The sequence below is a fragment of the Microcaecilia unicolor genome, chromosome 7 (assembly GCF_901765095.1).
Source record: "Microcaecilia unicolor chromosome 7, aMicUni1.1, whole genome shotgun sequence".
NCBI classification, from domain to species: domain Eukaryota; kingdom Metazoa; phylum Chordata; class Amphibia; order Gymnophiona; family Siphonopidae; genus Microcaecilia; species Microcaecilia unicolor.
The window spans coordinates 41,998,191-42,285,184 of NC_044037.1; the positions used below are offsets into that span (position 1 = coordinate 41,998,191).

Genomic DNA, 286,994 nt, shown 5'->3' on the forward strand with positions numbered 1-286,994 from the left:
CCTTTCTTCCTCAGCTAGATATAAGGATGCTGGTCTATTATTGCACTCCGAGAAGGGTTTCTAACATCATAGGTTGCTCAGTCAATGACAAAGATTTCCAACGGCATCTCCTGGCTCTTATTCCTGTACAAATGTACCCTCTGGCACTGATGATATTATATAGGCTCAGGTTTCAAAAATTCTTATTTCCCCCCCTGAAATTATTTTCTACTGGTTGGTGTGTGACATGCTGCTAAAACCAGAAATAACACAATGTTTTTCCCAACTGCTCTGTTCTTTTTCATCCCAGACCCCCATCCTCACCCACAATGCCCAACTGTCATTTCTATTCTCCACACTTCTGGGGCTTCTGACAGCTAAAGCTGGACTGCTCTATATCATTTTGAAATACATTCCACGTTGTCTTGCTTCAGTATGATTATGAGATTGATTGCATTTACTTTGTGGTTCCCTTCTTGGTGATTCTTCAATCAGATCAGAATGCTTTGCAACCATTATCAACTTTTTTTCCAAAATCTAAAGTGTGGTCCTAGCCTATCATGATGCAACCCATTTGGGCCAGTTTTGCAATATCTGATTTATGCTTTTGGAAATCTGAAGTTTATGCATGATTTTAGTGAGTCACCAAATAAAATTCAGTCATGTACACATGATGCCTGACATTCAAGATGCCAGAAACTAGGGCCCTTTGCCCTCCCCCCTCCCCCCCCCCAGGAAAATTGTGATAATCCCAACACTACCCTTCCAAGAATTTTCTGGGTAAATGGGCTATTTGGAAAATTGTCCACTCTTCCCCCTTCCTGCTGGTAAAAGTACCTTCTGTTATTTCTTTGAATATTTGTGGTTGTTAGGCCTTATTGCTGTTCTTTGGCACCCTGCAGAAGCTGCTAGCCTAGGCAGTTACCTAGTCTTGCCTAGTGGTTGGGCCAGCCCTGCCAGAAACAAAAAGAATACTGAATTAAAATGGCCACATCAGTATCTCAAAATTTTACATCTAGAACAGATTAGGAAAACAAAAAACTTGTTTCATTCAAAATATGTCAGCATTTTGTAAGCAACTCTGTTGAAATGGAGTTGGTTCTTTCTTCCCTTGGGTTAAAGACAAAATATGTGGCTTTGAACTGAAAAAATGAAGGGCTGGTGATGGGAGACAGATGAGTAATGATAATCCTACTTGGTATACAAAAACAAGCATTTTTAGTGAACTGGTTACTGGTATATGGGCAAAACTTCTAGTAGGCTTCATGAACTCTTTGAGTTTTACATATAATATCCTACTTCACAAAAGTTTACTTTTCTCACCTGCATACCCCATAGGGAAACACTGATTGCTTTAATTCTAACATTTGAAGTGGAATCCATTCATAAAACTTTCTGGCTGTGTGATTCAAACTAGGCCTCTCTTTCCTGTTTTTGTTCTCACAAGAAAATCAATTCACTTGAAGAGCCTCTTAATCCCATTTTTGCAATCAACAATTGCCACTTGTATATCGCTCTAATAGATTAAGAAGTGGGATGATGCGGTTGTCTGGTCTAATTCAGCCCTATTCAGGTAACCGCAGCCTGAGGCACTTTTGTAGTGCCAAGTGCAGAACTCTACAGGAAGACTTTTGCTATCATAATTTCCTGTGGAGCTATGCACTGCCCCCACTGAGTAGTCTGAATTACTTTTAATTACCCCGACAACCACAGAGAGTAGAAATCCAGCAAGTAACAATAACCAACTCTTTGAACATGACTTGCATGGGCTATTTTTTCTTTGCATTAGAATTGAGAGAAGGAATTGGAAAACGCACATCTATTTAAATGACAGGAACCTGCCATAAATCAAGAGTGAGACAAAAGAGAAAACAGTTTAAGTGAGAGAGAAGTTGAAGTGGGAGAAAAATTAATCAAAACAGTTTTCAAAAACTTCATAGTAAGAGCCTGTGAAAGATTTCAGACCGACAGCATCTCCATGGCAACCAAGACCAGGATGAAGAGCCTACACATATTGGATGCTAATATCATAAAAAGACTTGTGCTAAACAGATACAGACACACACGGATTTGTGTTCAGTCTTAGTGGAACTTACTTGATGGCAGACGTTACATGAGATAGTTGTACAATAGTAATAAATGAAGATTAAAAAAAAATGAAGACAAGCACCAGTACTGCCAATATACCTACAATTCATCAAGAAAACTGAGAAACTTACAGTTCTCCAAGATGTATTGAAGTTAAATTGACAATTGTTTTGCTGCAGAAACTGTGAACTTCATCACATATGAAGTCAATTATAAATTTCTAGCATTATAACAGACCTGAAACATAAACTGCTAGAGAGTCCCTGAAATATGTTTTTGAATTTTACACCAGTTTCTCAAAAGGAGTCGTCACACTAAGACGAAAAAGGTGATAACATGTAAATGTGTTGGCTATTTCCAGGGCCTTCATAACTTAGATGAGGTGTTTCAGTCATAGTCTACATCAGATGCAAAATATTCACACCAAAAGGAAATCATGATGTTGTTTTGCATTGCCACAGTCCCTTAATTATAGCCAATGTGAAGAAAAAAACATTAATCAAATATAAATAAATACAGAGGATTTCTCTTCTCAAAGAGTTTCAGTCACTGTTCCTACTCTTTTACCTTTCTGTGTTCAGAAAATAAAGAGAACAAAGGGGAGCCCTACTGATTCAAAACTAGCAGAACAGACAAACAACAGAGCACAACTGTTCCCTCATGCATGACTGGGATTAGGATAAAAGCAGAAAAGACTTCTGAGAAGAAGAAAATAACAAAAGAAACAGGAGTGCTGACAAAACTTTTTTTTTTCTTTCTATTGAGGCAAAAGAAAGCAACAAAAGAGTCCTCGCTAATAAAAAAAAAAAAAAAGAAAAAAAAGATAGAAGGCAAAAGATTAACAAACAGAAATATGGGTTTTCGCCTCCTGTTATATTTTTTAGCCTAATCTGGTGAGAGAAACAGGGTCTTAGAAACAAAGCAGACCATAACCTGTGACACATCTGTAGCTTGTTACACACAGAGGCCTTTGCCAGCTATACTGTATCTACATGGTGTATTTTTTTAGGATATTGATTCAAGTCCATCAGATAAGCAGGATATCACACACACACATCTTTCACTGTAGATGACTCAGGATGTGTGAAGTACTCATACGTTTTTAGAAGGGAAAAGTCAAAAGAGTATAACTGAGCATTGTACAATTTTAAAATATACATTAAACATAATCATTTAAATCTCTACCTTCAGGTAACCTAGTTGAACAACATTCTGGCTTAGTACATTTTTTGTGAAGAAACTTGACTTGCAGCTCAAAATGTCTGCAAATGAAATGCATAAAATCAATCCTATACTATGTGATTAACATGTTTATTCACCAAAGTACCTGAGAATTCTTTCTGGTATGTAGTACTGGCTCCACCCACTGGGTGGTAGCAGAGTACATTTCTGCTGAAAGTATTCAGTAAAGCTGTGCCTGTACTTAATTGGGGAGGGGGGAGGGGGATGATTTCTGTCTGTTCTTTGAATTCTTTATCTATGTGAACATGTGCAGGCCTTAGTTCCTCAATAAATCTGCACTATCATATCTCTGCTTCTCCTTACCTACTCTAGAAAAGGACCGGACAGTTCTATAACCTGGATGGGATGCATCCTTTCTCATGAGTGAACAGCAAGAGGAAGAAGAACAGAAAATGTCAAAGAAAAATCAATCAGGCAAGTAACATCACCAATGTAGGAGGGCCGCTATTTCTGAAGTACATCAGCATGAACAAGTTACTATGGGACTGGCATGATTTTCAATAGAATATAGTAAAAACTGTGCCTTTTTTGCAAAACCTTTTTTTTTGTTTTTTTGTTAGTAAGGATTTATCCCTGTAAAATGTAAGGGCTCCACCTTTACAAGGAAACAGGTTCTTGGGATAAGCCCAACAGTCATTGTGAGGCCTCTCACTCTGACAGTCCACTCAAAAAAAAAAATAGTCCTCACTTTAACAAGGGCAGAGATGAAAATGGTACAGAGAAGACAGGGGGCCTCATTTATAACCTTGTTTCATGTAATAATGCATTAATGGTGTTATGCATTCAATTAGTAAACAGGATCCATTGAGAATAACAGGGCTCATGCTAGTATGTGTTAACTTGTATTAACGCACAGTAATGTGCATTAATGTACATCTTTAGTAGGTTATCACAGTTTAGTAAATGACGCTAATAGTCTGTAAATTCAATAGTCTTCATCACATTCATTTCTGAAGTAAAAATCAGCCAAAGTCCACTGACTCATCAAACTCAAGCTTCATGAGCGCTGGATGAAAGAAACTTGGGAATCCTACTGTTTCCACTGCAGGTTTTTGTTTCTTAACTCCAAAGAAAGTTCTTCTTGCCCTTTTTAAATGCACCAAAATCACATCACTACCAGGCTGAAGAACAATGTGCCTAGGATCAAGCTCCTGTCCCTAAGATTAAAGTACACTCATCCTTCTAAAGACGATGTAGATGAGTTTCCTTTTGACTCACTCCCAACAGACAACTAGGATGACGCCTTCTACCTAGGAGGAAAGGAAAAGCCTTCTCTCTTTCCTTCCTTAAAGCATCTGAGAGCACAGCCCCCTTGGCCACCTCCCACTGCTCTCTCGGGCCAATGCTCAAAACTAGTGCCAGGCGGTAAAAGGGGTTAGTTCCGGATTTGTGCACATGTTATACAGAGCTGAATGCACAAAGGCAGTGGTTGTCAAACCTTGTTCTAGAGGCACCCCAGCCAGTCAGGTTTTCAGTATATCCACAATGCATATTCATGAGATAGATTTGCATGCAGCGGAGGCAGTGCATGCAAATCTCTCTCATGAATATTCATTGTGGGCATCCTGAAAACATGACTGGCTGGGGTGCCTCCAGGACCAGGTTTGGGAAGCATTGCTCAAAGGGCTTGAGCACCAGAGTTAACGTGTGCGCCAATGATAGCCACAAATTGCATTCTAATATACTAAACTGGATGCTAATGAGGTCAGTAACTATTCCTTCCTAATGCTCAGATGGCAACACTTCAATGCCCAGAAGCAAATGGTGGTGTATAACGCTGAAAATTTACTGCCAGCTCAGGGGCAGCGTTCAGGGGGGGTTTGGGGAGAGGATTTCTTCTCAGTTTCTCACATTTAACTGCCGGTTTTGTCTTCTTTTGAAAGTGGAAGGAAGCCTATGAAGCTTCTGTGCGCTGATTGTAAGAAACATACATGTGTGCAAGTCTGAGCAAATCCAAAAGTGAAAGCACACCTCGGCACCAGTTTTCTCTGCCTCAATATGAGCCTTTCAAAAATTTATGTGCGAACAATTTTTGAAAAGCTCATATTTAGAAGCGCAGAAAACAGTGCCAATGTGTGCTCGTACTTCCGGTTTTATCTGGACATGCGCACAAGAGCCACGCTTGCGTCGAAACTTTTGTGCATAGACGCCGGGAACGATTCTTCCCTTGCTTTTGGCTTAACAGCGTGAATTATCCATGCATAAAATTTGAATGTCATTTGCTTTGCGTATTGGTTAGTTGTTTTTCCTGCACTGTTGTTGTGCTATGGATTTGTGTTGTAGGTGTTAGTGTCTGGCTTTGAGCATTGGGTTCTCTGTTCTATGACAAAGCCCCCAGGACTCATCTAGTTTTCTTTCATATCTCCGTCCAACCCTGGAGAAGAGGCAATGCCTCCCTCAAATTTACATCACTATCTTTGAACCCTCTCCACTAATAGTTAGTACAGCTGGCTGAGAAACCAGGGAACTTTAATTCCCACTGCAGCTCCTTCCTGACCCTAACAAGTCATTTAACCCTTCATTGCTCCAAGTACAAAAACAGATTGCGAGCCCAGTAGGGACAGAGAAAGTACCTGCATAGAATACATAAACTGCTTTGGTTGTACCACAGAGAGGTGGTATATCAAGTCTGTGACCCTTTATCCTTTAATAAACACAAATATACTTCAAGAATTTGGCCTAACCCAGGATATGTTTGAATATAGAGGATAGATTTAGGTATTTTAGATGAATGATATGAAGTAGATGGTATATGCTTTTCTTGCTTCTTGTCTTCACTGCAAGTCTCCAGGTATTGGCATAGATAGATTCACATGGAATATATGAAAGGGGGCGGAGAAGACATTTCCTGATGGTGAGCAGCAAGGAACATTTAATATCAATGCGCCAGTTGCCTGCATTGAAGAGGTGTTCTGACTTCCGACACTGCCAGTTACGTCCAGTGCATTTTTTCTAGTGAAAAAGGTGCCGGTACTCAAATGCTAGGCCACCCTTCAGAAGTGGGTTCATCACTGAGGGACCTACCCCATAATAGCCAGGCCCCCTGCAACCAGTCACAGAATCTATGACAAGACAGAATTGGTGTGTAGAGCCTGAGCTCTATCATTAAAACTTGGGGTCCATGGGTCAATTTTAGCAGACAATGGAAAAGGTGCCGGTACTCAGTAACCCCCAAATACCCCCTCAAAAAAAGCCCTGGTTACATCACTCCTGAGCACCCAGACCAGCATGAAGTACGCCTCACTTACTGGCATGTTGAGAGGAGAAGACACTTCTGGTGGTGAGTTGCAAGGAGCATTTAATATCAACGCACATGTTGCCTGCCAGTTCCATCACTTCTAAGCACCCGGACCAGCATAAAGTGCACCTCACTTACTGGCATGTCAGAAGGAGGGTTATGTCACTACTAAGCACCTGGATCTCACTTGTGGCATGGCTTCAGGGTGTGAGCAAAGAGATATGCCCTAAGGGGAAATGGAATGGGACTTGATATACCACCTTTCTGTGGTTTTTGCAACTACATTCAAAGCAGTTTACCTATTATATGCAGGTACTTATTTGTAGTGGGGCAATGGAGGGTTAAGTGACTTGCCCAGAGTCACAAGGAGCTGCAGTGGGAATTGAACCCAGTTCCCCAGGATTGAGGTCTGATGCACTAACCACTAAGCTACTCCTCCACTCTAGGTGCAGCAGCCCCTTGGGGGTTCCTTGGAGCACCAAAGGAGCAATGAGGGAGCCATGAGCAACCCACTTTTATGACATTATGAGGAGCATTTTCGATACGATATCTAAATCTAATTTTAGACGTTTTGAAGGAGCTCCGTTGCCATTGCTGCACGGCTTGATACAAGAGGCCCTAAATCTATTTGATGCACAAGTAAAATCTCGTCCATTCCTGTGTTGTGGATGCATGGAAACTTTTAAACCCTGATTCTCCATCTTCTGTCCTTCTGTGACTGTTCTCTTGTGCTTGACTGCTTAAATATTTTAAATTTAAATGCTTTACTTTTTGTCTATTAGATTGTAAGCTCTTTGAGCAGGGACTGTCTTTCTTCTGTGTTTGTACAGCGCTGCGTACACTTTGTAGCGCTCTAGAAATGTTAAATAGTAGTAGTAGTAGTAGTATTATATTTTCTACTTTAACAATTTTGTAGCTATTTAAGTTGTCTTATCTCTCAGATAGCTGATTTTTAGCACAAGCCTGAATTTTAAAGTTCATTTATGCTCACACTACTTTAAAATTGCTGTTATACCCCTTTGTTACCCTGTCTTGTTCTCTATCAATCTTCTATGCAAAGGTACCCCCTGTGCTAGCATTGAAACCTCTTCAATCATTGTCTTGAAAAGTCTGAAACCTCAGGCTAATCTATTTCATTCCAGAAGAGAATTGTTTCTCCCTTCAGGGGTCTAAGAGAAGAAGGCATTTTGGGTGACTGCCAGCATCCCAGCTGCATCCACAGCAGTTAAAGTGGTTCCTTTTCCTCTGCAGCATTATTTTGATTGCAGGAAGTGTAGCAATAGTATTGACAGCTAAAGAAAACCCTATCTTCTGCTAGACTCCCAAGGTTTTATAAAATTCAGTCTTGGATTGCCATAGCCAAGCCAGAGAAATCAGAGACCCATAGTATTGTAAAAATGCTTATTTTACCATGGAGCACAAATATTCAACTTGTGACTTATGACAATCATTAAAGCATAAGGCCCCGGGTGTGACTCTTTAACATTCTAACATTCTCAAAGGATAACAGATTCAAGTGGAAATGTTATTTAGAGTCTGGGATTTTAAAGATGTTAACATTGATGGAAATGGAGATGAATCTTTAATATCGGAAAGATATTTAGGGGTCCTTTTACTAAGGTGCGCTAACAGATTTAACATGTGCTAACGATTAGCATGCACTAAATGATAAGGTGCCCATTATATTCCTATGGGTGCTTTATCATTTAGTGCATGCTAATTGTTAGCGCACGCTAAATCTGTTAGATCATCTTAGGGGCCCTTTTACTAAGCTGCATAGACGCCTATGTTTGCCCAACGCACATCAATTTGGAACTACCCTTGAGCTACCACATGGCCCGGGTGTTAATTTCATTTTGTACACGCTTCCAGTAGGCACGCCAGAAATTTTCCAGCGCTTGGCGCTAACTGGGCAGTAATCGGCATTGTATGTGTGTGGACGATTACTGCCCGGTTAATGAGTGAGAACTTACCGCTAAGTCAGTGGGTGGCAGTAAGGTCTCAGGCCCAAAATGGACAAGCGTCAATTTTCATTTTGCCACACGTCCATTTTAGGCCAAAAAAAATAGGCCTTTTTTGCAGGTGCACTGAAAAATAAATCTGCACTTGTCCAATACATGCATCTACACCGGCGCAGGGCACTTTTCGGCACACCTTAGTAAAAGGACCCCTTAGTAAAAGGACCCCTTGTTAGCAACATATTCAATTCTTGACAAATTATAATACCATGAATGGGATTAATATTAGAACTATACAGATATTGTTGTGCATGAGTTTGAGATTTAAGGGGGGTGTTGTTTTATAAACAGTGGAGGACTGGACTAGTGGTTAGAGCACCAGTCTTGCAATCCAGAGGTGGCCGGTTCAAATCCCACTGCTGCTCCTTGTGATCTTGGGCAAGTCACTTAACTCTCCATTGCATAAAGTACAAACTTAGATTGTGAGCCCTCCTGGGACAGAGAAATATCCAGTGTACCTTGCAATGTGGCTGCGCAGGCTTCTGTTTCTGTGAGTCTGACGTCCTGCACATACGTGCAGGATGTCAGACTCACAGAACCAGAAGCCTGCGCTTGCAGATCAGCAACAATTCTGGAATCCTAAAGAGTGACAGGATTCCATGCAGAATCTCAAAGAGTAGCAACATTCCATGTAGAACCCTAAAGAATAACAAGTGGAGGAGTGGCCTAGTGGATAGAGCATCAGTCTTGCAATCCAGAGGTGGCTGGTTCAAATCCCACTGCTGCTCCTTGTGATCTTGGGCAAGTCACTTAATCCTCCATTGCCTCAGATACAAGCTTAGATTGTGAGCCCTCCTGGGACAGAGAAATATCCAGAGTACCTGAATGTAACTCACCTTGAGCTACTACTGAAAAAGGTGTGAGCAAAATCCAAAACAAATAAAGGTGCCTATATCCAAGTTGGTAAAGGTAACCATGTTATGCCAATTTTATAAAAGCTCTATATTTCAATAATCCAACTATCAAAGAAATTCTTCAGATTTGTATAACAAGGATCATCAGAAGGGGATTATCTATGGTTAGAAGCCTCCACAATAACTTACAACCTTACTTCCTCATAGGTCCATAGTTCTTCGTATATTTTTTAAATGGTATGTATATAAATGTCTTTCAATCTTTAGCAAAAGATCTCTTGACTTAGCCATTGATTGGTGGAGAGGGGTCATCTGTGATTTAATCAGCAGTAAGAACTCTGCCGCCATATTTGATAGATGGGGAGTTGTCTGCAGTCATGAGTCCCTGGGAAGAAATTATGTGTAAAATGAAGAACAGTATGTTGGATATTGATGCTAGAAGATTTATAAAGAGGATATAAGGTTGGATACTGATTGTTTGTTTACTTTCAGGAGCTTCTGTTCTGTTGCAGCTAATGCAAAACACGATTGTGTTGAGGGAAGTTGCCTGCTGATTCAAAGCTAAGTGCTTCTGATATAGCGTTTACTGCATTGAACTGAGAATTGAGTACTATAATATGATACTTAGTAGCGAAAAGAGAATGTACATAGAAGTTTTTAAAAATGCATAATAAACAATTTGAAAAATAGAAACAAGAATGTTTTGTACCCACGAGGAACTGAGTGTTCTTCCAGTGTCACTGACGTAAATATCTGGTACTGTGTTTACCGTCTATAGGTGCAAGCATTACTTATAAGATTGATTCTGGGGAAGCTATGTTGTTGGTATTTGCCTGTATAAAATAGGCTTAAAGTATGCACCTGTTATAAAATCAGATCCTAATTCACTAGATGAATAAAAGATTTCTTTAGACGAGGCATTATGCTGAAATTGTTTTAAAAAGAGAGTAAATACCCAGACCTATGTATGTTTTGTATATCTGCATATAGTAGGGAATTTTATGGTACATAAATAACATAGATGTGTCTAAGAAATAAACAGACCAGTCAATATTTAGTTGGTGGTGGTCAGTGTTATTTTAAATGTTGACTGTTGCCAACTAAATTAGCCTAGATATTCAATGGAAGGCTGATCCCTAGCGGTAGTACCATGAGACAACCGCCAAAGCTCACGGCACCCATTTTGTACTGATAGGAGCAGGAGCGAGTGGGGTGGGTGGATGTGTAGGTGAGGGGGCCAGGGGGGCGAGTCTATTATAGGAAGAAAGTCTGATGTTGGGGAGGAGGTGTTGGGAGGAGGGGTCTGTTATCAGGGAGGGAGTCTGCTATTGGGAGTGCCAGAAGAGGGCAACACTCATGTTTAGGGAGTGATGTTGGGTCATGTTGGCTGGAGTTGAGGGGAGTAGGACCTTGTTGGGAGGGTCCAGGAGAAGGGGAGCTTAACTACAGCTTTGGCCATTACCTGGAAGCTATGCAGGTGCCAGCCAGTAGTCAGTACCAGCACCTGAATATCTGAGTGACTAAAGTTAAGATGGCTCCCGGCTCTTCACTGACTGCTTCTGAAATGCTCCTCTTCTGCCCTCTTTTAAAATGGCCAGGTAGAGCCAATATTCAGCAGCACTGTCCAGTTGAGTGCCACTGAATATCAGCAGCTGGGCCACTGAGCGAAATTTCATTGGGCAGGAGCCTTTCTGGGTAACGTAGATTTTAAAACTTCCCAGACATCTACCAGATAAATAAGAACTTAGGAACATAATAAAAGTCATACTGGGTCAAACTGAGGTCCTTTGAGCCCAGCTTTCTGTACCTGACAGTGGCCAATCCAGGTAACAAGTACCCAGCAAATCCCAAAAGGTAGATTCATTTCTCATAGTTCATTTCCAGGGGTGAGCAATGATTCTCCCAAGTCTACCTAATTATTCATTTTTTATGGCCTTATCCTCCAGGAATGTGTCCAAATCTATTTTCAGTCTTGCTTTGTTTTTTTGCTTTGATCACATCCTCCAGCAACAGATTCTACAGTGTGTCAGACGGAAATGATGTCAGATGAAGGCGGGACACTCAGGGAACGAACAAGCAAGGGGATTGGCTAGAGGCGTCGGGCAGCTTTTTCACTGACGCTGAGCATGAGCAGCTGCTGCGACGTCGGAGGTAAATTTAAATACAACGGGAAGGTGGACATGGTAGTGGGAGGGCAGGGGAGAGAGAGGAGAAATTGCAGGACACGGAGGGGATGGGAGGGAGGAGAATTGCTTGATATGGATGGAAGTGGGCAGGGGAGAGAGGAGCATGGATGGACATGGATGGGAGGGCAGGCCCCAGGCAGGCAGAGAGGAGAAATTGCTGGACATGATGGAGGGGAGGGAGGAGAATTGCTTGATATAGATGGATGGAGGTGGGCAGGGGAGAGAGGAGCATGGATGGAGATGGATGAGAGGGCAGGCCCCAGGCAGGCAAATTGCTGGACATGATGGAGGGGAGGGAGGAGAATTGCTTGATATAGATGGATGGAGGTTGGCAGGGGAGAGAGGAGCATGGATGGACATGGATGGGAGGGCAGGGCCCAGGCAGAGAGAATAAATTGCTGGACATGGAGGGGAGGGCAGGGGAGAGAGGAGAATTGCTGGATATGGATGGATGGAAGAGAGAAGGGGAGAGAGGAGCATCGACGGACATGGATTGGAGGGCAAGGCCCAGGGAGAGAGGAGAAATTGCTCGACATGGAGGGGAGGGCAGGGGAGAGTGGAGAATTGCTGGATATGAATGGATGGAGGGGGCGGGGGAGAGAGGAGCATCAATGGAGATGGATGGGAGGGCAGGGCCCAGGCAGAGAGGAGAAATTGCTGGACATGGAGGGGAGGGGATGGCAGGGGAGAGAGAGGAGAATTGCTGGATATGGATGGATGGAGGGGGGCAGCTGGGAAGAGAGGAGAATTACTGGATATGGATGGATAGATGGATGGAAGGCAGGGGAGAGGAGAGTTGCTGGACATAGGTGGATGGAGGGGAGAGGAGAGTTGCTGGACATGGGTGGATGGAGGGGAGGACAGGGAGAGAATTGTTGGACATGGATGGAGGGGAGAGAGAAGAAATGCTGGACATGGATGGAGGTGAGGGAAGAGAGAGGAAGGAGATGAGATGAGGGAAAAGGAAGAGAGGAGAAAAACTGCACATAGATGGAGAAAATAGGCAGAAGCTGGATCCACTGGACAGTCAAGTCTGCTGAGGACCCAGCTTTTACTTGTGGATATACAGCAAGAAATGAAGAAGAAAGGAGGAAAGTAAAGAAATAAATGGAAAGGAAGCCCTGGAAATGGAGTTAAGAGGACAGATAACAACAGAATCAGATACTGGGCCAGCATGATCAGAAAAAAAAAGTCACCAGACAAAGGTAGAAAAAAAATTATTTTATTTTATTTTTATTTTAGTGTTTGGAATATGTCCACTTTCAGAATTTACATCTGCTATCTTATTTTGTAATGTATAGCAATGTGTTTCTTTCTGTTTGGTATTGTGCTGCATGCTAACTTCTTAGGATTTCAGGTTAATTTTTGAAGAATTTGAAGAGGGGCTATTTCTGTTCTGCATGTGTGACTGCAAGGCCAAGCGTCTGAATAGGGATCTGTTTGTTAGATTCTGAGAGTTGGCAAGACTGTCTGTTCTCATATTTCATGGTCTGTATGCTAATTTGGTTTGTGTCATTTAGAGTATAATGGAGCTATAACAGCTTACAGAAATTATTTATAATGAAAACAAACAAAAAAAAAACACAAGTTATTTTTCTTCTATACTGGTGTAATATTTTCAATGATGCCATGGCTGGTAAAATGGGTGTGACTACTGTAGGGGCGGAGCCATAGTGATCCCACCCCTGGATGGGTAGGGGCACCGACTAATAGGCTGCAGGAGGGCGCCAGAAACCCTAGGACTGGCTCTGCACCCGCCGGAAGTCAGAAGTTCCCTTCCCAGCCAGCCTACCTGCCCGGTGCCCACCCTCTTCTCCCTCAGTCCTCCGCCGGTCCGTCCTCGCCTTCCTGCATGCCGCCCAGAATTTTAAAACTCATCTTACCTCAGGGTCCCAGCAGCAGCAGTGAAAGGCGGGTACTGGAACTCGGAGGAGGGGGGCCTGGAACTCGGAGGAGGGGGAGGGAGGGGGCGGGGGAATGCACCTGTTAAAAAAAAATTCAGCACCCCCAATCATTTTGAAAAGTTGGCTCCTATGAACAGCAAACACTAGTAAACTATATGGTCCCCAAACCTGTTCCTGGAGGCACCTCAGCCAGTCAGGTTTTCAGGATATTCATGAGAGACATTTGCATGCACTACCTCCACTGCATGTAAATCTCTTTCATGCATATTCATTGTGGATATCCTGAAAACCTGACAGGCTCAGGTGCCCCCAGGACCAGGTTTGGAAACATCTGGACTAGGATACCACCCAGTAACCATTAAGAAAGATATAGGGTTCATGCAGAAAGCTTTCACAGTAGAATTTATATGAAAGAAAATGAAATACACATCTGGATCACAATAGGGAATAGGGATGTGATACTTAGAAGGGAAAATACACAAAGCCTAATGGAATTATTTCCAACCTTTCCCCATATCTTTGTGTTTGTGTGTGTATATCTTTCTGCTTGTGTATTTGTATCTGTGTGTCTGTATATCTGGCAATGTGTGTGCCCCAATAGTGTACAAATCTTGTGCAAATTTACACTTTTTCTAAAGGTGTAAATGTGTGTTGAATAATCTATGTACAATTCCATCCCTGTTTTGTCCAAACTGCGCCCCTGGGAATGCATACATGCCATCTTCTCACTATGTGTCCATATGCTTGTGTAATAAAGCAAGAAGGCATTCAATCTGTAAAGTCAAAAATGGAAATAGAAGAAGAAGCAGACCAAGTGAAATCCAGTTATAAAACTTATTAATGAAAAGACTTAAAATATTGCTCACCTCGGCCGTGTTTCACCCTTGCTCTTGAGCTGCTTCAGGTGCTCATAAACTGAAATGATAAATATAACCTAAATACCAATATAAATATATGAAATAAGAACACATAAAAATGTAAAATGTATGCCATCATAAAAACACATTATTATAAATAATCTGAAACAATGTAAATAAAACAATAAATAAAGTGGAGGGCATTTTCGCTATTACGTTCAAATCCGATTTTGGACATTTTGCAAAATACGTCCACAAATCCAGTGCCAAACATAGTCATTTTCGAACCCTAAAATCGTATATCTTATTGGTTTGAAAATTGCTCTGTTTTAGATGTTTTTGTGCTCAATTCATCTTTCTTTTAAGGGCCATTTCCAAACAAAAAACGTCCAAAGGAAAAACGCACAAAAACAAGCTATTGGGATGTCTGGGGGTCCGCAGTCTTACTAGACTGACCACACAGACATCCCAGCAGTGTAGTGGGGCAGCCTAGGGGGCACTGCAGTGAATTTAACATACAAGGTCCCATATGTACAACATATCATAACTCCCTTACATTGTACGGTGAGTCCTCTAGGAATAGCAAACAAGGTACTGTACCCAAATGTACACCACTACAATAGCCCTTATGCCTGCAGGTGTCACCTATATGTGAGATCAGTAGGTATTTTGTGGTTTGTGGGGCGCTCACACTTTCCACCACAAGTGTACCAGTTAGAATGGGATATGAGCCTGGGTTCCCATCTCTTCTGTTGACTAGGCTGCTCCAGGGACCTGCTTGCTGCTGTAAGAGGAATGGCCATTATATCTGTAGCTGTCATAGAACCTGGTATGTACTGTCACTTTCACTTTCTCCTCTTAGAGGGATGGGGGGGGGGGGTCAGTGACCACTGGGGGATTAAGGGGGTCATGCCTTTATCCCTCCAGTGATCATCTGGTCAGTTTAGGCACCTTTTTGGCACTTAGTCATTACTGAAAAAGGTCTAACCCAAAACATCCTATTTTTTTGCCCTGGATACTTTTATAATGCTCCATTTTCGCAAAAAAACATCCAAATCATAAGCCTTCCCCAGTTTCACCCAAAACATGCCTCAACACTTCTTTTGAGATTTAGATGAACTGCATAAAAAATGTCTTAAAAATGAATTTCGAAAATATGATTTGGACGTTTTTGCTGGGAAAAAAAACACTATCTTCCGCTTTGTACCATTTTTTGGACATTTTTACTTTTTCAGAAATGAGCCCCATAGCTAATAATGCACATATAAAACTATAAGTAATGGTCCATCAAATCATAGCGAATAGAATGTTGGGTATTATTAGGAAGGTATGGAAAACAGGTGTGAGGATGTTATAATGCTGTTATATCGCTTCATGGTGCGACCGCACCTTGAGTATTGTGTTCAATTCTGGTTGCCGCATCTCAAGAAAGATATAGTGGAATTGGAAAAGGTGCAGCGAAGGGCGACTAAAATGATAGCGGGGATGGGATGACTTCCCTATGAAGAAAGACTAAGGAGGCTAGGGCTTTTCAGCTTGGAGAAGAGATGGCTGAGGGGAGACATGATAGAGGTATATAAAATAATGAGTGGAGTGGAACAGGTGGACGTGAAGCGTCTGTTCACGCTTTCCAAAAATACTAGGACTAGGGGGCATGCGATGAAACTACAGTGTAGTAAATTTAAAACAAATCGGAGAAAATGTTTCTTCACCCAACGCATAATTAAACTCTGGAAATCGTTGCCGGAGAACGTGGTGAAGGCGGTTAGCTTGGCAGGGTTTAAAAAGGGGTTAGACGGTTTCCTAAAGGACAAGTCCATAAACCAATACTAAATGGACTTGGGAAAAATCCACAATTCCAGGAATAACATGTAAAGAATGTTTGTACGTTTGGGAAGCTTGCCAGGTGCCTTTGGCCTGGATTGGCTGCTGTCGTGGACAGGATGCTGAGCTCGATGGAACCTTGGTCTTTTCCCAGTGTGGCATTACTTATGTACTTATGTACTGATAATGAAAGCAAAAGGAGCGGGGTCCACGCCTTCCACATCATAATAACATCTATATCTACTACAGACATTACAAACATTACTAACTGTTCTTTTATGTAATAACGTTTTCAGTTTTACCTTATGGTGAAATGCTTTATTACACCATTAAGGGTATGTACATGCTCCCTTTTATTTATTTATTTATTTGTTTGTTTGTTTATTTATTTATTAGGGTTTTTTTTGTTTGTTTGTTTGTTTTTTAAGGAATTCACTCAAGGCTGTGTACAGGAAGAATAGGTCAAACATAAGCAATAGACAATTACAGCAGTAAAAATATTCAAACAACAATACAAAGTATGGCATAATATGCTACATTACACAATAAAACATTTTAATAGACAACAAAGGGTGTAAGCAAAGATGGAATATATAGATAGATAAGATAGAGTAACAGGAGTAAGAAAATAAGGGACTAGTTAAAGAGAGTTGCAAATGAAGTCAGAAAGGTGCTTGAACATTATCTTAGCTAGGGTAGGAGTGGATAAACACGTCCTGCTATAATATGTGTAGCTGGTGTCATTTACTTCTTCCCTTAAAGGCCTGGTTGAAGAGCCAAGCTTTCACCTGCTTCCTGAAGTAGAGATAGTCTTGTGTTAAGCGAAGCCTTTCAGGATGCAGCCCATGAACAAGAGCGAAACATAGCCGTGTAAGGCAATATTTTAAGTCTATTCATTAATACATTTTTACAACTGGATTCTACTCAGTCTGCTTCTTCTTCTTCTTCTGTTTCTATATTTGTGTGTATGCCACCCGAAGCATTATAAAAGACTTTTTTTCTCATATAAAATTAGCATTACACATAGAAAAGGCCTTATAAAATTACTCTCCCCACCCCACCCCCCCTCCATGGTGTATAATTCAGCAAAGAGGTCAAAATGGGCAGTTCACAGAGTGTCATGTGTCTGCCACACCAGTCATTCAGTGTTCAATATTGCTAGAGCTCAATCAGGAAAGCAAAATGAAATGTATAGCACAGCAATTCAGCACGACATTCCATGATGGTGTGTTATTGATCATGTTATTACAAAAATTGAGATGTCAATAGCATAAAACAGTGCAGCCTGACTCATAGGGTTGTTTCTTGTGGAACAGGAAAGAGTTTTGCTTATTGTATTGTACTTCATGTAAACCAGTGCTTCCCAATCATGGCATACTGGTGTGCTGTCAGACTTGATCGGCTGTGCACCAAAGTCACCAATGCCTGATGTTCACATCCAGATCTGCATCTGAGCTCGGCTATCACCACCTCATGGTTAGAGACAGCATTATGGACTCTTTAATGTGCAGGAATTTTGAGGGAATAATGCATAAAGTTCATTACTTGGCAAAAATGTCCCATTAGTTGACCTTATCATATAAAGATCTACTGCAATGCAAGTAAAGTAATAATGAGATGCAAAACATGAAAATACATGCATAGCAGCTCATTATTATGCAAAATGAATACTGCACCTTACATTAAACCTTGCAAACTGATATAGTACAGCCCAGTGCTTTCGGGGATCCTCCTAAGGGGGCTGGTGGTGGAAAATACACCACCCCCTATTCCCCTCACTGCACCAAAGAGACTCTGATATCCTCAAAGCACCAAGGATGTACCTGTCACCCCTGGAAAAGGAGGTGGGATTTGATGTACTGCCTTTCTGTAGTTACAATCAAAGTGCTTTACATGTTGTATACAGGTACTTATTTTGTACCTGGGGCAAGTGACTTGCCCAGGGTCACAGGGAATTGCTGTGGGAATTGAACTCACTTCCCCTTGTTTTTGGGACACTGTGCTAGCCATTGAGCTACTCCTCTGCTCCACCAAGAATCCACCAAAGAGACTCTGATGGAGGAGTGGCCTAGTGGTTAGGGTGGTGGACTTTGGTCCTGGGAACTAAGTTCGATTCCCACTTCAGGCACAGGCAGCTCCTTGTGACTCTGGGCAAGTCACTTAACCCTCCATTGCCCCATGTAAGCCACATTGAGCCTGCCATGAGTGGGAAAGCGCGGAGTACAAATGTAACAAAACAACCTACCCAATGCCCCCTCCCCTGGAACCTAGTGAGGGTCTCCCTTGTGGCTAGTGGGGGGGGGGGGGAGAAGTAATCCTCAGAGGCTCCTGCCCTGACAGCTCCTGAAATCAATATGGCCACCTTAGCATTGATAATCCATTAATAGTGTTCTCAGTGTACTCCCTCATTATATGGGGATTACTGAATGGTGGGGATCTTTCCTTGGAGTCACTGGGGTGGGAGGAAAGCCCAGTCCAAGGGTTGTGTTTATGGAATAACTTGCAGAGAGAAATGGTTCTAGTTTATGATTGATAGTTAAGGTGGAGTTTGGAGGTAATAAAAATTCTTGTTTGCTGGTGCATATGGTCTTTAGTTGCTTTCACCCCCGCCAGGACCCTAGGAGGAGAGGGGGTATCCTGGAAAGTCAGAATAAACTAAGGCTGAAATAAAGAGGAGTTCCTACCCCTAAAAGCAGTAACTGTGATGGTGAAAGAGCTCCGGGTGGGTAAGGGGAACCTAGCCTGGGAGCAGGAGTTGGAACAGGGGAAGCCTGTTCAAGGCTTGGGTATAACCCTGAGAGCAGTGGCGTTCCTAGGGGGGCTGACACCCGGGGCGGATCGCCGATGCGCCCCGCCCCCGGGTGCAGCGCCCCCCCCCCCGGATGCAGCGCGGACCCCCCCCCCGGCGAAAGGACACCCCCTGTGAAGGAACCCCCGGGTGCACGCCGCTGGGGGGGGGGTGCCGTGCGCGCCTGTCCTCCATTGTTCAATGCTTCTTCTCTGCCCCGGAACAGGGAGTAACCTGCTCCGCCGCCCCCCCCCCACCGCCTCGCCTCACCTCGCCCACCCACCACCTCGCCTCGCCCCCTGACAAACAAATATCTTTGCTGGTGGGGGTCCCCAACCCCCGCCAGCGTGAGCGTGCACAAGAGGAGCAAGAAGAAAGAAGAGCAGGGGGCAGGCAGGAATGCGGCTGGGCCGGAGACCGCGCTAAAGAAGGCTTCAGCTGGCGGGGGTTGGTTTTGGCCACATCTCCGCAATTTGCATGTATGGAAACTGTGTGTAACAGTGAAACGGGTAAAGGCATGCTACACATGGATTCCATACAAGCACAGTAACCCATCCGAGATTCAGGGAGATGCTATAAAGAGAGAGAAAAAGAGGAGAGCAAAAGTGAGAGCTGGATTGTATGAGAGAGAGAGTCTGCACTCAGGAAAGCCAGAAAAAGAGGATCAGACACCTGACAAGGGGATCGGAGCATCCGTGACCTGCCTGGCTCCATGAGTGAGGTGAGGGGTATGGGTTTTCTTTGGTCTGGTTGAACAGTACCTGAGTTGTTATCCTTTTCCCCAGTGCTCACCCTGCTGAGGTTGAAACGCTGTGGAGGAAAAAGCCTTGTGTAGTAGTACACTGTGGAGGTTGTAATGCGAATGCGCTGGCACTTTCCCTACCAAGCTGCCTTCTGTAATAGCGAGTAACTCATTTGCATGTGGTTTGCAACGAGCATCGCTCACTAATTCCAACTCTGGTGAGAAGGTCTACAGGAAGCCCTCTGACACTTACTTCGCCTCCACGTCACTGCCCCTGGAGTAAGACCCCGGAGGAGCGCAGTGACGTGACAGGCGAGAGGAGGAGCGGCTGCAGAGACTGCGATGTAAGACTCGGGCATTTGCGAATGATTTGGGCTGGGTTTTAAAACATTTATCGCTTCTTTTCTTTTTGTAGCAGCCGCTGCTGCTCAACAAGGGAAGCAGCAGCGGACAGACAGCGTTACCACTGGCAGCTGCGGGTGGCGAGAGGGTTTGATGCGCCGGGGGGGAGGGGAGGGTCGCTGGACATGGGTAACTGGAGGGGGGAGGGGAGGGTCGCTGGACATGGGTAGCTGCAGGGGGGGAGAGGAGGGTCACTGGACATGGATGGCTGGAGGCGGGGCAGGGGAGAGGGTGGTGGGGAGGGGGTCCTGAGACCAGAGAGGTGGGGGTGGGGAGGGGGGCCCTGCATAGGCGTAGACTGGGGGGCGAGGGGGGGCAATGCCCCCCCAAACGACGAGGACGTGGACTGGCGCTAGAATGGAAAAAAAAAAAAAAACAAGCAGGCACGCGCTCGTCTCCGTCCGCTTCGCTGGTTCCCTGCCCTCTCTGTCTGCGTCCCGCCTTCCTCTGATGTCATTTCCTTTCGGGCGGGACGCAGACAGAGAGGGCAGGGAAGCAGTGAAGCGGACGGAGACGAGCGCGTCTATCTACCCCCTCTCTTCCTACCCTCCGGCGCAGGCAGCACCAATCTTCTCTAAGCCTTTCTTGTTCCTGGCAGCGGTAGCGACGTACACGCTGCCTTCAGCTCTGCCCCGAAGCCTTCTCTTCAAGTTCCTGTTCCCGCATAGGTGGGAACAGGAACTTGAAGAGAAGGCTTCCGGGGCAGACCGAAGGCAGCGTGTACATCGCTACCGCTGCCAGGAACGCTGGAAAAGACTGCTGCCTGCGCCAGAGGGAGGAAGAGAGGGGGTAAACGGAGTCACGATCCTGGACCTCGCGGGGGGGGGGGCAGCAGAGGGAAGATGAATGGGACTGGGAGGGTGGGAAGCAGAGTGAAGGAGCAGGAGATGGATGGGACTGGGAGGGTGGGAAGCAGTGGGAAGGAGCAGGAGATGGATGGGACTGGGAGGGGTGGGAAGCAGAGGGAAGGAGTAAGAGATGGATGGGACTGGGAGGGGTGGGAAGCAGAGGGAAGGAGCAAGAGATGGATGGGACTGGGAGGGGTGGGTGGGGAGCAGAGGGAAGGACCAGGAATTGGATGGGACTGGGAGGGTGGGAAGCAGAGTGAAGGAGCAGGAGATGGATGGGACTGGGAGGGTGGGAAGCAGTGGGAAGGAGCAGGAGATGGATGGGACTGGGAGGGGTGGGAAGCAGAGGGAAGGAGTAAGAGATGGATGGGACTGGGAGGGGTGGGAAGCAGAGGGAAGGAGCAAGAGATGGATGGGACTGGGAGGGGTGGGTGGGGAGCAGAGGGAAGGACCAGGAATTGGATGGGACTGGGAGGGTGGGAAGCAGAGTGAAGGAGCAGGAGATGGATGGGACTGGGAGGGTGGGAAGCAGTGGGAAGGAGCAGGAGATGGATGGGACTGGGAGGGGTGGGAAGCAGAGGGAAGGAGCAAGAGATGGATGGGACTGGGAGGGGTGGGTGGGGAGCAGAGGGAAGGACCAGGAATTGGATGGGACTGGGAGGGTGGGAAGCAGAGTGAAGGAGCAGGAGATGGATGGGACTGGGAGGGTGGGAAGCAGTGGGAAGGAGCAGGAGATGGATGGGACTGGGAGGGGTGGGAAGCAGAGGGAAGGAGCAAGAGATGGATGGGACTGGGAGGGGTGGGGTGGGGAGCAGAGGGAAGGACCAGGAATTGGATGGGACTGGGAGGGTGGGAAGCAGAGTGAAGGAGCAGGAGATGGATGGGACTGGGAGGGTGGGAAGCAGTGGGAAGGAGCAGGAGATGGATGGGACTGGGAGGGGTGGGAAGCAGAGGGAAGGAGCAAGAGATGGATGGGACTGGGAGGGGTGGGTGGGGAGCAGAGGGAAGGACCAGGAATTGGATTGGACTGGGAAAGGAGGTGAGCAGAGGGAAGGAACAGAAGATGGATGGGACTGCGAGGGGTGGGGAGCAGAGGGATGGACCAGGAGATGGATGGGATTTGGAGAGGTCAGGCACAGCAGAGGGAAGGAGCAAGAGATGGATGGGACGGAGGGATGGTGAGCAGAGGGAAGGAACAGAAGATGGATGGGACTGGGAGGGGTGGGGAGCAGAGGGAAGGAGCAAGAGATGGATGGGACTGGGAGGGGTGGGTGGGAAGCAGAGTGAAGGAGCAGGAGATGGATGGGACTGGGAGGGTGGGAAGCAGTGGGAAGGAGCAGGAGATGGATGGGACTGGGAGGGGTGGGAAGCAGAGGGAAGGAGTAAGAGATGGATGGGACTGGGAGGGGTGGGAAGCAGAGGGAAGGAGCAAGAGATGGATGGGACTGGGAGGGGTGGGTGGGGAGCAGAGGGAAGGACCAGGAATTGGTTTGGACTGGGAAAGGAGGTGAGCAGAGGGAAGGAGCAGGAGATGGATGGGACTGGGAGGGGTGGGAAGCAGAGGGAAGGAGCAAGAGATGGATGGGACTGGGAGGGGTGGGTGGGGAGCAGAGGGAAGGACCAGGAATTGGATTGGACTGGGAAAGGAGGTGAGCAGGGGGAAGGAACAGAAGATGGATGGGACTGCGAGGGGTGGGGAGCAGAGGGATGGACCAGGAGATGGATGGGATTTGGAGAGGTCAGGCACAGCAGAGGGAAGGAGCAAGAGATGGATGGGACGGAGGGATGGTGAGCAGAGGGAAGGAACAGAAGATGGATGGGACTGGGAGGGGTGGGGAGCAGAGGGAAGGAGCAAGAGATGGATGGGACTGGGAGGGGTGGGTGGGGAGCAGAGGGAAGGACCAGGAATTGGATTGGACTGGGAAAGGAGGTGAGCAGAGGGAAGGAGCAGGAGATGGATGGGACTGGGAGGGGTGGGAAGCAGAGGGAAGGAGCAAGAGATGGATGGGACTGGGAGGGGTGGGGAGCAGCGGGAAGGAGCAAGAGATGGTTGGGACTGGGAGGGGTGGGGAGCAGAGGGAAGGAGCAAGAGATGGATGGGACTGCGAGGGGTGGGGAGCAGAGGGATGGACCAGGAGATGGATGGGATTGGGAGAGGTCAGGCACAGCAGAGGGAAGGAGCAGAAGATGGATGGGATGGAGGGATGGTGAGCAGAGGGAAGGAACAGAAGATGGATGGGACGGAGGGATGGTGAGCAGAGGGAAGGAGCAAGAGATGGATGGGACTGGGAGGGTGGGGAGCAGAGGGAAGCCTACTGGAAAGAAGACACTGCATAAAACAGAAGACACTGGGATCAAAGCGAATAGAAAAACTACATGATCAGACAACAAAGGTAAATAAAAGTTTATTTTATTCATAATTTATTAATTGAAATGTGTCAGCTTTTTGAAATGTGCATCTGTGATATTTTGCCTGTAAATTTCATTTCCTTCCTCCATATTAGCATATTCATTTGCATATGTATATATGCAAATGATATGCTAATATGCTCCGCCCATTTTTTTGCCCCCCCAAATGAAACAGTCAAACTACGCCTATGGGGCCCTGCGAGAGGGGTGGTGGGGGCTCACACTCACTCACTCACTCACTGTCTCTCACATACACTCTCTCTGACACACTCCCTGTCTATCACACTCTATCTCTCTGTCACACACACAGACACTCTGTCTCTCACACACTCTCAAACAAACACACACACACACACTGTCTCTGTCTGTCTGTCTCTCTCTCATTCTCTCTATGAAACACACACACTCCATCTCTCACACACACTCTCTCTCAAACATACACACTCCGAGGAAAACCTTGCTAGCGCCCGTTTCATTTGTGTCAGAAACGGGCCTTTTTTACTAGTTTAAAATATTTTGTAACTGAATATTGAAGATTGTGTCGAGGAGGAGATGTTTCTAAATTGTTACAAGAACAGGAATTGTTCATTGGCAAATGCTTATTTCTAAGGATTTGAATTAGGCTCTATCAATTGGTGCTTCCAAGCGCTGGGTGCCATTTCTCTACTGGCATGTGTGTGCCAAAATACCCGAATAGAATGCTAGTGTATATTGGCATAAGTGTGCCTCAGTTTAGGCATAGCCTTTTATGCCATGTCACTAGCAGGTGTGCCTAGATGTTTCAAGAGAAATGTGTAACTGAGAGCATTGTAGAGGTTACGCACATCACTTAGACCAGGGGCGTATCTGAACTGCGGCGGTAGGGGGGGCCAGGGCCAGAGTGAGGGGGCACATTATAGCCCCCCGCCGCCGCCGCCGCCGCCGCCATTGCCGATCCCCCTCCCCCCAGCCGCTACCATTGCCAACCCTCCCCCTCCGTTGCTCGCTTACCTTCGCTGGCGGGGAACCCCAACCCCCGCCAGCCGAGGTCCGCGTCCTCCTGCCGCTGCCGCTGCCGGCTGCCTTTGGTGCTTTCATTTGTCCATTGAAGCTGGCGCCAACTAAAGTTTCTTTTGACTCTGACGTCGCTGCACGTTGTACGTGCAGGACGTCAGACTCAGAAAATGTTTCTGAGTCTGACGTCCTGCACGTACAACGTGCAGCGACGTCAGACTCAAAAGAAACTTTCATCGGCGCCAGCTTCAATGGACAAATGAAAGCACCAAAGGCAGCCGGCAGCGGCAGGAGGACGCGGACCTCGGCTGGCGGGGGTTGGGGTCCCCCGCCAGCGAAGGTAGGCGAGCAACGGAGGGGGAGGGTTGGCAGCGGTAGGGGGGTCCAGGGCGAAATCTGCGGGGGCCCAGGCCCCTGAGGCCCCACGCAGATACGCCCCTGTTAGAGACACGTCCCTGAGAAAACCCATGCTCCGCCCACATATATGCCCCTCTACAGTTACACATTATTTCACTTAGGCTACCTTATAGAATAGCACCTAAAGCACATTTGTGCATATCTACCTATAATTAGCACCTTGATGTGTGTTAAGTGTCATGTACTCCTAGGCGCCAACTCATAGAACTATCCCCTGAGTGGCGTGTATTTCTCAACATTTTTGGACCGAAAGCAACTTTAACTGGGACACTCATGTGCAGCATTTTTTGGCCTACACTTATGCTGCGAGCATGTAGAGGGATCTGGAGCAGTGGCTATTTTATTGGGTAAATATCTGGATGTTGAACACTCATCACTCTTTCTTTTAGGTTATTTTGTTGAAATTCAATCTTGCTAACTATTCCCTGTCTATTCAAATATTTTTACTGCTGTAATTGTCTATTACCTATGTTTGACTTATTCTTGCCGTACACAGCCTTGAGTGAATTCCTCCAAAAAGGCAGTAACTAAATCATTATATATATATATATATATATATATATATATATATATATATATATATATATATATATATAACATAGTAATGTGGAGGGGCATAATCGAACGGGGACGGCCATCTATAAGGGCGGCCATCTCTAATGACGGCCCCGTAAAGTGGCGTACCTGACTGTATTATCGAAACAAGATGGCCGGCCATCTTTCGTTTCGATAATACGGTCGGGACCGGCCAAATCTCAACATTTGGGCCGCTCTTAGAGATCGCCGGCGTTAGAGATGGCCGCCATTGGTTTCGCCAGTATTGGAAACTAATGGTGGCCATCTCAAAACCGGCCAAATCCAAGCCATTTGGTTGTGGGAGGAGCCAGCATTTGTAGTGCACTGGTCCCCCTCACATGCCAGGACACCAACCGAGCACCCTAGGGGGCACTGCAGTGGACTTCACAAATTGCTCCCGGGTGCTTAGCTCCCTTACCTTGTGTGCTGAGCCCCCCCAAAAAACCCCAAAGCCCACTCCCCACAACTGTACACCACTATCATAGCCCTTAAAGTACAACGGGGGGGCACCTACATGTGGGTACAGTGGGTTTTGGGTGGATTTTGGAGGGCTCCCATTTACCAGCACAAGTGTAACAGGTGAGGGGGGATGGGCCTGGGTCTGCCTGCCTGAAGTGCACTGCAGTACCCACTAAAAACTGCTCCAGGGGCCTGCATACTGCTGTGATGGAGCTGGATATGACATTTGAGGCTGGCATAGAAGCTGGCAAAAAATATTTTTTATTTATTTTTTTTTTGGGTGGGAGAGGGGTTGGTGACCACTGGGGGAGTAAGGGGAGGTGATCCCCGATTCCCTCCAGTGGTCATCTGGTCAGTTCGGGCACCTTTTCAAGGCTTGGCCATGAACAAAAAGGGACCAAGTAAAGCCGGCCAAATGCTCATCAGGGCTGGCCTTCTTTTTTCCATTATCGTCCGAGGCCGGCCAACTCTTAACCATGCCCCCGTCCCGCCTTCGGTATACTGCCGACATGCCCCTTGAACTTTGGCCGGCCCTGCGACGGAAAGCAGTTGAAGCCAGCCAAAATCGGCTTTCGATTATACCGATTTGGCCGGCCTTAGAAGAAGGCCGGCCATCTCCCAATTTGTGTCGGAAGATGGCCGCCCTTCTCCTTCGAAAATAAGTAGGATAGTAACATAGTAGATGACGGCAGAGAAAGACCTGTACAGTCCATCCAGTCTGCCCAACAAGATAAACTCATATGTGCTGCTTTATGTGTATACCTGACTTTGATTAGTATCTACCATTATCTGCCATTTTCAGGGCACAGACCGTAGCCCCGCCTCCCAACCACTGGCCCCGCCTCCCACCACCGGCTCTGCCACCCAATCTCCGCTAAGCTTCTGTGGATCCATTGCTTCTGAAAAGGATTCCTTTATGTTTATCCCACGCATTTTTGAATTCCGTTACCGTTTTCATCTCCACCACCTCCCACGGGAGGGCATTCCAAGTATCCACCACTCTCTCCATGAAAAAATACATCCTGACATTTTTCTTGAGTCTGCCCCCCTTCAATCTCATTTCATGCCCTCTAGTTCTACTGCCTTTCCATCTACGGAAAAGGTTCATTTGCAGATTAATACCTTTCAAATATTTGAACGTCTGTATCATATCACCTCTGTTTCTCCTTTTCTATATATATATATATACACACACACACAACTTGCTTATTCATTTATATATATACAGTGCAATCCGCTTAAGTGCAAGGATCTGGGACCAAAGAAATGCATGCAGTTAATTGGAGCGTGCACTTAACTGTTGTGACCTAAAGAAGCTTGACATCTGATAAACATATGTACAGTACTGTTTATCATTATACATACAGTATACAGTCTCTGGTAACTGACATTAGGCTTACTTGAAGTAATCATTTATAGTCCTCTGTACACTATTGGGTCTGTGAGTTCCATAGATTATGTCTGTCAGACGGTAAAAACTGTCATAGCACTGACATCCAGTGGCCTCCAGATAGTCCTGCACGGTATTGAGACTCTCCAGCGCTCTTGCAAAAGTGACAGGAGGAGGTTGTTGAATTTTGTCAGCATGTGCCTCACTGCTCATTTCATCCTCTGTTTCATCATCAGCCGTTGTTGCCTGCTTGTAGGCGCATATCTCCACATCAGTGCTGTCATCAGCTATTTGTAGATCGTAATCAACAGCTATGTAGCGATGAAACTCCTCTTCAGTAACACCGCCTGGGATGTCAATAACCTGTTCATCTGACGCATTTGCAACAGCTGTATCTGTTTCGTCCCTCTCCACATCCTTAACAAAGCTTGCCCGCTTGTAGCAGTTCACAATGGTTGCCTGTATAACATGATTCCAGGCTTCTTTCTGCATATGTAGGGAATCCAACAGTGATAGATTATGAGCCAGTTCAACAGCACGTTTATCTTTGCCAGTCTGGTCATTCATAACACTCATCAGACGACGTAGCAAAAGAGCCCGATAATGTTGCTTGAAATTGTCTATTATGCCCTGATCCATAGGTTGGATCAGAGAGGTAGTGTTTGGTGGCAGGAAGACCACCTTGACGTTAGACAGCCTGACATCATCCCTGTGAGCAGCACAATTATCACAAAGCAGCAAAATCTGATGCTTTTGTGCCCGCATTCTAGTGTCTGACTTCTTTAGCACTGCTTCCAAATTTCCCCAGTCATCCATGAATTTGCGTTAGCCTCGTATGACACAGGAAGTCGCTTAACTTTCCATCCATATTGTAGCAAAGGAGGATCGTCAGTCGGTCCTTCGACGTTTTACCTCCAGTAGTTTCGGCAAAATGCAAGTGATCCATCAGGAATCGCTCGCCAGTAGAGACCATTTTCATCAGCATTGAAAATGTCACGAGGTGCAAACTTGTTCAAGATGGTAGGAAGAACTGAAACAACCCAATTTTCAGCATCAAAGTCATCAGCGTCTTGTTTCTCACCACGCTGTTTCTTGAATTTTATGCTGTTCCTCTCCTTCCATCTTTCCAACCATCCAACAGTGGCTTTGAATTCAGTTAGTCCAAGACTTTCAGCTAGCTGGTTAGCTTTCTCCATAAGCAGTGGACCACTGACAGGAAAATGTCTGCTCCTGACTCGAGAAAACCACCAAAGAAGAGCATCTTCTATCTCCTCAGCTTTTCCCGCCCGTTTCTGTTTCCGTTGTGGTTTTGTATTGTTTTTCCAGTCTTCCAGAAGCTGGTCTTTCTGCTTGAAGACACGTGAAATTTGACTGGGATTGACATCATATTCTTTAGCAATAGATGCTTGACTTTGTTTGTTTTCTAATTTTTTAAGAACTTCTATTCGTTCAGCCAGTGTTAAAGTCTTACAGTTGCATGACGACGACCACCCCATTGTACACTCTAACAACATTCTTTCACTTATTCTGCCTGTGGCAGTTAAAGGGGCGGTAAATTTGAAAATATCATTGGTTGTCACGCACCAATCGGCTTCCATATTCTGTGCGCGCGCTTATGCGGAGTCTTTCCTGCAGAGGAGCGGCCTTGAACCATGCATATAAGTGAATCTTGCACTTATCAGTGGTGCGCTAAACCGAAGTTTGTCCCCATAGAAATTGATGGTGCCAAAAATGGAACCGAAGTACGGCATGCAGTTAAACAGAGCATGATCTTATCCGACGTGCACTTAAATGGAGTGCACTGTATATATATATATATATATATATATATATAAGCAAGCTGTGTGCTCCCCAGCAAATGCATAACTTGCTTTTCACATCTAAGTGGTGCCATCTCTGGACTGCACCAACCTTTCCCTCTTTTTTGGACAGTTGTCATTGGCTGTATAATAATTTATATTTCCAGAATTATCCATTCAGCCCCCAAGAATTAAAAAAAATACAGAAGTGCTTTTGAATTTTGACTTCATTATACTTTATTTTTATTTTTTCATGTTTAGCCTTAGTGTAATCAACATGAAATAGCAGTGGATCTATAGAAGAAATGAGCATTTTTATGAAGAATACAATTAACTCAATAACTTCCTTAAGGGACCTTTTTACTAAGTTGCATTATGTGCTAATGCACACTTACCCTGGGATTCTATATATCACGCCTTAATTTCCATGTGGAAGTATAATGTATGACTTCTGTAAATTTCTGTAAGCCACATTGGGCCTGCCCTTGGGTGGGAAAATGTGGGCTATAAATGTTATACATAAATAAATAAACAAACAAACAAACAGTGTGTGTAACTTAATTGGTTAACTAGGTAATTAGCACTGTCAGTTGTATGTTAGCAAGCAACTATCGGCACTAATTCACATTAATAAAGATTTACATGCACAGTTCACTAACACCTATATTTACTAAGCGGCGCTATGGGCGCGTTAGCATTTTTAACACATGTAAATGATTTACGCACATTAAACGCCAATGCACCCATAGAAATGTATAGGCACGTTAGCGTTTAATGTGCCTGAGATTTACAGGTGCATTAAAAACGCTAACGCACCTTAGTAAACATACCCCTAAGTGTATTCTGTAATGTGGTGCACTTAAATTATGTCGTATAGTTGAAAAGGAGGCTTGGCCATGCGGGGCATGGGTGTTTCTAAAATATATACAGTTTGTTGTAGAATACACCCACTCTGCACCTAATTTAGGCATTGGAAGTTTTGCCAAGTAAAGCATGGCATAAATGTCCATGACTAAATTTGGTTGCGTGGAGAGGTGCTTGACGCAGAAATCTAAGCCTATTCTATAAAATTTAAGGGGTCCTTTTACTAAGCCATGGTAAAAAGTGGCCTGCGGTAGTGTAGGCGCGTGTATTGGGTGTGTGTGGGGCCAGTTTTTACCACATCTACAAAAAATGCTTTCTTTTTTAATGGGATGGGAAAAGGGCCTGCGGTAAAAATGAAACCACTGTGTGCCTAAAACCGGCCTGAGCCCTTAACACCACCCATTGATCTAGTGGTAAAGGCTTGCATGCTACACACCAGGGGCGTAGCCAGACAGCAGATTTTGGGTGGGCTTAGGCAAGAAGTGGGTGGGCGCCAAGTGTTCTCCCCCTCCCCTCAAAAAATATATAAGCTGGTGGGAAAATGCTTCTGTCCACCTTGGCAGTCTGCAGCAGGCATGCGCTGAAAACAGAGCATTCGCAGGTGCCAGTATCATGGAGCACACCATTTTCATTAGCATCAGGGGGAAGTCTTCAGCTGGCGGAGCTTGGGATCCCCATCAGCTACTGCTAAACATGTGCTACTGTTGGGTGGGCCTGAGCCCTAAGTGGGTGGGCCCCGGCCCACCCTGGCCACCTGTGGCTACGCCACTGCTACACACGCAGTGACTGGTCAGCACGTGCCAAGAGCTGATTACCACCAGAACCGGTGCGCGTATGAGGAAATAATTCAACCAGGCGTTATAGGCATGCACCAAATCTGAAAATACTGCAAGGACGGCATGCTGACCTGACGGTAGTCTCAATTTGGCGTGTGCTGCACGCGCTTAGAGCCTACCAAGGCTTAGTAAAAGGGCCCCTAAGTGTGCTTTAGAGAATACACCTAAGCGTATTTTTTTCCATGTGGAATTTTCAGATGCAATATATAGAATCTAGCCCTTAATGCAGTTTAAAATGGCGTATCACAGGATATGCTGATGTGCCCCGCAGTAAGAGCTAAATGTGTGTGTGGCTGTGTCCTAACCATGCGCTGCAAAAGTCTTCTAATTTTTTTTTGAGAGGGCATTCTGGGGCAGAGAGGGGCGCTCCTGCACTAATCAGTTAGCATAGTAATGTTACCGTGCATGAACTGGTTAGTGCAAGAATATCATGTGACTCCTTACCACCTACAAAATGGGTGGTGGTACGTGCACATGTGCTAATTTTTTAATGGCTATGTGCTAATGGCAAAAATAGCACATAGCCATTAATACAGAAAATAGAAAAAGTCCATTTTTACTGCTACGGTAAAAATGGGCTTTGCACAGAGAAAAAACTCACATAAGGATGTGCTAAAGCCACTTTTTATTGCAGCTTAGTAAAAGGACTCCTTAGTGATAGGTATTGCTTTTCTATACTGCTAATTATTGAAATATGTAGCTACCCAGACCTATCAAGTTTGAAACTCACAAATAGGATGCTCAGAGTAACAGCATAATCCAGTATAATTTGCTAGAAATGTCCTACCAAAAAGAATGCATCTGCTCTTCAAGTAAGAAACGCATCAACTAAACAGAGAAGGGAGACACCTGCTGGACAAATGAGGTAGCTACATTTACAGAGGATTCTGAGCTGACATTAAATTGTTCAACTACTTTATTGCTGCTTGTTGTGTGTTGATGTATTGTGTTCTATTTCACCAATAAAGAGAGTTCAAAGAAATCTGCTTTTGGCATAACAGCGAGTTACTCTCACAAAGACTTAAACTGACTTCCAACTATATCTATGCCCTGAGGTTTATTGTTTGCATCTTTTAGTCTCATGATTTTTAAAGTCACTGGATGCCTTCAATAGAATCAAGCATGGCCACCTCAGAGGTGCCCTTTTATTAAGCAGCGCTAAAAAGTGACCAGTGCTATCTCCAGCATGCTGAGGCCACTTTTAGTGCAGCAGTAAAACGGCCCCATTTTCCATTATTTCTATTAATGACCACACACTAATTTCCTCATTAGCACATAGCCATTAGTGCATGAGCACTTGCAAACACCTCTTTTCTAGGCAATAAGGGCTCATGCATTAACCACATACTAATTGGGTAACATAGTAGATGACGGCAGAAAAAGACCTGCACGGTCCATCCAGTATGCCCAACAAGATAACTCATATGTGCTACTTTTTGTATATACCTTACCTTGATTTGTATCTGTCTTTTTCAGGGCACAGACCGTATAAGTCTACCCAGCACTAGCCCCGCCTCCCAACCACCAGCCCCTTGATTTGTATCTGTCATTTTCAGGGCACAGACCGTATAAGTCTGCCCAGCACTAGCCCCGCCTCCCAACCACCAGCCCCTTGATTTGTATCTGTCATTTTCAGGGCACAGACCGTATAAGTCTGCCCAGCACTAACCCCACCTCCCAACCACCAGCCCCGCCTCTGCCATCCAATCTCCGCTAAGCTCCTGAGGATCCCTTCTTTCCGAACAGGATTCCTTTATGTTTATCCCACGCATGTTTGAATTCCGTTACCGTTTTCACCTCCACCACCTCCCGCGGGAGGGCATTCCAAGCATCTACCACTCTCTCCGTAGAGCAGAGCAATGTAACTGCACTAACTGATTAGCTCACAATACACCTACTCTCTGCCCCTAGACACACCTCCAGCACTAAAATATTAATTCTATTTTTTTAGCACATGGGAAGTGCATGCTGATCCCCAAACTACCGTGGGACGCCTGATTTCACCCCACAGTAGTGGTTTTTAACCTGCAATAAGCCTGCGCTATTGCTTACCTCAGGTTAGTAAAAGGACCCCTGAAAGTGTGTCCTACAGCAATTCCATGGTTTTACTTGGACCTGAGAGTGTGCAGCCCACAAAGTTTTGTTTTGTTTAGTTTCCTATGTCGTTTACAAGAATTTTCATTTTGTTTTATTTTTTTGTTTTTGTTTTATTTTGTTTCCTATGTCATTTACAATAATTTTCATTTTGTTTTCATTTTTTGTTTTGTACTGTTTCCTATGTTGTTTAGAGGAATTATCTTTATGTTTTTGTTTTGTGTTTTGTTTCCTATGTCATTAACAGGAATTTTCTTTTTGTTTGTTTTTTGGTTTGCTTCTTTTGCTTTGTTTCAGGACCACGACACATGTACAGCACTGTTTGAAAAGAATGCACATTATTGGGAAATAGTGAGCACATGAAATTGAAATACAGTGTGTACTTTTCGGAAAGCGTGGGCTCTCATTCCAAACAATTCGCATTATAAACAACATAGAAAGGAAACAAAGTTGTAATTTCAGGCTGTAAAATTACTTGAAACAACATGTTGATGTTTTCTATGTCATTTCAACAGAATACACATCTCTTCTTGGACCTGCTAAGAAGGGGTTGAAATTCAGCGTGATTTAACTGGGTAGGAGCAATGACTGGCTCCTTACTTCAGCAGCGCTTACCCGGAGAGAGCCATGGAATGGTTATGGCTTACAGTAGTCGAGTCGTGACATCAGAAGTGCAAAGAGAATGGTCTTCTGTGCAGATTCATCAAAGTAGGAGCAGATCACTCTGAATCACCTCAGGGAGAAGAAACAGGCCTTAACAAGGGTGGAAATTTGTTGGTTAAAGGAGTGGTGTGGTAGCCATGTTAGTCCACTTTTAAAGGTTATCAATAGAAATCAAACAAAATAAAACATGGAAAAGAAAATAAGATGATACCTTTTTTATTGGACATAACTTAATACGCTCTTTGAGCAGGGACTGTCTTTCTTCTATGTTTGTGCAGTGCTGCATATGCTTTGTAGCGCTATAGAAATGCTAAATAGTAGTAGTAGTAGTTTTAGTACATTTCTTGATTAGCTTTCGAAGGATGTTCCCATGCATACCTCCTACCCATCCCCACCCTGTTAGACTGTCAATGAAATGCTTGGATGTTTTACATATATATACTGTCATCTACCACATTTGCTTATTTCCGATCTGATGAAGGACAACCTTCGAAAGCTAATCAAGAAATGTATTAAGTTGTGTCCAATAAAAAAGGTATCATCTTATTTTCTTTTCCATGTTTTGTTTTGTTTGATTTCTATTGATTGGTTAAAGGAGAGCTCTTGATCCAGAATAATACCAAGATACTTGGTTAAGTGAGAGGAGTCAGACACATGGAATGGCCTCCCGGTGGAGGTAGTGGAGACAAAGACTGTGTCAGAATTTAAGCAAGCATGGGACAGGCATGTGGGGTCCCTTAGGAAAAGGAGGAGTTAATGGCTACTGAGGATGGGCAGACTGGGTGGGTCATTTGGCCCTTATTTGCCATCATGTTTCTATGTTTCTAGCAAGGTGGTGTATAATGAAAAGAAACAATATACAAGAAAAGAATGTCATTAGTTTTAGAGAACTACCAGAAACAAAAATCCCAAGGAAGAGACAAAAATGCAAATAAAAATCAAATGTAGTCAGTCCCAAAATGTGAAAATATCAGATACCCAGTGAATTACACAACCCTGTATAACTATTTGAAAAGGGAACTAGGGAGAATTTAGTATAGGCTGTAACCACAGCTGAGCTTAATATCAATGAGTTTAGCCGAAATCAGCTCACTTGAAAGCTCTATACATCATTAATACTCCCAATATGTTATATCCCTTAATTTATTGCTTTTTATCAAATGCATATTCTACATTTTATATTTTATTATGTTAAATCAGGATTGTGAAAAATTCAATAGGAATCCATATAAACAAAAATTCTCCATCTGTTGACTGAAAAGCAAAATCAAAAATAATATATAAATGTGTTCATACACTAAACAACCAAGCACCAGAATATGAAGAAACAGAAAGGAGCAAATGATCTTGACTTATACTCCGTCACTATTGCACTAACTGTCCCAAATGCCCAACAGAAATCCCTGTTTCAAAATTCTTCATCACGGACGTCGGTGCTGCATGAACAACAGATCCTCCATTTTAAAAATTGCACAGCATGGCAGGGTAGTCCTAAAAAGACCAAACTTACGTCAGAACGTGCTGATATCACTACAAGGACACAGTTCTCAGACCCCATCAAATAGTGGCATTCCATTCAATCCCTAATTCAAAAATCCAATATTGTTCACGCAGGGCTAAATAAGCTTCTCGATCTCCTGAAAAATGTTGAGAAACTTGTTCTATGATCAACCACTGCATGTCTATAAACTTGTGATGGAATTCAATACAGTGGCTGACCGTAGGTGCTGTTAAGACTCTGGGTCCCTTTTACTAAGCCCCGTAAGCATCTGCGTGCACCCAACTTGCCCCAAAATGGAGTTACCACATGGCTACTGCATGGATCTTGCGGTAATTTCATTTTTGCCGCATGGCCGATATTTTCTGCCATGTGTATCGGACGCTCGCCAAGTGGCGTTTGATGCACATAGGTCATCACCGCCCGGTTACTGAGATTTCACCGCTAGGTCCATGGCTGGCGGTATGGTCTCAGACCCAAAATGGACACGTGGCAATTTTCATTTTGCCGCACATCCATTTCCGGCAAAAATTTTTAAAAGGCATTTTTTACAAGTACGCTGAAAAATTATTTTGTGCGCTCCCAAAACCTACGCATACACTACTGCAGGCCATTTTTCAGCACACCTTAGTAAAAGGACCCCTCTATTCTTTAATCTGCTACGGTGTTCATTCGATCTTTGTCTGATTGGTCTAGTAGTCCTTCCCACATATAACTTCAAACAAGAACATAAATAACACTCGCAGAAGAGCAGTCCGTGGACATCCTCAACCTATAACTTCTTTGAGTGTTAGGATGTTGCCAGATGACACAAGTTAAAGATATAGGACAAGCTTTACAATGTCCACAGGGTTTATGACCAACAGGGTCCATGTTTTTATCCTTTGCAATACAAAAGTAGAAGACAGTGGCGTTCCTAGGGGGGCTGACACCCGGGGCGGATCGCCGATGCTCCCCGCCCCCTGGGTGCAGCGCCCCCCCTGTTCCGGGGCAAAGGGAGCATGAAAACGAAGAGCCGACAAGCGCGCGGCACCCCCCCCCCCAGCAGCGTGCACCCGGGGCGGACCGCCCCCACTGCCCCCCCCCCTTGGTAGATCAATGTGAACTGAAGAGACTGTAGACAAACACAAATGTATGGTGTGTGGAGCCACTGGTGTGCGAATCTAAAAGAGGTGAATGAATGTAAATTGAAAAAAACAACAAAGAGTGTAAAAGAAATAAGGTTACCTTTAGAAAGACTTGGTGTACGCAATACTCCTGTAGCAAACTACAGTGTAAGACACAATACAGAAAAACACAGTGCATCTCTCGCATGTTTAAAAGGGAGAAGAAAAGCGCGGGAACAGCTACACATCAGGGCCGCCGAGAGGGGGGACAGGGGGGACAAAATTCCCAGGGCCCGGGCCTCCAAAAGGGGTCCAGCACCGCAGTCCCACCCGCCACCGGGCCCCTTCCACCCAAACGTCAGACGCACAGAAACCCTGCAGCGTACAGCGAAGATCAGCTGAGAGGAGCGCGTCTATGTGGGCCGCGCACGCCGGAGTCAGAAGACAGCACTTCTGCTGGCGAGGGTTCGGGTGGAAGGGGCCTGGCCCGGTGGCGGAGGCAGGTAGGAGTGTGGCGCCGGGCCCCCCTCAGGGGGGGCAGCGACAACCTGGGGGTGGCAGTGGGGGTGGGGCCCAGGGGCGGCCTTGTCCCGGGTCCGGCCCAGTCTCTTGGCGGCCCTGCTGCACATGCACATAATGGGTGAGTGGTGTACGACCCCGATGTATGATAAATCTGGCATAAAACGCTGCTCAGCCATGGTGCATTTGCTCCGAACATTAAAAATGTCCGTCTCAAAAAAAGCCTGTAATGTTTCAAAACCTAAAATAATTCATGTTTTAGTACAATTGGGAACAAGCTAAAATGGAACAAAATCACCGATATGACTTTTAAGAATAGCATATGAATGGTCTAACATATAAAACTCAAATACCGGTGAAATTTGTTTTTTAATAACAGTGTGATTAAAAAGTAAAGTGCAGTTGGAGAGCTTTGACTACTATGAACCTCAGATGGTCAATAGAAGTGGTTAGCACTCGACCAGTGACTGACAAGGGGTGCACTGCTGCCCTTATCTACTTTACCTCCCTCTCATCCTCTCACTAACTTCATCTGCTTTCCTGTTGCTCACCAGAGGAGGCATTAAGAAACAACAGATGCCAGGATAGAATGGGGAAAAAATACAGAGATGCCAAGTCCTGGGATTTGCAGTACCTGGTCCTGCCCATTGAAATCAGTGCAGCAAGTCCTATAATGCACCAGGATGAGGTGGTCAGAAATCCAGGACTGTCCCAAAATCTCCAGCCTGGAGCTGGGTAGCTTGGCATCTCTGAGAAAGAACAGTGGAAATAACAGCAACTCATTGTTCCCTGTTATAAGTACAGAAGAGAAGCAGTTGCATCAGAAGAGGGCACTGGTGTTCCCTAATGCTTGGCACCTGTGTCCCTGCACAGATCACGTACTCCAAAAGCTGGCCCTGATTGTACTCTGCTTTACATTAAGTCTGTATAAAAATGTCAATATATTTAAAATGCATGTTTCCATAGTTTCTACTTCCGTTCTATATCTGAGCCAGGATCAGCAACCGGCTGTTTCTTTCCTATCTTTGGCTCAGGTTTTCTTTTTCTTCTTCCTATTTTTATATGTTCAAAAAATGTCATTTAATTCAAAAATAGAGAATTAATAAATTACACCACATTAACAGGTATTAACAAATATTGTAAAGGTAAATACCAAGAGATTGGAAAATAGGTGTCACACAGGCTCATTTTCGAAAGAGATGGACGTCCAAAAAGTGACATAATTTGGCACGTGGACATCCATCTCTCAGGCATGTCCAAATCAGTATAATTGAAACCCGATTTTGGACGTCTCTAACTGAAGTCTGTCACAAGGACATCCAAATTTCAAGGGGTGTATCGGAGGTACGGTGAAGGCGGGACTTGGGCGTTCCTAAGACTTAGATGTCTTTGACACATAATGGAAAAAAGCAGAGACATCCATGAGTAAAACTTGGACATTTTCACCCGGACCTGTTTTTATTCCGACTAAGGCACAAAATGTTGCCCAGAATGACCAGATAACCACTGAAGGGAATCGGGGATGACCTTCCCTTACTCCCCCAGTGGTCACTAACCCCCTCCCACCCTCAAAAAACATTATTAAAAATATTACTTGCCAGCCTCAGATGTCATACTCAGGTTTATGTCCCTGGAGCAGTTTTAGTGGGTGCAGTGCGCTTCAGATAGGTGGACCCAGACCCATACCCCCCGTACCTATTACATTTGTGGAGGAAACAGCGAGCCCTCCAAAACCCACCAGAAACCCTCTGTACCCATATATAGGTGCCCCCCTTCACCCATAAGGGCTATGGTAGTGGTGTACATTTGGGGGTAGTGGGTTTTGGAGGGGTTTTGGGAGGCTCAGCGCACAAGGTAAGGGAGCTATGTACCTTGGAGCATTTTATGAAGTCCACTGCAGTGCCCCCTAGGGTGCCCTATTGCTGTCCTGGCATGTCAGGGGGACCAGTGCACTACAAGTGCTGGCTCCTCCCACATCCAAATGGCTTGCATTTGGACATTTTTGACTTGGATGTCTTGGGTTTCGAAAATCGCCGAAAGTCAAAGACATCCAAATCCAAGGATGTCCTAGGTATTTTTGAAACAAAAGATGGACGTCCACCTTTTTTTTGAAAATGACATGTTCCCTGCCTCTGAATTTGGACGTTTTACAAAGACGTCCAACTTCCAACTTAGACGTTTCTTTCGAAAATGCCCCTCATAGTCTCTGTAATAAGAGAAGATGATATCCACACAAAAAAGACAGGTATGATCTACCAATCGTAACATTGAAGGAAAATAGGGGATCACAGAAGGTGAAGTACAGCACACCTTTATTTAAGATAGACCAACGTGGCTAGCCAAGCTATTCATTGTGAAGGAGTGCCATGTCTGTTGCCAGCATCCTTTGCGTTAGCTATGGGGAATTATGCCTTCGGAATCCCCTTTAGTCGCTGCCCCTGAAGCAGCCTTCAATAGATGAAATGGGGCCAGGCTGAGCTATCTTAAATAAAGGTGTGATCCATTATCTTCCTTTATCAATGACAAAGAGAGGGGTCACAAACACAAGAAAAGAATAAGAATATATATCAGCAATCAATTAAGATTCTTAAATAAATCTAAACTATAAACGGCATCAATCGATTATAGACCTAACTTAAGACCCCTATATACTTAGGTAAATTATGAGGTAAAGAAACCTCTCTGAGGGCCCCTTTTACTAAACCACACCAGCTATTCCTGGTGTGGCAATGCTGACAAACTCCATTCACTGAATGCAGTGGCGTCGTGAGGGCAGCTACCCGGGGCGGGTCGCCGCGATGCACCCTCCTCCTCCGTAGCGCAACCCCCCCCCCCCCCCCGCGAGAACATACCTGGAAGGCAGTGAGGGGCGGGCGGGACGGCCAATCTCTGTTCCGGGGCAGAGAAAGCAAGGAACCAGCAAGGCGCTGACACCCCCCAGCGGCGTGCACCCAGGGCAGACCGCCCCACCGCCCCCCCCCCCCTTCCTACGCCACTGACTGAATGGGCTCCATTGGCATTGCTGTGCAGGAATCACTAGCACAGTTTGGCAAAAGGGGACCTAAATGAGAGGGATCAAAAAAGGCAAACCGTTTCCCTTGCTAAGAGATCAAACATTTATATGGGAACTTTAAAAAAAAAAAAAAGGTACCTCTCACTTTTAATACCTTAGGTTTTAATTCAAGAAACATTTTCCTTCTTGTATGGAAATAGCCACGTCTGGGAACATCTGAATTTTCTGACCACAAAACAGGAAATCTTTCTTCCTGAAATAAGATTTCAAAACTTGAATTTTATCCTTCTCTGCAATGAAAGTGTCTAGGAGCATAGCTCAAGAGGAAATAATATCTGTAGAAGTTTCCGGAAAATTTGATACAGCTACCACCCTGAAGAGAGTCAAAGGCTCCTTTACACCCAACTCACTGCCTGGATCTTAGATGGATGATAGTAACATTGAGAAATCTCAACATCTTTGAGGTCGATATTCAAAACCATTTAACTGGCCAGAAATGACTTCTGGCCAGTTAAATTGCTTGTTCTGGGCTATCTGCGATATTCAGTGGCTCTTAACCAGCTGATGCTGCTGAATATCACCACAGACCGCTAAAGTGAAAGTCGGCTATTTTGTGGATGTTCCGGGGGCAGAGTCAGCATTTATGCGACTAAATTTCAATATTCAGCACTTAACCTCCTAAGTGACACCATATAAAGATAGGACTGTGTTTTATGCAGTCCAATATAGCCACTTAACTCAGAGCCTCTTTTAAAAACTGTGTTAGTGATTCCTGGTGCGGCAAATGCACTGTAGCCCATTCATTTTGAATATATGTTGCATTTCCCACGCAGGAATTGCTAACGCGGCTTAGTAAAAGAGGCCCTTAGGCAGATAAGAGCTGAATATTGGCACTTAACCGGATAAGAGATAGCTGACCGCATACATCCAGATATTCAGTGCCAGTGCCTAGACATGGCCCGGCATTGAATATCTGTGAATAACACTGCCGGTGGTTAAAAAAATATTTACCACCGCTGGTTGAATATCTATTCCTTCGATAATAGATAACACCTTAATATGTTTAGGAATATTTCAGCAGAAAGCAGTTTAGTACAAGGAAAATTCAAATCTTTTAAAGATTTCTAGCCCTTAGTGAATTTTCTAGCCTCTTCATACCATTTTTAGGCAGAGAGACTATCTTTATTCGCCAAAGAGCCAGTGGTCTGTAGAGTAATAACTTGAGGGTCCGTCTTTAGCAGCCTTTTTATCCATATCCTCCATTTTAGCGACATTCTCCTGAAAGAACTGGCAAAGCAGACTGGAAGCAAAACTGGTTTAGGAAGTAGGACTAGACTGTTCCCTTTTAAGGAGTCCGAGAGTCACCTCCTGATGTTTCTCCAGTAGATGCTCTATTAGGAGGAATGGAAGCTAGCAGGGAGATGGTAGGCAAACGGGGAGGGGTCCGCTCTGCTGAACATAGGCATGCCTGTTCCTGCAAAGGGCCCATAACCAAAGTCCCACCCTGTAATTTGGGTACTATATGGGGCCTTGTTGTGAGGTACTTGGTATTAGGGAGCCTTTTGATTTTGCTTTCCTCTTCTCCATATTGAGTGAACTCACAGTTATCTGAAGAAAATAACGTGCCTCTTCAAACTCATGTGGCTCCGTTGTTGCTCCCTCAGTGTTCCAAGGGGCTCCCAAGGGGCCTGGCATGCCCCTTAGGGCAAGCCCCTTTGGCCACACCCTGCGGCTGCACCACAGGCAGGGCATGCTTTAAGATGGTCCAGGCACACAATGCTGATGTCAGTGGTGGTATCAGCAGTCAGGCAGCTCCCTCCAGTGCTGATAGCTGGGTGCTTTGATTTTAACAGTTCACTGAAGCTCACAACTTAAATGTCTCCTCATCCCTTCTAGCTCAGTTTTTCAGTACTGTGAGGCTTTCCTGTGGGTTAAAGTTTCTCCGTTTTTATTTATTGGGATTTATTAAGAGATTCACATAAGGCAGTGCACAGCAGGTACAGTTTAATGTAAAACTTACAAATTTGTTAAAAGCATAACAATAGTAAAATTACCAAATACAAATACTATAAATGAGGTAAACCTGAAAACAGCAAATTGAAACCTATAATAGGAATACCATGAAACAGTAGCAAAAATATATACATTTAACAGTACTGCATTCAGATAACGTAGATATAATACAATGTCAGCAATAGTGCTACTACTACTTAACACTTCTAAAGCGCTACTAGGGTTACGCAGCGCTGTACAGTTTAACAAAGAAGGACAGTCCCTGCTCAAAGGAGCTTACAATCTAATGAAACACCTAATAAGCACACATTAGAATATCCAAATAACATAGATTTGATGCTAATGCTTTCTCTACAATACAGCTTACTATGTAGCAGAGGGGCCAAGTGCAGATATATAGATGAGGACAAGATGGGTGGTACAGAGTCAGTTGGGATAAATAGATGGGGACTAAACTCAAGGCAAGTTCTTTCTACAGTTAAACAAGATATAAGGAACTGATCTAAGTTACAATGTGTGTTGCAAGCTAGTCCAGGTACAGAATGAGTGTATGGTCAGTCACCACATGTATTAAAGGCTTGGGAGAAGAACCAGGCTTCCACCTGCTTCCTGAAGTAGAGGTAGTCTCGAGTTAGCCATAGCTCTTCTTGGAGTAAATTCCAGAGCATAGGGGCTACTCCTGAGAAGCCTCGCTGGTTGATATCACATCATACAACTTCTTTTGATGAGGGTACAGATAATGATATTACTTGAGAGGACCTTAGTGGTCTCAAAGGGCTAACTTATTCTTTAAATACTCTGGCCCAGCGGTGTAGCCAGACCTCGATTTGGAGGAGGGAGGGAGCCTGAGTCTAAAGTGGGGGGCACATTTTGCTCTACCTCCCCGCCGCAACACCACATACCTAGGCTGGTGGGGATCCCCCAACCCTGCCAGAAGAAACCTTCCTGTAGCGATACTCAGCACCACGCTGCCTGCCCTACTTTCCCCACTCTGGCACGCATGTTCAGTTTTAGTGAAATTGAGCATGCGCAAAGCTCGCACATGCGAGGGAGGGAGAAGCAGTGCAGGCAGCACAGCAGCAAATATTGCCACAGGAAAGCTTCTGCTAGCAGGGCTTAGGGACTCCCACTAGCCAAACCAGCAAATTTGGGGGGCCTGAACCCAAATTGGGAGGGACCAGGCCCCCAAGGTACCCCCATGGCTACACCACTGCTCTGGCCCATTTAGTCTGAGGACCTTGAAAATCAAACAGAGATTTAAGGTCCTGTTAGCCAGTGTAGTTTTGAGGGAAGGGTGTGATGTAGTGTACAAGGAATTACAGTAGTCAGACTCAGCTTTCCAATATATGGAGAGAGATTTCATAGCTGTCGCAAATGACAGAAACAATTTTTAAAGGTTTGAATTTGTGGGATCAGAGTGAGTGATGAGTCTAGCAGTATTCCAAGCTTCCTGACCCGTGATTTTAGGGGGCGTTCATACTTCCCAAAAGGTATTTTGAAGTCAGGTATTTGTCCACTTGTGTTAGGTACCCAAAGAATCTCCATCTTGTTTGGATTCAGGCAGAGTTTGTTGTTTGCCCATTCCTGAGTTGCAGTTAGACAGGCAGCCATTTTACTCAAAGTTGTGGGTAGATCTAGTTCAATGGGTATGAGTAGTTGTACATCATCAGCATAGATATAGAATTTTGTGTCCATCAACCAAAGCAACTCGGCCAGAGGCTTGAGGTAGAAATTAAATAACATGGGAGACAGTATGGATCCCTGTGGCACCCCATAGTTTAATGCCCAAGGTAATAATGTGCTGTTGCTGAATATAACTGATTGTTGTCTGTCTAACTAATAGGATTTATTTGAACCATGTAAATACTATTTCACTGATAACTGTTTCTGAATGCTATTATGATCCACAGTGTCGAAGGCTGCTGAGAAATCTGGCAACACCAGTATTGAGGCAGATCCCCTGTCACGGTTTCTGTGCAGATTATCAAAAAGGGACCCAAGAACTGTCTCTGTTCCATACCCAAGTCTGAAGCCGGATCAATGTGGGTCTAGCCAATAAATTTCAATCAGCCAGTTGTTGAGTTGAATGCAGACTGTCTGTTATATAAGTTTTGCCAGGAAAGGAATGTTAGAGACTGGTCAGTAGTTTTCAAGCTTGTCCTGGTCAAGTGAGCTGTTTCTCGGTAGGGGTGCACCACAGCTCTTTTTAGTGTTGTTGGCAGCTGCCCTTCCACAAGAGAGGAGTGAACAATTTTAGTGGACCCTTCAATGAGGACTATACTCACTCGTTGTACTATCTTTGCTGGGCAGGGGTCAAGAATGCAGATTATAGGCTGTAAACCTTTCAGGAATTTTTTCATGAGTTTTCTCTGTGACTTGGTTGGATGAGTCCTGGATGACTGTGCAAGGTGAGGAAGAGAGAGCATTCTCTTGACTAGCTGGTAGGAGCTTTGATGGGACTGTCTGTAGGTTCTCATGGAGACCTTTACTTTTGTTGGCAAAGTATGTGGCAAAAATCATTGCTGGTTAGTTGTGACTGGGAATGCTGGTTCTGTTGTGGGGTTTGCAGTAGGCTGTTTTCTATTTTATAATAGTTGCTTGGTTGAATTTTCAGCTTGCTCAATGAGTTGACAGAAATATTGTTTTTTTTTTTGGTTGTTGTTAAGGCCTGGCAGTACACTGCCATGTGCTTCTTCTCAAAGCTTAAGGACCCGTAATTCTGAGAAGAACCACAGGGAACATTTGTGCGTAGAGCATAGGATCTTCTTTTGAGGGGCTGTTTTTTCTAATGCCATTGCTAAGCATGCATTCCAGATATCAACCTGCTCTGACACAGCCATCATCTTTTCATCTAAATGGGGATAGGACAGGGCCTCTAGGAAGTTATCAGCAGTCAGATTTTTTATGTCTCAAATTTTTGGACCCTTTTTATGTAGTACTTAATAGAAAATTTGATTAGAAAATGATCATTCCGTGATAGGATTGTTATCTCGATGCCACCAGCCTTGTGTTCAAAAAAGTCAACCCCTTTGCAGAACACCAAGCATCTAACCCTCTTCATGGGTTGGAGATCTGATCACCTGAGTGAACCATAGAGCTACCATCGTATCAAGGAAAGCAGCAGTGGTGGTGTCTGGAGTTTCAGTGTGTAGATTAAAGTCTGATCAGTAACCTAGGGTAGCTCAGGGTTACGTCAGTCACCAGATTCAGCACTTCTTGCACAGATAATGTGTTGTTGCGAGGTGCTCCGTAAACCACAAGCAGTCACATTGGTTCCTTATCTACCATTTACCAATATGAAAGAACACAATCATATCAAGAACAGTCACATCACTGTATCCTAAACTGCAGGGGGGGCTGCCTGCCATCCCTGGTAGTTTCCCTATATTATGAACTGGAATAAGCTTTAGTACAGAAATAAGATTTTAACATAATCTTAAATTTCTTGAAAGATTGCTCAGAACTAATACCTAATTGTTCCATAAGATTCTCTCCTGCTACCAATAGAGAAGACTCCAACTGAATTAGCCACTGCTCTTGCAAGGCCCAGCAGTTATGCTGTTTGTAAGAGTGATGAGTAATCTTGCAAAAGACCAGTGCTTTTTTTTTGTGCCGGTACGCAACGGTACGGTGTACCGGCACCTTTTTCCTCCCCCACCCCCACCCCAGCGAGTCCTGGCCCTTCTTTCACTACCCTACTTACTTTGACGTCAACTCGGCAGCGTGAACAGTGCAGGCAGCGATTGAGAGAGGCTGTCAGCGTCGGAGCTTCCCTCTGTGAGTCCCGCCTACGTTGTTACAACTTCCTGTTTCCACATAGGCGGGACTCGCAGAGGGAAGCTCTGACGCTGACAGCCTCTCTCAATCACTGCCTGCACCGTTCGCGCTGCCGAGTCCGACGCTGGCAGCCTGTAGAGAAGGAGGACAGGCTGGGAGGAGGATAGGCTGTGGGAAGAAGAATCGCTGGACATGGGAGAAGGGAGGGCAGGGGAGAGAGGAGAATCGCTGGACATCATGGGAGGGGAGGGCAGGGAAGAGAGAATCGCTGGACATCATGGGAGGGGAGGGCATGGAAGAGAGAATCGCTGGACATCATGGGAGGGGAGGGGAGGGGAGGGCAGGGAAGAGAGAATTGCTGGACATCGATGGGAGGGGAGGGGAGGACAGGGAAGAGAGAATTGCTGGACATCAATGGGAGGGCAGGGGAGAGACAATTGCTGGACATTGAGGGGAGAGGAGAGCAGGGAAGAGAGAATCACTGGACATCGAGGGGAGGGCAGGGAAGAGAGAATCGCTGGACATCGATGGGAGGGGAGGGGAGGACAGGGGAGAGACAATTGCTGGACATGGATGTGAGGGGAGGGCAGGGGAGAGAGGATAATCACTGGACATGGATGGCAGGGGAGGACAGGGGGCAGAGAAGAATTGCTGGACATGGATGCCAGGGGAGGACAGGGGGCAGAGAAGAATCACTGGACGATGGAAGGGGAGGGCAGGGGAGAGAGGATAATCCCTGGACATGGATGGCAGGGCAGGGGTTAGAGGAGAATTGCTGGACATGGATGGGAGGGCAGGGGAGAGAGGAGAATCACTGGACATGGATGGGAGGGGAGGGCAGGGAAGAGAAAATTGCTGGACATGGATGGGAGGAGAGGGCAGGGGAGAGAGGATAATCACTGGACATGGATGTCAGGGGAGGACAGGGGGCAGAGAAGAATGGCTGGACATGGATGAAAGGGGAGGGCAGGGGAAGGAGGAGACATACTGGACATGGGTGGCAGGGGAGGACAGGGGGCAGAGAAGAATTGCTGGACATGGATGGCAGGGGAGGACAGAGGGCAGAGAAGAATCACTGGACATGGATGGGAGGAGAGGGCAGGGGAAGGAGGAGACATACTGGACATGGATGGGAGGGGAGTTCAGGGAAGAGAGATTCGCTGGACATGGATGGAAGGGGAGGACAGGGGAGAGAGGAGAATCATTGGACATGGATGAAACGAGAGGGAAGGGGAGAGAGGAGAATTGCTGGACATGGGAGGGGAGAGCAGGAGAGAGAGGAGACATGCTGGACATGGATGGAGGGAAGGAGGGAGGAGAAGTGCTGGACATGGATGGAGGGGAGGAAAGAAAAAAGAAGAAGATGCACGTGGATGTAGATGAGGGAAAGGGAAGAGAGGAGAAAAACTGCACATGGATGAAGAAAATAGGCAAAAGCTGGATCCACGTTGTACCTCCTCCAGTCAATTCCACGTAGGAGGACCCAGCTTTTACTTATGGATGTAGGGCAAGAAATGAAGAAAAAAGGAGGAAAGTAAAGAAATAAATGGAAAGGAAGCCCTGGAAATGGTGTTAAGAGAACAGATAGAGAGCAGTAGAATCAGAGACTGGGACCAATATGGATAGAAAAAGAAAGTCACCAGACAACAAAGGTAGAAAAAATCATTTTATTTTCATTTTAGTGTTTGGAATATGTCCAATTTGAGAATTTACATCTGCTGTCTTATTTTGCACTGGGTATACTGGAGCTGTAGCAGCTTACAGAGATTATTTATAATGAAAAAAAAATCACGTTATTTTTTTCTCCTATACTAGTATAATATTTTCAATGATGTCTGTTTATATGCGCCATGCGTAGTATAAGGGGTGTGGCTACTGTGGGTGTGGCTATAATAGGGGTGGGGCCATGCATGGTGATCCCGCCCATAATGAGTACCGGCACCTTTTTTCTACAAAAAAAGCACTGCAAAAGACATTTACTTTTCAGACTTGCCTGTGATCAGGGCCGTGCCAACACGGTAAGTGCGGTAAGCGCCGCAGGGGGGCACCTGCCTTCAAGGGCACCACGTCGTTGCATTGTATTTAAAAAATCAGGCAACAAACTGAAGCAGCTCACCAGCTCAGTCTTCCTAACAACTACAACAATCAGCTGCAAAGCATTACAAGGAGCTATTCAGCCTAAGCCTAGTTCACTTCCGTATTAGTTCCGTGACCGTGATGAAGACGCATCGCAGGGATAACTAGGGCAACGTAGTTCTAAGTATATGTCTGTCCGCGCCCTTTCAAGAAACTGTGGCACGGTGCCTACACACACGGCTCTCTGGGACATTCTCCATCCGACAGCTGGTTTACTGCCTTACCGAATCGAAGCACTCCATATCCCAGAATCCTGTTCGCCGCGGGCGGAGAGTAGAGCTGGAAGGCCAGAGCTGAGTAAAGCCTGGAAACTGAGACGCCGTGGGGGTTTTGGGCAGTAGTAGTAACGGTGGCAGATTACTGTTTTTTTCTTGGAGGCTGTTTCGTGCCTGCGCAGAGGCGCCATTGGGCAGTGAAGTTGGTCAAAACCGCTGACGAAAAAATGGAAGGTGAAAAAACAATTCTCACTTTTCCACTAGTGACTACGAAGGTAGTGGAAGTTGGTGCCAGGAGTACAGGTGGACGCTGTCTTTTCCTCCTCCTATCTCCAGCTAGGTGACGTGTGGGAGGACGGTCAGGGGAGACAGTTGTCCTCAGTGGGCAGAAGGATGCTGATTGCTACCCACCTAGAGGACGGCCATGGAATTTGAAAGCTCTCACGGACTAGCAGCACGTATCTTTCCCTTTTTTTTGCTGGTGGAGAGACGTCAGACAGGCAGCGCTTTCACTGATGCTGCGCAGACGTTGGAGGGGGAGAGAGGTAAATGTAAAGGTCCGGGGGAGGGGGTGCGTGCGCGCACCAACTGATAGTCTGCAGGGGGCGCCAGAGACCCTAGGCACGGCGCTGCCTGTGATATTGCATCTCTGAAATGTAACTATGGTCATTACAGAATTTTTAAACATGTTCTGTTACCCAGTTCCAGGACTGAGACTTTTTGGCCAGTCCTGGTTTTACAGGTACACCCCAAAGCAATGTGGTATTGGTAGTCCCGGATTCTTTTTTTTTTTTTTTTTAAGTTCAGAGATCAGTGCAGTAGATCCCACAATACAACAGGATAGGGCTGTCAGAAATCCAGTCCTGGACTACAATCTCCCTCCTGGAAATGGGTTACTTGGCAACTCTAAAATGTAACTGCGCATCCCACCTTGGCAAGTTTTACCATCTTCTTGGGCTAAAACATGCTGTCACAGAAACCCACAGGCTGTTTCTATTTAGGCTCCCACCCATCCCTTCAGCCAATTTACCCTTTTCCCTCAAGATTTGTAAGGGAGGCTTGTATGCTGCTCCTCACAGAGCTGACATTTGTGTGTGTGTGTTTGTGTGTGTCTCACTCACACACACACACACAAATGTCAGCTCTGCTTGCAGCAGCTGAAACAATTTAACCCCTGCAGCTCCAGCTAACAGTGGGGACCACTGACCAGCACAGCCCACACCGATTTAAGGGTGCTTGTTTTGTTTCTGTTTGATTATTTGTAGATATATTTTCTCTCCCCTCCCCCAAACTGCCTCAAGGGTAAAGATGCAAAGTCCTCTAATACGTATTTTAACCACAGGTTACAGAAATTTAGAATTCTAAGACATGAACAAAGGATGTGTTTGTTGAAAAAAAAAAAAAAATCAAAAGACCTAACTAGGGAATTAGGATTGGTTTCTCTAGGAATGGATCTATTAGACTTGGTGCACGGTGCTCCATTGACAGAGCGCCCTCTGCCTGTACAACGAAAACAGCTCCCGAGCTTTTACAGAAAAGGAGGAGGGAGAGAGAGGGAGAGGGAGATTTGGTGCTGATTTCTCTACAGGAGCAGCCAGTGAGCCGTTTAAATCGCAGAAATGAGGGGGGGAAATGCCGGAAAAGGGAAGAGAAGACAAATTCACTGCTTTATTTGCATCTTGAGGAATCGGCAACATAGTGAACGTCAACAGGTAAATACACTCTTGTATTACTGAGCTGTTCATTCAAAATGTTTATTTCCCCCATCATAAGAGAAATGAGTCCAGCTTAGCACTAGATTCATCAAAGGGAAAATATTTAATTTTCTAGTCTATGCAGTATTAATGGTTCCAGTGCATGTTTGCTGACACGATCACAGTATATGCTTTTTAAATCTGGCATGCATCTTTAATATATTATTATTCACATTGGCGAACTGTTCTAAATGGGGGTTGTTGTTTTTTTTTTTTTTTTGTTACTGTATAGGCCTCTGTATGGCAGAGGAATAACTACCTCCTTGTAAAGTAGAAGATATTCCTGCAAACGTGCCTGGATTTGAAGGACAGATGGAAGGAAGGAGGAGTGATTCCTGAACACATCACCAGTATCAGGAATAAAATGTGAACTGACTGGACATCCCTCTCTCGAAGGGCCCCTGCTACATCTGCACATCCAGTGAGGCAGATGCGTGTGTGATGCTGAATTGGAGCTGATGTGTGAGCCAAGGTGCCCAATGGCCCTGCTCAGCCGACTGCCTGATCGCAGGGTCCCGGGAAATGGCAGTCACTTGCCTGACGAGCCCAGCAGCAGCAGCAGCAGCAGCAACAACAGTAGCAGTGCTTCACTTCCAGACTCCATCCTCAGGATTGCTCTGGTCGCTGCTCTCCTCTGCCTCTCCTTATTCGGAAACATAGTGCTTCTAATCGTATTCCATCGCAAGCCGCAGCTCCTGCAGGTAGCAAATCGGTTCATTTTCAACCTGCTGGTAGCAGATCTCCTGCAAACTGTGCTGGTGATGCCCTGCATTATCGTCACCTCCCTGCCTGGGATCTGGCCCTTGGGTCACCGGCTCTGCCAGGTTGTGGTGGTTATGATGCATATCTTTGCCTTTACAGGGGTCAATACAATTACAGTGGTCTCTGTTGACAAATACTTGGCCATTATACATCCGTTATCATATCCCACTATGATGACACCCAAAAGGGGGAGTATATTGATCAGCTGTACCTGGTTTCTCAGTATCCTTCAAAGCACCCCTCCGCTTTATGGCTGGGGCAAGATTGACTTTGACCAGGCCAGTCATTTTTGCACTGTATTATGGGCGTCAAGTTATTCCTACACCATTTTGTGTGCTTTATTCTCCTTTATCTTACCAGCAAGTATTATGTTGGGGTGCTATGGGATGGTATTTCGTGCAGCCAGGAGGCAAAACGCATTAGTGCATCCTGTACAAGTAACTGGATCTTCCCGAGCGCATGATGGATCCTCAAACGCCATCGAGAAAATAAGCCACCTGCGTCCACTCTATCACTGTAAAGCTGCCAAAGTTATTTTCATTATTCTAGCATCCTACATCCTAAGCATGGGCCCCTACAGTATTCTTAGCATTGTGGCTTCAAGCGCTAAAGCAGTTGTTTCCCAGTGGATAACATCACTAGTTCTAATTCTTTTCTTTTTGCAGTGTTGCATTCATCCGTACATATATGGCTATATGCACAAAAGTTTGAAGAAAGAGTTCCTCCTGTTACTGTATGGTTTTTTATGCAAGCAGGTGCACCCTCAAAACTCAACTGCTGATAGCTACCTTATACTTGCAGATGGGAGAATTTTCCCATCGCATTTTTCAGTGCCAGCAGTGAAGTTCATGGAAGAGGAAACCACTATATCCGTCATCACTGGGAAAAGCTCAAACAATTTGAAAGTGAGAGAGAATGGGAAGGAGAGCAGCCCTCATAACCTAACCCCACAAAAGGAGCTTCATTTGTTAAGCAAAGTCCTGTAAGGAATTCAAGCATTTTACGTGGCGCTCTACCTTCTCCTTAGAGGCAATTAGTATGGTTCCTGCGGCTGTCATAAGCAACCATAGATAAGAGCTCCTGGGTAATCGACAGATGAACTTTTATATCCATTTATAACATTAGCCATGGGCGTAACAGCTTATCTGTCAACCAGATATTACATCATAACCTCTCTTTAAGATAAGTAAGATGAAAATTTTGCACAAAACGAAGGTTTGTTCAGTCATCCTGTGGGGTTCGGCTAACAAGAAAAGCAGTAGAGCACATCCTCTTGGTAGAGAAAACTTAGAGGCCCTTTTTCTAAGCTGCGGTAAGGCTAACGCACAGCTAGGGTGCACCAAATCGGCCCTACCCCCCAGTGTAGCAAGGGAGCCCAGCGGGAGTTCAAAGTTGGTGCGCAGTTTCCCGCTGTAGAAAATAATTTTCTATTTTCTACCGCAGGCGCATTCCCTGTGGTAATCAGCAGCAAGGCCACATTGGATCTCGCTGCCTGATTACCGCACAAGTAGCGTGCGAGTCCTCACCACCTATTAAATAGGTGGTAGTAAGGACTCGGGCAGTAAATAGCCTTGTGCTAATTTTAATATTAACGCACAGTCATTTACTGTCCCATTTTTTAAAAAGGCCTTTTTCCCGCCATAGTAAAAAGTGGCCCAGCGCACGCCAAAACTAGCGCAGGTCACTTTGTACTGCGGCTTAGTAAAAGGGCTCCTTAGCTCTGCACTTTCCTATCCAATATTCAGTATGCAGGTTATAATATTTATATGGCTGAAAGGTGATCTCAGTGTCTCAACAGGGTGTTGGTTGCAACAACCGTTGTATTTTTCTTATACTATGAACAAGGGCTACAGATTTTAGGACATTGCTTTTTATGTGTCTTTGGCTAGCTTGTTGTTGGAGGTGTAATATACCCGAATGGTAAACCAGTTATGTGGAAAGTAGATGAAAATTTGTAGTGAAATTATATCTATAGAATCCATTGAATTGTAAGCTTTCCTCTTATTGCAAAGCATTTTTCACGTAGATATTATTACCTTAATTTACTGAATATTTAATCCGCTTTTGATCTGCTCTATGTCTCAAGCAACAAACAGTAAAAGAGATTAAGCAACAGATCAGCAACATAAATGTTAGGCGCCATACCAAAAATTAAAATATTGCAGCATTATGGGTCAGATTCAATATAAGGCACCTAAAAAATCTGCACCGTACACATTTCTGACAAAGCATATTCTGTAAGCGGCATTTATAGGTAGGTGTGGTATACAGAATATGCTTAGTTGATATCCTAGCTGCTAAAACTACACACCTCCATTTACACCAATGAAAATGTGGCATAAATCCCTGAAAGTAGATTTATGGGCCATCTTCTATAGCTATACGTGTAAATTTTGGAACGCCCATGAAATGCCCATTTCCCCGCCCACAGCCAATGCCCCTTTTGAACTGCATGCATTAGAATTTAGGCTCAATTCATTACAGAATATGCTTAGTGGGTTGTGTGCCAATTAGTGCTCATCATTGCTTGTTAAGTGTTGCTATCAACACTGATGAGCTTGTTAAGCCAATGAAGTTACGTGCGTTGTTATAGAATACACCTGGATTTTGGCACGGATCTCTAGGCGTGCTATATAGAAGACGGCAGGATATGACCATATTATCAGTGGAATATGAAACAAGCTTAGACAAAATGGAGGATTAATACAGAGGCACACGGGCGTCCCTGAGGAAGAGCATTTTGAAACAGAAATTTGTATTGGACGCGTTGAATCTCACAGTGAATACAGCAGTACATTTGCAGCTCAGATAAGTCAGCTCCTGTGGGGTTCCATATACCAGTGTTTGTGTTTTGAGAGTTAAAAAGGTTTTGCTAGCAGTCAAAGCTTTGTTCATTGTGCTTATTGTGCTTTCAGCAATTTTTGCTTTCAGTTTTTCTCCTCCAGGTGAACTTTGGGAACAAGGAATGTTCAGGGAGAACTTATAAATTGACTAGTAAAAATGGCCCGTTTCTGAAGGCAAGGAAACGGGCCCTAGGAAGGCAATTCCTCCCCCCCCCATGCTACGGCCCCCTCGCCCCCTCCCCTTCAGCGAACCTGTCTCCCCCCCCCCCGGACCGCCGAAAACCGCCCCCGCCACCGTTGTGTACTACCTGTGCTGACGGGGCTCACCTGAACAGCTCTACACATCATGGCTTATCCTCCAAACTTCATCCTCTTTTTAGTATTTTTAGATAAACTACTACTTCTTAACATTTTTAAAGCGCTACCAGGGTTACGCAAAGTGAATCCCTAAACCTTTTAGTGAGAAATCCTATATAATAATTCTCACCTCCAACGTTCTGTGCCTGGGACCATAGCTCCCTAGACTGGAGGTGGTCTGCTAGGCAGACGCGCACTGATGTCACTGACGTCATGACAGCTGATTCCAAGGCAGCGTGTTTCCCTACTCCTCCCCCTGCCTCGGAATCATCTGTCACCCCCCCCCCCCCCCGTGCTAGGGCCCCTTCGACCCCCCCTCCGCGAACCTGATGCCCCCCCCGGACCGCCGAAAACCGCCCCCTGCCGCCGTTGTGTACTACCTGTGCTGACGGGGGACCCAAACCCCCGTCAGCCGAAGTGTTGTTGTGCCCTTCACGTTCCTTCCTCATCTTCTCTGGAAGTTCCTCTGCGTGTGTCGTGGGTCTTTTAGCGGTGTGACTGACTGAAATTTTGCGCGGCTGTATGTGCAGCCTATACCGATTCCCCCTTTTCAGCCCTCGATATCAAAACTAAAAGCAGAAGGAATAGCTGCAGAACGTTCTCCACGAACATCCTGTTTAACCCCGCTAGTGGATATAGGGATTGACTTTCTGTAACTAGTTTCTACATTTTGTCTCTCCCTTTGGGATTTTTTGACAGTGTTTATTGACTACCTCCCTTATATGCAAATTTATCTCGTATATATTCATTGTGAGAACCCCTGTATTAAAGGAAGCTAATAGGCAGATAACATCTTCGTCTCTGTCCCTCCTGACCCCACAAATAACATTTGTGAAGTACATGTGAAAACTGTTCAAACTTGAAAATTAAAGGCTTACCGTTCAAAAAAAAATACTGAGCTCCTAAATTTAGGTATTTAAGTTAAGCTCCTAAATATATCCCTATTTTCAGCCAAACTTAGCAACAACCTAAGGGAATATTTTACTATAGGGCATTAAGCCCTTAACGCACAGTTAGCACACCCAAACAGGCTACTGCACAAACACTTTAAAGCATTTTGCAGTATTTTTCCTGCTGTATATCATTTTAAAGAATTTTTCTCTGAGGGGCATGTGGCATGGGCAGAGCATGGGCACAGAAGCGTTAACCAGCTTGCACATTATGATTAGTGCACGCCAAATGGCTAAAACAGAGTTAACACAGAAACACTTAATGCCTCTGAAATAGGAGGCATTCACATTCTTCAGTTACCATGCATTAATGGGAGCATTAGCACACAACCTGCAAATTAAAAAAAAGAAAAAGCCCTAAAAAAAAGTGTTGCGTTAAATCTTAACACTTGGTAAAGTCCCACTTTGTAATGCCTTAAGCCCAGATTGTACCACACTTTAGTAAAAGGGCCCCTAAAGTTTTCAACTGAAAATTCGCTTAAACTTAGGAGCCCATAAATAGTGCTCTTAAAAGTTAGGTCTGCCATTCATTTGCCTAAAATTAGGAGCCCCGGGTGTCAGCCAGCCTAGGACCGCCACTGATTCAGGTACTGCTTTCATTGCATGTAAATAGATCTCATGCATATTCATTATGGAAATCTTGAAATCCTGACTGGGTTGTGGCCCTCAAGGACCCTGAATGCCCACCCCTGCCTTAGAGGCAACAATACAACAAAATTACAAAGTCTTGTGGACTTAAGAAAATAAGGCAGAAGAAAGAAAGGTGCTAACAGTCAAGATAAGTGTGGTGAAATATAGGAGAAGAGATAAAGAGAATCCCAGGAAGGTGAAAAGCACAGATACGAGTGGAACTGTAAGAGGTTTGAATAAATGCAGGACTTAAGTGATGGGAAGAGAAAAGAGGGCAAATTTCATGGGCTAAATTCTAATTTATAAAGAATAAGGCAAACTATTTCAAAGCTAGATGTTCTACACAGAACTAATGGAGGCTTCCTTATGGAATGCACTCATGCGTGCACGCCTATATAGATTGGAGAAAAATACTCCATGTCCGACAAATCTTGACCCCTCCCTCCCTCCCTCCCAAATCTCATGAAAATGAGGTGTGGACAGGATATAAAACCACAAAATTATGAGCATAATTGTACTTGTTTAATCTTGAAAGATGTAGATCCCCCAAACAAGACCGCTGATATGTCCAAAAAATTTTGTGTGCGCAAAATGAAAAGCCTTTTAGGTACGTGGAACACGTAGTTCAAAAAGAAATATATATATATATATATTTCAGAAAACTGAAGTCCTAGAAATTTGATGGGAAAAACAAAAATGTTAATAGGTGGCATAATTGTACTCGTGTAGTCATGGAATGCATAGATTAGCCAAACAATCAATCATGATTTTCTTGGAATCCCTGGCCCGATAAAAATTTAAGTGATTCAGATACAGAATGAACGCACAACAAAAAAAAGCTATTGGAGATGGCAGTTCACATGTCTTCATGGAATTTATGGAGCCACAAAATGCATCCATAACTTACTTCCCTCCTCCTCAAGACAATGAATGAGACAGCCACACACACATGATAATCGCTTATGTCTCCCTGGAAGTGGGATAAAATAGCTCTGTTGCTGTCAAGGTAGATTGCTTAAAATGCTTTGCAAAATGTCTGGAACTGTGGATGTGCTTTTGTTTGAATAAAACAGGAAATATCAATGTCACATCCTGTTCCATTTCATATTAGAAATGAGATGAAAGAAAAACCAATGATATTTTGCTTGTTTTCTATTTCAGTTTGTTATTGAATCCTGCTCTCAGCCAGCAAATCTTGCCACCATTTTAAAAACCTAAGCCATTTGATTACCCCCCTCCCCCCCCCCCAACTCATAATATGCAGGGTCCTCCAGCCTCTCCTACTCTGCTGGTTCTGTATTTTAAAATAGTGTCACTTGAACCTTCCTTAGTGCCATTTTGAAATATATCCATATTTCAAATTGGCACCTACTAAGAAGCCATCACTATTTTAAAATATAAAACCAGTGGGACACAAACAATGGATGTGCCTGGAAGACTGGACTGAGAACCACAGCTGTATAACAATTTATTTATTTATTTTCAGTATTTATATACAGCCTAGACTTAAGCAGTTTAGGTTTTTTTTCTAGAAGTACTGGCACTGTCCGTAATAATTATCTGTCTTCTGATCACTCTACTGAGGTTCTCAACCCAGTCCTTGGGACAAACCCAGCCAGTCAGGTTTTCAGGATAGCCACAATGAATATGCATGAGATAATTTGCATACCATGAAGGCAGTACTTGCACATTTATCTCATAAATATTTTGTGGATATCTTGAAAACCAGACTGGCTTGGTGTGTCCAAGGACTTGAGAATCCCTGCTCTACTGTAAAAAGGGGGTTGCCAAAATATAGAGCTTTTTACCAAACTGGGCTAGCGATTCCCACATGGCAGCAATGCTGACAAAGCCCATTCAAAGTAAATAGGCTTTTTCGGCATCGCCACACTGGGAATCACTAGTGCAATTTGATAAAAGAGGCCAGTAGAAAGTGTGTGCAATCAAAATGTGAGCACCACAGGTATGACAAAAGTATTTCAAAGTAGTGATTCAAGAGGACAATAGTCAGATTAGAAGTATGAATTGTATAGGTTAATGTAGCACTTAGAGTAGGCAAAACTGATTTCCTTTCCATTTACTTATGAAAGAAAGAAAATACAGATTTAAAAATAATGCAAGCACAAAGCAATGGCTCCCATGGGAAGAGTGCCACTGGCTCTTTAAAAATAAGAGGCTTGTTTAAAAATGAATTTGGTTTTATGTGATAAAACAAAGATGGTGGTTTCTTGCAGGTAATGTTGCTATTCTCCTGCAAATATAATACAATTTAAAAGTGTCATAATTCTTCCCAGAGGGGTAATGGTCACTGCATGGCTGCAGTAGTGCTCCTGCCCAGTCTTAAGCTAACTTTGAGGAGGAATAAAAACACAGCCAAGTGTAAGGAATGCTAGAGGTGAGTCAAAGACACATGTGTGTTTGGTTCAGTAGGTCTTTGTAGGCATGAAAGGGGAGAGGAAGGAATTACAAGAACATGGATGGTGTCTCTTTTTCCTGTATGCTCTAGCCATCTATTATTAGTTTGTGTTATGGTTCCCGTTTATTTTCTGATATTTGGGTTTTCCTTATATTTGCCCTTCAGAACCCAAGAAGAAGTTAAGTGAAATCATGCCCTTACCCCGTAACTGTATTTTATATAAAGGGAGATGATGTTTGCAATAATATAACGGTAATGTATATTTAAAACCATGTAGCTCCCCCCCCCCCCCCCCCACACACTATTATTTCAAAAGGATGCCAAATATATATTTTTAGGTCATTTATACCCCCGCCTTTTGCCACTGTTTTGCAGCCCCAAAGCGGCTTACAATGAACTCATAAAATAAATTGATTATAAGGAGAGTTGGAATGGAGGGAGGAAGGGAATATAAATACAATCTGAAAACAAATCACAAGTAGGCAGGGAAAGCAAAAGAGGAGAAAGGAAAAAAGAGGAGAAAGGAAAAAAGGAAAAAGTCTGAAATCAGATCTACAACCAATTGTAAGTTCTTATATTATTAGGGTTGACACTATATACAGAACTTATTTGAGTGTGAGTAATCACACACTAATGACATTAGCGCAAGGCTGTTAATTGTAACCACAGAAAAGCTGTATATCAAAGTCCTATCCCCTTTCCCTTCATACAAACCAACCAGTAAAATGGCCTTAGCACATGGGAAAGTTCCAAATAAGGGGATGGAATTTGATATACCGCCTTTCTGTAGTTACAATCAATGCAGCTTACATTTTATATACAGGTACTTATTTTGTACCTGGGGCAATGGCATGTTAAGGGAGAGATTCTATATATGAAACCTTAAAAACTAAATGTATTCTATAATCAGCACCTAGATTTTGGCGCGGATTATAGAATAGGCTTAGTTGATATATCAGCGCCTAAAACTATGCGCATCCATTTACACCAACAAAAACATTGCATAAATACCTGCACATAGATTTGCATGCACTGGGCCATATTGTATAACTATGTGCGTAAATTTCAGAATGTGCACAAAACACCCATAACCATGCCTTTTTTGCCTGCATTAGATCGGCGCACTTCATTACAGAATACGCTTAGTGAGTTGTGCGTGTAACTTCTAATTAGTGCTCAATTTTGCTTGTTGAGTGCTGTTATCAGTGCTCATAGCTTGTTAAGTTATTTGCATTGTTATAGAATCCACTTGGATTTCAACATGGATCTCTAGGTGCACTATATGGAAGCTGGGGGTAAGGGACTTGCCCAGAGTCACAAGGAGCAACAGTGGGACTCGAACCCAGTTCCCCTTGTTCTCAGGCTACTGCATAGGGCATGCTAAGGCTAATTTTTGCTACAGCTTAGTAAAAGAAGCCCATGAACGTTCAGCTGCAAATACCTGGGCTTTTATTCTCTATTTCTCTCCCTCTTCTTCTTCCTAACTAGCACGGCTATTGCAGCAATAGTGCACCACAACCTATAGAGAAATCTGTTTTCTCCAAGACCAATCTTTGCAGTGAAGTTTCTGGGAAGACATGCCCAGAGAATTTATACATTGATGGTCCACCTGGATGTTAATTCAGAATGTCTCCAAAAGGGCTCCTTTGCTCTTTTATTATATAGTAACCAGTGCATAACTTTATTTTTAACTAATTAAAGAGTTGTTTCTGTACAAGGAGGTCTCCTGGTTGAAGGACCTGAAATTTCAAGGAAAAAAAATTCTTTCTGCATAAGTCCAAAGAAAGGGAATGAAGGTAAGGATTAAGCTGTTTTGGCATTGCTGTGGATAGAAGCTAGAAGCTTGCAAAAGAGGATGCATAATAAAGCACAACATGATCCTTTGCACATAAACTTCCGGATTCTACATATGGCGACTAAAGTTACACATTTAAATCACCGCACATAGCCAATTTCCATGTTTAACTTAAATGAGTCAATCACTGCCAATTATTGGTGTTAATTGGGAGTTACGCACACATCCAATAACTATGTGGATATAACTCCTATATCACATAATTTCAAGGGGGCGTTCCTGTGAGTTACGTGCGTTTATATGGAATATGTCTGATCTGGTTTCAAGATGAGTAAATGCAGGCACCTTAAGTTAGGCGCTGTTCTATAAAGTGTGGATACTCTTTATAGAATAGCTTTTGATGCATATTTTTTTCCACACTGAATTTTTGGCACGATTTACTGAATCAAGTCCATATTATCTTGTTTTTGTTGGATTGAATCTGACACAAAAATACATTAATGTTGCACACAGAAAGTATATAATATAAACATTTTGTTTGAACAGAAAAAATATATACATTAAGAAATGCAATATTTATATTTTTAATATGCATATAGATGTGATATATCTATAGTAATTTAATGTTCAAGTATGAAATATTACATGTCAGTAATGACTGATAGATCTATTTTAGGTATAGCGTTTTCCATGATGTGCGGGAACTGTTCACCTTTATCCCTAAAACTGGATTTGATCAATGTATGGGCATAATTTCTAGCACATAAAACTGTTTTGTATAAAGAAGTACATGGATCTGAATATTAATGTAAAGAAAATACATAATGATATGCACATAGCAAATCTAATTTTTCTTATAAATCCTTTTTATACCTCATAACTGTGTAAACATTTGATGATCTTCTACAGTGATTCTGTGTAGTAACCAATCTGTTTGCATATTTTGTGCCAATTAAATATTCTAAAACACTTATCAGCATTATTGCCATCTACTTATTGGATCTGAGTTTAAAGGCCATAGCATTCTGAATCTCACTTTCCATCCAAAAGGTTACAGTATCTTGTAGTAATAAAAATGGAAAGGCTTGCCAAAATGACAAGCAAAACAGCTGTGCAATTTCTGTATGTGTTTAAATGATCAGAAATGAAAATAAAGTAAGTATTATTACTCCTTACAGAGAATTAAAACTACAATACCTAGGCTTTTCAGCAAATGTTTCTTGCTGATTAATTTAGGCATCAAAATGTTCACAGGAAAAAAAAAAAAAAGGAAATAACAGCTTGGGGAGGGGGGAAGGGGGAGATATTTGAAGGATTTCTGCCTTTTGCTAAAACCATCAGGTCTAATGTTATTAAATACCTTTTGGGGCGCGGTGTGACATCACATGCTCATCACAGACACACTGATGCTTTATTCTTGAGCACTCCTATTTGGTTATCAGTCTGTACATACCGTTACCTTGGTCTTAAACACTGTAGCAGGGCTACCCCATCAGTCATCAAAACCTGCTCCACTCTGTATATATGGTTCCTTCTCGTTCAGTTTTATAGCTACCCCTGATTTAACATTGGCAAATTATAAGCAGATTCTATGCTAAATATTAAAAATTCTGCAGCAAACTATATGGTACCCCTGGATATCTTGCATTCATGAACACAAATAGTAACCAAGGAGCAGGTTCTACCAGTATGTTATAGAATTTCCAAAAATGTAATGGTCTTGCCTATTCTCTCCATTACACTGTCTGACTCTACCTCTGTTGCTGCCCAAAAACAACAATTCACCCACAAAATTAGTCCCTAGTCCTTTACAGAGAGGACAATCTTTTCAAGGCAACAGCAGCTTATAGTTTACAATAACAATATGCTTTCTTATTCCCCCTATATGTGTCAGTTCTATAATATAGTTGTATCTTTTGCTATCCTGTTTTGTTTTGTATTTTTTGATAAAGATATTGAACATTAAAAAAAAAAAAAAAGAATTCACCCTCAGCATACGAGCCTTCCATGCAGTTCTCTAAGCTCTCTACCCAAAATAAATGTACTCCTGTTCAATGCAGGGATAACTCCAAGTCATCTTCTCTTGGCCCAAATATCTCACATTGAGGGGCATAATCGAACGCGAACGCCCATTTGTAAAAAACGTCCATCTCCAAGAACGGGTCCGTGAAGGGGCGGGCCGAACTGTATTTTCGAAAAAAATGGACGTCCATCTTTTTTTTCGAAAATACATTGGATTAGGGCGTTTTTTGAGCTGGGCGTTTTTGTTTTTTAGCGATAATCGAAACCAAAGCGTCCCAGCTCAAAAACGACCAAATCCAAGGCATTTGGTCATGGGAGGGGCCAGCATTCATAGTGCACTGGTCCCCCTCAGATGCCGCTATGCCAGCCTCAAATATCATACCTAGCTCCATGACAGTAGTATGCAGGTGCCCAGAGCAATTTTACTTTAGTTGGTGCTGCGCGGAACCCATGCAGAGAGGAAAAATCGGAAGAAAAAAAAAAAAACAAGCAAGCAAGTGCAGTCAGGGACATCCAAATTAAAAGATAGTAAAAGGGGGAATTGAACCAGCAACCTTTTGATTACAAGCTCAGTGCTCTAGCCAGTGCACCACTGATTAGATGTCCTTCCCTTTCCATTAAGTCCCCTCCAAGTTTCTGTCAGCCAATCACAGCTCATTTAGCTGACATCGGTGTCAGCTAAACAGCGGTGATTGGCTGACAGAAACTTGGAGGGACTTAATGGAAAGGGAAGGACATCTAAGCACCTGAACAATGTGGTTCACTGGCTAGAGCACTGAGCTTGTAATCAGAAGGTTGCTGGTTCGATTCCCCCTTTTATTATCCTGGTAATTTAGACGTCCCTGACTGCACTTGCTTGTTTTTTTTTTTCTTCCGATTTTTCCTCTCTACATGGGTCCCGCACAGCACCAACTAAACTAAAATTACTTCGGGGACCTGCATACTGCTGTCATGGAGCTGAGGATGACATTTGAGGCTGGCTTACATTTTCTTTTTGGTGGGAGGGGGTTAGTGACCACTGGGGGAGTCAGGGGAGGTCATCCCCGGTTCCCTCCGGTGGTCATCTGGTCATTTAGGGCACTTTTTTGGGACCTGTTCGTGAAAAAAACGGGTCCAACAAAAGTGACCTAAATTCTCTCTGAAAACGCCTTTCTTTTTCCCACTATCGGCCGAGCACGCACATCTCTGCTCAGCCGATAACCACGCCTCAGTCCCGCCTTCACCACGCCTCCGACACGCCCCCGTCAACTTTATGCGTTCCCGCGATGGAGTGCAGTTGGAAACGCCCAAAATCGGCTTTCGATTATACCGATTTGGGCACCCACAAGAGAAAGACTTAGGTCGGAATTTGGGCGTTTTCCTCTTTCGAAAATAAGCTGGATTGTGTATTTTGCTAGAGCAACAGCACTTAGAGAGATGTCTGCCTTTTTGTCTATCCAACTGAATGCATGCATGTGTCTACACCTGCGCAAAGAAACCCATGCCTACCAATAATGGAAAGAAATGGAAGTGCACTGCAGAAAGTAGGATGTGTTCTCATTTACAAGAAGAAAATATTAAGCTTTCTGGTGTGAAAATGGCCATGTTCACCACTTGATTTTTGGACTTTTCCCCCAAAATGTCCAAAAATCAGATTTAGACGTTACATTGAAAATGCCCCTCATTATATTCTTAATATACTGAGCAAATGAAGTTACCCTGTTAACATTTACAATGTTCAGAAATTAAAAAAAAAAAAAGTAAGAAAATGTACAACTTATTAACAAATCAGGTTTCTGTTTTATTGGAAGAAAAACACATCATTCTCCTTGTTTGGTATTTATAACAACCTCTATGTTGCATTCTTTGAATTTACACTTCAAATATAATAAAACAAAATACAAATAAGGTGCAGGATATAATGTATAAATTTCAGTTTTAAATTTAAAAACAATTCACACTTTGTATAAGCCTTCCCAGATCTTACATATTCTGATGTGGTTTGTAAGTTCATGGCTATGTCATGTAATAAAACTTAGGAAAAGTCCACTAGAAAACTGCATGATCAAATTTTATACCATTTTGCATTTTGACTCATTCATGACTCCTACTTGATAACTTAATGCTAGTCAAAAAAGGAAACTATTTTTTCTCAGTTTGTCCAGTATAAACACACATTCTCCCACAGTGCTCTATTTTGCATAAAATCTGTATTTTGTGCTACATCAGCATGTTGCTCAGCATTTGTAGGAGTTCATTAAACAGTATATAAACCATTCAACAGCAAGGCAGGAATATTATAGCTTTCCATGAAACATGTCAGTCCACCTTCAGAACGCTGTAAATCCTGTTTACAAACCAATAGCAGGCAAAAAAGCCGATGGTCCCTGAAATAAAGAAGCATTAAAAAAAATTAATCTTTCACAATTTTTTTTTCTTCTTTGTTTAGTCTTTCCAGGATCCATTTACTGCCTCCTTCTGCCCAGAAAATGTCACTTTTGATCTGCACTACTTAAAGATGTGTTAGTACAATCAAGAATTAAAAGCCCAGACTGCATTTGGAGGATTTTTCATTAATATTAATTACATTTGTATCCCACATAAATGCCAGTTACAAAATTTAGATTTGTAGAAATCTAGTACATAACACAGAAGTACAATAAACCCTTAGGTTGATATATTAGCATATTGTGAGAGGTTAATATTATTGTTTTCCATTTCTGAACTTTTTGTGATGTATGGTGGTGTGAGATTACGCAGATCCAGAGGGGGAAGACTTCTTGAAAAGATGTTTTTTCAGGGTTTTTCTGAATTGTAGGTAGTTTTCTGTGAGTTTCAGGTCTTTGGGTAGTGAGTTCCAAAGTTGTGTGCCTATAAAGGAGAGGCTGGTGGCATGTGAAGATTTGTTTGTTATACCTTTGCAATTGGGGTAGTGAAGGGTTATGTAGGTTCTTGCTGTTCTCGTCACGTTTCTTAATGGTAGATCGATAAGTTCCGTCATGTAATCTGGTGCGAGTCTGTGGATGATTCTGTGGACTATTGTGAATATTTTGAATGTTATGCGAGCATTAATAGGAAGCCAATGTAAGCTTCTTAGGAGGTTTCACGCTTTCGATGCGTGTTTTCCGAAGACGAGTCTGGCAGCCGTGTTTTGTGCTGTCTGTAGTTTTCTTATGATTTGATCTTTGCAGCCTACGTAAATACTATTGCAGTAGTCTACATGGGTTAGCACCATGGTTTGGATCATGTTGCGGAATGAATCCCTGGGAAAGTAAGGTTTTATACATTTGAGCTTCCACATAGTGTGGAACATTATCTTGGTCGTGTTCTTAGCTTGGCTTTCTAGTGTTAAGTTGCGGTAAATTGTTATGCCTAAGACTTTCAAGTGGTCGGAGATTGGGAGGGATGAACCCTGTGCGTTAATTGCCGAGGGGGGAACATTATTGTATTAGGAAGAGAGAATGAGACATTGGGTTTTATCTCTATTGAGTTTTAACTTGAATGCATATGCCCAGGATTCCATGATGTTCATGCTGTTTATTATTTCCTTGGTAGAGAGGTATGATAGCCGTGTTAGTCCACTCTTAAGGTTATCAATAGAAATCAAACAAAATAAAACATGGAAAAGAAAATAAGATGATAACTTTTTTATTGGACATAACTTAATACATTTCTTGATTAGCTTTCGAAGGGTTGATTAGCTTTCGAAGGGTTTCTGTCATTGTGAACTTGCACTGCGCTTCATTCAGCCCCTCATTCCTGAGCTGTTCATCATCACACAAAAGCAGCATAGCATATGACCATTCAAAAGAGTAGTGCAGGGTCCGTTCAATGACTGCCAGGGAATGGGACCGCAAGTAGGAAAACATGGGGCATTCCAAAAAAAGAGTGGAGTGCTCCCAGCAGAGCGGCACTTCGTGCATGTGTCATCTTCCCAGAGACCCAAGTCCCTCCCACACTGTCTGGTGATATACACTCTACATAGAATTTTATACTAGATATTCTGAAGTGCAGCATTTACAGCCATCTTGGGGATGATCTCAAATGCACCCCATATGAGAATCCGGGGAAATTGCTTTCCCTGAGGTCTTCACTCCAAAGCTTAACTCCTCCAGATGAAAAGCCAGTCTGTTGTCTCCGATCAAATGATATCATTGGGACAGTGTGTTGAGGAGGGCAGGAATACTTAAAAAGTTGGTCTAAGTGAGTGAAGGGCACGGGTGAACCCACAGCTCGCACCACAGAATTACCTGTAAAGGTAGCTAAAGCAGGCTATAAATAAAATAAACATGAGACAAAAGTTGAACCTTTTGGTCTCAATGTGGCATAAAACAATTGAAGCACATCATCCTGCCAACACCATCCCCCACAATACTGCATGGTGGTGGCAGTAGCATTATGCTGTGAGGTGTAAACACGTTCTAGTCTACTGGGACTGGAGAGAAGATTTACTCTGGAGTGGAGTAGCCTACTAGTTAGTGCAGCAGACTTCGATCCTGGGGAACTGGGTTCAATTCCCACCGTAGCCCCTTGTGACTCCGGGCAAGTCACTTAACCTTCCATTGCCCCAGGTACAATGTAAGTACCTGTATATATTATGTAAACCACTTTGAATGTAATTGCAAAAGAGCCACAGAAAGAAGGAATATATCAAGTTCCATTCCCTTAAACAGCAGTGCTCTTAAGCACAAAGGAAAAGCAACAATGGAGTGGACTCAGCAAGAAAAAGAATGATCAAGTGGCTCACTCAAAACTCACACCGAAATCCAATAGAAAATCTGTGGCATGACTTGAAGACTTGCAGTCCACAAATGATCTCCAGCCAACTTGAAAGAGGCTAAGTTTTGTCCCCAAGAAGAATGGACAAAGACTATGCAAATTTGGAAGACACATATCATAAGTACATAAGTATTGCCATACTGGGACAGACCAAAGGTCCATCAAGCCCAGCATCTTGTTTCCAATAGTGGCCAATCCAGGTCACAAATACCTGGCAAGATCCCAAAAAAGTACAAAACATTTTATACTGCGTATCCCAGAAACGACTGCTTATCCTAAACAACTCATGGCTATTTCTACATAACAGGCTTGTACCAAGTACTGAGTCAAGGGGTATGATAATTTATACAATATATATTTTGGTTTCTTAATTACTTTTTGGATACTTTATAATCATTCGTTTATACTGAAAGTATAGTGCGTTGAGATCAGTAAAACAAACTCCTACTTTTCATCTTGGATGTTGTGAAAAAAGTAGATGGGTATGAAGACTTTTATAAGGCACTATTAATGCAATGCAAATACTGTGTGGCCACATTTAATACACCACAGCAATGAACCAAAATTATCAACACTGTGTACATACTAGGGATGGGCACCCAGATAAGTTTCCTCTCATTCATTTGGAATTTGTTTTTTGTTTTCCATGATCATCAATAGTGCGCCCTCTTGTTAAAGACTGGTTTGCACATGTGTGATAGTTTGTGCATGCACCCTATGGGGAGAAGAGAGTGCACTATTACCAGTGGACATTTGTTTCAAAGGACAACACATCCCTAGTACATACCACAGCAATAATCTAATATCAATGCTGAATACATACCACAGCAGCAATCCATGATTACCAATATGCTGTCCAACCCTTAATACACCACAGCAATGCCATCACAAATATTAATGTCTGCAGGTCCCCTGCTTCTTACATTTTCCTTTTCACCCATAATATCCAAAATGTACCATCAGCTTCATAAATGTTTAGATTTAGTAAGTATATATTCCAATCTGTTTTTCAAAGTAAAAACACACAAATTGGAGAACTTGACATGGATATAAAAAGGCATTTAAAGAGAGTCTTAGAACTTGACCAATCTTATCTGCCCAAAAATCAAATCGTGTAATCCTGCATTCATAATTTGTAGGTGCCTCAATTTATCCAATATTTAACAACCACCAGGACGTACTCCTCAGTTCTGAAAGCTGCATCACTTATAAAGTAACTGACCAGTCAAAAATACTGGACACCAGTATGTTCTGAGTGCAAAAAGACTCATTTTATTGGATCCAGTGCATGTAGCCGCATTAGCCAAACTCATATACATTTAAGACCTTTTAAACTATTACAAAAGTTTGTCTTAAGCTCAATATATACTAATAATTTACAGAAACCAACATGTCATGTTACCCCAACCTGATTAACTGCTTAACAATTAAAGATTTTAGACTCAGCAGCACTTGCTTATCCCATGCTTTCCACTCCTGCTTGGTTACAGTATCAACTGCTTCAATTTCTCTATCAATATATCCACAATATTACCAGGTGTTGCTATGGAATGGCCCGTAACTGGCACCTTAAATGGCACTAACATATGACCGCAACGATCTCCACAATTGTGCTGGAGCTAAAGACAAATAAAAGGCTGAAGTAGCTATAGTTTTGTTTGTTAAATTTTTTATCATGAGTTCATGGGGCTTGTAATTCATGTTCCGATTTTACAGCTAGTTTTCCGTACTATGACATCTCAAACAAACCTTTATCTGCTGTAAAAAAAAAAAAAAAAAACAGTCATATTACAGCAGCCGACAGTCAAAAACATGTTTAGTCATGCCCGTGCTAAACATTCTCTTTCCGAGTATAACAGACAGAAAAGGCAACTGCAAAGGGGCGGCCAAACCACCACTGGAAGTGGTCCTTTGCATAGTCCCATCCTTATTTTAGGCCATCATACCAAAAGAATCTTTTTGGGCTTGCCACAGCTTGCAGATTTGGAGGGGGCAGTCAGCTGCCACAATTCCTAGAGGCATTCAGATTGACTATGTGCAAAATGTCACTTCGGGCCTGATTTACTAAGGATTTTATTTTCCTTCTTAATCTGTGGAGAGAGGGAGGGGAAACGGTGGTGCCTCTGTTGTAATTCCAAGCTCTACCACTGGCTTACTATAGTCATACTTTATCACTGGGGGAGATTTACCAATACACACAATGAGAAAGTGTTTATGGTCAGCCACATTGGGTGCAGTGGTGCAGCTGATTTGCACAGATCTTGCTGGGGAAAAAGGGAACTGGATTTAGCTCATGCTGAGTTTCATTCAGGTACTATAGGAATTTGGTCAATAGACACTCAGTTCTACATCTACGCAGATGATGTGCAGCTACTCATACCCATTGAACCTGACTTACCTACAGCCTTATTTATTTATTATTTATTACATCTGTACCCCGCGTTTTCCCACACATGGCAGGCTGAATGTGGCTTACACAGTAACAATAAATATACAATTTGTAGTAAATGTAATAATAATGGGGTTAACGGAAAAGTAAATAGAACATAGGAGGAATTAGGTGTAGAATTAATTTGAACATAGGAGGAATTAGGTATAGAAGGAAATGGGCGTTAGGAGGTAGGCATAGGAAGATGAAAAGGAAAAGATTGGGGAGAGCAATAAGGATTAAGGAAAACATGGACAATATAAACAAACTAATTACCTTTCTAACATCAATTCAAGAATGGGCTAAACACAACAAACTTTGCCTGAACCCAAGTAAAACCGAGCTTCTCTGAGTCCCTACCACAAGTGGATACATACCTGACATCAAAATCTCTTTTGGGAAGTACAAACTCACAAGTCAGGAACCTTGGAATACAGTTAGATTCAACACTTACTCCGATTCCCCAAATCCAAGCAATCTTCAAGAGCTGCTTCTACTATTTGTGACAGCTACGCTGCCTCTCTCCTTACATCGAAAAGGTAAATTTTATCCCAGTTGTGCATGCCATGATCACATCAAGACTGGATTATTGTAATACACTCTACAACGGTCTGACTACAAAGGGCCTGCACCAGCTCCAACTGATTCAGAATGCTACAGCAAGACTAATAGAAGGTTGCAAGCGACGTGACCGCATCACACCATTTTTTGCAAAAGCTTCACTGGCTACCAGTACAATACAGGGCTAAATTTAAAACTATGTCTGATCTTCAAGGGCCTTAAAGCAAATGGCCCCAAGTACCTGAAGAACAGGATGATGCTCTACACACCTCCAAGGACACTAAGGTCCTCCCAAGGAGTATCCCTAACCGCACCCTCTCCAAGACATTAGACGATGTGATACCTGCAAACCAGGCCTTTAATGGAAGTAGTAACTAACTTGTTAGTCTCACTCACACACACAAAAGGAGTGATACAGGCTACACATACTGCAGCAGGAAATGTTTATCCACTCCTACCCTGAGATAATATTTAACTATCTCTCTAACCTCATGTACACCTTTCTTTAAATTAGTCACCTTATTTTCTAACTCCTCTTACTCTCTTACCTATATGTTCCATCTTTGCTTATACCCTACACTGTCAATGAAAATGTTATATTACATATTGTGGTGGCATTTTAAGTAGTATACTATGCCATACTTTGTACTGTTATTTGAATGTTTTTACTGCTGTAATTGTCTATGTCTCATGTTTGATTTATTCTTATTGTACACCGCCTTGAGTGAATTCCTTCAAAAAGGCGGTAAATAAATCCTAATAAATAAAATAAATAAAAGTGCAAAGAAACTGATAGATGAACATGCTAATGTATGTTCACTGCAGGGATAGTCACCTTATGAAAAAGGAAAAAAATTGATATAAGTTGGCATAGAGGCATATTTTCAAAGCATCTAGCCTTCCAAAGTTCCATAGAAATCTATGGAACTTTGGAAGGCTAAGTGCTTTGAAAATATGCCTCATAGTCTTTGCTTTTACACAAAATGCATGCATTCACTGAGAGCAGAATGCTCATACAAGTTACCCACAGGCAATGAAAAGTACATATTTTCTTGAAATATGCATTTCTAAAGCAATGTTGCTGCAACTGCAGTGATTTGGCCATTTTAATTTTGGAATCTGTTGCCAAAATATGTTGCAAAGGTTAATAGCACAGCTGAGTTTAAAAACAAAATGAACACATTTCAAGGTCAGGTTCATTAACAATTATTAACCAGTCAGTATAGATCACTGGGAATGAGCCAAATGCAAAGGATCTTCTAATTCAGAGCTATCAAGTTCTTATGGCCTGGACTTGCCACTAGTGCAGACAATATGCTGGGCTCACTGGAATACTGGTCTGACCCTGCGTGACATCATCTGCTGCTATGTACCAACTTCCAAGATGCATATGCAATAAAAGACCTTGCTAAACAAACACACCAGTATATAATTTGGAAAACTGTATTTTATGCCTTTTACAAAAGAAAAGCTGTATCTTAAAATACGTGGTGGTGTGCATTCACATTAGTGCTCATGGAGTTCCTTAGTTACTAAGACACCTAGTAATGTAACGTACATTTATTTACTCTTCTCTAAAAGGCTCATTAGAGTGTGAAAAATAACTGTTTGAATAACAGCCAGATGTGAACATACAACTTGACTGGACATTCAAGCTGCTTTTCCATTTTAAGACAGAAGTATAAATTGTACTTTGTGGTGCTCTGATGGTGAAACGTGATTGAAAACAAAGAAACATAAAATGTGAACTGACTGAGCACCAATACACTGGTTTGCTGATTACATTGATTAATGCATTAGAGCAGACACAGCTTTCCCCTCCCCCCTGATAATTGTCACAGGAACAGATGTAAAAGTAGGTTAAGGAGATCCATAATCTGAGACCTAAATAGTATGACACTCTAGGACAGTGGTCTTCAGTTGGTAGGTCAGTCCAACTTAAATGAAGTCAATGGTAGCAACCCATAATTTATATAGATGTTGGGGAAATTTCTCCACACCCCTGTTCCAAATGTTTCCACCTGTTGATGCTGTTATATATGGGGAACAGGGAGCCCTGACCTCCTGAAAGGAACACTGCCTCTGAGGAAATTACATAACCCGCAAAGATAGAAGGCCCTTATGCTGCATTTGGGACTGCTTGAGTGGAAGGCTAAGAAAAACAGGAGGAAAAGAAACCGAGGTGAGCTGACATGGCCCAATACCATGCAAGATGGTAGAATACTGAAGTGCTCGGCAAAGTCTTTGTATGATATTTATTTATTGGGATTTACTAACCGCCTTTATGAAGAGATTCACAAGGTGTCACTGTTCTTATGCCAGCCATCCTCCTCCATCAATCCAAGCTGTTAATATTTTCTTTAAATGAGCTCATTACTTTTGATTTTTTAAAAAAAGTATGTTTTATTAATGGGAAACATCAACACAAAGGTAGAGGATGGAAAGGGATGAGAGGCAGGCACTTTAACGGGGAAATATGGTAGACCAAGAGAATCGTTGAAAAGAAGTTTGCTATATAGACTGAGAAACTTTTTTTTTTTTGTATCAGTTCCTAATACATCCAAAGCAAAAAATTCATGAGGAAGTCAATAATCTCTTGGAGACCAAGGGGTAAAAGAGAGTACTTAGGGAGGACAAGGCAATAGCAAAAATGCTACACAATTTCTTTTGTCTTGGTCCTTACTGAAGAGGATGTTGGAGCCATACCCACACTAGAAACCTTTGAAGATGATGACTTGGAGCAACTAAAGCATGTCACTATAAATCTAGAAGATGTAATAGCTCAACTTGTCCAAATCAAGAGCAAATAATAATGATAACCTGATGGCATTCACTCCAGACTGCTGAAAGCACTCAAACACGAAAATGTTACTAGCAATCTATAACCTATCATTTAAAACAGCCAATATACCTGAGCACTGGAGAGTGGCTAGTGAAACATCAATTTTTGAAAAGAATTTCAGGGGTGATCCAGAAAATTATAGACCAGCGAGTCTGATGTCAATACCAGGCTGAAGTTCTACTAAAAAAGAAATTACTGACAATATAGACAGACATGGCTTAAGGGGAATGAGTCACTATGGGTTCAGCAAGGGCAAGATTTGTTTTTCAAGCTATAAACAAGTAGATAATGGTGAGCTGGTTCATATGGTATTGTTGGATTTTCTGAAGGCATTTGATAAAGTTCTTCCTGAGAAACTTACTAGGAAATTAGAGTCAGTCAAAGGATGGGCGGCAATGACCTTTAATGGGTTCCAAACAGGTTAAAAGGAAAGACAGTAGGACTAAATAGTCAATTATCTACATGGAAAGGGTCACTAGTGGAGCTCCCCCAAAAGTCTGTACTACAACCCATGCTGTTTAACATTCATAAAAGATCGAAGTGACAAGTAAGAAGATCAAATTTGCAGAGAAACACAAAATTATTCAAAGTTGGGAATCTGCAGAAGGTGCGCGAAAAATGGGCTGCGCTAGTGTAGGTGCGTGTTTTGGGCATGCACAGATCCATTTTTCACCGCACTTGTAAAAAAGGCCTTTTTAACATTTTTGACAAAAATGGACGTGTGGCAAAATAAAAATTGGCGCGCGTCCATTTTGAGTCTGAGACCTTACCGCCAGCCATTGACTTAGCAGTAAGGTCTCTCGCATTAACCGTTCGGTAATCGCCTATGCGCGTCAAGTTGGAGTTACCGCCCAATTTTCGTCGCACACCAGAAAATAAAATACATTTTCTGGTTTGTGTAGTGGATGCAAGTCAAAAATGAAACTACCACAAGGGCCAAGTGGTAGCCGGGTGGTAACTCCAAATTGACGCGCATTGGGCGTACATAGGCGCCTACGTGGCTTAGTAAAAGGGCCCCTGAGTTAGTAGGCACCACCCAAGAAAAGATCATGAGTCATTGCAGACATGTTGAAAGCTTCAACCCAGTGTACCACAGCTGACTAAAAAGCAAACAAAACATTAGGGATTATTTGAAAAGGGATGGAGCACAAAACTGAAAATATTATGCCTCTGTATAGGGTACTGGGGAGACCACACCTTGAGTATGTATGTGCACTTCTGGTTGCCCCATCTCAAAAAGGATATAGCAGAACTAGAAAAAGTTCAGAGAAGGGAAAAATGATAAAAAATATAGAACTATAAGGAAAGACTATTCAGTTTTGAGAAGAGACAACAGAGGGGATATAAGTATCTATTATACTATTAAAATCACAATACATAAGTTAACTATAAAAGAACTATGAACTAAATGTTAAAAGTGGGTGTAAGGCAGGGGATCTTAACCCAGTCATCAAGACATACCAATCCAGTCAGGTTTTCAGGACACCCACAATTAATATGCATGAGATATTTATTTATTTGGATTTATTTACCACCCTTTTGAAGGAATTCACTCAAGACAGTGTACAGTAAGAATAGATCAAATATGAGCAGTACAGCAATTACAGCAGTAAAAATATTCAAATAGCAATACAACATATGGCATAGTATACTACTTACAATGTCAACACAGTACGCAATAGAACATTTTAATTGATAGTGAAGGGTAAAGCAAAAATGGAACATATAGATAGGTAAGAGAGTAAAAGTTAGAAAGTAAGGTGTCTAATTTAAAGAAAGTTGCACATGAGGTCAGAGAGATGGTTAAACATTATCTCAGCTAGGATAGGAGCGGATAAATATGTCCTGCTGCAGTATGTGCAGCCCGAGTCACTCCTTGTATGCAGTGCTTTTTTTGTAGAAAAAAAGGTGCCGGTACTCATTATGGGCGGGGTCACCACATATGGCTCCATCCCTATGATAGCCACACCCATATTAACCACACCCCCTATACAAGCCATGGCGCACATAAACAGACATCATTGAAAATATTACAGTACTATAGGAGAAAAAAATAATGTGATTTTTTTTCATTATAAATAATCTCTGTAAGCTCTTACAGCTCCAGTATACCCAGTGCAAAATAAGACAGCCAATGTAAATTCTCAAATTGGACATATTACAAACACTAAAATGAAAATAAAATGATTTTTTTCTACCTTTGTCTGGTGACTGTTTTTCTTTCCATATTGGTCCCAGTCTGTGATTCTCCTTTCCTTTGTTTTCGCTTAACTCTTCTGTGCCATTTGTCATTTTTGTCTCCTTTTTCTTTGCTTTCTTCAATATTTTTCAGGCTCTCTCTCTGTCCAGATTTAATTCATTCTTACTATCCATTCTTTAATTTCCTTCATCTACCTGTGGCTTTTCATCTTTTCCTCACCCTTGTTCTCCCCATGCCCCTTCCTCTTATTCTCCAGTCTTTCTCTATTCCCCTTTTCCATCCAGCAGCTCTGCTTTCTCTCCCCATCCTTCCAGTGTCTCCCCTATTTCTTTCTGCATTCTTCCATCCAGCGTCTTCCCTCTTTCTCTTTCTCTCCCTATCCTTCCGTTTTCCCTCTCTCTCCCCAGCCTTCCATCTGTTTTTCCCTCTCTCTCCCCAATCCTTCCCTGTTGTTTTCCCTCTTTCTCTCTCTCCCCAATCCTTCCCTCTGTTGGTTTCCCTCTTTCTCTCTCTCCCCAATCCTTCCCTGTTGTTTTCCCTCTTTCTCTCTCTCCCCAATCCTTCCCTCTGTTGGTTTCCCTCTTTCTCTCTCTCCCCAATCCTTCCCTCTGTTGGTTTCCCTCTCTCTCTCTCTCTCCCCAATCCTTCCCTCTGTTGGTTTCCCTCTTTCTCTCTCTCCCCAATCCTTCCCTCTGTTGGTTTCCCTCTCCCTGCCAAGTTTCCCGCGAACGGCGCGAAGGCGCGACGCACACGGCACCAGCTCCTATTTCCGGCCGCTGCTGCTTCTCCTGTTGAGCAGCAGCGGCCGCTACACAAAGAAAAAGAAGATTTTAAAAAAAAAAAAATGAAACCATGGTGAAACGCGGCACCCCGGCACTGTAGACAGCCATTAGGCATTGGCTGTTGCCCCGCAGCCGCTCCTCCTCTTGCCTCTACGTCACTGCCCCTGGAGGAAGACCCACGGAGGAGCGCAGTGACGTAGAGGCAAGAGGAGCGGCTGCGGGGCAACAGCCAATGCCTAATGGCTGTCTACAGTGCCGCGTTTCAGCCAGGTTTGAAGTTTTTTTTAAAATCTTTTTCTTTGTGTAGCGGCTGCTGCTGCTCAACAGGAGAAGCAGCAGCGGCCGGAAATGGGGGCTGGCACTGCGTGTGGGACATGGACCCACGGGGCGGGGGGGAGCAAAAAAAAAAGGTGCCGGTACGCCGTACCGTTGCGTACCGGAACAAAAAAAGCACTGCTTGTATGTGTGAGTGAGACTAAGATAGATTTTCATACAATGGAGGTAGTACCTGCAAATTTATTTCATGTATATTCATTGTGGATATCTTGAAAACCTGAAAGGCCGAGTCTGTCCAAGGACTGGGTTAAGAACATCCAATCCTCTTTCTTCCTCACCTCTCTGTGTTTAGTAATTATCAAATAGTCTGTTATTCTCTTCCTAGCCTCCTTGGCTTAATAACCAGCCCCAATCTGGTAAATTAATTTTTTATAGGAATTTCAGCTTCTCTGCCATGAAAGCATTTGCGACAGGAAGAGGAGGATCCCATGGTGAGTCAAATCCAGGCTACTGAAAGGGGCTTAAAATCTTTACAACTATAGATCAAAATGATCCAAGTGGTGGCTTTGTCTGCAGCAGAACTTGTTGCACATCTATAGAAAAATGGGACTTCAAGAAGCAGTGGAAAAGCAGCAAAGCCAGAATAGGGGCTCTGCATAAAAATCCCAGATCTGCAATCGAAGCAGCAAAGATCTTTATTCCAGTGAAATGATTTATTTGCCCACTGGATTTACCTGACTCATGCTACCTGATTTTTTTTTGTTGTACACCGAAGTACAATTTTGTTTCCAGTTCTGTCTCCTGTAAATAAATCTGCATTCTTCACATTTTGAATCACCTCATACCAGATACGTGAATTCTCTTCACGTTAATTTCTACTCAAACTGTTCATGTTAGCATTGCTCTCAGACTGCAACTAGTTTGTACAGATGGTCTCTTATCCAAAAGGTTTAACCACAATTGAAAACAAGAACACACACACACACATCAAAACTATTATCTCAGTACAGATATAGACCTTGATTGATGAAATGATTTTTTTTCTGCTTTGTATTCATGGAAGCAGAGGCCGACCAAATTTCAGTTTTGGTTAGGGTTATGATGCCAAAACCAGTTCCAAATCCTTTTTCTGCCCGGTTTCTCTTTTGGCCGAAAGGTTATTTTAATTTTCAGCCACATTTTCAGTTTTGGCCAAAAGTGACCATATGTTTTCAATGGAAGCTGAAAATGTGTGTTTTGTCCCATATATCTCTCCTCCCCCCCCCCCCCCGAACAGAAGTTACCCCTCCTCCTGGACCCCCCCCCCCAAACCTGTAAGTCCCCCTAGGCCTATTTTACAATCCCTGGTATTCTAGGGGTGTAGTATCTGGGGCAGGAGTGATCCCCAGTTACTCCTGCCCATTCATACTCTGCTCTCAAAATGGTTGCTGCAACTGGAGCATTGCTCCTGCCCTGACTACACTACTAGATCACCAGGGACTGTAAAGTGGGGAGGCTACTCTTTGTAATTGTTTTTTTGTACTGTGATTGCAAGTAATGCAGTTATTATCTTACACAAATAGTTTATATGGTAAATAGAGTGCTCCAAATAAAAGTCTACAAATTTGGGATGATAAGCTCCTTAGGAATAGCCTCTTGGTAAAGTTATGACATTAGCTGTCACCGCAAGTGTGGCACAAAGTGAACCACTGTAAAAGTACTGTGGCTTTTAGTTTCAGTTTTCATTAGCTACAGTCCATGTGTGTAGAGGCCATTTTACTTGGAGACAAAATATGGTCTTTCATTATTTATTTGTTACATTTGTATCCCACATTTTCCCACCTATTTGCAGGCTCAATGTGGCTTACATAATACTGTTATGGCGTTTGCCAGTTCCAGTATGAACAAATACAGTGTGATATTATGGTAGATTAAGGTTCATGCATTGTAAATACAGTGGGGGAGCTTAGAGAAGGAAGAAGAGTTGAAGATGTCCATTTCGGTCTTTGGTTTCGTTGTGTCGCAGGTGTCCAGGTTTTGTTTATGTTGGTTCGGTGGGATATGCCTTTCTGAACAGGTTTGTTTTTAGTAGTTTTCGGAAATTTAGGTGGTTGAGCATAGTTTTTACTGCTTAAATTATTACATTCTGGTTTGGATACTGTGGGTTTCGCAGAGGGATGCAGAGTGCAAGCTCTGACAATTCCCAGCGGCCCTCACTGGTTCACATTCAGACAACCAAACGTGAGTTTACGGTTCCAGCCAAAACTAGGTGATGAGTTTCAGCTGCAGTTTTAGTTTCAGTATCAGTCTGCCTCTACATGGAAGAAATGCTCAGTACTATCTAATTCATGTCCAAAAACACACATTGCAAAATCTAATTGTTAACTTTAAGATTCTTCATTTTAAATACTATCTAGGATAAAAGGGTGTTCAATGCGTTTCATTAATGAAAATCTATGAAATTCTGTGCAGACAAAGATACACTGAGGATAATTCAGCCACATAAGCTGAAATTAAGGGCTCCAAAGAAACAAATTTTAAAAAGGCCCCACGAAGTGGAGATTAGGGAGCAGAAGTGTTCACCTCAGAATTTTAGGGAGTAGCTGAAACTGGGCCCTCTTACAGGGACTGATTGGATGGAATTTATGCCATCCTACAAGCCAATTCTCAAAATCTACTGCCAACTGTAAGGCCAATTAGCACTGGAATAGAACATATATAAACTAGTAAAAGAGGCCCATTTCTTTAAGAAATGAAACGGGCGCTAGCAAGGTTATATTCAAATGTTGATTGTTGTTAACCAAACAGTGCATTTAAAAGTGCTATAATGAGAAGGAATAACTGTGAAGGGTATATAATGAGGAAGATTGTCTATGTGTATGGCATGTTAGTGGTTTTGTTTTTTTAATTGTAATTCATGTGTTGCTCTGTCCTACCCCCATATGCACCAACCCCCTCCCCATATCCATCAACCATCGTTTATCTCTTGCCCTTCTGCTTTTTTTTTTTTTTTTTAAATTAATCTTCACATCATCCAAGGGGTTTTTCTGTGTGTTTGTACCCTCACCCAATGTTCACCAACCCTCCTGTCTCCCCCATGCTTCATGGGTTTTTTTTTTTGCATGTTGACTTTTTGTGATGCGTTCCTCTGTGTCTTCCTGTGTGACAGAAAGAGACAGTGAGAGTGTGTGTGTGAGAGACACAGAGAGAGAGAGAGTGTGTGTGTGTGTGAGAGACAGAGAGAGAGACTGATAGTGACAGAGTGTATGTTTGTGTGTGGCTCCAAGTTCCATGACCCCCTCCTTCCCTCCCTCTCCTTCTGTCTGAGGTGAAGTCCCCCCGCTTCTGTCTGAGGTGCGGAGGTGACCCCCCCTCCTTCCGTTCGAGGTGCAGGCCCCCTACAGTGTCTGTGACAGAGAGATAGAGTGTAACAGAGTGTGTGTCTGTGTCGCATGCGTGTGTGTGTGTGTGAGACAGAGAGAGAGAGACAGTGTGTGAGGGTGTGACAGTGAGACAGAGAGAAAAACCGTGTGTGTGATAGACACACACACACACACACACACATAAACAGTCTTTCTGATAGAGAGATAGAGTGTGACAGAATGTGTGTTAGAGTGTGGCTCCAAGTTCCATGGCTCCCCTCCTTCCCCCCCCCCCTTCCGTTCGAGGAGCAGGCCCCCTACAGTGTCTGTGTTAGAGGGAGATAGTGTGCAATTGAAGCTGAGGAAGACAGGGAACAGGCATTTAACATAGCAAGCGTCTCCTCGTGTGACCCCCTCCTTCCTTCCCTCTCCTTCCGTCCGAGGTGCAGCCCCCCCCCACCTTCTGTCCAAGGTGGTCCGTGATGCAGGCACCCCCCCTTCCATCCGAGGTGCAGGCCCCCTACAGTGTCTGTGACAGAGGGATATAATGTGCAACGGAAGATGGGGAAAGACAGGAAACAGGCATTTAACCTTGCAATCGTCTCCTCCCTCTGTTCCATTTCTCCATTCTTCAGCGCAATGCTCTTCTCAGCGTTAGGTCTTTTGGGAGGCTGTTGAGCACGTCAGTGGCGTCTGACAGGCTCAACGCTTTGTTTTTGTTTTGGCTGTTAAGCGGTATGTTGTGCCGGGAGAACAGCTGTTGAGGTGCTTGAAATATCCGCGAGGCAGTTTGAGTGGTGGTGGGGGGGGGGGTGGATCTGTCAAGCGGTATGGTGTGTCGGGAGGGCGGCGGTTGAGGTGCTTGAAATATGCGTGAGGTAGTTTGGGGGGGTGGGCAGTTGGATCAGCTGTGAGGTTTGTTTGGGGTTTTTCCCCCCGCGGGTTGAGATGTGGACGTCATACTGGGAAGGTAGTGGAAATCCGCGCCAGGCAGTTTTTTTTTTTTTGGGGGGGGGGCCATTGGATCAGCTGTGAAGTTTGTTTTGGGGTCTCCCCCCCCCCCCCCCCCCCCCCCGGGGTCTGAGGTGGGCATCATACTGGGAAGATGACGTCAGCCTGGCTTCGGAGCCTAGCAGACCAACTCAGCCACGAACACAGGCAGCAAGACAGAACGTTGGAGGTGAGAATTATTATATAGGATCTGTGCGGAATACTCAGAGGGTTTTATTGCAAGAATGTGTGTGTGGCAAAGATGGCTGCAAATTGTATTTAAATGTAGTCAAATATATGTTAATGACGTCATTTGTTATGCCTTCCCAATGCTCAGAGAACACTGCACAAACAAACCCCAATCTTAACCGCTGGAAAAATAACATCAGCTTGAAGCTGGCAGTGGAAGGTTTGAAGTGAGGATTTCTTTTGATTTCCAGTTTAAAATCTGTTGGTTTTGATTTCTTTTGGAAGCGTAAGAAAGCCCATACAAGCCTTTAAGCACCAATACCGAAATGTGCGCAAGTCCAAGCAAACCTGAAAGTGAAAACATATTGGCACCTGTTTTCTGTGCTTAAATATAAGCCTTCCAGGTAAAAATAAAAAACAAAAATTTGAAAAGAATATATTTAAAAGTGCAGAGGAGCAGTGCTGATGTGTGCTTCACGGTTGGGTTTGCCTGGCACATGCGCACAAGAACTGTGCTTAAGTACATAAGTATTGCCACACTAGGACAGACCAAAGGTCCATCAAGCCCAGCGTCCTGTTTCCAATAGTGGCCAATCCAGGTCAAAAATACCTGGCATGATCCCGAAAAAGTTCAACACATTTCATGCTGCTTGTCCCAGAAATAAGCAGTGGATTTTCCCCAAGTCATTTTAATAATGGTCTATGGATTTTTCCTTTAGGAAGCCGTCCAAACCTTTTTTAAACACCATAAAGCTAACTGCCTTTACCACATTCTCTGGCAACAAATTCCAGAGTTTAATTACATGTGGAGTTAAGAAAACTTGTCTCAGATACCTTTTAAATTTACTACTTTGTAGCTTCATTGCATGTCCCCTAGTCCTAGTATTTTTGGAAAGAGTAAACAAATGAAGTCTACCCGTTCCACTCCACTCATTATTTTATAGACCTCTATCATATCTCCCCTCAGCCATCTTTTCTCCAAGCCGAAGAGCCCTAGCCGCTTCAGCCTTTCCTCATAGGGAAGTCGTCCCATCCCCTTTATCATTTTCTTCGCCCTTCGCTGTATCTTTTCTAACTCCACTGTATCGTTTTTGAGATGCGGTGACCAGAGTTGAACACAATATTCGAGGTGCGGTTGCACCATAGACTTACAGCAAAACTCTTCTGCACATGCGCCAAGCATGTTCCTCCGCCTTGCTTTTGCTTTCACAGTTCACATAATTTGAATATCATTGCCTTTGAGCATTGGAGAGCTATTTGTTTGCGCAGTTCCAGCAGTATTGGATTTACACTGTTGGCTTTACCACAGTTCTGAGAATTGGCCTGCCAGTGCAGTACACCAAGACTCAGGAGACACATGTCTGTCACCTGTTCATTGGATTTGGTGATGATTAAGTGGCAAGTGTGCTCGGGCCCCAGGTTGAAGGCAGGGGCAACTTTTTGAAATGACACCCTCTATTCTTCCAAGTAGTATAGAAAAGTTCAGTCTCTAAGACGACTTATCCAATCCTTAACCCATTACAACAGGGATATGTTGAATGAAGAGGGTGGCAGAAGGTAGTGTGAGGAAAGGGAAGAATAAATAAAGCATCAGCTTTCTTCTAGAAACAATGCTAATTAGTCTAACAAGGGTGAGTTTTGTGAAATCAAGAAAATAGCAGCCACCTGTTACCTTAAGAGATTTTCAGCTTGTCATAGGGGAGAGCGTCAAGATGGCGGCACACTAAGTTTCGCTGGTGTTGGCTCTTGAAAGTTTGGAGAACAAAATTGTTTCCGCTTAAGAAATATGCCCCATACAAAACGTAAGGGGATTGTTAGAGCAGTTTCCTCGACTGCTGTACCGATATCCCCGCAACAACAAACAATCGAACGCTACACCACGAGACAACCGGTCCAACTTACCGAGAGGGGCCCTGCTGAAGCCACGGGGGAAGACACCCTTGGAATCTTGGGGTTTGATGTTTCACTCTCCCCTCCGGATTCTCAACCACCGCAACCGCCCGATGGTCGTCTTCTCAGACGGGACCTGCCCGACCCGGAAGAGGAAGGGGTTTTGGTCGTCGATCGAGGAACTCGAGGGGCGAGCCATGCAGGAGGCCAGGAGTTGGGGAAAGCCCTGGCTGAGCCGGGAGCTCAATTAAACAGACCGATTGCGGTGACTCTGGAGAGCATTTGGGACGCTCTCCAGAGAGTGGAATTGACAACGGCCAGATCAGCAGAAGATATCACAGCCTTAGTAGGTACTGTTGAAAATTTAAAATTTTCTTTAAACACATCTAAACAAGAAACTGTGGAGCAATTTAATATTGTTAAAAAGGATATTTCTCAGCTACAAGGAGTTTCAGCCTCAGTAATTAAAGACAATAATATAATACATCGTAGGCTTGAACAAATAGAAAACTATAACCGTAGGCTGAACTTACGTTTTTTGAATTTTCCCCAGGAGTTTGGAATTAACCCACAGGAAGCCTTTAAAACATATCTTCTAGAAATCTTGAATTTTACTACAGAGTCTTTGCCTCCTTTGAATAAAATATATTACATAGACACTAAAAAACCGGTGGATGATTCCCTTCAGGCATTACCATCTGAGATACGAACGGAAGAACTTAATATATCTGAGTTATTAGAAACCTCTTTAACTGTGGACTCCCAAAGAAAAACTTTAATAGTATCTTTCGTCTTCCAGCAAGATCTGGAAGCAGTAAAGCGTATGTATTTTAAAAAGATGCAGGCTCAATTCAGAGGGAAAAGAGTTTGGATGTACCCAGATATAACCAAGCAAACACAAGAAAGGAGAAAACTTTTTCTTTCTATGAGAGCTGAGGTGGTAAAACTGGGAGCGTCCTTTTATCTGAATTACCCGTGTAAGTGTGTCATCAAATACACGGGTATAAAATACATCTTTTTCCAACCAGAACAACTGAAAGAGTTTATAACATTGAAAAAAATTGGCTAATGTCATTTCCCAGTTTTGATGATAGAAATTGGAATTATGGATTTGGTAATGTGTGTTAAGCATATTTTCTTTGTGACAGAAATTATTGATTCAAGAAGTCTTCTTTCTCTTTACGCTCTCCTCTATGTTTGAGGTCTAAAGAAGAAACTATTACTATTGTTTTATTTAAACTTTGCTTATTGTAAAATTTTCCTTTCTGAATTACCTGTCAAGTGTAACAGCTTGTTATTTAATGAAATTAATAAAAAATAAATAATAATAAAAAAAAAGAGATTTTCAATTTATGCATGTACTGCATGTCCTACAAAAGTACCTATGTAGACATTTTAGAAGATAAGCAAGTTATAATGAAAACTTTACTTACCAGTGAAAAGGAAAAAGATTAAGACCATGATCATAGTGTAACCAAAGTACAAAATGGTGCTAGCAGTGCCTGTAATCAGGAGCTTAGAAACGAAGTAGTGGACTGCATAGATAAACAGATACACTGCAGTAAAGCTGCTGGTTAGGAATGATCTCCACCACCAATGATAATCCTGAAAAGAGTACACAATGCACAATTTCAGACTGAAAACAAATACATTTCACAAGAACAAAATCTTAGCATTGCAAATGTTGTCATGTTTATAAAACCTAAGGGCTCCTTTTGAGTAAGCTGAAGAAATCAATCATCTTATAATCCAACTAGTTAATGGCAAGAAACAGGGCAGTTAAACTCAGAAAATTGACTCAAATTCCCAAGTTGTTTTTTTTTTTTTTGGGGGGGGGGGGGGGGGGGAGATTGCTTTCACTGTGTGTCTACTACAGAACTATTTTTACAGGTAGATATGTCAGGTTTTTGTTTTTGTTAACCATCTTACAATTTTCCAGTTTATAAACATATAAACATAACATCTGACTTGAGAATTTTTTTATTCAACAGTACCATGTCACAATGAAGCTATGGTGAAGATGATCTACTTTTTTGGGATCTGATGGGTACTTGTCTTCAACAGGAGAAATCTGGGTCAGAAGATGCTATGCTCAATGGTCCCTCGTCTGTCTCAGCATGCCTTTAAAATTCTTATAAATCCAGGAAGGGGGAAATGTGTGTGAAAAGAGGGGATGTAAAGGAACCTAAAAGGCAAGAGGTAGCACACTTGACAGAGTGGCTATAGAGAAGAGAGTTGCTATCTAAAAAGTGGGGAAAGTAAGTGCAACATCCCTCTGTTCAAAGGATGGAAGGAAAAATTAGTTAAATTACCTGATAATTTTCTTTCCTTTAGTTCCAAAGGATCAGTCCAGACAAATGGGTTGTAACCATCCGCCAGCAGGTGAAGATAGAAAACTCTAAAGAGTTGTGCCTCATAAGCTCCTGCGCTTAGCAACCAAGCCAGTACTTGATAAAGCAGTGAAAGAACTACGAAATAAAGGGTAAAACTCGTGCCTTAGAAATAACCAGAATGATACAAACATCCAAAATTATATAGAACCTGGAAAAACCGAAACCATCACAGAAAGGCAGGCTCTGGACTGATTCTTTGGGATTAAAGGAAAGAAAGTTATCTGGTAATTTAACTATTTTTTCCTTCCATTACATCCCAAGGATCAGTCCAAATGGGATGTACAAAAGCAATCCTTAAGAGGAGAGGGACTGTGATATCCCTGCAGCGAGAACCATGGCCCCGAAGGAAGCATTTGCTTGCGCAGACACATCCAAACAGTAATGCTTAAAGGAATGAGAGGACGACCACGGTGCTGACCAACAGATCTCTGCCAATGAAATTGCCCTAGACTCTGTCAAAGAAGTCGCCAAAGACCTAGTAGAATGAGCCTTGGCGTACATGGGAGCAGATCTACCCCTCAGAATGTAAGCCAAAGAAATAGCCTCAAGTTATTGAGCCACTGTCGCTTTGGAGGCCAGAAATCCTTTCTGGGGTCCCGCAAAGAGGACAAAAAGATGATCAGACTGCTTGAAATCATTGGTAGTGGTAAGGTAGGGCATAAGGACACACTTCACATCCAACAGTCGCAGGGAAGCAATTCTGCAGAATAGACCTCCCTAGAAAAAGAAGGAAGAAACACAGTCTGACATGAAAAGGAGATACAATCTTCAGCAAAAAGGACAGAACTGTTTGTATGGAAACATCCAAGTCAGAAAAGCGGAGAAAAGGATCCCTGCAAGAGAGAGCTTGAAGCTCTGAAACTCTCCATGCCACTGAAATGGCATTGAAATACTGCCTTTAAAGTAAGATCTCTGATAGTTGCCAAACGAAGGGGCTCAAAGGGGGCAGACTGAAGAATCACTTGAAGACTCCACTGAGGATAAATATTGTGGAGAGGGGGACACAGATGAGTGACTCCCTTGAGGAATCACACTATATCAGGGTCAGCAGCTGAGGCATTCTGCATCTTGCCTCTATGACATGCCATCGCTGCCACCTGAACCTTGAGCGAATTAAGAGAGAAGTGTTTTTGAATCCCTCCTGAAGGAAGGATAAAATTTGAGACAAGGAAACACGAAATGGTGAAACGCCATTCTGTGCAGACCAGCTCTCAAAAGTTCTCCACGCTCTAGCATAAGAAGAAAAAGTGGGCCACTTTCGGGTTTGCAGCAAGGTAATAACGTCATCCACTTTCGGGCTTGCAGCAAGGTAATAACATTATCCACGTAACCCTTCTTCTTCAATCACGCCCTATCAAGAGCCAGGCTTGTAAGACCAAAGTACTGGACCTTGGTACAATAAGCCCATCTGTGGAGGAAAAGTCAACCACGGAGCGATTTGAAGATGGATGAGGTCCACATACCAAGGATGTCTGAGCCAGTCCAGAGCTACAAGAACGACCTTGCCAGGATGACATGCAATCCTGTGCAGTATCCTTCCCACGAGTGGCCACGGAGGAAACATGTAAAGAAGGCCATCCGATGGCCAAGGCTGTACCAATACAGCTGTTCCTAGGGAGTCTTTCTCCCTGAAGCGGCTGTAGCATCTATGTACTTGGGCATTGAGTCTGGATGCCATGATGTCTTGAACCAGAACATACATACATACATACATAGTAGATGACGGCAGAAAAAGACCTGCACGAAGGCCCCACTGTGACGAAATGAGGTGAAATGCAGAATTTGATAGCTGCCATTCCCCCAGGTTCAGAGACACTCTGCTGAGGAAATCCGTTTGCAAGTTCAGTGAACCCACTATGTGACGTGCCTCCTGGGCTAGAGATACACTCTTTGTTCCTCCTTGTCTGTTGATGTAAGACACGGCTGTGACATTGTCCAACAGCATGCGCACCATCCTCCTGCAAAGAAGAGGCATAAAGGCTAGTAGAGCTTTCTAGACAGCTTGAAGTTCCAATCTTGATGGACCAGGAAGCCTCCACTCTCGACCAGTTGCTGCCATACAACGGAGAATCTGAGCATAATCCCATGCCTGAAGGCAGGAAAGAGAGAAGCCTGAGCATAATCCCATGCCTGAAGGCAGGAAAGAGAGAAGCCTAAAAATTTGCTGTTTGAGCTGATGATGCCAAGGCATGAAATCCTTCCCTGCCTGGGTATTGAAGCACACTCTTACAAACTCCAAGGTCTGGGTGGGAGTGAGATGACTCTTGCTCTAATTCACCACCCAACCAGCGCAGGAAGAAGAGACAGGACTGTGTGTACTGCAAAGGCTCTCTTGATAAGAAAGCACCTGAGTAAGCCAATCGTTCAGGTAAGGATGTACCTGGATCCCTTGCCGGAGAAGAAAGGCTGACACCATAACTCTTGAAAATGTGTGAGGTGCAGTGGCGAGGCCAAAAGGCAAGACCTTGAATTGAAAATGATCTCCCAGGATCGGAGAAATCTCCTGTGAGGAAGCCAAATTGGGAAATGAAAATAAGCCTCCTTGAGGTCCAAGGAGGTGAGAAACTCGCTTGGCTGGACCAAGGCTGACAGAATGATGAGTCTCCATGCTGCAGCAATCAGAGATTTGTTCACCCCTCTGGGACTTCACTGTGAGGGCTACAAAAAGGGAGAGGCTCTTAAAGTGGAAAAGGGCTTCTTGCCTCCTCGAAAGAAAGACTGAGTCCGAGGAAAGCAAGGTTTTTGAACAGAAGCATTAGCCTTCCCTGGTCTATACCTCCACAAAACAAGACTTAGCCACCCAGAGATGAGGCTTAGGCTTGTCCTCAGGTAGCCGTTGGACCTTCAAATCTCTTCACCAGACTAGATTTAGATGCCACATCAGCGGCCCAATGCCTCAACCATAGCCAGCATCGCGCAGAAATTGCCAAGACCATACCTTTAGCTGTCGCTTGGAGAATATCATAAAGCGCGTCTAACAAATAGGACAACCCCGCCTCTAGGAGGCTAGTCCAACATAGGCAATTGTTGAATCCATGATAAAGCAGCCCTGGATAGAAAAGAAGAAGAAACTGCTGCCTGAGAATTTAACGCAGCTAGTTGAAAGGCAAGCTTTAAGGAAGCCTCAAGCTTGTGGTCATGCATATCCTTAATGTAGTGCCGCCTTCAACAAGGATAGTGATATGTTTAGTAATCGCCTTAATAAGGGCATCCATCTAAGGCAGAGCAAACTGCTCTAAATCAGACAGCAGAAAGGGATATAATTTGGACACAGTGCAAGCCACCCAGAGGTTAGGGGTCTCCACTGAGCTATAAGTTCCTGCATAGCCTCATGAATATGGAGAAATACAGGTGATCTCTTAGTACCTGACATAATAGATGGAGCAGGACCAGAGGAATGAGAAGCAGGGGAAGAAATGTTTAAAGTCTCCATAGATTTTGTGATCAACAGAGGCAACTCAGCTCTCAAAAACAGCCTAGCTACAGTAGGATCATCACCCTCATCTGCCTCTGAAATGTCCAAGTTAGGGACTTCAGCAGAACTAAGGCATTCAGAATACACAGATAAAACTTCCTCTGAGTGTAGAGGAGGAACATTCTCCAAATCCTGCGAAACGGAAAGTTTTAGTTTCTTAGGGAGCTGCTTTTCAAAAGCAACGTGAGGGGAAGAAGGAGAATCAGCTTGAGCTGACTTTAATAAAAAAAAACACTGATGTAGTATAAGAAAAAATTCAGGCAAAAACGGCAGGGCAGAGACTTGTACCCCTGCAAAACCAACATTCTAGGACACGGTAGTGGGCAATGAACCTGCTGACAAAATGGCTGCTGAAGCCTTGCGGAGCACAGGAGCCATTGATGCTGAGCCTGCCAAAGCCACTATCGGAGCGGGGCTGCATTGAACTCCCAGAGACGAAGTACTAATGGCCAAAGTAGGCAAAAGCGGCATGTCTACAGAAGTAAAGCAAAGCGTGCAGGAACCAGTAGCCAAAAGCTTACCCCCGCAGCACGAAAAAAACTTAAATGGCTCAGAAATACAGAATAATAAATATACTCACAAAAAACAGCCAGTCTTGTAACCTCCAAGGCACTGAAGCCCCACAATCTTCCCATAGCACAAGCACTCTCAAATCAAAAAGAACCACAGTGGCTATTTTATTTTTTTTTTAAAGATAGAGGTAGGAGGAAAAAGAGAAAGGAAGACAGAGATTGAGAGGTAGAAAGTGGCAACGGGGAAGCAGGGAGGGACCTAGACCATGAGGATTACACCTGAGGCACAGGATATTCTCAACCCCAAACTCGAACCTGCAAGCAAAACAGGAGGACACACAGAAGTCACCACAGAACACAGGAGCTGCTATCACGCCTGCTGGAGGTAAGAGAATACTGGGGCTTGGTTGCTAAGCGCAGGAGCTTATGAGGCACAACTCATTAAAGTTCTCTATCTCTACCTGCTGGCTGATGGTCAAAACCCATTTGTCTGGACTGATCCTTAAGACATTATGGAATTTACTGTTTAACTATAGGATGTCACTGTCCCATGGTTATAGGTACTGGCATTGCTTCTAAATCACTAGGCAGCCATATATGTAGTAAACAGCACATTTCAGTCACTAGGGGGCTAATGATCAAATTCCCTGTGCTGTTTTAAACGGTGAGAAAAATTAGTGCCTGAACAGCACAAGGAATTAAAGCCCCAATGATTAAAAACTAATAGCATGCAAATTTATGCATGCTGTTACTTTTGATCATTGGGGGAATTTTGCGAGAGGATTATGCCTGGGCATGCACTGAAGGCACAATCCTCCCGCAGAAGTTGTTTGACAGGTTCAGGCTGTCAAAAAAAAGCCCGGACCTGTCAAATAGGAGGCGTCCCCCCCCCCCCCCCCCCGGAATAAGCTTCCCTGGTGGCCTAGTGCCCCCCAAACTCCCTTCATACCTTAAGAAGGGAGGAGGAAGTAGCACTCCCTTCCTCCTGTGGCATCACCTTCAAAATAGCGAAGCACTGGGCAGGGCTTCTAAACCATATAAAGGAGTTTTTCACTTATATAGGTGCTGCCATTTTGAAGGCAGTGCCCCAGGAGGAGGGAGTGCTACCCCCTCCTCCCTTCTAAAGGTTTCAAGGGTGGAGGGGGGAGGTTTGGGGGCCACTAGGATCTGTGGGGGTAGGGTTGCCCATGGGGCCACCAGGGACATTTTGTTGGTCTCAGGGAGGGTTAGGGGTCCACCACACTTCCAGTCCCCTGTGTCCCTGTGTCGGGGGGGGGGGGGGTTAGGGGTTCTGGAGGTCCACCAGACCTCTAGCCCCTGTGTCGGTGTCCGGAGGCCTGGGGTTGGTTGGGGAGGCCTTAACCACTGGTGGGTGGGAGGTCCACTGGACTCTCAGGACAGATGGCGGCAGCCATGGTTTGGATGGGAGAGGGGGAGGAAGAGAGGAGCGTTAACCCCTTCAGCTGGCATAGGGTTAAGACGGCATTCCACTCGTACGATCAAAGTGCAGTGCTCTAATTATACAGGCCGCACCAGGGGCCTCTGTTCATTCTGTGCTGGTAAATACAGGAGCTAGTGGCCTCTAGCACCCGCATTTACCTTTGGCTGTTGGTATCACCATACGAAAACTGTACAGTTTAGTCATTAGGTACACTCCAGCGGAGTATGTGCCAAACATTTGAAAGTGATGCAGAACTAAATATATATTTTATACAACACTAGTAAAAGAGGCCCGTTTCTGGAGCAAATGAAATGGGCGCTAGCAAGGTTTTCCTCCCCAACACCCCCCCTTCTCCCTCCCTCCCTATCTACCTACCAACCCCTTCGTCGTTCTGACACCATTGCTCCGCACCTCCTGAACGCACCGTACGCCATTGCTCCACCCTCGACGTCATCACATTTGACGCGAGGGCGGGGCCCTGAGACTTGGCGATTTCGGTGGCTTCACCACCACAAACCCTTCAAACCCGTCTTGAAGGAAGTGACGTCACTGTCTTCAGAACGTTGAGGGTGAGTTTTATTATATAAGATATTAAATAGAACATTATAAATCCCCTTTAGGATCAAGGGATCCTGTGTGTGCTGTTGCAGGGATCATGGGCACATTATGTGAACAGGTTGCTTTGTCTAACAGTATTGATATAATCCTCGGTTTACCCCATTGCATATAAAACTTGTAGTTTTGATTTCCCAATTGCATTTCCTAATAAAATAAGACTACAAATCCCTGTATGTAATGGACCTCAGGACAGATCAACTCTGTCAGGCAAATCTGAACCAGCTGACAACCCTAGGTACAGACAAAGTTCTGGAGAAATGATGTGTCCAGCATAAGTAAGAATGGAGGGGCAAGGGACTCCCCTTAATGAGCCCTCTTCCTTTTCTCCCAGCAGGTCATCCCTTATCCATCAGAACTACCTCCTCCTACCTGCCCCATGAATAATTTCTCTTTTTTAACACTCCAGGTTCCCTCTGTTCACCTTTCTCATCAGACTCCCCCCTTTCACTTCCACACTCTTGTCCATTAGGTATCTCCTGCTCACCCTTCTCTCTGCTTCCCCATAGAAAAAGTGATTCCTTTTACCACATCATTCAGCCTCCTTCCCCCCCCCCCCCCCCATCTTATCAGGTCCTTATTCTTTTTTAGGTCTCCCTTCTACATCAGGAATCCCGTCTCCCCCTTAAAAATCAGGCACATGCTGGTCCCTAACTGGGATTCCCACCTTCCCCTCAATCATTGGCCTCCTTTCTCTTAACCCTTCTACTCTGGACCAGCTCTATTTCCCCTCCCACCCACTAATGCAGGCTGCTACCAGAGTCCAGGGAGACAGTCCTAGCAGAGAACTGCTCAGTGCTGAAGAGAAGAAGCTGAACTCGCCAATTTCCTCCTTTTCATGACACTTGCTCCACAGGTCTAAGCAGGCAGCCTGGCTAAACAGCAACCCTCCACATACTTCTCCCATTCCCTCCTCCTGCTTCTGGCCTTAACACAGATAGAAACTGCAGCAAGCTGACTAGCTCAAGATGACAACCAATCACTTCTGCCTGCTCCTGCTGTGTACTGCAATCTGCTTCCTCTGTGCTGCAGCATTCTGCTTCCTCCTCATGCCATACAAAAACTTCCTGCCATGCTGGCCCTTCCATCCAGGTAATTATGAAATTTTATGCAAATTATGCATGTGCTGATGCATATGATTTACATAAACTATGTACACATGTAATTATACAATTCCCCAAGGTGTATCTAGGTCTCACAGAATATTTTACAACAAAGAAAATGAAGTACACATGTGAATCATTAAGCCACCCCCCAGCAGGGGTAGGGGTGTGGCAGCAGTGAACGGAAGCATTTGGAAGGGAAAGCATTTGGCTCATTCTTAATGGAATTAATTCCAATCCACGTGTGTGGGTATATCTGAATGGGAGAGTAAGAATAGAGGAAGTCTGAAAGGGGCAATTTCCTAAGTGCTATGTGTCAGCATTTCCAATTTTCTATGCTACAGAAGCTGAAACTGCTTCTCCCAAAGGCTTTATTTCTCTGGAACCCCTTTGTTCAACCATTTTTGAAAGATGTGTATTTTCAAAAGTTTTCCCACATCCCAAATTTGGTCTCATTCTGTAGAATTTTCAGTGAATTGTCTCCCATCCCCCCCCCCCCCCCCCCCCCCCCCCCCGACAGAGAGATTCTCAATCCCTGATATATTAAATTTCTTTCCAACATCTGTTAGGTTGGAAAGAACAAAGACATATTTTCACTTACACATGTACCCTTTTAACAGACATGTAACAATATGCATCTTAATGATAGCTTCCCTTTAATCTTCCACAATCCAGTGTGGTTCAATTCAAGCAAAGATTCCTGTATCCTGGAAAGGACTGGACTCCCAAAACCACACAATAAAGCCCCACCAATCCCTGTACTGTGGCTTCGCTACAATTACATCATTGAGCTTTCTTTCAAATATCCTTGTATCTTAACACAACGATTGGGATTAGGCAGAAAGAATATTGCTGAAAACACAGGGTGTTAAAAACGCTAAACCAGGTGTTTTCTAGCTCCTAGACATAAGCTCCCACAAAGCATCCTCCCCTTCCAAGCCCCTAGTGCTCTACACGCTCAGGCCTGTTGCTGCCATATTCTCTGCAATATGAATTAAGCATGTCAACTACGCGATAATTATACTTTCATATGTAATATACAAGTCATAAAAATAACTTACCTCTGCACACAGGTGAAAATAGCACAACAAGATGGTAGCCTCTGAACATGTTATAAGAAGAATTATAAATACTAAGAACAGGAAACCAAACATATAGTACATCTGGTGAGACCTAAATCAGAGAAGAAAAAAACAAAGGTTTCAAAACCTAATGTTTGAGAGGTACTCTCAAACATAAAAACTGAGCAGAAACAACCAAGAAAGGTAACCAAGGGGGTTGGGTTTACTATGGGTTTTAGAAAACCTAGGCACCTCATTTACAAAGCCACCTCCTCCCCACAAAAAAAGAAATTGTGCGTCTATGGCAAAAAAAAAAAAAAGCTTAAGAAACCAGGATCTTAGTCTATCTATTCATTATTTCTCAAAAAAAGTGATAAACGGCATGTTCAGATCTGTAAGCCCTGTAAAGATGGAGAAAGATGACATGCAGTAGTCACGATCTGAAACACATCAGCACTACAAGGATATACCTGCACATCAACCACTTAACCAATACACAAACCAGCATGAAAACAAAACACAGTATATCCCTCTCCCAGAGACTAGTCTGCTAAGTAAATAGTGTGCATCTGGAAGATAGGGGAACCATCTTTGCACTGAGATCTGTGCCAACATCATGGCTTCCAGCAGAACCTGAAGCAGACTACAATCATGAAAATGGGAGATACAAATGAGCAAGCAGTGTCAGCCAAATTCACCACAGTAGCTTCCTCCACCAAGACAGTGTGAATGGAAAGATTACAAAATTCTAATACTAAATGAATTCAAACCTCTGTGGGCAGATTTCCATTCAGTGAAAGTATTAGTACTCCGGATGCAAAATTAGATTTTGTGGGCTTGCAGATAAACAGAGTTTGAGCAAAGAATGAGTGGCACCAAGGTCAGAGAAACAAGCTCAGCTGGTACTTTATACTATAGACGCAAGTTGGGTCATATCAGGATAACATTATTGAACCAAATAATAGATTTCCGGCATTCTAGAGGGCGACCAAGGAATTGGTCACATTATCTTTCATTCAATCTTTCTTAAAAGTTGCCCTGCAGCCAGCTGAGATTTTACCTAGGTAAAGAAATGAAACTTGAGATATACCTGAACATTACCCAAGGCCCAAGAACTACAGATAATGCAGGCCTCCCACTGTTTTGCAATAGACTGCAATCTGTGATTTTACTTCCTTAGATCAAGTCTTTCTCTCTGAAGGCCAGCATAGATATGGGCCTTTCTAAAACAGAGAAATCTACTTTTCAGCAGTCTTGCTTTGGCCTTGGATATCAGAAAACTGCCAGAAGAGAAAGAGAATCTTCTGCAAGTGATAAGTCATTTTGGCTATGAGCCACAAGATCAGAACACAGAAGTAATTGGAGACTAGGCACAGAAAGAAAAGTAACAATTAAAATGCTTTTGTGGTAGGCTATGACTAGACTAGCTCTGAAAACGTTAGTGGACATTTCTGCATAGCAGCAATGATTAAATAATTTTGAAATGATTTACAAAATTTCTAATGTCAGATCAATGTAGTTTTGTCACCAGCTACTGTATGGGTATAGCTAACCTGCTGACTTGTTACTCTGTATGGAAGCTTATAATAATGGGGTGAAAAGTAAATCTGTGATCTGTTCCTTTATATAATATATAACATGAGGAGGACAAGCAGCTTTGTGTACTTTGTTTTCCTGTAGCTCTACGCTACAAGACAAGCTTTGAGGTTAGAGAAGCAGGTTATAAACTGGGAAAGCCAGGGTTCAAATCCAGTCTCTTCCACAGACACAATGACCTTGAGCAAGTCACTTTACCCTCCAATGCCTCAGTTTAGACTGCGAGCCTATTTGAGCAGGGAAAAGCAAAGTTACTCATCTGTAGAATGAATATTCTGACCAATGGGTGATGTCATCTGAGGAAGTCCAGTGTGGGAATTGCTCCCAGAGACTATTCTAGAAGCCTTTGAGAGCAACTTACTGTGCATATGCACATCTTCCCACCTACCAACACCACACGGGACCAGATCAATCTAATACTCTAGCGGATAGAATGCAACTCCAAGGGGAGGCAGGCGGAGCAGTCAGAACATGCAACCTGCTGTTCCTGCCACAGGCGAGTAACTTCACCTTCTCCAAGGACAAGCAGGATGCATTTATTCTGACTGATGGGAATCCCTAGCTATCAGGTTTCTCTGAAACAAAAAGGAGCAAAAATGAAGCCTGCAACAGGTAGGGCCTGGGAACTTTAATCAAGCATCAAACAAATATGAAAAAAAACATTTTGGGGGACAGTCTTGAAAAGAAACAAATGGATTGGGGGGGGGGGAGTGGGGGAGTCAAATTCTAGACCTCAAATAAGTTCTGAAGGGCTGTCTGACCAAACTGGCCATCGCATCCGAATCTTGCTCTAGATAGTAGCGAGACATGAATGTGTAGACTGAAGATTTGTTAGGTTAACAGGGATTTATCTCTGACCAGCTCTCTTAAATAAAATTCAAGGCGAGTTACAGCTACTCAAAGAGTAGCTGACTTCAAGTGAGTTAACTAACTCAGCCAAGGCTCTGATATTGAGAGCCGTGACATGACTCACCAGAGTCAGCCCAGCCTGGGCACAAGTAAAATACAAGCAGTCTGTGAGCCAATTCAATAGAGTGCGCTTACTGATGGCAGCCTCACTCCTGTTTGGGTCAAAACAAAGAGTTGGGTGAACTTTCTGTGGGGTTTAGGCTGCTCCACATAGAAGCCCAAGACTCTCTTGCAGTCCAGAGTATGCAGTGTGCTTTCACCTTTATGGGCATATAAGTACAACACTACCTTAGGAAGGAGCTTAGGACATGTGTGCAAAACCGTTCTGCTGTAAATAAACTCTGTAAGATGGAACAGCTACTATGGCCTGGAGCCCACCACCACCAAAAACAAGACCTTCCAGGTCAGATGACAGGTATCAAGTGGTTCAAAAGGAGCTTTCATTAGCTGTGATCCCATGATATGGGGGGGGGGGGGGGGGGCTTTTGTTTGTTTGTTTTTGGAAGTAAAAGCAAACCCCTCATGAAGCAGGCAACTAAAGAGATGGGCATACAGGTTAGGGCAGGGAGCACAGTTTAAGACATTCAAGAAAGATGTGCAGGAAGGAGACCAGGGGCGTAGCCACTTTTGCTCCAGGCCCGCCCAGCCCCTTCTGCCCGCTCTCCCCATCCACGTGGTCTGCTCACTTTTACTGCCCTGAAGCACCGTTCTCCCTCAAGCACCAGCGATTCTCATAGCTAGCCTTCTGCTAGCGCGCATCGTCGGGGCCTCTTCTCAGGCACGTCCCGCCTACTCTGCAACTTCCTGCGTCCCACCTTTGCGGAAAACAGTAAGTTGCAGAGTAGGCGGGACGCACCTGAGAAGAGGCTTCAACGACGCGCGCTGGCAGAAGACTGGCTATGGGAATCGCCGGTGCTGGAGAGAGAACGGTGCTTCAGATCAGTAAAAATGACCAGAACTGACCATGTGCAGGGGGCTGTCACGGGGGGGGGGGGGGTAGCGGGCGGAGAGGAAACGCGGCGGACGGGGGTGGTGGTAGCGGGTGGAGAGGAAATGCAAGGCCTGTGCCCACCCAGTCCACCTCCAGGCCCATCTAAAAATTAAACTCTGGCTACGCTACTGAATGAGACTATGTGAATTTTGCATCTAACTACTTGTCACTGGTCCATAGCCCCATTGGCTTCCCTTTTTGCCTAGTGATGTAAGCCCTATGCATGATTTTATACTGAAGTTCTTGTAGTATTGCACTGTAGGTAAAGGCCAGCAGTCTCTCAAACAAAAGCATTGAAGTTTGGGCTGTGACATCCTCTGCAACATCCAGTTCCCCGAGTTTGGCTAGCTGTTCAAAATGGAGAGTTGATCTCTTCTCCAGTGACAACTGATACCACTGTAAGACTGTTCTGTTTTGAGGGAGTTGCAGGAAAATCTTATCTAGGGTAGTAAAACACAGCATACTGCATGGGTTTTTCTGTAAAGCAATAATAATGTTGGACCTGAAAGTATTGTAATAAATTAATATGGGATCTTCTATTCTTCTTTCAGCTGTGCAAATAGGGAAACGTTCTGAATCCAGCTCCACTATCTACACCAAATAATGACAGCCAGTGCCATGCCAGCCCAGAAACCAAAAAACACCTATGCCTGCGGGGGAGTCCTCATTAGCCACTAATGGTATAAAAGGGGCTTCTCCCCTTTGCATTTCCTATTCTGGACCTCCACCAAGACCATGCAGCCCTAAATGCACAAAAATAGGACAGCAATTTGGTGGGGTCATTAGTGATGTTGAAGTGACCATCTAAAATCAGATGATAGTGATCGTAAGGGGAATGTTTGGTAAATACTTGGGAGTAAAACTGGTTGGAGCATAGACACTACGAATGGCTACCCTTAGTCCCTGCAGTTCACCCACAACAAAATGCCCCTCAGGATCCTGAAATTGCATGCGTAATACAAAGACAAGTTTCATGTTTAGCAATATTACAACATCTCTTTGGTGACCATTGTAGGCCATGTGGAAAACCTCCTCCCACTCAATCTCTTCAAATTTCTCATGTTCCATCTTATAGTTTATTGAGATTTGCTATACTGCTTAAGACTAACTTGTAGATCACAGCGGTACAAAATCAAAAAGCACAGAAAAGGAAACAAACTACAATATGTTGACAGGAAAGAAATTCACACATACATCATGCTACAGAGTAAAGATAAGACAGAGTAGAAAAAGGGAACTAATACAAAGCCTGGGGAAGAATTGGAGAGAATGGATAGTAGTATACAGTACAGCGATGGTTAGCTTAGTGGCTACTCCCCGAAAGGACCAAACGCTTGGGTAAAAAGCCAGCCTTAAGCCCTGTTTTAAAACTTTTGAATGAAAGTTCTGCGCGTAGGTAAAGGGGGAGGGAATTCCAACATGAGGCGGCAACGAAAAAGAATGCCCGACTCTTGTAAATTCTAGCTGAGCAAATCTAGGACTCGGCAAAACTAAACAGTAGTCATTTAATGATCAAAGACAACTGGCTGGAGAATATGGGATCGTGAAACTAGATAAGTAGTGTGGGAGTCCAAGTCTGTGAGCCTTGAAAGTGAGTGTTAATATGCTGATGGATGGGAAGCCAATGATATTTCTTAAGCAATGGAGGAACTATTGCAGGAGACTCAAATGTGTCTCCTGCAGTAGCACCACATCTGCCCTTTTGTTCTGAGATCTTACAAAATTCTAGATCTGTTAATAGGAGAGTGGACAGCATCAATACTCAAAAGTTAAAACTTTTAAATCAGCCAATACCCAGCTCATACAGAGGTAATTTAAAATCAGAGAACTATTATATTGCTTCATTGGGGTCTCCTAGCAAGACACCCTAGGGCGTTTTCTCCTCCTCCTCTTAGCATATAACTCTCTAGAATGATACACTGAGTCAGCCTCCTTTCCACTCCCCAGTTACCGACTCCATCCTCACTATAATCTAAAGCCCTCCCACCTAAAACAACCCCTTCCCCACACCAAACCTGCTCAACTCCATCATGCCCACTCCCTAACCATTCTACCATCCACACATTACACAGCTGCAAAAACCATCTCCACTCTCCCCCCAGGAAAACATTCTGTCTGAAACAAAGAGTACAAAGATAGGTGGCGGAAAAATAAAAGCAGACTTGGAGCAGTTATGGTATGTAGCGTTATGCGCACTAATAATATGGGACTCCTTTGTTGATCAGCCTGTGAGCACCAGTACTGACTGATAAATACCAGGGATTGTGTGCCGCGAAGATTAACACTCAAGCATCATCACAGCCCATACACCATAGCTACTATTGCAGAAGTGCACATGCAAACCCAGCTCTTCCCCAACACATAAGTGAACAAATACTGTTCACAACATGACAATCATGAAGCAGTTCCCTACCCACTACAAATAGTGGAATAAGATGGCCACACAAACTGAGAAAGTTTGCCAAGGAATGATAAGGGGTACCAACGGAGCTCAAGGAGAAATAATTTGAGCTATTACCGTCAGCTCGCATGACGATAGCCAGTCTCAAAAACTAAAGAGGACACAATCATTAACATAAATACCAAAGCGTTATGGCCTTGCTGAGTATGCCATAACAACATATGTGCTTAACAGTTCTCATGACTGTAGTAACTTCTCCAGGAACAGGTGCAGCTCCTCCATCATTGTAAGACAGCAATTGTCATGTGTCACAAAGACCTTGGCTGAGTATTGCAGCATGAATCGTACTCCTTTATTACATAAAATTAAGTACAATATGGCGTATGAGTTCTGCATGGAGACAAAACCCCAGCAGAGAAGTCTTGGAAAAGCAAAATATTAACACCACTGTAATCCAGATTTACATAGTAGATGACGGCAGAAAAAGACCTGCACGGTCCACCCAGTCTGCCCAAGAAGATAAATTCATACGTGCTACTTTTTTATTTGTACTGTCCTCTTCAGGGCACAGACCGTATAAGTCTGCCCAGCACTATCCTCGCCTCCCAACTACCAGTCCCGCCTCCCACCACCAGCTCTGGCACAGACCATATAAGTCTGCCCAGCACTATCCCTGCCTCCCACCACCGGCTCTGGCACAGACCATATAAGTCTGCCCAGCACTATCCCCGCCGCCAAACCACCAGCCCCGGCACAGACCATATAAGTCTGCCCAGCACTAGTCCCGCCTCCCAACCACCAGCCCCGGCACAGACCATACAAGTCTGCCCAGCACTAGCCCTGCCTCCCAACCACCTGCTCTGCCACCCATTCTAGGCTAAGCTCCTGAGGATCCATTCCTTCTGCACAGGATTCCTTTATGTTTATCCCATGCATGTTTGAATTCATGGGATAAACATAAAGGAATCCTGTGCAGAAGGAAGGGATCCTCAGGAGCTTAGCCTAGAATGGGTGGCAGAGCTGGTGGTGGGAGGCGGGGATGGTGGTTGGGAGGCGAGGATAGGCGGGGATTTCTCTTCCATCTGTAAAAATCCATAAACTTGCTTTCTTCAGCATAATCTAGCTGCTACAGGTCTAGGTCTGTGCTCTCCCTCATGCATTAAGCCAATGAGTTGCACTCTCCACGCCCAAGATTCCATCTTTCATTTGCTGGCCCAGCGTTTTAGGGAGCTATTGTTCAACGAATTGCTAGGGGTCCTGTTCTTTCACAGCTTCAGGCACCCTGATAAGTGGGATGTTGTTTCAACGACTGCTCTGCTAGTAACTTACATTGCTGCTGCTAATATTCTCATTTCCACCTCCAACATTCTAATTAGCTATGCATTCCTCTACCTGCTCAAAGTGTAGCCTGACCTTCCAGGATATCTTTCATATCTTCAATAGATGCATGGAGTTTTGCTAGCTTGTCAACCATAGAGGGGTGCCAAACTTTTGATAACATCCGCAGTGTCCTCCATCTGATATGATTATCCACTGAAAAGACTTCTAGGGTTAAATGGTCAGTATTATCAATGGAGAAGGGTAGATAGTGGGGTTCCCCCAGGGACTGTGCTGGGACCGTTGCTTTTTAACATATTTATAAATGATCTAGAGATGGGAGTAACTAACGAGGTAATTAAATGTTTGATGACGCAAAGTTATTCAAAGTTGTTAAATCACAAGAGGATTGTGCACCCAAGCATCCTTCTAGCTTTCACCGTCGCCTTTTCTACCCATTTGGCCACCTTAATATAATCATTTAGACAGCTCCTCTGCTGGAAATGGGTCTCATATGGTGGGAGGGACCTGAAGGGAAGTCTGTAGTAGACATCTCCTCTGAGAAGAACTCAGGCTCTTCATCAGAATCCCAGGAGTGCGCAGACTCGAGACACATAAAAGAAACCTGTTGAAGTCAGTCTCTGCCTCACTATTGAGATACTGAGGATTCCTGGTGCAATAGTAAAGCTTCCTCCCCCAAAGCACTAGAAATGGACACTGATGTAGCTAACCTTAACTCCAGTATGGAGTCCTTTTCAGGAAGGGCATGGGTCTGAAGTTTGATAATAATGAACCTGTCTGGGCCTTCACTGAACAAAGGTGCAGAGGCCTAACTGTTTGCCTGCTTTTAAAATCCTGTCATTTGTCTGACCTAGAAATAAGAAGCTGACAGGCTGGCTTTTGCAGCTTGCTTGCAGCTTGCAGAAAGAGGAACTAAGTTCCAGCTAGAGATGTAGGACAGAATGTGTGAAGGAGCTCTTTGCAAATTATCTGGATATGCAGGTGATGTAAACACAAGATCTCAGGTTGCTGGTGAAATGGACCATGGAGCAAGTTCATAAACAAACTTATCAGGCTTATGCTTCTGGAGACCACCCAAACTAATCTTGATTAGTTTTTGTCAAAAAGAGGAACATAAAAGGGGTAGGTGTAATTATATGCATCCCATAGACATAATGTTAAACTATTCATATAAAAAGGAATGTATATCCTATATCTGCGAGAAATTACTCTGAGACTGCATCTGTTTGTAGCCGGGTACTCTCCTGTGAGAAAAGCCTTAGATTGTACTGATACTGCCTGTCTGTTTTTCTAACGGGGTAAGTGAATAAAGCACAAAGATTCTTTTTCTCATATCTAGTGGTGTCTACTTTGTTTCTCCCTAACCACCGGAGTGCATGGAGTATTCCTCTGGGTTGGATAGAACAAAGAAATATTCAAGTACTGGTTGGATCACATCTGCCCTCACTGCGTTAAGTGAAGCAGTGTTATATCTGCTCCAAAAAGACTGCCAAAGATGTAAGCATTACAGTAGTGGTAGCCACATTCCCCTTGATTCACTTGGGGTATATCAGAACAGAGGTCTTGAGTCAGTGGAGGCTGTTGCACCCTCTCTAATAAAAAGATAATGAGTTGTTCTTGCATTGAGGGTGCTTTGATGATACCGGCAACATCAGTGCCCTTGATACCACACTTCAATGGGTAATTATGTCGAGAACCTGACTTGCATACGCTGCCTTCGTGGCATGCAAACCTAACTCACAGATATCCATTATGGATGTCCTGAAAACTTGACTGGCTGGGTGTGACCTGAGAACTGGGTTGAAAACCACTGTCTTAAGACGATGTTTTTGCACAGTTGAATATTTATTGGCCATTTTACAGGAAACATACCTGTGTACCTCCAAACATGGTAAACTAAAGTAATTAGGTAAAAACTGTGTTAATCCTTGTACAGAGGAAAAAGAAGTGTGGCAATTTATTATGAAATATAGTAATTTTGTTTGCGATACCAAAATTGTTAACCCTTGTGTTAGTTTTCTTGTCACAGGGTACTGATGTAGATGTTACTTCCTATATATATCTATGACCTAAGTGAATCAAACTTTTTTTCATGGACAAAGAAATGCTGTTCACAAAAGGGATCTACATTACCAGACATGAACGATGGGATGGACTGGCCCGGCCCAGCCCTTAATGTTAGTGAAAAGGGGTTGTTTCTTGCACAGGAGTACGAGGTATCTGAGGCTGGCAGATATCTTGAGAAATAGCACCTGCGAGAATTACACTCTTTGAACTCTCCCCCATACTTAATTTTTTCTCTCCACTTATTGAAATTAATTAGAATACAACCATCTTGTAGCAATATATTTAACAAACTATTCACAAAACTCATTATCTTGAAGTCTGATATTGCATAATACCCATCATCTGAACACCTTTACAACCTTTTAACCCCTGCCACACTACCACCCCCGCATCCACATACTGCTATTTCCTCCCTCTGGCCAACCCTTACCAAAGGCAGTCCTTCTGTATCCAATAAAATTTGTCTTATTATCCTATATAATAATTCTCACCTCCAACGTTCTGTGCTTGGGACCGTGGCTCCCTGGAGGTGGTGGTCTGCTAGGCAGACACACACTGATGTCACTGACGTCAGGACAGCTGATTCCAAGGCAAGGGGAGGAGTAGGGAAACACGAACAGCGTGTTTCCCTAACTCCTCCCCCTGCCTCGGAATCATCTGTCACCCCCTGTGCTACGGCCCCCTCGACCCCCCCCCTCAGCCCGCCGAAAACCACCCCCCCGCCGTTGTGGACTACCTGTGCTGACGGGGGACCCAAACCCCCAACAGCCGAAGTGCTGTTGTGCCCTTCGCGTTGTTCATCTTCTCTGCAAGTTTCTCTGCGTGCATCTGACGTCAGACGCACGCAGAGAAACTTGCAGAGAAGATGAACAACGCGAAGGGCACAACAGCACTTCGGCTGTAGGGGGTTGGGTCCCCCGTCAGCACAGGTAGTCCAGAACGGTGCCACCGTGGCGGGGGCAGTTTTCGCCGGCACGGGGGGGGGGGGGGGGAGAAATTGCCTGCCTAGGGCCCGTTTCCTTGCCTTCAGAAACGGGCCTTTTTTACTAGTTTTAAATAAGCCATACTTTTTTAACCAGCAGCTACTATACAATTGTTCCTTTCACACTCAGCATGCCAAGGCTCATTACCAAAAAGATTAAAATTCCCATTATTCACAGCAAACTGGTTCAATTCTCCCATCACATCTTAACCCTTCCCTACCACACACCCCTAATTGTTTATAGTTTTCCATTTATCATCTCATTTCTCTAAATAAGTATCTAGCCATCCCCACTTTTCCACTACCTCAGTATACTTTCCATTCTGAATATTTGCTAATTCTTCCCAATACAACCAAACCTACTCTACCAACCTCCAATGACCTCCAGCACGCTCCAATGACCTGTGATACTGCACCTCACTGCCACCACTAATCCTTTTTTTTTTTTTTTTTGGTTATCCAGAAATAAACAAAAACACTCCCATTTTTATTAATCTCCTCGTGTTCTATTAATTCTCCTTGGTATCAGCCCCAACAATACTTTGGGGTCTAACCACAATCCATATTTCCCTATCACTATCCTCCAACATTCCCTTTATTTTGGGATATGACTATCAAATATGCCATAAAGACCCCTCCTCATCACAGCCCCACCAGCATTTATCAGACACTAGAGAAATTCTTAGCAACTTTGCTGGAGTCAAATACTACCTATAAAGGATTTGTATAGGTATTCTCTTTAAGCAAGGTGCTTAATAAATTTTTGTTACATTTGTACCCTGCGCTTTCCCACTCATGGCAGGCTCAATGCGGCTCACATGGGGCAATGGAGGGTTAAGTGACTTGCCCAGAGTCACAAGGAGCTGCCTGTGGGAATTGAACTCAGTTCCTCAGTTCCCCAGGACCAAAGTCCACCACCCTAACCACTAGGCCACACCTCCATGCCATCTTGGTCAACTGCTCCCCAAGTCCTTCTCTCTCATGCCTCCATAAATTTAAATGAACAAAATGTCCTACTAGCTAATTTTGTAACTGTGCTCTTCAGGACTCCCACAGATCTTGCACCTGATTCACTACCGCATCTTCCCAAAGCTGTACCTGTAGCATTGATAAGTAGTCTCCTACCGGGAAAGAAAATTGCTCATACAGCTTGCTAAATGAAAGAATCTACCTTCATACACAAGTAGGCAAAATTGTTTCAAACCCTTTTCCATCTATCTCTGAATATTCCCCTCTCTCTCCCCAGCATGAAACCCTCTTCCATCCTGATTGCCGTCCCTCTGAACAATTTTCCTTAACCCTTTCACCACGAGACTTCTTCCCAAAGCTCCACAAATGCCTTGTAAAACGGTCAGTAATCTCTTGCCACCAACAACCTCTCCAAGGCCTCAGATTGCCTCTATCCCATACCACCTGCTCCAGCTGTACTACTGGTTTAGCCATCCCCTCTTCGCAGTTACCACGTTTTAAATTATGCTGCATAGTACAACCTACAATTGGGCAACGCCAAGCCTCCCCAATCTATGCTCCTATAGAAAATCAAATTTGCCATACTTGGCCTATTCACTCCTCACACAAATAGAAATTCCCCTCAGCAATTCTGCCAGAACACCCTTAGGTACCGCCATAGGTAACACCTATACTAAAATAAGTATAGTAGTTTTGACAGCACATTCATCTTGACTACTGCCATTCTCCCCAACTTTCTGAATGACTCTTTATGTTTCTAATAAGATTATTTTTTTAAATAATTCTATTCATAATGCTTCCATAAATCTACTCCCACCTAAACTCCCAAATACCTTATTTTCTTAGCACAATAAACAGGAAACAAGCTTTCAAACTGGACAATTCCTGCTCCCCCACCAGCATTAATTACCTTCAATTTATCCTATTTAATTTTGAATCCTGGATACCCCCTTTTTGACTCCTTAATTAATATCCCAAGGAAAGAAGGGGCTGGGCTACATATGTGTCATTAGCAAAAAGGATAATTTTGTGTTCTTTCCCCCCTCTCCCTGCTCCCACACACTTTTACACCTTTAATATAGGGGCATCATCTAATTGCAAATGGCACCACCAACAGTCCAAACAATAGAGGCAAGAGGGGGCACCCGTCTAGTTCCTCTCTCCAACTGAAAGGGCTCCAAATATTCTCCATTAACTTTCGTCCTACTCACTAGTTTCTCATAGAGCTTCCCCATCCATATGCTAAAATTATCTTCAAATCCCACTCTCTGAAGGACTTTCATCAGATACTCCCAAATCCACCCTATCAAAGTCTTTTCCTACATCTACTGCGACCATCATCCCAGGTTCCAATTTCCTCTGGGCTACCAACCAGCTTATTTTCGAAAGAGAAAGACGCTCATATTTCGACCCAAATCGGGAGATGGGCGTCTTTCTCCCGTGTGCGACCAAATCGGTATAATCGAAAGCCAATTTTGGTCGTCTTCAACTGCAGTCCGTCGCAGGAACGAACAAAGTTCACGGGGGCGTGATGAAGGCGGGACTGGGGCGTGGTTATCGGCCAAGGAGAGATGGGCATCTTTAGCTGATAATCGAAACAAGAAGAGCGTTTTTGACGAGAATTTGGTCCGCTTTATTTGGACCCTTTTTTTTCAGGTCCAAGTCCCAAAAAAGTGCCCCAACTGACCAGATGACCACCAGAGGGAATCGGGGATCACCTCCCCTGACTCCCCCAGTGGTCACTAACCCCCTCCCACCCAAAAAAACCCACTTTAAAAACTTTTTGTTCCAGCCTCTATGCCAGCCTCAAATGCCGTACCCACCTCCATGACAGCAGAATGTGTTCTATCCTCTGACAGCCTTTCCCTGGTTCTGATGTGGCTCTCGGGTGAGTGTGACACCTTTTCTGTTATGTGCACTGCAGAGTCACATCAGCAATGCATTGTGGTGGATGTAAGGTATTGGGCTCCGTGATTCCAGTAGCTTGCGTTAAATGCTCACGATGTTGTTAGTTGGTAGGCTCTACTCCCATGGTGCTTTTCCCCCTGCTTACTGGGTCAGTGTGTGCCCTGTTTTGTTTCCGGTAGTCCATTAGGTAGTGGCCATTTTTGTAACACAGTTTTAGATCCCTTTCATGTGTTAGCCACATTACAGCACTTAGTTCTTCCCTTGAATGTTGCTGAAAGAGGGCATTGTACAGCATTCTGCCAGCTCTGACCTACTGCTAATCTCAGTACCAGGAAAACTCTTTGCCAGTGGGGCACAACCTCTGATCTGCAGTCAACTGTGAGTAAACGTGTTTATTCAAATAAAGGACTTTTTCAAAGAAATTAGTCTTCAGGTGTCAACTGGTGTGCCAAGGTTATACAGCAGCAACAAGTCCTACAGGCGTGCGTGTATGCAGGTCCCTGGAGCACTTTTAGTGGGTACCGCAGTGCACTTCAGGCAGGCGGACCCAGGCCCATCCCCCCTACCTGTAACACTTGTGCTGGTAAATGGGAGGCCTCCAAAACCCACTGTACCCACATGTAGGTGCCCCATTCACCCCTAAGAGCTATGGTAGTGTTGTACATTTGTGGGTAGTAGGTTTTGGGGGAGGGGGTTGGGGGCTCAGCACCCGTGATAAGGGAGATATGCATGTAGGAGCGTTTTCTGAAGTCCACCGCACTGACCTCTAGGGTGTCCAGTTGGTGTCCTGGCATGTCAGGGGGGCGAGTGTACTACTTATCCTGGCCCCTCCCACGACCAAATGGCTTGGATTAGGACGTTTCTGAGCTGGGCGTTTTTATTTTCCATTATCGCTAAAAAAAAAAAACAAACGCCCAGCTCACAAACGACTAAATCCATGGCATTTTGGTCCGTACAAACTGTATTTTCGAAACGAAAGTTGGACGCCCATTTTTTTTTTTTTTCGAAAATACGGTCTGTCCCACCCCTTCACGTACCCGTTCTCAGACATAGACGCCCATGGAGATGGGCGTTCGCGTTCGATTATGCCCTTCCAAGAGTGCCTGGAGAGTTCTCTATTATATCCTACCTATCCACCCAGAATAAAACCCAACTAGTCTATATAATTTACCAAACCCATAATTTCTCTCGTTAACCATGAAGCCAACAGCTTCACCAAAAATTTTTTTACATCCACATTAAGTAGAGATACAGTGGGGGAAATAAGTATTTGATCCCTTGCTGATTTTGTAAGTGTGCCCACTGACAAAGACATGAGCAGCCCATAATTGAAGGGTAGGTTATTGGTAACAGTGAGAGATAGCACATCACAAATTAAATCCGGAAAATCACATTGTGGAAAGTATATGAATTTATTTGCATTCTGCAGAGGGAAATAAGTATTTGATCCCCCACCAACCAGTAAGAGATCTGGCCCCTACAGACCAGGTAGATGCTCCAAATCAACTCGTTACCTGCATGACAGACAGCTGTCGGCAATGGTCACCTGTATGAAAGACACCTGTCCACAGACTCAGTGAATCAGTCAGACTCTAACCTCTACAAAATGGCCAAGAGCAAGGAGCTGTCTAAGGATGTCAGGGACAAGATCATACACCTGCACAAGGCTGGAATGGGCTACAAAACCATCAGTAAGACGCTGGGCGAGAAGGAGACAACTGTTGGTGCCATAGTAAGAAAATGGAAGAAGTACAAAATGACTGTCAATCGACAAAGATCTGGGGCTCCACGCAAAATCTCACCTCGTGGGGTATCCTTGATCATGAGGAAGGTTAGAAATCAGCCTACAACTACAAGGGGGGAACTTGTCAATGATCTCAAGGCAGCTGGGACCACTGTCACCACGAAAACCATTGGTAACACATTACGACATAACGGATTGCAATCCTGCAGTGCCCGCAAGGTCCCCCTGCTCCGGAAGGCACATGTGACGGCCCGTCTGAAGTTTGCCAGTGAACACCTGGATGATGCCGAGAGTGATTGGGAGAAGGTGCTGTGGTCAGATGAGACAAAAATTGAGCTCTTTGGCATGAACTCAACTCGCCGTGTTTGGAGGAAGAGAAATGCTGCCTATGACCCAAAGAACACCGTCCCCACTGTCAAGCATGGAGGTGGAAATGTTATGTTTTGGGGGTGTTTCTCTGCTAAGGGCACAGGACTACTTCACCGCATCAATGGGAGAATGGATGGGGCCATGTACCATACAATTCTGAGTGACAACCTCCTTCCCTCCGCCAGGGCCTTAAAAATGGGTCGTGGCTGGGTCTTCCAGCACGACAATGACCCAAAACATACAGCCAAGGCAACAAAGGAGTGGCTCAGGAAGAAGCACATTAGGGTCATGGAGTGGCCTAGCCAGTCACCAGACCTTAATCCCATTGAAAACTTATGGAGGGAGCTGAAGCTGCGAGTTGCCAAGCGACAGCCCAGAACTCTTAATGATTTAGAGATGATCTGCAAAGAGGAGTGGACCAAAATTCCTCCTGACATGTGTGCAAACCTCATCATCAACTACAGAAGACGTCTGACCGCTGTGCTTGCCAACAAGGGTTTTGCCACCAAGTATTAGGTCTTGTTTGCCAGAGGGATCAAATACTTATTTCCCTCTGCAGAATGCAAATAAATTCATATACTTTCCACAATGTGATTTTCCGGATTTAATTTGTGATGTGCTATCTCTCACTGTTACCAATAACCTACCCTTCAATTATGGGCTGCTCATGTCTTTGTCAGTGGGCACACTTACAAAATCAGCAAGGGATCAAATACTTATTTCCCCCACTGTACATGTCTACAAGATCAACATACCATAAAATCTTTTCCCTCTTTAGGAACTACCATAATAGCCACACAAGACACATTGATTTGAATAGGGTATCCTCCCCCCCTCCAATAAGCTATGAAACAAGGTGGTCATGCTCCTAACCAGATCTCTCAAATTTCTTGCAAAAACTCCCCATCACCCATCCAACCCTGGAACCTTCTCCAGCAGCAAGTTCTTAATCACCTCCCAATCTCCCCCACCAGAATGGGCTCATTTAACTGCTCCTTCGCATCCTGGAATAATACTGGCATATCCTCCCCCCATGCAAACCTTTCCTTAGAATGTAATTTCTTATAAAATTGCACAAACTGAGCTCTAATATTCTCACCATGGTAAATTATTTTACCCCTTCCCTCTTAATCTTCTGAAGATTAGCTAGCATGGCCTTACACTTCAAATATATTGCCACCATTCTATGTGGTTCATTCCCCCTTCCAACAATCTGTTTCACCCTTGTCAAGCAGAGTTAAATCCTCTAGCTGCAAGTCATATACATTGGCCATTGCTTGCTCAAGTTGTGCCAAAGTGTAATGAACACATCTGCTTATGTTTAACTAGCTGCCACAATGTCTCATAACACTCCATCTTTTCCCTGTCCCATTTCATCTTCTTCCTTGCTCCCCATTACCAGGCAACCTCATGCTAGGGTTCTCCTTGGGAGTCAGCACCCAAGAAAGAGAGCTAGGTGTCACTGTAGGCAATAAGTTGAAATCTTCTGTCCAGTGTGCAGCAGCGGCCATAAAAGCAAACAAGATGCTAGGAATTATTAGGAAAGGAATGGTAAATAAGACCAATACTATAATGCCTCTCTATCGCTCGGTGGTGCAACCTCATCTTGAGTACTGTGTTCAATTCTAGTCGCCATATCTCAAAAAAGATATAGTAAAATTAGAAAAGGTTCAAAGAAGAGCAACCAAAATGATAAAGGGGATGGAACTCCTCTCATATGAGTTAAGGCTAAAGAGGTTATGGATCTTCAGCTTGCAAAAGAAATGTCTGAGGGGAGATATGATTCAGGACGACAAAAGCCTAAATGATGTAGAACGAGTAGGAGTGAATTGATTTTTTTTTACCATTGAGACTACAATTACTGAGATTAGGAGACACTCAATTAAGTTACATGGAAATACTTTTAAAACAAATAGAAGGAAATAATTTTTCACCCAACGAATAGTTAAACTCTGGAACTTGCTGCTGGAGGATGTGGTAACAGTGGTTACTATATCTGAGATTAACAAACCGTCTGGACAAATTCCTGGAGGAAAAGTCCATAGTCTATTATTGAGATATATATGGGGAAGCCACTGCTTGCCCTGGGATTCGTAACATGGAATGTTGCTACTATTTGGGTTTCTGCCAGGCACCTGTGACCTGGATTGGCCACTACTGGAAACAGGACACAGGACTAGATGGACCATTGGTCTCACCCATTATGGCTGCTATTATGTTATTATTATTATTAACCTATTACTGCTTTCAGAGTATCTCAAAATATACCCTAGCCCACTTCACTAATGTCATTTGGCTCACAAAACTATGGGTTCTCCCCCCACCCCCTTCCTGGGCCACCACTCTATCCCTCAGGAGGGACTCATTCAACCTCCAGAAATCTAGTCTTTTTCCCAAACCCCTTCACCACCACCCAGACTGGGATATGGTCTGTTAACCACACAGGCTCAATCTCTGAGCTCCCCACTCCTGGAAACGAATTCTCACTGAGCAGTAGGTAGGCTATTCTATCAAAAACTTTATGCACCCCTGAGCAAAAATTAGTAATTCTGTTGATCGATATTATACAATTTCCAATGTATCATATTAAATACTTTCAAGAGATTTCAGGACTTTCTGTGCCCCAAACTCAACTACCCTCCCCGCTTGGAGTGATCCAAATTGGTTCAAATCCCCCTTCATGACCAGCTCACCTTGTACAAAATGAGTCTGTTCCAATTCCACTTTCTTGTAGAAATCCAAACACTGGGGGCATACAAATTAATTTAAGACACTTTCCTCCCTTGGCTTAACTCCTTTACTGCAACACACTTTCCCCTCTCCCCATCCTTCTGGGCCCCCTCCACTTGAACTGCAAGTCATTTCTCAGCATAGTTGCTACCCCTGCAGTCTTAGCACCCTCCCTTCTGCAGCTGCAAAAAAAGAACTCGGGTATAATTTTTACCATTAAGCAAGATTTCCTCCCTTGCTCGAAAGTGGATCTCTTGCATCGTTACTATTGCTCACTGCAAACTAATTCTTTAAACATTTTACACCTTTTAATTGCATTGTTCTTCCAATTTACAATCCATGAACCTGTGCAAATAAATTTGTTCACCCATTCCCCCCCCCCACCCCCCCAAAGTCTACCTGCTACCTTCTCTTCTCCTTCCCCTGCAACCAGCCCACTGATTCCATCCTATGAGGAATGAGCCCCATCCCAGGTCACATCTCTTTTCTGCACTCCGGTTTCACACTCTCTTCCCCCTGTCCACAACCATCAATTTAATCCCACCTACACCTCCGCATTCATACTCATTCCCTGCCTCCAGCTTCCCCTTACACACAATCTCTCAGCATTCATATGATCCCTAATATGGTCCAATATGGGTTATTCAGCCACTGGTAAGAACTTGCTCTGTATCAAAGCTTCTCACATTTTGGTTCAGGACCCCAAATGGAATCACAAAACCTGCATTTTGGGCCATGACCTATGTGGGCTCTCCATTGGTACATTATTATTCTGCATCTCCAGGGGGAGGGAGGGTCACACAGTTTTATCTGGCCACAATCATGAGATTACAGGTACAAAAAGATTGGGAAGCACTCCCTTATATTATTTTCGGGATCTCAAAGCTCCTGAATTAAGCTTGCATCTCAGGACATGTCACTTCCTCCTCCCCTCCTATATAGAATTCTTATTCCCCAATTAACATGATCGAGATGTCTGTGAAATCTCCCTGGAGGGTAGAAAGTTATGAACTAGATACCATTATCTCAAATTGTGTTCTGGATTCTTGGGTGCTAATGGATTGAAATAATTCTACTAAAGGATCCAGCTATTTGTCAAAAATCTAACTGAAAAATATGGTAGGAATATTTACAATTTAATGATTCCCAGGCAACAGATAGAGTTACTATGGAAATCTGGCAAAGACATCATGCAAAGCTATAGATAACTGATGCTGTATGTGTGAACAGGTAAGAAGCTAAACCTTCTCATTTGCAGAAAGACATTGGATATGTTCAACTCATAAGAGGTCAGGTGATGTTTCCACATTTACAAAATCTGTGTGATAAAAGGACAGCTAAATAGGTTGCTTAATATGAGAATTGAATTCTGATAAATAATAAAGAAAACTGCTTGAAAAGGATGCTCACTAGAGATGAAAGGGAAACAAGCAGAAGTTGGTGAGCACCGCTTTCTCCTGCTGCTTGTCCAAGTTAGAAGGGCCCCATTTTGGGGCGTTTTTAAGATGTATTGTACATTACAATGGGGAGCCCAATGCCTAGAGAAGTTGTTTGCCTAGGGCCCATCACAGGATTAATTCTGCCTTGGATGGAGTGCTTTCCTTCAGATTTCAGGCTGAGGGACAAGACAGGCCATGTGGGTAGATGGCCCAGTGACACACACAGAACATTAGAGGGCTCAGAAGCCACATAAGGTAAAATTATGTATCATACCTGATAATTTTCTTTCCATTAATCATAGCTGATCAATCCATAGACTGGTGGGTTGTGTCCATCTACCAGCAGGTGGAGATAGAGAGCAAACTTTTGCCTCCCTATATGTGGTCATGTGCTGCCGGAAACTCCTCAGTATGTCGATATCAAAGCTCCATCCGCAGGACTCAGCACTTAGAGAATTACACCCACAAAGGGACACTCTGCCCAGCTCACCACCACCGAAACGGGGGAGGGGAATTAACCCAGCTCATCCCCACACAAGTGGGGGAGGGGAATCTGTCCAGCTCATCCCCGCGGAGCGGGGGAGGGACACCACACCCACCGATGCGGGGGGATCTAGCTTATCCTGCAACCGCAACCGCGGGAGGAGCTGACTGACCCTAACACCGCCGAAGCGGGAAGGGTACAAAGCTGCCCTACAGCCGCACGAAGCGGGAGGGCGTGCCGGCAGAATTTAAGTCTCAATCCAGCCCCGTAAAACGGAGGGGAGAGGAATGCAGCAGCTCACTGTAACACAAATTCGTCTCAACTCTTGAAGAATCCATTGAAAAACTTAAACACGAAGTCCTCCTGAACAGGAACTGAAGACTAAACTTGAACCTGAAATGCAACCAGAATATAAACAATACCGATATCTGGGAGGGACTATGGATTGATCAGCTATGATTAATGGAAAGAAAATTATCAGGTATGATACATAATTTTACCTTCCATATCATCATGCTGATCAATCCATAGACTGGTGGGATGTACCGAAGCAGTACTCACCCAGGGCGGGACATTGAAATCCCTGACCTCAACACTGAAGCTCCAAACCGGGCCTCCGCCCGTGCCGCCACAGTCAAGCGGTAATGCTTGGAGAATGTATGGGCCGATGCCCAAGTTGCCGCCTTGCATATCTCTTCCAAGGAGACGGAGCCGGCCTCTGCCATCGAGGCCGCCTGAGCTCTAATGGAGTGAGCCTTCAGCTGGATAGGCGGCACCTTCCCCGCGGCCACATAAGCCGCTGCAATGGCTTCCTTGACCCATCTTGCCACTGTAGGCTTAGCAGCCTGCAGACCCTTACGAGGACCTGCAAACAGGACAAACAGATGATCCGACTTCCGGAAATCATTGGTCACTTCCAAATATCTGATGATGACTCGTCTCACATCCAGATATTTAAGAGCAGAGTATTCCTCTGGGTAGTCCTCCCTACGAAAGGAAGGGAGACAGAGCTGCTGATTCACATGGAAGCGAGAAACAATCTTGGGCAGGAAGGAAGGCACTGTGCGAATAGTCACTCCTGCCTCAGTGAACTGCAGAAAAGGCTCTCAACATGAGAGTGCCTGGAGCTCGGAAACTCTTCTGGCTGAAGTGATAGCCACCAAAGACTGCTTTCAACGTCAGGTCTTTCAGAGATGCCCTCGACAAGGGTTCAAAAGGCGGCTTCTGTAATGCTCTTAGCACCAGGTTGAGATTCCACGCAGGCACCACTGAGTGCAGAGGAGGGCGCAGGTGATTAACTCCCTTGAGAAAACGCACCACATCTGGCTGCGAAGCCAGTGAAGCACCCTTCAGGCGGCCCCTGAAGCAAGCCAGGGCCGCTACCTGGACTTTAAGGGAACTGAGCGACAGGCCTTTCTCCAGACCTTCTTGCAGGAATGCCAACACTGAAGAAATTGGAGCAGTGAATGGAGAACATGAGCCTGCTTCACACCACGCTGCAAAGGTACACCAAACCCTGGCGTAAGCAGTAGAAGTAGAGCGCTTCCTCGCTCTCAGCATAGTGGCGATGACCTTGTCTGAGAAGCCCTTCTTCCTCAGACGCTGCCGCTCAATAGCCAGGCCGTAAGACCAAAGGGGGAGGGATCCTCCATCACCACGGGACCCTGATGTAACAGACCCTGCTCCACTGGCAGCCGCAGAGGATCGTCGACTGAGAGCCTGATCAAGTCCGCATACCAGGGACGTCTGGGCCAATCCGGACCCACCAGGTTTACCCGGCCCGGATGCTTTGCCACCCGGTCTAGCACCCTGCCCATCATGGGCTAGGGCGGGAACACATAGAGGAGCTCTTGTGTCGGCCGCTGTTGGAGAAGAGCATCTACTCCAGGGATCGAGGGTCCCGTCCTCTGCTGAAAAAGCGCGGCACTTGGCAATTGGCCGATGACGCCATCAGATCTAGGCTCGGCTGGCCCCAGCGCTTCGTGATGCCCAAGAACGCCACTCTCCGGGCTCCAAGGTATGGCGACTGAGAAAGTCCGCCTTGACATTCATGACTCCGGCAATGTGGGCCGCTGACAGCTGTTCCAGGTTTGCTTCCGCCCACTGGCATAGATTCATGGCCTCCTTGGCTAGAGGGGCGCTCTTGGTACCTCCCTGGCGGTTGACATAGGCCACAGCCGTGGCATTGTCCGACAGGACCCGTACTGGCTTCAACGCCAGTACCGGGATGAACTCCAAAAGCGCCAACCGAATGGCTCTGAGTTCCAGGAGCTTGATAGACCACTTTGCCTCTGCAGGAGACCAGAGCCCCTGCGCTGTCCTTCCCAAGCAGTGGGCTCCCCAGCCCGACAAAGAGGCGTCCGTCGTGACGACAATCCACTCTGGGGTCACCAGAGGCATTCCTGCAGACAACTTGTCTGTCTGCGTCCACCAGCTCAGCGCCTTGCGCACTGCTGGGTCCAAGTGAAGGCGCACAGCATAATCCTCCGACATCGGAGTCCAGCGCTGCAGCAGAGAGTGTTGGAGTGGTCTCATATGAGCCCTGGCCCAGGGCACTACTTCCATCGTGGCCGTCATAGAGCCCAACAGCTGCACATAGTCCCAAGCCCGAAGAGGAGAGGCTACTAGGAACTGGTCCACCTGAGCCTGAAGCTTGACAATCCGATTGTCTGGCAGGAACACTCTGCCCACTTGGGTGTCGAATCGAACTCCCAGATACTCCAGGGACTGAGTTGGGCGCAGCTGGCTTTTCTCCCAGTTGATGATCCACCCCAGGGAGCTCAAAAGAGCAACCACCCGGTTCACAGCTTTGCCGCACTCTGCATAAGAGGGGGCTCGGATCAACCAGTCGTCCAGATAAGGATGGACTTGTACTCCTTCCTTCCTCAGGAAGGCCGCGATGACCACCATTACTTTGGAGAAGGTCCGCGGAGCAGTAGCCAACCCGAACGGGAGGGCTCTGAACTGGAAGTGTCGGCCCAGTACTGCAAAACGCAGAAAGCGTTGATGAGGAGGCCAGATGGGAATATGCAAGTACGCTTCCTTGATGTCCAAGGATGCCAGGTACTCCCCTGCCTTCACTGCCGCTATAACAGAGCGGAGAGTCTCCATGCGAAAGTGCCGAACTTTCAAGGCCCGATTGACCCCTTTGAGGTCGAGGATAGGCCGTACAGAACCTCCTTTCTTTGGTACCACAAAGTAAATGGAGTAACGACCCTTGCCAAGCTGATTTTCTGGCACCGGAACGACCGCACCCAGGCGGATCAGATTGTCCAAGGTCTGCTGCACTGCCACAGCTTTGACCGGAGACTTGCAGGGAGAGAGTACAAACCCGTCTCTTAAGGGTCGGCAGAACTCTAGCTTGTAGCCGTCTCTGATGACTTCCAGCACCCAAGCGTCTGAAGTTATTGTGGTCCACTCGCCCAGAAACGAGGACAGCCGTCCTCCAATCTGCACTGGGGGGTGGACCAAGGCCCCTTCATTGGGTACGAGACCCTGGGGGAGGACCGGAGGGAGCACCTCCGGGACGGCGGTCTCTGCGAAAGGAATGCTGCTTGGGGGAGAAGTTCCTCTTGAAGGAAGAGGAGGCAGAAGAGCCCGACCTGCCCGGGCGGTACCGACGGGCTTCCTGAAACCGTCCTCTGGAGGTACCGGGGCGAGTACTAGCCCGAGCCCTGACCTCTGGTAACTTCTTGCCCTTAGACGTGCCGAGATCGGTCACGATTTTGTCCAGCTCGACCCCAAAGAGCAGCTTGCCTTTAAAAGGCAATTTAGCCAGGCGGGATTTAGAGGCGTGGTCAGCAGACCAATGCTTCAGCCAAAGCCACCGCCGCGCAGAGATTGTCTGAGCCATGCCTTTAGCTGAGGCCCTCAAGACATCATACAGCAAGTCTGCCAAATAGGCCAAGCCCGATTCCAGGGCCGGCCAATCAGCCCTCAAGGAATGATCCGAGGGGGAAGCCCGCTGCACCATAGTCAGGCACGCCCTGGCCACATAGGAGCCGCAAACTGAGGCCTGCAAACTTAAAGCAGCCGCCTCAAAGGACGACCTTAAGGCCGCCTCCAATCTTCTGTCTTGGGCGTCCTTTAGGGCCGTGCCACCTTCCACCGGCAACGCCGTTTTCTTAGTCACCGCAGTGATTAAAGAATCCACGGTAGGCCACAGATAGGCCTCACGTTCACTTTCAGGCAAAGGATAGAGGCGGGACATAGCCCTAGCCACTTTAAGGCTCGCTTCCGGGACATCCCACTGAGCCGGAATTAAGGTGTGCATAGCATCATGCACGTGGAAGGTTCTAGGCGGGTGCTACGTCCCCAGCATAATGGCAGAACCAACAGGGGCTGAGGGAGAGACGTCCTCCGGAGAGGAAATCTTCAAAATGCCCATGGCCTGCACTAACAGGTTGGGCAAATCCTCTGAGCTAAAGAGCCGCTCTGCAGAGGGGTCATCCGCTCCATCCGAGCGGGGAATCGTCTCCTCCAAGGAATCCGCAAAGGACCGTTGGGAGAACTCAGAAACGCTGCCCTCATCTACATCGGAGGAGACAAAGTCCTCCAAGGCCTGGGAATCAACCCGAGGGCGTTTACCTCCGGGGGCCTCAACCTCTTTACCAGACGAGGGAGCAGGGGCAGCGTTTTGCATAAGGAAGGCCTGATGCAGCAGCAAAACAAACTGGGGGGAGAAACCCCCCAGACTGTGCACTTCCGCAGCCTGGGCTACAGCCCTAGACGCACTCTCAACCGGCGCTCGCAAGAGCGGGGGAGAGACATGCTGCGCATCCAAAATGGCGTCCGGCGCGACACTCCGCGAAGGAGCCGCGCGGGAAGAACGGCGCTTAAGTTTAGCCGCTTTTGTGCCGTCGCCCAAATTAAGGGCGTTCATGGCATTAACGTCTCCCACCTCAAGGGCGGCCCATGAAGAAGCCGTCCGAGCCGCGTGGCCGGCCAAGATGGCGGAGGCAAGCAGCAGGGGATGGGCGTTTATAGCGGGAAAAACCACCACACCGGAGGAAGGACCGGGACACTCATCGGTCACGAAACTGTCACCCAACAAGGGCGAATCAGACTTTAAGACCCCCGCATCCCCTCTAGAAGCGCACAAGCGATCCGGGGAGCGACTCTTTGCGCCCTCGCCCTCCGACGCCATAGGCCACGTGGAGATCAATCGGGGAACCCCCTGCCCGCTATAAAAAGGTAAAAATTACCTGCTTTCCGCTCCGAGCTGTAACGACCTGGTGTCCCAGTGAGTAGCTGCAATAAACGTTTAAATAAACGTCGAAATAAACGCCTTTAAGGACGTTCAAAAATTTTTATTTTTTTTTTTTTTTTTAACGGAGCCAGCGGGAGGGGGGAGAAAAGGAGGGACCTGGCGCCACCAGGTTTGCACTTGCTCAAGAAGAGCCCTCAACCCCAGGCACTCAACAAAACCTAAAAATTAGGCTTGGAGGCCTAGCCAGAGCTGCTGCTGTGTGTGACCACCACCTGCTGAGATAGAGAACATACTGGGGAGTTTCCGGCAGCACATGACCACATATAGGGAGGCAAAAGTTTGCTCTCTATCTCCACCTGCTGGTAGATGGACACAACCCACCAGTCTATGGATTGATCAGCATGATGATATGGAACTCAGGTTAGAACTGCAAAAACGGCTCCTCAATTTAAAAACAGAGGTAACTGAAGTATATGCTGAATTGCAAGTGGTACTAGGACTTGAGGCAGTGAAGACACAAGTAGAACAGCAGAGTGAAAGTCTTGACCCCGGTGGGAATTCAGACCAGTAACAAAGCTACAAGAATGGATACATTATAAATAGTTGTTTCCATTTAGTTTAGCTGCTATCATCCATGGCAAAATATAAACAGTACACATGTAGAGTATAAGGGAAGTATGGCAGGTGTTCAATACAGCAGGAGTGAATGTGGCTGAGCAGTTTGCCTGGCCAATTGCAATACGTAGCTTGGCTTGGGAGCCAAGGGAACTCCAAGGAGACTGGCAAGTGAGACTCCAGCCAGCAGAGGGCTGCATTTCTGAATCGCCCAGTGGCCGGGAGCTTTACAGTGTGCTAATTGTAGGTGTGTTAAAAACGCTAACGCACTTTAGTAAATAAGGCCCTAAACCTCCAGCACAAAGACAAAAGACATTCACCAACAGGCATGTAGATAACACTAGGAGACGGCTAGTGAGAATGTCAGGGGGTGCGGAAACACCCCACATTCAGTGGTGTCTGCCAGAGCTATGACACTTGAAGGGAGAGAGATTGCAGCTTCTACAGCCTCTGAGCAATTCAATATGGATATACTCTGGCATAAGGGACAGTGGTATACAGATGGACCAGATGTGATTTGAAGGACAACAAACATAGTTGGGGGGGGGGGGGGTGATCACGACTCAGCGATAGAACAGACTTAATGGTGGAGAGGCAGTGGCTAGACTGGGAGGAAGGAGAAAGGGGGTAGGAATACTGGATTTGATTGGATGTTGGGAAATGGGGAGGAGTTATGGAAAAGTGTTAGAATATTGAGGGATGTTGGGGAAAAAAATGTGTGCTTTAGCAGTTCTACATTTCTGTAATGGCCAATATACTCAGAGCACTGAAGATGACAAAGTAAAGGGATTAAACTTCCCTTGGAAGCAACAACATAAAATTAGTTCAAATGTGCAGTTGCTTTCATACAGGAGACTCATCTTCAACCTAAAACTGAGAAATTGCTCCAAACATTTTTCACATGTAATCTGTGCTTCAAACCTGGTCAAGAAAAAGAATGGGGAGAGTAGCTATACTGATCCCAAGAGGCAAATTTCCAATTGGGGGAAGATCTGTAAGGATAGAGGGAAGGTATATCCTAGGTTCAGGGCATCTGACTCAGCAACTGGTCACTTTGGTAAGCCTGTATACACCAAACAAAGATCAGGCTAAATTTCATGATAAAGTTAATAAGTAATTGAAAGGCTTATTTCCAAAACCCGCTAAGTCCAATGCAACTAATATGGACTTAGAGGGCTGTGGAAATAAGTCTTTCGATTGCTGAGCTTTGTGGAGTATAACATTTTTAACAGGATGTGACTAATCTTGTGCTGAAGCCCTCCTTAGATAAAAATAATTCACTCACCAGGGGACTTCAGAAGAAAGCTAGAAAAAGGTTGAAAAAAGATGAACACTCTCAAGTTGGTTGATATTTTTGAAGATTTTGACATTCTCACAGTAGGAGCTATCCATTTTATTCCAGACCCTATAACTCTTATTCACGGATAAAGCTATTATTGGTATAAGACATGGTTGACAATATAAATTGTTCTGATCATACCCGTTTGGTGAGACTAACTGGGGGTTTGTGGGGGGGAGGAACATACAGGGATGAATTACTGGAAGATGAACTATAGTTTATTAGAAGACTTAACTATATTCTCTCACAGAAAGTACATATAGAGTACTATCACTTTAATGACCTGAAAAGCCACACCCAGAGGTGGTATGAACAGAAACAGCATAAATAGAATAAATATGGGAGTCTCTGAAAGTAGTGATTGGGGCAAATGTATTGCCATACCACATAAGAGAAAGGGAAAAAAAGCAATCAAAGGAGGAACATCAAGGCAAGGTGCCTGTCCAGGTCAAGTGTCACACGCAGCTCCTTTTCGTCTCAGTCGACTATAGGTTAGCAGCGGGTTCCTCCATCACCTAGTTCGCCAGGCTTCCGCTGCTCCTTGCCTCTGAAATTGCCTTCAAAAGTCACATAAGATGATGCTACTCCCAAAATAGTGCCTTTCTAGCCCTCCCGACAGCTTCTTTATGTAGAATGTTGGGGGTCATGCCAATAACTAATTGTTAATGGGGCTCTAGCAGGAGGAGGTTTTCAGAAGCACAGCAAGCAGTGGCCATCTTGGCTGGCAGTCCCACCGGAAGTCTGGGGATCAATTTTAAACTGTTCACAAAATTCTACCAGCCAGGACTTTGAACAGTCCTACCACAAATTATGTATTTAGACTAGGCAGGATTTGTATCTGACCACCTGGAAGCAGATGTTAGAAGAGTCTTGATATATTGTACTAAATAGCCAGCCTTGATATTATTTGTTGACACTGTTCCAAGTCTTGGAAAAGTATGGGTTGGACCCCAGGTGGAGGAAATGGACTAAGGAAATACATCAGAAACCATTGGGTTGCTTAAAGGCAAGTTACTCACATATGTTCACATTATGGAGAGGCACATGGCCTGGTCTCCCAGGGTGAGAACCTGCATGGAGACTCAAAAAATTAACAGTTAATTACAAAATGGTAAAATTATGTATCATACCTGATAATTTTCTTTCCATTAATCATAGCTGATCAATCCATAGACTGGTGGGTTGTGTCCATCTACCAGCAGGTGGAGATAGAGAGCAATCCTTTTGCCTCCCTATATGTGGTCATGTGCTGCCGGAAACTCCTCAGTATGTCGATATCAAAGCTCCATCCGCAGTACTCAGCACTTAGAGAATTACACCCACAAAGGGACACTCTGCCCAGCTCACCACCGCCGAAACGGGGGAGGGGAATTAACCCAGCTCATCCCCACACAAGTGGGGGAGGGGAATCCGTCCAGCTCATCCCCGCGGAGCGGGGGAGGGACACCACACCTGCCGATGCGGGGGGGGATCTGGCTTATCCTGCAACCGCAACCGCGGGAGGAGCTGACTGACCCTAACACCGCCGAAGCGGGAGGGGTACAAAGCTCCCCTACTGCCGCACGAAGCGGGAGGGAGCGCAGGCAGAATTTAAGTCTCAATCCAGCCCCGTAAAACGGAGGGGAGAGGAATGCAGCAGCTCACTGTAACACAAATTCATCTCAACTCTTGAAGAATCCATTGAAAAACTTGAACACGAAGTCCTCCTGAACAGGAACTGAAGACTAAACTTGAACCTGAAATGCAACCAGAATATAAACAATACAGATATCTGGGAGGGGCTATGGATTGATCAGCTATGATTAATGGAAAGAAAATTATCAGGTATGATACATAATTTTACCTTCCATATCATCATGCTGATCAATCCATAGACTGGTGGGATGTACTGAAGCAGTACTCACCCAGGGCGGGACATAGAAATCCCTGACTGCAACACTGAAGCTCCAAACCGGGCCTCCGCCCGAGCAGCCACAGTCAAGCGGTAATGCCTGGAGAAGGTATGGGCCGATGCCCAAGTTGCCGCCTTGCAAATCTCTTCCAAGGAGACGGACCTGGCCTCTGCCATCGAGGCCGCCTGAGCTCTAGTGGAGTGAGCCTTCAGCTGGATAGGCGGCACCTTCCCCGCGGCCACATAAGCCGCTGCAATGGCTTCCTTGACCCATCTTGCCACTGTAGGCTTAGCAGCCTGCAGACCCTTACGAGGACCTGCCAACAGGACAAACAGATGATCCGACTTCCGGAAATCATTGGTCACTTCCAAGTATCTGATGATGACTCGTCTCACATCCAGATATTTGAGAGCAGAGTATTCCTCTGGGTAGTCCTCCCTACGAAAGGAAGGGAGACAGAGCTGCTGATTCACATGGAAGCGAGAAACAATCTTGGGCAGGAAGGAAGGCACTGTGCGAATAGTCACTCCTGCCTCAGTGAACTGCAGAAGAGAGTGCCTGGAGCTCGGAAACTCTTCTGGCTGAAGTGATAGCCACCAAAAAGACTGCTTTCAACGTCAGGTCTTTCAGAGATGCCCTCGACAAGGGTTCAAAAGGCGGCTTCTGCAAGGCTCTTAGAACTAGGTTGAGATTCCACGCAGGCACCACTGAGTGCAGAGGAGTGCGCAGGTGATTAACTCCCTTGAGAAAGCGCACCACATCAGGCTGCGAAGCCAGGGAAGCACCCTTCAGGCGGCCCCTGAAGCAAGCCAGAGCCGCTACCTGGACTTTAAGGGAACTGAGCGACAGGCCTTTCTCCAGACCTTCTTGCAGGAACGCCAACACTGAAGAAATTGGAGCCTGCTTCACACCACGCTGCAAAGGTACGCCAAACCCTGGCGTAAGCAGTAGAAGTAGAGCGCTTCCTCGCTCTTAGCATAGTGGCGATGACCTTGTCTGAGAAGCCCTTCTTTCTCAGACGCTGCCGCTCAATAGCCAGGCCGAAAGACCAAAGGGGGAGGGATCCTCCATCACCACGGGACCCTGATGCAACAGGCCCTGCTCCACTGGCAGCCGCAGAGGATCGTCCACTGAGAGCCTGATCAAGTCCGCATACCAGGGACGTTTGAGCCAGTCCGGACCCACCAGGATTATCCGGCCCGGATGCTTTGCCACCCGGTCTAGCACCCTGCCCAACATGGGCCAGGGCGGGAACCCATAGAGAAGCTCCTGTGTCGGCCACTGTTGGAGAAGAGCATCTACTCCCAGGGATCGAGGGTCTCGTCCTCTGCTGAAAAAGCGCGGCACTTGGCAATTGGCCGATGACGCCATCAGATCTAGGCTCGGCTGGCCCCAGCGCTTCGTGATGTCCAAGAACGCCTGAGCAGATAGCTGCCACTCTCCGGGATCCAAGGTATGGCGACTGAGAAAGTCCGCCTTGACATTCATGACTCCGGCAATGTGGGCCGCTGACAGCTGTTCCAGGTTCGCTACCGCCCACTGGCATAGATTCATGGCCTCCTTGGCTAGAGGGGCGCTCTTGGTACCTCCCTGGCGGTTGACATAGGCCACAGCCGTGGCATTGTCCGACAGGACCCGTACTGGCTTCAACGCCAGTACCGGGATGAACTCCAAAAGCGCCAACCGAATGGCTCTGAGTTCCAGGAGCTTGATAGACCACTTTGCCTCTGCAGGAGACCAGAGCCCCTGCGCTGTCCTTCCCAAGCAGTGGGCTCCCCAGCCCGACAAAGAGGCATCCGTCGTGACGACAATCCACTCTGGGGTCACCAGAGGCATTCCTGCAGACAACTTGTCTGTCTTCAGCCACCAGCTCAGCGCATTGCGCACTGCTGGGTCCAAGGGAAGGCGCACAGCATAATCCTCCAACACCGGAGTCCAGCGCTGCAGCAGAGAGAGTTGTAGTGGTCTCATATGAGCCCTGGCCCAGGGCACTACTTCCATCGTGGCCGTCATAGAGCCCAACAGCTGCACATAGTCCCAAGCCCGAAGAGGAGAGGCTACTAGGAACTGGTCCACCTGAGCCTGAAGTTTGACAATCCGATTGTCTGGCAGGAACACTCTGCCCACTTGGGTGTTGAATCAAACTCCCAGATACTCCAGGGACTGAGTCGGGCACAGCTGGCTCTTCTCCCAGTTGATGATCCACCCCAGGGAGCTCAAAAGAGCAATCACCCGGTCCACAGCTTTGCCGCACTCTGCATAAGAGGGGGCTCGGATCAACCAGTCGTCCAGATAAGGATGGACTTGTACTCCTTCCTTTCGCAGGAAGGCCGCGATGACCACCATTACTTTGGAGAAGGTCCGCGGAGCAGTAGCCAACCCGAAAGGGAGGGCTCTGAACTGGAAGTGTCAGCCCAGGACTGCAAAACGCAGAAAGCGTTGATGAGGAGGCCATATGGGAATATGCAGGTACGCTTCCTTGATGTCCAAGGAAGCCCAGAACTCCCCTGCCTTCACTGCCGCTATAACAGAGTGGAGAGTCTCCGTGCGAAAGTGCCGCACTTTCAAGGCCCGAATGACCCCTTGAGGTCGAGGATAGGCCGGACAGAACCTCCTTTCTTTGATACCACAAAGTAAATGGAGTAACGTCCCTTGCCAATCTGATTTTTTGGCACCGGAACGACCGCACCCAGGCGTATCAGGTTGTCCAAGGTCTGCTGCACTGCCACAGCTTTGACCGGAGACTTGCAGGGAGAGAGTACAAACCCATCTCTTAAGGGTCGGCAGAACTCTAGCTTGTAGCCGTCTCTGATGACTTCCAGAACCCAAGCGTCTGAAGTTACCCTGGTTCACTCGCCCAGAAACGAGGACAGGCGTCCTCCAATCTGCACTGGGCCATGGACCAGGGCCCCGTCATTGGGTACGAGACCCTGGGGGAGGACCGGAGGGCGCACCTCCGGGACGGCGGTCTCTGCGAAAGGAATGCTGCTTGGGGGAGAAGTTCCTTTGAAGGAAGAGGGGGCAGAGGAGCCCGACTTGCCCGGGCGGTACCGACGGGCTTCCTGAAACCGTCCTCTGGAGATACCGGGGCGAGCATTGGCCCGAGCCCTGACCTCTGGTAACCTCTTGCCCTTAGACGTGCCGAGATCGGTCACGATTTTGTCCAGCTCGACCCCAAAGAGCAGCTTGCCTTCACAAGGCAACTTAGCCAGGCGGGACTTAGAGGCGTGGTCCGCAGACCAATGTTTCAGCCAAAGTCAGCGCCGCGCAGAGACTGTCTGAGCCATACCTGTAGCCGAGGCTCTCAAGACATCATACAGTAAGTCTGCCAAATAAGCCAAGCCCGATTCCAGGGCCAGCCAATCAGCCCTCAAGGAAGGATCCGAGGGGGAAGCCCGCTGCACCATCGTCAGGCACGCCCTGGCCACATAGGAGCCGCAAACTGAGGCCTGCAAACTTAAGGCAGCCGCCTCGAAGGACGACCTTAAAGCCACTTTCAATCCTCTGTCTTGGGCGTCCTATAGGGCCGTGCCACCTTCCACCAGCAACGCCGTTTTCTTAGTCACCGCAGTGATTAAAGAAACTACGGTAGGCCAAATAAAGGCCTCACGTTCACTTTCAGGCAAAGGATAGAGGCGGGACATAGCCCTAGCCACTTTGAGGCTCGCTTCCGGGACATCCCATTGAGCCGAAATTAAGGTGTGCATGGCATCATGCACGTGGAAGGTTCTAGGCGGGCGCTTCGTCCCCAGCATAATGGCAGAGCCAACAGGGGCTGAGGGAGAGACGTCCTCTGGCGAGGAAATCTTCAAATGCTCATGGCCTGCAGAACAGGTTGGGCAAATCCTCTGAGCGAAAGATCCGTGCTGCAGAGGGGTCATCCGCTCCATCCGAGCGGGAATCCGTCTCCTCCAAGGAATCCCAAAGGACCGTTGGGAGAACTCAAATACGCTGCCCTCATCTACATCAGAGGAAACAGCGTCCTCTAAGGCCTGGGAATCCACCCGAGGGCGTTTACTTCCGGGGGCCTCAACCCCGTTATCGGACAAGGGAGAAGGGGCAGCGTTTTGCATAAGGAAGGCCTGATGCAGCAGCAAAATAAACTCGGGGGAGAAACCCCCCAGACTGTGTATTTCAGCAGCCTGGGCCACAGCCCTAGACGCACCCTCAACCGGCGCTCGCAAGAGCGGGGGAGCAACATGCTGCGCATCCAAGATGGCGTCCGGCGCGACACTCCACGAAGGAGCCGCGCGGGAAGAACGGCGCTTAACTTTAGCCGCTTTTTTGCCGTCGCCCAAATCAAGGGCGGCCATGACATGAACGTCTCCCAGCTCAAGGGCGGCCCAAGAAGAAGCCGTCCGAGCAGAGTGGCCAGCCAAGATGGCGGAGGCGAGCAGCGGGGGATGGGCGTTTATGGCGGGAAAAACCGCCGCGCCGGAGGAAGACCCGGGACACTGACCGGTCTCCAAACTGACACCCAACAAGGGCGAATCAGACTTTAAAACCCCCGCATCCCCGCTAGGAGCGCACACGCGGTCCGGGGAGCGATTCTTTGCGCCCTCGCCCTCCGACGCCATAGGCCACGTGGAGATCAATCGGGGAACCCCCTGCCCGCTATAAAAAGGTAAAAATTACCTGCTTCTCGCTCCAAGCTGTAACGACCTGGTGTCCCAGTGAGTAGCTGCAATAAACGTTTAAATAAACGTCGAAATAAACGCCCTTAAAGACGTCCAAAATTTTTTTTTTTTTTTTTAAACGGAGCCAGCGGGAGGGGGGAGAAAAGGAGGGACCTGGCACTACCAGGTTTGCACTTGCTCAAGAAGAGCCCTCAACCCCAGGCACTCAACAAAACCTAAAAATTAGGCTTGGAGGCCTAGCCAGAGCTGCTGCTGTGTGTGACCACCACCTGCTGAGATAGAGAACATACTGGGGAGTTTCCGGCAGCACATGACCACATATAGGGAGGCAAAAGGATTGCTCTCTATCTCCACCTGCTGGTAGATGGACACAACCCACCAGTCTATGGATTGATCAGCATGATGATATGGAAATCACTATTTGCAGACATTGTTTATGTTAATTAGTCTGGCTCTATCCCTCATTACTGTCATAGATGAGTGAATGGGTATCAGGTTTTAAGGCCAACATGACTAAATCAGAAATTTTAATCATCAGTGGGACAAGAAGTAGTACATGCTTTATGCCTACAATTCTCTTTTAAGTGGGCAAAAGGGTCAATCAGGTATCCAAATATCTATCTGTATCCCATTGGCCAGCACTCGAGAGCCAACTTTATCCCCTAATAAATATTGTATTAAAGGATATCGAGAGCATGCATGAAGGTAACAAAAATTATGATCTCACTGAAGTTTTTGCATTTGTTCCAGAAGCTCCCAAAACTGAACGAAATGATATCCAATTTCATCTGGAACAGGAGGCAACTGAGATTAGCAATGATAATTCTAAACACTGAACGAAGAGGAAGATGGTCTAGCATGCCAAGATTTAAAGTACTGTGAAGCAGTGCAATTAAACATAGTGCTTGACTGGCATAACTGCAATAATGAACCGCAGGTCAACAGCAAGGATTTGGAGGGGGCGTTGCCTACGAGAATGGATGTGGCAAAGGGGATTGCCTATTATGACAGAGTAGGGTAGCCCTTACATGAGAGTAAAAAGCAACTAGGAAAGTTGTGGAAAAAATAGAGATCTCACCTACTGAATGGCAAAAACACTCTAAGCTTACACCCTTGTGAAATAATCCAGGTCTGCCCTCTGACATAAATATTAGTATAATGAAAGAATAGACTGATGGAGTGTATTGTTTGGATCAATTTTGGAATAAGGGAAGGATACTCACTTTTGCAGTACATTACCTTGAAAGCAGAGTCCACTACTTCTATTTACAGGTATAACATTTCATGGGCCTATGAATAGTCTGAGACCCTAAGAATGATTTTCCATTTTCCATTTATTTGTTCTTATATCCCCCATTTTCCAAATTAACAAAGTTCAGTTCAATGTGGCTTACAGTGTAACAAAGAAACAATCAAAATGGCTTACAACATAACAAAGAACAATTAATACGATTTTTGATAGGTGATTAATGGGTATAAGTTTCTACACCGTTGTTATCGCACTTCCGATAAGCTGCTTAATATCTACACACCAACAGATGATCAATCCTGGGGGGGGGGGGGGGGGACGTTCACATACATCTGGTGGGAAAGTGTGGTGCTAGTTTACTGGGAGCAGTTATATGAAAACACAAAATGAAAGAGAAAACTAACAAAAGCTATGCCACTCTGTCTTTAGAATCAGCCATTAAGAAGTATGATGACAGAAGAGAATAAACTAATTGGAAGCGGCATGGAAGCAAAGATGTTCCAGAAGAAGTTTACAGTAAGATATAACATGTCCATAGTAAGTTAACACTTACAGCACTGAAATAGAAAAAGATTACCAATTTTAACCAAAATCTGGAAGTATATGAAAAAGAATAGATCTAAGGAATATTTGGTACAGGAAGGGGGAGGGGATTACCTGAAAAATGTTATGTTGCATCGATTGTAATGCTTAAACTTGTAGGCACTGAAGAAAACCACTGTGCATCCCATGTTGTGGCATTATTAATAATTCAAAATAAAGTAAAAAAAAAATAAAAAACAAAAAAAAGTTTGTCCACCCCTGGTTTATCAGTTATGTATTATCACATCATCCCAAATATTCAAATCCAATGAAAATAGCAAATGTCTGTTAACCAAGTTTCAAAACAGAAATACATGAACTTAAATGCTTACCAGATGCTGTTCAGAATGAAAAATAGCTGAATAAAAATACAACCAAAAGGCAAGATTCCTCCCATGATGATACCCGGTAAGGGTTTTGTGAAAAAAGACTGTTCTGGAATCTGACGAGGAATCTGATTCGTACGAACTGGATGTTCAATAGGCTTAAAAAGAAATTGGTGTCATCAGTGCTTCTTCCTTCACACAACCCACACTTATACAAAAAAAAAAAAAGCAGAAACAGTAGATACATAATCAGTGCTATTAAATGTACACTGCATGGCTGGACAGGAACAAACTGAATACAACGCACAGTAGAGAAGTCAGGCTATGCTTCTTTAGCTGGTAACTTAACAAATGCACAGAAACACTACATTTAAAAGATGGTAAAATATTATGGATAAAATCATGTCCTGTGTTCAAGTAGCATATAAAGCACTAAAGTTAGAACAAGTTTGAAACTGTATGGTTTACAAGTTTGTGAATCATATTTGATTTGGTATGTTGCTAAACTTTGTATGACACAACCCAGAAAATAGTTAAATAAAACCTTGCTGATCCACGTTAACTACTAACACAAAGCCAGAGAAGCACAGAAGCATGCAACTGAGTCACTAGAATATGTACAAGCTTGGACATCATTGGTTGTACAATAAGGTTTCTCGACTTTGTGGTGGCAATTCTCACAACAACCCACCCAAGTGCCAAGTTCAGTTCTGCCTTTGAAAATTACCCCTGGATATAAGAGGCATGCACAGACTAAAACTAGCTGATCTCCCCAAGACCTTTTAAATGAGTGGGTCACTTGGCTGATTTTACTGACCACCCAGCTAACAGACTATTTTATAATCCTGCACAGTACTTCCACACCCCAACCCGGCTACTCTTTCATGCCAACCAGCCGGCAAACATTTTTGGGGAAAACATTGAAAGATTTCAAAGTGCAATGTACACATGTTATTTTCTAATACCACCCAAATGCCTTCATTTAATCCAGCTAAAAGTATGCATTGTTGTAACACATCGCATGTACTTTTTACAGAGTTATGGATAGAAACAGGAAAAAAATGAAGACAGATAAAGACCATATGGTCTTATCTAGACTGCCCACCCATGCCATTTGCTATCTCTTCCTCTCCCTCACAGATCCTATGCACTTATCCCAACCTTCCTTGCCCAAGTAAATTGGTATTTATCTTGATAAATGGCTTTTGAAAACATTCTTCTGTATATAGAAGCCAAGTTATATATGCACTATATATAGAAACTAAGCACACCTAAAGATCTCCATACTGTATAGATCAAAAGCAGTGTTAAGAAAATCCTTCCAAAAGCACAAGTCTGAACTGTTATATTAATAGACCACAAGCCTTTACTTCAAAATGTATTTGAGTTTTTGATTCTTCCTTTAGTCGTTTCATTTTCTCACATTAAAAAAAAAAAATACATTCCTCTAAATATATATCAAAAGCTGAACTAAAACAAGATGTCAAAATCTTTTTAATCCGACACGTCAAGGAAATACTGGTGCCGTGGTAGCATTCAAACAAACAACTGTAAGGGACTCTGACTAAATGGAAGAAGATTAGAAAAAATGATCACCTGGATGGCAGTGTGTTGATTCACTTTTTGATGGAGTCATTTATTTCTTATCAAAAAATAATGACAGCAATTTACAGAAAAGGGTTTTTCAGCACAAAAAATGTGCAAGGTCTACTTCCAACAGCAAGGTTAAAAAACAGCTACCGTTTAAAATAATGGGCCGGATTACACAGCTTCAGCCTAGGGTGTGAGCAGAAATCAAGTGCTACTCTAGCTAATGCACTGAAAAATCAAGAGAAGCAGAAAATGTAGGAATCTCACTTACAAAACAAAAAAACTATATAATATTGTAATTGATTCTTATAGATTTAAACTAAACATGAATATGAAAATGGAGCTGGGTAGGCCAGGAAAAATTTCATTTTAAGATTCCATGTTTGCAGAGTTTTTGCAAGTTTTATTACTCTATTATTTTCATTTCAGGAGCAATTTTATTAACAGTGCAAACTACTTAACAGTGGGCACACTATTCTTCAGTAGTACACACTGTAAATGACATGAGAAAACACCAACATTTCAAGGGTTTTATTATGATTTTATATTGTTTTTTAAATGAAACATTTGCAGAAGGGAAGATTTTAGCAGCACTCCAGGGAGGTGTGAGGGTGGTACATAGCAGGGGCGTAGCCAGCCTTCCGTGGGGGAGGGGGCCAGAGCCCGGGGGGAGGGGGCACATTTTAGCCCTCCCCTGGCGCCACCCCCCCACCGCCAACATTGCCGCCACCCCCCCTCCCGCCGCAGCCTACCTTTACTTTTGCTGGCAGGGGATCCCACTCCCCGCCAGCCGACGTCTTCTTCTCAGTCGCTTCCTGCTCTTCAATTTGTTTGCTGACGTCCTGCACGTTGTACGTGCAGGACGTCAGACTCAGAGAACAGACTGTTCTCTGAGTCTGACGTCCTGCACGTACAATTACGTGCAGGACATCAGCAAACAAATTGAAAAGCAGGAAGGACTGAGAAGACGTCGGCTGGCGGGGAGTGGGATCCCCCGCCAGCAAAAGTAAAGGTAGGCGGCGGCGGGGGCGGGTTCGCCGGGAGGGGGGTCCTGGGGTGAATCTGCGGGGGCCCCGGCCCCCTCAGGCCCCACGTAGCTATGCCACTGGTACATAGTGCCGAATTGCAGGAATGTCACTTTCGAACTGTACACAGGGCATATTTCTCAGTGAAGCAAGCCTGGTATGCAGGTGTGGTGAAAACAAGTGCGTGCCCTAAATGTGCAGAAGTAAATGCATCATTTTGCCATGGTATGTGGCAATGTAGAGAGATACAAGGGTTTTGGTCAGCTCTCTCCCAATTCCTAAGCTGGGTCCTAGGATATCAAGTGGTTCTGTCCTTTGAGGGGATGATACTGAGTTCTATGATGACATGGAATAAGGGAACGCTCGAAGAAAAGATGTTCCTTAGTAAACTCTGTATTTTGGGGAAAAAATGCATTCTTAATTGTTGGACAGTGGATAAAGGCCCCTCGTTTTGGTATTGGAGAAATAAGTTGCACAAGCTCATGTTATGGGAAATGCAGGATGCCCGCAGCTCACCGAAGAGACGGCAGCGATTTATAAAAATTTGGGGGGCATATATACAAACAATATCCCCAAGAGCGCGGAGTCAAGTTCTGAATACCTTAGGTTAGTTGGTGCGCATGGAATGTGTATGGAAAAGAAACATGAAGTAGAATTATCAAAGTCAGGCATCACTGCTAGGTGGTTGAGTGCATGAAGAGGGGGGAGGGGGAAGGTTATTAAAATGTTTAGAGATTCTTGTTAATACAGTTTTATTGGCGACGGACTTGATATCAGGCGAAGTCTGATAGGAATGTTATAGCTGTATAGCAGGTGTGATCTTCAATAACTATATTGGGAGGGAAGGGGGGAGGGGGGTAAAATGATCAAAATGATATAATGGACAATGCACAGTTACAAATTGGAAATGTTATGATCCGGTGTGTTGTTTTGGAAGTTGGCTGTGTTAGTTTACAATGCAACTAAATGTGTTTACTAAATAAGAAATGTATAAAGATAAGTAGGTTGGGGTGGGGGATGTAAAGGCTATAAAATGGTGACTGTCTGCGTGGGTATACTCCCGTCTAATGTATAGTGTGATATGGAAAAGTTTTGCTTACTGGTTGACAGCTTGTATGCACTGACTTGTCATCAATAAAAATTGTTAAATATTAAAAAAAGGGGGGGGGGGATAAAAGTTATAAAAATTTGATGGCTGCACGTAATGCTGTATTTTTGAAATGTTGCTCCACTGAGCTCTGTAAAATTGCATTGATGCCGCTATGTAAAGGTGGATTTGTATATTCTTTTTTTTTGATCTGCCATCAATAAAAACCGTTGAAACATAAATGAAACATTTGCCACATTTCGAATGTACAACCCTAGCTGATACTATTCTAAAACTTTTTTCTTAACTGAAGTACATAAATCATATTGTGTCTACAATATCTCATGCATCTCTTCCTAATAACCAAACTAGCTGTGATTGCCTCAATGAGAAAACTGAGCAGCACAGCCCTAAAACCCTACTTGGTCTCTGGTCATCTCCCTCCTTTGACCTTAACCCCATCCCGTGCAGCTGGTCCTAAGTACACTGCAATTTTCTCACCATTTTGGTTACCACCACTTCTCTACGGTATGCTACTCCAGGCATTACCACTAGTGTTACACAATTGTCTTGACCTAGAAAAAAAGCTTGGGATACATATGGGGCTTTCAGTGCTGTTAGGTAACATTTGTGAATGGCCATTAATACAAAAAGAAAAAATAGAAAAAGCAGCCATTTCACGGCTGCAGGAAAACTAGTCTTAGTGCACAAGAAAAACCCAAGCAAGGGCGCACGCTAAGGCCACTTTTTAAGCAATAGCTTAATAAAGGGAACCCTAAATGAAATATAGCTCAATACATGGCAATACAAACTCAAAGCATGCATAAATCTACAATAAGAGACAGGTCAATGTTTCTGCGTACATAAAGCATCCTCTACAGTTTTATTTAGGTTAAGGGCCAAAGCCATCTCGTTTTTAAGTCTTCAAAACTGCTGAATTGAAATACAAAATTAGAATTGCACACTACAAGGGCCAGTACATCTGATTTTATTTTTAAACTCATTAAGCTTAGCTTACCATATTTTTCGGACTATAAGACGCACTTTTTTCCCCCCAAACTTGGGAGGAAAATGGGGGGTGCGTCTTATAGTCCGAAGGTAGACTTCTCCCTACTCACGCGATCTTCCCTGGTGGTCTAGTGATGTCGGGGCAGGAAAGAGCCTCCTCTTTCCTGCCCAGCGCGCTGCTCTCCATCCTCCTGTATGCATTGCTGCCTGACGGTCTCGGCGAGATTCAAAATGGCCACCGAGACTTCAATTCTCGGCGGCCATTTTGAATCTCGCCGAGACCGTCAGGCAGCAATGCATACAGGAGGATGGAGAGCAGCGCGCTGGGCAGGAAAGAGAGGGCTCTTTCCTGCCCCGACGTCACTAGACCACCAGGGAAGATCGTGTGATTAGGGAGAAGTGGTGACAGGGCCGGGGGGGGGGAGGGCGATCCCGAACTCGGAGGGAGGGAGGGATTCGGACAAGACGCACCGGAGCACCTAGGTTTTAGAGTTGGGAAAAAGGAAAAAAAAAAATTTCCTATTTCCCTCCTCTAAAACCTAGGTGCGTCTTATGGTCCGGTGCGTCTTATAGTCCGAAAAATACGGTATATTTAAAAGCAACTGGCCCCCTTGATCTTATTTTTCTCATACTGAATCCAATACCTTAAGGCTGATGTACTAGACTGCAGCATTATTTCGTAAAATGAGCCTTTGTATAAAAACATTGAAAATTTTGTACATTTTTCACCTAAAACTCCTTCACAAATAATTCTACAAATATTAAAAACTTTTACATATTTGCTAGGTGTGAAAGTAGCAAGTTTTTATAGCCAGGTTAGCTATGGAATTCAATATACAGAAGGGAGGCTGCTAGCCTGAGGAAATCCTGTGAGGTATCACATCAGCCACTTTGTACTAATTTCAATGCAGTCTGGACATCTCTGGCTTTCATCATACTCCGCACTGAATGATGCCAATTTACATTCCCATCTACAAACAGAAAACAAACATTTTTTTTTTAAGCCTACAGCACCTGTTATTACCAGATGGTCACCCATCCACATACTAACCAGGTCCAACCCAGGTTGGTTTCTGAGATCAGAGAGGATCAGGCACATTCAGGGTGGTGTAGTGGTGTGGCCATAGGCACATTATTTTTTTTAATGGGGATATGGAATAATCCAAAGTAGTCCTGCAGATATATTCCATAAATGAGCAACATAAGCCTTGCATTAAGTAAATTAAATGTATACCCGCTGCTTGAATCCAAAGTATGCCCCAATGAATGTTAATGGTACTGAAATTCCAAACCACATTGACAAGATAGCAACCAGAGTACCAAAAGGAATGGCAGCAGATGATTTTTCCTTCCAAAGGATAAGATTCATAACAAAGAAATCCATAAAGATAATTCTAAGAAGAAAAAAAAGTTAATTAGTGGATTATGACTATCTTTATTAACCGATTTGCTGCTAAAAACTCAGGAAAATCATTAACACACAATTTTATTCTCGTAAGGGAAGAATAGGGTTGTGATAATGGTATCTGGTGATCACACTACTATCTGTGACAATGAGGCCTGCACCCCTCTGCTGTTTGTGCATCTTTCAGATACTTTCTGCAGTAATCTGAATTGCCTCTAGGGGAAGCAAAAAATTATTTCAGTGCAGCAAGGCCCAGAACAGAGAAAGAGAATGAAAATCATATCTTTTAACATCTGTGTCATTTCCAATGGAAAATGTGGAGAAAATATGACATGGCAGGTGGCAACCAGCCAAAGAAATTGCATTTTTCAGGAACTGAAGCTCAGTGGACACAGTGCTGTGGTAAAACCTTACCAGTGCAAGCATTATTTATTTGTAGCATTTGTATCCCACATTTTCCCACCAATTTGCAGGCTCAATGTGGCTTACATTTACCGTGGTGGCGATTGCCATTTCCAGTTAACAGAATTACAAATGGTATTGCATTAAGTTATCACTTATAAATGCATTATTTTTATATGTCAGAGGCCCATACTATGCAATACACTGCCAAAAATAAAATAATTTAAAAAATATTCCCATACATCCTTAGGAAAGATTTTGAACACCCTCCCTCCCCCCCAAAAAAATTAAAACTTCACAGGTTTACTTCTTGCATATAAGAAAAAAGATTACATGTGTAACAAAACAGTGCATCAGAGAGAGCCTTGCAGGCATAGAGTTAATGCCACATCCAGCTAAGCTCTCTGCATTGCTGCCTTTGTTGGTGTAGCAAAGGATTTCTCATCCAGTCCCCTCTATCTTGTTCTCTTAGACTTCTGCAACTGGAGTCATGATTGTTGAAATTGCCGACAACTGCAAAAATTCCCTCTATCTTGTAACTAACATGTTGGTACTACACATATTGAATCTAAGTAAGCTTAACATTGAATGAATTTGCACATCTGACTGCAGCCTTTATTTCTTTAGTTTTCAACCATCAAAAGGTTGTAGATGTAGGGGTTGCTAGTAGTGGTTACCTGGAGGCACAGTTGAGGAGCAGAGGAGTATACCTTTTACTCACCAGTGCATAAAACATACACAAGGACTGATTTATTGCTAGTGGAGAAATCATACATACAGGGAGTAAATAGGCATGAAACTACTGTCCGGTGTGGAAATATTCTAGAATGAATGACAATGGGGAAGTGAAGCCAGCACAGTTGGGTAAGCAGATTTGCAGTAATGTGCATGCTGGTAATTAAAAGCTACATCATTAAACACTGGAGACAGTCAGTGACACTATCAGAGAAGAAGTGGTACAGAAATTAGTGAGCATGTGCCTTAGGAGCAGGGCTTTTTTTGAGGGGTACTGAGTACCGGCACCTTTTCCATTGTCTGCTATAATTGACCCATGGACCCCAATGAAAGAGCTCAGGCTCTAACACACCAATGTTGTGTTGTCATAGATTTTGTGACTAGTTGCAGGAGGCCTGGCTATTGTGGGGTGGGTCCCTCAGTGATCACCCCACTCTTGAAGGGTGGCCTAGCATTTGGGTACTGGCACCTTTATTGCTAGAACAAATGTACTGCTTAGGAGTAGCCTAGTGGTTAGTGGACTTTGATCCTGAGGAGGGCAAGTCACTTAACCATCCAATGCTCCAGGTACAAATAAGTACCTTTATATACTATGTAAACTGCTTTGAATGTAGTCCCATTCCCTTTCCCCTCATTACTGTTTACAGAACTCATGAAAAGCTATGGCCACCAAAGTTTTAGGATCCTTTCTTGAAGTGGCGGAATAAACAAAAAAGATGTGTTGAATAAAAGCAATATAGGAGAGGAGGGAAACCTATTCTCGACTTGAGGTGAAAGGAGGGGAAATTTGGGAGGAAGGGGTTGTGCAATGGATGGATACAATTTGACGTGTTATGACTTATGTCATTTAGAAGTGAGATGGGCTGGGGCAAGGGAGTGAGGAATTAAAGGGGGAAATTTTGGTATAACTGGGTGTGATCCAGTGGCAACTGGAGATGATTGCTTATATTAAGGTATGTATTTGAAGCATAGTTTGTGTTGGCAAAAATTATAAATAAAAAAAAAATGGTTGCTGAGACAGCCATTGGAAGATCAGGTGTACTCTGCCAATCTTACAGCATCACATTTGCTGTATTGATTGCTCTGCAGGGAAACAGAAAGGCAAAATGAAAAGTGCATTATATAAAAGGAAGCAAAGACAAGAAAAAAATGTACTAACCCTGGACAAAGAAGAGCTGTCAGTAACACATTTGTTTTCCACTTTTCTCCTCCAAATGCTGAGAAGTAAACAAAAATAAAGATAAATGTGTTTTATCTGAAAAAGCATTATTGTGCCAGGAATAAAAATATGGGGTCAGGATGCCCATAGAAAATAATTCCTAAGAATCAAATTGGCATTTTGGTAGAAGGGAAGGCAAGAAAAGGCTGTAGGTTGCAAACAGTTAGGACTTATAATTTGAAAACTATGTACAAATGCCTAATCTGGACTGGCTGGTATTGTTAATGTTCTGATGCATTAAAATATAAAGCAAATCTCCCATATAGCCTTTGTTTTTGTAGCAGTGCATTACCTTCACACAGTGCAAGAAACTAAGTCCATCAATACATCATTTAAGAGATTTGTTTCCCCAGCAACTTCCTACAGCTTCTGTGGACTTGCAGCTCAACTGGAATATGCCTCAACTGAAGCTCCAGTACAATGAGCTACTCACTCAGAAGCGTTTCCACATTTTTATTGCAAACCCCCTCCCCCAATTCTTGTCCAGCTCAGCTGTTGCAGTGACAATCCCCTGGCCTTGACATAGAGTTCAGGCCTCAAGTACAGCAAACAGGCCAGGTTTTCAGGATATCCCTAATGAATAACCAACTTGCACTCAAGAGACTATACAAATCAGTATCAAAATCTGTCAAAAGAACAGATCCCAGATGAAAATTCCCAAAATACAGCTCTTTAATAAAGACTCTACCTGGCATGGCCTGCCTTTGGGGCATATAACTAAAAACAGTAATGAAATCATAATTAACATACAACATATAAAAAAAAAATCAACAAATCAAAAAACATATAAAGTGTGAGGGTTCAGGCAAAGTTTTACATGTACTAAGCAGCACAATTATAAAAAGTAAAATGTGGCCATACATATAAGCGTAACTAATGGCATTTAAAAACAAAATCAAATAAAATTTAAACAAAAACAAAGAATGACCTAAATATAAAATGGACAATTGTATGTCTTTGCAACATGCTAAAAACTCTCATTCCTAAAAAAGGAAAAACAAAAATGTATGTCTCGGTCCTAATTGGGGTTTTATTTTAAGCAAAGTGCCCCCCGGGGGTTATAAAGTCGTGCAGCAATGCAGACACAGCCCATTCAAAGTGAATAAGCTATGCCAGCATTAGCGCACCAAAGTCACTAGCGCGGCTTTGTAAAACAGGAGGGTGCGGATCCCATATGCAGTGAAACAGTGAGGGCTACTGGCAACTCGTATCTAAAAGTGCTTTAGTGTACTCATGTATCAAAAAGGCATGCCTTTGTGTGATTCAAGACAACCAATCTTAAGGACATTACATACCAAACTTGGAAATGTACTAGACCTATACTCCAAGGTCACTGTGAAAATGCTCAGTAAAGCTCTAAAAACACAAAGGTTTAAATGTATAAAAATAGACTCCTAGGTTCCATTAAAACTATTAAACCACACCATCGTGACTAAATCACACAACAGCTTTGTTCACACATCCTGTGGAAAATGCAGCCATATTCAGGCAAACTACAAAATCTTTTCTTTTTTTCTTTTAAATTAAAAAGCAGATTACCAATACTTATGAGCTTTAAAAAAAACAAAATAATAAACAAAATTCCACTATCACACTCATCAAGTTTTGCAGCAACAATAGCACAGCCACCTAGCTGCCAGAAGCACCAAGAACACTGTGCTAGGAGGAATATTTATGGGGAACTTCCAGGTCAAAGTTCAAATGTGACTGTCCAATAGGAAGAGACAGAGCCCAATAGACGGGCATAATTTATGTGCTAGTTGAATTTCAAACATCCCTAGCTGAGATTGCTTTAAAATAAAATTACTTTTATTTTGATAAGACTATCAGCAAATAAGGGGTACCACTATGGGCTGCACAATGGCACTGACCATTGCCAATCTCTACATGGATCATTTTGGAAAAAAAAAAAAAAAAAAGCATTTCTAATGTGCATCAGTAATCAGTTAGGGGGTCTGGAAAATGTACATTTATGTTTTTAAACAGTAATTTGAAGTTCTAATTGAATTATAATAGGGATAGCTTTTCCTGATATTTTGATTGTTAAAAAGAACAGCAAGTTAGTGACTGCCATTTACAGAAAACTGAATGTTGTGAACAAATTACTGCATTATGACAGCTGTCATAGTAGAGCTTTAAAAAGAAATGTGCCATACATAGAAATGTATAGGCGCGTTAGCGTTTAACGCACCTTAGATTTACAGGTGCGTTAAAAACGCTAATGCGCCTTAGTAAACACACCCCTAAGTGGGCTTTGAATAAGAGACTGATAGAACATTGCAGTGCTCTTAATAGAGAAGTTTTAGACAAACCTTTGAACATTCTATAAGAATGCACCACAAATTTGAAGACTTTAATTTTTTTGTATTACAAAGTCCTACCATCCCCTGGATTGAACAGATGATGATCTCTGAATGCAGAAATGTGAGTCCTTGTAGTTTAAATAAGGAGTTAGATCTTCTTCTTTGTCTGACATGCAAATTTTAAATGTGTGTACATTTGTTTTATTCATGCCTGCTTGTTTATTCTGTCCCTCCATTTTACTCCCTCCCCCCCTTTTTATTATTTATTGATTTATAATTCACCATACTATGAGTCATGTTGCTTTTATTCTATCTATGAACACTGTTCATCCAGGCTTCTATTTTGGTTTGGATTCCCGAATTTTGTGCATTTTTATGCTTTTAATGCCCTTTTTAAAATTTGGGGGGGAAACAAGCCTGTTTTTCATACATTTGTATGCCAGTTTTACCGTCTTTCTGGTTCTGCTGATTCGCAACATGTCATTGGAACATAGATATTTTCCGAACACATTAACATTTTCAGTGTGTTTAACACATTATGATATTTTTGCCATTTGAGGGGGGGGGGGGGGGGGTTTTGAGCATTTTCAACAGTTTATGCCTGTCTATTAGGGCTCTGTCTTTTCCTATTGAACAATCACGTTTTAACTTTGACCTGGAAGTTCCTTATAAATAGTGTTCCCAGCACAAAGTGTTCTTGATGCCACTGGCAACTAGATGGTTGTGTTATTGTTGCCATTAAACTTGGTGAGTGATATTGGAATTTGTTTCTCATTTTGTTTCTTTTAAGCTTGTAAGTGTCGGTAAAAAAGTTTATAGGCCGCCTGAATATGGCTGTATTTTCCACAGGGTGGTTGAACAAATCTGTTGTTTAATTTAGTCACAGTAGTGTGGTTTAATAGTTTTAATGGAATGCTATTTTTACACCTTTACGTCTGTTTTTTTTTTTTTTTTTAAAGCTTTACTGAGCATTTTCACTGTGACCTTGGAGTATAGGTCTGGTACATCTCCAAGTTTGGAATGTAATGCCCTTAAGATTTGGTTTTCTTGAATCACACAAAAGGCATGCCTTTTTGATACATGAGTATACCAAAACACTGATTTTAGATATTAGTTGCCAGCAGCCCTGTTTTCACTGCATACACGCCTTTTTTAGAATTGAGATTTGTTTTTGGGGAGGGGGGGGAGGTTTAGTATGTTACAAGACACACACTTGCCCATTTTATATTTTAGGTCATTCTTTGATTTTTTTTTTTTTTTGCGCCATTAGTTATGCTTATATGCATGGTCACATTTACTTTTTGTAACTGTGCTTGTTAGTGCACATAAAACTTTGACTGGACCCTCAAACTTTATGTTTTTTTAATGACTTTTTATGCATTATATGTTAATTAAAATGATTTGTTTTTAGTTATATACCTCTAAGGCAGCCCTTGTTGGGCGAAACAGTCTTTAATAAAGAACTGTATTTTGGGACTTTATATCTGGGATCTATTCTTTTTCTACCTATCCCTAAAATGAATATGCAGGAGATAAATTTGAATACAAGACGGTAGCATGCATGCAGATCTGTCAAGGTTTATTGAGAGCTTTCCTTAATAAACCATTCCTGCACAGCAAAACAAGGTAGTGCACAATCCAAAAAAATTCAATAAAAAAAGGGCAGAAAGGAATTATGCCAATTAAGGGGGGAGGTAGAGGATGAAAGCAGATACAGTGTATCCATGGTATAACAAGTAATGCCAAAGGTGGATGGATCAAGACAGAGACAGTCTAATCTAACCCAATGTATTTCTTCAACACTATCTGATGGAATCTTTATGTGGATAAAAACTTAATAAATGGGCCAATCATCCTTTTCTCACTGCCATATTAAAAATATGGATGAAAATATATCTAATCAGTATGTATTTCAACATTCTCCTCTCCTTACACTTAAATTTCGGCTACGCAGTTTATTTGGGAAACAAAACAGCTATTCCATCCTATTTTCTATGCTATTCTGACTCAACCTTTAAATCACACAGTGAAGTAGAAGATATGTTGGGATTTAAACTATCATTTTTTCCAATACTTTCAATTAAGACATTTTGCTTTAGCTTCTCAAAATCAGTCATGTTGTTCATAAACCATACAATTGGGAAAATTTGTTTGAAAACAAGAGGGTTGTCTACTGAAGCTTAGCTCGAGTTATCTGCAGCAGGCCCCATAGGAATAAAATGGGCCCTGCTGCAGATAACTCGAGCTAAACTTTCATAAACGGGGTGTGTGGGGGGGTAAAAGTACATACAGTTTACTTTGATGTAAAAACAAAATTGCCAATGGGCACAAAACCTTCAAAAAAATTGTATGATCTGATATGGCATCAGATTTGGCAGTACACATTTAAATATTCAAATTTTCTTATTAGAATAAGCACTCAAATTAACATTATGTTGAGAATTTATCTTACTCCATAAATACCGCAAATACTACTTTTTAGTTAGCAACTTTTTTCTCCATTTCTGGATTTTTTTTTTTTTTGCTCTTTTTTTTTTCTGTATGGTAAAATGGCTTTATTTGGGGGAAAAAATGGAACTCCCCTTTTTTTCTTTTTAAATCATACCTGAAAAGATGAACACAGAATAAGTGACCTTACTCTTTTCATAATGTATTTATATTTTAAATTATATATATATATATATATATATAGACTTTACATATGAATGGGCAATATAATTTAGGGCCCTGTTTACTAATGTGCACGTGTGCTAATAATTAGCACGTGCTAACCATGTAGACGCCCATAGGAATATTATGGACATCTACATGTTAGTGCGTGCTAATATTTAGCGCGAGCTAAAAACGTCAATGCGCATTTACCACAGTATAAGTAAACAGAACCCTTAAATTGTTTACTAATCTGTTGTACCCAATCTTTATTGAATATTTTGATGAATGGGTTATTTGTGTGTTATTAATCTGGAAATTTAATAAAACATTTTGCTATAAGACAGTGCGTGTGAGAGTGAGCCAAAAGAACAAAAGAAATCTATTATGGCCACACAAAAATTGTCTTAAAATTTTCACATTATCTCCTGATAAAATTCCTCCAGTAACTACATGGTCAGCAACTGGTTTACTTACTCTTATACATCCTGGCAGACACATAGCCAGCAGGTGTTCCCAGTAACACCCACAACACAACCGCACATGTCATTAAAGCTCCTCGATTGGCAGGAGAAAGGAAGCCGAGGCAGGCTAAAACTTGAGACATAAAATATTCAGTTATCAGTTTAACATGTCATCCTTTTTGTGTATTTTAAAATTAAAAACGCATCTATTTTGTGTCTTAAACAAATAGGGGGGTTTTGAGAGGGGAAGGAACTCAATTCATAATTTCACAAAATCGTTGAAGCCTATACTTTACAAAAGGAATACTTGGAGTGTCCAATTAAACAAAACGCCTTAAAACATACACTTCTTTAGACTGTATAGGAAAAGTTCAGTTCAGTGATGCACGTTAATCACCAGAATTTCTTTTTTTTTTGCTTGTACCCTCCTGCCATTTTAGGGCTACGCCACTTTAAGCTCCCATTTTGCTTTTACCTGGAAGACAGGAAGCATTCCACTAGTTTTGTATCCATTTCCAACTTACTTAGCCCAGTCTTTGCAGTGACTATCCATGGCAGGCCTGAATTATTTAAGTCATCATTTGACCTATGTCACAGAGCTAGACTCAAATACAATTTTTAAACTATTCAGCAAATGAAGCATCTTAGTATATATTTTTGGTAGTTCATAGCCTAGCCTCCTATTAAAATTACACTATGAAAAATAAAATTTAAGTTTCAGTTGTTGGCTCAGCTAAACAATAAGAGGAGAGGTACAAAAAAAGTGAAATTTAGTCATGTCTCAATCTTTAAAGAGCAAATTATATCATATATACAAGAAGAAGAAGTTTACTACTATCAGAAAAACAGAGGTGAAATGGAGACAGACTTAGGAGCTCTTTCAAATTTATAAATTGGGTTAGTTGGGATTTGGCTACCCTATTTGGTATTTTTGTTGATTTGGACCCAAGTTTGGGAAAGGGAAATGGGACTTGATATACCGCCTTTTGCAACTACATTCAAAGCGGTTTACATATATTCAGGTACTTATTTTGTACCAGGGGCAATGGAGAGTTAAGTGACTTGCCCAGAGTCACAAGGAGCTGCAGTGGGAATCGAACTCAGTTCCCCAGGATCAAAGTCCACTGCACTAACCATGAGGCTACTCTGGAGGCTACTCCAGGGGTGGGTGAGAAAAGGTTGGACTGGGTGTTTTTGTTTCCTTCTATAACAAAAATTAATATTTTGGAGATCATGCAATAATGTTTCACGATGTTGATGTTTACTTAATGCATTGTTAACTTTACCTATGTTGGTTTGTGACCTTAATAAAGGCCTTTGTTCGATTAAAAAAAAATTGTCATTTCTGTTGATTTCCTTTCCTTTATCTTGCTGCGTCATCCTGAATGACTGGATCATATTCCCTTCCTACCAGCAAATGGAGGTAGAGACACTGACTTCTTGCAGTGATATTACTGGTTTAAGGACTGACGCTCTGTAGAAAACTCCAGTTAGGCTCTGTCAAAGCAGCAAATGATCCCAGATACCACACCCATACCCCATCAACCAGGCCAGTAAATTGCTATGCATATGAATCAAAATTATTATTATTTGTTTTAACATCACAAGAGAGATGCAGAGAACACGATGAATCTCCTGAACCAAAGTGTTCTAGGGAGGGTCACAAGAGGGGGCAGCAGGACTAAGTATGACTAAATTTCACCTTCCTTAGCACTCAGCTGCCCCATCCTGAACAACTGGGATGCACTCAAGCAGAAAATACTGAGCAAGGGATGACCAGGTCCCCCTGAATGATGGCTCTGCCAAAGTCAAAACAGAATGTCCAGTCTGTAATGCTTCACAAGAGAATGAAGCAAACCAGATAGGTGCTCTGGAGCTATCCTCAGGTGAAACAACTCGGACCGCCATCCAGGACATCACCTGAGCACCAACTGAGTGCACTCAAAAACCTGAAAGCACCCGCTTGCTCCTGAAAATACAGGCAGCCTTAATGGCCACCTTTATCCCTCATGCAATGAAAGCCTTCAACATCACCTGGCCCTTGCAAGGGCCGTGGAACAGCACATAAAATGATCAGAGACTAAAGGTATTCATCTCTTGGAAACACAGCAGAACAACACTGCGGACATCTAGCTTATGGAGCCTCTTATCGCTCAAGTGGTCAATATTTGGCAACTAAGGTTTAATCCCAAAAAATGCAGGGTCATGCACTTGGGTCGCAAAAATCAGAGGGAACGGTACAGTATAGGGGGTGTAGTGCTTCAGTGTGCAAAGGAAGAGCAGGACTTGGGGGTGATTGTGTCTGATGACCTTAAAGCTTTCAAACAGGTAAAAAAAAGCGACGGCCAAAGCCAGAAGGATGCTTGGGTGCATAAAGAGAGGCATGACCTCCAGGAAAAAGGAGGCGATAGTGCCGTGATATAAGTCTCTAGTGAGGCCCCATTTGGAGTACTGCGTGCAGTTCTGGAGACTGCACCTACGGAAAGATATAAACAGGATGGAATCGGTCCAGACGGCGGCTACGAAATTAGTAAGCAGTCTTGAATGCAAAAATTATAGGGACAGGCTTATGAAACTCAACATGTATACGCTGGAAGAGGACGGAGAGAGGAGACATGATAGAAACATTTAAATATTTCAAGGGTATTTATGTACAGGAAGAGAGCCTTTTTCAAATGAAGGAGAGCTCTGGATGAGGAAGCATACGACAAAGTTAAGAGGGAACAGGCTTAGGAGAAACCTAAGGAAGTATTATTTCACAGAAAGGGTGGTGGAGGCGTGGAATGGCCTCCCGGTGGAGGTGGTGGAGTCGAGGACTATTCCAGAATTTTAAAAGGCATGGGATAAGCATGTGGTATCGCTTAGGAACAGAAAGAATTAGGGGTTACAGAGGATGGGCAGACTGGATGGGTCATATGGCCTTTAACTGCCGTCATGTTTCTATGTTTCTAAGTCTGTCCCCCGATCTACAAAGGAAACAGACCTCTCATTTCACATGGAAAGGAGAAATCACCTTTGGAAAGAAAGAGGGCACAGTTCAGACACAGGTGTGTTCATAGCAGAAAGGCTGGGAGCAGGATCACAGAAGACAAACAGGAATGGAACTGAGATAAACCCTGGACCATTTTCAGAGCACTGTGCCCGTGAGGAGCTAGCTAAACTAAAGATGGACAAAGTGATGGGGCAGGATGGCATACATCCAAGGGTACTGAAGGCTCAACTGGCTGACCTTTTCAATGCTTCTTCAGAATTAGGAGTGGTCCCAGAGGGCTGGAGAAAGGCAGATGTGGTCCCTTTCCACAAAAGCGGAAGAAGGAGGTTTGTGCTCACGTAAGGGGATTTTTTGAGGAAAAAAAAAAGGATGATATAGTATCTTCGATTTATGTATTGGACTATGTCAAATATCTCCCATTAAATATTTTGAATCATTGCGCACTCGCTGGGGCACAGACCTTGGAATAATGCCAAAAGTGCTTGATATTTACCAATTAATAAAGAGAATCCCTGAACTTTCAGCGAGTGTGGAATTGCAAGAATGCCAATTCAGGATATAGTTCCGTGCTTATTTTAACAGGCAGCTTACTTTTCAGGGAAGGTAGCCACACTGAATTGTTTGAAATGTGGAGGCCAGATAAGATATGTGGGTCTGCCCCAAAATTAAATACTTTTGGAGGTATGTAATAAATTATCTTGAAAAAATTAAGAACCAGAAATTCTCTTTTTCTCTGGCTGGATGGGTGTTGGATAAATATGAATCTGAGAATCCAGGGAAGAGGAACTTGTCTAATTATGGGAAAGATGGAAATGATGGGGGGGAGTAACGAACAACTCATGAGTATGTGGGTTAGTGATGTACCTCCCTCATTTTGTGGTAGGCATAGAGGGGCATAATCGAAAGGGATGCCCAAGTTTTCCTGGGGATGTCCTCGCAGAACAGCTCCAGCAAGGGGCGAAGAAACCCGTATTATCGAAACAAGATGGGCATCCATCTCTCATTTCGATAATACGATCGGGGACGCCCAAATCAGCAAATTTAGGTCGACCTTACAGATGGTCGTCCCCAGAACTTGGTCGTTTCTGATTTTCAGCGATAATGGAAAGCGAGGACGTCCATCTCAGAAACAACCAAATCCAAGCCATTTGGTCGTGGGAGGAGCCAGCATTCGTAGTGCACTGGTCCCCCTGACATGCCAAGATACCAACTGGGCACCCTAGGGGGCACTGCAGTGGACGTCACAAATTGCTCCCAGGTACATAGCTCCCTTACCTTCAGCCAGACGCACTAACTGAACGGAAAAAGCCCTTCCCTTACCGATCCCTTAGCGATTTGGAAAGGAACGGGCATACATGAAGGAAATTGCATGCAAATGAACTGCTCGCTGTTAGCTCATTTGCACACAATTTCCCTCCTAAGGAGAGGAATCCAGTCCAGAGCAGCGAGGCATTATGTGTGGCTGCTCTGCGCATGCCAAAGATGGCTTCATATATGCAGACAAGCTGCATGTATAATAGCTGTCTACAACCTTAAAAAAACACAAGTCCAGGTGAAAACTTCCAAGTGCTCATCAGGGACGCCTCTTTTTTTTTTTTTTAAAGAGTATGGGTGAAGGACGTCCTTTGCTATGCCTCCGCCCGTGCTACGGCAGTTGAGGACGTCCAAAATGTGGATTTTGGATCACAAGTAGCAGCAGTGGGATTTGAACCGGCCAACTCTGGATTGCAAGACCAGTACTCTAACCACTAGGCCACTTTGAAATTTGGCCGTCCCTGTGGGGGGGGGGGGGGGCAGTTCAGGACATCCAAAATGTTTGAAAGAAGGACGTCCACGCCTTCGCTATGCCTCCGCATAGACAGCGTGGGAGGGGGTTAGTGACCACTGGAGGAGTCAGGGGAGGTCATCCCCAATTCCCTCCAGTGGTCATCTGGTCAGTTCTGGCACCTTTTGAAGGCTTGGCTGTAACAAAAAAATGGACCAAGTAAAATCAGCCAAATGCTCATCAGGGACACCCTTCTTTTTTCCATTATTGGCCGAGGACGCCCATCTGTTAGGTAGGGTTTACATTTGCAGGGGGGGGGAGGGCTGCAATTTTAGGAAGGAAGAGGAATTTAAACCAAAAACAAAACCACTTGCCAACTGCATTATTTTTATTTCTTTTGCTGTTAAAGCTTGATACAAACATATTTTGCTGTTGATTTGATTTTATTTTTGTTTAGTGCTATATCTTAATGTTTGTTTATATTATAGTGCTTTATCAATAAAACAGTTGTATACTAATTGAGTGTAGGTGGAGATTATAGGATCAAGTTCTTGTTTTTAGCTGACTGGAGGGCTGAAGAGTCCAGGCCCTTTGGATTTTGGGCGCTGACTAGTTCATGGGGGAAGGTTGGTAGGTGGGGAAGAGGGGGAGGATTGAAATTGTTTGAAAAAATTAAATACACATGAAAAATTGTTTAAAATTAAAGCATTATGGGGACAAAGATTTCAATATTTTGGAAGAAAGGCAGGAGAGGGGAGATATGATAGAGGAATTTAAATACCTCCATGGCATAAATGCACAGGAGGCGAGTCTTTCAGTTGAAAGGAAGCTATGGGTTGAGGGGGCATAGGATAAAGGTGAAGGGGGATGGACTCATAAATAACCTGAAAGTTCTTGTGTAATTTGTTTGAAATTTCATAAATAAATTTTTTTTTTAAGTAGTAACCTGAGGAAATACTTCTTCATGGAAAAGGAGATGAATTTGTGGAACAGCCTCCTGGTGAAGGTGATGGAGATGAAAACTGCAACTGAATTCAAGAAAGCTAGGGACAAACACATAGGTCTCTAAGGGAGAAAGGATAGCAGATGGCATGGATGGGCAGACTGGATAGGCCATATGGTCTTTATCTGCCTTCAATTTTCTATGTTTCTACAAGTTGTCTGAGAAGGAAAGATATAGGTCCTGACAGGGCAGTGCCTGAAGCTCCAACACTCAACTGCCACCAAGAAAACAGTCTTCAAGGTAAGACCCTTGAGTAAGACAACTCACAAGGGCTCAAATTGGCTCCCAAACGCATGTAAGGCACCAAATTTAAGTCCCAAGAGGGAAGGGATAGATGGAATAGGAAGGCAGAAATAATCAAACCCCTTCAAAAATTGCACAAATGTTCCCATGCCATGGAGACCCCTAGCACCTTTTCACGGTAACAAGGGCCACCAGATGAATTTTCAGGGATTTGGGTGCCAAACCCTGATTGAAAACCTACTGCAGGAAGCTTAGCATCTCTAGGATCAGAGATTTCCACAGGGACAAAGACCACTGTTTGCCAATCCTCAAAAACTTCCCAGACTCAGATATAAGTCAAAAGACATGGACAACTTGTTGGCTTTGAACAAGGTATAACTGTAGGAGGGAAAACAAAAAAAAACTTTTCAATAGGCACCTTCCTTCTGCTTGTCTTACATTCTGCCAGTGTCACTATGCTCACATTAACCCTCTCCTCAAGTCATTTCATTAGCTCCATGTTTCCATAAACAATTCAAACTCCTCTTACTGGCTTACAAGTACATTTATTGCACAGTTCCTCGGTATCTCTCCACTCTCCCTTAACACTCCTTCCCAGGAACTCTTATCTGTACCCTTCTCCTCCACTACCAGCTCCTGATTCTGTTCTTTATCTTGCTGCACCTTACACCTGGAATAAACTGAGTCAGTAGTCAAGCTTTATCTCTGGCTGTATTTAAAACTAGGCTAAAAGCCCATCTTTTTGAGGCTGCTTTTAACTAACTCCTATTAAAAGAGACATGGGTAATAAATAAACATCTATTCACTTCATTACCCATGTCTGTTTTAATCAGTGGTGTGCTGGTAAATGTTTAACAACAGGCTCTCACCCCGGTCCACCTCTGCCCCCCCCCCCCCCCCCACCCACCAAATTGCAGAGCTGGCTATTGCCAGGGAGAGAGCCTGTTGGGGGGGGGGGGCAATGCATTACTCCAAGAAAAAAAAATTAAATGATCCCAAGTTCCAATCTAATTAATGTTTAATGTGGGATAAAATGCCATAAATAAGTAAATAAACTTTTAATGTTGAGCACCTGATTCTCAAAGTGGACATATTCCAAACACTATAATGAAAATAAAAATGATTTTTTTTCTACCTTTGTTGTCTGGTGACTTTGTTTTTCTGATTAAGCTGGCCCAGTATCTGATTCTGCTGCTATCTGTCCTCTTAACTCCATTTCCTGGGCTTCCTTTCCATTTATTTCTTTACTTTCCGCCTTTCTTCTTCATTTCTTGTCCTACATCCGTAAGTAAAAGCTGGGTCCTCCGCAAACTTGACTAACCAGCGGATCCAGCTTCTGCCTATTTTCTTCATCCAAGTGCAGTTTTTCTCCTCTCTTCCTTTTCCCTCATAATCTCCTTCCTCACTCTTCACTTCCCTCCATCCATGTCCAGCATTTCTTCTCTCTCCCTTCCCTCTCCTCCATCCATATCCAGCAACCCTCCTCTCCCCTGCCCTCCCCCCTTCATCCACCCATGTCCAGCAAACCCTCCTCTCCCCTCCATACACCCATGTCCAGTAACTCTCCTCTCCCCTGCCCTCCCCTCAATCCATACCCAGCGATTCTCTTCTCTCCCCTGCCCCCCCTCCAGCCATCCACACCCAGCAATTCTCTTCTCTCCCCTGCCCCCCCTGGAGTTGGAAGTGGAGGAGAAGGGTGCAGATAAGAGAGATTAACCCAGTGAACAGAGTGGAGGAGTGTAGGGAGAGATAAGACTGGAGTGGTACTGAGGAGCTGCAGAGTGAATGCACTTGTAAGTCAATAAGAGGAGTTTGAACTGAATGTGAAAACGGACAGAGAGCCAATGAAGTAAGTGACTTGAGGAGAGGGCTAATATGAGCATAGCGACACTGGCAGAATATAATTGTGCAGCAGAATTTTGAACAGATTAAAGGGGAAAAAGATGGCTTAGTGGGAGACGTGTGAGCGGTAAGTTGCAATGGTCAAAGGGAGAGGTGACAAAGAGTGTGGATAAGAGTTCTGGTAGTATGCTCAGAAAGAAAAGCATGAATTTTAGTGATATTATAGAGAAAGAAACAGCAAGTTTTAGCAGTCTGTTGAATATGTGCAGAGGAGGAGAGAGGAGTTGAAGATGACCCCATGGTTACGAGCTAATGAGACATGGAAGATGAGAGTGTTATCCACAGAGATAGAGAATGGGGGAAGAGGAGGTGTTGGTTTAGGGGGAAGATAAGCAGCTCAGTCTTGGTCATGTTTAGTTTCAGATGGTGGTGAGACACCCAGGCAGCAATGCCAGACAGGCAGGCTGATACTATTCCTGCTGAAATTTCTAGTGTGGAGAGGTAGATCTGGGAGTCATCAGCATAAAGATGATACTAAAAACCAAGGAATGAGATCAGAGTACCTAAGGAAAAAGTATAGATGGATAAAAGAAGAGATCCGAGGACAGATTCCTGAGGTACACCAACTGACAGTGGGATAGAAGTGGAAGAAGATCCACCAGAGTATACACTAATAAGTACAATGGGAGAGATAAGAATAAAACCATGAAACACAAGTGAGGACAGTGTATCAAAGAGTAGGCGGTGATCAACAGTGTCAAAAGCAGCAAATAGATCGAGAAGGATGAGGACAGGGTCTTGGGTCTGGCCAAGAACAGGTCATTGGTGACTAGGAAGCGCTGTTTCAGTTGAATGAAGAGGGCAAAAGCCAGTTTGAAGTGGATCAAGAATAGCATGAGATGAAAAAAAAAGTGAAGACAAAGGCAGTGAACAGCACATTCAAGTATCTTGGATAGGAAAGGGAGGAGGGAGATGGGGCGATAGTTGGAAGGACAGGTAGGGTCCAATGAAGGTTTTTTTGAGGAGTGGTGTGACTACAGCATGTCTGAAGGCATCAGGAACAGTCGCAGTGGAAAATGAAAGATTGAGGATACGACAGATAAAAGGGATGACAGCAGGAGAGATAGTGCTAAGTAGATGGGTTGGAACAGGATCCGAGAAACAGGTAGTTAGTTTTGAGGAGGAAAGAAAATGTGCAGTTTCCTCTTCAGTGATTTCAGAAAAGGAAGCAGGGGTTGAAGAAGGGTTGAGAGAATGGACTAAGGGAAGGAGAGGTGGAGGTGACTTGGTTGAGAATTCAAGTTTAATCTTGTGAACCTTATCAAGAAAATTCTCAGCCATAGTCTGGGGAGAAAGTGAAGGGGGAGTTGGAGGTGAAGGCACTTTGAGGAGAGAGAGTTCAGTGTGGCAAAGAGACATTGAGGGTTTGAGCCAAGAGAATTTGTCAAGTGAAAGAGCAGACTGGAAGGAGGTCAGGAAGAGTTTGAAATGTATGAATTCAGCCTGAGCACGGGATTTCGATCTAAGGCATTCAGCAGAGCAAGCACAGGAACGTAGGTAGCAGATTCTAGAGGTCAGCCAAGGCTGGGGTTTGGTACGCCTTACAGAACGGGGAATGGAAGCACCAAGAGTATCCAGAGCACAGAAGAGAGTAGTATTATAGGAAGAAACAGCCTCACTGACAGACTTGGATAACAGTGGTTGAGAAGAGATTTGAAACACTGGAGGACAGAGTAGAAAGGTAAATAGCCTGAAGATTCCTAAATGTATTGATTGAGATTAGACAGGACTAGGGAGAGGGTATTTAAGTGGGAAAGTTATCAGATGACAATCTGAGAAGGGAAGAGCTGAGGCTCCAGAGAAACTGGAGAGTAAGCAGTTGGAGAAGAAGATAAGATCAAGACAGTGGCCATTCTGGTGAGTGGGGTTAGTGGAGCACAGTTGAAGATTGAAAGAGGATATTAAAGTGAGAAACTGAGCAGCATAAGAATCAGAGGGATCATTAGCATGAATTTTAAAATCCCCAAGAATGAGGGAAGGAGATGAAGGTTCAAAAAAGAAGAAAAGCCAGGTGTCAAAGTCAGTGAGAAAGGAAGAAAGAGACTTATCAGGGGGTTGATGAATGACTGCTACTTGGAGAGGCAGAGGAGTGAATAGACAGATGGCGTGGACTTCGAAGGAAGAAAAGCAGTGAGACTGAGGTGGAAGAAGAGGTTAAAAGCTACAGGAGGTTAAAGTAGTAGCCTAACACCACCTCACAGCCAACCGAGCGAGGCGTATGAGAGAAAAGGTAATCTCCATGACACAGGGCCGCGGCTGAATCAGAGTATTCAGGGCAAAGCCAAGTCTCAGTTAGGGCAAGCAGATGGCGTGTACGAGAGAAAGAGATCATGGATGTACAAAAGTTTGTTGCAGACAGTGTAGTCATTCCACAGAGCACATGAGAAAGGCAGGGAAGAAGGAGGGAGGAGAGGAACAGAAATTAGATTGGAGACATCATGGTGTGACCTGCACAAATAGGATGAGAGCTGATGTGGAGGACATGGAATTGACATCCCAGCAGAGAGCAGGAGGAGCAGCAAGAGAGTACGGAGAACAGTAGGAGAGGCATGACGACAGCGACAAAGGCAAGATGTGCTCAGATAGAATGGAGATGGCTGAATGGAAGGAAATGTTGAAGGCTGAGAGCTGAGAAGAAGGGAGAAGACAAAAGAGATGATAAGATGATGAAAGCAAAAGATGGGCAATGTGTTCCTGCAGTATACAGTGGTTTTAGGTGGAGAAAAAGATTGGGAAGGGACAGTACCAAGAAGAAAGTGTATTGGAGCCATAAGAAGTAACTGGGAGAAAATACAAAGTGTATAGAGAAAATGCTTTGGCGAGCAGCACATAGAGCGAAGGCCCTGGGAAGATCGGGGTGGACCTGGGAGTCACCCCAGAGTAGGCTGTGGAGATATGCAGAGGGGCTGCAAGTCCTCCACAGCACCTGGAAGGCAGCTGGTGTGAGTGCTGGGCACCTGAAGTGAAGGCTCTATGCGGATCGAAGTGAACCTGGGATTCACCCCGGAGCGGAGAAGGCTGTGAGGATATGCAGATGGGCTGCAAGTCCTCCACAGCACCTGGAAGGCAGCTGGTGGGAGCACTGGGCACCTCCACCATGTACCTCCCAGCCAAGAAAAGGCTTATCAGGGGGTTAGGCCGAAGCCAGCATTCCTCCCCCTGATCAAAGGCACCTGGAAGCCCCGGGCACCTGGAGCGAAGGCCCTGGGAGGATTGTGGTGGACCTGGGAGTCACCCCAGAGAAGGCTGTGAGGATATGCAGATGGGCTGCAAGTCCTCCACAGCACCTGGAAGATAGACTAGAATAGACTCCAGAGCGGTCAAGGCTATCTAGGTCTTGTATACTGACCATTGCTCCCAACAGGACTCATAGTAGTTCACAAAATAGAAATCCTAACAATAAGGAGAAAATTTATAAAACAAAAATCTCAGAAGGGGAATAAAGCCAGACCAGACAGTCCAGCCAAACTTAAAAGGACAAGAAAGCCCAAGGGACAGCACCTCCAAAAAGGGGGTACAGGAGGCTAATGGCTGGAGACCAGGCCACATGCTTCGCCAAGTTATTGCCTGTGGGCGATGTCTTGGGTCTGTGGAGTCATGCCCCGCCCTCTACCAGTCTGGCCCATGGACTGAAAGCAAGGTTGTTAGCTCTACTGAGACGTGCAGCCTTAATCTGCATGGCTGGGATCTAGGCCAGGAACCAGATGCACCAACTACTGGAGGTACAGAAAATACTGGAATGTTCCCATAGAGCACTAGCCCTTATAGTTGTGAAATCCCTGAGAAGAGTCTTTGTCTCTAACTCCACCTGCTGGTAAGAAGGGAATACAACCCAATAATTCAGGATCATGCAGCTCAACACTAAGAAATGTGTAAGTACTCTTGGGGTGGGTGACTGCTAGAGATTCAATCAAGAGATTCCAACTGAGCTGAAGTTCACAAGAGCAGTTTTGTTTTTTGTTGCCTTCCAGCTCAATATAAGAGCAGATCCTGGAATCTGGTATCATGAACCTCACTGCAGCAGCATTCCTTGCTCAAGGACCGCATAGCAGTATTTTTTCCAGGAATCAGGGGCCCTAACCAGGCCAATAGGTGCTGCCATTGTATGATAATGGGGATTCTTCATCATCCCAGCATCAGCTCACCTAGCTAGTAGAATATCTCATCTGGGAATCAAACCCAGGTTGCCTGCACAGCAGTGAACAGCACTACTACTAAGCTAACTAGAGATCTACAAATTTCATACAGTACTTGCTGCAGCTTTTCTAAATGTGTGTATTAAATTGAAAAACACAAAAACTAAATACTTGATAAATATGAAATGGTGAGAGCTAAAAAGTATTCTGGGAAGCATCAGTATGAGGATGACTATTTCCCTTAAAAGGTACTTAACTGTAAATATAACGATGAGGTTTTTTTAATTGATTTTTTAACGGTATTACATTTTTAGGTTTTTGTAATCAGCCCTGCAAGCTTACTTAGCAAAAGAAGACTATGGAATAAACATGTTTTTAAATTAAAATTAGATTTAATTATAAATCTGACTTACATAATGTAATAAATGTCATGATGAAAATTTGTGTGCCTTGGCCCAAAAAGACTGACAGCAGCATTCCCTTCTTGGGAGGTCTAAATATATCTCCATGTACCAGCTTCCAACCAAACTCCTCTTGGGCATCTTCCTGTGTATAGAAATTGAGCAACAGTAAGTACACACAAACTGAACATAAATGTGAAGACAGACAGGAGATGAAGGTAACGCTGGAATTGCCGCTTATAATCTGATGGCTACCTGTTGGTAGAAATTATAAGCCTTTGCTAGTTTTCCCTGCAATTTTGTCTTAGTGAAATAACATCGGTATTTTTTTTTTTAGCTATGTGGTGTACTGCACCAAACTTAGATTCTTGCTTTGGGTGTACTACATTGTAGTATGGGTGCCTGTTTCCATAAGACTTTCCAGTAATAGTACAGCAGTGCAACAAGGTAAAAAGTTTAGGTCAGTATAATTCTTGTCGGCACAAATACCTAGCTCATGCCAGACTGCAAAACTGCAGCAAACCCTATTAACTTGTACCATATTACTACTGCAAAATATTTTTCCCCGTTATGTCCACCTACAGTAAAGTCAACAGGGTATTGCAGCATGCTAAGCTCCAATTGAAAAATTTTCCCTTCCATAAATCATAACAGGATGTTCTCTTTACATGCCTAGCTATGAACTGTGAAAGCAGATTCACCCACAGAAATGTTTTATATTAGGTAAAGAGCTCACTTGCAAAAACACCTCTATTTATGTACTGCATTGTTTTATAACAAAGAAATTCCCACACTGAACACTTGCACAATCAGTTCCAAAAGGTTCAGTGTAAAATTACCAAAAATGTACTCTTATGTAACAGCTATTGTATTTACAACAATACTTACACTAAACAAAATATCACTGATATAAAGAGGGACCCCTCAGAAAATCCACTCACTCAGTATGCAACCAGTGAAGTTGCTACATCAGGTGGAAACTTTTTCATTCACTGGTACTCCCCTGTTGTGATGAACCGTGCTCTCCACAAGCAATAATTATGCTCACTAAAAATATGCCAGAGTAGAATATCATAACACATACAAATTTGTCCAGGTCTTCGTTAAGTCTATCCAAAAGGAGTAAAGATTTTGGGGCAAATCAATCCACACAAATAAGTCCACCTAATCACTGGAACAGGATATATTATGAGTGAAACTACTCTCTGAATTACAGCCAATAATAAAGGAATCTGAATTATTCTCATTATCCATTAGCAAGTCTGTTAGATAATATATTTTCTCATGCCCAAAAGTGTTTTTCTAGAATTTTCTCTATTACTATAAATCTAATAATATATAAGGCATTACACTTCCCTGCTCACAAAAACAGAGGTCACAAGGAGTGACGGAGAAGATATAAGGAGAAGTAGTATGGGAAACTAAAGAGTGAGGAAGCAAATAGGTAACCAATTTAGGAGACGTAGAGAGAAACAAAAATCATGACAGTGCTGGAGGTGATAGGTCACGTAGCTTAATTCTGAATACACTGTAGAAGACTGCTGCTGAAGTCTCTCAACAGGCTGCAGTAAGCACAAGCAGGTGGTGATCAGTAGGTAAGTTTTTGGTATAGCATTATGTACACATTTTTCAGTATTATTTTTGATTTGTACTTTGATGTATTGATATTTTGGGGGAGAGGGGTTATCAACGTAGGCTACCATTAAGATGTGTTACTTTACTATTAACTCCAGTTATTAGTAACTAGGTCTCATAGCATCTAAAGAAGGCAGTACAGAAATGTAATAGAACTGTGCTAAGAAAGGAAACGACAGATTTTGGTGAAAGTATAAAAAGAAACAAGTTTTAGCAGTATTTTGACTGAACAGAGAAGGAGGAAGAGGAGTCAAAGGCAATTCAAAAGATGCAAACAGAGGGAACATGGAAGATGGTAGGAACAGAAATATTTAGAAAGGGGCAAAGCAAGTTTGGAAACATAAATTTTAACATACACAAGACTGAATTAAGGTGGCAACAGGATGTCTAAGCTGTTACACCAGATGAGAAAGCCAAAGATCTGAAACTGAATTACTGATGAAAGTTTTGATATAGAGAGATCTGAAAGTCAGCAGCATAAAGATGGTTTTGAAAGCTATCAGAAGAGATCAGAACTCCAAGAGAATCAGTGTATTAAACAAAGAAAGGAAAAAAAAGGACCCAGAACAGTAACTGCACTGTTTCGCCAGTAAAAGAGTAACTCTTCAAAACCTGTCAGATAAAAAGCTGCGATTACAAAAAATTGGCCTTAGCACACCTTTACACGTCTTTCCCATGCGCTAAGACCATTCTTACCATGGCCATAAAACCCCCAATTTTTTATTTATTTTAATCACAGCCATGCACTAACGTTGCCATTAGCTCATGGCCATTTTCTTAAACTACTGCAGGAACTCTTACCGCCACCTATTTTGTAGACAGTAAGGGCTCCTGTGTAATCCATGCACTAACCTGCTAGTGTATGGTAATGTAGATGTACTGATTAATGCAGAACAACCACTTTCTGCCCCTGACACACCTCACAAAATAATACAAAAACTTTTGTGTCTGGTTAAGCACACGCACATCCCCAAACAGGGAACGCATTAGCATGATGATTTCCAACAGGAATCAGATAATTCCTGGTGCTACTCCTTAAAAGTTGGAACAAGCTTCCATTTGAAATCAAGTCTGAATCTAGTTATTTGTTATATAGGGAAAAGATAAATGACTTGGTTGGTGGCCCCTCTTACTAAAATGCGTTATAAAATGGGCTTAGCACATTTTAACACTAGACTTTCCTACACACTAAGCCCATATTTAAAACAACAGTAAAATGAGGCTTTTTTTTTTTTTTTAATTTGCAGGTCATAACATGTGGCAACTGCAAACAATCAACATGGGAGCACTTACTGCCTCCTATTTAAGAGGCGCTAAGTTCTCATGTTAAGTCTGTATTATCTAGTTAGTGCACACTAATCAGAACACACTAGCTAGATAATAATGCTTCCACGCCCATTCCCCACCTCTGCAAAAAATAGTTAAAAAGTGGTACATGATCAGCATGCAGAAAAGAAGGAACTTAATGCACAACACTTTAGTGTTTTGCAGTAGGCGATTTCTGACACATTAAGCACACGTTAGAGCTTAAATGCCTTTTAGTACAAGGTCCCCTTGGAAATCTTAGCAACTGTTACAGCAGTTATAAGGGCACAGGATGGTGTTTCCGTTCAAGCTATTAAAAGCTGAAGTTTGGGAGGAATCAATTTAAACTGGGGATAGGAAGTATTTTTTTGTTTATGGCTTTGTAATATTGTATATAAATTGCTTTTATCTTTAGGTTGTCCTTTTATTTGTTGTTTTTAGAATGCCTTTGTACTTTATTAATTTATATTTTAAATTTGTTTTAATTGTGTTTTCTGCATTTCAATATTTTTTTTATAACATATTAAGTTTAAATGAAATTAGCAAGACATAAAATTCTAGTGTGCCCTGTGGAATGCCCGCTCGGTCTGCAACAAACTTTCCTTCACCCATGATCTCTTCATCTCCCGTTCCCTTCAACTGCTCGCCCTAACTGAAACCTGGCTCACCCCTGATGACTCTGCCTCAGTCGCGGCCCTATGCCATGGAGGTTATCTTTTCTCTCATTCTCCCCGCCCAGTTGGCCGCGGTGGTGGCGTCGGGTTAATACTTTCGCCCTCCTGCAGTTTTCAACTTCTCCTCCTACCGCAGTCTCACTGCTTCTCATCCTTTGAAGTTCACTCCATCCGTCTATTCTACCCGCTGCCACTCAGAGTTGCAGTCATTTACCGCCCCCCTGATAAGTCCCTCTCTTCCTTCCTTACCGACTTCGATGCCTGGCACTCCGTTTTTCTTGATCCCTCATCCCCATCCCTCATTCTTGGAGACTTTAACATACACACTGATAACCCATCCGACTCATACGCCTCTTAGTTCCTCACTCTAACCTCCTCCTTCAACCTCCAACTGAGCTCCACCACCCCTACTCACCAATCTGGCCACTGTCTTGACCTCGTCCTCTCCTCTACCTGCTCACCCTCCAATTTCTGCGCCTCAGCTCTTCCTCTCTGACCATCACCTGATCACCTTCACACTTCATCACCCTCCCCCACAGTCCCGCCCAACACTAACCACTACTTCCAGGAATCTCCAGGCTGTCGACCCTCCTACCTTATCCTCTAGTATCTCTAATCTCCTCCCTTCCATCTTGTCCTCCGAGTCTGTCGGCAAGGCTGTCTCCACATACAATGCCACTCTCTCCTCTGCTCTGGACACCCTTGAACCATCCATCTCCCGTCCCACAAGGCATACTAATCCCCAGCCCTGGCTGACCCCTTGCACCCGATACCTTCGCTCCTGCGCCCGATCGGCTGAACGCCTCTGGAGGAAATCTCGCACCCATACTGATTTCATTCATTACAAATTCATGCTATCCTCCTTCCAGTCCTCCCTATTCCTCGCCAAACAGGACTATTACACCCAATTGACTAATTCCCTCAGCTCTAACCCTCGTCGTCTCTTCGCCACCCTTAACTCCCTCCTCAAAGTGCCCTCCGCTCCCACTCCCCCCTCACTCTCTCCTCAATCACTGGCTGACTACTTCCACGACAAGGTGCAGAAGATCAACCGCGAATTCACCACCAAACCATCTCCTCCTCTTCACCCTATAACCCACTCCCTCAACCAACCAACCCAGGCCTCCTTCTCCTCTTTTCCTGATATTACCAAAGAGGAAACAGCCCATCTTCTTTCCTCCTCGAAATGCACCACCTGCTCCTCTGACCCCATCCCCACCAACTTACTTAACACCATCTCTCCTACTGTCACCCCCCCAATCTGTCATATCCTTAACCTCTCTCTCTCCACTGCAACTGTCCCCGACACCTTCAAGCATGCTGTAGTCACACCACTCCTCAAAAAACCAGCACTTGACCCTACCTGTCCCTCCAACTACCGCCCAATTTCCCTCCTACCCTTCCTCTCCAAGATACTTGAACGCGCCGCCGTTGCCTTGATTTTCTCTCCTCATACCAACCTCGATCCGCTTCAATCACACTCGACAGAAACGGCACTATCTAAAGTATGCAATGACCTGTTCCTTGCCAAATCCAAAGGTCACTCACTACTCCATCCTCATCCTCTTCGACCTATCCGCCGCTTTTGACACTGTCAATCACAATTTACTTCTTGCTACATTGTCCTAATTTGGGTTCCAGGGCTCTGTCCTCTCCTGGTTCTCCTCTTATCTCTCCCACCGTATCTTCAGAGTACACTCTCATGGTTCTTCCTCCACCCCCATCCCGCTCTCTGTTGGAGTTCCTCAGGGATCTGTCCTTGGATCCCTTCTTTTTTCAATCTACACCTCTTCCCTGGGCTCCCTGATCTCATGTCATGGTTTCCAATATCATCTTTATGCTGACGACACCCAGCTTTACCTCTCCACACCACACATCACTGCCGAAACCCAGGCCAAAGTATCCGACACTGCTGCCTGGATGTCCAACCGCCACCTGAAAATGAACATGGCCAAGACCGAGCTTATTGTCTTCCCACCCAAACCCACTTCCCCTCTCCCTCCACTCTCTATCTCAGTTGATAACACCCTCATCGTCCCCGTCTCATCTGCCCGCAACCTCAGAGTCATCTTTTACTCCTTCCTCTCCTTCTCTGCGCATATCCAGCAGATAGCCAAGACCTCTCGCTTCTTCCTCAATAACATTAGCAAAATTCGCCCTTTCCTCTCTGAGCACACCACACGAACTCTCATCCACTCTCTCATTACCTCTCGCCTTGACTACTGCAACCTACTCCTCACTGGCCTCCCACTTAACCATTTATCCCCCCTTCAGTCCGTTCAGAACTCGGCTGCACGTCTTACCTTCCGCCTGGACCGATATACTCATATCACCCCTCTCCTCAAGTCACTTCACTGGCTTCCGATCAGGTACCGCATACAGTTCAAGCTTCTCATACTAACCTACAAATGCACTCGGTCTGCAGCCCCTCCTTACCTCCAGAGCCGGTGGTTGGGAGGTGGGGATAGTGTTGGGCAGACTTATACGGTCTGTGCCAGAACCGGTGGTGGGAAGCGGGGCTGGTGGTTGGGAGGCGGGGATAGTGCTGGGCAGACTTACACAGTCTGTGCCCTGAAAGGACAGGTACAAATCAAGGTAAGGTATACACAAAAAGTAGCACATATGAGTTTATCTTGTTGGGCAGACTGGATGGACCATGCAGGTCTTTTTCTGCCGTCATCTACTATGTTACTATAAGTACATAAGTAATGCCATACTGGGAAAAGACCAAGGGTCCATCGAGCCCAGCATCCTGTCCACGACAGCGGCCAATCCAGGCCAAGGGCACCTGGCAAGCTTCCCAAACGTACAAACATTCTATACATGTTATTCCTGGAATTTTGGATTTTTCCAAGTCCGTTTAGTAGCGGTTTATGGACTTGTCCTTTAGGAAACCGTCCAACCCCTTTTTAAACTCTGCTAAGCTAACCGCCTTCACCACTTTCTCCGGCAACGAATTCCAGAGTTTAATTACACGTTGGGTGAAGAAAACTTTTTTTTATGTATGTATGCTACCCTCATCTCCCCTTACGTTCCTACCGGTAACCTCCGCTCTCAAGACAAATCCCTCCTCTCAGTACCCTTCTCCACCACCGCCAACTCCAGGCTCCACCCTTTCTGCCTCGCCTCACCCCATGCTTGGAATAAACTCCCTGAGCCCATACGCCAGACCCCCTCCCTGCCCATCTTGAAATCCTTGCTCAAAGCCCACCTCTTCAATGTCGCCTTCGGCACCTAACCACTTTACCTCTATTCAGGAAATCTTGACTGCCCCAACTTGACATTTCGTCCTTTAGATTGTAAGCTCCTTCGAGCAGGAACTGTCCTTCTTTGTTAAACTGTACAGTGCTGCGTAACCCTAGTAGCGCTCTAGAAATGTTAAGTAGTAGTAGTAGTATTTAATATCAAAATCCATTCTAATTTATTCAAAATATACCACATAATTGTCATAGAACCTTGAAAAAAAATCTGTCAGAAGAAACTAGGGCCTGTGTTCATAAATCCTTATTCTATTAAACTAAGTCTGAAAGGCAAAAATTGTCCACAAAGCACCTTCTGCCCCCTAACCGTGTCATCTTGGGCTTTCTTCCTAGCAAAGAAAAGGCAATTTAAGAAAAATGTACATCCCTTATGTGCTGATGATCAGAAGCCCAATGCTGTTCAAAACGCGCTCTAAATATATGATCAGAACAAATAGCATGCAAATTTAGGTACGCTATTAACTCTGATCATAGGGTAAAGTGCAGTCAAAAGCTTGGACCTGTCAAACACAGGAGATAGAGGTGCATGGGACCTCCAGACCTCTACCACCCCTTCGGCCCTGGTGGCCTAGTGCCACCCCAAACAGTGACACTGGTGGGGGGGGTCTTGAGGTGGCCATTTTGAAGGCGGCACTAGAAAAGGAGGGAGTGTGTTAGTCACTCCTCCATCGCAGAGGTATGGTGGACCGCTAGACCACTAGGTGGGGGGTTGGGTTTGTGGCCCACTGGGCCACCAGGAATTGTTTTGGCAGGGTGTGAGAGGGGTTGGGGGGCTGTGTCAAGGGGGGCCTGGTGAGGTCGGGACTTCTACAGGGTGGGACGTTCTTGTCAGATTCAGGTCATATATTGGGGATGATTGTGGGGGGGGGGGGGGAATCTACTAGCATGCAGATACATTGGGGACAGGGAACCTCATTCCTCCCCACCAGCTCTGGCGCGCTGCCTGCTGAGCATTGGGGAGGAATATAAATGTCCTTGTTTAGCAGGCATTTGCATGCTATTAGCATTCAGAGGTGGACAGCACATTGTTACAAGCGCTCATCGGCTCTGATTCTGGGGCGCAAGCAAACATGGGCACTAATCCAACACTATTGGCCTCTAGCGTCCATGTTTGCTTTTGATTATCTGGGTATGAATTCCGAAGAGCCAAAATAGCACTCATTAACCTCTCTCAAGTCTCATGATTTACAATAGTGTTTGAAAGGGAAACTTAGCATGAGCAGTAAATCTTTAATAAGCCAAGCTTTCACTACTAAAGGCAAACTAATCATTAGTAAGTCCAATTATTTAGGTAATCTATTTTATATACTTGAATTCAAGGTTACCTGTGCACACAAGTGGACTTTGTAATTAACAGAATTACTAAAATGTCCACAAGTATTTCATTTAAACAGTTGTAAAAGAGTGACTGCTAATTAATTATAGTAATCCAATCAAAGCTACAAAACAGTACTTACAGAAGAATCAATCTGGTTGTATCTTGCAATATCTTTATGAAGAGTTCTTAACATGATCATGGCAACCATGCCCGATAAGAACAGAACAATTACAAGGGAGTTCATGATGCTGCACAAAAAGATAAATGCAACTTTTTAATCACTGCTTGTTTACTTGAGTGATACTACAAGAATATGACTACAAACAAACCTAAAATATCTACTATAACCAGAGAAGTCTGCAACACATTTCAGTTTATCTGCCTTCATTTTTCTCTTTCTATAGCTTGGGACAAGTACATAGCATCTCTGATTGAAAGGCAGAACAGATGATATGGATGGGTAGACTGGAAAGACCGTATGGTCTTTATCTACCTTTATTTGTCTTATATTTTTCTGATTTTTGCGGCCTACGTGGGTTCTTAATGTCTTAGAGTGGAGGAGTGGCCTAGTGGTTAGGGTGGTGGACTTTGGTCCTGGGGAACTGAGGAACTGAGTTTGATTCCCACTTCAGGCACAGGCAGCTCCTTGTGACTCTGGGCAAGTCACTTAACCCTCCATTGCCCCATATAAGCGGCATTGAGCGGGAAAGCGCAGGGTACAAATGTAACAAAAATAAAATAGATACTATTGGAGATTCTACATGGAATGTTGCTACTATTGGAGATTCTACATGGAATGTTGCTATTCCATTCCAACATTCCATGTAGAAGGCTGCGCAGGCTTCTGTTTCTATGAGTCTGAAAATATGCCTCTATGTTGCCTAGCTAATAGTTTTTTTTTATGGACCTACCCTCCAGAAATCTGTTCAAAAACCCCAGATATATTGCTGTCCTTAACAGTACCCTCCAAAAAGAACTTCCACAGCTTAACTGTATGCTGACTGAAAGATGAACTTTGGATTTATCTGTTCAATTTCCTTAACTCTTGCCAGATCAGTCCAGACAAATGGATTATGCCACTTGTCACCTAAAATGAGCTCGAAGCAGATTTCATACCCCTTACATGGGGGCTGGTTCTGCCTTCAGCTCCTCAGTATCCTACGTCAAAGCTAAGACAACTGAAAACTTATGTTTTGGGTTTCCAACTCGCCACCAAACCTGATACAGTCAAAAGCATTTCATTGTCTCTAATCCAGGAATGAGAATTCTATACACTGTTAGTACAACTACCTTCAGAATAGTCTAGAACATACTTGCTGTTAGCTTTCTGAATCTGTCAGACAGAGCCCTTGTGCATCAATGGTTCTATGGGTGGGTTCTGGATTGGTCCGGCAGGACTAAGTCCAAATTACACCTTCCTTATTGCCCATGAAAAAGCAGTTCAGTTCAGATGAATGGGATGTATCCAAGCTCTACCCAGACTGGGCAAAAGTAAGCCACAATAGCACTCAGGACTCTTACACCTCAGCAGAAGATCTCAAAGATTTACATAACAATTAAGATCCCTTCATTAATGCATAAAGCTATTCATGATGGCTGCTTTAATCATTCCCTATACTCCCACACATTGCCTTTGCTCACTGAATGAGTACAGACTTGTCATTCCTACCCCGTCATGTGCAAAATGGGAATCTATTCATAGTAGCACTTTTTTCCCCTCTCGCCTTTCATTTGGAATTCCCTACCCCATTCATTGACATCTCATAGTTCTTATTCCAATTTCCATTCAGCTCTGGAAACCTATCTACCTTTCTCAAATCATATTTGAAGATACATGAATCTCTTGTCCTCTCCCTGCCCAAGCCCATCATCCAGAAGGAGTAGGTAACCCACAGCACTGGAAATTATTTGAACGATTCTTGAGCGGATTTCTTGGTATGACTCTTTTTAACTGTAATTCCTTTCCTACTTATGACCGTTATTTTAATAATTTTTTGTAAACCATTTCAATTTATTCTCAGCTTTGGGAACTTGTCGGGATTGAAGGTTAACCACAATAAATCTGAATTTATGGGGGTTACCCTTACTGACAATCAGGAGGAGGAGATATAATCATCTTTCGCCTTTCGTAGGGCAAGGTCCAGTTTTTGTTACTTAGGCATACAGATCCCTAGGGATATATCTAAACTTTATGCTTTGAACTATATACTCCATTATTTCAACAACTACGGAGGGACATGAGTAATTGGAAAGATGGGTGGCTGTCCTGGTGGGGTCGGATTTTGGCACTTAAAATGAACCTACTGCCCCAGTTATTGTTCTTGTTTCAAACACTTACTACTACTTATCATTTCTATAGCGCTACTAGACTTACGCAGCGCTGTACACTTGAACATGAAGAGACGGTCCCTGCTCGACAGAGCTTACAATCTAATTAGGACAGACAAACAGGACAAACAAGAGATAAGGGAATATTAAAGTCAGGATGATAAAATAAGGGTTAGGAGTTAAAAGCAGCATCAAAAAGGTGGGCTTTTAGCTTAGATTTGAAGACGGCCAGAGATGGAGCTTGACGTACCGGCTCAGGAAGTCTATTCCAGGCATATGGTGCAGCAAGATAAAAGGAATGGAGTCTGGAGTTAGCGGTGGAGGAGAAGGGTGCAGATAAGAGAGATTTACCCAGTGAACGGAGTTCCCGGGGAGGAATGTAGGGAGAGATGAGAGTGGAGAGGTACTGAGGAGATGCAGAGTGAATGTACTTATAGGTCAATAAGAGGAGTTTGAACTGTATGTGGAAAAGGATAGGAAGCCAGTGAAGTGACTTGAGGAGAGGGCTAATATGAGCATAACAACGTTGGCGGAATATTAGTCGTGCAGCAGAATTTTGAACAAATTGAAGAGGAGAGAGATAGCTAAGTGGGAGACCTGTGAGAAGCAAGTTGCAATAGTCTAAGCAAGAGGTGATAAGAGTGTGGATGAGGGTTCTGGTAGTGTGCTCAGAAAGGAAAGGGCGAATTTTGGTGAAATTATAGAGAAAGAAACGACAGGTTTTAGCAGTCTGCTGAATATGTGCAGAGAAGGAGAGGGAGGAGTCGAAAATGACCCCAAGGTTACGAGCTGATGAGACAGGAAGGATGAGAGTGTTATCCAGAAATAGAGAATGGAGGAGAAGAGGTTGGTTTAGGGGTAAAGATAAGAAGCTCAGTCTTGGTCATGTTTAGTTTCAGATGGCGCTGAGACATCCAGGCAGCAATGTCAGACAGGCAGGCTGATACTTTGGCCTTCCCATATCGGTGCCACAAGCAGATTTAACCAGCTTGCAGACTGAAATGGATAGATCTGTATGGGGAGGGCGCACTCCGAGATTAGCTAAGACAGTGATGTGGGGGCCAGTGGAGGGGGGTGGTAGGGGAATGCCCAACTTAGTGTGGTACTATTGGGCGACACAACTGAAGCTTGTCTCTTGTTGGAGCCAAGGGGAGCAGTCCCCTACAGCAGTACTGGAGCAACATTTTGTACAAAAATATTCGATAGAAGCTGTACTTTGGGCATCCCTTACCAAAAGAGACTACAAGCAGATGACGATCAACCCGTATGTGTCCCATTTATTATCACTATGGGGCTTTTTGAAATATAGGCTATGGGGCACTCGGTCTTCTTCATCGTTGGCATATGTAACTCAAGAGCCAGGATTCCTGGGCGGTCTTCGGCGAGCCACGTATGTTGCCTGGTCTTGTCGTGGCCTACTCAGGTTTCATGACTTTCTTGACATGGGGGAGATGCGTCCCTTTAAGGAACTGCAGGAGGACATAACTTGTCCTCATCGGACATCTTTCCATATTTGCAGGTAAAGCACTATATATCGAGTCAGGGTTGGTTAAGGGAAGATTCCGATGAAACTGAGCATTTTGAAAATTTGTGGGTTTCGATAGGTAAGCTTAGGGGCACTATCACCCATATTTATAGGTTCATAAGAGGGATGGACTTTGTCAAATACCCTTACATGAAAGCATGGGAGGAGGACTTGGGGGGTGAGCTAAATGTGCATGAATGGAAAAGGATGTGTCTGGAGGTGAAGAAAGCTTCCATGTGTTTTGATTAAAGAAAATGCTTTAAGTTCTATGTAGATGGTATTATACTCCTGCCAAGCTCAAAGTTATGTTCCCTGGGACTACAGATATATGTTGGAGGTGTGGGAAAGCCAAGGGGACCTTTTATCATATCTGGTGGTCTTGTGAACGCCTGCAGGAGTACTGGCAGGGAGTCACACAAAGCCTATCTACAAACCTGGACACGTGATCCTAAGTGGTGTTTGCTTGGATGGGGCAATCGTAGAGGACTAAAATGGCAGCGTCGCCTCAAGAGGCTGTGTCTAGCAGCGGCAAAGACTGTTATAGCAGCTCATTGGAAGTGGAACATTGGACCGACATTAGTTAATTGGCGCTCCAAACTTGAATTGTTGGGGGAGATGGAAAAATTGACAAAGTTGCCTGGGTCAGTATGACTCTAAAGCTGAGGAATGGGTACATTTGGACCGATTATTGGGTAAAGATACTGCGGATGGGGGGGTAGGGAGTAGGGGTCTGGGGGGGAAGTTAGATAAGGGAGGGGTTAATGGAGCTTGGGGTTTCTGGGTTTGGTGTACCTGGGGAAGGAGGTAGGTTGGGGGGGGGGGGGTTTCAAAGGTTTTCTGTGGGTTTCATGTTGTACAGTTATGATTATGCACAGTATGCTGTTTTTCATATTTCAAAATTCAATAACAAATTATTGTTGGGAAAAAAAAAGCTGAAAACTCCAGCACTCTGATAAGCAGTGCTGACCAACTCAGGTTTACCTAAGAGCATCTGGCTGAGCCACAAGACTTGTGGCACGGCACCCTCTACACAGATAAGTCTATAACTGGCCTTTCTGATCATCATAAACATTTTGTTTGGCAAAACTCAACTGCCTGCCACCTCACCCCAACTGTCAAGTAAAGCAATGGAAGGGCTGCATTTCTGATCAGGACCTGGACAGCTAGTTGTTATGAATTCTGCTTTATATCAGAGAATTCTAGAGGAGAATATCAAACCACCTGGGCATCTAAATGGCAGATGATGTTTAATGTGAGCAAATGCAAAGTGATGAATTTGGAAAAGAGGAACCCGACGTAATGCAGGTTCAACATTAGTAGTCACCGGCCAGGAAAGGGATCTAGGTGTCATCGTTGGCGAAACGCTGAAACTTTCTGCTCAGTGTGCGGCGATGGCTAAGAAAGCAAATAGAATGTTAGGTATCATTAGGAAAGGAACAGAAAACAAAAATAAGGAAGTTACAATGTCTTTGTATCTCTCCATGGTGCGACCACACCTCAAATACTGTGTTCAATTCTGGTCACCGCATCTCAAAAAAAGATACAGTGGAATTAGAAAAGGTACAGAGAAGGGCAACAAATATGATCAAGAGGATGGAACGACTTCCCTATGTGGACAGGCTAAAGCGGCTAGGGCTCTTCAGCTTTGAGAAAAGACGGCTCAGGGAGATGGAGATATGATAGAGGTCTATAAAATAATGAGTGGGGTGGAACGGGTAGACATGAATCATATAATACTAGGACTAGGGGGCACGCAATAAAGCTACAAAGCAGTAAATTTAAAACAAATCAGAGAAAATTTTTCTTCACTCAAAGTGTAATTAAACTCAAATTATTAGCCCCTGGAATTCGTTGCCAGAGAATGTAGCAAAAGCAGTTAGCTTAGCGGGGTTTAAAAAAAGGTTTGGATGACATCCTAAAAGAAAAGTCCATAGACCATTATTAAAATGGACTTGGGGAAAATCCACTGCTTATTTCTAGGATAACTGTCAAACTGCTGCGGCGTTAATCTACTAATATCATCACATATACAATACAAAAAGTAATAGATTTTAAGGCAAAAGTGCCCAATAGCTTCAAAATAGGTTTCTCAGGGAAAGTCTCATTTGCCTTAAAATCTACTACTTTTTGTATTGTATTTCTAGGTTAAGCAGCATAAAATGTTACTGTACTTCTTTGGGATCTTGCCAGGTATTTGTGACCTGGATTCGCCACTGTTGGAAACAGGATGCTGGGCCTGATGGACCTTCGGTCTGTCCCAGTATGGCAATACTTATGTACAAAGAACGGAAAGCAATCAAATTTATTAACAGCAATTAGTTGCCCAGAATCATCAATTCTCTGTGGAACAGGCTAGAAACAAATTTCATGTCAGTGCTGTCAGATGACCAATTTTAGGGCCCCTTTTACAAAGGTGCGCACACTAACCGCGTAGATACCCATAGGAATATTATGAGGATCTACAAGATTTTTCCCCATTAGTGAGCTGCTTGTCTTCAGAAAAACAATGAAGTTACATACCTGTAGCAGGTATTCTCCGAGGACAGCAGGCTGATTATTCTCACCATTGGGTTGTCGTCCGCAACGGCTCAGGAGACCAGAAAAATCTTGAGAGCAAACGAAGAAGTCTCTCGAACGCATCGCACATGCACGAACAGCTTCCTGCCCGCAACACGAGCGTGAGTCCCTCAGTTTAATAAAAAGCAAACCAGAAACTGGAACAACTCCAAGGGGAGGAGGGTGGGTATGTGAGAATAATCAGCCTGCTGTCCTCAGAGAATACCTGCTACAGGTATATATCTTCATTATCTCCGAGGACAAGCAGGCTGATTACTCTCACCATTGGGGTATCCCTAGCCCCCAGGCTCACTCAAAACAATGAACATTGGTCAATTGGGCCTCGCAACAGTGAGGACATAAAGATTAACCTGAAAAGAAACACAACTAAGTGAGAGTGCAGCCTGGAACAGAACAGAAATGGACCTAGGAGGGTGGCGTTGGATTCTAAACCTCGAACAGATTCTGCAGCACCGACTGCCCAAACCGACTGTCGCATCGGGTATCCTGCTGAAGACAGTAGTGAGATGTGAATGTGTGGACTGATGACCTCGTTGCAGCCTTGTAAATCTCTTCAATAGAGGCTGACTTCAAGTGAGCCACTGACGCAGCCAGGGCTCTAGCTTTGTGAGCCGTAACATGGCCCTCCAGAATCAGCCCAGCTTGGGCGTAAGTGAAGGAAATGCAATCCGCCAGCCAATTAGAGATTGTGCGTTTTCCGATGGCAACTCCCCTTCTGTTGGGATTAAAAGAAACAAACAGTTGGGCAGACTGTCTAAAGGGCTTTGTCCGCTCCACATAAAAGGTCAATGCTCTCTTACAGTCCAAGGTGTGCAACTTGTCTTCACCAGAGCGGGTATGAGGACGGGAAAAAAAATGTTGGCAAGACAATTGACTGATTCAGATGGAACTCCGACACCACCTTCAGCAAGAACTTAGGGTGAGTGCGGAGGACTACTCTGTTATGATGAAACTTGATATAAAGGTGTATGCACTACCAGGGCTTGGAGCTCACAGACTCTATGAGCTGAAGTAACAGCCACCAAGAAATTGACCTTCCAGGTCAGGTACTTCAGATGGCAGGAATTCAGTGGCTCAAAAGGAGCTTTCATCAGCTGGGTGAGAACGACGTTGAGATCCCATGACATTGGTGGAGGTTTGACTGGGGGCTTTGACAAAAGCAAACCTCTCATGAAATGAACTACTAAAGGTTGTCCAGAGACAGGCTTACCTTCTACACGTTGATGATAAGCACTAATTGCACTAAGATGAACTTGTATGGAGTTGGTCTTGAGACCAGACTCTGATAAGTGTAGAAGGTATTCAAGCAGGGTCCGTGTAGGACAAGAAAAAGGATCTAGGGCCTTGCTGTCACACCAGATGGCAAACCTCCTCCATTTGAAAGAATAACACTTTTTCGTGGAATCTTTTCTGGAAGCAAGCAAGACTCGGGAGACACTTTCTGACAGACCCAAGGAGGCACTTTCTAAGGTCTCAACATCCAGGCCGTGAGAGCCAGAGACTGGAGGTTGGGATGTAGAAGCGACCCCTCGTTCTGGGTGATTAGGGTTGGAAAACACTCCAATCTCCACAGTTCTTCGGAGGACAACTCCAGAAAAAAAGGGAACCAGATCTGACGAGGCCAAAAGGGCGCAATCAAAATCATGGTTCCACGGTCTTGCTTGAGTTTCAGTAAAGTCTTCCCTACTAGAGGTATGGTAGGATACGCATACTTAAAGGCCTGTCCCCCAATGATAGAGAAAGGCATCTGACGCTAGTCTGTCATGAGCCTGAAGTCTGGAACAGAATTGAGGGACTTTCAGATTGAACTGAGTGGCAAAAAGATCCACCAAGGGGGTGCCCCACGCTCGGAAGATCTTGCGGACAACGTCCATGTTCAGTGACCACTCGTGAGGTTGCATGATCCTGCTCAACCTGTCGGCCAGACTGTTGTTTACACCTGCCAGATACATGGCCTGGCATGATGCCATGATGGTGCGCCCAAAGTCACATCCGGACGGCTTCCTGACACAGAGGGCGCGATCCGGTGCCCCCCTGCTTGTTGGTGTAATACATTGCAACCTGATTGTCTGTCTGAATTAGAATGATTTGATTGGACAGTCAATCTCTGAAAGCCTTGAGAGCGTACCAGATCGCTCGTAATTCCAGGAGGTTGATCTGAAGATCCTTTTCCTGAAAGGACCAAGCCCCTTGAGTGTGAAGTCAATCTACTGTGCCGGCCATGTGTCCTAAAAGTCTCAACATCTGCCGAGCTGAGATCTGTTGAGACGCTCGAGCCACGGACACGAGGGCGAGAAGACTGTCTGCCCTTGCCTGAGGAAGATAAGCTCAAGACATCCATGTGTCCAACAGCTCTAGCAGTCGAATAGTCATCCGCATGGACTGTAGAGCACCTGCCTCTGAGGTGCTCTTCACCAGTCAATCATCGAGATAAGGGAACACATGCACTCCCAGTCTGCGTAGCGATGCTGCGACAACTGTCAGGCACTTTGTGAAAGCCCTGGGCACAGATGCAAGGCCAAAGGGCAGAACACAGTACTGAAAGTGCCGAGTTCCCAACCGAAATCCAAGATACGTCCTGTGAGCTGGGAGTATCGAGATGTGGTTATAGGCATCCTTTAAGTCCAGAGAGCATAGCCAATCGTTTTCCTGAATCATGGGAAGAAGGGTGCCGAGGAAAACCATCCTGAACTTTTCTCGGACTAGGAATTTGTTCAGGGCCCTTAGGCCTAGGATGGGACGCATCCCCCGTTTTCTTTTGCATAAGGAAGTACCTGGAATAGAATCCCAGCCCTTCTTCCCCTGGGGAACGGGTTCGACTGCACTGGCCTTTAGAAGGGCGGAGAGTTCCTCTGCAAGTACCTGTTTGTGCTGGGACCTGAAGGATTGAGCCCCCGGTGGACAATTTGGAGGCGTGGATTCCAGATTGAGAGTGTATCCTAACCAGACTATTTGAAGAACCCACCTGTCAGAGGTTATAAGAGGCAAAACACACAGTGGATCCAAAAAAGTCCTCTCACAATGAGTGTCTTCCTGAACAAGGTCTTTATTGACAGTAGCAGAAATGACCCGACACGTGACGTGTTTCGGCCGTGAGGCCTGCGTCAGGGGTCTATAAAATAATATAATATACAAAGACATGCATAAAAATACAATTATAATTAAAAACATGAATAAAAACTTGAACATCCATATACAATTTCTTGTACAAATTTAGACAAATAAAACATCAGAATGAAAGATGCAAAGTATATATAATAAAAAATATATGATAAAAATATAAGAGTATATGACTTTAAAAGAATAAAGAATATTGAATTATGTAAAGATATGAAATTATACCACATAGAGATAATGAGGACAAGGCATGGAATAAAATACACAACATAATAAAGTATAAATATAGAGGACATACCTAGTATTATCTGTAGAAAAAAGTACCTTGTAGATCAGATGAAAAAAAGCACTAAAGCTGCTAACAACGATATCTATAATAAATATGTAAGCGAAGGCATAAATCACTACATACTCTCCATACATACATATACAACAAAATGAAATGATACTGAAAAAAGTGAAACATAGAATATATGGACAGGGATCCCAAAAAATTGTTTTGATGATGGAGAATAATGAAGAAGACCACACGGGTATGAAAATAAAAATAAAAAAATGAAAATGAAAACAAGGCACGGATGCCAAATGAATCAGCAAATGTGAAAGGTGATGAACCATAAAATGATAAGGATGGGAGAAACAGAAAAAAGAATTGCCTGATGTTACTGTGAAAAATAGCATATATTAAAAAAGAAGACCATAAACTACTAAGAAAAATGGACCATAACATAGGGGAACCACCTAACTGAAAAATAATATTACCTTTGCAAAAGTGCATAAAGAACCACATAACATGCTGGCAGAGTACACCTGAAGGCCATGTTTAGACGATACTGTCACCATAAAAAATATAAAATAAGAGTCAGCAAAAGTATATTGGCATGTAAAGATAAATAAAGCTGTGCCCACAGGAATGATGACATAAATATCCTCAGTGTAAATCAAAAAGGGGGCAAAATTACAAATAAAAGGTAAATGCCAATCGAAATGAGAAAAAATAAATAAGAAAAAATAATGGGTGTGGGGCATGCTATAAGCTATTGCAGCAGCCAGCATAGCTATCAGCGATACAACGCGATCGAGCCATGAAAACGCCAAAGTTAATACTGAGTACTGAAAAGTACGCTAGTTTATGTAAGGCACCATGCTAAACTCAATAACTGCACTAAATCAGCACTAATTTAAGTGAAGACTTAATGAAAGTTGGAAAGGCAGAGGAGAAATCGATAAAAATGCTTATCATACACAAGAACCCGTTAATACATATGAGAGCATATGAAGACAATATGAAACAATACTATCAACACGGAATATTAAAAAAAAAAAATGAGTCTAAAAATGTATATTAACATCTAAAAATATCTAAAACTGTGCCCAAAGAGTCATATGGGATCTCCTCGGATCCTACTCCGCCTGTTGAAAGAAGGATGTCTCCCCCTGAGAGTCTTTCTTTTTCCTCCTTTGTTCGGGAAATGTCTAAGGATATTTCCTTTCCCATGGAGGTTGTGGATGAGCCCAGGGCTGAGATGCTTGAGGTCTTGGACTATCCTTCTCCGCCCACAGAGGTTGCAACGGCCCCCTTGCATAACACACTCAGGGAAGTTTTTATGCAAAACTGGTTGTTCCCTCTAATTCAGTGGTCCCCAAAAAAGCAGAGTCCCAGTACAGAGTCCATGGAGAACCAGTGGCGAGAGGTTACAAAGATTAATGCAAGATTTTACACCATTAGAGGCAGAAGAATGTCCCGGTGTATCTCTTGTAGATTTATGGACAGATATGATTAAGAATAATAAATCTATAATACAAAATGAGTTACAAATTCAGTGGCGAGAGGTTATAAGAGGCCACCTTTGGTGAAAAAATATCAACCTCCCCCCGACTGCCAAGTCATCTAGCACGGGCACTTTTTCTGAGGCTATGCTGAACTGGAGCCAGTCAAAAGCCCGTCCCTTGCTTTTGCTGGGGAGCCGCAGGGGCCTTAGAAGCACGCCATTGAAGGGAACGAGCGTGCTGGGGCTGAGCCTGGACAGGCTGCCGAGAAGCAGGAGTGTACCTACACCTATTATAGGAATAGGGAGCACCCTTCTTCCCTCCAAAAAACCTCCTAGATGAGGAGGCGGTAGCAGAAGATGCCCAGCGGGAGAGAGAATCCATAGCATCATGGTGCTTTTTGATCTGATTGACCATGTCCTCTACTTTTTCTCAAAAAAGATTATCCCCCTGGCAAGGAACATCCGGCATTCGCTGCTGGGTCTTATGATCAGGGTTAGAGACACGCAGCCATGAGAGTCTGCGCATCACTATACCTTGAGCAGTTGCTCGGGATGCCACATCAAAAGTGTCATAAGCACCCCTGGCCAGGAATTTGCGACACGCCTTCTGCTGCCTGACCACCTGGTGAAAAGGTTCGGTGAGCTCTGGAGGAAGTGCTTCGACCAAACTGGACAGTTGCCTCACTGAGTTCCGCTAGTGGATGCTCGTGTAGAGCTGGTAAGCTTGAATCTTGGCGGCAAGCATAGCGGCCTGATACGTTTTCCTCCCAAAAGAATCCAAGGTCCTAGACTCTCTGCCTGGGGGCGCCGAGGCATAGTCTCTAGTACTCTTGGCTCCTCTGAGAGCAGAGTCCACCACCATGGAATCGTGAGGTAGTTGGGCCTTCACCATTACTGGTTCTCCATGGACTCTGTACTGGGACTCTGCTTTTTTGGGGACCACTGAATTAGAGGGAACAACCAGTTTCGCATAAAAACTTCCCTGAGTGTGTTATGCAAGGGGGCCGTTGCAACCTCTGTGGGCGGAGAAGGATAGTCCAAGACCTCAAGCATCTCAGCCCTGGGCTCATCCACAACCTCCATGGGAAAGGAAATATCCTTAGACATTTCCCGAACAAAGGAGGAAAAAGAAAGACTCTCAGGGGGAGACATCCTTCTTTCAACAGGCGGAGTAGGATCCGAGGAGATCCCATATGACTCTTCCTCCGAAAAGTATCTGGGATCTTCCTCTTCCTCCCACGAGCACTCATCATCGGTGTCGGACAGAAGCTCTCTAAGAGCAGCCTGAACCCGAGTCTGTCTCGACGTCAAGGAACGACGGCCTTGAGGGGGATGTCGAGAAGTTGACCCCTGCCTGGACTGTGGCGAAGCTTCCTCTGCCGACGTCGAGGGAGAATCAACCCGGGTGGCAGCCGACGTCAATGCCGCAAGCAGCAGAGAACGGGGACCTCACCACAGGCGAAGGACTAGATGCCGCTTCCACAGTCGATGCAGAAGGCGCAAGCACCCCTGGCACTGAAGCAGACTGGCGCAGCAATCCTTCCAGCAGCTCTGAAAGAAGGGCCCTGATGCGCTCGTCGAGAGCCTCCATTGGAAAAAGCTGTGGGGCTGGTGTAGGAGCCGGTGGCAGAATCTGAAGGGGCTCAAGAGCCGGTACCAACCTGCCGGAAGACCGATGCATCGGCACCTCCTGTATAGAGGGTGAGCGGTCCTCTCGGCATCAACGTTTCTCGGGTGCCAAATCCCTCGGCTTCCCGGAGCTCTCGGTACCGTGTCTGGAAGGAGAACAATGACGGTGCTTCTTAACCTTCGCTCGACGCCCGTCATCAAGACTCCTTGGTACCGAAGAGGAGGACGTGGAATCCTCACGCCTCCTTGGGCCCGGGTCAAATGAAGGTCGGTCCCGGGGAGCCTGCATAGCAGTAGACCTCAAGAGAGGTGGAGACCCACTCGATGCCTTGCTGCTCCCAGCGCGATGTGGTCATTTGGCAGCCATTACCTGCGCGCTTGAAGTCGATGCTTCCCTCGACATCAGTACCGATGTCGATGCCAACATCGAAGGACCGGACCGATCAGCATAACGTCTTTCACGCTGAGCCTCCCAAGACACTTGGGTCCGCTTTTTCATAAGAGAGCACAGCTTACAAGCAGTAGGCAAATGTTCGGGCCCAAGGCACTGGAGAGCGTGGTGGTTGGTACCCGAGATGGTCCGGTTGCAGCGAGTACAACGCATGAAGACGCTGGGAGTGCTCGATGGCATGGATGGAAAAACAGCTGCTGCGAAATTAAAGGACTCGATCATGCCAAAAAAAAGGCACAAAAAGGGAAAAAAGACCCGGCCGAGCAGCCTAAAAGGAAGCCGCGACAAAAAATAAAGGAAACTTAAACAAGTGAAGAAAACTAACAAAATAAAGGAAATAACTGTGGGTTGGGGTTTTTTTTTTTTTTTTTTTTTTAGAAGAAATGCGCACAAGGAAAAAGAAAAAAGGGGGGAGCGGTGAAACGCGAAAATTAGTCTCCTGAGCCGAAAACTGAGTGCCGTTGAGAAATAACGTGTCACTCAAGACGTGGTCAAAAAGAAACTGAGGGACTCACACATGTCACGGGCGGGAAGCCGTTTGCGCCTGCGCAAAAGAGCGTTCTGGAGACTTCTTCGTTTGCTCAAGATTTTTCCGGTCTCCTGGGCTGTCGCGGACAATGACCCAATGGTGAGAATAGTCAGCCTGCTTGTCCTCGAAGAAAGCCATTTTCTATATACCTGTTGCATACAACTCATTTTATGAGATTTTATGGTGAAAACAAATGAGAACATAAAATGTGGAGACTGAACTCAGTGGAAAGACAAAGAACAAAAGTTGGTCAGTGTTGTACAAGACTTAAAAATCAGCAAGCTGAGGGAGGAAGTGACGTCACCAACTAAAATGGACGTCTGAGAGCGGAGCTCCCGCTACCCCGCAAGAAGTTTGATAATAAAATCGAGCGAGCAGCTGCAAACGAAGCTCAGTGGGTCTGGATACCCGCCTCCTCAATCGGCAATTTTGCTAAAATGAGTCAGAAAACGACGGGGGTGGATATAGCTCGCTTTGCCTACCCGAGCGGAGACGGCGCACCAAGCTCCAAGATGGCGACGGCCCGCGGAGAGCAAGAGAAATGGGAGGAGAAACATCAGCGCCGAAGCGAGGGATCGCCTGAGCGCCCTGTTTTGGAGGAGGCAGACGGAGAGATCGCTCCAGCGCTAAAAAACTGGCTGCAGGAAATCAGCTCAAACTTGAAAGCGCTACGAGCAGAAGTGGCCACGCTTGGAGCTGACCTTAGAGGTGAAATACGGGAGCTGGGGGCGCGCCTAGAGGAAACAGAGAACCAGGTGGAAGGCCACAGTGAAGCTCTGGGTCAGATGGAACAACAATTTACAGACCTGCACAAAGAACAGCAGCAACTATGGTCCAAAGTTGAGGATTTAGAAAATAGGGGCCGACGGAACAACCTGCGTTTTCGTGGGCTGCCAGAGACGCCCATATATCAAGACAGCACAGCGGTGATCCAAAAGCTGGTGGCAGAGCTGATGGCAGCGAATAATACGGCTATTGAAGCAGAGGCAGTCCAAATAGAAAGGGCCCATAGAGCGCTGGGCCCGAGTCGCAATAACACATCAAAAGATATAATAGCCTGCTTCACGAGCTTTAAGTTCAAAGAACAAGTCCTAAAAGCAGCACGTCAAGTCACAGATTTTAAATGGGACTCATATAGAATCGAAATTTACCAAGACGTGGCAGCAGCGACGTTAAAGAGAAGAAATGAACTGAAACCTTTTACAAGAAGGCTGCGTGACCTAAACATACAATATAGATGGCGATATCCCTTTGCCTTGGCATTCTACAAGGATGGCAAGCTGCATCAAGTGAGATCACTAGAGGAGGCCAGACTGACCTGCCCGGAAATGGAAATGGAAGCGGACTTGGCTGCTCCCAGCGGGGATAAGAGAAATGCAACGCAATCTGCACCAACAAAATGGAAAAGAGTGGGAAAAGGCCCTCGGAGACTGCAGCGGCAACAATCTGCTGCTAAAATCACATGAGACTGTGGGACGAGACGACCCAGAATCAATAGAAGGTGAAAAGCCGCTGGATGCCAGAGTAGCGGCTCGGGACCAAGACGAAAGACATGTTTAAGTACTGTTAGTTTGCTCATGTAACGTTAATTGCTGTTTAAGGGGTATGCAGTAAATGATTGGTGAGTCACTTTCTCTTTACTTGGGTGCCTGTCGATATTGAGAGATACCCAACTTGCAGAGGGGGGGGAAGGGTGGGAAGTGGGAGGGGAGAAGGGAGAGGAATGAAGACGATATAGTAAGAGAGGCGCATGGTGTGCATCAGGGTACAGATGAAGTGAAGAGGCGAGGAATGACAACTTGGGGTAATTATGGCTGATATAACATGGTTGTCCTTAAATGTAAAGGGGCTAAACATTCCCAGAAAGCGACAATTGTTATTCAGGGAGCTTTGCCGCCTACAGGTGGATGTGGCTTTAATCCAGGAAACCCACCTTAAGCCCAGATATGAGAGACTCTGCACGCATAGACAATATCCCCATATATATTTTGCTTCTTCCAGTGCGAACACAAAAAGCAAAGGGGTTCTGATAGCACTTAGTAATTCCAAGCCCTGGGTGGTGCGGAAAGTAATACGGGACAAAGATGGGCGATACCCGATTGTGAACCTGCAACTAGCTGGAAAGGTTTACACGGTTTTAAACATTTATGGGCCCAATGCCAATCAGGAGCAATTTTTTCTAGAATTAGACCGACAAATCACACAACACATTGAGGGATCCCTATTAATAGGAGGAGACTTCAATATCACTTTGCACCCACATTTAGATAATTCCACAATGGGAGTCACATATGGCCAACAGGGTAGACGCCAATTTAGAGAGCTACTCACAAGGTGGCAGTTAATAGATTTGTGGCGTAGGGATAACCCCTCAACACGCAGCTACACATTTTTCTCCTCAGTACATCACAGCTTTTCTCGAATAGACATGTGGCTGGGAGACGTAACGATATCGAGTATGGGGACCACATCCCAGATACTACCGCGTACATGGTCGGATCACTCCCCAGTGCTGTTGCGCTTTTCTAACGTGGGGGTGCCATGGAAAGAACGCATATGGTGCCTAGATGACACATTATTAATGAGCCCAGATAATCTACTCTCAATTGAACAATATATTAAAGAGTATCTCACCCATAATGACAATGGGGAGATATCCCCGGCTACACTCTGGGAGGGGCTTAAGGCAGTGCTGCGAGGCCAACTGATAGCGTTGCGCTCACATTGCTGGAAAAAGAGAGTTGCGGAGGAACAGAAATTGCGGGAGGAATTGCTGCGGGTGGAGGGGGAAGTGCAGCAGAGGGGTGCACAGCCCGGTTCAACATTGTTGAAACAGGCACAGGAGATAAGAAACCAGATCCTAGACCTGGAATTGGCAGACTTGTCGGTACAACTGCAGAGGGTGGGTCAAACACATTTTGAATTTGGTAATAAGCCCAGTCGGTTATTAGCATATAAATTAAAGCAAAGAGCTGCTAGAAATGGAGTAGGAAGCTTAATTGATGAACAGGGTGAGCTCCACTCAGATTTGGAATCAGTAAAGTCCATTTTTAGATCCTTTTATCAACAACTGTACACCCCAGAGACGACCCCAAACCTAGAAAATATAACGGAGTTTTTAGCGGGAGTTGAGCTACCATCTCTGTCTGAGGATGCTCAGCAAATACTATCAAAGCCCATCACGCTAGAGGAGGTCCAATACACAATTAAAGCGCTGGCTCCCCACAAGGCGCCGGGCCCCGATGGATATACAAATCGATTTTATAAAATCTTTGGAGGGTTGTTGGCCCCCATTTTGGTGAGGGTCTTCAACTCTATAGATACAACCACGGGGTTGCCGCCGACTTGGGATCTTGCGACGATAACTGTGATTCCCAAAGCAGGCAAGGACCCACAGAAATGTGGCTCATATAGGCCTATCTCCCTACTAGGGGTGGACTACAAAATATTTACTAAGACACTGGCAACCAGATTACAAAAGTATCTTCCGAAATTGGTTCATGAAGATCAGGCTGGGTTTGTAGAAGGTCGACAGACTTTTGACAATATCAGAAGAGCCATTTTTATGGTTCAGAATGCACAACTTCATAACAGCACCCTATGTATATTATCCCTGGACGCCGAAAAAGCGTTTGACAGGGTGAGCTGGCCCTTTTTATTTGAAGTATTAAGGCAGGTAGGCATTGGAGGGCGGTTTGGGTCCTGGCTACATACAATATACAAATCCCCAAAGGCGGCTGTGCGGGTTAATGGCCATCTTTCTCAAACATTCCAGCTGTATAGGGGCACTAGGCAGGGCTGCGCGCTATCCCCGCTATTATTCGCCCTAGTAATGGAACCGTTGGCTATTCAAATTAGAGCCCAAAGAGAGATCAGGGGCCCAAGATGGGGAGGAATAGAGACCAAAGTTCTCATGTTTGCTGATGATATATTACTCACACTAGTGGAACCCTTGGTCTCCTTTCCAAAAATAAATGAGATTATACAAAGATATGGGAAGGTGTCCGGGTTTAAAATTAATTTTGACAAATCTGAAGCATTGGAGGTGGGGATCCCTGGAGCACAGCTAACACAGCTCCAACAGCAATTTCAGTATAGGTGGGCGACCAAATACATTCGCTACTTAGGGGTCAATATTCCACGTAGAATAGAAGAAATTTTCAAATACAACTTCCCGGATAAGGTGCAAGATCTCTTTTTGGAGATGGAACGTTGGGAGGGCCTGACTCTGTCATGGATGGGAAGAATCAGTGCAATAAAAATGATAGTTCTCCCCAAACTTCTATATCTTTTCATGGCGCTGCCAATTGCTCTCCCAGAGGGCTTTCTGCGAAATTTGCAGAGGAAGGCATTTGCGTTCATCTGGAAGAAGAAACCTCCGAGAGTGCGGAGAGAGGTGTTATATCAATCGCGTAGACGGGGCGGGATGGGGGTCCCCTCTTTTAAGACATATTATCAGGCGGCGCACTTAAAAATATTAGCCGCATGGCAGCAGAATCCGGTAAAGATAGGCATTAAAATGGAACAGAGATGGGTAGATCCCATACCCTTGAGAGCGGTGCCATGGCTGCCGACACATCAATTAGACGAAATAATTAAGAGAAGCCCCCCAGTGCTGCAGTGGCCCCTTATGACCTGGAGAAAGATACGGAAACAGCACTTCCCAGAAAGGACATACTTTACGCACATGTTCCTTAGACTCGCTCCACAATTTGGGCCGGGTCAATTAGACGGGGCATACTTAGAATGGGAAGAGCGAGGCTTGTGTGAACTGGGACAAATGTGGGAACAGGGGGTAGTGGCCTCATACACAGAATTATGCCAAGAACATGGACTCTCCCCCCGGCAAGCTTTCCAATTCTACCAAGTTCGTGACTTTATAAAGAAGAGAGTGGCAGAAGAGCTTAGCCTAACGGAGACACTACTGGAACAAAGTCTGACAAAGGGGGGTAGTAAAGGGGGGATAACTAGAATCTATGGGGCCCTTCTAGCTAAGGATAACCCGATAGAACATTACACTACAAAATGGGAGACAGCAATGGGTTCCACCTATGACCCCTCTCAATGGGCGCAGGCCTTTCGATCACTACTAAAGGTATCAATCTCTAGTGCCATGATAGAAAATGGGCACAAGATGCTATATTGGTGGTACTACACCCCTCATCGGCTAGCCACAATGTATAAAAAGGGCTCTGGTAACTGTTGGAGGCAATGTGAGGTAAAAGGGGATATGTTTCACATGTGGTGGGCCTGTAGACATGCTCAAAAGTTTTGGACCGAGGTGGTGGATTTCCTGTGTGAAGTGACGAATCAGATATATCCCATGGAGGTGGAAAGCTGTCTGCTTCACTTTAAACCTCCAGGAATTAAAAAAATTACACACAGCTTAGCCACTCAGCTTTTTGTGGCAGGCAAATTGGTCATGGCTTCAGCTTGGAAGAAGCCCACGATTTCGGGGGTACACACAGTCCGAGAAAGATTGGATAGAATACAACTAATGTCAAAACTTACAGCCATGAGAAACGGTCGAATCATACATTACCATAAAATATGGGATCCATATATTAAATGGAAAGCAACTACTGTAATATAAGACTTGTTGCACACCCAATATGACAAGGGGTGGGAGGGTTTAAAAGGAGGGGGGCATGGTTAATCTAAGCAGAGGTGTATATCAGTTCAGTTGATGTATTTTGATGATGTTTGAAATCTATATGCTGTTTTTTGAAGCCAAACATCTACAGAGCTAATGTATAGTTGTATACTGTGTTTCCAAATGTTAAAACTATAAATAAATATTTGAAAAAAAAAAAAATCAGCAAGCTCAATATGCTGCTCAATTTCAGAGCACAGAGTTCTAAAATAGCTTACCTAAACCACTGAATGTTTGTGTGTGGCATTGACTCCAAAATATAATCCCATCTGGAAGCCCACTTAATTTTGTTGTTTTTCTAAAATCAAGGAAAAATAAAAAAAGGACAAATAAGTTCAAACAATTCTGTTTTAATCAAAGTAATACATTAATTACTTCTATAACACCAAAAACTATGCAAGCAGGTTTACAATAGATATGTGACCCAGCTTTTGAAGGTTGATGTTCCCTTGAGTTAATGCAAAAGGGGAAAATAAAACCCAACAAGTATCACTGTGTAAAACCAGCATTAAAAGCTGTACAAAAAAATACACAAATTAATTATACTAAGGACCATACTATGAATCCAGATCAGTGTTCTGCCATGCAAGGCCCACAAGCAAATGACGGCCTTCGGGGGCCTCTTGGGCAGCCCACACAGTCCTAATATTTTGTTTTTTTTTAATGGGCCACCAGACACAGGCTGTGGGCATTGCATTGAAGTCTAGTCTGACCTTTCTCATTCCCCACCTTCTGCTCCCTCCCTACTTCGCGGGTCTCAAATCCCTCTCTCCCTACCCAATGATCTTACTCAAACTTTATCATCTTCCCAGCAGCGATTCAGCCAGACTCTCTGGCCAACCACAGGGGCCTTTCCTCTTAAGCAATTTCCTGTTGCTGCAGGGAAGAACACTCAGACGAAAAGCAGGGAGAGAGGGATGCCAGACCTGTAAAGTAGGGAGGGAATGGAGGGTGGGGAAAGTCAGGGAAAAATTAGACTGGACCAAGCAGAAGTGGGCAGGCGAGACACCAGATTAAGGGAGGACAGGCCAGAATGAGTTGGGGGTGCTGCTTACTGAAGGATGCAGAAGGAAATAAGGGGAGGAGATGGTACGCATGGATAGAGGGGAGGGAAAGAGAAGAGGAGAGGGAGGAGATAACGCACATGGATGAAGGGGAAGAGAAGAGATGAGGCAGAAAAATGGAAGAAAGCAGTCTTGAAATGTTTAGTCGCCCACCTGGGGCTACCCCTGAAGTCACCTGGAAGGTCTGTCCCCAGCACAGTTCAGGTCCGCCTGCACCTGCCACTTGTGCTCTACACTAGCACCCTCCTCCCACAGACTAGGTCAAAACCGCATCTGAGCAAGTCTCCCACTCTCAAAATTGTTCATTTCTAGGTTACTGGCGGCCAGTGGTCCCACAGTTCCCAGAAAGCACTCAAAGAGCCATATCACAAACCACCAGGATTCTTAATCCAGACAAGCAGAGCAAACAATTACATTTATTTTCATAAAAATATTGAACAGATGGGAAAAACAGTGCACACATGTAACTGAAACAGTTTATTAAACTGTCTAAACATGTTATCACTGCCCGAATAGTGCCTGGAAAGTACAGGAAATACGGCTGCTCACCAGTTACAGAATATAACTGATCACAGGGTCTCAGCAGAGAGGTCTTTCCTACTCTACTTCCAAACTGAGACTGACAAATTACCTCAGTTAGGTGGGAAAAAGAAAAAAAAAACTGTCACTTCTGGTACTGCTTTAAAGAAAACAATTGCCATCTGCTGGCCAACCAGGTGAAACACATACCCATCAGCAAAACAAACAAGGAGAAAAACATGTCATCTGCAAAATAATTCAGCTCATAGGCTCATAAACCCACTGTTTCACCACAAAAGCTCAATATGGAAAAAAAAATCAGTGCCAAAAATGGATGCAGAACAGAAAGTGAAGGCGAGAAAAGAAACAGCAAAGGAGGCCCTGAAAACAGAGTTAAGAGCACTGACATAAAGAAGTGTAATCAGAGCCTGGGACCAAGATGATCAGAAAAATAAAAACTACAAGAAAACAAAGGTAGGAAGAATGATTTTACTTTCAATTTAGTGACTGAAATATATCAGTTTCAAGAATTTATATCTATTGCATTTCTTCCTGACCAGTGCAAAACAATGATAATTGTTCCCATATTTCTCTGATGTTGTACTGTGTGGAGATTCTGGGATCTTAGGGTTTCGTTTGTGTACATTATTACTTTTAGTTTGTGGTCCTATATTGAAGAGAGTTTATCTGTTTTCTGCAAGTGTGAATGAGGCCAGGTGGGGGATGGAAGTCGATTAGCACTGGTTGGTGTCATGGCTCTCCTTCAGTTCTTCTGGACCCAAAGCAGCCACTATTTAAAAATCAGCAAGACCACTGATCTAGACAGTATGCTATCTTTGAATTACAGTTTGCTGATCAGCTCAACAGGCACCTAATTAAAACAGAATGACATACTATTAACAAGCTTTCACTAAGCAAAATTAATTCATATTTACAGTGAACATCTGATGGTACTAAAATGGAACAAATCTCCCAGAACCAGTAGAAATTTGAGCATGCATGGCTCTTCCTGCACGAAGCAGTCCCCTCAGTGTAGCACTTAGTCAATTTGAGGAAGCAGGAGGGATTAGGTGCTTCAATCCTACTGAATATTAATGTCCGTTACATGTAAGCAACCTTACTTTCTCCATCAACAAGCAAAGCTGAATCACTCAAGTATGTGACCCCCAACCTCAAGTATGCTTCAGTATTTTAGGTAGATATCTCACTGCTGAGAAGCAGACCATTCCCATCATGATGCCAGAGAAACAGATCACAAAGAGACAGGATTACTCATTACTACTGGACTGAATGCACTATCTAGTAGACACAGCTGAGTAAAGTTAAGAAGCAAGGCCCAAACAGATGCTTTGGAAACTTTCACTATTGGAACAGATTCCAGAAGAGCCATGGCAGAAGTAGAGGCTTTGATTTGGTGAGGCTCATCTGTGCTTTACAATAAAGACATACCAGTCTGATCATAAGAGAATTGAAAAGAGAACAATTGCCAATGGAATATTAACTGTTGGGGGTCAAAGGAAAGGAAAATCAGTGCTGATTTTCTTGTATGCAAAAAACCATTTGCAGCCCAGAGTAAAGGGTCTTTTCACAATGGTGCTCATCAGATTTAGAGCAGAAGGTTAAGTAGTATTTTCTCAATAATGTGAAGAGATGAGATTACCTTTTGCAGAAACAGAATGAGTTTGTGGAACTACCTCATTATGATGAAAATATGACTAAAGCTTGAAAGTTCACAGATTATTTGGTAGCAGTCACTTTGCTTGGGATGAAGTACCTTCCCATCAGAAATTCTCTAGGCCTAACAATTCCATCAGCTGAAATGGCAGTTTCACCAGAGATGACAATACAACATTCAGGTCCAGTGGCTTCTCGCTAATTTAGATGGTGCGCGATCTATTACAGCATAACAGAATGCCAAGATGTGACCTATTCCACAGGCTATCTGGAGTCCAAATTAGTAAAGATGTTAAAGATATTGAAATATGGTACTAATGGACACAATCAGGAATCCTCACCCTAGTAAATGCACAAGTGGAAAATCTTTTCTTCTTGAAAGTGTATGAATAGCTTGTGGAAGGTTTTCCTGCTGCTGCCAAAATGTATTAAATTGGAGGTGTCAGCTTCAAGGAAGCAAGCAGGGGCTGTTCCAACTTCCATGCTAACAAAGCCAGGGAATTGAGGCTGAGACGCAAGAAGATGCCCTGACCTTGCATTACTAACTCTGGTAAAATCTTGAGTCTGCATGTAGGAAAAACTGAGTGTGTTAAAGAAGGAAACTCAAAACTGCTAGCTCGAGAGGCCAGTACCATGCTATGAAAATCACTATACTGAGTCTCATCTGCTATTTGGGCAGGGCTTTGGCTAGAAATGCTAAGTAGTAGTAGTATCATGGGGATGGGATGGATAAATGTAGATGAGGGGCCACGTTCAGTATATGGCTACAGCATGCTGTGCAAGATATGCCAAAAATGGGTGTACTTGGCAAAAACCTCAGATCTGAAAAGGAACCGGGGCTAGGGTTCTCATTGTGTTCATGGGGAAAGAGACAGAGAAAGGAAATTTTGGGAGTGCCATGGCACCAGTGGCTCGCCTCCCCCCCCCCCCCCCCCCCCCCCATTCTGACACCTATAGCTGGAATGAAACACGCCCTCTTGAGTCAACGCTGGTATCCATCAGATGATGCTGAAGATCTGTTTGCACTACAGTTGTACCAAGAATTCTTATACAGCTCTGATTTTAGAAACTGCTTTTACATACTGTGTTCAGCGTGGCATCATGGTTCTGGTCCTCTGTGCCGAGTTGATGGCAGTTGGGAACCATGAAGGTTAGAATGTCTTCTGTTCACATTCTAACTGTGCCAAAGACATCTGTACTCTACAACAAGAGATCTCAGCAAGGACTGGCATTGACACTAAAGAACTATGGCATTTTTTCATGGTGGTGCTTTTGAAAACCACTGCATGAGGATTTGGAAGCAACACTGGCAGAGATATCTACTGGACTTCGCAGAATCAACCGATCTGTGCACATAAGATTTTCTCTATTTTAAAGTGTCTCTCTCCTCTGCCCTGGTCACAGAATCAACTGAGGCAGTTCCTCCAGGCTCGTGGGAACATGTATCTGCATCTGCAGTCCTCCAAATGACTGCTGGATCCAAACAAATGATACATCTGTTGGCATCAATTTGCTATCTTACTACTGAAGGCTTGAAAGGGCCTGAAAGTGCCTTTGTTCGTACCATGGTCCCACAGCACACAAAAGACCAAAAAACAAAACCCACAAATCTAAGAGATTTTTTAAAAAATGAAAAATGTCAGAATATGCACACTCTTCAATAAAAGTCAGGACAGTTTTGTTATTTCACTTCCGTCAGCAAAGCAAAAAAAAAACAAAACCAAAGAGACAAAAGGACTGCTCTGTGTGGAAGTGTCAAAACTTTCCATTAATTCTAAACTCTGGGACAACTGTTGCATCACAGTGCTGTTGTATGCCTGATTTAATCTTTGTCAAATAAAGTATCTATACAATTTGATAGAGTCATGGATCCAAAAATTGAAGAATCAGACTGATAAAGACAATATATTAGTTTCAGATATGCTTTCCTAAGGAATTTTTCTAAATACAGAATGTGTCAATTAACAGAAGCCTGCTCTAGTACATAGGTCCCAAAATTTGGAAATGAAAGGCGACAGGGTATTTCAAACCAAGAGAACTCCCCTTTTTCAAACATCTGCATTCTGAAGAACTGGGAGAGCTGGGTGGATGGTAGAGCAATGCGTGTATAGTATACCTTCTCACACTGTTATACACCATCCTCCACATTCACTCTCATCCCTCTTATTCCACTCTTGCCCCTCCACTTCCTTTTCCTCCTTTGTCTCCTCTTACTCCCCTTCTCCCTTCCCTCATCTGCAACCCTTCCTGCTCACACACCCTGGGCTTGAAGTCCTCCATAGAGTTCAACAGCATACACACACTCCAGTCCTGCATCCCTTGAACAGGCAGATAAAACACATTTCTAGACACATCACCAAAAAGCAGGAAGCACCCCGTGCCCATGGATGTGATGTTGCCCAGCCCATAATCCCCATCGCTCTTGTACCATATTCCTGGAGCTCTTGTCACACTCAGCAGCAAGGTGTGGAAGGTTCACCAAAGAGAGAGAAAAAAGGAGAATGACCAAGACCAAGGCTCAACTGCTTGGTCTGCTAGCTTAGCTAAAATCCCTTAGCAGCTGGAGAAGGTGAGGGCACAGGCAAAAGCCCAAACACATCCCTTGATCCATGAGCTGGATCTAACCTAGACGCAGAAAAAGCAAAACTTGCTCCAATCCAAGGGACACAACTAGACTATGAGCTATAGTCTGGGAACCCCCTGCTTTAGTATGTTATGTTGGTTATTTAATCCTTCACTCTCTGCATAACCTATGTTAATGGGACTGATGAGTAGGCTTTCTCTGTTGCTGCATCTCTTCATCTCTTATCTTCTTAAAACCCAATACATAATTAATTTTAGTATCAATAAGACACAGAACCAATGTAAGACATGATACATTTCTACATTTTCTGATATTAGCACATAAATAAAACCAACCAAAGTCATCAACACAAACCCACAGTACACTCACCTTCTTAAACAAAATGTGTACCAATGAAATCCAAAGCCATTCCTTCACTCATTCTTGCCAACATATCCTTAACAAAAAAAAAAAAAAAAAAAAAAACAACAACGGAAGGCCATATTTGTAATATGACCCATCATACAACCCACACTATGGTATAGCTAAAAATGTGCAGCTGACCTTTACAAACCGGAAGATGGTATGTTATCTTCTACTTCACTGGCCAGTCCAATCGTATGCATATAATTTACAAAAGTTTTTTTTTTAGATCAATATTTTCAAATCATCATAAATAAGGAAATCAACAAGACACAGATTTGTCTCACACTAGTAACAGGCATTAGAAGTTAAATAAAAAAAACATCTGAAGAAAGAAAAAAAAATATTTTGCAGGCATTAAAATAAAAATGAAAGAATAAAAGTAAACTTTAAAAACTGTTGTTATAAGGTAAAAAGATTATAACACTGTTTGTCTAGATAGGTGTTGGCTATACCATAGTGCAGTTTTTTGTTTACAATTTATGTTCTTTTGTAACCTGCTTAGATGGGTCTGATAATGCGGGATATAAATAAATGATACCTCACATTATAAATATGATCTTTTTTTAAGGGTACGTTGACAATTTTGAATTTCATTGGTGTGTGACTATAAAGTTATGGGCTATATTTTTATACACAATTTGGTTGCACCTAATTGCGAGAGGGTGCTCATCCAATAGATTGTGAACACTGCCATCCGCTGGTAATATGTCAACTACCAGAAGAAAAAATAACCATTAATGAATAGCACACATCCCCTTATGATTAACTTACTTTTCAGTTACGTGTTACCTCTATCAAAAAAAAACCTTAATTTACTTTTCAGATTCAAATTAGAAATGCAAATTAAGATTGCTTGATCCAGGGCATGGCATTAAAGTAGTAATATAAGACCACTCAAAAACAAAATATCATAGTCAGGAGGAACTTGTGAGGCACAAGTATGAAACCCTGCTCTATCATCAAACTGTATGATCTTGGGCAAAATGCTACCAATTAGATGCTCCTTAACTCATCTGTAAAATGGTCAGGATACCCTTTAAAGCTGTCACTAATGTATATGGCACTGGAATTCTCTATGGAAAGCTCTATACAAATATGAAATGTTTATTATGCAAGGCTTTTGTCTTGTGTGCACAGAATGCCTTTATGCAAAAGGATCATGGATTTGGTACACCATATCCCTCCCAATCTCCCTCCCTTTTACCTATCATTTCCTTTCATGTCTACCGCCCCTATTCCAATTCATGTATTCCTGGGCACTCTTGCCATTATGTTTATCTCAGTTCACAAATGTCTTCTTACATGTCCTCTGTAATGCTTTTTACTATGTAAGCCACACTGAACCTGCGGCATGTGAGAAAGCGTGGGGTACAAATGTAATAAATAAATAAATATACCGCCCTTCTGTGGTACAACCAAAATGGTTTTGCATTTATTATATATAGGGACTCAGGGGGCAATTCTATAACTGGGCACCAAAAACCTGACACCTTGATAAGGCATGCTGAGTGATAACTCTATAATGGCATTGGTTTTTCCAGTTATAACTAATAAACCTCTAAAATTGTCCTACCTTGCTGCACTCTAATTAAATAGTCCTGGCTCCTGCTGGCAAGGCAGGTTGATGTGGCCTCTCTACCAAGGCTGTCAAAATAGCCATGCTGAACAGAAGGCATTTTCTTCCACTGAACAGACCAGGAAGAAGCCACAACCATGCCAAACAAGAGAATGAAGACAGCTGTGCTACATACAACAGGAATCAGAAGCAGTAACTTGTGGAGCAGAAAACATTAAGGTTTTAGGGTAATTTGGGGGAGATGCTGAGAAACGTGCTGGTGTCAATAAGAGAACATTTTAGTACACTTCCAAAGTGCCTAATTAGATTGAAAATAAAACACCCTGTATTTACATTTTATAAATCCCTAGATGAAACTACTTAAAACAAAAATTCTGTGTCACACTGATCAGCTGTTATCTGGCACCCAATATTAGCTTATTTTCAAAATAATGAAGATACATACCTGTAGCAGGTATTCTCCGAGGACAGCAGGCTGATTATTCTCACCATTGGGTCGTCGTCCGTAACGGCCCAGGAGACCGGAAAAGTCTTGAGAGCAAACGAAGAAGTCTCTCAAACGCTCCGTTGCGCGGACAGAGCGCACCGCGCATGCACGAACGGCTTCCCACCTGCGACACGAGCGTGAGTCCCTCAGTTTAATAAAAAAGCAAACCAGAAACTAGAACAACTCCAAGGGGAGGAGGGTGGGTATGTGACAATAATCAGCCTGCTGTCCTCGGAGAATACCTGCTACAGGTATGTATCTTCATTTTCTCCAAGGACAAGCAGGCTGATTATTCTCACCATTGGGGTATCCCTAGCCCCTAGGCTCACTCAAAACAATGAACATTGGTCAATTGGGCCTCGCAACGACGAGGACATAACAGAGATTGACCTGAAAAGAAACACAACTACGTGAGAGTGCAGCCTGGAACAGAAGAAAAATGGGCCTAGGAGGGTGGAGTTGGATTCTAAACCCCGAATAGATTCTGCAGCACCGACTGCCCAAACCGACTGTCGCGTCAGGTATCCTGCTGAAGACAGTAGTGAGATGTGAATGTGTGGACGCGATTGTGCCAATAAGACACAAAAAAGAGAAAACAGGGAAAAGTAAACCTGACCGCATGGCCAAGAGAGGGCTGCAACGAAAAGAAAGAAAGTTTTTTTCTCCATGTTATAAGTTAAGAAAATAAGGGAACTAAATTTAAAAAAAAAAAAAAAAAAAGATTTTTTTGTAAGTTTTATGGAAGCTAATGAAAAAAGAAAAAACTCACGCGTGATCCCCTGGGACGAAGGCAACAGCGAAGGAGAAAAAAATCCATGTTACCAGTGTCACGGAAAAAAAGCATCTGAGGGACTCACGCTCGTGTCGCGGGTGGGAAGCCGTTCGCACATGCGTGGTGCACTCTGCCCGCACAACAGAGCGTTCGAGAGACTTCTTCGTTTGCTCTCAAGATTTTGCCGGTCTCCTGGGCCGTCGCGGACGACGACCCAATGGTGAGTAATCAGCCTGCTTTTCCTCGGAGAATTCAGACTTACAGTTGAATGCAAACATTTGTTCTAATGGCTCATCAAGGATTGCATAAAAATTGTAAAAGGGGCATGCAGGAAGCACAAGACCATAGAAGAGAAACTTAATGAATTCTTTGCTTCTGTCTTTCCTGGGGAAATGGTATTTAGAGGCAGCAATTTGGAGGAAATATTTGCTATCTGAATAAGTCTCCCCATGGCATCACAAAGGTTTATGTCCTACACCTTTTTCACAGGTTGTTTCAAAACCACAAAGACTCCATACAATAATACAAGCTTTGATTTGTTATGCAAACACACAAGACTAAAAAGTTACACTTACCTCAAATTTTACAGAATATGTGTAAATCAAATCCATTTTATTGGAAAACGATCCAGGGATTTCCATGGGGGAACCACCACAATTTAAATGATCCTTAGCAAAATGTTTATAGCTAGTTAAAAGACAGACAAAAATATTATTTCCATTAGATATATACACATACTAACAAATGTAAAGAAATCTGTATGACTGTTGGTTATATATTGTGTAACTGGATAACTGGATAACAGCAGAACCACCTACCATGCCTCAATAACGTTCAATTCACACAATTTCACTTGACTATGAAATGATATAACAGTCAGGATCTTACATCTGCAAAGGGACTAAACTTGTGCAATATGGAGGCCTTTTTGGAGCATATTGTCTGACTTTGCTCACAACAGACTTTTGCTGCCTCCCAACTGTAACTCCAGATGATTACCAATACACCAGGACTTTTCCTTATAATTGTTGGGATCGTTGGGGAGGGTCATTTGCAGCATTTATTTTTCTCTATTATTGTTGCTGTGCAAATCAGATTTATGACTGTGTATGGTGCTTGATATGCTGTATATTGGTTATCATGATTTCATGGGTAATTAATAAAAATACTTTAACATATATTGTTTACTATCTGGACAATTAATAAGTACATCCACTTTATTCATAAAAGGGCAATTTTCAAAAAAGGATCCTCTATAGGCAAAACAGGAAGCAATGGTAGGAAAAAAAACCCACCAGTTCCATAGAATGTATTCAAATAAATAAAGGAGTGATGCTTGTGGGGGGGGGGGGGGGGGGCTGGATCAGGGCAGCAAAATCACCCACAGGGTTTTTTTCTATTTTTTACATCTTCTGGAGGTCTTATTGAAAATATATCAAAAAGTTACAAAGCTCCAAGGAAAATATTAAACATACAAAAATTTCAAATGTATCACACAAACTATCTTATATCTTCACAAAGACATCAAAATAAAAAAAAACACACACACACACACACAAATGTACATATGTGTCTGTTTTGTATGCGTATGGGCTAATATGTCTGTGTATTTATGTGTGTGGTGGTTCTCTGTGTAACTGATTGGGAGAGAGAGCAGGGTTGTTTGAAAGGTGTAAATCTTTAATTGCTATGTTAAAGTAAATCAGTGTTTACATGCTGCAGCTGCTAAAATAGAATTCCCCATAGACATGCACATCTGTCAGGGACCCCTAAACTACGGAAGAAGCAACTTCAAAACAGTATCAAGTCAGACACACAGCAGTTTGAAGATGAAGCAACTTAAAATTGCGGAGTATTTTAAATTCTGAATTCATGCATGAAAATCATGCAGTATCTATGTAGAGTTGGCCACAATGACAGAGGGTGTTGCAAGTACTGAATTAAGTATACATCACACAATTTAAAATCAAATGTTTTAAGGGAGTTCGTTTTCCCTTAAGGTTCTGTTATTGGTCGCACACATTTTTTTTTAACACAAGGCTCCATATCGACAGTGGATGTTTAACTAGTATCTGTCGTCACAGGCAGGGTTTAACACATTGGCAAGCTAGGAACACATCTAGGGTCCAAATTTTAGGAAGGCCCTGGGAGATTAGAACTGATTACAGTCTTAATTTGGAGGGGGGAATAAAAGGCTATCTGCAGATCTCTTGTATTTGAGCCTGCTATGCCTAGTTCCAGTGATAACTAGCAGCAGAGACTATAGGTAAAGCTCTTGTCAATGGAAATGCTACACAGCTTTAGTGTGCTATAGAAATAAAGTTTCTGCATGTGGTAGAAGATGGAAGAGAAATAAAGTCGCATCCCAAATGGGAAAAAGCAAACACTGATTCAGAGCAATTTGGCAATTGCACCTTTCAAACAACCCTCTCCTCTTACTCAGACACGCACAGAGAACCAACCTATATACTCACACACATTAGCATACCCACTTAAACAAAGACACACACTTGCAAGCATGCACTGACACACAAGCCAGGTGCATGCATACAAACATGCACAGATATCAGTCCACAAAGATAAGAACATACACAAACCAGAGAAAGCAAACGTTACTCACCTGTAGCAAGTGTTCTCAGAGGACAGCAGGATGAATGTTCCAAGGAGCATCATCACTGACAGAAACATCTATGCCATCTACTCTCCATATTACTCCCTTAGAGATCCTTTGTACTTGCCCCAATCTCTATTGAATTCAGATACTGTTTTCGTCTCCACCACTTCCACCAGGAGGCCTGTCTACAAATTCACCACCCTTTCTGTGAAGAAGTATTTCCTCAAGTTACTTCTGAGTCTATTCCCTTTCACCTTCATCTTATGCCTCCTCGTTCCAGAGCTTCTTTTCAATTGAAAGACTCACCACAAGTGCACTTATGCCATATAGGTATTTAAATATCTATCATATCTTCCCTCTCCTGCCTTTCTTCCAAAGAATACATATTGAGATCTTTAAGTCATAAGAACATAAGAGTAGCCATACTGGGTCAGACCAATAGTCCATGTAGCCCAGTATCCTGTTTTCCAGCGGCAAAGCCAGATCACAAATACCTGGCAGAAACCAAAATCATGGCAACACTCCATACTACAAATCCCAGGGCAAGAAGTTGCTTCCCCACGTCTCTCAATAGCAGACTACGGACTTTTCCCCCAGGAACTTGTCCAAACCTTTTTTTTAAACCCAGATAAGCTAACCGCTGTTACCACATACTCCGGCAAAGGGTTACAGAACTTAACTATTCATTGAGTGAAAAAACATATTTCCTCCTGTTTTAAAAGTATTTCCAGGTAACTTCCTCAAGTGTCCCTAGTTTTTGTACTTTTAGAACGAGAAAAAAAAATTGATTTACTTCTACTCGTTCTACACCACTCAGGATTTTGTAGACCTCAATCATATCTCTCCTCATCCGTCTCTTTTCAAAGCTGAAGAGCCCTAACCTCTTTAGCCTTTCCTCATACTAGAGGGGTTCCATCCCCTTTATCATTTTAGTCGCTCTTCTTTGAACCTTTTCTAATTCCGCTATATCTTTTTTGAGATACAATGAACAGAACTGAATGCAATACTCAAGATGCGGACGCACCATGGAACGATACAAAGGCATTATAGTATTTTTGGTCTTATTCACCATCCCTTTCCTAATAATTCCTAGCATCCTGTTTGCTTTTTTGGGCACCATCGCACACTGAGCAGAAGATATCAGCGTATTATCTACAACGACACCCAGATCTTTTCCTTGAGCTCTGACCCCCCAAGGTGGACCCTAGCATCAGGTAACTGTGATTCGGATTATTCTTTCCAATGTGCATCACCTTGCGTTTGTCCACATTAAATTAATCTGTCATTTGGACGCCCAGTTTTCCAATTTCCTAAGGTCTTCTGCAATATTTCACAGTGTGCACGTGTTTTAACAACCTTGAATAGCCTTGTATCATCTGCAAATCTGATCACCTCACTCGCCAGTCTGATTTCCATATCATTTATAAATATGTTAAATAATACCGGTCCCAGTACAGATCCCTGTGGCACGCCACTGTTCATTCTCCTCCATTGAGAGAAGTGACCATTTAACCCTACCCTCTGTTTTCTGTCCAATAGCCAATTCCTAATCCACACCAGAACCTTGCCTCCTATCCCATGACTCTAATTTTCTAAGGAGTCTCTCATGAGTCTGTCCCCATACGCTTTATGACAAAGACCACTGACCATTTTAATAGCCACCCTCTGGACTGACACCATCCTGTTTATAACTTTTTAAAGGTGCATCTCCAGAACTGTACACAATATTCTAAATGAGGTCTCACAACAGTCTTATACAGGGTCATCAACATCTTCTTTTTCCAATTGGCCATTCCTCTCCCTATGCACCCAAGCATCCTTCTAGCTTTCACGGTTGCCTTTTCTACCTGTTTGGTCACCTTAAAATTCACATACGATCACATTCAAAATCCACTCCTCTTTTTTGCACAAAAGTTCTTCACCCTCTAAAGTATTCTATTCCCAAATGCATGACCCTGAATTTTTCAGCATGAAATCTAGGCTGCCAAATTCCAGACCAGTCCTCTAGCTTCGCTAAGCCTTTCCTCATGTTATCCATACCAGGGGTGTCTGTCCTATTGCAGATTTTGGTTATCAACCGCAGAGAGGCAAATCTTACCAGACAGTCCTTCTGAAAAGTTGCTTACAAAAATTGTGGCACGTTACTGGCAACATCCTTTTCCTCAGAATGAGTTCCATTTACCACTACCCTCTGTCGCCTTCAACTCAACCAGTTCCTAACACAGTCAGTCACTTTAGGGCCCATATCAAGGGCACTTCGTTTATTTATTAGTTGTCTATTCAGAACTCTGTCAAACACTTTGCTAAAATATAAACACACCACATCTAGCGCTGTCCCTCAATCCAACTATCTGGTTTCCCAGTCAAAGAAATTAAACAGATTTGTCTGATGAGACCTGCCTCTAGTGAACCCACGTTGCCTAAGGTCCTGTAATCCATTGAATTCCAAAATTTTACTGTTCTCTGTTTTAAAAGCATTTCCATGAATTTACATACCACAGAAGTCAGACCTACCAGCTTGTAGTTCCCAATCTCTTATTTCCACTTTTGTGGAAAGGGGCCACATCTGCTCTTCTCCAGTACTCTGGGACACTTCCGATTCTAGAGAAGCATTTAAAAAAGTCTAGCCAGCCAAGCCACTAGAACTTCCCTAAGTTCCTTCAGCACCCTTGGATATATGCCGTCCGGCCCCCATCACTCTGTCCTTTTTTTGTTTGTTTGTTTGTTTAGCCAGCTCCTCGTGAACACAGTCCTCTGAAAATTGTACTGTTTTTGGTTTTTGTCAGGTACTTATGACCTGGATTGGCCACTGTTGGAAACAGGATACTGGGCTTGATGGACCTGTGGTCCATCTCAGTATGGTAACGCTTATGTTCTTATGACTACCACCCTTCCATTCCTATTTGTGTTGGTCTTTTGCAGTCCGGCTCCCAGCCCTTCAGCTGTGAACAGGAATATTTAAGCAATTCTGCCTTATCTTTATCAACTTCTACATGTTCTTCCCCTTCGAGTCTCACAATGTCACTTTTTCACTTCCTCCTATCACTAACATATCTAAAAAGTGTCTTGTCCCACCAATTTTACCATACTGGCTATTTCTTCTCCCATTTGCATCTTTGCTTTCCTGCCTACTGTACCAGCTTCTCCAGATATTGTTGCCTGTCTTCCTCTTTCTGCAATCTGTTGTAGTCTATAAAGGCTAACCTCTTTCCCCTTACCTTTTCAGCTACTACTTAGAACCAAAGTGGCCTCCTTTTTCTCTTACTTTTATTTACTTTCCTTACAAAAAGTTTTCTTGCCCCTATAATAGCTCCTTTCAGTTTTGCCCACTGCTTTCCAACATATTCCAGAAGTCCCCATCCAGACAGCAATTCCTTGAGGTAATCTCCCATCTGAATAAAGTTAGTTTTTGTTTTTTTTAAGTCTAGAACCTTGGAGATCACGTGATGCCATGGCGAAGAGCAGACGCACCTGAAGAGCTCTCCGGCCCCGATCCTCCTTTCCCGTTGAGCGGCACAACCACGGACACAGAGAGCGTACTACAATAGATCGGAACATAGATAAAACCCCAGCAAGTGAATATCAGGCAGCATACGCCGGGGATGGCTGCGAAAACGGCTCAAAAAGAGAAGTTGCGGCAAAAACAACCAGACCCCAAAATGGCGTCCTCGCCGGAAAAGTCCAGCACGGCAGTTTCTTCGGCGTGGGTGGCGGAGATAACGGCGGAGATGTCCGCCGTTATGGAAGAGCTACTAGACCGCAGATTAGCCCCCATTGACTCCAAATTGGAGAAGCTGCATACGCGAATGGAGGACTTGGCGAGAGAATGCGTGGCCTGCCAAACCCGAACGAGCATGGTGGAGGATAAATTAAAGGAGGTGGAGGCCGAACAAAAAACATCCAAAGGACGCGTTGAAGCGCTAGAGCAAAAAGTAGAAGAATTAGAGAATCGTTCTAGGCGCAACAATTTGCGTCTGGTGGGACTTCCGGAGGCCATGGGTGGCAGGGACCTAATTATGGAACTGGAACGTTGGCTTACTGCAAGAGTGGCCTTCCCTGTGCACATGGGCCCCCTGAGAGTGGAGAGGGCTCACCGTCTGGGGCCTCGAGTAGATAATACCAATAAACCCAGAGTACTCATTATGCGGGTTTTGAATTTCCAGCACAAACAATATATTTTGCAAGCCTCCAGGAAAGACAATGTGCTGATGTATGAACAGAAAAGAATACTATGTTTTCAAGATTATTCGGCGGGGGTAGCGGGGAGACGCCGTGCTTTCTCCTCAGTGTGTACAGCACTGTTTAATCAGAAGATTATTCAACTTGATGTACCCAGCGCAGTTGAAAATCGTGTACAAAGGATCAACGCATGTATTTGACGCAGTGGAGGAGGCGAAAAAATTTGTGACCCAGATCGGAGCAGAAGACGGGGAAAACACTGGGAGAGACGCCCCGGCATGATCCAGAGGAGAGGATGGAGTGCTACGCTATCTCTCAACTAGAGAAAGGTCTCATAGACATCAGTCACAAGCTTGCAAGGTTTGATTAGACAACAGATCAGCTTAGCAGCGGATGTTAATGATTGTTAACTACAGAGAGATCTCATGGACATCAACCACAGTTTTGACAGGTTTGACTAGATAATAGGCCGTTTGAACAGTTGAGGTTAATGTTTGTTAAAGTCGCATAAGATATAAGGATTTTGGCTACCTGGAGGGGTTCACACCCGCATAATTTACATCATTGGGACAGACCTCAGGAATCTAATGACAAACCTAGAGATTTAAGACAGATAGGAGATGTGATACCTAGGACTGGTGGTGGAACCTGAAAATAGGTATTGATTGAGGCCTGCCCATATCAAAGCCCGATTGATGATATAAATGACCTTATAAAAGGATTTTACTATGTATTACCATATGAGGAGAGACACAATGTGAGAAGTACAAGGAACCTATACCAGGGGTGTATATTGTTTGTTGCGGGTTGATTGCTAAGGGGGTTACAAAATAAATGGGATGGGCCTTAAAAGTCCAGAATACATAACGGATGAGAGCATGAAGGGGAGGGAGGTCGGGAGGCGATAAATGTGATCGGTTCCCATTTTGGGAAACATGGAACAAGGGGGGAGGGGTCAGAAGAATGAGATGGGGGGATGGGCAGGGGGAGGAGTGGAGATTTGGGTGGGAGGGATAACAGGGAACAAGGCCAACCAATACGTTAGGGGGAGAGGAAGAACAATGGAACAGAGACGAGGCAAATGTCGAGAGCGGGATTGGGGGGGCATAGGCTGGGGTGCCCACCTGACACAACAACAAGAAAAGAGAGCTACACTACAGAACATAGTAGGCCTGACAGATTATGGTTAGGCTCGTTACTTGGAACGTGGGGGGGATACACTCACCCATAAAGAGAACAAAAATTTTGCAACAGTTACAGAGAAAAAATATAGATATTGCCTTGCTGCAAGAAACACATCTTAGCCAGGAGGAACACGCAAAGCTTAGGACCTGGTGGGTGGAGGAATGCGTCTCAGCGGGAGCACAAGGGAAAAAAGGAGGAGTAGCGATATTAATTCGTAAAGGTCTGACCACAGCGGTACGACCCATGGTGACGGACGCAAGAGGCCGTTATGTGCTCGTGGAAGTGGAAATATCAGGACAAAAACTGCTAGTAGGCAACATCTACGCCCCTAATCAATATGATAGGTACTTTTACAACCAAATACTACACCATTTACTCTCATATCGTGGGGAACAGATGCTGGTAGGGGGAGACTTTAATACGGTATGGGATGCTTCGATTGATAGCACCCAGGGTAAAAGGAATGATTCGGCGGCGTCTAATAAGGGCTTGAAAAGACTAGGACGAACACTACATTTGATAGACGTGTGGAGGGTGTTACATCCCACTGAAAGAGATTATACTCACCATGCGAGAGCCCACGCATCCCAAGCCAGAATAGATTATATATTAACTACTGAAAACATGCTAGGAAAAGTGAAGGATACCCATATAGGACCTTACACGATTTCAGATCATGCTTGGGTTAGCATAGAATGGGAATGGGAGGAACGCAGACACAAAGGGGGTTCCTGGCAATTTCCACTAGAATTGACTGGCGACGAGAAATTTAAGACCAAGTTAAAAGAGAGTTGGGAAGATTACATAGCAATGAACCGGCAACACATGGAGAACCCAACTTTATTTTGGGATGCAGCGAAAGCTGTGTTGCGAGGCGAAATAATTAGTTACCATCACCACCTGAGGTCAGCGAGAAATAGGGAAATTATACGACTAAGTAAGCTGATATGCAAAGCTCGGCAGGCCTATGGCCGGACACACACAGAATCACATCGCACTAAACTCATGGAACTTCAAGTCACATTAAACACATTGTTGCACCAACGGGCTTCGAAGTCTCAAACATACTATAAATTTCACTTACACAGATTTGGGAATAAAGCAGGACGTCTATTAGCAAGATTAGCCAACCCGAGAGGGAGCACGAGACAGGTCCTACAAGTGAGAGGGGAACAAGGGAAACTGGAACGTACAGCAGATAAGATATGTGAGGCGTTTGCTAAATATTATGATAATCTATATATGATGCCGGAGGACAGGGGGCTATCAGAGTCTCTCTATCTAGACAATTTAGACTTACCGGCCCTCAACCAGGGGGATAAAGATAAATTGAATGAACCAATCACGGAGGCAGAAGTAATGCTGGGTATAAAACAAGGACAATTGCTGAAGGCGCCTGGCCCGGATGGGCTCCGCATAGAATTTTATAAGATACTGGGGGAACACGTTGCTCCGACATTAACTAAATACTTCAATAACATAGTTGACAAGGAACAACCCCCGGAAGGCCTATCTTTAGCACATATAGTGGTGCTGCCTAAGCCAGGTAGGGATCCGCAATGTGTAGAGTCATATCGCCCAATTTCCCTATTGAATGTGGAAATAAAATTGCTAGCAAAAATCCTGGCAAACCGTATGAAACAGGTCTTGCCGAAGCTAATACATGAAGCGCAAACGGGATTCGTAGAGGGCAGAGTAATAGTGAAGAACTTGCGAAAAATCATAGGGGCTCTAGAAAAGAGGAAACATACAGATACGCCATCCCTCCTAATAAGTTTTGACGCCGAAAAGGCATTCGACAAAGTGCACTGGGCATTCCTGTTCGCCACATTAAAAAAATATGGGTTTGATGGCCGTTTTATGTCAGGGATCCGTGCCCTCTATCATAGACCAAAAGCTAAGATACGGGTCAACGGATTGGAATCAGAGGAGTTTCAGATATATAGAGGAACCCGACAAGGATGCCCGTTATCCCCATTACTATTTGTTTTATCGCTTGACCCACTGATCAGAGACATTGAGGCTAGTCCAACGATACAGGGTATGCACATAGGCCAGGCCGAATTCAAAATAGCAGCATTTGCAGATGATCTTTTAGTAATGCTTACAAAGCCTAAGGCATCGTTCACGGCTCTGATGGAGATCTTGGAAGAATATGGGGATTTTGCAGGTCTAAAATTGAACCTGACTAAGTCAGAAGCCTTGGCCTCCTCAGAAGAAGTGAAGGCCCTATGGGGTCAGGGGTTCCCTTTAAGCTGGGCGGAAGGGTCTTTTAAATACTTGGGGATTCAACTGACCATGGAGCTAGGAAAACTGCAGGACTTAAACGTACGCTCCCTGTTAGAGGGGACAAGACAGCGACTAGATGGATGGGAGGGCCTCCCGTTATCATTAGTTGGCAGGATAAATTTAATACGCATGGTAATATTCCCTAAATGGTTGTATCTCCTGCAAACACTTCCCCTTCGACTGACACGCAAAGAATTAATAAACATTAACCGGGCCTTCAGCAGGTTTTGTTGGGCGAGAAAGAAACCCCAAATAAAGGCTACAGTGATGAGAGGGAGATGGAATCTGGGAGGATTGGGAGTGCCAGATCTTGCCCTGTATAACCAAGCTTGTCTCCTTAGACATATAGGAGACTGGGTAGGCCACTCAAATGTCTTCACACCATTGAAAATGGAACGGGAATATTTTGCTCCGTACGATGTTATCACATTATTACACTTAGAACAGGGACAAATTCCAGCCCAGTTAAAACATTGTCATTTGCTACAATCCATGCGAAAGGCATGGAAAGAGCTAGTTAGGACTTTGGGAGGAATGCCAGGAACATCAGAACTTTTAACATTTAGAGGGAACCCGAATTTTGAGCCTGGACAAACTAACTCAGCCTTCCTTCGATGGGAGGCACAGGGAATCACGAAAGTGGAACATCTGCTAGGCAGGGATGGAGCTATCCTGAAATTCGAAGACCTGGAAAGTAAGATAGGGAATACATGGGGGGACTACTTTGCATTTGTACAAGCTAAACACTATATTTCTAGCCTTAACCAATCAACACTCCAATCAAAAATAGGAGGTCAGATACAAAACTTCTTCCTGACATTGGAAGCAATAGGAATGACAGTATCTTCTATAAGCCGAGCAATAGAGAAAAACACCCCCATAAAAAACTTGGACTATATTAAACAAAAATGGGAATATGAATCGGGAGGGTCATTAGGGAGGTGGGATATAGGGGCCACGCTGAGACGCATTCCGATGCTCACCATAGACGAAAGGCTCAGGGAGAGTGGATATAGAGTGGTAATGAGAGCATATATGTCAGGGAAGCAATGGGGACGCATAACTACTGGGGGGAATGTGAAATGTGTTAAATGTGACCAAGAAAACCCCACGCTATTTCATGCCTTTTGGGGCTGCCCTGGAATTCGTATGTTTTGGAGACGAATACAATGTTTTTTAACCGCCACGACACAGACACCGGTAAGGGGGGTATGGGAACACTACGTGCTGGACACACAACCAGCGTTTGCGACACTGGCGAAAGGGCCTAGGCTTTGGTGCCGTAAGGTCAGCCTGATAGCGCGCAAGACCATATTGCAAAAATGGATATCCCCTGATCCACCTGCCTATTGGCATTGGCGGAACCAAATACATGAGATGGCCACATGGGAGGCCAGGGAGGCAAGAGGTAATCCAAAACGGAAAAAATGTTTCATGCAAATATGGGGACCTTATTTACAAGGGCTTAACCCAAGGGGCAGAAGTCTAATACTTAACACGTTGTGACACAGTTCCGGTTAATCAAATAGGGAGTAAATCTCTTCCCGAACAAAGGTTGGCAAGTGGGGGGGATGAGAGACTGATGAGATCTTGTATCATTAGGAAAGGGGAACAATTAATATACATGTTACCAATGTACTATGCTATTGATAATTAAGATTTGATGGACATTTGGGCAATGCTAGACAACGCCGGAGGCTCAGCCGGGAGGGGACCACAAGAACAAGGGTTCCCTCCCGGGATAATGGAAGCCTACCTGCAAATAATGGTTCTATACAGAGACGAACTAAGAGATATGACCAAATAAGAAACAGGAGAATGAGAACTATTGAACATACACCATGAAGTTCATGCCTTTCTCAAAGGAAATAAAATATGTAATGTCTAGCCTAAGTCGCATTTGGGACATGTGGGAGGGGGGAAAAGGAGGGGGGAGGTGGGGGGGAGAAAACGAAATAAAATAATGATGGTAAACATTACTCACCTTGTATAGATGCATAACACTTGTATTTTATAATTGTTTTTTTGAAGCCACTTGGTTGTATGTGACAGAGTGTTCCATCAATAAAAAAGTTGAAACATAAGTCTAGAACCTTCACTTTTGAATGAACCCTCTCCACAGCTATCTTAATATTAAACCACACCATCTGGTGAACACTGGATGCCAGATATCTTCTACTATAACATCAAAGAACCAAAATGGCCGAGGCCATTACCTATTTCTATATTACTATGTAGCACTGTACAAATACATTACATAAGCATCTTGTATGCCACAGCTACCCATCAGGGTTCAGTGTGGCTAACAAAAAGAGAAGGCAGATCCTGTGAAATTAAACAACATTCTAATTAAAATACTCCCCTCAGTTGCATCTAATTTAGAAACATTTCTTAGAATCCCCTTGCCTAAGAACTACCATAGAACAGAGCTCAATTACTGTAAATATTTCTTAACAAGAAAAGTTTTTCAAGATTTCATTTAAAAAAAACTGTGTAATTTTGAATTCTCCTTAGGTACAGAGGAATAGAATTCCAAAACATGAACACCTGATAGAAAAGACTAGCTGAAAAAGCAGTTTTACACTTAAGGCCACTCAGATTAGAGTAGGGCAGTAAACTATCATCGTGAAGGCCCCCTGTTTATTTTGGTGGTCTGAGCCCGATTAGACAAATATGGTGGAGCAGTCCATTGAAGAATCTTAAAAACTAATATACTGTACATATTTTAAAATGAGCATGTGCCTCCACTGGCCCCACCGCAAAGGTGAAACTGTCGGGCTTACAAGCTTGGGGGGAAAACAGCATGCTGCAATGTTCTGAGCCCTCTGAATTGTATTCATGAGATTCTTCTGACAACCTGTATAAATACTGTTACAGTAATCAAGGACTGACAAAAGCAGGTTTTGTACATAAATGTAGACGTATCGAACATATTTCTAATTTTCCTAAGTTTTTTCATTAGAAAAAAAAAAGGACTTTTTAATAAGAGAAATTCACATGGGACTCCAACATTAACAATCCGGATAAAGTAACTCCTAAAATCTTATTACTGTCAAAATGAAAAAAATGCTGACCACTTGGTTTTAACAAGCTATCATTCCATATGTTGCTAGACTGACCTATAAGCAAAAACCTTAGTTTTCTCTCTTAAGCTTTAGAAAGTGAACATGAATCCATCCATGTTTCCAAAAGTGAAATACATTATTTTATTCTAACTGCAGTTGTTCCTGTTTAAGCAACTGAAAGCAAAATTGTTATATCATCAGCATAGTTGAACACTTTAAAGCCAGCCAAAACCATTGTATGGCCCAGAGATGACATCAGGATGTTAAATAAATGATGGTGATAAAGGGGAGCCTTATGGGACCCCACAACCAGCATTCCAAGATTCAGACAAATTCTTCTTAAATTTCACACTATAGTTCTAATGGTAAGAAAACCCTCTAACCACGACAGCACTTTACAACCTATACCAAAGCTATCTAAAATGTTCAGAATCAGCTGATGTTCCACGAGACTGAATGCACTTGGTAGATCAAATTGTAAAAGTATAGACCTTTGGCCTTTACCCAAGAGCATCTACCCTTTGCTATTAATGCACCAAGAACTGTTTCTGTACTGAAAAACAGTCAGAAACCAGATTGTGAATCATGAAGTAAATCAAATTAAAAAAAAAAAAAAAAAAAAAAAAGAGGTTAATTGTTTTATCACCAATCCCTCCATTAACTTAACAGAGGGATTGATGCCACAGGGCAATAGTTGTTAACTATCAACTATACTGATATTACTGTTCTTAACAACTGGAGTTAGAACCTATAAAAAAGCCTTTTTAAAGAGTTTACAGTCCAGTCAAGACAATTCAGGACAAAATTACAGCAGAAGCTGTGAGAGGGGAAGTGGTTAAAATGAGTGAATGAAGAACAAAATAAAGATCAAGGAATCTTGCTATTATTTGGGATTCAGCCAGGTACTTGTGGCCTGGATTGGCCACAGTTGGAAACAGGACACTAGGCCGGACCAATGGTATGACCCAGTATGTCTATTCTTATGTTCTTTTGCTGTTAAGGAAATCTCTAACGCTGTAAAACAAATATATGGCTCCAAATAATAAATCCTCTCTATATATATATGCAAGGTTTGGATCCAAATACTACCAATTTCTAAATGAATACGTTCTCTGTAAAGTCATGGTAGCAGAACAGCTTACCTTTTTGGAACAAGCTTTGCCGCAACCAGTCGTGCACCAGGCCAATTCTCCCCGGCCCCACTATGGTAGGTGATAGTAATGTCAACATGGTTGAAGAGATAGAAAGTATTCTTCTTGTTAAACTCAGACTGAAAAAAAAAAAATAATAAAGTCGTCCATTCTACTGCTTGTTTTTTTTTTTTTTCCCAAACCCACTCAATCTACGGATGATACCTACTACAGATTTTAAGAGCAACTGCCAAAAAAGCAACTGCTCTTAGAAACTATACTAGGTACCATCAATATTTATAAGTGCATATACATACACGTATTTTTTGAGGGGAGCAGACTTCCAAAAAAATCCACCACTCTTAAAACCTATATTTGGAAATGTAGAAGACAAGCCATATGTCCCCTCATTCTACAACTCTTCACCTTCATTTACATGCTGAGTGCACATGTAAGTTACAGAGTACTAGCGCTTATATACATGACTGTTGGTGCTAACTGGCAATTTAGAGAGCAAAACACACTTAGCATATAAACGCAAGCAGGAATGCACAGGGAGAGATCATGGGCTGGGCATGGCTGTGTCCAACATTAACACGTATTTTAAAAAGAGAACGATGTATCACTCACATTTATGCCTGCTATTGATGAAAGTGAGAGTGCCTAAATGTAGAAGATGTGAACTGATGCTAGTATTTTATAACAGAATCTAGGTGTCAGGATACCAGTTACAGTATTAGTACTGAACACACTAAATCTAGGCACCAAATCTGTGGTGCCCAGTTATAGAATCCCCCCCCCCCCCCAAAAAAAAAATATATATATATATGGTGTCAATGAAAACTTGATAAAAATATTGAGTTATGGTATTCAGAAGCAGACGTTAGCTTCAGTGTAGAGCAGACACTAAGAAAGTGCTGTCATTTTCATTATCATCCTCTCTTGAGCTGAAGTCAGCACAGTTAATTTGAAAACACTCCTCCGAGTCTATTTTCCTAAGGATGCACACCATTAAGAAGACTAAGCCTACCACCTTTCTGTGGAGAAGGTTTTTTTTTTTGTCATATCTCCATATTTCAAGGGTTGTTTACTACAGGAATTCCAAATTCTTACATTAGCACCAATGGCGTAGCTATGGGGGGTCACAGGGGCCTGGGCCCCCGCAAATTTCATCCAGGCCCCTGGTTTGGATCCCCAACCCCCGCCAGCTGAAGCCTTCTTCAGCGCCGGTCTCCGGCGCAGCCGCATTTGCTGCCTGCCCCCTGCTCTTCTTTCTTCTTGTTCAGTGTGCACAGGAGGAGCAAGAAGAAAGAAAAGCAGGGGGCAGGCAGTGAACGCGGCTGCGCCGGAGACCGGCGCTGAAGAAGGCTTTGGCTGGCGGGGGTTGGGGACCCCCGCCAGCAAAGGTATTTGTTTGTGAGGGGAAGCGGCAAGGAGGTGAGGCGAGGCGGCACTCAAAATGTGCCCCCAACCTCGGGCTCTGGCCCCCTCCCACCATGAGGGCTGGCTACGCCCCTGGTTAGCAACCTGCAGAGTCCTTCTGCAAGGAATGTGCTCCCAGATAAGCACCTGCTTGCCCACATAACACTTGGGAAGAAACTTAGCTCCTAGTCCCTACTACATGAATGCAGAGCCAACTCACTCCTTAGTGTTCACATGCACCATAATGCTCATAATGCTCTTAACCTGCAGCATGTCCGAAAAACGCCTCATTCGATCTATCCAGGAGATCATCGGTTTCTTAGTGCTGAGTCATGTAAATATGTTAACGTCAAAAACATTCTTCCTCCAGATATATAGATAAAACCAATGCTTTACTGCACTATCATTAATCATCCAAACAGTCGCTAAAGAAATCATGTTTGGCTTTACACATCATAGTGTAAGACAATACAATTTTTTTAAACAGTTTTTAGATATCTATTTATCTTGTTTTTCCCCTCCTGAGACTATTACAGATACTCTTACTAGACTAAGAGGAGCTTAGGTTTTTCAGATGCTATCATCAAAACCTTTCCGTCCTGCCTTGGTATCTTGACTCAGAGCACAACAAATGTTTCCCCAGATACTCAAACTTAATACAAGCCTCACCCACACTCACTGCAGGTTGCAGTTGGTTGAGAAACTACATAATATATTTCAAAATCTGTTTGTCAATATAATGTTTCTTACAGTAATTATTGCTGCTATCTTGTATGATTCTATATGTTCAATAATTTTTATTGATGATTCTGCATACAAAACATAAGATTCCAAATACAACCATCGAAATCTCGTAACACAGTTACAAATATCCAGCATTTAGCTCTATCATCAAACATTTAACATTTTTCTCCCTCCTACCCCCCCTACCTATTTTAACTTTAAACTAAATATTAAGTTCCCGAAGGAACTGAATAGAACCATATGAAAATCGAATATTACCTTATATTAACCAGTATGCAATATTACCTCAATTTTGCCAATCTCCTCACCCCACCCTCCCTACACATGAAAAGCTTTCCTCCATACTTCATAGATTCTATTTTCCTGAGTCCCTCTCCAACCTCTTATACTGTTCAAAACTGTAATTGTTGCCAAATTAACCTATTGTTCGATTACTTCTGTTATCGCCTACATAAGGCTCAGCTCTTCCTTCCCTGGCCTTCACCCAATCCTCCCCTGTAGAGAATTACAGAACTCCTAGTACCTATGACTGTTCCTCTACAACTTATGGAGCTTATTTAGAACAGCACTTCTTGCTTTGTGGGAAATGGTCTGTAAATAGGTATTCCAAATATCATAAAAGGCCTTTCTTCTCTTTGGAGTAACCATGGCTGCCCGCGCATCCCAGAGCATCAATTCGTGGAAACAATTTCTCCAGTACCAAAAGAACGGAGGTTCCTTCTGCATCCAATGTTTGAGTATACATTTTTCCCCACTGCAAAGGCCTTGTTCAATAAACGACCTAAGTTTTTATCTGAGACCCCATAAGCCTCCCGTTTATTTAATAGCACTCCTTTTCAAGAATGTATTATTTTTTGGCCAAGAAGATGCTCTAAATACTTCCACACTGCATTCCAAAATGGTTGAACTCTTGCACATCTCCAAAAGGCATGCACCAAAGTATTGCTCCCACTTTTACATTTACAGAATGGAACATCCAATAGCCATCCTGCTCTTGCTGCTTGCATCCGAGACATGTATCCCCTGTGTATTACCCTTTACTGGCTCTCCTGAAGCTCGGCACTACCTACTTGCTTTGGGATGTCGTTTATTATCTTTGCAAAATTTACTCTCTTCAATTCATATCCCAAATCTTTACTCCAAGCCAGTCTAAGTAGCTCGTAATTACGAGGGGGTTTAAGAGATAACAGAACTTTGTGTAAACTACAGATTGAGACCTGGCCATAGGCATCCCCTTGAAGGAGATCTCGAATCTTCTGACCCAGCTTTGTTCTTAAAGCTTCTCAATCTAGACTAGACCAATAATGATGTAATTGTCTATATGCAAAGTAATCTTTATGAATTAAAGATAACCTTTGTTGTAAGTCTTGAAAACTATATAAGCCACCCTCTTCGTTAGTTAAATGTTCAATTAAGGTAATGCCTTGTGTTGACCAGCTCTCAACTAGCCCTTTTTCCAATCCTGGTTGGAAATCGGCGTTTCCTTGATATGGTAATTGGTCACTAACGTTTGGATTCTGGTTCCATATTTTCATTGTATGATTCTATAAAAAGCATACGCTCACTATATGGAATAAAGACAAAAAAATCACCTTAATATTTTTTCTTTGATTCTCACAACAAATTTTTATTAAAATGTAGAAGCCAGCCTTACATACATTCTTTGCATACATGAGGATGCAGCTTAGTGGCTAACTCCCTGTGAGGGTTTGGGGGCCTACGATATAGTATAAAGCACAGTCTCCTTGTAAATTGATTTTCTGTTCTGCTACACACAGTGTTCATCATTTTACAGAGATTGGGTATGGGTGGGATGGGTTGGGCCCAGGTGGCGGGAGGATGGGGTATATTAAGTTAGCAGTGGTAGTGATGATTAGATGAGGGATTTTAGTTGTTCACAGCTTGATGACTGTGTAAGTTAGTTCCACTGCATGTTTTGAATCGACTACTGATACTTTGTATCTCTTTCTCGTTTGTGCAGTTTACTATGTGGATTAGAGGATAGCTGCCACGAGCATTTAGTGAGATGGGGTGGGATACTTGTAATATTTGATGACAGATTATTTTTTCCCTTTTCGCTTCTGCTATATGTTCCTCATGTGTATCTTTGTATATACATTTGATTGGATGTACTCTTTTCTATGGTCATCAATAAAAAACTGTTAAAGTAAAAAATAAAATAAATGTGGAAGCCAGCAGAGACTTCTTGCTTCTTCTCCACCACTCCAACACAGTCCACAGTGATTTTTTGTGTGTGTGTGCGCGCTCTTAGCTACTGGATTTACTAAAGATCTTTTTCTATTCTGTGTCTGTGGGCAAACTATGTGCCTGGGACTCAACCACTTATTGCCCTTATCTTGATAGTCACAAGCTTCATTTCCCAGCTATTTATTGCTATTTGGCTGTCTATAAACTTGAACCACACTTCCAACATCCTACGTGGAGCCACAGATATATCCATAAAATAAATCCATCAAAGAAACAAGAAGATAATAGGGCAACCTGGTAACAGTGTTAGCTTCTGTTTGAAGCAGTTCCCTTAGAATGAAAACTATATAAGAAGGAAAGGTCCAGGTAACTTTCTTTCTGAAGTTCTGAGAGCAGAGGATGTTTCTCTGGATAAGTTAATATTTTTTTACTCTGTGCTTTAATGATTTAAAGGTTGGGGTTTAAAAGAGGTATTGTAGGTTTATTGATAAAGACAGTTAGAATTTAAAAAAAAGCAAACTTTATTACCTAGTCGCCATACCCTTTTTCCCATAGTTTTAAAACTTGAACTTTCTGCCACAGCCTATAGCATAAACAGATAGCCTCTAGAAGGCATAGCAGGGCCTAGTTCAGTGCAGGGGATGAGGAATTTAGATTTGTTAGAAACTGGGCAACGTTCTGGGAAAGGGAGAGCCTGTTTGGAAATGATGGGCTCCACCATAACTGGAATGGAACCAGGCTGCTGGTGCTAACATTTTTAAAAAGGAAATAGAGCAGCTTTTAAATGGGAGGGGGAAAGCAGACACTCACCCATGAGCGCATGGTTCGGTGTGAAGTATCCTTGAATGATACTATTGACACAGGTTCTTTAGGGAACCCTGATAGAGAGGTTTCAATAATGGTGAAAAGAAAGCCAGGAGTGTTCAACGGGAGAATAGAGTAAAGGATGCAAATTATCCCCATTAACTTCAAAGCAGCCTGTAGATGCAAGGAAAACAAACAATCTGAAGTGTCTATATACAAATGCTAGAAGCCTTAAACATAAGATGGGAGAGTTGGAGTATATAGCACTAAATGAAAAGGTAGATATAATAGGCATCTCAGAGGCCTGGTGGAAGGAGGACAATCAATGGGACACTTATCGGGGTACAAATTATATCAGAATGTTAGAGTGGATCAATTGGGGGAGGGGAGGTTGTGCTAAATGTTAAAGAGGGAATTGAGTCAAACAAAATAAATATTCTAATTTAAAAATAGTAGCGTGGAATCCTTGTGGATAGAAATTCCATGTGTGAAGGGAAAGTATACTGGTAGGGCCATACTACCATCCACTGGGACAGAACGAAAAGACAGATGAAGAAATGTTTACAGAAATTAGGAAAGCTGGCAAATTGGGAAACATTATAATAATGGGCGGTTTCAATTACCCCAGTATTAGATGAATAAATGTTAAATAAGGGACTGCTAGGGAGGTAAAATTCTTAGATGTAAACAATTACTTTCTTGGAAAAACTGGTCCAAGAACCGACAAGAGGGGTATCTAGTCCTTAGTGGAATGCATGGCATGGTACGAGAGGTAACGATATTGGATCCTCTGGGAAACAGTGATCATAACATGATCCAATTTGAGCTAATATCCGGAGTGAAGTCACTAAGGAAATCTACTATAGCAGCATTTATTTTTCAAAAGGGCGACTGACAATATTGAGGAAAATTGTTAAAATAAGATAAAGGGTCGATTGCAAAGGTTAGGACTGTAAATCAGGTATGGACATTGTTTAAAAATACCACCATGGAAGCCTAGACCAGATGTATTCCACATATTAACAAAAGGTGGAAAAAAAAGCAAAGTGCAGCCAGCATGGTTAAAAGGTGAAGTGAAAGAGGCTATTAGAGCCAAAAGGGCATCCTTCAAAGGATGGAAAAAGGATCCAAATGAAGAAAGTAAGAAGCAACATAAGTATCGCCAAGCTAGATGCAAAGCATTGATAAAAGGCGGCTAAAAGAGAATATGAACAAAAACTTGCCGCCGAGACAAAAACTCATAGTAATATCTTTTTCAGGTATATCAGAAGCAGAAAACCAGGGAGGGAAACCGTGGGACCGTTAGATCATGAAGCAGCAAAAGGGTGCTCAGGGAAGACAAGGCCACAGCAGAGAAACTGAATTAATTCTTTGCTTCCGTCTTTATGGAAGAAGATGTCAGAGATCTGCCTGTACAGGGAACAGTTTTCAAGAGTGATGATGCGGAGGAACTGAAAGAAATCTCGGTAAGATATACCGAGCCAAATCGACAAGAGTGATAAAAATCACCTGGTCCAGATGGTATACACCCCAGGGTACAGAAAGAATTCAAAACATGAAATTGCTTATCTGCTGTTAGAGATCTGTAATTTGTCGCTAAAATAGTCCATAGTACCTGAAGACTGGAGGGTGGCCAATATAACGCCGATTTTTAAAAAGGGCTCCAGGGGCAATCCAGGAAATTACAGACCAGTGAGGCCGACTTCAGTGCTGGGCAAAATAGTAGAAGTTATTATAAAGAATAAAATTACGGAACACGTAGACAAAAATGGTTTAATGGGACAGAGTCAGAATGGGTTCAGCCAAGGGAAGTCTTACCTCACCCAGTTGCTTCATTTCTTTGAAGACGTGAACAAACGTGTGGATAAAGGCAAGTCGGTTGATGTAGCTTATCTAGATATTCAGAAAGCTTTTGGTGAATAGTGGAGTGCCACAGGGATTGGTACTCCACTATTTATAACATATTTATAAATGATCTGGAAGTCAACTCCAACTCCAGGCTCCGCTCATTCTGCCTCGCCTCACCCTATGCTTGGAACAACCTTCCTGAACCCTTACGCCAAGCCCCCTCCCTGCCCATCTTCAAGTCTTTGCTTAAAGCCCACCTCTTCAATGCTGCGTTCGGCACCTAACCCTTACCGTTCAGTGAATCCAGACTGCCCCAATTTGACTGCCCCGATCGGACCGACCGTTCACTTGTCTATTAGATTGTAAGCTCTTTGAGCAGGGACTGTCTCTCTTTGTTAAATTGTACAGCGCTGCGTAACCCTAGTAGCGCTCTAGAAATGTTAAGTAGTAGTAGTAGTAGAATGATAAGTGAGCTGATTAAATTTGCAGATGATACAAAACTATTCAAAGTTGTCAAAACACATGCAGATTGTGAAGAACTGCAGGAAGACCTTAGGAAACTGAAGGCTGGGAATCCAAACGGCAGATGAACTATAATGTGGACAAATGCAAAGTGATGCACATTGGGATGAATAATCCGAATCATAGTTACCTTCTCCCCAGGGGTTTAGCATCTCTTTCTACCCACTGCTTGTACTTTACATGTTCCTGTGGCTTGGCAGCAATTCCCACAGGCCAGCTCAATGGCCTTCCTTCTGCCACATCCTGCCTTCTCTACTGCAACTTCCTGTTTAGCAGTCAAAGGAAGCTCTGGCATGAGGGGGCATAGGATGAAGGTAGCAGGGGATAGACTAAGAAGTAACCTGAGGAAATACTTCACGGAAAGGGGGGTGAATTTGTGAAACAGCCTCCTAGTGAAAGTGGAGGAGACAAAAACAGTACCTGAATTCAAGAAAGCTTGGGACAAGTACAAAGGATCTCTGGGGGAGTGGATGGCATGGATAGGGCTGTGTTGTATCTGCCTACATTTGTCTATGTATGTTAAAACAAAAGTTGCAGTAGAGAGGGCAGAACGAAGGCCACCAAGCCCGCCTGTGTGAATCACTGCCAGGCTGCGGGAACATGTAAATTACAAGCAGCAGGCAGAAAGAGGTCACAGATATGCGGGGGAGGAGGACAGGCATGGAGCAAAGGCTTTTTTAACCACAGAACAAGGCTTTTTACCATTCCCAGGGGGCAGTAAAAAGTTTTGTTTATGCATCCGCAGTAATTCTGAGGTAATGGTAACCATGTCGTTCTCTACCTCTAACTTTAAAAAAAAAAAAAACACACACACACAAAAAAAAACAAGTGAGGCCATGATCAAGACAGCCTAACTGAGGTTTATAGGTGGGACTGAGGAACAAGCAACTAATTTAGTATACACACAAGAATGAGACCCCGCTCTAAGAAAGAAAATCATCATTTGGATGGAATGGACAAGTCTTTCCCAAAATGTTTTAACTCCAGCGTTAACAAATTAGATAAATAACAGGCCAGTACTATATGTCGCTGAATCCATAAGAAAAACAAACTGGGGTGAGTGTGTGAAGGGTAAGGTTGGAGACCATCCTTAAAATTTTATTTCAATTCTTTTAAGGTAGAGATACAACTTCTAACCTAAGATGAAGTTCCAAAGGGTCAGGAGTCTTCTGTAGAAGTCATTGTCCTTATCTTAACCTTTACCTCTAAATTTAAAAATCACCCACTCTCACTCCTAAACCGGAATCCACAGTAATAAGAGAATCCCAATATGTCTTTCAGAGAATAAAACAAAGAAAGCTTAGTGCTGTAGAGTACTGTGCACCGGTATGGTATCAGTCAATGTCTAACAATTCCACAATCAATTTCCAATTAGCCAATTTGCCTTAGCTATCTCTTCACCCAGTGCCCCCACACCTCACCACCAAGAACGTACATCAGGAAGATGAGTGCAAAAGAAAATCTCATAAAAATGTTTCAGAATCATTAACTTTTTTACTAAGAGCTAGAGAACTATGACAACTTACATTGATAACGCAAGCATCTTTTGCTCGGCCATCTTGAGTTACAAAGCAGCCTATTGGAAATCCTGGATTGCAATATTGGTGGCCATCTTCCATTTCGTAACACCACGTCACAGGCATGTTATCAATGATCCTGCAAGCAAAAAAATAAATAAATAGCTCTCTGACTGCACAGCTATATAAATGATTCTTACATCCAAGAAGTAAATATCTAACTATAACTGAAATATTTCTCAACTATTGTTTAAACAAGTGATTACCTTTACTTTCTTGTTGTTTTACTTTCTCTAGGAGGAAAAGGCTACAGATGCTTGGCTGTTTTCACTTTTGTAATTTGCCGGGCGGGCTTCCACATCAGCCTAAAAACCTCCTATGTTGTAAAGCTTATTGATTTTTATTATTTTTTCAAATTATTTCTTGTGCAATTCTCTCTCAAAACTTTCAGAATCCTATATAATAAAACGCACCTCCAACATTCTGAAGCTGACTGCATGGCTGATGCATTCCTGCTCTCTGTATCCATCTCCTGAATTGACATCATGTACTTCCGGGTTCATCACAAGCAGAAGTGACCAACCACACGAGGTTTCTCGGCTTCAGAATGTTGGAGGTGCATTCTATTAAATAGGATTGGTCAGTTCCTTGAAGCACCGCCAGAGCTCAGCGTCCTGCACAGTAACGCTCAGACACCAGAGAGAGAGAGGGGGGGGGGGGCCTGACACCAGAGAGAGGGAGGGAGGGAGGGAGGGGGGCGTATCTCTGTCACACACACACTCTCTCTCTCTCACACATTCAATGTCTTTCTCACTCTCACACACTGTCTCTCAGACACTATGTCTCACACTGTATCACATTCACTCTCTATGTGTCACACAGTCACTCACACACTCTCTTGGTCTCATACACTCAGTCTCACAGAGAGTCTGTGTCTCACACACACTCTCTCTCTCGCACACACTGTATCTGTGTGAAACACACTCTCTCTCTCTCACTGTCTCTCACATACGCACTCGCACACACTCTCATTCTCGCACACTCTCTCACAGACACACTCGCACTCAGTCTCACTCTCTGTCACACACACACACTCACACATTCACTCTCTCTCATGCACTCTCACACACACTCTCTCAAACATACATTCTCCGAGGAAAACCTTGCAAGCGCCCGTTTCATTTGTGTCAGAAACGGGCCTTTTTTACTAGTTCATAAATAATTTTCAAAAGGACACCGTAGTCACTTAGCTTTGTTAATGTGCCATTAGCCTTGGTTTGCTCAACAGAGCGCCTCCGTTTCGCTGCTTCTTCAGGAGACGAACCATACTGCACAACTTCCTCTGTGTCTCTAATTAATTAAGAGACATTCAAGGAAATTAACTAGGGACACTGAGGAAGTTGTACAGTACGGTTTGTCTCCTGAAGAAACAGCGAAACGGAGGCGCTCTGTTGAGCAAACCAAGGCTAATGGCACATTAACAAAGCTAAGTGACTATGGTGTCCTTTTGAAAATTATTTATGAATTCTGAAAGTTTGAGAAAGAATTGAACAAGAAATAATTTTAAAAACTTGAAAAAATAATTAAAAAAAAAAATCAATAAGTTTTACACACAGGAGATTTTTAGGCTGATGAGGAAGTCCACCCAACAAATTACAAAAGTAAAAACAGCCGAGCATCTGAAGCCTTTTCCTCCTAGAGAAAGTAAAACAACAAGAAAGTAAAGATAATCACTTGTTTAAACAATAGTTGAAAGATTTCTATCAGCAAGTTAGTAGCCAGTTTATTGAAACAATATAACTGAATTATGCAATGAATCGTACTCAAATTAAAAACTGTATTATAAAACCCTATAAAAATATATTAGCGTCTTGACATAAAGGCCATGGTTCATTAAATTATGCTAAAATTTCATTCATTTTTCCATTGCCCTTTACAGACTCATACATATCAACTTACCAGTGATGCTGATAATTCAGTTGCATTCCTTTCTTTAAGAAAGCCATCTTGCCCACATCCTTGTCCACTGCAGGGTCATAAGTTTTGAAACAAGTTAATTTACAGTCTTCCTCTTCACCAAGCTTAAACTAGAAGTAAAAAGGGAGAAAGGGGGAGAAAACAAGTCACTCAGCCAGTCTACAAGAGTGCAAGACAGAAAACCGTAACAGCGAAGAAAAAACATTTGTCTTTAGAACATTTTAGTCTACGATTTTAAAATGACTAACAATTTCTTGTAAATGGTGAAATTTTGGCCATACCTGCTAGCTTCCTTTTCTTCAGTCCTGCTAGACAAGTCCAGATCAACTGGTTATGACCCACTACAGCAGATGGATACAGAGAAGCTCAACTCTCCCAGCAACACCACCAGTATAACGAGTAATGCAGCCTAGACTTGTAACATCAAAACTAAAACTATATTCAAAACATCAAACAAATTCCCCCAAGGGAGTCCTTTGCAAAATTGTCTAATCAGAAATAAACACTGAGCCACTGAAAACACTGGAGGGAACAAGACAGAACACCAGAACATCTCTCTACTACTGCAGTTTTCCCCAGCGGGTCCTGGACTGGTTTAGAAGACTCAAGGAAAAAAAATCAAAAGCTAACAACAAAGTTTCACCTTCCTTTTCGTCAACCTAGTCTAGTCAAAACCAACAGGACATACAAAAGATCTACCCCCCAGGTGGGAGGAAAACAATGCTTCCTCCACCAACACTCTGCCAAAGACACCATCTTCTCTGGCTGAGCCATCAATTCTGTAAAGAATACAGCAATGACCATGTTGCTATTTTACAGATATCCTCTGCAATTACTGTCTCAAACTCTGCTCAGGTCGATTAAAATCTGGTCAAATGAGTCTGGAAATCCTCAGGAGCCATCTTATTGCTGAGAATATATGCTGCCTCAATTGCCTCCTTAATCCTGCACCCAGAGGAGAACTTGCAAGCTTCTTCCCCTTTGTCTTGTTCTGCTGGCTGCAGTACCAGATTTATCAGAATGCATTTGTCACTTTTAGAAAGCAAGAGAACTATGCACCTGTCCCGTTTATGCAGCATTCAGTTTAACCCAAAACTTCAATTTCCTAGAAAATGTTGAAAGAGATTGCCCGAGTCACATGAAAATTAAAAACCTTTGCTAAAAAAATAAGTCACTGTCCAAATCAAAGTCAGCTGCAACAGGACAGAAAAGGATCTCTATATGAAAGTTTGCAACCCTAAAACCCACCTGGCCGAAGATAGCCACAAGGCACGCCTGGGGAAGAAATTAAGGAGGTGGCCTCCTGATCCGATCCCTTCTCCTTCCTGCCCCTCCCCACCCACCATTACTACTACACAATAACTACGAGCCCTGTTTACTAAACTGTGTTGTAGGCACCCTAGCATTTTTAGTGCACGCAAATGCTAGACACCCCATATAATCCTATGGGTGTCTCTAGCATTAGCGCACACTAAAAATGCTAGCGCACCTTGGTAAACAGGGCCCTAAATGACTTATTCAGACAAAACACATCAGACTTTCACCAAATACAGAACAAGTGTTCACAAGTTAGAAATAGAAATATGAAGACCAAAACTGAACTGGGAACCCCCCAAAAATTAAACTTGGCAAATACCGGAACACTGGAGAAATGCAAGCAAATGCAATCCCTTTTATACTAAATATAAAACAAAGACATCTGCAAATCCACATAAACCAAAGATAAAATATTCCACTTACTGTAATATGTTTTTAAACACTTTCTACCTTTGCTATCTGGATATTTTATTTTCTCATCATGTTTATCCCAATTTCTCTTTTCTGCTTGTCTTCTGCTAATTCTCTTTCCAGTGGCTGCTCTACATTTGCCTCTTCTCTTTCCTGTCTTGTTCCATTCCCTTACTAAGCTTGTCTTACATATTGATCTTTTCCTTTCAGTTCTTTTCTCTGCCTTTGTCTACTCAAATTTCACTCCCTCTCACCCTTCTTTTTAATTTTCAGGTCCTTCACACATACCTTATTGTTCTCATTTCCGCATCTCATTCCATTCCCAGCCTCCTAGTCCCTTTCATATACGCCACATTAAAGGGGAAAGGGACTTGATATACTGCCTTTCTTTGGTTATAATCAAAGCAGTTTACATATTATATACAAGTACTTATTTTGTACCTGGGGCAATGGAGGATTAAGTGACTTGCCCAGAATCATGAGAAGCTGCAGTGGGAATTGAACCCAGTTCCACAGGTTCTCAGGACGCTGCACTAGCAGTGGGCTACTGCTCCACACCATATTCCTACTCTCTGTACTCACTATCCTCCTCTCACTCATGTCCAAGCTGCCACTCCCCTCCTTGATCCCTCCCACAGTATCTCCTCTTCTGCCTCCACCCTTGCAGCCTGATATAATACATCTGTATCGCTCCATGGTGGGATCTCACCTTGAGTAGAGTATTACCTTCAACAGCTGTTACTATATCCTCTGGCAATGAGTTCCAATCCAGAGCTTAACTATTCAATGAGTGAAAAAATATTTCTTCCTGTTTTAAAAGTATTTCTATGTAACTTCAACGAGTGTCCCCCAGTCCTTTGTAGTTTTTGAAAAAGTAAAAATCGATTTATTTTTACCCGTTCTAATCCACTCTGGATTTTATAGACCTCAATCATCTCTCACCCTCAGCTATCTCTTTTCCAAGCCGAAGAGCCCTAACCGCTTCAGCCTTTCCTAATATGAGAGAAGTTTCATCCCCTTTATCATTTTGGTCGCTCTTCTTTGAGCCTTTTCTAATTCTGCTAAATCTTTTTTGAGATATGGCGACCACACCATGGAGCGATAGAGGAATTATAATGGTCTTATTTGCCATCCCTTTCCTAATAATTCCTAGCATTCTGTTTGCTTTTTTTAGCCGCCACCACACACTGGGCAGACAATTTCAGCACATAGTCTACAATGACACCTAGATCTTTTTTCTTGGGTGCTGATCCCCAAGGTGGACTTTAGAATCAGGTAACTATGATTTGGATTATTCTTCCCAATGTGCATTACCTTGCATTTGTCCACATTAAATTTCACCTGCCATTTAGATGCCCAGTCTTCCAATTTCATAAGGTCTTCCTGCAATTTTTCACAGTTCACATGTGTTTTTAACAGTTTTGTGTCATCTGCAAATTTAATCACATCACTTGTTCCTATTTCCAGATCATTTATAAATGTTAAACAGCAACAGTTCCAAGCTTTTGGCATTTCCAGAGTATAAAATCCTGTCCTCTGGGCTCCAAAGCTTGTCTAAGCGTTCCTGAGGAAGACTGCCCCATTTGGTGTTGAAGCCAGTGGCGTAGCTAGGTGGGACCGTGGGGGCCTGCCCCCCCCCCCCCCCGAATTTGCTCTGTGCCAGCCAAAGACTTTGTCCAGTGCTGCTCTGTGGCAGCACCGCCACACTGCCTGCCCTTCCCTCTCTTCCCCTCACGTTAGGCATGCTCCTTTTAGTGAAATTGAGAATGCTCAGTTTCACTAAAAAGAGCGTGCCGGACGCGAGGGGAAGAGAGGGAAGGGCAGGCAATGTGGTGGCACCGGAGACCAGTGCTGGATGAAGTCAGCTGGCAATGTACAGCGGCGGGGGGGGGGGGCATCAACCAAAATGTGCTCCCCCACCTTGGGCTCTGGCCCTCTCCCTCCTCGAGGTCTGGCTACACCCCTGTTCATGTGTATACTTAACCTGGTTAGTAAATCAAATCTGATTATGTGACGTTCATATGAAGTGGCCCCAGTATCGTTATCTCTTGCACCAAGTCCACCAAGGACTAGATTAGAATTGCTCCCGCTCTCATTGGATCTTGTTGCTCCATAAATCAATCCTTTGTTTCATCTAGGACTTCAACTACCTAGCATACCCCGATGTTCCCCAATATTGACTGAACGTAACTGAAATTTTTTATTATTATTATTACCCATTTTGTTAGCTTTCCTAATTTATGCATCTGTCTGTTCATTTTGGCCAGGTGGACAGTAAAAAACTCCTATCACTATCCTTTTCCCCTTTACACATGGAATTTCTATCCATAAGGATTCCAAGGTGTATTTTGTGTCCTGTTAATTTCTTTTATCTATTTGATTCAAGGCCCTCTAACAAATAGAGCTATCCCTTCACCAATCTGATCCACCCTATCACTGCAATATAATCTGCACTCTGGTATTACAGTGTCCCAATCTTCCTTCTATCAAGTCTCAAGAGATAATATATCTATGTTTTCATTTAATGCTATATATTCTCTCACATCTTATTTTTTAGGTTTCTAGCATTTGCATACATACACTTCAAACAGTGGTTTTTATTCCTATTAACATTCTCAACAGTTGACAGCGATCATTTGCTATCAAATCTGCCTGTTCTTAAGACACCTGGAGGCGTATTTTCAAAGCACTTAGACTTACAAAGTTCCAGGTTACTTTGAAAATGAGCCCCCTGGTCTACTATGGCCTTTATTGAAACCTCACTAATACGGATGCCCTATCTTCCCTGTTATGTTGATATCCTTCAAAGACAGCTTGTTCTGAACCATGCTCTTCTGAGCAACTGTCAGCTTTCCCCCAGTTTCCAGTTTAAAAGCTGCTTTATCTCCTTTTTAAGTGTTGATGCCAGCAGCCTGATTCCACCTTCATGAATATGCTCCTCCTTTCACAGAATGTTGCCAGTTCCCAACAATCTAAAACCCTACTCCCTGCGCTATCATCCCAACTACGCACCGAGACTCCAGAGTTCATGGGTCCTCCACATGGAACAGGAAGCACTTCTGAAAATGCTACTCTGAAGTTTCTGGATCTTAGTTTTCTACCTAAGAGCCTAACCATGCAAAAATTAAACGTTTCTAGTACATCTAGTGTATCTTCTGCAAATCACTCAGTTATACTTAGAACCATCATACTGTATAGCACTGATTTAACAAGACAGTCCAATGATGTATTACAAACTTAAAGTCAGGAGAATTTTCTTAGGACCAGAACAAGATGTCATTACTATGCAATTTTCTTAATTTAAAAAAACAGGTATATAATCCTAGGCATTTATTTGTAATTTTACCAGTTTAAGTTGGAGGAAATTTTCTAAGAAAAAGTTATTTGTGTGACATTTTAATGGCTTTTTAGGGGGGATTCTATTCAAATGGCCTAAGACAACATTTTGGCACTAGCAAACTTCTCCCAGACCCAACATCAGATCTCTTCTCTCACCTGCCCCCAGCATCAACACCCTTCCATATCACCAACCATCTACCAACACAGCCCCTTTCTACCTTTTGGCTGATTATTATATTAAATTTGGTGGTGGTGGGGGGGTGCATGTAGACGATCATTCTCAGCATATTCAAGAATTACATTTTCATCAAAATTCTGTATATCGTAAACTATCTTCAACCAGACTGTTTGATAAACCTATTGAGGTTATTATTGGTAATAGACCACTTCACAATCATAGGAAAGCTTTCAAATCAAAAACTTGCTCTAGCAATCTGTTATCCTACAATTGTACATCTAGACAGTCAACCATCATTTCAACCAATTCCTGGTATTTATTTTAATGCATGGTCAGAAATAAGTATGACATTATTAAGGAACTTGTAGAGAAGACGCAGGCTGGCTTTGCTTTTACTACTGAAACCTAGCCTATGGCCACTGATACTTTTATTTTGAATAATTTGTGCCCACCTGGATATAAAATTTTAAGTCACCCAAGATAAGATAAAAAGGGAGGAGGTCTAGCAATTATCTATAAAAGTTTTTACAAATTGGATTTGATCGATTCTCCCAGCATCTCAGGCCTTGAGATTTGTTCCTATAGGTTTCATGACTCCTCGCTACAGGGTTCTGCAGGTTTTGTGGTTTATTGCCCTCCTGGTCCTTGGAATACTATTAGACAATCATTCATTCATTGATTTTATTTAACAACTTTTGTGTGTAGATTCTATGCTTTTATTGGGCAACATTAATCTTCATCTTGAAAAAGCTGGATTGAAAGAAAATCTTTAGCCTCACAATCTTAGATATTCAAGCCTTATCAATTTCTGCTCCATAGGTTACTCAGGAAAAAGGTCACACAATAGACTAGATTTCAGTTTTTACAGGACCAGTTTCTCATTTAGAAATTAAGGATGTTGTTTGGAAGCCAGTCCTGTGGTCTGAACACTTTTTGGCTGAATTTACACTCTTTTTATCCATTTCTAATTCGTTATCCGCGTCTATCTTGTCACTGTTAGGCACAAAATAAATCCATCTAAATTTTGGACTAAGTTTCCTTTCTCAGCTAGATTTAAATCTACCACTTCAGATCACTTGACTATCTGTCACAATGTTCTTTCCTCTATTACTGATGCAATTTCTCTTTAAATAGTAAATTAAAATCTAAACATCAAGTTACTTGGTATAAGAAAGAACTTTTTGAGTTTAAAAAAAAAAAAAGGCAATGCCAAAAGCTAGATCATCAATGGAGCAAGACCAAAAAAAAAAAAACCGTAATCGCTAGGCATGAATGGAAAAAAAAAAAGTCTTAACTTATATAAACCTGCTCTGCAATCTGCCAAGCGAGATTATTATGCTACTCAAATAGAGGACAATCTATTGGATCAGAAAAAATCATTGGTCTGTTCCAAAAATTAACTACTGCTGATAAAAAAAAAAAAATTTGACGACTCACAGCCTTGTCTAATATCTGATAATTTAGCTTTTTATTTTTCAGACAAAATTAAAAGAATCAGAATCTTTCCCTCCAGATTAAGGGAAAGTAGTGCTTAATAAAGATGTGCACAGATGACAGTGTTGCTGCTTTACAAATAAAATAAAAGTGTGTTTCTAAGGTTGACTACAGATGCAGCCTTTGCTTATAATCGAATTCCACTTGTTAAAGGGGGAGGTAATCCCAGCTGTTGACAATAGCAAGTTATGTAGTCTGGTACACATAAGGAGATTGTTTACTTCCAACAGAACAAGCAGGGTTGTTGGAATTTAGCTAATAGTTGGTTTGACTTTCTGATAACATTTGACTTAAGATAGACTGTAAAAAGCGCACTCCTGTACTAAAATAATGAACAGACTGCTCTGCAGAAGAATCAAAAGGAAGGGGAGGGGGAGAACCTGCCACTGAGCGGGAAAGAGCGGGGTATAAATGCTAGAAATAAAAAAAAGAAAAAAAAAAAGGATGGTAGTGTAATGGACATTAGTTACAATCTTAGGGAGAAATTTAGGAAGAGTCTGAAGAATTACTTTGTTAGGAAAAAACTGGGTATATGGAGAATGTGACTAGAGATTGAAGTTCACCAACTCTTCTTACTGAAGTTAGAGATTTTAAAGTTGCAGACCCTTTGAGGTGGATCTCGCTGTTTGGAGATTAAAGACATTCATAAAATCTTGAGATCAGAGGATGTGATGAGATAGGCTGCAATGTTCGCTGGATAGAGTTGTACCGAGTTAGATTTGAGACCAGATTGTGATAACGACATGCTGTATCAGACATGAGAAGGCATTGAGACTGTTACTCTGTTTGTACAGTGTACATACGCCATTTTACCATGTGTGAATGGGACAACAAACAGTAGCTGCATTGTGGCCTAAGAGCTTGAGGATGCTTTTGGACAATGTGATATGAATAGACAATTGCAGTTGAAAAATGACCTGAGTCGTGTTAGGTAGGTTTTTGAATTTTGAGCATCTAAACCCTCTTATAAATGTAAGATATGTGGGTTCTAGTCTAGATTTTTTCTTTGCTGATGAGGAATCCAAGCATTTGAAGAGATGGTAGCTTGCAGAGTGATTTGAATTTGAGTTCTTGACGTTCCTGATTGAGTTAATGGAGCCAGTAGAGATACAGGTAAACAAATTGGCCTCACTGGCAAAGGTAAACTGTTACAACTACTAGGCACTTGGTGAACACTCTAGGCTCTAGGTGCCAAAGAAAGGCCAAAAGAGAAGGACTCTGTACGAGTAGCGACTATGGAGAAACATTAAAACGGTTGGCCAATGCTGAAGGTAATAGGAATAAAGGTGTAGGCATCCTTGAGGTCCAGGAATGCTAACCAGTTGTCCTTTTCCAGTAAGGGTGGTATCATGGCTAAGGAGTTCATTTTGAAATCTCTCTTGATGTAAAGTGAGATTTTGAAAATCTAAAATAGGATAGAGAGCACCAGTCTTCTTGGGGATGAGAACAAAAAAAAAAAAAAAAAGCCTGAATAAAACTGTTCCTTGTTAGGAAGGAGGAACTTCGACAACAGCTTTGTTGTGAATGAGTATATTGAGTTCTGAAGCCAGAATGGTGGTGGGCTAAAGTGGGTAGTTTTTGAGGTAGTGGCCCTCAACATGCTCAATTTGTAGCCACTGGACACAATACTGATCACTTACTGGTCTGATGTTCCGTGACTCCAAGCCTCCACATAGAAAAATAACACAGTTCCCCACAAGTTGGACAGCAAAAAAAAAAAAAGAGGAATTTGTTTTGATGAGAGCCAGGGTTGAAGAGACATGTTGCTTACATTCTTGTGACTGCTGCTTTTCCGCATGCTCCTGGGTGTTCTGAAACTGAGCTTTTGGCATCATCATCTGGGGTAATATTGCTGAAAGAACTGCTGCAGGTAAGGTCTTTTAGAAATAGACTGTCCAAACTTTCTGTATTGGGAAGATTGTTCTGCTGCAAGTTCATATATTTTGGAGGAACTGTCTGAACTGAGAGTATCTTTGACCTTGCCTCCAAATAAGTTGTCACTCAAACAGGATGCATCCATGAGTGGTTCATTAAATTCTTCTTGAAAGCCTTTTAGTTTGAGCCAGGCCATTCATCTTGCTGAGATGGCTACTGCAGCTGATCTGTAGAGAGTTTCATATCATTAGTAGAACAAATGAGATGGAAGATCGACTCCTGTAGATCCTCCAAAATAAGAAGAGAAGTTACTCAAAGTGAATCATTTGAATCTTCTAGTTGGTGGAGAAAATGATAGGAATGTAAGATCAGCAACTGATGAGCTACCATCTTCAGGGCTAACGTGGAGCTCTGTAAGTTTTTCTGCCTATGTAGCCAAAAGATTGTTGATTTTTTTTTTCCAGGAGGTAAAGAAAAATGGGATTTGGATTTTCCGACATCACAGTCAGTTACAACTGACTGATGTGGAAACCGAAAAGGATTATATCCAAGTGCAGCATGGACATTATATCTAAGACCTAGTCTCACAGAAGCAGGAACAACAGATAGGGGAGTCTGCTGTATGTTGAGTCGCATTTCTTGCAATACAGGACAAATAGTAAGACCTACAATTTCCCTAGAAGAACACAGGACTGAAGGATGGTATGGAAATTGTACTTGTCAGCTGGAGCTTGTTGCAACACCAGTTCAAGAGTTGTTGATTCCATCTGAAGGGAATGGAGGTACGAATATTCCTCCATGTAACTTTTAAGACATTGGGCCTATATGGGTATGGAGGACTCATCTGCTGTTGGACTTTCCCAAAGCAGTGTGCTCATGCCCCTCAACAGCAACTCCAAAAGGGTTAGAGACCAAGAATTGTTATCTAGTATGACAGAAGAATCCGAAAGGCCAGACATTTCTAGTGTGACTGAAATATGGAAAAAAAAAATGCTAAAATCTTGCAAAATGTTTTGTAAAAGCTGAAAAGCAGCAGCATTGGCCACCAGAAGAGCCCATGCAGTTTTTGGAAGAAGGGAAAGCATATGATGTGTCCTGTCCATTTTAGCTGAAATCTGTTGGAGACACTGAAAAAAGGGGGGGTTGGACCATGAACAAAGAGCATTCTGTGGGTTCATCATGCTTATCTTTATGCTTTTTAATAACCTTATCTAACATTTGTTGGCCAACAAGCTGATGCTGAGGCTATTTCGCAGCTGAAGAGGCCATCACTGATTTTTTGCCATGCCTGAGGCATTTGTAGCCTTTTTGGTCCTGCACCACGTGGCAAGGCTTAAACGAAGCCGGCACTGATTGAGGAAAAACTGAAGTGGAGAGAGGGTGAAGCACGCAACAGCTGAGCTGTGCCTATAGGGGAGACCATTAGAGCGCTCTTACAGTAGCCATAGATAGCAGCAAGGGGCTTTAAATCTAGAACCCTGCTACTGATAAGGGCAAGAGTACTACTACTACTACTACTTAACATTTCTAGAGCGCTACTAGGGTTACGCAGCGCTGTACAAATTAACAAAGAAGGACGGTCCCTGCTCAAAGGAGCTTACAATCTAAATAACGAAATGTCAAGTTGGGGCAGTCTAGATATCCTGAGTAGAGGTGTAGTGTAGGTGCCGAAGGCGACATTGAAGAGGTGGGCTTTAAGCAGTGATTTGAAGATGGGCAGGGAGGGGGCCTGGTGTATGGGCTCGGGGAGTTTGTTCCCCGCATGGGGTGAGGCGAGGCAGAAAGGGCGGAGCCTGGAGTTGGCGGTGGTGGAGAAGGGTACTGAAAGGAGGGATTTGTCTTGAGAGCGGAGGCAATGGGTAGGAACGTAAGGGGAGATGAGGGTTGAGAGGTAAGGAGGGCTGCAGATTGAGTGCATATGTAGGTTAGTAGCAAAAGCTTGAACTGAATGCGGTACCTGATCGGAAGACAATGAAGTGACTTGAGGAGAAGGGTGATATGAGTGTATCGGTTCAGGTGGAAGATAAGACGTGCAGCAGAGTTCTGAACGGACTGAAGGGGGGATAGGTGGCTAAGTGGGAGACCAGTGAGGAGTAGGGTTGCAGTAGTCAAGGCGAGAGGTAATGAGAGAGTGGATGAGAGTTCGGGTGGTGTGCTCAGAGAGGAAAGGGCGAATTTTGCTAAGCAGCGTTCTTCTTTAAACAACTTTTTTTTTTTTTTAAGAAACCTCCAAGGAGAGGTGAGTTGAGCAGTCCAGTTAGGCTTGTAGGAAAAAAAAAAAAAACACACCACACAACCTGAGGAGAGGAAGAGTTTTTGCCTGCATGGGAAACCCTGAACATGCTCAGTCAAGCTTACTGGGGAGGGGTTCTGGCACGCAGGCAACATCAGGTGACATCCCCAGGAAGTGTGCCTGCACTTCCTACTCATCTCCGGAGAACCTGCTCTACTGAAATGCAGTTTCAGGGGTGCGCGTGTCTGTGTGTCACCTATAGACGCCATCATATGCAATCTCTGAATGTGAGCTGCTGCTACATCAGTATGTCTAGGATTCAAAAAGATCTTACAATGGCACGTTAAAGAGCAGCACTAACATTTACAAGTCATGCTTTACATACAGGGCCCTGTTTACTAAGCAGCGTTATAGGCGCGTTAACATTTTTAATTCTCGTTAACCATGTACAATATCCTATAGGTGCCTACATGGTTTGCGTGCTAAAAACACTAACGCACCTTAGTAAACATGGCCCATAGTGAGGAAGCAAGCGAGTGTAAAACAGAAAAATTTTACATGCCCTTCAAAGTCTCAGCAGCCTCAGAATTGGACTTCAAATCTGACTTAAAATCACTGCACCAGTCGTGCACCACCTTGTAGGGTGATGAAGCTATTCTTTCTCCAAAGAGAACCTGCCCAAGATTTTCAGATGGTGGTTTCTCAGTACTTGAACAGAAGTCAAATCTGCAAAATGAAATCCATTTAGTATGTAAATGTTCCAGAATGAACATGAGGGTAGAAGCTGGTAATAAAATCTTATATATCCCACAATAAATGCATTATGTTACCGAACATACTATACCGACTTCAGCTCATTCTTATCTATGAAAACTTTTAAGTGAATTCTATCACATATAAAACTTTGTCATACTTACACATTATATTCATACGGTAGAACTGATTCTACAGAGTCCAGTCTATTTACAAACAGTTCAATTTCAGACTAAAAAACAAAAACAAAAGTTCAATAAAATACTTTTTTTCCATAATACAAGTGTGCTATACTAAACCTAAACAAGAACAATGCTTCACTAGTTTATTTCTCAGTTTTCAAGACAAAAAAACAAGCAGAAATTAAGGCCAGCAATCATCTGATCTGCCCATTTTCCCTTCCTGCTACAATCATTTCAACACCCTACTGACCTCGAGCTTTATTTTAATTTCCTTACAATTAAAGAGCCTCTGTGCTATTCACAACTTCTTGAACTTTATTACTTTTTGTTAAAACCTCCATCACCTTCTCTTGAGTATGTACCATCTATCCAATAGCCTTAAGGAGAAATTAGGACTACCTGATAATTCTTTCCATTAGTCCTTCCCACTATTCCAGAACCTGTTGGATAGTTGTCTTCCATTTAACCAGCAAGTGAAGATAGCTTGCGTATAATACAGTGCCCCAACGCTGGCCCAGCGGGTCCCACTGCTTAACTGCCTTTGCAGGAGTTGCCATTCACCCCAACTGTCATAAGCACAGCACATGTCCCAAGCGGTGAATCGGGATCCCTACCCTGCACCAAGCAGAATTTGCAACCCTCCAAGCAGTCCTGAATCAAACTTTAGTCAGACTTACCACTGCCAGCTGCTCCCCCCAAGCTCAAAGTCTCCACAAGCCTTACCACAGATAAGAAAAGCTCAGGACTGATACTCTGTCCCATGCTGTCCAGCAAACCTCTTTTTTCTTTTAGGTTGTTGTGCTGTAAAAGGAGAGCTCCAAAAGAAACAAGGGAGAGGTGAAGGGAGGAAAGAAGTAAATTCACGGGGCACTAGAGAAAGGGATCTGAAGGCTTCCAGATATGACTCTGCAGACTCAAGTCACCCGCTCAACTGGGGACTAGTTAACCAACTGGACGAGGAGAAAAGTACTCAGAACCAGAGGCTGGCAAGTGTGTCCATCCACCTGCTGGAGATGGAGAAGTGAAAACCAAGCTGAGACTTCTCTCTTGGCATCCAGTCCAACTCCTCAGTATTATCCTACAAGTTATGGAATAGTGAGAAGCTACATAATGCAAATAATGTTTCCCTACTAGAAGAAACTTGTTGGGCTTGGGTTTCCTCCTTCATTTAACTTCCACCATCCCCCTTGCCACCAACCCAAATCCAATACTCTCTTCCTTTTTTTTTCTGTACAATCCAGATACTGTTCTACCTATCCCCAGCTCAACCCTAGCATTCTGTGCCAGTCCCCGTCCCCCTTCCTATTTCTCAATCTGTGGGCATCCACTTCCCCTTAGCCATGTAGCTGTGCTCTCTGAAACTACACACTCTTTTCAGCATACCTTTGTTATAACGCCACCACTGAAAGATTATCAGACAACAGTAGTCTCGCTACCATAAACATACAATATAAAAGGGAGCATTACTAACCTTCAGTGATGAAATAATGCATGATACTTGCCTCTTAAGGTGTGTCAAATGACAAAAAAAGTCATAAAATTACATGTGTTAAAACAGCAAAATTAAGATGAAAATATTGTGCATCTATTCTGTATATTTATTTACAACATGCTTGAGAGACTACTGCTATCTAGTACTCTCTCAGTGATGTTGAATAGGCACGATTTGAGGATTTTGCGGAATCTAGTAAATTCCTGTATATTTCTTATTTTGGGTGGTAAGGAGTTCCACCATTTGGTTCCTAGGTAAGTGAAGTCTGCAGAGTGAACAGCTTTGTAGATCACTTTTTTGCAATTTGGGAGGTGTAGTCTGAGATTGTTTCTTGCCTCATATTTAGTGTTTCTTTGAGGTAAGTTTATTATCAGCCAACCCTTAACAGTGAGCATATGAGATCATACCACCATATAGCGAAGATACATAGCCTGTAGCAGGTATCTCTCCAAGGACAGCAGGCTGATTGTTCTCACATGTGGGTCAGCGTCCACAGCAGCCCAGGAACAGCAAATTTTTCTACAACAAATGTAAAAAGTTTCTGCAGAGCTTTCTAGCACGCAAACCATGACTTCCCACCCGTCGCATGAGCGTTCCCGCTCAGTTTAACCAAAAGCAAATAATAAAGAAACAACAACTCCAAAGGGAGGTGGGCGGGTTTGTGAGAACAATCAAGCCTGCTGTCATCGGAGAATACCTGCTTACAGGTATGCATCTTCGCTTTCTACGAGGAAAGCAGCTGCTTGTTCTCGCATGTGGGGTATCCCTAGCAACCAGGCTCACTCAAAACAATGAATTATTGGTCAATTGGGCCTCGCAACGGTGAGGACATAACAGAGATTGCCTGAAACCATAAACAACTAACTGAGAGTGCAGCCTGGAACAGAACAAAAATGGGTCTAGGGTGGTGGAGTTGGATTCTAAACCCCGAACAGATTCTGTAGCACTGACTACCCAAACCGACTGTCGTGTCGGGTATCCTGGCTGGAGGCAGTAGTGAGATGTGAATGTGTGGACTGATGACCACGTTGCAGCCTTACAAATCTCCTCACGGAGGCTGACTAAGTGAGCCACTTGACGCAGCCATGGCTCTAACATTGTGAGCCGTGACATGACCCTCCAGAGTCAGCCCAGCCCAGCTTGGGCGTAGTGAAGGATATGCAATCTGCTTGCCAATTGGAGATTGTGCATTTTCCGATGGCGACTCCCCTCCTGTTGGGATCAAAAGAAACAAACAACTGGGCGGACTGTCTAAAGGGCATTGTCCGCTCCACGTAAAAGGTCAATGCTCTCTGGCAGTCCAAGGTATGCAAACTGCTTTCGCCAGGCGGGTAATCGGCGGGGAAAGAATGTTGGCAAGACAATTGACTGGTTCAGATGGAACTCCAACACCACCTCGGCAGGAACTTAGGGTTGTGCGGAGGACTACTCTGTGTGATGGAACTTGATATAAGGTGCATGTACTACCAAAGCCTGAAGCTCACTGACTCTACAAGCTGAAGTAACAGCTACCAAGAAATTACCTTCCAGGTCAAGTACTTCAGATAGCAGGAATCCAGTGGCTCAAAAGGAGCTTTCATCAGCTGGGTGAGAACGACGTTGAGATCCCATGACATTGGTAGAGGTTTGACAGGGGGCTTTGACAAAAGCAAACCTCTCATGAAGCGAACAACTAAAGGCTGTCCAGAGATAGGCTTACCCTCTAAACGGTGATAAGCACTAATTGCACTAAGGTGAACTCTTACAGAGTTGGTCTTGAGACCAGACTCTGACAAATGTAGAAGGTATTCAAGCAGGGTCTGTATAGGACAAGAAAGAGGATCTAGGGCCTTGCTGTCACACCAGATGGCAAACCTCCTCCCACCCCAGCAGAGATGCATCCGTCGTCAGCACTTTTCGTGGCTGAGGAACTTGGAATGGTCATCCCATGGTCAAACTGGATCGAATCGAGCGCGCTGGGACTGAGCCTGGACAGGCTGCCGAGAAGCAGGAGTGTACCTACGCCTAGCATAGGAATAGGGAGCACTCCTCTTCCCTCCAAAAAACCTCCTAGATGAGGAGGTAGTAGCAGAAGATGCCTGGCGGGAGAGAATCCATAGCATCATTGTGCTTCTTGAGCTGGTCAACTAGATCCTCTACTTTCTCACCAAAAAGGTTATCCCCCCGGCAAGGAATATCCACCATCCGCTGCTGGACCAAATGATCCAGGTCAGAGACACGCAGCCATGAGAGTCCGCACATCACTATACCTTGGGCAGTGATCCTGGATGCTACATCAAAAGTGTCGAACATACCCCTGGCCAGGAATTTTCGACACGCCTTCTGCTGCCTGACCACCTGGCGAAAAGGCTCGGCCTGCTCCGGAGGGAGTGCATCAACCAAGCTAGACAGTTGTCCACCAAGTTCCATAAGTGGATGCTCGTGAAGAACTGGTATGTTTGGATTTTGGCAGCGAGCATAGCGGCCTGATATGCCTTCCTCCCAAAAGAGTCCAAGGTTCTAGATTCTCTGCCTGGGGGCGCCGAGGCATAGTCCCTAGTACTCTTGGTTCTTTTGAGAGCGGAGTCCACCACTATGGAATTGTGAGGTAGCTGAGACCTCATCAATCCAGGCTCCCTGTGGATCCAATATTGGAATTCAGTCTTTTTCGGGATCACAGGATTAGACAGAGGGAACGACCAGTTTTGCATAAGGACTTCCTTCAGTACATTATGCAAAGAAGCCATTGCAGCCTCTCTAGGTGGAGAAGGATAATCCAGGACCCTCGAGCATCTCAACCCTGGGCTCATCCTCAACCCTCCATAGGGAAGGAATAGCCGCAGTCATTTCCCGGACAAAGGAGGTGAAGGATAGACTCTCCGGTGGAGAAAGTCTCCTTTCTTGTGGAGGGGAAGGTTCAGAAGGAATCCCATAGGACTCGTCAGAAGAAAGTACCTGGGATCCTCCTCTTCCTCCCACAAATGCTCATCTTCAGAAACAGACAAGACATCCCTCACAGCAGTCCGAAACTGAGCCTGCCTCGACGCTGAGGAACGACGTCCTTGGATGGCAGTGCCGAGAAGTCAACAGCCCGCCTGGACTCCGGTGAAGCTTCCACCACCGACGTCGAAGGGGAGTCGACCTGGGTGGCAGCTGACACTAATGCCACAGGCGGCAACCGAGGTCAGGGACCTCACCACAGGCGAAGGGCCAGAAGCCACTGCAGCAGACGGTACGGAAGGCGCAAGCACCCCTGACACCGAAGCAGACTGGCCGCAGCAACCCTTCCAGAAGCTCTGGAAGTAGGGCCCTGATGTGCTCGTCGAGAGCCGCCTTCGGACAAGGCTGCGGGGTCGGTAAAGGAGCAGGTGGCAGAATCTGTCGAGGCTCGGGAGCAGGTACCAGGCTGCTAGACCGACACATCGGCACCTCCTGAATAGAGGGAGAGCGATCCTCTCGGCGCCAACGCTTCTCGGTGCTGAATCCCTCAACGCCCCAGAGCTCCCGGCACCATGTGTCGAAGAACGATGACGGTGCTTCTTCGGCTTCGCTCAACGCCCGTCATTGAAAACTCCTCGGTACGGATGAGGAAGACGTGGAATCCTCACGTCTCCTCGGGGCCAGGACCGACAAAAGTCAGTCTCGGGGGGCCTGCATAACAGGAGGCCTCAAGACAGGTGGAGACCCACTCGACGCCTCACTGCTCCCAGCACGAGTTGGTCGTTCTGCACCCATTACCTTCGCTCCCGACATCGCCGACCTCGGTACCGATGTCGATGGACCGGACCGAGCCCAAAAAGCTTCTCTCGTTGGGCTTCTCGAGATGCTTGGGTCCGTTTCTTCATGTGAAGACACAGACTGCAAGCGGGCTGGGCTATGGTCGGGCCCAGGCACTGGATACACCAAGCGTGGGTATCGGTACCCAAGATGGTTCAGTTGCACAAGTACAACGGTTGAAGCCGCTGGGTGTCTTCGATGACATGGAAGGCAAATTAGACGACACAATTGTGCCCAAAAAAGTAAAGGGCACAAATGGGGAAAAACCCGTCCGTGTTCAAAAAGAAAGAAAAACTTAGAAAGCGCCAAAAACTACGAAAAAATACCGGGTTTTTTTGTTTTGTTTTTTTAAAGAAGAACGAATAACGATATAAGAAAAGAAATATACAAAGAATCATGAAGACTCTCCTGGTCCAGCGAAGTGAACAGGGAAAAACCTCTTCACCTCACCGCGGACAAGAAAAAAAACGAGCAGAAACGCTCACGCAACGGGTGGGAAGTCGTCCGCGCAGTGCGCACGCTAGAAGGCTCTGGCAAAACTTTTAATATTTTGCTGTAGAAAAATTTGCCATTTCCTGGGCCACCGTGGACGCTGACCCACATGTGAGAACAAGCAGACTGCTTGTCCTCGGAGAATAATTTCTTCCTTGGCTATCAAAAATTCTTCCAATTGCTTAGGATCAAAAAAAAAAAAAAAACATTGTTTAGCCTAAAAACAACAAACAAGGAAATACAAAATTAACTCCTAATGCAAGGCCAAGGAAGTCTTATGCCTCATCTGTGTTTCTCTAGCCAAGTGAAGAAAAAAACCCTATTTTTTTTATCCCATCAACAATGATTCAAGATATCTAAAGGAAAATCTTCTTGACAACTCACTTCTGAAACCTTCCAAGATCAGCTGTACTCTGATGATCCACATGATTCACTTTTTCATTCAGAACCAGGCAGCAGAATCAAGGCTGGTTATGTCACTGCTGAGCTTGGGGGGGGGGGGGGACACAAAGGAAGTTCCAGGTTGGGATGAAGAGAAGGCAGATCAGCAAACCAGCAGATTGAAGAGATAGGGATGGGAGCTCCCAGCCATTGATGAAAGACTGTTTAACTGCTTCCTACTGAGCTGATCAGACACTAATGCTGCATGCTTTCCATAGCCTGGACACAGCTGTCCATATGTTCTACCTGCAAAACCTAGGTGTGGGATTCCATTTTTATTTGGTTGCCATGGAAACCTGACACCTGGGGCTTGTCAAGCTCTAGTGTATATGTATATATCTGTCCTGCATTATGTGCTGGGCTTAAGTTGCATGTGTGTGGGTGAAGGTAGCTAGTGTTTTGTGGGCACTTGTACACCCTCAAACTTGCCAACGCACTAGTTTAGATCATATAGTAGATGTGGAAGACTAGTTTTATGGGTGGGGCATTCACAGTGGAGTAGTTTGTAAGGGGGGAGGTAGTTTTTTGGCCTGTGTGGGTAGTTTGGGGATTTAGAAGAGTAAGGAATTCTACCTTTTCAAACTGACTGCCTTGTTCTCTAACTACTATATTTCACTCTAAAAAGGCAGTTCTGTACCTGGGCACCCACATTTATGAGAACAAATATTCAGAGTACTAATATTTTTGCAGGTAAGTATACATTTATGCATGCAAGTGCTAAAATTTCATGTAAATGCAAAAAGAAGCATACACAAAGGGTGCAACAGGCAGAGTTCCCACTTAAATGTGTAACTTACATACATTTGAAATTGCAGGAGTATGAAGAGATCTTTAAAAGTTATTTAATAACTATATGAGGACAAAGTACAGATGACTAGCAGCTGCGATGTGTTTAAGATATATTGATGGATGTATGAATGATGTTTACATTTGTTTTAGTTTGGGGGTTTTTTAACCAATTATGATCGTGTATGCTTGTTCCAGGGGGATTATAAGTCAGCAAACCATAAGCCATTACATCCATCTGTGATGCGTTTAGGCACACATCATGTGGGTGCACCGATACCAGGTTATGCTAATCCTATATAATAATTCTCACCTCCAACGTTCTAATCTTGCTGCCTGTGTCCGTGACTTTCTGATAGGCTCCGAAGCCCTGGCTGATATCACCGGAAAGGAGACACCAGATTGGCTAACAGAGGGAAGAGGGGAGGAGCTGCGAAGCTATCAGCACTGAGCACTGAAGGAGAAACCGGCCGGCGAGGAGAGAGCAGAGCGAAGGTCGGAGGGAAGCGGACAAGGGGAGTAGGTGAGTGGCTGGAGCACTGAGGTTGCCGAAGAGACGCAGCGTGACTCGGAGAACGACCCGAGGCGGCTGGACAGCACTGCCCGCCAGTATGATGTCAGCGCTCTGAACCCGCGGCAGCGCTCGGAAGATGGCGGTGCGGAAGGACAGCGGCCCGAATGAGAAATTTTACGAGCCCTCCGACACTGTTTCGCAGTTCGACAACGTGCGCCTGTGGTTGGGCAAGAACTACAAGAAGGTAGTGGAGCTGGAGGGAGGAGAGGGCTGCCGCTCTACTGTACTCTGCCCCGCCCACTCGCCCACAGCGCCGGGCCCCAGGAACAAAGGGAGGAGGAGTGGGTCCGGGCCCCCAAAGAGAGATAGAGAGTCGCAAGCAGGGAGGGAGCACAGCAGCCTTACTGGAACACTGGCTATACCATACAGGGAGGGAAACCCTGAAACTCAGAGGGAGGGAGGAAACGACCCTGGAACTGGGCAGGCACAGCCCTGGAACTGGGAGGGAGGGAGAGCATGGCCCTGGAACTGGGTGGGAGGGAGGGGCCGGGGGCCCATGGCACACACTCTCATTCTCACACACACACTCTCACCCAGTCTCACTCTCTCTCTGTCACACACACATACTCGCACATTCACTCTCTCTCTCTCACACACACTCCGAGGAAAACCTTGCTAGCGCCCGTTTCATTTGTGTCAGAAATGGGCCTTTTTTACTAGTATTCTATAACATAAACCAGATTCCCAAATGCCATTACAGAAAAGTCTCACCACGTGTCTTCAGAGTGCTTAAACAGACACCAGTTATACAGTGTCTATACTAAAGAAGCTTCAACTCCTTTCCCCACAGAAATTAACTGGGCAATCATTTGGGGGGGGGGGGGAGGGGGGAAAGGGGGACTAATTTCTCTGAAACCCCTGGTCCTATCTGACCCATTTTCAGACTCAATCTACTGCAACCCATTCTCTCCACTCTCCTCAGGATCTGTCTGGCTTCATGCCAGGTCAAAGTACAACATATGACCCTACTGGTCAAATCTAGAACCCCTACTCTTTTTTGAGTATGCCTTTGTACCCCTCCCTCTAGGGTAAAATTCTACATCTTCCAAACAGAAACAAGGCACTCCAGGAATTTGCATCATCTTTTTCAGCAGTTAATTCAACATCCATCTCTTCAGTTACTCAACGTTCATTCTTTGGATAACATAGTATTCAGCCCAGTCAGTCAATTCAATAACATCCAGTTACTAGAGGCCGACCAAATTTCAGTTTCTGCTTGGTTTCAGTTTCAGCCAAAAGATTATTTAAATTTTCGCTATGACTTCAGTTTCAGCTGACCCCCACCATGTGTTTTCAGTGCAAGCCAAAACTTTTGTGTTTTCTCTCTCCATCCCACTTCTTCCAAACAATTGACCCTCCTACTGGACCTCCATGAGTGCTTCCTCCCCAACCTGTGGGCCCTCTGAGGCTATCTTACAACAACCCTAGACCACTAGGGACTGTAACTGAGGATTGTTCCTTCCATTCCAGCTCTGCTTTCAAAATGGCTACCACAACTAGGGCATCACTCCTGCCCTGACTATACTACTAGATCACCAGGAATTGTAATAGTCCTGGGGGGGGGGGGAATATTTTTCTCCTTTTCTTTGTACTGTGATTGCAACCAATGCAGTTATGATGTTGCACAATAGTTTATCTTGCTAGAGTGCTCCAAATAAATGCTTTTGATCAAAACAAAATTTAGCAGGAATTTAAACCTGTAAATTTGGGATATGCTCCTTACAAATTAACTTCTCTCTGGCAATATGTCAACTACAAGTGTGGCACAAAGTCAGCCACTGGCTTTTAGTTTCAATCTTCATTTATTGCAGTCCATGTCTATGAAAGCAATTTTGCTTGGAAATAAAACAGTATTTCATTATTTTAATTGTTTTATTCTGGCTTGCATACTGTTGATTTAGCAGAGGGATGTAAACTGCAAGCTCTGACAAGGAAACAGGGAAGTACCAGGGAAACCAAATTCAAATCAACCTTACGCTCTTTGTGAATAACTTCACCCTTTATTACCACAGGTAACACACACACAACCAAAACAAGGAAACAGGGGAGTACCAGGGACACCAAATGGTTAGGGTGGTGGACTTTGGTCCTGGGGAACTGAGGAACTGAGTTCGATTCCCGGCAAAGGCAGCTCCTTGTGACTCTGGGCAAGTCACTTAACCCTCCATTGCCCGCCGCATTGAGCCTGCCATGAGTGGGAAAGCGCGGGGTACAAATGTAACAAAAATAAAAAAAATATATATATATATATTTGTGAGTGACATTGCCGAAGGGTTTGAAGGTAAAGTTTGCCTTTTTGCAGACAATACTAAGATTTGTAACAGAGTGGACACCCGGGACGGAGTGGAAAACATGAAAAAGGATCTGCGGAAGCTAGAAGAATGGTCTAAGGTTTGGCAATTAAAATTCAATGCAAAGAAATGCAAAGTGATGCACTTAGGGAGTAGAAATCCACGGGAGACGTATGTGTTAGGCAGTGAGAGTCTGATATGTATGGACGGGGAGAGGGATCTTGGGGTGATAGTATCTTAGGATCTGAAGGCAACGAAACAGTGTGACAAGGCAGTTGCTAGGCTGTATAGAAAGAGGTGTGACCAGCAGAAGAAAGAAGTGTTGATGCCCCACCTGGAGTATTGTGTTCAGTTTTGGAGGCTGTATCCTGCTAAGGATGTAAAAAGAACTGAAGCAGTGCAAACAAATGCTACGATAATGGTATGGGATTTGCGTTACAAGACGTACGAGGAGAGACTTGCTGACTTGAACATGTATACCCTGGAGGAAAGGACAAACAGGGGTGATATGATACAGACGTTCAAATATTTGAAAGGTATTAATCTGCAAACTAACCTTTTCCAGAGATGGGAAGGCAGTAGAACTAGAGGACATGAAATGAGACTGAAGGGGGGCGGACTCAAGAAAAACGTCAGGAAGTACTTTTTCACAGAGAGAGAGTGGTGGATGCTTGGAATGCCCTCCCCACAGGAGGTGGTGGAGATGAAAACGGTAACGGAATTCAAAAATGTGTGGGATAAACATCCTGTTCAGAAGGAATGGATCCTCAGAAGCTTAGCGGAGATTGGGTGGCAGCGCCGGTGGTGGGGGCGGGGCTAGTGCTAGGCAGACTTCTACAGTCTATGCCTTGAAATTGGCAGATACTAATCAAGGTCAGGTATACACAAAAAGTAGCACATATGAGTTATCTTGTTGGGCAGGTCTTTCTCTGCAGTCATCTACTATGTTCAAATCGCCCTGATGCTCTTTGTGAATAACTGCACCCTTTGTTACCACAGGTAAAATTTTAGATAAAAACCTTATAGGGGCAAGGGTAAAGCAACTCAACTTGAGCTACAGTCGAAAACTTGCAAACTCAAACTCAAATCCAGACAGAAGTTAACATAGATCACTAAGGTCCCATTTACCTTGAAGGATCTGCAGCATCCGTTACACCTGCTCCTTACCCAGTCCCTCTCCTTTGCTAAAGAAGAGATGAACACCCCCCCCCCCCCCACCACCACCACTACCACCAAATCCTATCCACTTTCCATTACGCAACATAACTTTTATTAACTTTCTTACCTTACAATTTCCCGATTCCTTCTGGGCACCGGGCTCACAGAAACTTACAGGAGCCAAACCCGGAAGATAAAAGCTGCGGCAGACCTGGATACAGAGTGCAAGCAGCACTGAAGACCAGCAAAAGCGGATCCCCAATAACAGGTTCATAATTCTCGCAGCACAAGACCAAGAAACAAATAACAAGCCGACGCCTCAATCACAAGGAAAGAAAACAGGAAATTAAAACAAGGCTGCAACACTCCACACCTAAGCGACGAGTCACATACACATACTGCTGCTGCTCAACGGAATTATTATCAGGCGCGCCTTCACATGACGCACCTGCGCATGTATCTAAACGTACACGGACGTCCGGTACTATGTATGCCAAGGAGGGTGGATAAACTGGAGACGAGTGAGCCTATCTAGTCCATTGTATGAGCTGAAGCCAGTAGGTGGAGCTTGCCGCGGTACACCCAAAACAATAGCAAACGCTATTGAAAACAATAGCAAAACTTTGGTCCGTGTGTAACAAATGTAAAGCTGTTCCAGTTGGATAAGCAGTGCCTTAAAAGGTGGAGGTCAATTTTTTTTTTACTTATTGGACAGCTTATTAATTTTATTTGTTGTAACGGAAGCCTGGTGTTACAAAGGTGATGGAATATATTGAAATAAAATGGAAGTAGAATTAAACTCTCCTTTCATTGGGGGACATCATGGAACCATGTTCACTAATCCATAGGCGCCGACTCCGTGGGTGCTGTGGGTGCTCGAGCACCCCCAATATTTTCACCCACCCAGGCAGGGGCGGGGGGCGCCGCTTACCCCTCCGACGTCGCAGCAGCTGCGCAGCGTCAGTGAAAGCGCTGCCCGCTATCCTTCCCTTCGCTTTGCTTTGCTTGTTCGTTCCCTCTTAGTGTCCCGCCCTCGCTCAAAAGATTTGCCAAATCTCATTGCAAACTAGACACATGCCCAAACAACCTTATGACATATACCCCTCAACAATTTATAACGGACCTAACGAATCACTTGAACTATATGTTACAAAATGGACTCTTCCCGAAACAGAAAGGAAACATTCTACTTACCCCTATACCCACAGATGCAAAGAAAAGTGCTAGTGAAATAACCAACTACAGACCAGTAGCATCTATTCCCTTAATAACCAAAATAACGGAAGGGATGGTGACTAAACAACTCACACTCTACCTATATAAATTCTCAATATTACACGACTCCCAGTCAGGATTTCGTCCAAACCACAGCACAGAAACAGTACTAGTCACTCTAATGACTAAATTCAAACAAATGATCGCAACTGGCAAGAACATACTACTTTTACAATTTGACATGTCTAGCGCCTTCGACATGGTTGACCATGGAATACTACTACATATCCTTGAGTACTTCAGAATCGGAGGCAACGTACTCAAATGGTTCAAGGGGTTCCTAACAACAAGATCATACCAAGTGACATCCGACCACATCAGCCACATGGATACCTGAATGCGGAGTCCCACAGGGATCCCCCCTCTCACCAACTCTATTCAACTTAATGATGACACCCTTGGCCAAACTACTATCAAACCAAAATCTCAACCCATACATATACGCAGACGACGTAAACGATCTACATCCCATTCAATCAAGATTTAACGAAATCTCCAATGAAATCAACCAAAGTCTACAAATCATGCACTCTTGGGCAGATGCATTCAGCTGAAACTCAATGCAGAAAAAAACCCAATGCCTAATACTCACCTCTCAGCACAACACGAACAAATTCACTGCCATAAACACACCTAAACTCAATCTTCCAATCTCCAACACCTTAAAAATCCTTGGAGTCGCCATTGACCGACACCTAACACTTGAGAACCATACGAAAAACACAACCAAGAAAATGTTCCACTCAATGTGGAAATTAAAAAGAGTAAGACCTTTCTTCCCAAGGTCCGTCTTCCGTAACCTGGTGCAATCAATGGTACTTAGAGGGGCATAATTGAACGAAAACGTCTATCTCCATGGGCGTTTATCACCGAGAACGGGTCCGTGAAGGGGAGGACCGAACCGTATTTTCAAAAAAATAGACGTCCATGTTTTATTCGACAATTTGTGAGCTGGGCGTTTTTGTTTTTCAGCGATAATGGAAAATGAAAGCGCCCAGCTCAAAAACGAATAAATCCAAGGCATTTGTTCATGGGAGGGGCCAGGATTCGTAGTGCACTGTCCCCCCTCACATGCCAGGACACCAACCGGGCACCCTAGGGGGCACTTTTACAAAAACAAAAAAAAAGGTAAAGAGCTCCCAGGTGCATAGCACCCTTCCCTTGTGTGTTGAGCCCCCCAAATCCCCCTTAAAACCCACTGCCCACAAGTCTACACCATTACTATAGCCCTAAGGGGTGAAGGGGGGCACCTACATGTGGGTACAGTGGGTTTGGGGGGTTGGACGACTAATAAGCATTAAGCAGCACAATTGTAACAGGTAGGGGAGGGATGGGCCTGGGTCCACCTGCCTGAAGTCCACTGCACCCCCTAATAACTGTTCCAGTGACCTGCATACTGCTGCCAGGGAGGTGGGTATGACATTTGAGGGTGAAAATAAACAGTTGTGAAACGGCATATTTTGTGGTGGGAGGGGTTTGTGACCACTGGGGGAGTCAGGGGAGGTCATCCCCGATTCCCTCCAGTGGTCATCTGGTCATTTAGGTCACTTTTTGGGGCCTTATTCGTGGAAAAACAGGGTCCGGGAAAAGTGCCCTAAATTCTCGCTAAAAACGCATATTTGTTTTCCATTATCGGCGAAAGGCACCCATCTCTGATTGGCCGATAACCACGCCCCAGTTCCGCCTTCACCACGCCTTCGACACACCCCCATCAACTTTGTCCGCATCCGCGACGGAGTGCAGTTGAAAACTTCCAAATTCGGCTTTCGATTATACAGCTTTATTCACTTTTGTGAGATAAACGTCTATCTCCCGATTTGGGTCACAATATAGGCGTTTTTCTATTTTGATTATAAGCAGGCTAGCCACCTAGACTATTGTAATTCACTATACGCTGGCTGCAAAGAGCAAATAATCAGGAAACTCCAAACAGCCCAGAACACTGCAGCTAGACTCATATTCGGTAAAACAAAATATGAAAGTGCTCAACCCCTACGAGAAAAGCTACACTGGCTCCCGATCAAAGAACGCATCACGTTCAAGATATGCTCCCTAGTTCACAAAATAATTCATGGGGATGCACCAGCCTACATGTCAGACCTGATAGACCTGCACAGAGAGAGTGGGAAGTGGACCAATGACTCCAGGAGAAAGGGAGATAAGATTTCAAATAACCACTTTATTCAATGGTTCTTTGAAATCTTATCTCCCGTTCTCCTGGAGTCATTGGTCCACTTCCCACTCTCTCTGTGCTGTTATATTTACATGGGAGTTAGTGTTCATCCACTTAGGTGGATTACTTTCTCAGACCTGATAGACCTACCACCCAGGAATGCCAAAACATCATCCCGCACATTCCTCAACCTTCACTTCCCCAACTGCAAAGGTCTAAAATACAAACTAACGCATGCGTCAACTTTTTCCTACCTAAGCACACAATTCTGGAACGCACTGCCACGTAATTTAAAAATGAACTATGAACTTACTTCCGCAAACTACTGAAGACCCATCTCTTTAACAAGGCATAACACAAAGGCCAACAACTGTGAACCTCTTCACATATATCCAGAAAATACTTAGTATATCTGCTTGTTAGACTAATATCTTGTCTTATCATAATCATGTCACCCAAGATCTGTCTGTAATACTAAATATCTATCTTATCATGTATTTCCACTATTCATGATGTTTTGTAAGCCACATTGAGCCTGCAAAGAGGCCTGGGGGAGGAGGTTATGGCCTTTGAAAGCTAGTCCAATAAAAAGATATCGCCTTATTTTCCATTATTTGTTTAGTTCCTCTGAATAGTGTTGCTGAGCCATATTTATGAATTGAGAACATCCAAGTTACACTGCAGCTGAATACTGGCCTCTGCATGATCTTTAATTATTTAAAATGTAAAATAGCCATGCTGGGTTAGGCCAACTCTGACCAGTCTGAGTTGTTTGAAAGTATCCGTTGGATCCCAATAGGAATGTTCCATTTTGCTCCTTCCTGGAAGTAAAATGTTGGAGACTTTCCAGTCTCTCTGGCTGACAATTATTCTTTGACCTCTCTTCCAGTAACTTGTCCAGACCTTTTTGTGGTGGTCTTAACTCAGCTATTTTATAAGTCTTGACCACATTTCTAGCAGAATTAATTCTGGAGTTTGCATGTTGGCTCAAAACATGATTTCCTAAATATACTGCTGGATAGTTTCATTGGAGCATCTTCTAGTCTTAGTACTGTTTGATAGTATAAATAACTTGTTCACACCATACAGAATTTTATAGACCTCTGTTGGTATCAGCTGTCACTTGTTTCTTCTCCTAACCAGTTGAGCCTTTCTTTTTATAAGAGGACTGATCAGCCCTATAATTGTTTTTCTCATCATTCTGCTGTTTTGAGGTGCAGCTACCCAGAACTGCTTGCAGTACTTAAGTTGTGGCTTCATCATAAATTTTCTCGAGGAGTTTTTCATGTTGCCAAGTGCCTTCTGAAAATCCATATACAATATATTGACCGTCTTGCTTTAAGTTTTTATTTACACATCTTACTGGAATATTACTGCCCCATCCTTGACCATCTTTAAATCTAGATTGAAAGCCCACCTCTTTAATATTGCTTTTGACTTGTAACCACTCCCCCACATTAATTGATTTGCTTGCTTTATCTTTGTCTATTAGATTGTAAGCTCTTTGAGCAGGGACTGTCTTTCTTCTATGTTTGTGAAGCGCTGCGTACGCTTTGTAGCGCTATAGAAATGCTAAATAGTAGTAGTAGTAGTAGGTGGGAAAATGTGGGATACAAATGCAATAAATAAATAAATGATGTCAGAAGAAGGCGGGACACTGAGAGGGAAAGACAAGCGAAGGCAAGGCTAGCGGGCAGCGTTCACTGACGCTGCGCAGCTGCTGCGACGACGGAGGTAAATTTAAATACATAGTAATATAGTAACATAGTAGATGATGGCAGAAAAAGACATACACAGTCCTTCCAGTCTGCCCAACAAGATAACTCATATGTGCTACTTTTTGTGTATACCCTGCTCTTCAGGGCACAGACCGTATAAGTCTGCCCAGCACTATCCCCGCCTCCCAACCACCAGCCCCACCTCCCAACCACCGGCTCTGCCACAGACCGTATAAGTCTGCCCAGCACTATCCCCGCCTCCCAACCACCAGCCCCGCCTCCCAACCACCGGCTCTGGCACAGACCGTATAAGTCTGCCCAGCACTATCCCCGCCTCCCAACCACCAGCCCCGCCTCCCACCACCGGCACTGGCACAGACCGTATAAGTCTGCTCAGCACTATCCCTGCCTCCCACCACCGGCTCTGGCACAGACCATAAAAGTCTGCCCAGCACTATCCCCGCCTCCCAACCACCAGTCCCGCTTCCCACCATCGGCTCTGGCACAGACCGTATAAGTATGCCCAGCACTATCCCCACCTCCCAACCACCAGCCCCGCCTCCCGATCTTGACTAAGCTCCTGAGGATCCATTCCTTCTGCACAGGATTCCTTTATGCTTATCCCACGCATGTTTGAATTCCGTTACCGTTTTCATTTCCACCACCTCCCGCGGGAGGGCATTCCAAGCATCCACTACTCTCTTCGTTAAAAAATACTTCCTATCATTTTTCTTGAGTCCGCCCCCCTTCAATCTAATTTCATGTCCTCTCGTTCTACCACCTTCCCATCTCCGGAAAAGGTTCGGTCGCGGATTAATACCTTTCAAATATTTGAATGTCTGTATCATATCACCCGTTTCGCCTTTCCTCCAGAGTATACATGTTTAGTTCAGCAAGTCTCTCCTCGTACGTCTTGTAACGCAAATCCCATACCATTCTCGTAGCTTTTTTTTGCACCACTTCAATTCTTTTTTTTTTTTTTTTTACATTTGTACCCCGCGCTTTCCCACTCATGGCAGGCTCAATGCGGCTTACATGGGGCAATGGAGGGTTAAGTGACTTGCCCAGAGTCACCAGGAGCTGCCTGTGCCTGAAGTGGGAATCGAACTCAGTTCCCCAGGACCAGAGTCCACCACCCTAACCACTAGGCCACTCCTCCACTCCAATCCTTAACAAGATACGGCCTCCAAAACTGAACACAATACTCCAGGTAGGGCCTCGCCAAAGACTTATACAGGGGCATCAACACCCCCTTTCTTCTGCTGGTCACACCTCTCTCTATACAACCTAACAACCTTCTAGCTACGGCCACCGCCTTGTCACACTGTTTCGTCGCCTTCAAATCCTCAGATACTATCACCCCAAGATCCCTCTCCCCGTGCGTACCTATCAGACTCTCCCCGCCTAACACATACATCTCCCGTGGATTTCTACTCCCTAAGTGCATCACTTTGCATTTCTTCGCATTGAATTTTAATTGCCAAACCTTAGACCATTCTTCTAGCTTCATCAGATCCTTTTTCATGTTTTCCACTGCCTCCCAGGTGTCCACTCTGTTACAGATCTTAGTATCATCCGCAAATAGGCAAACTTTACCTTCTAACTCTTTGGCAATGTCACTCACAAATATATTGAACAGAATCGGCCCCAGCACCGATCCCTGAGGCACTCCACTACTCACCTTTCCCTCCTCCGAGCGAATTCCATTCACCACCACCCTCTGGCGTCTGTCCGTCAACCAGTTCCTAATCCAGTTCACCACTTCGGGTCCTATCTTCAGACCATCCAGTTTATTTAAGAGCCTCCTGTGGGGAACCGTGTCAAAAGCGTTGCTGAAATCTAAGTAGATTACGTCCATAGCTCGTCCCTGATTCAATTCTCCTGTCACCCAATCAAAGAACTCAATGAGATTCATTTGGCACGATTTCCCTTTGGTAAAACCATGTTGTCTCAGATCTTGCAACTTATTGGCTTCCAAGAAATTCACTATCCTTTCCTTCAGCATCGCTTCCATTACTTTTCCAATAACCGAAGTGAGGCTTACGGGCCTGTAGTTTCCAGCTTCTTCCCTATCACCACTTTTGTGAAGAGGGACCACCTCCGCCGTTCTCCAATCCCTCGGAACCTCTCCCGTCTGCAAGGATATATTAAACAAATCTTTACGAGGACCCGCCAAAACCTCTCTGAGCTCCCTCAATATCCTGGGGTGGATCCCGTCCGGTCCCATGGCTTTGTCCACCTTTAGCTTTTCAAGTTGTTAATACACACTTTCTTCCGTGAACGGTGCTCTATCCACTTCATTCTCATTTGTACTATTTCCAGTCCATCGCGGTCCTTCTCCAGGATTTTCTTCTGTGAAAACAGAACAAAAGTAGCAAATTTGTTTTTTCTTCATCATTATCCACATAACGGTTCAAAATATCTTTTAGTCTCACAATTCCCTTTTGAGTCATTCTCCTTTCACTAATATACCTGAAGAAATTTTTGTCACCCCTCCTTACATTTCTAGCCATTTGTTCTTCCATTTGCGCTTTTGCCAGTCGTATCTCTCTCTTGGCTTCTTTCAGTTTCATCCGGTATTCCTCCATGTGTTCCTTTTCTTGAGTTTTTCTGTGTTTCTGGAACGCCAACTCTTTAGCCTTTATTTTCTCAACCACTTGCTTGGAGAACCATATCGGTTTCCTTTTTCTCTTGCTTTGCTTTTATTTACTTTCCTTACATAAAGGTTCGTGGCCATATTTATAGCTTCTTTCAGCCTGGACCACTGTCCTTCCACTTCTCGTACTTCCACCCAGCCCATCATCTCCTTCCTCAGGTATTCCCCCATTTTACTAAAGTCAGCACGCTTGAAATCCAGGACTTTGAGTTTTGAGTGGCCGCTCTCCACTTTAGCTGTTATATCAAACCAAACCGTTTGATGGTCACTGCTGCCCAGGTGGGCACCCACTCGGATATTTGACAAGCTATCCCCATTTGTGAGCACCAGATCCAGTGTCGCTCCCTCCCTCTAAATAGAAGATTTAGAGAAGAGGGCGGGCAGGTGGACATGGCAGCGAGAGGGCAGGGGAGAGAGAAGCATTGATCGATGGATGGGAGGGCAGGGCCCAGGGAGAGAGGAGAAATTGCTGGACATGAATGGGAGGGCAGGGCCTAGGGAGAGAGGAGAAATTGCTGGACATGGAGGGGAGGGGAGGAAGGAGAATTGCTTGATATGGATGGATGGAGGTGGGCAGCGGAGAGAGGAGCATTGATGGACATGGATGGGAGGGCAGGGCCCAGGAAGAGTGGAGAAATTGCTGGACATGGAGAGGAGGGCAGGGGAGAGAGGAGAATTGCTGGATATGGATGGATGGAGGGGGGCAGGGGAGAGAGGAGCATCGATGGACATGGATGGGAGGGCAGGGCCCAGGGAGAGAGGAGAAATTGCTGGACATGGAGGGGAGGGCAGGGGAGAGACTTCCGCCTGTACGTACCTGGATTACTCTCCTGCCTGCCTACTGACTTGTCTGTACCTGGATTACTCTCTTGCCTGCCGCCTGCCTACTGACTTTCGCCTGTATCTGGATTACTCTCTTGCCTGCTGCCTGCCTCCTGACTTTCGCCTGTACCTGGATTACTCTCTTGCCTGCCGCCGGCCTACTGACTTCCCTGTACCTGGATTACTCTCGTGCCTGCCGCCTGCCTACTGACTTTCGCCTGCATCTGGATTACTTTCTTGCCTGCTGCCTGCCTACTGACTGCTGCTTGTACCTGGATTACTCTCTTGACCTATTGCCTGCCTGGCCGATACATTCATCACCCCGCTTCCAGCTCCGTCCCGTAAGTCCTGCAGGCCGCCCGCACCTAGGGGCTCAACCTCTAGGGAACGGTGGTCAGCGCAGGTGAAACCTGAGGTTGTCCAGCTGCCAACCAGAACCTGGTCCAAGTACCGGGCTCAACAGCGCTCTACTTGGTACAAGAAGTCACAAGTCTGACACTAAGGAACAGGTTATTTTTAGTTAGTCTTAATTTGACCAAACTTGATTTTCTTGTGCCATCACTATCCAGCGGGTAGGAAGTGTCTTAAAAAGTGGAGGATAAAGGATTTTTTTCTTTTACATTTATATCACATTTTATCCCAAAAAGGTTGGGTTCAATGTAACTTACATTTAAAAATATACAGTGAGACATAATAAAAGGATAAAATTATATCATGGGAGCACATAGATGGATATGTCTGAAACATTTAACAAATTTGAGATTAGCATATATACCCAACTGGGCATTTAAAAGTTTGTTGTTTAATTATACCACATGTTCAGAAATTATAGTCATAAGTATAGGCAGTTATTCAGAGATTATCACATGCACACACCAGAACAGGTATCCATCACTTTGCATATGTAACCAACAACTTCTACAATGTACATTGAAAATATAATTGTTATTTTCTTATTTTAATCTTCCAAAATTCCAGACAGGAGATATACAGATCAGCAGGACCCAAAGCACTCCAAAACAAGTAAAGTCCGAAACAATACAGTTTATATCTAATTGTTCAACCACCCTTAGGATTCACCTTTGGGTTTAAAGATTATGTGCATTCCAGGTCTGGATAAACAAATTAAAGCAATTTAAGTTTAAAGAAAATGCCCATAATATCTAATATGTGGTAGCAATAATGAAACAATGATGGAATATTCACATAGCAGGCAGCCTGGGGCAACAGATTTATTTTCCACTGAACATAATTAACTTTGCATGAACTTGGTAGCTAACAAACAGTGTGTTGAACTGGACAATGTCACATTTAGACTGACTCTGGACTTCTGCATTAAGGTAGCTCTGCCCTCATTATTGAATATCTGTATTTTAAATAGTAATAATAAAAAACATCAAGTGCATTTTTATGTTTAAATAATTTTTATTGATGATGAAAGACAAAAAACAATACAGAACAAGTTCAATTAAGACAATTATCATCATCATATTTTCAATAGTGACACTTCCTCCATCCCCTCCCACTTCCCACCCTCCCCAACTCATACCATGTATTACTTCTATTTGGGTACATGTTAAGTTTCATCAAGCTTTGATGAACAATCAAAATACCCTACTGCAATATATGGTAACATATATTAAATGGTTTTTTTTTTTTCCTGGGGCTCTGGGGGGGGGGGGGGGGGGCTTGTTCCAGGGTTTTGGTGGATGCTGCTGGCTGGAAAAGGTTTAAAGTTTAGTTTGGGAATTGTTAATGGAGTTAGCTGAAGAAAGTGTGAGATGTTTCTTAAATGTGGTTTTATTTTTCAAGAAATAAACCATGATTAAGTGGGGATTGTACTTTAAAATGTTCCTTTCTGTTTTGGGTACAAGTCAGGTTAAAATTGACTTTGAAATTCTCTGTATAGGAAGTTTTGCATTTACTTCTATGGGGGAGGGAGATTCTAAACAGATCAGAAAAAAAAACTGTCTTTCTCTGACAAGCTGATTGGTTGAGTGATATCAGATCCTCTAGGGGGGGGGGGGGTGAGTTGCCAGGGAGACTGGAGTGAGCAAGAGAGACCAGGGCTGTGAACATGGACTGAGAAAGAAAAAACGTATAGTGTGTGTCTGTGTAAAAGTAAGAATAAAAGTATGGATTTTGTGAGTTTAAAGTGAAATGTGATATTGAAAAAGGGTACTTTAATATTGAAAGTGAGTGAAGGTGAGCTTTGGTGCTGAGAATGAGATGATTTGAGATTAAAAGTGAGTACTTCAATAAACAGACTGCCTTTTTCATGATTGTGTTGCTGAATACATGTGGGGGAAAACTGATGTATTTTTGGGTGGGAGAGAGCTGTACTAATAGAAAGCTGTGAGAAGTTTTAAACCAAATTTAGTTTGGTTTGGAGTGAAACAGAGGTATGTATGTCCCAGCATGCAGTGAATGGAATGGTTAAGTTCTAAGGGAATTTAAGGTCAAGGAAGGTGGAATGAGAGTCTGTAGGCTCAGGTATTAAGTGGACACATGGCTGCCTACTCTTTTTAGAATAGGGGAAAACAGTTGAGACTCAGGTTCTAACCGACTGTGATTTCTGCTGGTAGTTATACTAAGTGAAAGAAACTATAAGGGTGTCAGGAAAAAAGTGTGTAAGGATTTTAACTCTGACACAGGGGAAGGACTGAGAGGTGAATCTGTGATTTGAAGAAAGAAGCCATTAAGCTGTGTCTGGGGGGAAGGTGTGTTGTTTGTGAGAGTTCTGAGTTAAGTTCAAGCAAGGTTTGGAATCTGACTTAAGAATAAAGAAAATCCAGCACTGCTGTTGTCTGAGTGTGCTGTATTCTCCAGATTGATCTGATAGCTGCAAAGGGAAAAGTTATGCTTTTATGTGAAGTCTGTGAGATGGAATGTTGAAGCCTGCTGGATCATTTTAGACTAGGGAAACAACAGTGAGAAATAGGTTTTGTAGTGAGAAAACCTTTAACTTATTTTATTTCAATTAGAGAGTTTGGCCACAGTATTGAGAATTGGTTAATAGTCACCAGAGCCTGAACAAGAACAGAGGGAGTTCAAGGGTCTTGCCTCCATTTATTTTCTTTATAAGTGAGGTTTAGGGAGAAGAAATCTGGGGGAGTCATCCTCTGAAGGGTTCCAGATGAGCTCCAACGCAAGAAAGACATCACCTAAATAAATTCAACCACAGCTAAGTGACATTGCCAAGGGTGTTGAAAGAAATATATTATTTTTTTCACAACATTTTCAGGGAAAACAAAGGAACAGACCCCATCAGATATTAAAAATCCATGAGATCCCTGCAAAAACACCAATAGTGCACACAAAGAGACCAATTTCTACATCAGGAAAGAGAATAACCACAAATATCTGATTTTGATAAAAGACAATTTAAATACTTATCTGAAAAGGTTCTTTTCTGCCTTTTTAGGTGAAACAGACAAAGTTAAGGGTATACCTGTAATTCTACATTTGAATGTTGAGTTTGTTATTGCAATTCTATTAAGCCTCACCCTAATTGTGAATTTGAGTTTATTTGAATGAAAATTTGCTTGCATTTGTATTCAATAAAGAAAAAGATAATTTGTAAATCTGAAGGTGCGGTTCTTCCATTTCAGGAACAAATCCTAATTTTAGATTCTTTTCCTCCTTTATTCTTTGAGAGTAAAGGACGAGGTTAGTTTATTTGTTCCACTCCCTCGGCTGTGAGTGTGTGTTCCCTGGATATTCGCCACGACTACAACCATCAGGTATCTGGGAGCACATCACTACAGTCCAGCCGAGAGGGGTGGAAACACTACGCTCAAGGAAACAAAGGCAAATTTAATGTAACAACATCTTCTATTCAACTCCTGCCAGTGTAATCCGCATGACTTTATTCTCATCCCCCTCCCACACCCACCTACCCACTCCTCCCTTACTCCTCCCCCACCATCCCTCTCTTTCCTTAAATTAGTTGAGTGAGTTAGCAATTTAGGATATAGCTTCGCCCCTTCAGAGGAAGGGTAACCCAGAAAGGCTCCCATTTATCCTTAAACCGGGTCCCTGGAGTACTATCCATTTTCTTTACCTCGCACCTGTCTATCTTCATTTGATAAATAATTTGCACTCTCCAACACTGCAAGGAGGGGCCCGAAGAGGAGAGCCAAAACTTTAAAATAGTTGCTAATCCAAAAAATATAGCAATCTCTATAAACCCTTTAAATCCTACTGGAGGGGTTGACATGTACTTACATCGGTTAAAAAGAAGCAATGGTTCCCATACCAGTGAACACCCCCACATATCCTCTACCGCCCCCAAGAGGCTCTTCCAAAAGCGCCTCGCAGCTGGACAGGACCAGAACATGTGCCCCAATGTTGCACAAGCTCCCCCACATTTTACACAAGATCCCACTTCTGCTATTTTTGCCCGAAAGGCCCTGTATGGAGATATATATAGCCGGAGATAGAAGCGATAAAGTTTTTCCCTTTGGGGGATCGATAACCTTTGAGCATATATTTTTTTAATGCTAGCTATGTACATGTCTGTGGAAAGTTCACATCCCAGAACCTGTGACCATTTGCCGGCTAGTCTATTATATTCCAGTTCCACCATAGTGTCCTTTAGTTGTTGATGGTGAAACTTTAACGGCACTGATTGCTGTGAACCCAATTAAAATGTTTCCGATAGTATATCCTCAACATCTTCTGTTAAATCTGTCCACGTCAGGGACTTAATATAGTGCCGCAATTGGTGATAAGCAAAGTACTGCCTTGCTGGAATCCCATAAAGCTTAACTATTTCCTCAAAAGGTTTAATCTGTCCTTCCCCATTTAGTACCTGGGTGAGATAAATAACACCCTTCTTAGCCCAAGAACTAAACACACTAGGTCCCAGGCCCGGAGAGAAGGCTGGATTGTTACAGATCGGGAGCAAGGGGGAGCAGCCCGCCGAGAGAGGGTGGTGGCGACACAACCACCTCCAGGCCGATCTCATCGCACCCAGCAACGGATGCCGCCATAGGGCGTGTCTAAGTAAACTCCCTCCCAGATGGAGTAAGCAACTGAAATGGATCTCCGGAAACAGCAAGGTTTCTATAGACGTTAGAGAGAATTCAGATGTACCCCTAAACCAATCATTTATGTGCCTCCTCATACAAACCACTGTAAGTGCCCTTATACTCAGTAAGCCCATCCCCCCACTCTCCCCACACCGCCATGGGAAGTCTAGGCCGTTTCCCCTTCCACAAAAAGGACTGGATTAACCGGTCCAATGTCCTCTCATCCTTTTGTGATAAAAATAAAGGTAATTGCTGGAACAAAGAGAGCCACTTAGGTACCAAAATCATATTAACCCACTTCCTCAGCAACCCTCCAGACCGGTCAAGACGCTTGGGTTATGCATGCCTACCAGCAGAGGGAGACTGAGAACACTACTTCAAACTGAGTACATATAACCTGTGCTAGCCCTCTATCTCCAGTATTTTCTCAGTCTCAGCAGAGGGTAGACATGCAGCCTGTGCAGCTTGTCCGGTCTGGTAGGATTTAGGTTCCTGGTTGTGAGATTAGTTAATCTTCAGTTGGTTTCTGGGGATAAATTGATGAAAGAACAGTGTTAATCCCTGTGCCTGGAATTCTGTGGTGTACAAGGGGTTGGTAGGTCCGGTGGGGCCTACCATTGTCCCCTCTGGGGTGTCACACCCGGGTGGCCGGGTCCCTCCCCCCGACTGGCTCTCCCGTTTTGGGCAGCGTTGTGCCTCGGCTGCAGTGTTAATCCTGCAGCCTTGAGTGCCATACAGATAATAGCAGCAGGGCTCAAATAAAGTTTAAAAAAAAAAAAAAAAAAGCACACCTCGTGTGGAGAGCTGCAGGAGCTGCACTCCGGTGTTTCCGGAGTTGTTCAGCTGGTCTGGGAGAGCTGAGCCAGTAATTAAGCGCCGGTGAGTGTTTTTTCTTTTCTTTGCTGTTCGCCGGTTGTTGTAATCAGCTGTTTCTGAGGCGCGAGTATGTCGGGGAAGTTGCTTCGTTGCCGGCTGTGTGCGCGTCGGGGTGTAGACGCGGCTGGCGGTCCCTGCCGGTTCTGTGGAGAGCCCAAGGCCCTATCCCTCGCGCCACCGGTGTTAGCAGCGGAGGTTCCTTCGGCGGGATCGCAGGAGGTTGCTGCGGCTCAGTTTGGCGCTTCAGCGGCGGTTCCGATTTTGGCGGGAACCGCCGCCATCTTGGATTCGGGTCTTTTGGGCGCTGAGGCGGTCGTGGGACCACAGTCTCTCCCGATTTCGAGCCCCGCTGGGGGGGAGGCCTCGGGCAGCATGGGGTTCCCTCCGGAGTTTGTTTGGAGTTTGTTTCAGGCTTGGAAGGCGGGCCCATCGGGTGCAGAGTCCCTTAGTCCCAGGTTGGGGGGGGCTATCGCTAAAAGGCCACGTGTGGAGTGCTCTGAAGATGTAGAGGTTTTTTCTCCTCCGGATTCTGAGGGCGATTTTAGCCCCCTGGAAGAGGAGGAGGGGTCGGTTGCAGGGCAGGATGGAGACCTGCCTTTGCCAGGGGAAGACCCCTCGGTGGTTCGGATTTTTCACAGGGATGAATTATCTGAACTCATTGAGCAGGTGTCTGCCACTTTAAGGTTTGATCCTGCGGCAGCTCCCATTGGGGATGGGAAGCAGGTGGATCCTCTGGTTAAGGGGATCAGGCGGGTCTCTCGTTCTTTCCCTATGAATGCGGACTTGAGAGATATGATCACGCAGGAGTGGCAGTCGCCGGAGGCTCAATGTAAGGTGGCTCGGGCTATGACCAAGCTCTATCCTCTTCCTCAGGAGGACAGAGATTCTCTCAGGCCCCCGACGGTGGATGCCGTGGTGACGGCAGTGACTAAGGCTACTGCTATTCCAGTGGATGGGGGGGCCGCGTTGCGGGACCCTCAGGATAGGAAATTGGAGACCTTCCTAAAGCGGAGTTTTGACCTGTCTGCCTTGGCGCTGCAAGCGTCTGTTTGTGGAGGTCTGGTGGCTCGGGCGTGTTTTCGCTGGGCTGAGAGGCTCCTGGATAGCCCGCAGGCTGATAGGGCTTCTCTTGTTCAAGATCTGGCCAAGTTGGAAATGGGGTCGTCGTTCTTGGCGGATGCGCTGTACGATTTGTTGAGGGCGTCTGCTAAGAACATGACCTTTGCGGTGGCGGCTCGGCGGGCCCTGTGGTTGCGGGGCTGGGTGGCCGATGCCGCCTCCAAGGCTAAACTTTGTTCCCTTCCTTTTAGAGGCTCTTTGCTTTTCGGGGAGGAATTGGATAAGTTGGTGAAGGGTCTTGGTGATGCTAAGGCCCCGCGGCTTCCTGAGCTTCGTCCCAAGGTGCCTAAGGGGGCTGCAGGGCGGGGGCGGTTTCAGGAGGCTCGGCGGTATCGGCCCGGTAGGTCTTCTGGGGGGACTAGGGGTCGGTTTTTCCAGAGAACCCAGTCCTTTCGAGGTGGCCGTCGCGGGGGGCGAGGCTCCTCTTCGGGAGCGTCCGGGCCGTCCCGTGTGTCGCAATGATGGTTTGGGGACCCAGCCTCTGGTTCGCGTGGGGGCTCGCTTACGCTTGTTTTACCAGAGGTGGGTCCAGATCACGTCAGACCAGTGGGTACTGCAGATAGTGCGAGACGGGTACGCCCTAGAGTTCGACAGTCCTCTCTCCGATTTCTTTCTCGTGTCTCCCTGTCATTCAAGATGCAAGGCAAGAGCAGTACGGGCCACTCTGTCTCGTCTAATCGGTTTAGGGGCGGTGGTACCTGTTCCCATGTTAGAAAGGGGTACGGGCTGTTACTCCATTTACTTCGTGGTGCCCAAGAAGGAAGAGGGTGCCTTCCGGCCCATTTTAGACCTCAAGAAGGTCAATGCAGCCCTAAAGGTTCCCTCCTTTCGGATGGAGACATTACGCTCAGTTATTGTAGCGGTGCAAGAAGGAGAGTTTCTGACTTCTCTAGACCTGACGGAGGCTTACTTACACATTCCCATTCTAGAGGCGCACCAGCGTTTTCTTCGCTTTGTGGTCTTAGGGAGACATTTTCAGTTTTGTGCGCTTCCCTTCGGTCTGGCGACTGCGCCCCGCACCTTTTCCAAGGTGATGGTGGTGGTGGCGGCGGCGCTGCGCTTGCAGGGCATTTTGGTTCATCCGTATCTGGACGACTGGTTGATTCGGGCCAAATCAAGGTCGGAGAGCGAGGAGGCGACCGGCCGTGTGGTGACCTTCTTGCAGTCGCTGGGTTGGGTGGTCAATCTGGCAAAGTGTCACCTGGTGCCTTCCCAGTCCCTGGAGTATCTGGGAGTTCGCTTCGACACGAAGAAGGGCCGGGTGTTTTTGACAGCTCCTCGCATTTCCAAGCTGCAGGGGCAGATCCGTCAGCTCCGAGTGCAGAGAGTGCCGTCGGCTCGGGCGTATCTTCAGGTGTTGGGTCTGATGGCGGCAACAATAGAGGTGGTGCCTTGGGCCAGGGCCCATATGAGAGATTTACAGAGAGCTTTGTTGTCTCGTTGGTCTCCTCAGTCTCAGGACCTGGAGGAGAGGTTCCCTCTGTCGGGGGTTGCCCTCCGCAGCCTTCGCTGGTGGCTCCACTCTCCGAATCTAGCGAAGGGCGTGCCGCTGGACACTCCCAATTGGACGGTGCTGACCACGGATGCGAGTCTCTTGGGCTGGGGAGCGCATTGCCTGGGTCAGGTAGCCCAAGGACGTTGGACGTTGGAGGAAGCATCTTGGTCCATCAATCGCCTGGAGACTCGAGCAACTCGGTTGGCTCTTCGGTCCTTTCAGAGCCTGCTAGAAGGCAAGGCAGTCAGGGTTCTTTCCGACAATGCCACGGCCGTCGCATATGTAAATCGGCAGGGGGGAACGAAGAGCCAAGCTTTAGCTGTGGAGGCGGCGGAGTTAATGTTGTGGGCAGAGGCTCATCTTCAGGGCCTCTCGGCGGGCCACGTGGCAGGGGTGGACAACGTGAGCGCGGATTTTCTAAGCAGGCACACGTTAGACCCCGGGGAGTGGTCCCTCCATCCCTCAGTGTTCAATCGTCTGGTGTTGGAGTGGGGTCGACCGGTGCTGGATCTCATGGCATCGGCCGACAACGCTCAGGTCTCTCGCTTCTTCAGTCGTCGAAGAGATCCTCAGGCCGAGGGCATCGACGCGTTAGTGCTCCCGTGGCCGGCTCAACAGTTGCTCTATGTCTTTCCGCCGTGGCCTCTGGTGGGCCGCGTGGTGCAGCGGATCGAGCGCCATGCAGGTCTCGTGGTTCTGATTGCGCCCAATTGGCCTCGACGTCCGTGGTACGGAGACCTGGTTCGGTTATTAGTGCAGGCTCCGATTCCGTTGGGGCCCGGGGTGAGATTGGTTCAGGGGCCGATCGAGATGGCCGACCCTTCTCCATTCTCGCTTACGGCCTGGCTCTTGAGAGGCTCAGATTAAGGAAGAAAGGTTTTTCAGCCAGGGTAATTGATACCATGTTGCGTTCTCGTAAGAGGTCTACTTCTTTGGCTTATGTGCGAGTGTGGCGCATTTTTGAGAACTGGTGTCAAGAGCGGGATTATGTTCCTCTACGTGTTTCGATCGCGGAAGTTTTGGAGTTCCTACAGGACGGTCTTGACAGGGGGCTCTCGCTCTCTTCCCTGAAAGTGCAGGTTTCAGCGTTGTCTTGTTTCCGTGGAAAGATTCAGGGGATTTCCTTGGCGGCTTCGCCGGACGTGGGGCGGTTCTTGAAAGCTGTCAAGTTGCTTCGTCCGCCTCGTCGGCCGACGGTTCCGCCTTGGGATTTGAATTTGGTCTTGGAGGCTCTGGTAGGCCCTCCGTTTGAACCGTTGGCTTCCATCTCGTGTAAAGATCTTACTTTAAAGACAGTGTTTCTGGTGGCCATTACTTCGGCGCGTAGAATTTCGGAGCTACAGGCTTTGTCTTGTAGAGAGCCTTTTCTCTCCTTGGCTAAGGAGAAAGTGACGTTGCGGACAGTTCCTTCGTTTGTTCCTAAGGTGGTATCCTCCTTTCATGTAAATCAGGTGATTTCGTTACCAGTGTTGGGGGATAGGTCTGGTGATCTCTCTCAACGTCGTTTGGCTAAGTTGGATGTTCGACGCATTTTGCGGTCGTATTTGAGCAGAACGCGGGACTTCCGAGCGTCGGATCGTTTGTTCGTTTTGTTTGGAGGTCCCAGAAAGGGTGAAGCGGCTTCCAAGGCTACTCTGGCTAGATGGTTGAAGGAGACTATTGCCTCGGCGTATTTGTTGAGGCGTCGGCCAGTTCCCTCGGTACTAAAGGCACACTCTACTCGGGGGGTAGCCACCTCTTGGGCGGAAAGTAGTTTTATTCCTCCGCAGGACATTTGTAAGGCGGCGGCGTGGTCGTCCATTCATTCTTTTGTAAAGCATTATAGAATTGATGTGCAGGCAAAAGAGGATGCTCGGTTTGGAGCGGCTGTGTTGTCTTCTGCTTTTCGTGGGTCCCACCCTTAATGTGTCTACTGCTTTGGTACTTCCCAAGCGTCTTGACCGGTCTGGAGGGTTGCTGAGGAAGGTGAAATTAGGCCTTACCTGCTAATTTTCTTTCCTCTAGACCCTCCAGACCGGTCAAGAGCCCGCCCTGTCTCTTATCAGAAGTATTTTTCAGCCGTGTCGATTATCAGAAGTATTTTGAGCCGTGTTCTGCTATGACTGTTCATTTTATATTCAGTATGGTCGGAGAACTTTCTTTGACTCTAATATTCTGCAGAGTGGGACGCCTGGGCGTTTCATCTGTTTTAAGCACACTGTTGGTGTTTAACTATTAGTTTTCCAGGTACAGGGGTTCTATTAGTTTCAGAGTTACTGTTCCAGGGATTTGTTTCTCTGCTTTGCTAAGTGTATACTGGAGATAGAGGGCTAGCACAGGTTATATGTACTCAGTTTGAAGTTAGTGTTCTCAGTCTCCCTCTGCTGGTAGGCATGCATAACCCAAGCGTCTTGACCGGTCTGGAGGGTCTAGAGGAAAGAAAATTAGCAGGTAAGGCCTAATTTCACCTTCTCCTCTTCCTCCACTTTCTATCTCAGTTGATAACACCCTCATCCTCTTCCTCCACATTCTATCTCAGTTGATAACACCCTCATCCTCCCCGTCTCATCTGCCCGCAACCTTGGAGTCATCTTTGACTCCTCTCTCTCCTTCTCTGCGCATATCCAGCAGATAGCCAAGACCTGTCGCTTCTTCCTCTTTAACATCAGCAAAATTCGCCCTTTCCTCTCTGAACACACCACCCGAACTCTCGTCCATGCTCTCATTACCTCTCGCCTGGACTACTGCAACTTACTCCTCACCGGCCTCCCACTTAGCCATCTATCCCCCCTTCAATCTGTTCAGAACTCTGCTGCACGTCTCATATTCCGCCAGAACCGATATACTCATATCACCCCTCTCCTCAGGTCACTTCACTGGCTTCCGATCAGATAGTGGAGAAGTGGCCTAGTGGTTAGGGTGGTGGACTTTGGTCCTGGGGAACTCAGGAACTGAGTTTGATTCCCACTTCAGGCACAGGCAGCTCCTTGTGACTCTGGGCAAGTCACTTAACCCTCCATTGCCCCATGTAAGCCGCATTGAGCCTGCCATGAGTGGGAAAGCGCGGGGTACAAAATGTAACAAAAAAATAAAAATAAAATACCACATTCAATTCAAGCTTCTCCTTCTTACCTACAAATGCACTAAGTCTGCTGCCCCTCACTATCTTTCTACCCTCATCTCCCCTTACGTTCCCGCCCGTAACCTCCGTTCACAGGATAAATCCCTCCTCTCAGTACCCTTCACCACCACCGCCAACTCCAGGCTCCGCTCATTCTGCCTCGCCTCACCCTATGCTTGGAACAACCTTCCTGAACCCTTACGCCAAGCCCCCTCCCTGCCCGTCTTCAAGTCTTTGCTTAAAGCCCACCTCTTCAATGCTGCGTTCGGCACCTAACCCTTACCGTTCAGTGAATCCAGACTGCCCCAATTTGACTGCCCCTATCGGACCGACCGTTCACTTGTCTATTAGATTGTAAGCTCTTTGAGGGACTGTCTCTCTTTGTTAAATTGTACAGCGCTGCGTAACCCTAGTAGCGCTCTAGAAATGTTAAGTAGTAGTAGTAACTAGTGCGATCAGAGGAAGGGCCTGCCAGATCCCCAATTTTTGCTTAGTCTTTTCTAGCAGCGGGTAAACATTAGCTGTGTAAAGGGCATCTTGATTTCTCATCAAAACCACCCCCAAATATTTTAAAGCCGTATCCTTCCATCTCAGGGGGAAATTCCCCTTCCATTACTGCTGTAATCTTCATTCAGTGCCATGGAGCAGGACTTTTGCAAGTTTAGCGAAAAGCCCAACAATCTGCCAAACTGACCTATAAGATCCAGAGCCTGTGGGAGAGAATGCTCTGGATCTTCAAGAAGGAGCATAATATCGTCCGCATATGCCAACGCAGCTCTCGCTTCATCACCTACCGCTATCCCTTTAATTTCCAAAGATTGGTTTAACAAACGGATCAGTGGCTCCAAGGAGATGTCAAAGAGGAAGTGGGACAAGGGACAACCCTGTCTAGTCCCCCTGCCTACCTCGAATCATTCTGACCTACCTCCATTAACCACAATCTGCGCCCCCACCCCAGTGTATAATGCCCTCACGGCCCTTAATATCCCCCTAGGCATCCCAATCCATTTGAGCACCTGAAAAAGATACCCCCAATTCGGTCGAAGGCTTTTGCTACATCCAGGCTCACCAACATGGCAGACGTATCACTGTACCTGCTCTGAGCCATTGATAACAATATTCTCCGCACGTGACAGACCGAGTGCCGTTTAGGAATAAACCCCACCTGAGATGACCCGATTAGCTCCGTCATGTGGGGCAGCAGTTGGTTTGCCAGTATTTTTGCTAATAAGATCATCCCGCAAATTTCTCAACCTGCACTATCCCAGCTGCAGAGGACTTAAATACAAGCTGATGCATACCTCCACCTTCTCCTACATGGGCACGCAATTATGGAATGCATTGCCTACAGACTTAAAAGCAATCAACGAAATAAATATATTTCGAAAATCTCTGGAGACATTTTTCTTCAACAAGGCCTACAAAGAGAACCTATAACCTCACCGAACCACCTCACCAATCCACTCAACCATGAACCCCCACCTTATATAACTACCCAATCACTCCCTTCCTTCCTTTTTCTTCCTTTACCTAATCGCCACACATCACTAATTGTACTTGACATACTGAAACGTCAATGTTAACAAAACTATGTAAGCCACTATGTAAGTTAACAAAACTATGTAAGCCACATTGAGCCTGCAAATAGGTGGGAAAATGTGGGATACAAATGCAATAAATAATAATAATAATATTTTAATATCAACATTAATTAGGGAAATAGGTCTATATGATTCGGGGTCTTCCGCCGGTTTCCCTGGCTTTAATAGAAGTGAGATCAACGCCATATTCTCCCTCTCAGGGAACTCCCCCTCTTGGATGACTACTTGTTGGTATTCTAACAGCGCTCCCCCAAGTATGTATTGCAGGCTCTTATAAAATTCCCCTGAGGACCCGTCTATGCCCAGAGCAGAATAAGCTCTTAGCCCCTTAATCACCTGATGCAGCTCTTTAGACTGCAGGGGAGAGTCCAAAATCTCCACAATCTCCTCAGACAACTTGGGCATGCCCACCCGCTCCAGCAAATCCTGGACCCTTCATTGTGCAGGTGGTCCCCCCCTTTATACAATGTACTAAAATTATCCCGGAGGATCTGTCTCAGAGAATCCGGGCGGTTCGTTAGTTGGCCCGGTTTGTTCCTTAATGTTGCAATGGTACGGTTCCCCCCATAGCTTTTCACCAGCCTCGCCAGCATGCCACCCGCTCGGTTCCCAAACCTATGAAAACGGTATTTCTGATAAATCATGTGGCATTGCTCCTGCTCATGTAAGAGCGAATTAATTGAGGTTTGGAGCGCCGCATACTCTTCCCTGTTAGCTTTTGTCGGATTTTTTAGAACAGAGTGTTTAGCTCATCCCAATCTTTTCTGTAAATTCACTATACTGCTAGCTATCCGTTTGCATCGAGGCGCCACATAAGAGATCATTTCTCCACGCAATACAGCCTTCGCTGCGCACCAAAAGAGTTGGGGGGTTGGACCTGTGTTGAGCATTACAGATAGAATGTAATTCCCATTTGTCCCTCAAAAACTTTTGAAAGTCTTGATCTTTAGCCAGGTAATTAGGGAACCTCCAGCTCACCGCTTGAGTATTCCCATTCTGTGCTTCCAGTGTGAACCATACAGGAGCGTGATCCGAAATCACCACCTGTTCCAGCTGCGAGTCAATTACCAAGGGAAAAAGGTGTACAGACACAAAAATATAATCTACCGTGCCCAGGACTCATGAGCTTGTGACCTATGAGAATAATCACGCTCTCCAGGATGCAGATGTCTCCAAGCATCAATCAACAACAGAGAGTCCGAAAAAGCTAGCAAAATTCCCTCCCCCATTACTCCCCTGGACCCGTCGCTTCTTTCCCCCGCATAATCCACCCCGGAATCCAGGAGAGTATTCATATCCCCTGCAATAATAAGATTTTTGCTCTGATAAGGTGTAAGCTCCTCCACTAGTTTAGGGAAAAAAGTTTTATCAAAAGGGGTGGGGGCGTATATCGTTAACAGATAAATTTCCAGCCCTTGGAGCCTTAATTTGAGAAACAAATATCTGCCTCTCAGATCTCTTAGCACTACTTCCGAGGTGCAAGCCAGTCTTTTATGGAACAATATTGCTACCCCCCCTCTCCGGGCTCCAGAGGAAGCTGAATGAACTTCACCAACCCAGGTTCTTTTCAGTTTACTATGTTCTAATTCTGTTAATCTGGTCTCTTGCAGACACACAATCCAGCTTATAATTGAAAGTAATCGCCGGCTATTTCCCGACACAAATTGGGATATGGCCGGCGATTTCGCAAAAGCAGCGAAAAGCGTATAATCGAAAGCTACATTTGTGATAGCTTCGCCTCGCCGGCAAAAGTTCAAAGGGGCGTGTTGGCGGTGAAGCGAAGGCGGGACATGGGCAGGCTTGGGCGTGGCTACCAGATGGCCGGCTTTCGCGGATAATGGAAAAATAAAACCCGGCGATAAGCAGTATTTCGCCGGGTTTACTTGGTCCTTTTATTTTCACGACCAAGCCTCAAAAAGGTGCCCCAACTGACCAGATGACCACCGGAGGGAATGGGGGATGACCTCCCCTTACTCCCCCAGTGGTCGCCAACCCCCTCCCACACTAAAATTATTAAAATACAAACCTTTTTTGCCAGCCTGTATGCCAGCCTCAAATGTCATACCCAGCACCCTGACAGCAGTATGCAGGTCCCTGGAACAGTTGTTGTTGGTTGCAGTGGACTGCAGAAAGGCAGATACAGGCCCATCCCCCCCCCTACCCTGGGTAATGTTGAGCCCTCCCAAATCCCCCAAAACCCACTGTACCCACATGTAGGTGCCCCCCTTCAGCCCTTAGGGCTAGGGTAATGGTGCACACTTGTGGGCAGTGGGTTTTGGGGGGGATTTGGGGGACTCAGCACACAAGGGAAGGGTGCTATGCACCTGGAAGCTAATTTGGTTGATTATAAAAGATGTTTGAAGTGCCCCCTAGGATGCCCGGTTGGTGTCCTGGCATGTGAGGGGGACCATTGCACTACAAATGCTGGCTCCTCCCACGGCCAAATGCCTTGGATTTCGCCGGGTTTGAGATCGCCGGCAGTTTTTTCCATTATCGCGGAAAAACAAAAGTGGCGATCTCAAACCCGGCAAAATCCAAGGCATTTCGCCGGGCCACACCGTATTATCGAAAAAAAAAGATGGCTGGCCATCTTTTTTGAAAATACGGTTCCGGCCAGCTGTTGCACCACCGCCAAAATAGATCGCCGGTGACCTATTTCGCCGGCGACGTTCGATTATTCCCCTCAATATCTGCATTTAAATGCCCTACATGCGCGAGAATCTTTTCCCTTTTGATCGGGGAGGTTATCCCCCCCACATTCCAAGTCATTTACAGCCTGATATATCTCCTTTTCATTCCCTCTTAACAGTAATACTCACCACATTAGTTCCAGGGTCCCAGCCCTTCCATTCCTCTGCACCCATCCTTTTTCATACCTATAACTTCATTTGCCACATTCGCTTCATTCATACCCCATGCATCTAAGCCTTCTCCCCATAAAACTCCCCCTCTACTCCCTCTCATCTTATCCCTTCCCTTAACCCTTCGTACCCCCCCCAGGTTCTCCTATCCCTTCCCCCACCCCTTGATAATCCCCAGGCCTCGAATAGCTTCCCGCCATCAAGGTAAGATCACATTCATGCTGAGGTCCTCACTCCCTTCCGCCCCCGAACATCTCCAAAACATAGTGTACCTATATGTCAACCCCCCCCCCCCCCCCATTGCATAAATCTAAAAAATTCACACTTGAACCAAAGTCTTGTGCTTTACACATCTCCAGCTCCCTCCGTTCCTCTGCTCTGAGGTGCCAATAATCAAGTTCAGGCAGGGGACCCCGCGTCCTTTTCCATGCGATTAAGGAACTGTAGAGCGGATTGCTCAGAGTCAAAGGAAGACCATTTCCCTGCATTATGAATCTTTAGGACTGCTGGATATATTAACATGAACTTCACTTGTTTCTCCACCAGCCTTGTACAAATTGGATTAAACTTCTTCCTCTTCTGCTGCACCATAGTAGAATAATCTTTAAAAATTCTAATCCGACCACCTGAATAGTTTAGCGATTCTCATTTCATCTGAAAGCCCTGTAAAATCTCCTCTTTGTGGATATAATTATGTTTCCTCAGCGACCCTCCAGACCGGTCAAGACGCGTGGGTTATGCTCGCCTACCAGCAGAGGGAGACTGAGAACACTAACTTCAACTATGTACATATAACCTGTGCCCATCCCACAAAAGCCAGTATTTTCTCAGTCTCAGCAGAGGGTAGACAGGCAGCCTGTGCAGCTTGTCCGGTCTGGTAGGAGTCAGGGATCAGTTGAGAGTTTTAGGCTGGTCTATTGATCGTTTCTGAGGAGCATCCCTGTGCCTGGACTACTCTATGTGCTGGGGTTTGGTGGTGCCGGTGGGGCCTGCCATTGTCCCCTCTGGGGTGTCACACCCGGGTGGCCGGGTCCCTCCCCCGAGCTAGCTCTCCTGATTGGGCAGCTTTGTGCCTCGGCTGCAGTTTTTATATTGCAGCCTTGAGTGCCAGGGATTTAATAGCAGCAGGGCTCAAATTGTGCTGCAATAAAGTTGAAAAAAAAAAAAAAAGACTTCATAAAGACCCAGACGGGGTGGAGAGCTGTGCAGCTGCACTCCGGAGTGCCGGAGCTGGTCAGCCGTTCTAGGTGAGCTGTGAGTGGCTTCTTTGGGGTGAGTTCCCGTTTCTTTTACCTTTGCTCGAGGATGTCCACGAAGCCACTTTGTTGTCGTTTTTGCGCGCGTTGGGGGATCGATGCGATTGGCGGTTCCTGCCGCTTTTGCGGGGAACCGAAGACTCAGTCTTCCGCTCCGCCGGTGTTAGCGGCGGAGCTTCCCGCGCCAGCCTTGCAGGAGGTTGCAGGGGCTCCGGCTAGCAGTTCAGCGGCGGTCCCGGTTTTGGCGGGAACCGCCGCCATCTTGGATTCGGGCCTGAGAATTCCGGATTTAGTCGGCGGACCTCAGGGCAGCCCGGTGTCTGGTGCTTCTGGAGGGGACGTTTCGGGAAGGGTGGGTTTCCCCCCGGAATTTGTTTGGTCCTTATTTCAGGCCTGGCAGGCGGGACCTTCGCGCACGGAGCCCCTTAGTCTGGGGGCGGGCTTGAGCGCTAAGAGGCTGAGTGTTGAGTGGGCTAAGGACTTGGACTGTTTTTCTCCTCCGGAGTCAGAGGGCGACTTTAGTCCCCTGGAAGAGGAGGAGGGGTCCTTGTCTGGGCCAGATAGAGAGACAGTGCCCAGGGAGGATCCGTCGGTGGTCCGCATTTTTCACAGGGAGGAGTTGGCGGATCTTATTGCGCAGGTGTCTGCTACGCTCAAATTTGATCCGGCAGTAGATCCGGCTCCCTCCGAAAAGCAGGACCCGCTGGTTAAGGGGATCCGAAGGGTTTCTCGTACGTTTCCTATGAATGCGGATCTTAGAGAGATGGTGACGCAGGAATGGCTCTCGCTGGAGGCGCCGTGTAAAGTGGCACGGGCCATGGCTAAGCTCTATCCCCTTCCGCAGGAGGATAGAGATTCTTTAAAGCCTCCGACTGTGGATGCCGTAGTGACGGCGGTGACTAAGGCTACTGCAATTCCTGTAGATGGAGGGGCTGCCTTGCGGGACCCTCAGGACAGGAAATTGGAGACATTTCTGAAGCGCAGTTTTGATTTATCGGCGCTGGCTTTGCAAGCTTCAGTTTGTGGAGGTCTGGTGGTTCGAGCATGTTTCCGCTGGGCTGAGCGGCTGCTAGATGTTCCGCAGGTTGATAGAGCCGCCTTAGTGCAGGATTTGGCAAAGTTGGAGATGGGCTCGTCCTTCTTGGCAGATGCGCTGTATGATTTGTTGCGTGCATCGGCGAAGAACATGACCCTCGCAGTGGCGGCTCGAAGGGCCCTGTGGTTGCGGGGCTGGCTGGCAGATGCCGCGTCCAAGGCAAAGTTGTGTTTGCTTCCCTTTAAGGGTGCTTTGCTTTTTGGAGACGAATTGGATAAGTTGGTTAGGGGTCTTGGTGATGCTTAGATCCCGCGGCTTCCAGAGCTTCGGCCTAAGGCGTCTAGGGGCTCTGCGGTGCGAGGCCGTTTTCAGGAAGCTAGACGGTATCGGCTAGGTAGGTCCTCGGGGGGGGGATCCGGGGTCGTTATTTTCAGAGAACCCAGCCCTTTCGTGGGGGCCGCCGGGGGGGGGGGGGAGTTGCCTCTTTGGGAGTGGCCAGCACGTCCCGTGTGTCGCAATGATGGTTTGGGGGTCCAGCCTCTGGTTCGTGTGGGGGCTCGCTTACGCTTGTTTTACCAGAGGTGGGCCCAAATCACGTCAGACCAGTGGGTGCTGCAGATAGTGCGAGACGGGTACGCGCTGGAGTTCAACGGTCCTCTGTCCAATTTCTTTCTCGTCTCTCCCTGTCATTCAAGGCGCAAGGCAAGGGCAGTGCGAGACACTCTGTCACATCTGGTAGATTTAGGCGTTGTGGTGCCTGTTCCGCCAGGAGAATGAGGTACCGGTTGTTACTCCATTTACTTCGTGGTGCCAAAGAAAGAGGATTCTTTTCGGCCCATTTTAGACCTCAAGAGGGTCAATACGGCTCTAAAGATTCCTTCCTTTCGGATGGAAACGTTGCGCTCGGTCATTGTAGCGGTTCAGGAAGGGGAATTTCTGACTTCATTGGATTTGACAGAAGCTTATTTACACATCCCCATTCTAGAGGCGCACCAGCGTTTTCTTCATTTTGTGGTGTTAGGGAGTCACTTTCAGTTTTGTGCGCTCCCGTTCGGCCTGCCTACAGCTCCTCGCACTTTTGCCAAGGTGATGGTGGTTGTGGCAGCGGCTTTACAGTTGCAGGGCATTTTGGTGCATCCGTATCTTGACGACTGGTTAATTCGAGCCAAAACACAGGCGGAGAGCGAGGAGGCTACCGCCCAGGTGGTGACCTTTTTGCAGTCGCTGGGTTGGGTTGTCAATCTGGCCAAGAGTCACCTAGTTCCGTCACAGTCTCTAGAATATCTGGGAGTTCGTTTCGACACGGAGCGAGGCCGGGTGTTTTTGACGGCTCCTCGCATTTCCAAACTGCAGGTTCAGATACGTCAGCTCCGAGCTCAGAAGGCGCCTGCGGCGCGGGAGTATCTTCAGGTGTTAGGTCTGATGGCTGCGTCTATAGAGGTAGTACCTTGGGCCACGGCCCACATCAGACAGTTGCAGAGTTTGTTGTTGACTCGTTGGTCCCCTCAGTCCCAGGGGTTGGAGGAGCGGCTAGCGCTGCCGGAGATGGTTCGGCGCAGCCTCCGCTGGTGGCTTCACACTCCGAATCTAGCGAAGGGTATGCCGCTAGAGGTGCCGAATTGGGTGGTACTGACCATGGATGCGAGTCTGTTAGGCTGGGGGGCGCATTGTCTAGGGCAGGTGGCCCAAGGGCGATGGACGTCGGAAGAGCGTCGTGGTCCATCAACCGCCTGGAGACTCGAGCAATTCGGTTGGCTCTTCGGTCCTTCCAGAGTCTGCTAGAGGGCAAGGCGGTCAGAGTTCTTTCCGACAATGCCACGGCCGTCGCTTATGTGAATCGGCAGGGGGGGACGAAGAGCCCAGGATTAGCTGTAGAGGCGGCGGAGTTGTTGGGGTGGGCAGAGGCTCATCTTCAGGCTCTTTTGGCAGGCCACGTAGCAGGAGTGGACAATGTGGACACGGATTATCTGAGCAGGCACATGTTGGATCCCGGAGAGTGGGCTCTCCATCCCTCCATGTTCGAGCGGATAGTGTTGCAGTGGGGTCAGCCGGTGTTGGATCTCATGGCATTGGCCGACAATGTGCAGGTCGCGCGGTACTTCAGTCGTCGAAGAGATGCTCAAGCCGAGGGTCTCGACGCGTTGGTTCTGCTGTGGCCGACTCAGCAGTTGCTCTGTTTTTGCCGTGGCCGCTGGTGGGCCGCGTGGTGCAGCGGATCGGTCATAATCCCGGCTTAGTTATTCTGATAGCGCCCAATTGGCCTCGTCGGCCATGGTATGGAGATCTGATGCGTTTGCTAGTGCAGGATCCTTTTCCCCTGGGGTCTCGGGTGAGACTGGTGCAGGGGCCGATCGAGATGGCCGACCCCTCTCCATTCTTGCTTACGGCTTGGCTCTTGAAAGGCACAGATTGAGAAAGAAGGGTTTCTCGGCTAGGGTAATTGATACAATGTTGCGGTCGCGTAAGAAGTCCACGTCGTTGGCTTATGTGCGGGTGTGGCGCATCTGAGTTGGTGTCTTGAACGGAATGTTGTCCCTTTGCGGGCTTCGGTGATGGAGGTTTTGGAGTTTTTGCAGGATGGTTTGGACAGGGGGCTCTCCCTTTCTTCCCTGAAGGTGCAGGTTTCCGCTTTGTCTTGTTTCAGAGGTAAGATTCGAGGAGTCTCCTTGGCAGCTTCTCCGGACGTAGGGCGGTTCCTGAGGGCAGTGAAGTTGATTCGGCCGCCCCGTCATCCGATGGTTCCACCTTGGGATTTGAATTTGGTCTTGGAGACTCTGGTGGGTCCTCCGTTTGAACCATTGGCGTCCATCACATGTAAGGATCTTACCTTGAAGACTGTTTTTCTGGTGGCCATTGCTTCCGTTCATAGAATTTCAGAGTTGCAAGCCTTGTCTTGTAGGGAGCCTTTTCTGTCCTTTGCGAAAGAGAAAGTGACTTTGAGGACGGTTCCTTCCTTTGTTCCTAAGGTGGTTTCAGCGTTCCATGTGAATCAAGTGATTTCGTTACCGGTGTTGGGGGATCGTTCGGGGGATGCCTTTCAGCGTCGGTTGGCTAAGTTGGATGTTCGGCGCGCCTTGCGGTCCTATTTGAGCAGAACGAGAGAATTCCGGGCTTCGGATAGGTTGTTCGTTTTGTTTGGAGGTCCCAAGAGAGGGGCTGCGGCCTCCAAGGGGACTCTGGCTAGGTGGTTGAAGGAGGCTATTGCCTCGGCTTATTTGTTGACGCGGCGTTCGGTGCCCCCGTTACTTAAGGCGCATTCAACTCGGGGGTTGCTGCTTCCTGGGCGGAGAGTAGTTTTGTTCCTCTGCAGGATATTTGTAAGGCAGCGGCATGGTCGTCCATTCATTCCTTTGTGAAGCATTATAGGATTGATGTTCAGGCAAAAGAGGATGCATGTTTTGGAGCGGCTGTGCTGTCTTCTGCGTTTCGAGGGTCCCACCCTTAAGTTTCTACTGCTTTGATACTTCCCACGCGTCTTGACCGGTCTGGAGGGTCGCTGAGGAAGGTGAAATTAGGCCTTACCTGCTAATTTTCTTTCCTCTAGACCCTCCAGACTGGTCAAGAGCCCGCCCTATTGATTTTCAGAGATATTGTTCGTATCAGAAGTATTTGAGCCGTGTTCTGCTATGACTATTCCTTTTCTTTCACTGGGCCGGAGAGTTTTCTTCGCCCATAATACTTGACATAGCAGGGCGCTTGACGTTCCGTCTGTCTGAGCACACTGTTGGTGTTGACTATTGGTTTTCCAGGTACAGGGGTTTCTAGATTCAGAGTTCAGGTTGCAGGGGGTTTTCTCTGCTTTGCTAAGTGTATACTGGCTTTTGTGGGATGGGCACAGGTTATATGTACATAGTTGAAGTTAGTGTTCTCAGTCTCCCTCTGCTGGTAGGCGAGCATAACCCACGCGTCTTGAGCAGTCTGGAGGGTCTAGAGGAAAGAAAATTAGCAGGTAAGGCCTAATTTCACCATTTTAATTATTACCACTCATGGCCGCTGATTGTCCGCTCAAGGCCTTTCCAGCCAGTGAGCTCTCTCGATGCAGAGGGGCCCCCTGCTATCCGACAGCGCGAATTCCGTTTTGAGCCACTGCTCCAACGTGGGTCCCAGGTTCCTGTCTGCAATCATCTCAGGTAGACCTACTAACCGGAGGTTGCTTCGACGGGCCCGGTTCTCAAGATCATCCAGCTTCTCTTGTTGAATAGCAATCTTCTCCTTTAGGCTCTCCAGCTCCAGTTCCTGCTGCTGCCATGTGTTCTCCAGTGTGGATACTTGCTTCACCTCCGCGGTTCTCCCCGATATCTCGGTCAGCATACCTTCCAGCTTTCCAAATTGCCCCTCCAAAGATGTAAACCGCAGTTCAAGTGCGGTCCCCACTGCCGATACCAGCTGCATCAGCTGTTTCAAAGAAAATTCCGCTTCGCTGCTCAGCAGCGAGCGTGGCTGCCATCTTGCCAGCACTGCCAGTCGGGCTCCCTTTCTCCTTCTCCATTTTTACCCTCTTTTCGGCGCTCCCGACGGCATTGGACTGAGGTAAAGTCCACGCCGTGGGGGGTCTTACTGCGCTGTTAGGAGCCAAAAGACGAGTGGGGACCTTGGAGCAGCTCTATAGCCCTGCTACTGCTCCTGATGCATCACGTGATCCTCCTGTCTCAAGTGCATTTTTATAATATACCACTGCAATCCACAAAACAAAAGAAGCAAGTTCCCACATGCCATCTTTTTTCTTCTGCTGTAGGCACAGGAAGAAAGAAAAAAAAAATGTAAATGCTCCCAAGTTTCAACCTAATTCCTGTTTAATGTGTGATTATAAATGTCATAAATAAATAAACAGAAACTCTAATGTTGAGCAGATGATTCTCGTAACATGATGGCTGTTTTAGTGGCCCATTACAAGGAGAAAAAAAATCTCTGCACGAACATATCGCGTGCTGGGTGTCTCTATAACTGGCCCCTCCAAATAACACACTGATTACAATTTATAACAAATTATTACTCTACCTAAGAAAAGTTATTCAGTTATTATACTTCTCTGTGTACATCTGTATACTTCACAAGCTGGCATGTTTGAAAATATAAGTGAGATTAAATAAAATAGCTACCAACAATAAAGAATGATAACAAGGATGAAACAGCTCATAGGTTTACTTGCCTTGTTTTAAATGTACAGTGATGACGGCTGCGTGGGGGAAGGGGAAACAGAGTACCCTAATTGGTTTCAACATTTTGATGTCACTTCGTCTCCTGTTTTATCTAACCTCCTCGATGCCAAGGAGGTGGTGGGTTGATGCCAAGAAACAGGAGACAGTACGAGTCTATTAGACTATTATATGGGTTGAAGCCAGTAGGCATAGCTCGCTGGCAGTAGGTGGAGTCACAAGTACACCCAAAACAATAGCAAATGTTATTGAAAGCAATAGTTAAAGATTATCAGAAATAAGGACCTGCCTATGCATTGTCCATCTAGTTTTTAGAAGCCAAAATATACATAGTGTTGTGAATTGAGGGGTCCCGAGCCCCCCAAGAAGGCTGGAGTGACCTTAATCTGACTCCATCTCTAAATAGCATTAGTACTGGGGTAATCAGGGAGTTGTGAAGTTTTAAAAGGAATTGCCACTGAGAGAGACGTTAGGTCTAAGGGACCTGCATTAGTCCGCCTCTCAGCACTGGCAAGGAGTAGATACCAGCCTTATGACAAACTGGATTTAGGCTACAGGTTATACAATGCAGCGAATGATAGCCTGATACAGCAAAAGCATTTATACTTACAGCCTTTCATCATTAAGTGAAGCCCACAAATCATCATTTGGAATGAGGAGTTTATTTGCTAAGGTATAAGTCAAATCAATGATTGACAACAGGCACGTACAATCAATTAATTATAGGAATATAATAAGCTGCAAACAGGTGTTAATTAGTTCCTAATCTTTTATAATTTCTCTTACCAATTAGAGGTTTTACAAGGGAAAGCAATTAGGTAATTTGTCAATTCTGCTGGACACATTGGTTTCCCTTGGAGAGAGAGAGTGCCAACCCTTTTCTCTCTAGCTTAAACCAGGAAAAACCCTGATTTTTATAGGTGCCCTCAGGATATGGATAATATGACAGTAGATATACCTGATTGGATCTATGCTAATGTCATGGTTGTCACTGATTGGCTCATGCTAATGAGTAGCTTCTATCTTGCTACGCCTTTCCTTTCTCACACCATAGCTGACCACAATCCTGCTCACAGGAAAGTCTCCCTCCTCTCTTGGACAGCTAGTTCCCTATTTTCTATGCACCTGGCATGACTCACTCATTTCTCAACTTGTTTTTCTAACTTACATTAGAGAAAATTTCACTTTGCAACAGATACGGCTTCCATTTGTGCTGAAATTCTCCATTTTGTTTCCATATCTACTAACTTAACTTTTCCTAATTTAGCTTATTTAGGCCTCAATCTGGGCTACAAACTGTTGGAATGTAATTGTATTTTACATGCATTGACTGTCACCTATTATTTCTCTGTGATTACTCTGTGACCTCTGATGTGAATTACTTAGAGAGGTCACACAGCTATGCAACTTCCTGTGGGGGATAGACACAGCAGATGCAGCACATGCAGCACATGGAGCACATGGAGCTCATGATCTCTCCTAACCTGAGAGGATCTATGGTGGTGTGAGCATCCATTACCATCTAAGCACATGGAAGGAGCTGATAATACAAATGTATAATAATATGTATATATAAGCCTGTCTGATTATAATCTAACTACAAACTGTGAGTAAACAGATGTTTTGTTACTTCAACTTTAAAGTGACTCAGCAGTGAATTATTCAGGGGTGAATGAGAGAGAGATGAAGAAAGAAATTAACATTTCTAAAGCTGAAGCTGTGTGTACTAAAATCTGCTAATTATTTACTACAAATAATCCAACAAAAGGGTTATGGGCCCAGGGTCCAGGAATTGAAAAAGAAGAGAAATATTACCAGGCAGAAAAAAAGGCCACATTTTTCTCTTAAGTTTTAAAGGAAAGAATCAGTCTGTCTCTCTCTCCCCCCACACAGCAGACAGAAGGCTAAGAAAATGGCTGAGGGAAGAAATTCACTATTTTTCTATTCTCTCAAGGTGCCTAAATTAACTGAGTTTAATTATCAGCAGTGGGAACTAAGATTCATATGTCTCCTTCGAGCAAAAGGATTAAATATATGCTTAGACCAAGACAGAACAGATGAAAATATGGCTGAATGGGACAATGCAAACTATTATGTGAAGTGCATGCTTTTGGAAGCTCTCTCAGAGAAACAAGCCATATTAGTGGAGGGAAAAGATACACCAAAGGACATTTTATATAAACTGAGAACTATGTATGCAACTACATATGCAAAGCAGCAACCAATTTGGTTGGCAGAGTTGAATGAAACCAAATTAAGGGATAAAAGTAAATGTAATGATCACATTATGCATCTTATGTCTTCATTTCAAAAGCTAGAACTTTCTGGAATTCCCATGTGTGATGCATTGAAAAGAGCATTTCTTTTTACCTCACTATCAAAGAAGTTTGATGTTTTTAGGTCTGTAAATGAGGCCATTGAAGGGCAATCTTTTGAACAGGCAACATCAAAACTAAGGCAGGAATGCATAATAAATGATTCTGAGGAGATGTGTTCTCAAAGCAAGTCAGAGAGAAATGAAACAAATTTCTTGGCAAAGAACAGAGGAAGGCGGAGCTATGGGAAAACTCCACCCAAGGGCAAGCTGATTTGCTACTCATGTGGAAAGGAGGGACATGTATCTAAATGGTGTAAGGAAACACAAAACACTCCCTCTAGCTCACCTAAGCCAATGGAACTAAAGAATTTTCAAACCAGGAAATGTATGAAGGACAAAGATAAACACAAAGGCTTTCTAATGGCAGAAAAATCTTTGACTATGGTAAATAATAATTCAAATGAAAGTACTTGGATTTTGGATTCGGGGAGCACATGCCATTTAACCAATTGTAAGGATTTCTTTCAGGAAATGTGTCCAGAGGAAGGTATTCTTAAAACTGCAAACGCAGGGACTGCTAAGATCCAAGCAAAAGGTATTGGATTCTTAAAATGCAAAGTGTCTAATGAAGTTAAAGAAATTCCTGTAAGTGATGTCTTGTATATTCCCCAAGCAGTTTGCAATAAGCTTAGTGTATCTACATTAGATAAGAAGGGATTTGTGATTCATTTTGAAAACAGTAAGTGCACAATCTCTAAAAATGATGAAGTGTATGCTGAAGCTTTTATGCATAATGATGTTTATAAGCTGAACATTTCAGGTGAAGCCTCACATATGGCGCAAGTAAGGAAGAATGATGGTAAATGTAGTCTGGAAATCTGGCACCGCCGCCTGGGACATCGTGATTCTAAGGTGATCCAGGATCTTTACAGTAAGCAACTGGCCACCGGCATTCAGATAAGTGCAGATGCTGGTAAAATGGAGAAATGCATAGACTGTGTTACTCAAAAAGGTGTGAGACCCTCATTTCCTGCATACACAGGAAACAGGAGTAATAAAGTGCTGGACTTAATACACAGTGACTTATGTGGACCGTTTAATATCCCATCATTGGGAAATAACAGATTTGTGCTAATATTCTTGGATGATTTCTCTAGATATTGTGTGGCCTATTTGCTGAAAGAAAAAAGTCAAGTCACAGACATGCTGAAGAAATACGTAGCCATGGTGAGCAATAAATTTGAAAGAAAACCAAAGGTTCTTCAGACCGACAATGGTGGTGAGTTCACTTCACAAAGCATGCGCACATTTCTAGAACAAGAAGGCATTCAGCATATCACAACAGTAGCTTATACACCAGAGCAAAATTCTGTTGCAGAGAGAAAATTTAGGTCACTTGTGGAAATGACCAGATGTATGCTGTCAGATAGCAATCTCCCTAAAAGACTATGGGGGGAAGCCATTCTCACAGCAGTGTACCTACAAAACAGAATGCCAACTAAAGGCGCTGAGCGCACACCACATGAGACATGGCATGGTAGGAAGCCAAACCTGTCACACATAAGAACATTTGGAAGTACAGCATATGCTCATATACCAAAGCAAAGAAGGCATAAGCTGGATTCCACAACAGAAAGGGGCATTTTAGTTGGCTATGCTCCAGGACACAAAGGATATAGAATTTTGAATCTGAAAACTGGCATTGTTGGCATAAGACATGTTACATATTTTGATGAAAACAAAAGGGTTGATAAAGGCTGGATTATCCCAGATGAGCCTTATCATCCAGAATATGAAACTAGAACCATAATAGACATGCCAGTGTGTATAAATGCCATACCAAGGCAGATGTCTGAAAGCAACTCATCTGTATCTAACGAGGAACAGGCAGAGGAAACAGACACAGAAAGGATCATTGAAGAAGACAGTACAGTTGGAGAAGGGGAATCAATTGGAGAAGGACTCTCAGATTTAGAGGATGCGGAAAGGTCAGACCAACCTGTAGTCAGACGCTCATCCAGGGAAAACAAAGGTGTTCCACCCCCAAGACTGTCTTACCTAACAAAGTCAGCAGAAGCTCAAGAGCCCTTAACATGGGATGAGATTGAGAAAATGCCAGCAGAAGAAGCTGCTGAATGGCATAAAGCTGCACAAGAAGAAATTGATGCATTGGATAAAAATAATACTTGGATTCTTACAAAATTACCTCCTGGCAAGAAAGCTATAGGATGCAAATGGGTATTCAAGTTAAAAAGGAATGCACAAGGAAAAGTGGAAAGGTATAAAGCCAGATTAGTGGCAAAGGGATATCTTCAAAAATATGGAGAAGATTTTGATGAAGTGTTTGCACCTGTAGTGAAACACACGACAATCAGAACACTTCTGAGCATTGCAGTCTCAAAAGGCATGCAAGTCAAACACATTGATGTGAAAACAGCGTTTCTTCATGGAGATATAACTGAAGACTTGTACATGGAACAACCAACAGGTTTCATAAATACAAAACAAAGACAGCTAGTGTGTAAATTAAACAAAGGTCTTTATGGATTAAAGCAAAGTGCAAAATGTTGGAATGATAAATTGCATGAAATATTGACAAATTTAGGATTTAAGCAAGGTGAAGCAGATAAATGCTTGTACACTAGGTGCAGAAATGGACAATATGCATACATTTTAGCTTTTGTTGATGATCTGCTCATTGCAAGCAAAAGTGAGCAAGAGTACAAGGACATTGTAAAATATTTAAACCACAATGTTGAGATAAAAGAACTTGGTAATGTGTCATACTATCTTGGTATAGAAATTGAGAAACAAAATGATGGTTCTTATCTTCTAAGCCAGAAGCAGAAAATAAATGAGCTTATTGAAAGTTTAGGTATGCAAGATGCCCAAGTTGTAAGCACTCCCATGATCACTGATTTTCTGAAGGATGAAACAGTAAGAGAACCTTTACCAGATAACATCCAATATAGATCAGCCATAGGTAAGCTTTTATATCTAGCTACCACATACAGGGCTGATATAGCAAATGCAGTAGGAATTTTGAGCAGAAGGGTCAGCTCACCTACCAAATCAGATTGGACTGCAGTTAAAAGGATGGTAAGGTATTTAAAGGGTACCATTGATTGTAAATTAAAGATTTCAGCCAATAGTAATCCAAAACTAATATGTTACTGTGATTCAGATTGGGCAGGGGATCATTCTGATTATAAATCCACAAGTGGATATGTGTTTATGTATGGAAATGTACAAATTTCATGGGCCAGTCATAAACAAAGTATTGTGAGTTTGTCTTCTACAGAAGCTGAATACGTGGCCGTATCGGAAGCGTGCAGAGAACTGATGTGGATTGAAAAACTTTTGCTGGATTTTGGAATAGCTGAAAAGAGACCAATCCAGATAATGGAAGATAATCAGAGCTGCATCCGACTGTCACAGAATGACAAGGTTCAGTCACGCACCAAGCACATCGCAACGAAATACCACAACGTGCGAGAGTTGGCAAAAGAAGGGGTCATCAGTCTACACTATTGTCACACCAGTGAGATGACAGCTGACATCATGACCAAACCGTTACCCAGAGAACATTTTGTGAATCTGCGTATAAAGCTTGGACTTTGTATGAATAAATAATTGCATGACAGTTATGCATGAGAAGGGGTTTGTTGGAATGTAATTGTATTTTACATGCATTGACTGTCACCTATTATTTCTCTGTGATTACTCTGTGACCTCTGATGTGAATTACTTAGAGAGGTCACACAGCTATGCAACTTCCTGTGGGGGATAGACACAGCAGATGCAGCACATGCAGCACATGGAGCACATGGAGCTCATGATCTCTCCTAACCTGAGAGGATCTATGGTGGTGTGAGCATCCATTACCATCTAAGCACATGGAAGGAGCTGATAATACAAATGTATAATAATATGTATATATAAGCCTGTCTGATTATAATCTAACTACAAACTGTGAGTAAACAGATGTTTTGTTACTTCAACTTTAAAGTGACTCAGCAGTGAATTATTCAGGGGTGAATGAGAGAGAGATGAAGAAAGAAATTAACATTTCTAAAGCTGAAGCTGTGTGTACTAAAATCTGCTAATTATTTACTACAAATAATCCAACACAAACTAGGCCATACTTTTCCAGTAAGCTCCCAGTTATGTCAGCCATCAGATTTCTGACTCGGCCAAGGTCTGTAACAGCCTGAGCTCTATGACTGGGCCCGCCACCATTCCAGTGGGGGGGTCTCTGGCTGTACCATAATTATACAATAGTAACATAGTAAAACATAGTAAATGAAGGCAGATAAAGACCTGTATGGTCCATCCAGTCTGCCCAACAAGATAAACTCATTTTACATGGTATGCGATACTTTATATGTATACCCGAGTTTGATTTGTCCTTGCCTTTCTCAGGGCACAGACCATAGAAGTCTACCCAGTATTTGTTCTTGTACTAAGTTCTGAAGCTAACATCGAAGCCCCCTAAAATTTACACTCCAGACCATCCCTATCTATTGAGTCACGATCAGGGCATAGACTGTAGAAGTCTGCCCAGCTCCCGTTTTGTTTCCCAATTACCAGCGTGGCCACCCAATCTCTGCTAAGATGCCACGAAACCATTCCTTCTAATCAGGATTCCTTTGAGTTTATTCCACGCATGTTTGAATTCCATTACCATTTTCATCTCCACCACCTCCCGCGGGAGGGCATTCCACATATCCACCACCCTCTCCATGAAAAAATACTTCCTGACATTAGTCTTGAGTCTGCCCCCTTCAACCTCAATTCATGTCCTCTAGTTCTACCGCTTCTTGTTAATTTAGATCAAGCATACTTTGAACAGTGGAATACTGTCCAGACATGAAAGAAGTTTTGGCCTTCAAAAGTTAGTAAAAAAATGTATTTAGTCCAATAAAAAGGTGTCACCTTATTTTCCTTTTTGTCTTTTATTTATGTTTATTACCTTTTTAAAGTGAACTAACACAGCCACCACATTACTTCATCCTAAATTAAAAGTACCTTTTTTTTTTACATTTTTGTCTGGCCATTTAATTTTTGCTTTTTTTTTATTGTGTTGGCCCCAGTCTCTGGTTACTGGTTTCCTTTAACTCTTTACAAGGGTCTCCTTTTTTTTCTCTTCTGTCTTCTTCACCTTCTCCACCACATCCAACTCTTCTTCCATTTTTTTCTGCCTGTCCATTCTGATTTCATTCATGTTATCCAGACTTTAATCTCCCTCTTTTTACTGCATCTACCTATAGATTTCCATTTCTTTCCCCCACTCTGGCCCTCCCATTCTCCTTCCTCTTACTCCTCAGTATTTCACTAACTCTTTCCTCTCTTCCCCTTTGATTCAGCATCTTCTCTGTCTATCCCTCCCCCTACAACCATCCAGCATCTCCTCTCTTGTATCTCCTTCCTGCCAACCAGCAAATCCTCTCCTGTCTTTCTCTCTTCCCCCTGTTAGCCAGCATCCTCTTTTACTTTGTATCTCTCTCTCTCTCTCTCTCTCTCTTTTCTATCCCCCCCCCCCACTAGTCAGCATCTCCTCTTGTCCTCCTCTCCCCCATCCAGTATCTCCTCTTTATTTCTCTCCCCCGTGCACCCACCATCCAGCATTGCAACTGTCTCTCTCTTCCCCTGGCATGAAGCATTGCCCACCTCTCTTTCTTACCCCTCCCGCCTGCACCTTTCAGCATTGCCCTCTTTTCTCTATCTCTGCACTTTAAGCATTCCCTGTCTCTCTCTTTCTTCCCCCATGAAGTATTTCCTCTGTCTTCCTTCCCTCCCCCCCAAATCATCCAGCATTGCCTGTTTATCTGCCACTCTTCCCCCAGCACAATTCATCATTGCTACTGCCTATCTCTTTCCCCCATTCCAGCATTGCACCTCTCCCCCTCCTATATAGTATTTACCCTCTCTGCTGTCTCTCTACAGACCATCCAGCATTACCTGCCTCCCTCTGGCATGCAGCACTGCCCCTTATCTCTCTTCTTCCCCTCCCTCACGACCATTTAGTATTGCCCATGTCTCTCTCTATTCCCCCCATCCAGAATTGCCCCTCTCTCCCCCCTCCTATGCAGTACTGTCCCTCTCTGCTGTCTCTTGCTCTCCAGCCATCCAGCATCCCCCCTTTCCCATTCCATATTGCACTGTCTATCTCTCTCCCCCATCTAGAAATGGCACTCTTTCTCTCATGGGTGTAGTTTGTTTAATTGGGGGGGGGGAATGATGAGGGGGCATATTACCATATTAATTTGCATATATCATACATATTAATTATGGTTATTCCCAAAAAAAAAAAAAACAGCGCTTTCTCCCTTCCTTCCTTCTTTCCTCCTTACCCAGCACTCCCTCTTTCTATCCAGTAGTATTTTCCCACCCCCTTTCCCATACCATGCCAGTGTTGACCTTAGAAATGCATACATCCAATGTTGATCCTTCAAGAGAGTTATGTGTCATGATTTAGGCTCTAAAACCCTTTCTGATGTTTTGGTGCCACCATAGTAAGGCCAACACACAATCTCTCCACTGTAAAACAGTATACACAAACTTCTGTAGATCCTTCAAGACGTAGTGTGTCATGATTTAGGATCTAAAACCCTTTCTGATGTTTTGGTGCCACCTCAGTAAGGCCAACACACAATCTTTCTACTGCAAAACACTATACACAAACTTGTGCAAAAATACACTCATAACCTTACCAAACCATAACAGCACTAATTACAAGGTCAGGACGAGTACAACCTTATGCATGGAAAGGCAGCACTCTAATTACACTGGTCTCTAAAACACCAATACACTACCTAGTGAAAAAAAGGGAAAAAAGAGGGGGCTGCAAATACTACACGCTAGCAGAATACCGTACTTTGATCACACATGAAAAACACATATGACGCAAGGCACTAGAAATAACAAAATATGAAGGCAAAATACTGAACTGGAAAGTTACCTCAAGAAGTCAGACTCGGCATGCAGCAATACTAGATAAATTGAAACTTACATGCAAAATATCACAGATGCACATTTCCAAAAGCTGACATATTCCAATTAATACATTCTGAATAAAGTACTTTTTTCTACCTTTGTTGTCTAAGCATTTAGTTTTTCTATTCACTTTGGTCCCAGTGTCTCCTGTTTTATGCAGTGTCATCTTTCTATTTGATATTTTTCTCTCACCATGTCCACCATCCTCCTGTGTCCTTCCTGTCTACCATATGTAGCCCTGTCCCTATCCTTCCTCCAGTTTCAGCATCTGCCTTCAAAGTGTTCTGATCCAGCCCTTAAATTCAGCAGTTTTCTCTCCATCCATATCCAGCATTTCTCCTCACTCCCATCCCCTCCATTCATGTGCATCTACTTCCTCTGTCTTCCCTCCCCTCCATCCATGTCCTGCATTTCTCCTCTCTCCCTTCCCCTACATCTGTGTGCATCTCCTTCCTTTGTCTTTCCTTTGCTCCATCCTTGTCCAACATTTCTTCTCTCTTCCCTGCCCTCCACTCCATCCATGTCCAGCATTTATCCTCTTTTCCCTCCTCTCCATACATGTGCATCTCCTTCCTGTCTTCCATCCCCTCCATTCATCCATGTCCAGCAACTCTCCTCTCTTCCCTGCCCTTCCTGCCATTCGTCCATGTCCAGCAACTCTCCATTCTCCCCTGCCCTCCATCCATATCCGGCAAATGTCCTCTCTCCCCTACCCCCTCCATCCATCCATGTCCAGCGATTTCTCTTCTCTCCCCTGCCCTCCCCTCCATGTCCAACAATTTTTCCTCTCTCCTGCGCTCCCCTCCATGTCCAGTAATTCTCCTCTGCCTTCCTCTCCTATCCATGTCCAATGATTCCCTTTGCTCCCTCCCATCCATATCCAGTGACTTGCCTCAGGCCCCCCCTTTTTAGTCCCCGAGTTTGAGTTCTAACCCAGCCCCACCTGCCTGCCCTCAGCTCCCCGACAGCCCTCCTCTCCATTCCTGCTGCCCTATATTTAAACCTTTTAAGTTGCAGCGATGGCAGTGAATGAGGACAGATAGAGCCAGTCTGGGTTTTACTTCCATTGCTTTCAATGGAAGCAAAACCCGGACTGGATCAAGACTTCTACGGTCTGTGTCCTGAAAATGGCAGATCCAAATCAAGGTAAGGTATACACAAGAAGTAGCACATATGAGTTTATCTTGTTGGGCAGACTAGATGGACCGTGCAGGTCTTTTTCTGCCGTCATCTACTATGTTACTATGTAACGTGTCCTCCTTTTTCTGGACTCTGTGTACCACCCAGCCCCACAAGCTTCCACTGCCACTCCTCCTACACACACACCCTTGTCCTCTGATGTCTCCCGCCCCAAAGGTCAAAATGATCTGGCAGCTCTCCCTCTCAAGTTTTTTAAAATTGTATTTTTAATGAAGCATGCAGAGGTTGCTTAATTTGTACCCTGGGGAAGTACTGAAGCAACTCCTCCCAGGGATAACCGGGAAAGGGGACTTGATATACCGCCTTTCTGTGGTATTTTGCAACCACATTCAAAGCAGTTTACATATATACAGGTACTTATTTTGTACCTGGGGCAATGGACGGTTAAGTGACTTGCCCACAGTCACAAGGAGCTGCAGTGGGAATCAGACCCAGTTCCCCAGGATCAAAGTCCGCTGCACAAACCACTAGGCTACTCCTCCACGGAAAGAGGCCCAGAACAGGGCCAGGCAGAGGACAAGGGGAGGGACCAGAAGAATAGGAATATGCACCCCTGACTTTTTTTTGTTCTAATTAATAGGGCAAATATAGCTCACCCACTAACCTAATGTCCCAAGTCTGGGCTACACAGAAGCGCACCTGTTAGGAGAAAAACACAGGAGTCGGACCCCCCACTCCCCTTTGAAATCAAGACTCAGTTCTCAGTCTCTACCCATGTGATAGAGAAATGCATATACACTGTGATAACTGGTCTCTGCAGAAATGATAAGGAATACTGTAATTTATCTGAGAGCCTAAATGCTGACTTACACTAGTGTTCTAAAACGGCACTCAAAGGCTAATATAGAATTCACGCTCAGCACGCTGTATTTATAGAATTGTCCCCGTGGTGCTATGTATAATATCCAATTGTCTTTTGAACATTAACCTCTAAATAACCAGGGTATTTGTTACTTATTGTTGTTTCTTTGGGCACTTCATTAGTATTTCCCTTGTAGCGCTATAGAACTGATAAGTAGTAGTAGATCAGAAGCGAGAGCTCTTCGTCCCGCTCCATTTTGGGTGCTTTGGTGCAAACAAACCTCCTGGATTGGAGACGGAGTGTGTATGTGGGAGTGGGACTGCTGGGGGACGGGTGCATCAGACTCGGCTCATCCCTTGAGCGTAAACTGAAAGAGGGAGGAGCACTCAACGCCTTTGCACGGCCTTCAGGCTGTATAGTGCAGAAAACATTCTCCAAAGAAAGAATAAGAGACGCAGGCATCGCTTGACATTCATTCATTCTTTTCGCCAGCCTTTCTAGTGGGTGGGGTATTGGGACCTTAAACCTCCTTGATTGGGACAAATGTGACGTAGTCTGACCGGATATCCAGGTATTATAGCCTCGTTTTGGGGCCCGCGCTTTGCAGTCTATAAAGATCACGCGCTCTTTGTTCGCGGTCATTTTTTCTGCGCAGTTACATAGAAGATAGTGAGGTAGGTAGTTATGGTTTCTGATTCGCACGTGTAGGTTGATTGCAGTAAAAGACACTTTTCTGTATGGTTTTGTTGAGCACTACTTTTCATAGGGTGTGTGTTGTGTGCTTTGGAATGAACAATTGCCGGCATATTTGCTGTCCTGGAACTCCCTGTTCGGAGGCGGGAGAGTTGTGGTCCGCCATTTTGAGAAAGAAAAACGCACGTTTTGTGAAACGTGTGCCGGCGACTAATAAGTGAATGACTCAATTTGAGTTAAATTTTATTCCATAAGCATTGTAGAGGTGTTTAAATTATGCCGTGTGTTATTCTATTACGGTGTATAACTAAAAAAAATAGGGTTTTGTAAATCTTGTGAGAAGGCATGGATTTCAAATTTCAGATAAATGTTTATAGGATTTATTATTACGGGTGTTTAAAAAAACACTAAGATTCTGATTTGCAAGTTTTTTTTTGTTGGAGACGCGATGGTAGTTCGCTATCTGCTTTTGAGTTTTATGAAACGGCCGCCATTTTGTGCACGGGCGGTCCGCCCGGTTCCATTCGCTCGTTCTAAAGTGAACGGCCTTCTGAGAAAAATAATAAAATTCTAATGTTCAATATACATAGGGGTTTTCGTTATTCTTGTCAATAATTCCAATGTGACAATTACACCAACAAAATTAGTAATTTGCGATTTAAGTTATGAAGTTTGTTGTGTTCTGTGAATGTATGTGAAGTGCTAATAATTTGTTTAATGTAGTTTTTAGTAGCGCCAAAATGGTGGAAGCAGATCGTCCTGGAAAACTCTTTATTGGTGGACTGAATACAGAAACTAATGAGAAGGCTCTTGAATCGGTGTTTGGCAAATATGGACGAGTAGTGGAAGGTAAGAGACACACAAGGTTGGTTTTTTTTTTTTTTTGTGAAAGCCGTGATGAATGAATTGGCATTGATGTATTTGAACTGATAACGCCGTGTCCTCTAAGAAGTTCTGAGCTTAAATGTCTGTTTATGTGGATGTTTTTTCTTAATATTGCAAATATGGACTTCGTTTTCTTTTTTCCCCAGTTTTGTTGATGAAAGATCGAGAAACAAATAAGTCAAGGGGATTTGCCTTTGTTACTTATGAGAGTCCAGCAGATGCAAAAGGATGCTGCTAGAGATATGAATGGAAAGGTATATTACTACGCTTGCAAGAAAATTTTTAACCAAACTGCAACTGTGTTGGTAGAGGGGTTTTGCATATCACGTAGACACAATCAGATTGTACTAGATATAAAAAATAACCCCCAGAAAACACAGTATAGAAGCTAAAGTATTTAGGGAGAAATACGGGGTTAAACAGTTAAAACAAAAGTTGATGCGGCTGAATATCAACCCTCTGTGTAAGCTGGCCCCTGTATTACTGCTTATGCTACACTAATTGTTTCTTTATGCATGTATTTCAGCATGTGAAGGTGGGTTCTTATAGATATTGTGAGCACTGTAGAGAGTCCATCAAGTGGGTCCCAGAAAGCAGAAAGGCAATTGATCTGCAAACTCCAAGATGGCAATGAGAAAAGCAGATCAATAGATATACATACTTTTATTCATGTAAATAGCAATCTCCTTGCATCGCCCAACACTGGCCTTGTTTCACCCAAAAAGGGCTGCCTCAGGAGCTATAATGTGGATTTTACTGGCAAACAAGTATATAGGACTCAACTAAATGTATGTAGGGGTGAGATACCTAGATTGGTCAGACAAGTGTAAAAAAAATGGCTTAGGTACTCAATTTTATTTAGATAAGTACTCGGAAAAGGCCTCGAGAAACCCCGCGGCTGCAGAAAGTCTATAAGGGGTTGAACTTTCGCATCGGCCAAAAACCTCTCTTTACATTGGCTGAACGAGAACTCAATAGAAAATCACTTAGCTCAGTGAGGCCCTCATGATCAAAAGCAAATTCCGGTGCTAGAGGCTGTTAACGCCATACTAGCACCGGAATTTGCAGCCGACCCATGATCAGAGCCCTCGAGCGCCTGAAACAACGCACTCAAGGGCTCTTAGCGCAAGTAGCATGCAAATGCATGCTAATCAGCGCTTAACACATTCATCCCCAATGAGCGGCCAGCGCGCCAAAGATTGGGTCACTGGCCGCAGCAAAATCAACGCAAGCTTCGAGCTGGCGTTAGACTTTGCGGATCATTGGGGAGGAATGGTGAGCCTTGTCCAGCATGCAGTTGTCGTGGCCAAACCAACTCTGCCACCCTGCCTCCCGGGATGCGGCGTCAACTGGAAGAGGAGGGAGGCAGGCATGCTGCGTCCCTCCAACGAAAGGTAGGGGGCCGGGAGGGGGGTTGTCACTGTATAATTATACATCACCCACCAGGGACCACCAGGGATTGAAAGAACGCTGGGGGGGGGGTCAGGAGTTGGGTGGGCTGGAGGTCCACCGGACCTCCAGCACCCCTCCCCCCCTCTCCCCCGTTCTTGGGTGGCAGGGTGGGAGAGGGTTTGGTTCGGCCAACGGCCATGACATTTTGTGGGGGTTCAGTGGGTGCGGGCCTGGAGACCCACCGGACCTCCAGCCCTCGTTGTTCGGGCCTCGGCAGGCTGTTTGACAGGTTTGGGCTTTTGACAGCCCAGACCTGTCAAACAAGTGCGGGAGGATTGTGCTGAGCGCATGCTCAGGCACAATTCTCCCGTTTAACATGATGATCAATGATAATAGCGCTGCTTAGATTTGCATGCATTATCTTGATCATCGATGCAGAAAAGCCCTGGGCTGTCCTGGTGCTATTTTTAGGGCTCTGTTTGGAACAGCGCGGGGCTTTTTGATCATGAGGGCCTGAGTAGCCAGTCTCGGTGGTACTCTGATAATTCAGACCATGATCAACGGTGGACAGCGTTTCAAATTCGCTTATTCTGCTTCAGGATCACTGGACAAGTCTACAAGAGAGCAAAATAAACTATCACCTGGTCTTTTAAGCAGCGTACTTACTCCTGCACAATGCTAATGGCGGTTATCACAGAGACAGCCCTTAGGAAAATGGCACTGCTTTTAAGCCCCGCTGACGTCAGACACCAAAAAAAATGATTGGTTGTGTTGTACCACTCCATTGCTGACGTGCTGGTGGCGTTTACAGAAAATGGACCCACTCGATTTTAGTTAAGACCTTAAGCAAAAACACTTTGAAGTGCAATCCTTGTAACTGTAGAATGGTGTATACAACTCCCCTCACGATCACTGGGGGGAGTTGTATATGCCGTTCTACCATTTACAAGGATTGGACTTCTCAATAGTGTGTGTTTTCTCAACGTGGACATTAGCAACTGCTTGCTGCATCTATATACTTTGCAAGTAAAATCCACAGTACAGCTCCTGAGGCAGCCCTTTTTTGGGTGAAACACGGCCAGCGTCGGGCAATGCAAGGAGGTTGCTCTTTGCACGAATAAGTCTATGTATATCTGTTGATCTGCTTTATTATTTTCATCTGGG

General features: G+C 44.2%; 2 protein-coding genes, 1 long non-coding RNA gene and 1 other non-coding gene across 5 annotated transcripts; 3 read left to right on the plus strand and 1 right to left on the minus strand.

The window, feature by feature from the left end:
- The first annotated feature begins 49,959 nt into the window (after nucleotides 1-49,959).
- GPR101 (G protein-coupled receptor 101) lies at nucleotides 49,960-51,249 on the plus strand. Its single transcript, XM_030209901.1, has one exon. The coding sequence runs from the start codon at nucleotides 49,960-49,962 to the stop codon at nucleotides 51,247-51,249; it is 1,290 nt and encodes a 429-aa protein (XP_030065761.1).
- Nucleotides 51,250-63,043: 11,794 nt separating this feature from the next.
- Nucleotides 63,044-239,798, minus strand: LOC115473998 (transmembrane 9 superfamily member 2-like). 2 transcript variants are annotated; one of them, XM_030209257.1, is made up of 17 exons: nucleotides 239,496-239,798; nucleotides 228,361-228,428; nucleotides 228,079-228,169; nucleotides 216,579-216,706; nucleotides 214,629-214,758; nucleotides 205,567-205,694; nucleotides 191,668-191,779; nucleotides 182,230-182,309; nucleotides 162,570-162,678; nucleotides 154,251-154,383; nucleotides 141,810-141,929; nucleotides 136,321-136,378; nucleotides 133,854-134,013; nucleotides 127,916-128,067; nucleotides 92,134-92,245; nucleotides 82,967-83,138; nucleotides 63,044-63,642 (listed from the first exon to the last, which is right to left on the minus strand). In XM_030209257.1, the coding sequence occupies exons 1-17, from the start codon at nucleotides 239,640-239,642 to the stop codon at nucleotides 63,575-63,577; spliced, it is 1,968 nt and encodes a 655-aa protein (XP_030065117.1). In that variant the 5' UTR covers nucleotides 239,643-239,798; the 3' UTR covers nucleotides 63,044-63,574. The 2 variants fall into 2 exon arrangements, with proteins under 2 accessions (XP_030065117.1, XP_030065118.1); XM_030209258.1 differs by lacking the exons at nucleotides 228,079-228,169; nucleotides 228,361-228,428; nucleotides 239,496-239,798 and adding an exon at nucleotides 216,878-217,604.
- A 43,658-nt stretch (nucleotides 239,799-283,456) lies between these two features.
- LOC115474899 lies at nucleotides 283,457-284,666 on the plus strand. Its single transcript, XR_003942930.1, has 3 exons — nucleotides 283,457-283,534; nucleotides 284,277-284,402; nucleotides 284,585-284,666. It is a non-coding gene; the product is annotated as an uncharacterized LOC115474899 (long non-coding RNA).
- On the plus strand, nucleotides 284,445-284,515 carry LOC115475229. The gene has a single exon (XR_003943001.1). It is a non-coding gene; the product is annotated as a small nucleolar RNA SNORD61 (small nucleolar RNA).
- Nucleotides 284,667-286,994: the final 2,328 nt, after the last annotated feature.

Excerpts from the sequence above, each read along its gene's own strand:
- LOC115473998 (XM_030209257.1), bottom strand. The coding sequence starts at position 239,642 with ATGAACCTGTTATTGGGGATCCGCTTTTGCTGGTCTTCAGTGCTGCTT. Across the intron at positions 228,429-239,495 it reads AGGAATCGGGAAATTGTAAG|TCTGAAATTGAACTGTTTGT; the intron begins GTAAGAAAGTTA and ends TTTGTTTTTTAG. Across the intron at positions 63,643-82,966 it reads AATCTTTTTCCTTTTCACTG|GGACCATCGGCTTTTTTGCC; the intron begins GTAAGTAAAGTT and ends TCTTTATTTCAG.
- GPR101 (XM_030209901.1), top strand. The coding sequence starts at position 49,960 with ATGTGTGAGCCAAGGTGCCCAATGGCCCTGCTCAGCCGACTGCCTGAT.